This window comes from Melospiza melodia, chromosome 10 (assembly GCF_035770615.1).
Source record: "Melospiza melodia melodia isolate bMelMel2 chromosome 10, bMelMel2.pri, whole genome shotgun sequence".
NCBI lineage: Eukaryota > Metazoa > Chordata > Aves > Passeriformes > Passerellidae > Melospiza > Melospiza melodia.
The window spans coordinates 28,964,376-29,252,733 of NC_086203.1; the positions used below are offsets into that span (position 1 = coordinate 28,964,376).

At 42.5% G+C, this 288,358-nt stretch overlaps 1 protein-coding gene across 3 annotated transcripts; it reads left to right on the forward strand.

Moving 5' to 3' along the window:
* Nucleotides 1–86,278: 86,278 nt before the first annotated feature.
* Nucleotides 86,279–215,636, forward strand: CNTN6 (contactin 6). Of its 3 annotated transcripts, XM_063165041.1 has the most exons (24): nt 86,279–86,746; nt 87,116–87,210; nt 110,489–110,626; nt 133,060–133,186; nt 138,351–138,526; nt 154,903–154,998; nt 163,157–163,360; nt 165,432–165,534; nt 173,650–173,834; nt 176,464–176,600; nt 180,316–180,445; nt 181,404–181,554; nt 197,104–197,231; nt 199,275–199,450; nt 199,794–199,911; nt 200,718–200,876; nt 200,969–201,118; nt 205,118–205,188; nt 207,332–207,566; nt 208,068–208,183; nt 209,512–209,698; nt 213,413–213,525; nt 214,241–214,409; nt 215,084–215,636. In XM_063165041.1, exons 3-24 carry the CDS (start codon nt 110,572–110,574, stop codon nt 215,215–215,217), a joined length of 3,120 nt encoding a protein of 1,039 aa, XP_063021111.1. In that variant the 5' UTR covers nt 86,279–86,746; nt 87,116–87,210; nt 110,489–110,571; the 3' UTR covers nt 215,218–215,636. The 3 variants fall into 3 exon arrangements, with proteins under 3 accessions (XP_063021111.1, XP_063021110.1, XP_063021112.1); XM_063165040.1 differs by lacking the exon at nt 87,116–87,210; XM_063165042.1 differs by lacking the exon at nt 87,116–87,210 and having other exon boundaries at nt 138,402–138,526.
* Nucleotides 215,637–288,358: the final 72,722 nt, after the last annotated feature.

Here is a 288,358-nt window from a genome sequence, read left to right on the forward strand (position 1 = left end):
GGGTACTGTTTGCTGCTTTGGTTTCAGGCACACTGGAATAATGAACAGAGAGAGGAAGGAGGACTCTGAGTGGCAAAAGCAATATCCAAAAAATAGGTGTAATATACATTTGGGATCATCTCTGAGCAGATGATACAGGTTACAGAGAATCAGTCTTTGTGACTATTTCTAGAAAATCCTGTGATGTCTCTTTGTCCCACTAATAAATAAAAAGACAAAACCATTACCACTATTCAATTATTGGTGTAAATTAGAAATGAAGCAGTAATGATTTAAATCAGAATTAAAGCACTCCATCTTTTTATTTCTCATACATTTTAATGCTAAACATTATGATCTGGAAGCTCCTGAAGCGAGTGAAAACCTCAATCCATACTCCTCCAGCATCTTTATATTTACCTCCTCTTAGAGCTAACACACTGAAAGAGAACCAATTTTACTCATTTAAAATATTTATTCCTGAAGTATTTTTTTAACCAGCTGCTGACAAACCACAGTAACACAATGTATAGGCAAATGTGTCAAGAATAACTTTCTCCTTGAACAATTTCCTTTGCACACACAAAGTCTGCTCTGGCACCAAGAGGAATCCCAGTGCAGTCAATTAACACACAGCTGCTCATGGGTAGAAAACCCAGCCCTTTATGAATCAGCTTCCAATTTTCCTTTTGTTCTATGAACAAAAGCAGAAATGTGAAGAAATGGAGAATGTCAAAGTCGGGAAAACAGCAGGAGCATTCTTGTTTATGCAACAGGTTGAAGTTTCAGCAGGATAGTCTTTTCTGAAGCGTCTTATTTTAATGATCAGCAAGTAGAACATCAAAGGAATTTCCAATTATCCCTTGCTTTTATTAATATAAAAACAGTGCTCTGTTTTCCAGAAGTTTTGTTAATATCTGACAAAGCCTAGAGGTTTTAATTCCCCTTGAGGAACCAACACAGTTGGTTTCTCTTTTGGCTTTTCTGAGCACCCTGGTCTAGTGGGAGGTGTCCCTTCCCACAGTGGGGGACTGGAATGAGATGTTCTTTAAGGTCCTTTCAACCCAAACCATTCCAGAATTCCATGATGACACCATGAATAAGAGTATTCCCAGGTTTGTCCTGTGATAGATAATTTTCTGACATTTATTTACACTGGGTGAGGTATTTGCACAAAATCCTTCCCATCACAGCTCACAGCACAGAGCTCCCTCCCCACCCCCAGGTCTCTCTATTTCCAGCCACTGAGCAGAGCCAAGCAAAAACACCCCAAGTCCAAGAACTTTGATTTGGGTTGACTTCAAGCCTTGCTGAATTGTGAAAGGCTCTCTGGTTAATCTACAAAACTCTTCCATATTACAGCAGAATGCTTGGAAAAGAAGCAACTCCTGGCTGACTTTAGAGAATAAATTCACTCTACAACATTCCTGTACTCAACACTCCGAGGATGTTGCTGGGCATAACTTCATCACAAACCCCATATCCTGCACTTCCCACAGGTCCATGATGGAATAGAAGGATGATACACGACCAAGAACAATTTATTTGCTACTTTTGGGCAGAATCAGTTGTGTTTTTAGGGCCGGCATGGAGGTGTTCAGAGGTGCACTCACCAGGAGTGCCCCACAAAAAGGCTCTTTGCAGCTCCCCTCCTGCTCTCAGCCTGATCCAAAGCCTATTTAAAGCACTCTGCTCGCCTTGGATGATGCTCAGCAGTTCTGGAAAGCCTCTCCAAGTGCCTCCAGCTGCTGCTGGAATCGCCAGGAGCTGCAGGCTCAGATACTCAGTCCCATCCTGCAGCAATGTTTGTCCCTGCTGCTGTGGCTCCCCTGCCTTCTGCAGCTGCTCCTCCAACCCTCCTGCTCCAAGAAATCCCTCCCAGGGGAACATCCTGACTCTGGGAATCCTCTTCTTCCAGTACTTGTTCAATTTAGGATCATTCTTTGCTCCTGGAAGAGAAAAAACTCCTCTGCTCCTCTTGCTTTCTGTAATCTGTGGGTTATTACAACACTTTCCCTATATCATCACTTTATTTTATATATATTATAAAATCTGGCATCAAATTTAATCCAAAGGTTTAGAAGCTCCTTTGGTTTATGGACAAATTCTCACTCCACATGAGGGAGAAAAAATCCACCAAGTGGTGTGGTTTTTTTTTTCCAAAGATATATCTTCCATGATTCCCCTCTTCTCCACTTGCTATTACACTTAGGCTTGAATATAGATTAAGAATTAAAAGTGAAATGAACCCAGTAAAAAATTTACCTGTAGATAACAAGCTCAGACAAAAAGAGAGCTTCATTAGCTTTTTTTTTTTGTTCCCCATGCCTTGCTCCTTTTTCAATTTTAAAAAGTGAAATCTCCTGGAATGGTTTTTACAGTCTTTACGACTTCTTTAATGAGTCTTCTGAGTGATAAAAAGTACAATTAAAAACTACAGCTCCCTCAGTTAATTCAGATTTTCTCCTTGTGCCACTAGCACGACCAGCTTTATAATGCAGCTGATACACCTTTTCTGGGGCCCATAATTAGATCCCTAGAAGTTCCCCAAGATCTTAATTTCAGGTCCATCTTCTATAAAAGATTATTTGCAAGAGAGATGTTGGCTTTTCAAGGTAGAAATACTGACAGAAACAACAGTGTTTCAGTGATTAAATTAGCAAAAAAAAAAGCTTATGTTGTGAGGTAACGCTCATGGGGTGGCTGGAGCTGTGTCAGGGAAGGTTTGGGTTGGATTTTTGGGAAAAATTGTTCCCCCAGAGGGTGCTGGCACTGCCCAGGCTGCCCAGGGAATGGGCACAGCCCCAGAGCTCCAGGAGATTTGGAAAACCCTCCCAGGGATGCCCAGGGTGGGATTTGGGGTGTCTGTGCAGGTCCAGGGCTTGGACTGATCCTTGTGGGTCCCTTCCAAGTCAGGATATTCTGGGATTCACACTTTTATCCCAGTCTGGAGGTCCCAAGCGCTTCACACCTCACATGGGGCTTGCAGTCAGACACCTCTGCACTGCTGGACTGTGCCGTGAGAAGTTATTGGAAAGTTATTGAAAAGTTAACTCAGTTACTGAGATGTTAAGTCTGCAAAGATAACAAACCTATTTCAGGGAAGAATCCCTGGCCTCAGAAACCACAAGGGAAGGAATTCAGGGTAAGAACAGCTGCTCCCCTAACAACAGGACTCCCTCTATTAAGGGAGGGATGTCAGACAGGATGTAAACCTGCTTGGCTTTGTTAGGATAGTACCAGAGAGCTGGAGGGGCAGCGTGCAAGGCCAGGCTGGGTGGGATGCTGAGCACCCTGGTGCAGTGGGAGATATCCCTGCCCATGGCAAGGGGTGGGATGAGGTGGTCTTGAAGGTGCCTTGCACCCAAACCACTCTGCGATTGCACAAAGAGACCAAGGGAGCTCCCAGGTAGCTGAGGTGAGCATCCACCACCCCAGAGCAAAGCCTGATGAGCACCAGAGCCTTTCAGATGCAGAGTTTGCCTTGGCCACTCAGATCATGGTGGCACACATTTACACTTGCACAGCTTTGCCCAAGCCTGAGCAAATCATTGCCTTCCTTAGGGAGATGAGAAGGAACTGAAATCCTGGGGGTGGGCCCTGGAGGGCTCCAGGACCACTGCTTGCTGTTAGATGCTGAGCTCCTTAGAATAACAAACACTCTGTTATTTCAGCTTTGCAGAGACTTTTATCTTCTCTCAATGCTGGCACTGTACCTTCACCGTCTTTCTCATTAGAGCCCCTTTCTTCTGCCTTCACTCCTGACTTTCCTTACACTGTTTGCACTTCTTTATTCTTGTTCTCTATCCGTGTATCAAAACTGTTCTGTTGAAGAGCAAATGTCTGAGAGTGAAGGGTTTTGAGCATCAAAAAGCACATTCCATACCCAGAAAGTGCAGCACAAAGGATTAAAAGAACTGAGTGATGCAGTGGAGATTAGACAGAGCAGAGAATGCTAAAGACACACAAAGAGTGCAGGAAAGCTAAAATCACTTCAAACATTAATATCCTTCTTTGTCCCATATTCTACAAAAAGTGTTCTGTATCTCAAGCTTGAATCTTTTATTCTTTTTTATTTCAAGCACTTCTCTGATAAGATGAACATCCAAACTTTTTAAAAATTAATGTTGTTATATGGGTATGGGTTAAAATATATATTTCAGAAATATAATACCTTTGTGAGGACTTCTGTTAAACCAATAGTTAGTGCCTGAAAAGCACAATCATGGAAGTTTTAATGCTCAAGACCATTAGAGAAGAAAAAAGGAAAGGGGCAGATGCAATCTTGGAAATGTGATGAGAGTACAAGGAAAAATGGTTTGCATTTTTCCTTCTCATTTCTTTGCCAAATAGCAGAGAAAAGAGTTTTTACAGGCTACAACCACCAGTGGATGCTGTGACACAAAGAAGGATATCCATGAGATGTCTCCTTAAAGAAAAGATGAAGGAAATATTTAGGAAGGGGCTCGGGGAGGGTTTGGTTGTTGCTAGTTTGGGCTTCCTTGTTATGTTTTTATTTGTTTGTTTGTAATTTTTGTTTGTTGTTTTATTTCCTCTATGCAGTTGAAGATTTTTGTCACTTTCTGACAAGTTTCACTTAGACATTGTCCACCATCCTGACAAGTTTCACGTAAACATTGTCCAGCTGTTCCTGCCTGTGATCTCTCCATTGCATCAAGAACCTGATGAAAAGTTCTTCAACCTCAAAAAAACCCCACAAAAACCAAAGCAAAACCAAGTAAAGGGATAAGAAGAAAACTTAACTGAAGTTATACAGAATTTTAAGGAACAATAAGAAATTTAAGAATTTCAAGAAGAATTCAGCTTTAATTTCTCCCTTCACTGGAGTTTAAAGCAAAGAACATGAAATGAGGTGCTGGAGTACAGAAGTCCTTCTCAGAAAAGAAGGAGATTCCACCCTTTGCAGTGGATCCAGCTCAGTGCAAAACATCAATGTTTTCCTTGAAGACTTCTAAAGATATTTCACCTGGGATGAAGGACGAACAGTAACTCCCAAAAAAGTCATGTAAATACAGAAAGATCTTTTTTTCTTTTCGTTGTTCACCTCGAATTTTTCTTCTCTGCTTCTAAAACCACAGTGAGGCCATTCCCATTATTTCCTGCCATGGAGCACGGCAAGGAAAATGTAATATTCCAAGCAGAACACGGGCTTGGACTGATTGATCACATGCCTCTGCTCGGAATAAAGGGACACATTTGTTCCCACCGGGGGAATGGGAAGGTGCCGTTTCCCCTGGCAACACTGCTTAAGGACTTTCCTCTCCTTAATCATGCAAATTCTCGGGAATTTCGGACAGCTGCGGTAGGAGGGTTCCACTCGGAGCTTGATCACTTGGGAGAATTTCCACAGCCACATGAATTCAGTATTTTTTGCCCTTAACCCAGCAAGGGTTGACTAAGAACCCAGTCCTGCATCTTGACTCCCTTTTACTTTCACAGCGTCATTAAGGTTTGAAAAGAGCTCCGAGATCACCAAGTCCGACCCTCCGTGAATGCCACCATCATTCCCACTACACAGCATCGTTCTCCTTTTAAATAGCCTCGAAATAGCTTTTAAATAGCCTTTAAATAGCAAAAAAACCGCATTTTGGTCAATGTTTTACCTGAGTTTAAAAGACAGTAAAGTTCTGACCTATTTTAAATTCCTAACCCACCCCAGCACTTGTCTAATTGTCCCTTATTTCTCCCCTAAATCTAAATAATCTGCTTTGGCAATGGAGTTGGGCGTTGTTTAAAAGGGGTAAAACCCTGCTGAGTCGCTTGTGTGTTTTATTAAATAGCAAAACCCAGAGGTACAAAATGTCAGTCCTACACCCAGAATTCAGAAATTTCAAGACAGATATGAGAGCCTGGAAATTGTAGCTTGTAATTAGAACTAGCAAAGACTCTTTCATCCTATTAAACATCACCTCCATCCTATTTTTCCAATATCATGTGATTATGTACTTCATTAAGGCAATTAGAGCATATTTATGAGCAGTCCCCTGTCTCTCCAAGCACGGCTGCCGACTGGGGGTAGGGGAAAATCTGATTTCCAGCTCTTCCAAAGCTTTTTTCTCCTCTTTCTGTATTTCAAAATATTTTAATTAAATCCCTGGGCACAAGTGGATATGATTTAGAAGGCAATTCAGGTCTTTAGGCCTACACAGATGTCACTTAAAATCATCTCTGAAGGATGACTTCAGAAACAACTAAAACGCCATTAGAGAGTAAATTGGAGGTGCAGGAGTAACAACCTCGATTATTTTGACAGCATTCAAGTCAAACAGCAGCTACAAGGAATGTCTGCCCATTAATGCTGATCAGCATTCAGCAGAAGAGCTCATTAGAATATCAGTCAAGCTTTTTGAACTTTTTTCAATGAAAAAGCCTCGATACAATGAAGAATTTGCGAGATGCAGATAAAAACATGAATTTTCATAAAGCACTAAACATGTAGGAAATGAATCTGATTCACAAGGTTAAATATGTCTGCTGAGATCTTTTCGCATGTGGCTCTGCTATATTGAATTATTTGCAAGAAGGTGTTTGATGGTTCTTTCAAACCTGAATAGTGCAGCAAGCAGAATCCTGAAGTTAAGATGAAATCAAATATAAAACAAGATAAAATTCAGCCGCTGTCAGGTCTCTTTGCAAATTGAAACTTGATTTAGTGGCATGAAGAGGACGGAGTTTTTTTCACTGAGTTTTGAGCAAATCTGGGTCCCGTTCAGAGCAGGTGACTGTAGGAGGCAGCAGGGCCCAGTTCCTCCTGCAAACCCCACATTGGGGCAGCTCCTGAGAGCTCAGAGGGGATTTAGGATTTATCCCAGCGACCCATGAGGTGATTTAGTGGCACGAAGAGGACGGAGTTTTTTTTCACGGATTTTTGAGCAAATCTGGATCCTGTTTAGAGCGGGTGACTGCAGGAGGCAGCAGGGCTTGTTCCCTCCTGCAAACCCCACACCTGGGGCAGCTCCTGAGAGCTCAGAGGGGATTTAGGATTTATCCCAGCCCCTCATCATGACAGAAACCCTCTAACCCAGTGATCTGATGCAGACTCAGCTCCTTTGCCAACCCTTTCACCCAGCAGAGGCTCCAACATTTCAGAGGAACAGGGGCCTGTTCTCCCACATAATTTCCTCACAGTACCACAGAGCCCCTGAGCTCCCCTACACACAAGGGTGAGATGAAACCTTCTGATCATTCCTGCTCTACCACGGGGAAGGGAACAATACCACAGCAGAAAGCAAAAAGTGCAAGTTCTCGTGGCAAAATCAACAGCCCTAAAGCACCACAGCTGTCCCGCCTGCACCAAGCTGAAGGCAAACAAACCCCGAGATTTGCAGTGCTTTGAGACAGCCACACACACACATAAAATTATTTTCAGGCTTTTGGGATTCAAAGAGAACTCTCTTTAGCAAGCATCACATTTATTTTTTTTTTTCAGTAGATGTTTCCCAGAGTCTTTTATGGCTGCGCCCGCTGGGTCAAGTGATATTATCTCTGATTTCTGTGGCTACTTAAACAACTTACTGCACTCTCCTTAAACATGCAAAGGGTAAAGGCAGTGCAGAATCCGCATAATTGTGGCATTTTGTGTTTGTGAACGTGCTGCTGACAAAAGTTGGAGTAGATAATGGAAATTTTAAAAATTATGTAGAAGGAGGCAGTTCAGGAATTCAGAAGTAAAGGTAAAACCTAAGGCTTCATTGCTGCTTTAATTCTAATTCCTTTCCAGTTATTGTCACCGGGGTCATTAATCCCAAAGGAAAATAACCAGGATACTGCTTCCTGTGGCTACGTTTTCTCTCATTACCTTAGAAAACACAATTGGCAGAGTTTTCAGCCTCCAGGGAATTGGAATTGCTACCCAATGGCTTCGAGAGCAGCAGAGGAAAAGCACAGGGGAATAAAAAGCATCGCACAGCCCCCAGTTTAAAAGCGACCAGGTTAAAAAAAAAAAAAAAAAAAAAAAAAAAAAAAAAAAAAAAAAAAACCACTTATTTTTTACAACAGGCCCCAAAAAGCCAACCAAAACCCCAGTGAGGTTACTCACCCCTCACACCGCTGTTCCAGCCGGGGAGCCCATCCTGGGACACTTCAAGCCCCAAATGCAGGCGGTGAAACCCTAAAGGACACCAACCTCCTTCCCAACCCTAATGGGGCTGAACTTCCTCTCTGCCCTCAATTGGCAGCCGCAGCAGCCTGTGGGGTGGAGCAGGGGGCTATTCCCAGGGTGTTAAAAGGTTAATCCTGGTTTTCCACACAGAAATCTCAACCTACACATGGTCACAACCCCCCCGGTGTAATTCCCATTACTGTCATTATCTGCTGGAGCCAAAGCACATGGTCAAGGATCCTTCTCTTCAATTTCCACGCATCTTGTGGAAGTTCTGTCTGTAAGACAGCAAGCTGAGAAGGTTTTGGACGTTCCTTTCCTGCTCGGAACTAAAATAAAACGATGTCGTTTTTCATATGTTAATTGGGGCCATCTGAGGCAGATTCCTTGAGCTGCAGGGAAGGGAGGTGATAACACAAAGGGCTGAGCTGCAGGGAATTGCTGGAAATGCCCAGAACTGGTTCCTTGGGCAGAGCTGGGATAGTGAAGTTTCCCAGAGAAGCTGGGGCTGCCCCTGGATCCCTGGAAGTGTCCAGGGTTTGACAGGGCTTGGAGCAGTCTGGGACAGTGGAAGATGTCCCTGCCTGTGGTATGGAGTGGCACTGGATGAACTTTACAGTTCCTTCCAACCCAAACCATTCGATGATTCAATGATTCTAATAAACAATTTAACAGCTTGATGAAGGTGCTGTTAGTTGTATTTTTTACTCCTCTGTTGTTGAAACTGCTTTGTGGAAAAGAGCAGAAATGTCAGAGGATGAGGCGAGGAAAACGCCCATTGCCACAGCCGGGATGCTTCACCTCTCTGTGGATATTTCTGAACCGGAGCCTGGCAGCCTGAGCTGGAAATGAGCATTGCTCTGGAGAGTTTCTCAGGGAATCAGAGACAAACTTTTCCCATTCCTCGCTTTTCCTTCAGCAGAGCGTGTGTGTGCTTTTATCAGTCAGCTCAGCCCACGGAGAGCCAGCAGGGTCTGAGGTGACACATTTGGGGCAGGCTGGCACCAACCCTGTCCCTCCTCATCAACTTGCATTTCTTTTCCTATTGAGCTCTTCACTTTCAGCGTCCTCTCCTTCATATCTGCCTTCTTAGGCTTTTATACTCTAACTGTTGTGACAGAGGGAAAAAAAAATTGCGGGGAAATCGGGGCTTTGGGCTCATCTAAGTGTGTGTTTGAGTGTCAGCCTGTTCGCTGAGCGGTCTGTGTTGTGTTATTGAATCTCTGAATTGATTTTGGTCTGCAGCGGAGTTCAGCTTCCAGGGAGTCAGCTGAGACAGGCAAGGAAACTTCTTTGGAAGGGAAAAAGAAAAGAATTCCCAGAGGGAATGAACTCACAGGTGGCCCTGGGGCTCATCTGTGCAGCTGGAGCTTCCTGACAAGGACAGGTCCGATGTCACCCTCGGTCCCCACATCACCTCGGGTCAGGATGGAAGTGACACGTCTGGTGCAACCCAAAAAGAGAGAAAAAAACAAACAAACAAACACAAAAGTACTTTTCCGCCTAGATCTTCACGAAATCTACCAAGAAACAATAAGAACTTTCTCCGCTAGAAAATCCAGAGCAGCTTAACTCTCACTTAAGCAGTAAATTTCCTAAATACCTTAAAACAGAGAATGGCACCGAGATTGGCTGCAAATCTGCTGGCACTTTGTGGAATATCCGTTTTTTCCTAGAGCTCAGGCTATTCATCTGCCGGGTAGTTAGCAGCTTATCTCATTCTTATCTCCCAACCACTCTCCAAACCTGTCTGTAACGTTTAACTTCCCTAATCACGGAGGGGTTTAAGGGTGAAACCCAGGCAGAGATAACAGCTGCCACATCACACCACAATTCAAGGTGAAAACAGCTTCCTCTGGCAAAGTAGAGGTGGAACAAGGACGAAAAAAGGGAAAGGAGGGATGATGTGGAGGTGGCGAGGCTGCCCAGAGCAGCTGTGGCTGTCCCTGGATCCCTGGAAGTGTCCAAGGCCAGGCTGGACAGGGCTGGGAGCACCTGGGACAGTGGAAATTGTCCCTGCCCATGGCATGGGATGATCTTCCACCCAAACAATTCTATAATTTTATGGCCAGGGTTAATAACTCACAATTCCTCTGGCTTAAGCCAGTCAAGACCTCAATTAAGTTTTTAATTGCTACAAGTCCATAGGAATCAGTTTTTGTTCTTAATTTGCATTGAAATGGGGGGAGAATTTGGGCACAATGCACTGAGGGAACACCTTGGCTGAGGCTTCCCAGCCCTGTGTGGCCCAAATTGCTCAGCAGTGCTGACAGTGACTGATCAACACTAAACACAAGAACATCTCCTAAGGACGCTGCTCCTGGGAGACTTCTCAGACTCAAAATAGCCATTTCCCAGAGTGTCTCAAACCAGATGTTTCAAACTAAGCAAGAATTAATGATTGTGGTCATAAAGTGTTGATAGCTTTGAAGTACACCCTACAAAATGAGAAGTTCTTTTCCACATGTTATTAAAATATGGGGCAAAGATGGAGAAGGGGAATAGGGAGGTTTATTCCAGCAAGGCCCTGGTTGAGTTGTTTGCTTTTTGAGAAGGGGAATAGGGAAGTTTATTCCAGCAAGGGCTGTGGTTGCGTTGTTTGCTTTTCTTCCCTCCCTCTCTGGATATTTCCCTTTCAGAGAACTCTGAAAACCTCATTTTTTTCTTACCCAAGATGGAGAATATTCAAGGTCAAACCTCTTCCACCACTAACAAAGGCTGGATCTGAACCTGCTTCCCCTGTAACCTTTTGCTGCTGAGGATTTGGGGAGGACTGTCCCTCTTTGACCAGAGGTCCTCCTACAGGAGGAGAAATGCCCAGAAAAATAGAGGCAGGAAGGGTCCTCTGCCTTCAGAAAGGGCGTTCACACAAGAGAATCCGTGTCTTTCTTTTTTCTTCTTGCTGCCTCTAACAAGGTGAATAAGGGATAACAAAAGTTGAAGTACCTGGAGATCAGCCTCTGATGTTCTCATTTTATTTTCACAATATTCTTTGACTTAAAAAGAAAAAAAAAGAAGCTAAAAGCTGAATAAAGCACTGAAAAACTTCAGTTCTTCATTTTCTGTGCATTAGTGGGAGCAGCACAGAAGATTTTTCATTTTCAAAAAATAGAAATTAATGTTCAAATCTTTCATTTCCTTTGTTGGGACAGATGATATATGACATTTTGTCAGTTACACACGCAAATAGGTGCAGTGCATTGTTTGAATTCTCGATCATCTGGAGAGGAAATGCTGCTGACATTGAACTTTCAATACTGTGTTATTAAAAACTCACACTTTAGGGTAGCAAAAAAAGATTTTTTATTTTTTTTCCCTTCATGTACAAGCTGTGCTTTTGTTCCCAGCAGACAAGCTAATAGTGTGTGCAGGAAAAAAGGGGAAAAAATAAAATCTTGAGATTTTTCTCTCAGACCAAGGCAGAAAGAATAGGGCTGGCTTAGAAACTTGTATATTAAATTCTGAGGTCTAAAGGCAAACATGCCTTTAGCTTCACACTGAGCAGAACGTGCTCTTGCTGCTTTGGCATTTATCACACGTTTGACAGTGAAGGAACTGCTGAATCCCAATTAGGGATGGGAAGATTTCCCAGGGTCCAGGCTTTTTGAAGATTTTTTGCAAACTCGCTGCTTATTCAAACTTTACGAAGAATTTTAGGTAGGACTTTTCCTCTAAAACATGTCACAGAACATCTGGAGGTCTAAAAAACCTCTGGGTACCAGAGCACCAAAGGTTAGAGCCAGCACTTCTTTTTCCCTGGATGTTTCTGTTGTCCTCTAATCATAAACCTGTAATTCAACACAGAGACAAGAGAGCTGGAAAGACTGAAGCTAAAGGTCAGATTGAGCAGATGAAAGGTGGAATTGGATTCCTGGTGGGTCTGGATGTAGGCAAGGAGTAAACCTCTGAAATCAAGGGAGTAACAGCAGCCTCCTACTGGGGGTGCCCATCCCTGGAGGTGTCCAGGGAATTCCTGGATGTGGCACTCAGAGCTCTGGGCTGGGGACAAGGTGGGGATGGTCACAGCTTTGGGTTGGTGGGCTTGGAGGGCTTTTCCAACCTCATTCTTGACCCTTTGAAACTCCAAAGGGGATGGTCACAGCTTGGATTCAATGGGCTGGGAGGGCTTTCCAACTTCAATCATTCTGTGACCCTTTGAAACTCCAAAGGGGATGGTCGCAGCTTGGATTCAATGATTTTAGAGCTCTTTTCCAGCCTCAGTGATCCTTTGAAACTCCAAAAGGGATGGTCACAGCTTGGATTCAATGATTTTAGAGCTCTTTTCCAGCCTCAGTGATCCTTTGAAACTCCAAAAGGGATGGTCACAGCTTGGATTCAATGATTTTAGAGCTCTTTTCCAGCCTCAGTGATCCTTTGAAACTCCAAAAAGGATGGTCACAGCTTGGATTAGATGATCTTAGAGCTCTTTTCCAGCCTCAGTGATCCTGTGATCCTTTGAAACTCCAGGAGCCTGTTGCTGAAACAAGGCAGCAGCAGATTTTGGGCTGAAGATGACTTGGATTCATTTCACCTGACTTCACTCAATTAAACTCCTCATGTGAGCCCAAACTCCTCATGTGTTTCCTGCACAGTGGGAAAGCCTTTTGTTCTGGGTGAAGACATGAGTAAAGCCCCCAGAGTGATTTGCTCCACCCTGAGATGATCTGTTCTGCTCAATGCTTCACTCTCTGCTGAGCAGGGCAGGGCTTGGAGTGTAACTCCCCATCTGGAGAATTCAGCCTTTTACATCCTTCTACAAAGATTCTCCTGGTTCTTCTTTCACCTTCATTGACATAAATCTCAATTAAACCCATTTAAATCCTTGACATAAAACCATTTTCTAAAATTGAGTACGTTTTTATAGTGAATAGAATTTTTTTTTTCCAAAAGGAAAATATCTCAAAAGGCACCAAATCCAACACAGGAAAGCTGAAAATTTTATATCTTGAATATTTAACCATTTTACCTGGAAAAGAAATCCCTCCACAGCTCTTTCAGATAAATTTAAGAAGGATTTTGAAAACATGCAAGTATTGATTAGAGCTGAAAATCAGAATTTCCGTTCAGAAGGGAATTATGAAATGCTAATTTTTTTTTAACATTCCAGTACAAACTGCTGAAGCATCAGCATATTTCCACATATGCCACATTTTTATTAAGAATTTAATTAACAGTTTTAATTAAAAATACCAGTGTTTGGCTGGCTAAACGTGAAATAACTGGGATGATGAAAAATGATACCAATAAATAATTTTAAAACTTGGTGAGCTCCTCTCCAAAGCTGCCCTGAGGAATGTTTCGATGATCTCTGTAACTAGGACACTCTTTTCTGATGTTTTAGAGGGATTGCTTTGCTACAGGGTTTTATACAATGTTTTCCATAGAATCCCAGGTTTGGGTTGGATGGGACCTCAAAGCCCATCCAGCCTGGGATTGAACACTTCCAGCAAAATGAACAGCATAAAGGATTGATAAAATTCCAACAAAAACTTCCTAAAGTACAAATCCACAGAGAAATAATAAATAGAATTTTAAAGGCATTTAGACAATGATAATAGGGAGAATTCATAAGTGAGTCTGTGCCTAAGTCTATAACACTGGACACAGAACACAGGATTAACCTGCTGTTGGAATCTGAAATGCAGGGAGTTCTCAGAACTTTGGGCTCCTAAGCCAAAGCTTAGAATTAAACACAAGATGTGATCTGAGACCTTGGAAGAAGCTTCTAAACACAGCTGCTAGAAGTGAGAATGTGGATTTGTAGTTTAAAGCAGAGACACGTTTAGTGGAGGAAAGTTTAGAGTTTTAGAGTTACATAGAACAAATAAAAGTAGTTACAAAGGTAAACAAGGAGTTTAGAATGCAGCACTGTAGGTTGGTGTGTCATAACAGGATTGGCTAAGAAAGGTCACACTGTAGCACGGGACCATAAAACAAAATATTTAAGGATTGAGTCAAAAACATAAATATCCTTGTTGGCAGTGTTTTATTGGTCAGTAAATCCTTAAAAGGTCTTGTAACTAAGGGTCTTGTGACCTTCTGAACCATGAAGATGTGAGCTGAACTCCCCCTTCCTGTCCATGTAGAAGATAAGAACAATAAATCGCATCATCTAAAACTCAGAAGTCCTGTCTCTAACTCATTCAAATTTCCTTCAAAAATCCCCATAACCTGCACATTTCCCCATCACCTAGCACATTTCTAGAAGTACTTTTCCCAGGAATATTCCTCCTGCACCAGTTTCTCCATGCTTAAAATTCCCCGTCATTTCCACTGGTTCATTCATTAGGCTGGCAGCAAGCAGAGAGAGAGCAGTTGTTGCTGCTCTCAGCATCACACTTCCATCTCACTTCCCAGCCTCCAGCTCCTGCCCTGACCTGACTGCTAATATGTTTCCACACTATTCAGAGTGGTGCTTTTCTCAATGAAACACGACCTACTTGCCTCCACCTGTGTGTCCCAGCTCACCCTTGCTATGCTTGTTGTGCTTCAGAGCTGTCAGTCACACACGAGGGTGGGAGAGGGAATTTTGGAGCAAAGCCTCCACCTGCAGCTACCAGAGGTGGGACTTAAAGTGCTTATGGAGACAAGAGAAGGGTTTGATCACAGCTTTTCCTCTGGGCCCAATTCCACCGCCTGGATTCACCGGTAATTCCTCTGCAAGGAGCTCCTGTGAGCTCAGATTGGATCTTTTATTAGTGATATTACGAGGTGGGATGTAAGGGGATCTTTGAGGTAATGCAGGAGGGTAAAAGACAGGAACTTTCCCCAGGCAGGTATACCTTCCAGGATGGGAAGAAGAGCATTGCTTGACCTTTACTTCCATTGTTAGACCTGGATGGAGACCAGAGGGAGGAGGGATGAAGGAAGGCTAATGGATCTCCAGTGCTGCCAACTCCTTGAATGCAGGATTCTCTGAAATTGGCTCAAAACCGAAAGAGAGTAGGTTTAGATGAGATATTAGGGAAAAACCTTCCCTGTGAGGGTGGTGAGGCCCTGGGTTTGCCCAGAGCAGCTGTGGCTGCCCCTGGATCCCTGGCAGTGCCCAAGATCAGGTTGGACAGGGCTTGGAGCAGCCTGGGACAGTGGAGGGTGTCCCTGCCATGGCAGGGGAGGGATGGGATGAGCTTTAAGTTCCCTAAAAACCTAAACGATTTTGGGATTCTATGAAACCATGAGATGCCTTTCAAAGCAGCTCATGCTGATTTCAGCATTTCAATTCTGTGCAGTTCAAGCTCATTTGCTTTACACATTGAAGTTCGTGGGCTAAGATTAAAACCTTCTGGTTTTACACGGCCCCAAATTGTTCCCTGTGTTATCTCCAGCATATGGAGCAGGAGCTGTCCAACCACAGGGTCATTCTCTCCAGTTAATATCTTTTGTTATTTCAGGAGAGTGATTACATTGTGCTCTGCTCCCATTGGAGCCAGGTGATCCACACTTCTCTGCAGTGAAAAGCAAACCCTCACTCTCTCCAAAAGGAGAGATGCACTGGCTGCATCCTTGGTAGGATTCCAGTTTTCCTAGGAAACTTTGACAGTGTTGGTCCTGAGACCATAAAAGATAAGAATTCCAAGTACAGAGGAGCCAGAAGCCTGCAGAACTTTAATATCATTTAGAGGAGCTTTAACAAAAATGTGTCCGGATAAAACATTCGAACATTGATGAATAAAAAGATCTTTAACTCACTCTAATTTCCACTGGTCTCTACTCTCTGGAAGAGAATAAGTACCTTAAATGTCCTGTAAAAACCCTCTTTTCCACAGTGACAAACAAAAGCAGGATGCAATTAACTCTGCTTTGAATATATCTTGAAGACCCTTCATGATAAAATGAAAGTCCTGGCTTTGAAAGTTCCAGAAACTTGAAAGCCTTCAGAACTAAATTTAGCAGCATTGCTTTGAGAAAGTGATGGAAAGTTACTCTTACTTCTCTTCCAGAAGTAGATTTGTTTTGCTCATGTAAATGAATCCCTCGTGCCCAGTTTCTTGGAAAACTACCTGCTTCCCAAAATAGTTGTTTGCTTTCTTTTCTACAGTGAATAAATAACATGCATCATCAAAGAAAATTGCCTTTTCAATTGAATTAGAAACAGCAAAATGAGGCACTGTAATGATGAATTCCATTAAAACAAAGACTGCTGACGTACAAGGTCAAGGAAAAGTTTCCACAGTAAAAGTCAGCTCCTTTATGGGGTGTGAGAAGCATTTCCTCTTTTCCTGTCACTCTCACAGTCACTTGTACCCACCTAAAAGAATGGATTTGTCTCCAAAAATTGTCCCTGTGGTTTGAAATTTACAATTAGCCTGGAATAAAAACCTAATGTACCAATTGAGTGTTCAATTGCTGGTTAATATTTTAGAGAAATGCTGTTCAAACACTGCTGTGGTAACAAAACAATGCAGGTTGTAGGAAGAAGATTTGTTTCTTATTAGCTGGACTAGAAATTAATAAAATAAGCAATAATTTTGTGTTCTTTTCACTAGTGCTCAATTTGAATGGAATTTCTCAAAGCCAGGTGCAATATTCTGTGGCTCCTGCTTGTGTTTATCCACGAGGAAGACACAATTCTGCAGCACAGTGGGGTAACAGAAGCTCTCTCCAAAGGCAATCTGTAACTTTGGAAGTTTGTGAAGTCTGAAAATTATGTTTGCCATAAATATCCAGGATCTCTCAGGAGCCAGCAGCACACAAGGTGTGTTATGGGAAGTCATTTTGGAAATGTATCTTCATTGATTAGGAGTTTTAAAGAACATGGGAATTCATTATACAAGTAACTCTGAACCTTTAGTAGATAAATCTTCTCAGGACTGAAAGTTTATATCAAGACATCCAGGAAACCTAAAGGTGATTAAAGACTGACTAGAAACAATGTAGGGAGCCTTTCTTGAAAATAATTTTGTACTGCTGCAAATGATTTGCAGCAGAATGGAGAAAGTGGATTACGAGAAATCCTGAAAAGTCACCCTGCTCTGCACACAGAGAATTCAGATCAAGCAGCACAATTAGTTCTCTTGTGAGTGCCTGAACCCCTTTGATTCAGCTGATGGGGGAACCCTCCTTGGATTCCTGATGGATCAATATTTCCAGGCATGCCCAGTGTGATTCTGGATCAAACAGCTTCATGCCCTGGGTGCCAGAGAAGGGTTCAAAAAGGGCCAACACAAAGGGCTGGGGTTGGTGTTTATAAATATGCAAAGCAACAACAAAGCAATTTGCAGTTCTGAAGCTTCAATATAAACTTATTTCTATTTACTGAGTCACTGGTTTACTGAGTCATTTGTTTCAAAGCTGTGTTAGTAAAGAAGAGGGGAGGTTGTACTTCACCAATTTCATATCAAGATTTTTAAAACAGAGCAGATAACTGAAAGTTCAAGCAAGGAAAACAAAATAATGTCCATCACCCCTTCAGGAGCCAAGCTCTGCCTCCACCATGAAGCCATTTGCTGTCATTCGAGGTCTTCAATGTTACAAAAAACTCAGGACAGAAAGTTTAACCCCATTTTTGTATCATTTATAATTAGAAATTTTCAGGATGATTGATACAGGTGGCCTAGCATCCCAGCTCCATTCAGAAAATCACAGAATCATTAAGGCTGGAAAAGACCCCCAAAATCATCAAGTCCAACCTTTAACAAAACCATATAATGAAGTACCACATTTCCTTGGGGTATTTTAACATTTCCAGGAGTGGTGATTCCAGCACTCCCCAGTTCCAATGTTTAACCACTCCCAGTGATGATTATTTCCTGAAATCCCACCCGAACCTCCCGTGGTGCTGAGCCTGTTTCCCCTTGTCCTGTCTCCTGTTACCTGGGAGAAGAGCCCAGTCCCCACCTGTCCCCAACCTCCTTTCAGGACAAGGTGCTCTCTGAGCCTTGAGAAAAGCTTTTGTTCAAATGTCCTTGGGCTGATGAGGATTTAATTCATTCCATTTCCATTATTTCATGGTTTTCAGACTGGAACTGTCAGAGTTTAACCAGCTTGGAATGAGGAGCTGAGGCTTGCCTGCACCCACCTGTGTATATACAAATATACCTGAATTTTTGCATCATCAGTCATTTTATAGATGTTATTAGGTTTAGTTTCCTTTTATTGGAAGAAAAATGACATAAACAAGTGGCTTGTATTGTCTGTACCTGGTCAGACAGCTCTCAGCAGCAAGCATCCAACTTTGCAAAAGTCATTTCATCTGTGGTATTTATTTTTTCTGTTTGCATTCAATTAATGGGAGCTTAAGATTTCCTTGCTCTTTGGACAGAACTGAGTGAATCCTGGTCCTAAAAGTCCATTTCAGACAAGCCCCAACAAGACATAAATCAGAGTCAACAGCATTATACTGCACTTTTCCAAACCCCTCTGAATTCCCAGTCAGAGCACTCAGGTTTCTGTCTCAAGTGCATTATTTTTAACTCTCCCTCCTCTTACCTCACATATTGACACCATTCATTTCACTACTTACTAATTAAATCAAATTAGACAGAGGCTTGATATTTGATCTACTTGTGGATTTGCGAGAAAATAAGGCTCCAGCTATGAGAAGAAATTGCAAGACAATTTTCAACCTCCAGGTAAGCCCACTTGAGTCAATCACATTACTCATATGCTTAAAATCAGGTGCAGATCCTGTCTCTGCAGAGTTATGGCTTGGATTTGCTCACAGGTTCCATGACAATGCTCAGTAAATTAGGAGCAGAACATGCCAATATAAATATAGACATAAATTTCTTTCTTTTTTCAGAAATATATATCATTTTGCCTCTTGTCCTTTGTTGTTATGATAAGTGAAAGGAATGTTTTAATAATTTACTGTTTGATTAGTGAACTTAGAGGTTTTTCTCACTTGAAATACTGCATCAATTTATGGTCACTGTTATTCTCTCTCCTTTTGCTGAGAAGTTTGCATCACATGCTGAGAAATAAATACTGGGTGTTGTTAATCCATCCAGCAGCAGGTGCCTGATAGAGACTCGCTCTGTAAATCAAAACATGAACAAAAGCAACTCTGAGCACTGCCAAAGACACAATGAGGCAAATATTTCATTTTTCTTTTAGAAACTGAAGACTTTGGGCCAAATCTCAAACTTGCTTAAGTCTCCTGAGCCTGCAGGAAGTTCCTGTCTGGCTCCTGTGTTTTTGCACTCTTCGTAAAATTCCAGTTCATCGTTTTCCAGTTCTGAGAACCACAGAAGGATGGAATGGTTTGGGTTGGAACTGACCTTGAGGTTCCTCCAGTTCTATTCTGCCATGGGCAGGGCAGCTTTTAATGGACCAGAACTCTATTTGACTTAGTGTTAAAAATTACCAGTTCTTCAGAATTGTGATGTAAATCCCACTCCCTTAATTATTTCCCTGAAGCATTAATGCTCAGAGTGAGATATCCAAGGATGTTTTCAGCCTTTACACATCCCAAGGTTCTTCCCCCAGAGGGTGCTGGCACTGTCCAGGCTGCCCAGGGAATGGGCACAGCCCCGAAGCTGCCAGAGCTCCAGGAGGGTTTGGAAAACCCTCCCAAGGTGGGATTTGGGGTGCCTGTGCAGGGCCAGGGGCTGGATTGGATGATCCCTGTGGATCCCTTCCCATCAGGAGATTAAATGATTCTGTTTGAAGAGGACAGGACACTCAGAACAGCCCCTGGCAGCTCCCTGAGGCACTCACAGCCCAGAACAGTCAGATTCTCCCATTTTTTACAGCTCCAGTTATATGGGAAACAATTACCCTTCACCACCATTTATTTCCTAATAAAATAAAACTTTATCTTTTTTATCATCTCTTCCTCTGGTCAGTCTTTACTCCAGATTGAGTTGATTCCCGTTTAGTAGCAATACCTTCTTTCACTTGCCACCCCAAAGAGAGACAAGGATTTATGGCACATTCATCACACCCAATAAAAGTGTAGTACCCAAGCTTATCTCTGTTTGCTCATTAAAAATACAGATTGAGAGCTGACTGCAGCTGAGATTTGCTGTTGGTAAAAGAGTGGTAGCAAAAAGAAGAGAGACAAGAAAAGGATTTGCTGCACATGCCAGAGATATCACCCATGTGGATCAGGGCTGGCTGTGACTGCACCTGAGGAAATTGTGCAGCACAGCCCTTTGATCCTTTGATTTTGGAGCTTTCCTTTCCTTCAAGGATCCCCACAGAAAGCAAAACAAAACTCCAAAACTCGCCAAAGGCCGTTTTCTTTTATTATTCATAAGTGGTAGATATTACCAACGGTGGCTCCATAAACTGGGGGAAGGAAAAAAAAAAACTTTTCTCAGTCCCATCTGTGTAGTAACATTTTATGAGAGATATATTACACACATTTATCCGGGAGTGAGAAAACGGCCACATAACTTTAAAATCCACTTATCGGGGGGGAAAACCAGGCATAATAAGCTGCATTTGGGAGGGAGGGAAAAGGGGAGGCAGGGAGGAGATGTGTATAAACATCCCTGTCCGGGGGATACTCGTTCTGCACACGCTCCATCTTAATTCAAGTCATCTCACACGGCTCCATCACGTCAGCCCACCAGGGCCAAGGAATGTGCATCCTGCTCTCCCCACTTTATATCCAGAACAAATCTATTTCACAGAGCTAAATGTTGCTGCTGGTCTGGGAATATTTGTTAAATGGCTATAATGTGATACAGTTAAGTTATTTACTACTTGTGACTGGGGAGAAAATTGAGGTTTGTGAAATGCTACATTCCGAGAGCAAGAAAAGTGCGTTTATGAAAATAAATAGTTCGGGTCTCCTTTGACATTCTCTGTTTCTTACAGGGTAAAAGCAATGCATTAATATGCTTTTAATGTCATCTAGATGGGTAGGAATGAGAAGTTATTAATGTGGGAGGGGCTCCACAAGCAGATAACTACGCTTACTAAAACCCATCATTATTGCACACTGATTTTTTCCAGAAATGCCAGAAAAAAATGTGTTGGTGCAGCTTAAAGCAAAATGCTGTGCTGATCCAATTTTTATCAAGTCAAAAAAATCTCTCTTTAGCATCACCACTAGTGAGGCTGAAAATCTCACCAGAATATAAGAATACAAACAAAAGCCAGAGCTGAAATCTCTCAAGCCATGAGGATGCTCCACTGCCTGGTATTGATTCACAAGATACCACAAAATCCTAGAATGGTTTGGGTTGGGAAGGGACCTTGAATCCCATCCATTCCACCCCTGCCATGGCAGGGACACCTCCCACTGTCCCAGGCTGCTCCAGCCCCAATGTCCAGCCTGGCCTTGGGCACTGCCAGGGATCCAGGGGCAGCCACAGCTGCTCTGGGCACCTGTGCCAGGGCCTGCCCTCCCTGCCAGGGAAAAATTCCTGCCCAATATCCCATCTAAACCCACTCTCTGTCAGTGTGAAGTCATTCCTTGTGTCCTGTCACTCCATCCCTTGTAAATACTCTCTCTACGTCTTTTCTGCAAGGCCACCCTGAGCTCACCCAAAGCTTCTCCTGTGCGGGTGAACAATGCCAGCTGTGCCAGCCTTTCCTCCCAGCAGAGCTGCTCCATCCCTGGCACCATCCTGGAGCCTCCTCTGGGCTCTCTGAGCAGCTCCAGGGCTGGGGCAGCTCTGCAGGTGGGGTCTCACCTGGGAGGGGAAGGATCCCCTCTTTGCTGCTGGGACCAGCCCAGGGCTCAGGGGGTTCTGGTCCCAGCAGTTTCTGGCTCTGTAATGAACGTTTAGCACCATTTTACCACATCAATTTTCCAATTTAGTAATATTTTTCAGGCCTGATCTACTCTAGATGCTTTAGTGACATCATTATGCCAGCAGCAGCAGGGATCAATGCAGCAGCATCACCTTAGGCCTCCCCATACCTATTTATTCATTTTCTAATGACTCCTCATAAAGTCTGTTTCAATTCACCAATTCAGAATGGGCTGTAGCAGGTTAAACACTCATCTAACAAAATGGTTTAATCTCCATAGTGATTATTGTTGTCTCCAGCAATACTGCCACTGTTACATGGCTTAACCCAGCCAACTGTTCAGTTGGTTTTATGCAAATGTCAAAAAAAAAAATCAAAAATCACACTTAATCCTACGGCAGTCATGCCACATTGGAAAACAGTGATCTTTTTTCTTCTTTTTTAATGAAAGCTTTAATAATACTGAATATTTCATCTTCTTTATTTACTAATTCATGCTTCACCCAGATATTTTAAGCTGCTGAGGTGGAAACAGGGATATATCATCAACATTTTCCTCGTTTGTTCCATTTAGGAGAGGATTTCTCCTGCTCCCTACAGCTGCAAAGCTCACAGGAGCATTGTGAAACCTCAGTGAAATCTCAAAGGCCACTCTGGTCTGGATTTTTGGAGGTCCCAGGCTGTGAAACCTGAAGTTATTTATTGTGTGTGCCTTGGTTTGGAAAGACAGGAGTATGCTAAGGAAGGCAGGAGCCTCCCCTGAAATGGAAAATGTAAACCCTCCCCACCCCTCCAAATTCCTATAAATTTTAAATTAAGGGGCTCTCAGGCAAAAATATGGGAGCAGGAAATAACAGTTCTTTACTAGGGAAGAAAAAATAAAAGGATAAAATACACAATGCAGTAAACCAAAACAACACTGCCAGAGTCAGAACCCAACCTGACACCCTCTGGGTCAGGGTGGAGGAATCTTGTGGAGAAAGCCGTGCTGGTGTTCCAGAATCTCCAGATTATATCCAGGCAGGAATGCTTGGCTGGTGTTCCAGAATCTCCAGATTATATCCAGGTAGGAATGCTTGGCTGGTGTTCCAGAATCTCCAAATTGTATCCAGGTAGGAATGCTTGGCTGGTGTTCCAGAATCTCCAGATTATATCCAGGCAGGAATGCTTGGCTGGTGTTCCAGAATCTCAGATTATATCCAGGCAGGAATGCTTGGCTGGTGCTCCAGAATCTCCAGATTGTATCCAGGTAGGAATGCTTGGCTCCTCCCTCTGGGCTCACATCTCCCAGTGGGATACTGTAGTTCTTATCAGCCATGCAGTGACATTCAATAGCTGTTATCAGCAGATGTCCCTCCGGAGGGAGGAGTGGGTGTGGTCACTCAGAGAGAGAGATAAGGCAAACTGCCCACTTGACAAAAGACAATGGTAATAGAATACGTCTTGCCTTGCAATCTGGAACAGTGTGGCTAAGCAAGCAGAAAAGTTCATTAAAAGCCTCAGGTGGCACCTGGTGTGTCACCCTGCAGGGTCAGGCACCAGTGTGAGGCCCCACAAAGGCAGGTGGGCAAGGAGAAATCACAACTTTCGCACTTTGAGGAGAAATCAATACAGAACAGCAGCAGGCTTGGGCTGTGATGCTGCTGAGGAGCAAGAGAGCTAAAAAAGGTTGTAATAGGAATTACTGGGATTTTTGATCAAGGTCTACCAGGCTGGCTGGCTCTTGTGAAGCCTCACGTGGTGGCCCCACGCCAGGACACCAGAGCAGGGCAGGGATGGCAACAGCTCAGAGAACAAAGCAGGTCAAGTGCTGTGCCTCCACTAAAACCAGCACTTCAGAGAGACACGACCTCAGCAGGGCTTGTTCTCCTCATCTGCCACTGCAAACAGCAGCCTGCAAAGGCTTTGAGAGCCACAGGGACAAAGCTGAAGGGTCATTTGGAGTCTTCTCTGTGGGAAGTGCCAAAGGGGTGATTGAACCCAGTAACTGGCTGAGCTCTGATGGAAAACAGAGCTTTTGATGAGGAGTGTTTGCTGTTGGTTCCCTGAAAAAAACCTGCACATCCCACATTGTCCACTGAAAGTCACTGACAGGAAAATCCAGTTTTATGTTTCCTATATTCACAACCAAACCTTTTTATTTTTTTTCCCATCACAATTTGATGAGAATTTTAAGGAATATTGCAACATAAAGAGCAACTTGGCTGGGTTTTCTTCCTCAACATTGACCACAAGTGATCCATTTCTTATTTTTTGGAGTAATCTACAAGTGAGTTAGAATCTACAAGGCTTCTTACAGCAAGAATCTGTTTGCAAAATGAATAATAGAGAATCTTTGCCTTCAGCTTCACCAGTTCACCACGTCACCAGGGTCCTACACCTCAGACCTGAGAGTTCAGAGGGTACAGAGGTAAAAGCACTTTTCCCCTACAGCTGTGGATATACAGCTGGCCTGATGTATCCCAGAGAATTTTAAATCAGTGTCAAAACCAGGGAGTTGTGTTTAACCAAACCCAACCGTAGAAATGCACAAGCTTGGCTGTGAGGCCTAAGAAACATCCCAAAAGTGGGAGATTTTTGGAGGAGGAAGGTTGCCTCTGTGAGGGAGACAGCTGAAGGAGCTCAGATTAACTGTGTGATGACAAGTAAATCACTGGAACTAAGTTTTGAAAGATGGCTCTGAGTACGCACCCTGTATTTTACATGTTCCCAGCCTCACGTCTGAGGTCGTATTTCAGAAGAACAGAGCAGCTGAAGCACACTAAAATTATTCCCACAGCCCTGGGAAATGCTAAATACTCCAAGAACAATCATTCCACTGTGGCAGTTGGAATTAGAGCGTTTTTTTGGCATCAATGTCAAAATCCTGTGCCTCAGTTTCTGAATCAGCACCCACTGCACCTTTCCCCAGCAAGGCTGGCATTTGTGCTGCCCCAAAACTGCTGCCCAGCAGTCAGAAAGGTGATGAAAAAGAAACCATTTCACACTTGGGCTTTGGTCACAACCTCCACAAGGTCTGGAGGCAGAGATTAGAGGAGGGATGTGTTAATTTTATGGGCTCTGTCCCTCGGTGCAGTGAGGGGAGCAGGAGCCCAGGGTGAAATATGGCCCAGGCACAGGGTGCTGTGTGTGCAGTGCTGACAGTAATGCTGACAGAAACGAGTCCTGCAACTCTGCACGCTCCCAGGGCTTCTCTGAAGCAGTAAATTATTTTAATTTCAGTAATATATAATGTACCACCAGAAGTTTATCATCCTGAGAACTCCGGTGACTCCACGTTTTTGTTTCAGCAAGGATGGTGGTTTAAGTCAAACATAGCCAGTAATTTACTCAGTTTTTTTTTTTTTTTTTTAATGTGAGAGAAGGTTGTTAAACCTTGCTTAATACTGACTGACTGAAAAGTATTAGCAGCTGACAGCTGAGGTGCAGGGCTATTAGAATTTGGGTATTTCTAGACTGCAACAGCTCAGGGGTTTATTATAAAACACTGAAAAAAGTTAGAAATGAAGTAGAAGATTGACAGGTTTATTTTTTCTTTATATATATATATTTTTTTTTTTTAACTGGGCACTGTATTAAGAAAATAATTTAAAAAAGAAAACCGAAGTTCTGGAAAGGTATGGCTTTCACCTGATTTATTCCTGAATTTACTGCAAGTTTTAGCCTGCTGATGGTATGTTTGTAAGTTAATTTTGCAGCTGTCAAACTGTGCTGAGCCCCTGGTGCTGGAGGCACTGGGCTGGGCAGTGTCACACCCACCCCTGTGTCCCCAGCCCCTGTCCCAGCAGCTGCTGGCACAGAGTGACAAATCCCTGAATCACAGACTCTGTGTCACTAGAGGGTGTCACAGCCATGGGAAGCAGCACAAGGTTCTCACAAACCAGGCTCACACCAAGCTCAGTGAACAGCTGAAATGGTTTTTTCTTGCCAAGCACACACCCTTCAGACCCAGCCGTGGTGATTTTTCTCAACTGCACCTTTCCCTGTTCCACCAGGCACTGAAAGCCGCTCCTGATAATCCTATTAAGGGCTTCTGTGTTTATTACCTGTAATTAAGCGTTGCCATTTACAGTGCAAAGTATACAAGACAATAAAAGAGTTAGAAAGTGCTTAAATCCTCTCTTAAACCTCCAGCCTCTGACAAAAGAGAAAGCATTTGGGCTTTCCTCCCTTATATATTTCAGTCTGACGAACATAAGACTCTTAAATGGATTTAACAAAGCCTAACATAAAACCAGGTAGCAAAGCCCTGAGCTCCTGGCCAGACAGCGATTGAAGATGATTTTCTTTCTTGCTTCCTTTGACTTCACAGGGGACATCAAGATGGATCCAGACAACACAGGCAGACACCACATCTATCAGAGAGTTCTCAGTATTCATGAGCATTTGCCTCCCCCGTTCCAGTTTGTGGATTGCTTATTAGCTTTGCTGACATAAACACAGTGGTGGAGGGTGGAGGGGGGGTGTTTTTGCTGTTTGGTTAAGTGAATAGCCTGGGTGGAAAAACAACACTATAATTAAAACAAAACAGGACATGTATGTGTTGTAAACAAAAGGACTGGTGATCTTCTTCACACCAATCTTCACTGAGCTGCCATCTGTTCATTATAACGAGCTTATATTTCTCGAGTGCTCGCCGTCGTTTTAATTTCTGGTTGAGTCTGAACAAAGTGAAGGGAAACTAATTTCTGCTCACTCATGAAATTGTTTCCCCATGAGAGAGATATTCTTCTAACCCCATTCTGCCTGCCACAGCCCCTCTGATGTTCATAAAACCACAGTAAGTTTGGGTTGGAGGGGCATTAAAGATCATCCAGTGCCATGGGCAGGGACAATTTCCACTGTCCCAGGTGCTCCCAGCCCTGTCCAGCCTGGCCTTGGGCACTGCCAGGGATCCAGGGGCAGCCACAGCTGCTCTGGGCACCTGTGCCAGGGCTGCCCACCCTCACAGGGAACAATTTTCTCCTAATATCCCTTCTAAACCTACACTTTTTCAATAGGCTTGTTCTGTTAGGAACAGTTACTGCCAAAGGTACCTTTAAAGTGATCTTCAAGGAATTCTCATTTTAATTATGCTGCTATTAGTAAATTCCTAATTTGCAGCCAAGCCTACTGTGCTCTGCTTGTAGAGATGAGTGGCAGTGGCAGAGTAGGGAGGATGAGAAGTGTCTTGGTCTCTGCTGTGGTGAAGGGCATGCCCTGGTTTCCCTGGAAAACACTGATTTTAAACCACCTGTACAGCTGGGCCCACTGGAAATCTCGGAGTAAAATGAAATCCTGGAGTAAAATGAAATCCTGGAGTAAAATGAAATCCTGGAGTAAAGTGAAGGTGGTGTTGGTGCTCCTGCTTGAACCTCACCAAAAGGGTGATAGCCACGAAGAAAGAACACTGAATGTTGTACAGCAAAAGCATCGACAGCAAAAATCACTCTGCAAGTGCTGTTTGTCTCGTCACACCGAATTTAATTACAGTAAGAATTTAATTAGACTGTTTCTGTTATTCTACTATCTGTTTTTTCCACCTTTTTTTTTTCTCTTTTTCCACTTGACTGATCGTTTTTTTGTATCGCTGCTGTTCTCTTTATACTCTGAACCTCAAACAGCTCCGTGCCCTGGGGATGACAAATACTTTTGGGCTTGATTACCTGTAATGATAGATGCCTGCATTGCAGGCAGGGATGGGCAGGGATCTCTGCCCTGCTCTGCCAGCCAGGTTTGCTGCCTGGCAGCCTCACCTGCCTGATCCTTGAGCACTGGGATGTGATTAATTAATGGCTTGTTTTCTGATGGTGACTTACACCATACATTTTGCACGCCACGGTGATCTGGCAGGAGAGGAATAACTATCATTTCAGGAGAGACCCGAGTGCCATCTGTTTTTCCTGGCACCGGCGTTCCTTGGGAAGTTACAAAAGGTGGAGGACCAAGTATTTTCTCCTCCACTTTTCTCTAAATCGTTGTCAAAGAAAAAATGATAAGTTTTGAAACACTCTGCCGCCTCCTTTCCCTCTGAGGTGACACACACAGAGGTTACACCTACTTTTCCACAACATGATCTTATGTATTTTTTTCCTGTTGTCTGACAAAATCCATATGTTCCCGGCTCAGACCATCTGTCACTCTCAATTCTTTTGCACAAAAGTTTTTGATGCAGTTCTCCCCCGATTGATTTCTTTCTATAATTGCACGGGGGGGGCATTTGACAGAAGGAATTTTCATCCCTCACCACCCCAAAGCAATCTTCAGGCACAGGTGTCCTCCGTGACCAAAGGCTCCAGGAGTAAAGAGCTTTCAGCTCCCAAGCAGAGCAGAGTTGAGTTTTTATAAGTTGGCTGGTTTTGGTTTTTTTTTTTTTTTTATCTCCAAGAAATCAAAATACCCCTGGAAAACCAGCATAGCAGAGGAAGAGTTGTTTGCTCTTCCAGGAGCAGTTTCCTACAAAAGCCAAGTGCCCGAGAGTTCAGCAACTTCACTTATAACCACAACCATCAGGGTCTGAAAGCATCACATTCCTTAGTGAACTAATAATACTTATAAATTTTCATTATTTTCTCATTAGTGCCTGTAGAAATGGAAGATCAGAATGTGCTTCAAACAGGAATTAAATCAGGTTTGTTTTGCTTTGTACTATGGCTGTTTGGAAATAACTTTTCCATATTCCCTGTGTTTTCTAGTTTTTCTTCGAAGCAGTCACTCGTGGAATTGAAAAGAACTTTTTTTTTCCCCAAAACACTGTTTTTTCATTCATTACCTATAATCACATCATTGCTTTTTTAAAAACAAATTGTAACATAATTGTTCTTGCTTTTGTTAACTTCAGTCCCTGTGAAACTAAGATAAATTCTTGCCTTTGAAAGATGACCTCCAAAAAAGAATTCATTCTGTCCCTAAATCTTTAGGTTGGACCTTCTAGCTCTGATTTATGGCAACAAAGAGCCTGCAACACAAACAAGGCAGCCAAAAAAGAAACAACACGTGACTAATTAAGAACCACTGAAGATGATGTTAGCAACCTGTCAGAATTTACAGCCCATTAATTTCAGTTATACAGTAGAACTACGTATTGCCACACTAATAACAAATGAAATCCTCATAATTAACATGATTTCAATACAGGGGAACTTTAATGTATCATACATGCTTCTGTGTCTGGTTAGTTCTGTGTGACATTAACAGTCCAGGGGATAATTTATGGTCTCCCCTACCAAAAGCAAAGCTGGGAATTGTTAAAAGTAAACTCATGACCTGAATTCGAAACAATCTGAATTATTTATTGGGAATAATGAAAACAGGAATGAGAGGAGTTGATTGGTTCTTTACTATCAGGTGAATTTTCTTTAGTTTGTGTTCTCAAACTGAAGCTGACTCAGTCTCTGAATCTGTTTTACTCCTCTTGCTCCTGAATTACTCCAATTCCTGTTCATTTTCATGCAGGACAATGGTGAATCCTCTTAAATTTTTTAAAGGATGTTCTTGTACTGCTATAACCCACAATATTGGTATTTTTAAGAGATGCTTCACCTCTGTGAGAGCAGTGCTGTCCCTCTCCCCTTGGTTACTTCACATCCTCAGCTCTCTCACTCTCTAACACCAATTTCTGTTGAGGACAGACAAATAAAATCCTCATAATTAACACAATTTCCAGCTCTGCTTTATTTTCTTTTGTGTTCATGTGCATTAAAATGAGGGGAGAAAAGGAATTAACAATATCACCTTGGCTTTGGATGGGCCCTTTAGCCTTGCAGCTCTTGTTGGAGTTAATGGGATTTTAGTTCCTCTAAGGAGGGTCAAACAACAGCATCTACCCAGGCATTTTAAGCACATTAATCAGCAGAGTAAGAAGTATTGATTTTGGAAAGGTAAAGCTTTTTTCCTTTATCATTTGCCACGTCTCAACATCTGCAGGTGTCCGCCAGCAGCGTGGAGGGAAGGTGGGAGGAGGAGAATTAAGGGTTAAAGGGGTTTTGTTGGGGGCCCACAATCCTGACTGTCCTAGACCAGGCAAACCCCACCAGTCCTTTCCAAAGGGTAAAGCAGCTTTCAGCTGAAAGTTCTGAACTGCATCCATCAAAGCAGTGCTTGAGTTTCTGCCCCATTTGCATTCCCTTATCAGGAACAGGGCCCAAGAGATGACATTGATTTTGTTGTAGACAAAACAGAGGAGTTTTGACTTGCTAGCAAACAGCAAATTCTGCTGTTTTGTTTCATTCTGCCCTGACACAAAGAGATAGAGACTTGATGGTTGTCCCAAAGATGGCAGTGATATCCTTGTTGCTGCATGAGAATGAAGATAATGAATGAGATAAAGGGAAGCCAGTTTGTGTTTCAAACCCCACCCAGGACTCCCCAGAGGCTCCAGAAAGGTGACCTGCCCTGGGGCTGAGGGACAGAAACACCTGGGCTTGATCTTTGGGGAATTGCCAGTTGGGGAGAAAATTGTTTGAAAGGGGAGAATCGCCATGGTGGGAGACTGAAAGGAGAAGGACAGTGGCAGATTTTGCTCTCAGACGGTTCTGTTATTTCAAATCTTCCAGTTCCTGGTGCAACTTGGCAATTACAGAATCATTGAGGGTGGAAAAGCCCCCTGAGATCCTCAAGTCCTGCTGTTCTCCCAGCTCTGCCAAACCCAACAATGACTCCAGTTCTCACCCAGGCTCAGAAAGGCAATGAATTCATTGTGCCCCTGGTGACTCTGATGCTGCCCAATGTTAAGATAATGAAAATAAATAAATAAAACTCAGCACTGCAGCGCCATCACTGCCAATTAATCGCACATCTACTCAATAATCAGGTCATGCCTTGGTTCAGTAGGGTTTGGGCACAAAGATCTTCCTGAAACAGGAAAAAGAAGACTAAGCTGAAGCACAGATTTTAATTATTTTAAACAAACGTTTTAAGTCACATTTTAAGTACATTACTCAAACCAGAAGAAAATTAGGTTTTTCTGGCAGAATTTTCTAACACTTTAACAGAAGGATGGCCTGGAGCATCCCACAGATCCTGTCTGGGCAGAGGTAAGGTCCTGGAGTGAATTGTTAGAGCCAGGACGTTGTGTACTGTAATAGTCACACCAGTTCTTGCTAAATCCCTAAAGGAGGGGGAAACACTCTCCTGCTTTGTCCTACTGGGATTTGTTGGGCAGTTTTTGACATGAACCCTTGCCACAGCCTGAGCTTTTTTTAATATCTCTAGGAGCCCCTATGTAACAAAATCATGAGTCAGAAGCACCCTCAAAACCCTCTTAAACTCCCTAAAAAGACCTGACTGTAAAATTGGCTGGAAAACCTGAACAAAAAGAAGACCACATCTTTTAGACTCTGAATAAAAAGCGGCAGCAAAGTGAAGCAGATCTGGAGGCTGCTAATGAGAACTGAGAGACATCTTACAGACATGGAATGGAAATAAGGACCCCAGTCTGAGCCCCAGATTTCACCAAGCACAGAAACAGAAACAAGCACAGGAGAGCAGAGCATTAATCTGTTTTTCAGCAGTGAATTCTGTGGATTACAGCTGCTGCCCACCTCATTCTCATTGGACTTGTCCTTAGGCAGGGTGGAAGGAGGATCTGGTTTTTCCCTTTTAAAGAACAAAATGGAAAACTGCCCTCTCAGTTCTTTAAAGTCATCCTCTTTTGTTCAACCATGCCTTTACAGCCTTTTTATGTTGGGAATAACAATTATTGCTAAACTACACATTTAAAGAAACCCTTAGACTTCAGACAGACATGGTCATCAAAATTCAGAGTGAGCGGTCTTCTGAACTTCCAGCAAAAGTATTTTCTATTAAAGCAAATTGTGCTGTTGGTCCCTTTGAACTGCCATTTCTGTGTTCACCACATGCAGAGGCACTCGGGGCACATCAGAGGAAATGTGTGAAACTGCCCAAAGATGGTGTCTGATTTTCCCATTATTTTCACTCACTAACGTTTCTCTCATTGCTCCTGTGTGTTGCGGGCTGAGGGGTTTAAACACCTTGCAGAGGGTTTTATGGTGTTCAGTGAATGCAGCAGTTACTTATTTAAGCTCTTTTAATTCCCCTTTCTATAACTGGGACTGTGCAAATGAAAGGAGCTGCACTTCAGTGTAAATCCCTGAATATGCCTGGGATGCTGCTCCTTCCTTCCTTCCTTCCTTCCAGGCATTGATGCTCAGATTTCCCTCTGCTCCCATCAAGCTCCAGCCCAAACTCTAATCAGACCATCCAGTAGATATTAAACGAGATCATTCAGCTTTACAGCTTAGACCTAATTAGGCTTTTGGATCCTCAGAACATCCACATCGTGTTCTTTTCCTCCCTCAGAACTCCACAGAGGCTGAAGACCTGCAAGACTCCAAAGCTTTATTCACTTCCTATGAAAATTGCATGGAGAAACTGTACACTTGATGGTTTTGCTCACTGCTGTTCTAAAGAAGAAGGTCACTCCTTATGAAGAAAATATATCAGAAATTGTTGTTAAGGACACCCTGAAATGTCCTCCCAGAGGAAGGGGATGGAAGGACAAGAAGAATTTTGCCACGAGATGACATTTTGGGAACATGGAGAATGATGGAATATAGCAAAAGCTTAAAAAAAAAATCAATTTGTATACAGAGAGTCTGTGCTTCAAGTAACATTCCAGTAATAATCATTACATAATGGTTCAACCAGACCAGCAAAACATCTACATGGTTTGAAACTGCAAGCTCAGGAGAAAAAGATTTTAACCTCAAAGCGTTCACATTTCTCCCTTTCCAAGTCAGCAGGAAGAACAAGAACTAATTTATGTTTACAATCACTCAGTTTGATTAGAAAGTCATACTTCAACAGCTCTGAAGATGCATTTTCTGAGCATCCTCTTTTCCATTCAATTAATTCCAAATGATATTTGCCCAGAAAATGTAGAGCATGTTTAACAGCAATGGAGATAATGCTAAAGCAAGCAATCCCTGCTTAAAACTCGGGCTCCCTCCTGTCAGCATCCTTGCAAGAACATTACACCTTGATTCCCTCATTAATATTGTTCTGCATTAGCCTAATGGAAGGCTCAGGGCTGTGTGAGGCAGCAGAACCCAGCACACAAACAGCATTTTCCATATGGCACATTTCCAGTGACCTTCTCCATTTTCCTCACCATAAAATCCCCGTTTTTCAGGTGAGCTTTTGCCATGTCCTTAAATGCTGAGCATCCCTGTCCCCGAGTCTGAATCTTTTGGGGTAGGGACAGGGCTGGGATTTTGGGATTTAGGATGCTGATTCTATTTTTAGTTGCACCAAGTGGCTTTTTTTTTGTGGGTAAATCACATCAAATGGGACGCGACTGACACAAATTGAGGAGTCACAGCTAATGCTGAGAGAACAGGTATAGATTCTGTTTGCATCTGCTTCCCAGGCTGCTAAAATAGAGCAAATTCCACTTTATTAGCTAAAAAAAATACAGGAAAAAAAATGATGAAGTTCTAGATGGAGTTGCTGAGGCTTTGGCAATCACAGCAAGTACAGGAGTCAGCATCTGACTGTGTCAGATGGGTCACACACTAAAAATATTTATTCTCGGTCTCTCTGACACCGTGTCAAAAATTAATGAGGCTGGGAGGGACCTCACCAGGTGATTTTGGGGCCATTTTTTTATGTTTTCCTCTGGATATTTAGTTGATCACAAGCCAAAATCTTAGGGTTGTGCTGTTGAGAACGCTTGGGCTGGGCAGCATCTTCCAGGAGCACATCCCAGCTCAGCTTTCCCTGCTGGGGAGCCCTCAGGGACAGCCCTGGGAGAGGGAAAAGCTGAGAAAACCCTTCAGGAGGAGAACAGGGAGAGAAAGAGGTGCCCGAAGCTGCTGAGAACGGTTCTGGCAGCTCTCAGGACTCAGAAGCCGAGCAGACAGCTCAGCTCCTGGAGTGGCTCTTAACACTTCTTCATTCCAGTGCTTCCCCTCGGGAAGGATTCCTCTACGCCCTGCAGAGCTCTGCTGCCTTGCCAGCATCCCCAGAGTTTGGCTAAAAATAGAGCATTGTAAAAAAAACAACCCAAAACGCCGCGATTTTAACCAGAATATTCCCATTTTCCCCCGTTAAATGGGATTTACTGCCCACGTGTGCAGCTTCCAAGTGTCCTGCAAGGCTGGGGTGCAAAAAAATCCCGGAATAATTAACCAGTGCAATTGAGCAGTGAACGCCACCCCCACAAAGTTTGCAAGCCATGAAAATTTATGGTTTCATCGTGGAACGTGGGTTTGGTTTAATGGGTAAAATGCAGCACCGCAAGGGAAGCAAGTGGAAATTTTCATGGCTAACAAACTTTGCAGGTGTGGTGTTTCATGCTCAGCTGCCCCGTTTGATTATTTCTAGGTTGGTGGAGATCCCAGCAGAAGACGGTGAAAGCAACCATCTTTGAAAATTTGGTTTTTTTGCTTTGAAATTGCAAATATGGCCAGCTGAAGTGGCCCTGTTGTGGGTAGGGTTGCGCTTCAGCTGTGTGAAAGAGAAATCCCAATAAATGAAAATATTTTGCTTTGAGGTTTTGGTGTGAATAGAAAATATGAATTTGTGAGATTGAGAAAGAGGGGGAAAGGAAACTCAGATTTGATGTTCAGCCCATTTTATATGATTACAGAATATAAATCACTCTATCTACCTGCTTCATCTTGTTAAGCATTTCTGCCTCTTTAATGTTGGTGAAATCTCTCCTTTTGATGTAGATCATGGGGTTTTAGCTCTGGACAAACCTCAAACACAAACCCAATATGCCATAAAATGGGATATATGTGAAAAAAGTGATTGATTCAACAGCCACCAGAATTAACAGAAGCCTTTCCATTGCTCTGAATCCTTTTTTGGACCAGATCTTCTCATTTTTGGGAGCAGGACCTTTCATCCTCCTGCAGTGCAAGCGTTTATCAGAGCAATTTTTCATCTCTGTGCTCCAGCAGGGCCTGGTCTGGAGCCTGAACTTTGTCCCTGCTCTGCCAGCAGCACAAGCTGTGCCAACACCTTCAGTTTACAGATCCCTGTCAAGCTGTCAAACCAATCAGGAATTCAAAGCACCCCAGACCTTTTAAACGCTGCCAGGGTTCTGTCAGAAAATAAATTCAAATATGAGGGAGCTTTCGGAGTCAATGTCACATATTACAGTGGAAGGCCACGAGGAATTGTTAATTAGTGTATTCTATTATTTTTCATTTACTGAAATTATCAACGCGGCATCTTTTAAATTGTGGATTCAGATTCCACTCAGACAGGAAGACTTTTATCAACGTGAGTTTCCAGATTTCAGATAACACTTGATAACAGGGCTGCTCCTTGTAGATTAAAAAGTTCACAAGCATTCTCCAGTGAGTCTTTAAATTAGAGGAGGGAATATTGGTATGTTACCAAAAAATATATATATCTGAGGGTAAATGGGGTTGAGAGGAAATACGTAAAGCTCGTGATCAAGGATCCTGCTAAAGCAACTTCTGAACTGGTGTAACCAGAGACTACCAAAGGCTCTCCAAGGGATTCAGAAACTTCTAAAAGTGGCCAAAAGCACGTGTTAACAGCAAAATTCCTTGTCCTTCTTCCTTCCTGAAGGACTGAAAGCTGTGCAGATGTGGCACTTGGGGATGTGGCTTGGCAGTGCTGGGGGAACAACTGGACTTGTTCTTAGAGGGCTTTTCCAACCCAAACAATTCCATGGTTCCCTCTGTCACTGCCAGAGCCTCAGGAGTATCTGTACCTCAATCCTACTGCAGCATTAAAAAATTAGCTTAGAAAAATACAGGAAAAAATTGTGAAGTTGTAGATGCAGTTGCTGAGGCTTTGGCAATCGTAGCAAATAGAGGAGTCAGCATCTGACAGTGTCAGATGGGTCACACACTAAAAGTATATATTACAGACATTCAGGAGTGTCTGTAATACATAATTAATGATATATATATATTAATTAAATATATATTACAGACACTCAGGAGTGTCTGTACTCAATCCTACTGCAGCATTTCCTCGTGTGGAATCCTCCAGCCCAGCAGAGCAGGGCTCAGGCACAGCCTTCCCAAATATTCCATTCCCTCCTGGAATGGCAGCTCCAGGGCAGACACCAGAGCCTCTCCCTGTTGTTCAAAGCTCACACAGAAACAAAACCACCAGAAAGAGCTTTCTAACAAAAAAAAGGACTGAAAAACTTTCTGGGATCTTGACAGAGAAGGGAACCACATTTGGGAGGAATTGGGGTTGGCCCTCACAGGACAATTTGAACACCTGATGGCGAGATACTTGTGCTCTTGTGCCCTATTTTATCCATCTGTGGTTCCCAGCACACCAATTTTTATAAAAATGAGATGAATGCTGAATTCTGGCACCAGTAGATAAGGACAACTTCTAGAACACAGTTCTAGGTGGGCAAGGAAGATTTGGATAATGTAAGCAAATTTTATTTAATACAAATATCTCGAGCCCAAAACTGAGGTCCTAACTTGAATTTTTACTTTGAGCTGCTCTGCTCTTTCCCTGGTTAAAACCTTCTCTTACTTCCCTGGTAAACAATTCCACAGGGCCACGGTACAGGAAAGGAATTATTCTATATTAGCATAAGGACAGACATTGCTTTAAATCCATCAAAACACTCAATTCTCCACAACTGTGTGAGATAAAATAAAGCCTCCTATTTATTTTTATTCCTTGAATCACAGGCTGGAAGTTTTCTTTCAGTTAAAGAATCCATTACCTCCCCCCTGCCTGTTCCTCCTGCTGGGCTGTGTTGCTTCTCTCTTTCTGGGGGTTTTCTCCAGCATAAAAATAATGGCATTATTTACAAAAATGTAAACTTTTCCTGGGAAATGCATTATTTGTAAAGCAGATTTTGCCTCAGCCATCAAAGTAGCAGCAGGAAGAGTTCACTTGAGCTAGACACAATCATGTTTCCTTACTTGACAGAAACATTGTTTGAAAACGTGTTTGGGTTTTTTTGCTTGGTTTGGTGTTTATTTGTTTGCTTGGTTTTTTGCTACAGATTAGTGGGAGTACTTTTATTTAAATACTAAAGTCAATAAGGGGCAGCTCCTACTTTCTGGAAATATTTCTCTTTCCAAGTCTGCACTTCTCAGCTGTATTATTGCAATGAAAGAGTTGGGCACAATAATTTGAAAAAAGAAGCAGTAAACACTCAATGCAGTAATTAGAGAAGCAATTCTGTCCAAAATCTTTCCATTGGATTATTCCCTCTTTGTTGCTCAGCTTTATCCCATCCCTTCCTGCAAACACAGGCTGCTCATCTTCCTTTTAGACAGAACTTCAGAAAATTCAAGCTGCTCCATTTTAATAAATGTTTAATAAATAAAGCAGCCCATCAGAGCTTTCCCAGGATCTCAGGGTGTGTGACAAAGGAAGGCAGGATAACGACTGAACACAGCTGCCAAAGCTAAACTGGATTTTGTAATCATTAGATTATTCTCTTAGCTCCAAAAATACCTATTTCTGATCAGCTTTTTAACATCCCAAAGTGTTGAAAAGTCAAAGCCCCCAAAGCTGAGGAAAGCTCTGACTACTGCACAAGGAGGGTATTTCCCTCCTTTAATAAATCAACTGTTTTCCACAAGAAATATCAAAATAAGACATGTCTGAGCTAAATGCCAGTGACTGATTGTATCAGCTGTGCCTGGAGCAGGGAGCTGAGCTCAGTGGTTTTATTAGTGGGGAATAATGTTGGGATGTGATGTGATGTGATCAGCCTCAGCCTCCCTGACTGCTCCGGTGTCAAACACATCCTGAGGAACACGGCTCTGCAGAGCCTGGTTATAAATTAACCCAATTTCCACCTGAGTTCTTTCTGAATTCTGGGAATTCTGCACAGAGCTCCCACCCCAAGGGTGGCTCTTGGAGCTGGATGGAGCCTCCCTCCCTCTTCCCAATGGGATGGGGCACAAGGAATCAATCCTGGGCTCATCTGGGACTCCAGCCAGCCTGGGGAGTGTATCCTGAATAAAATGCCCTGTGGGATTCCCTATTCCCATTTTTGGGGGTGCCTTTTGTGCCCCTTATGGTCTGCAGACAAAAACCCAACCAAAACCAAATCAACTGGACTTGCTTGGGCTCGAGATTAAAATGGCAAATTGTGCTCCCTTTCTCATGTTTGCAAATATATTTCAGAGCAGCTGAGTAGAAGGATATGCAGGTGTGATATAATTTTAATTATTTCCTGTAATTATGGGGAGAGAGCACAAAAGAAGCTATTCAGCATCTTTTATTTAATGCCTTTGAAGACAAAGATTGTACTTCTGGTCCCTCTCTATTGCTACAGCATCTGTGCTTCAGAGGAGAAACCCTTAAAATAACTTATTGTCTAATGTTTTTGTTTTTAATTTGGAGTGATCAAAGTCGTGATTTTTCTGTGTCCTTGATGCAAAAATATGTGTTTAAAGATATATATATATATATTCTTCAAATATGTACTCTAAATATATTTATATACATATTCTATATATATATTCTATAATATATATATATATACGTGTGAATATATATATATATAAATAAATATATATATTTTATATATATATTTATTTATCTATATATTCTATAAATCAACAGAACAGGAATGTCCCTGCAGTTGAGTCCCTTTGCCATCTCCACCAGCACAACATTTTGGGCTGCTGGAATGAGTTTTTCCTTGGCTGCTTTTCCAAATGAAGGAAGGAAATGCTGATTTAAATACTGCAACTTTCCCTCTGTTGTAAGATCTCATGTTATAAAAGAATCACACAGTTGTCTGTAGTAAAACTTGTTCCATCTCAATGAGTTCCAGCCAAAACACTTCGTTGAAAAATACAAAAAATCCAAATTAAAAATTATTAATTTCCCCAACCTTCTCAACTTCTGCGAGGTTTTGGCAAGAGCATCTTTGCTTTAGGATTGCAGCAGTGACATCGGAGCTGGGGAGAAGGTGCAGATTCCCTTTCAGCGCGATTAAAACGAGGGTTATTTACTTTAGATTAGCGCTGTGACTCATTGTCCTTCTCAACGATTCAGGTTTGCCTCTGCCGGGGTCACCCGAGGCGAATGAACCCCCCTGGTCCAGCCCCCCCAGCGTTATTTATGCAATAATTAATCTCACAGTGACAGCCCAGCCTAACAGGCTTATGCAGAGATGACGTTTTCATTTGCTAAAATATTTTTTAAGCAGGATTTACACAGCCAGCATTTCAATATTCAGCTAAAAATACCGAGAGAGAGGGGCTCAGGTGCCATCCCAGGCGGTGTGCAGCAGAATTTGGGATGTCAGAGAGGCCAGGGAAGCTCTGTCCCCATCCCTCCATCGCAGGTGAACCTTTCAGAGCCATTCACCCTAAAACTGATGGGAACTTAAGCCTGAACTGAGAGCTAAGTGCTGAATTAGGCGGGACTTTGCTGCCTCACCTGTACCTGTGCTGGAAATGGGATGGAATTTGGAGGGAAGGACACAATGTCGGGTTTGTCCCTGGTTCTGCCCCTCTCCAGGAGTGGTTTTAGGGACAACAACAACGATTTTCACCTGTTAAAACCTTTTAGAGCATCCCTGTGGCAACAAGCCCTGCACACACCGCGGTCATCACCAGCATCACAAAAATTATTCGGTCATCACAACACACCGAGAGCAACGTCAAAAATAAAGATAAAAAGGCACATGGTGCTATCTACTCTCATATTTTCTAATTAAACCCCTCAGTTATCAGAACACTGAACTATTCTACAGATCACACTAAAACTCAGATTTTCCACCTCCTTTCCCCCAGCGTTTAACTCTGCTGTAATGCAGATTCTGCGTGGCTCTGGCTGTAAAACACCTTCCCCATCCCCAAAAGATTCGCACTTCATCAGCCACTTAAACACCCCCCCATCGCAGGTGAAATGGAGCCAGAAAAGCAACCCAAAAACTCCCAGCCCGCTTCTGCAACACATTTCCACACAAATAAACCCAGGGAGATCGGCACAAGCTCCGCCAGGTGATTTGGGAGCCTCGCCGCGTCTTTAAGTACATTTAAATATAAAATTCCTGCGAAACAAAACGCTGTTTGTTTTTAACCTCCGCAGCTGAATAGATTAGAGGGGGCAGATGCATTATTGATTTAATCACAGCCACGAGAATAAAAGCGCCTCGTATCTCGCTCCATTAGGGTTTTATATTGCAATATTCAGCTGCAGTTCCCCATCTCGGGATAAAAACGCGTTTGGCTCAAGCAAAGGTCACTTCCACCGAACCTGGCGGAGTAATTACAGCCTGCGGAATGCCAAATGCTCCTTGGGGACGCCTCACTTGAGGAAAGGCTGAATTAGCTGGGAAATCCCAGCAGCAAACCCAGGCTGACTCTTGGGGGCGATGCCCTTGAGCAGGACGGGTCCAGGAGGGGAAATGAGACAGCTCCAGCTGGAAACTTTGCTTTAAACCGAATTAAAAGTGCAGACCCAAATTCAATACATAGGTGTATTTTTGAGCGGGTATTACCTTTTTTTCCACGCCCGGCTGCTCACGAGTTCCCACGCTGATCTTCTTTGCGTCATTTTTCTTTAAATAAAGTTCTCCAGCATAATTCCAGCGCTGCAACTTCCCGAGGAAAAGGGAATAGAAAAAAACCCAGAAAACCCCAAAGCATAAACAAAACCCCCATAAACCAAGTAAACAAACAAAAAAAAACTTGGAATATTTAAACTTCCCAATGGGAAAGGAACTGGAAGAGGAGCGCACCCATTATCGCATCATCAGGATGGGCTTTCCTAGGGGGAAATGAGGGAGGGGAAAAAAAAAAAAACCTCTTAAAGTTCCCTGGGCAGCTTTAGGCCAATCCTCTCACTTAATTATGGGAGTTTCAACCTAATGGTATTAATTAATGCTTGCCCCTTTTGTAATCGATATCTGAAATAAAACTGATAACGAAGGCGAAAGTTTTCCGTGAGGGATTTTGTGATTTCTGATCATTGAAATCGGGGATGGGTTGGTGTTGTCAGCACTCCGTGGGCATCCAGAACTCCTATAGCCGAGCCTTACATTGGGAATTTGGTTTTTCCGCACCGGGATGTGAGCAATTAATGAGAATTAAGCTGTAATTGTGATTAGGGACAGAATTGCCCCGGAGTGAGGAGCTCAGCCCGGTCCTGCACAGGGAGCAGGCAGGGCCAGTGCCCACCCTGAGTGCGGGAGCAGCACGGGAGGGTGCTGATCCCTCATTAAACCTGTCCGAGGATGGTTTGCAGGGAATGTTTGTTAAACAAACACCTCTCGAGTGCTGCCCTTCAGAGAGCCATCGCTGCAGGCTCTAATCCCTGCGCTGGGTGGGTGACACGACACCAACCATGGAGCTGGCAGCAGAGATGGGCTTATCCAAAATCTCTGCAGGATTTGGTGCCCACAGTCAAGTACTGAGCTGTCGGTATTTATTTTTTTATTATGAGTTATTATAATGGCCATTAATTCTATTAACAGATGCGCTTTTTTAATTCTCTGGGCCCCTAAAAAATAATTCAGTCACTGAGTTTCAGTTATGATTCCTCCCAATGCTCAAACTGAATTTTTTATACAATCACAGAATGGTTTGGGTTGGGAGGGACCTTAAATCCCACCCAGTGCCACCCCTGCCATGGCAGGGCCACCTCCCACTGTCCCAGGTGCTCCAGCCCCAAAGTCCAACCTGGCCTTGGCACTGCCAGGGATCCAGGGATCCACTGCCCACCCTCTGAGTAAAGATTTTCTGCCCAAAATATGATTTAAATCTTCCCTCTGTCACTTTAGAAACGTTGCCCTTGTCCTTTCACTATATTATTTTATAATATAATAAATATACCTATGTATAGGTATATGTATATTTATTATATTATTATTACCACATATGTAGTAGTAGTAGTCGTAGTAGTAATAATAATGATGAAGATAATAATAATAATAAAAATAATAAGATAGATCAATTTTAATTTATTCTATTAAAAATAATATAATATCGCTCGTATATATGTATTGACAATTATAATAATATTTATGTGTATGTATGTATGTAACAATAATATAACATTATTATGTGTATGTTTATATTATTATTATTATTATTATTATTATCTTTGTAATAATAATAATATAATAATATATAAACAAGACAGATCAAATTTTCATTTTATTAAAAATAGGATAATATCTTTCCTATATATGTAATAGTAATTATAATAATATATGTATATGTATGTTATACTAATATAATACTATTATATATATTCATATATACATTATATATGTATTCATATATATATATTCATTTTAATATTCATTATATATATTCATTTTAATATTATATATGTAATAATAATAATAATTATGTAATATATATGAAACAAGATAGATCAATTTTTAATTTAAAGAATTAGGACTCTGCAGCTGCTCATCCTCACGAAGTCTCCTGAGGCCAGATTGTCCCCTCCCAAATCCAAGTGGCTCTTTCACCTCTGCAGGCTCACCTGGAGGGCACAAATCCCGCCCGAGGGTGGTTTTATCTCCCTGGAGCAGGTGCTTCTCTTTATCTCTGTTTGTGCAGCATCCAGCAGCCAGGGACATTCCTGGGCAGGACCTTGAAATAAAGCAGAGATGTCCCAGCTGGAGGGCAGGGTGGGAAGAAGGAGAGCACACACTCCAACAATGATTTTTGGGGTTTTTAAGTGAAGGGATATGTGTGAAAAGCATTTGGTGTAAAGGAAAAGTGGAATTGTACAGTGCAGGATTGTGCATTGCTTTGCATACATAAAAATGTACAATGGTACAAGTGCTTTGTATACATAAAAATAATGAACTTTAATAGCAAAAACTAGGAGTATAAAAATAATAAAAGTGTGAAACTCTGAAAATTTTGAGCTACGACTGTATACAAACCTCATTTTTGTAGCACCAACGACATCAGGGCTCATTCCTACAAATTTTCAATTCCTACATTCATTCCTACAAATTATTTCCACAAGGGAAGGTTCAGTGGTGCAGCCTCTCACTGGGAGCCAGCAAACTGCTAAAGAAGCCTGACCTTGCTGCCACCAGCACCTCTGGAAAGGAGGAGCCTGAATTTCCTTCCAAAAGCTCCCTGCTCTCCACCTGATGCTCCATTAAGCGATCAGGCTGAGATAACATCCCAAAGTGCTTCATTTAGCAATCTCGTGGCATATTGATTAAGACTTGTGGTGAGTTCTTCCCCTTTGAAGAGCCTGAGTTGTGGGACGGGTGAGTTAAATGCGTGAAACTCAAGTTTCCCTGAGCTTTTCCCTCCAGGTGTGCCCCCAAACCTTTGGTGAGAGCTCCTGCTGCCCCTCTGACTGATCATCCTGGGGTGCCCAGGCTGCAGTGAGAGCTCCTGTGGGGTTCTGTGAGCCGTGGGAATGCAGCTCCAGCTTTGGAAAGGGCTGCAGAGGAGTGGGGAGCCCACTGCCCGTGGCAGGGCAATCACAGCCTTGGACAGAGCCAGAAATTCAGATTATCCAACTGCTCCCCAGCACTGGAGAGACACTGGGAATGGGCAGGAGGCTCTGAGCTGGCTCGGGAGCCAGCACCCAGATGGCTCCTGCTGCTCTGCTCAGCAAATCCTGGGTTTTTCTGCATTTCAGGGCTTGGCAAACCCAGCTCTGTGTGTATTCCACCCCCTGCACCACAGCACCAGGGGATGGGGGCTGGAAAACACAACCAGCAGCATCACACAGCTCATTTTGGGGTTAATTTGGGTTTTTGGGTTTGTTTGTTGTGGTTTTCTTTCTTGTCAAAGCTGGCTTGCTGAGCTGTACCACATGAATCATTTATGAGCACCACAAAGTAGGCAGGCAATGTGCAAATCTCTGAGTCTGCTGCAGATTTGGGCACCAGTGGAAGGCTGGGAATGGCTTGGCCAGGGCCTCTGGCTCTTGGAAACCCTCACAGCAACAGCTCAGTTTGGTTCTGAGAGTCCTCTCAGTACTTCACTGGAGGAGGCAAAGCAGGGACGTGTGAAACAAATGGAGTCATTACAAATTTGTTTCAGTCTGTGACTGAATTTTTGAGTTTCTCAGTCCCTGAGTGGTGAGTGAGAGAGGACAGGAGCAGCAAATCCTCCTGGATGTGCTCTGCTGTGTCTGGAGCTGCTTTTCCAGGAAGGGATGAGCAGAGCAGGGAGCCCCAGATCTCAGAGTCTGCCTTGGCAGATCAGAAGTTGAAAACTTCCCAAAGTGAGAATCTGCAGTTCAAGGAAAACATAAAAAATCCTGAATGAATGGGAACTCTGAACTCCATAGGTTAAAGGTGGTGGATTTGTGCACAGGGAGTCAGAGCTCCAAGCCAAGCTGATACCTTGGAACAATTGCTAACAGAACCCTTGGTACAAAAATCCCAGGTCCTCTGAGAGTAATTGTGCCAGCAAATTTTCCAAGGTACTGTTCCTATCCCAGGCACTGGGATTTTTGTACCAAGAACTCTGTTAGCAATGCTTCCAAGGTATCAGAGCTTACCCCTGCTCTGTTTGTACCTCTGTGTGCAAACCCTGTCCCCATGGTGAGGGGATCCCAGGGTCCCATCCTGATTAATAACCTGATTAATTACCCCACACTGGAGAGGGCAGAGCTTTTGGGGAGCTGAGAGTTCATCCATTTCCTTGGTCCCAAGCACTTTCACCCAGCCTGGGACACCAAATTATTCTGCACAAACCATCCCCTCTTGTGGCCACAATTCCACCACCCTAAGGAAGAGAACCCTAATGGAAAGCTTTTAATCCTACAGCCTTTCCCCTCCTGAGGCCTCTCCCAGACAATTCCAGCCCTATTCTTATCAATCCTGATCCCTCTGCTGGGAAATGTCTTCATTTCCATATCAGCCCTGCCACAAGGAGTGATAGAATGTCAGGATTTTCCTCCTTCCCCTCCATGGGAGGAAGCTCTAAATAAGTGTGGCAAAGAATTCCCTTCTCTTGTTTTCTTCTTGTCCACTTTATGGTCTCCATGAGAATTGCTGCCTGCTACATGGAAAAATGAAATAATTTACAAAAAAGAAAAAAAAAGGCAGGATCCTCACTGTGTGTCTTTGTAGTTGTTCTTTGGAATGTGTTTCTCTGGAGTAAAATCAGGTTTTGAGCTCAGAGTAGTAGCAAGAGCATCTCTCTGTGGTGGACTGAGGTGCTGGATGCTGTTGTGGCAAATAGGATCAGGTAAAATGAGACATTTGGGGTTACTTACAACCTCCCTTTTGGCCTCCAGAGCTGCAAATTAAAAATATTTTAATTTTGGAGTGGTGCAGTGAGTGCCCACACTCTGGGGATGTGGCTGAGCCTCTCCTGCCTCACAATGACAGAATTAATTGAGTTCCCTAAATTGTCCCAATGGGCTCAGAGCAGAGCTGGGTTTGTCTCTGCCTTCTGCTCCCCAGCACTGCCTTTATGTCATGTACACTGTCCCCAGGGCAGATTTAGAGGGACACACACCCATGGGCAGCAGGGCTGAATACACTTGTCCCTGCAAGGTGATTTTAAATAAAACTGCTAAAAATACAGACTCATGGAATAAATAAATTAAAAAAAAAAAAAGAAAAAAAAAAACCCAGATTAATTCCTTAGCCAGGAATACTTAATGGGAAGGAAACAATAAGTCAAACAAATTATGTTTTTATATAATTTTGAGGGAATTGGGGGATGTAAAAGGAAAGAAATACATAAAATGAGTTGTAGACTCCTTGCAGAATATCCAGCAGCTCCTCTGTAGTGTCCCTTTGTTTTCACTGAAGGGTTAAAATGAAATGCAGTGTTTTTCTGATCCCTGGGTATGTGGTGATTGATCAGAACAATTCCTTGTGTATGAACAGAATCCTCTGGATAAACTCACTTCAGACACTGAGGGCTATGAATGTGCTACAGACCAAACATTCATGTTTCACTTGGATTATTCTAACTCATATTCACCAAGGTATAAAAGCACTCGTCTGAAAGCAAGGAAAGTGGTTAAAAATTAAATGCATTTCTGAGGGAGTCCTGTCTAGGTATGTTTTAGTGACAGGAGAACATTCCAATACACAATACATGAGAAATTGAGTAAAATAAGACAGGAAGAAAGTGATAAAGCGCAAAAATGCCAGTGCACATCCATCCACAGGTGTGTTTGGATCCAAGGAATGTCTGGGCCATGCAGAAATCCAGGTGCTGCTCTGTGTTAATCGTGTTCTCTTCCCCAAAAGAGAGTAGTACCTGGAATTTCACCCATGGGCCATTCTCCCTCTGAGCATTTCAGGAGATCAGGTCGGGTCAGACCTGCCATCCCCAAATAATCATCATGTTACCAGTTGTGCATGTATTTGTGTCTTCATTTAAAATGGATTCTCTGACCCTTCAGTGTTTTGCAGCTCTGGGCTGGGCAGGGCTGGAGTTCAGTCACAGCCAGGAGGATGGAGCTGAAACCTGCTCCAGGTGAGGAATTCTGCTCTCTTTAATCTGAATTGGCATCTGGACTCTCTTGAAATTGCTCAGCTCTTTAGCCGTATTGAAATTCACACTTACTGTATTTCATTATGATGATTTCCCTTTCTGAGGAGATTGGTCCAGCCTAGGGATGGAGAGAGTGGCAGGAGAGCTGTGTCAGTGCAGGCAGAGGAGAAGCCATCTCAATTCCCAGCTGCTTTTAGCCAGAGGTTCCCCATCTTCCTTTCCTTCCCCAGATCCCCAATTAGCATATTCATTAATGTGAGGTGCTGACTGCAGTGCTCCCATGCTGGGCAAGAAATCAGCGAGCTGCAGCTCAGCTGAGCTTGGGTTAGACTGTAAATTAAAGCCTCGGGCCACTCTGGGAAAAATTCCTGGAGGTTCCGCTCTCTCTGAGCTGATTTGCTGCTATTTTGTGTTGTGGGTGTGCCTGAGATCCCATGGCCCAGGAGGTGATGTGCAGAACGTGAGATCTCTTTATTTCCATCTTTATTTCCAATAAACCTGCAGCCTGAACCCCAGCCCGGACATCCTGCTGGTCTCCTCAGGGGCAGAGCAGGGAGTGGAAGGCGATTTTGGGAGGATCAGGCTGGAAAATGGGATTCCCAAACCAGGGAGAGGCACAGCTGCTGAGCTTCAAGCAGAGCTCCTTCAGCTGGGCCTTCTGCTCTGCTTGCTCGTTTCTGGATGCATGAGGAGCTCTGTGTGATGGTGTTCACAGGGGTTCTTGGATGAGGGAAGAGACGGAGATCTGACTCCATGTTTCAGAAGGCTTGATTTATTATTTTATGATATATATATATTAAAACTATACTAAAGGAATAGAAGAAAAGGTTTCCTCAGAAGGCTGGCTAAGCTAAGAATAGAAAGGAAAGAATGCTAACAAAGGTTTGTGGCTCAGGCCCTGTGTCCAAGCCAGCTGACTGTGATTGGCCATTAATTACAAACATCCACATGAGACCAATTCCAGATCCACCTGTTGCATTCCACAGCAGCAGATAATCAATGTTCACATTTTGTTCCTGAGGCCTCTCAGCTTTCTTTAGGAGGAAAAATCATAAAGAAAGAATTTTTAATGAAAAGATGTCTGCAACACTCCTGGAACTTTCGGTCTTCATGGCACCAAAACACTGGAGAAGAGAACAGATTAATGGAGCAGAATAATCCCAAATCTCAGGGATCCCTCTGGCCTGGGATGGCATGAAGGGAATGGAATAATGTGACAGCCACTCTGAGCATGTCACCACTGGGATTATGCATTTCCTCTCAAACATGGGAGAAGGGAGATGTTGTGCTGGCTCAGAGCTGGGATAACTTTTCCCGGGGATATAAAATGAGGAGGATATAAAATCAGCAAAGCCCTCCCTGCTCCCTCCAGGCTGTTATCCCAACTGGAGACCAGCACATCCCCCTGGAAGAGCTCCTAGATGAACCTTCATGCCAGCCTTGCCCTTGAGATGAGGGCTCAGCCTGCCTGCAGGACATGGCCTGGCAAAGTGAATGGAAGTGTTTGATGAGATGATTCATTTGCTGCTTTGTCGACAAACGAGCCCGGCCAAAGGCGGCGGCTTTGTGAGGAATCATAACCTAATTAATCCCATTTGAAAATAGCACAGAGCAATTTGAGAGCACACTCATTGCCTCTGTAAACACTGACCACAATTAACAGGGCATCCTTCACAGTTATGGATAAATGGGGAGACATCCAGGCAGTGGTGGTGCTCAGTAACTTCCATTTTCCAGTGATCCTGAATTAGTGCCCTTTGGAGAACCGCTGGAGAAATTCAAATTAGGAAATAATCAAGAGCCTCAGTAATGTGTACATATGGTAATATGGGATGTGTTACACAATTAAGTCAATGTTAGCTCAAGGAAAATCTTTGGAAATCATTCACTGCTCAGGCAGTGCCAGGCCGTGGGACCTCACAGCCCCACATCCAACCCTGGACCTTCATGGCACAACATTCATTTGGATTTACACAACTTCTTGTTGGATATGAAGGGGGAAACTTCATTTTTCTTCACCTAATTTTTAAAACATTTTTTTAACCCAAATCAGGTATAAATCCCATCTCTCAGCTGGATATCCACATAAAAGCTGGATACAGTCCTGGTAGCACATGGAGGGGAAGCAGGACCCTGAGTGCAGCCCCTCAGTGTCCCTGGGTGGGGAGAGGTGGCAGAGGCACACCAGGGATGGGCTTTGCGTTCCTCAGGATTTCACCAGCCCTTCTGACAGCCTGGGAGTGGAAATTACAGATTTTGGGGCAGAAAAAGCCATTTTGCAGGAAGGATGACAACAAACTCCGAGTGAGACAGTGCCATACTGCAGTGATCTTCCCCTGGGCCACAGGCAAATGTTCTGTCTAATCTTCAAATTTTTCTGACTGATTTGAAAAATAAGTTTCATTCCAGAGCTGTGCTTTTTTTCTTTTTTTTTTTTTTTTCTTTTTTCCCCCTTCTCTTTCAGCTGCAGAGATTTTGTGATTTGTACTAACCTTGAAGATACAAAACAAAATATGTGCTAATGATATTCCTCTCTCCCAGCTGGTGCTGGCAACTCTTTTACTGCTCCACAGGACAAGTGCAAGTACAAATGCAAATACCAGAACCTTGTTGAGAGCAGAGTGTCCCACATTTCAGTGGGAACCATTGGAACTACAAGACATGTAATAAAACAGTTTCTGCTCTGAATGAATAATTGAGCTGCTTCTGTGGGGAGGCCTCTAAAGAGCCGTGTGGCAGGATGTTTTTTTGAGGCACTTATGAAAGCCATCCCACCTGGAAGCCATCCCACACACAGAGCCCACGTTGCTCTTCCTCTCAGCTTGCTTTAATTGCTCCTTCCATGGCTGCACCTCGGCTGAATGGGGAGCAAATTCAGCAGGAGACACCAAAAGCCGTAATTATTTTTAAGGTAGAGCAAGATTCCGAAATCAGAAAGCTCCATGGAAGTCGCTGGGCAGGATTTTTTGTGTTTGAGAATTCCATTCATAGAGCAAAATTCCTTCTGAGGAGATCAAAAAGAATCTCAGGACACTTTTATGCTTGGATGTGGAATTAAATGATGGAGCTCTTTAAAACTCACTGCCACACCCCTCACCTCACAGGTGCTGTGGGTGACACCCATCCCAAAATATTCCTCCTTAGGCAGGAAACATCCCTCAGCCATCTGCTCCAAGTCACAGAGACCAAAGAGATTTACATCCAGAAGACATTTTTAAATTAAAAAAAATAATAATTCAGTATTTCTCCTTGGGATGTAACAGAGAACAAACCCACCAGCAGCAAGCACAATTAATATTACGAATGCTTAATAATAATAATAATAATAATAATAATAATAATAATAATAATAATAATAATAATAATAATAATAATAATTTTTGAGAGTATTTATGACACATCCACACTTCCCAGTGTGAGAGGTTTGTCAGGAAAATCCAGCCAGCTGGAAGTTCAGCATCAGTCTCCTGGCAGGGGCTGAACACCTCTCAGAGGTGCAGCCTGACTAACACAGGGTGTAATTCCCATTCCAGGGTGTAAACTGGGATTAAGGACCAGCCTCCCTAACTCTGGGCATTATTTATGCCAAAGTTAGACTTAGAGGGAAGATATAAAAGCCTCCAAAGGTGTTCCTTCCTGAAATGCAGGCACTCAGGTGGAGAGGGATATTTCACTGTATCCTTGGAGGATCTCTTTGCTGCCAAAGGAAACCAGAGCAATGAAGTCAGGAGGACAAATCCCGCTATTTTTTCTGGATAATATTCCCTGGAATAAGTGCATGCAGTGCTACTTTTAATCCAGCAAGGCAGAGGTTTGCTTCACACGGGACAAAACGTTGTCAATGCCAGATTCCTGTTCTCAGGGAGCTCCAGATGAGTGGACACCAAGTGCTTTGGATTCCCACATTTCCTCCAGTCCATTCCTTGCTTTATTACTCAATGCCTGATTAAAATCCTCATGCTTAATTGCCCTCTAGCTTGGATGACTTGTAAACTCTCTGGTTAACACCACATTTCCCTTCTCAGAGTAACACAAGGACATGATCTGACATCTGTGATTTACCTCATCATTATCTCTTTTTTGTTTGTGGAGAAAAGGCTGCAGAGACCAGACCTGAAATTTTCTTTTTACTAAGGCAAGCAGTGCAGAACAGAGCATAAAGAGGAGCCAGGATATATAAAGAATCAGGATATAACATTGATGTGTTGCAGGGAATCTTCTTCTATTATAGCACACACAAAGTTTCAAGAGATTTCAGCACTGGAAACTGAAAAAGAATCAGTTTTAGGAAGTGAACAGTTTCATTCTGAGTGGCAAAAGTTTTGCAGCAGCTACTTGAAACAAAAAAAGGATTCTGTTAATGCGCAGGAATTGAGCTTACCCATTAGAGATTTTCCTAAAGTTTGCTGCTGATTTTTGGTGTTTTCTTTTTGGTTTGCTCTTTTGGAATGAGCAAAGCTTGAGGTCATTTGCAGCCAAGTGCACCTGGATTTTTTCCATCCGCCCAGACCTGTGTTACCCCTTTGGGTTTTCTGCAGCCTGTGCTGTGATTCCATTTATTGGGGAGCACCAGTTTCATTCCCAGCAGCAGAATTTGCAGGCAGATCCTCCAGTGAGGCCTCATGCTGAGTGTGGTGCTGCTCAGTGTGAGCAATGGCACCAGGATTTGGGCTGCCCTGGAACAGAAATCAGCCATTCTGCTCACCCTGGAGCAGCCTCATCATTCAATTACACCAGAGAAAAGCAGATGAGCAGCTGCAGAAATGTGTTCTGCAAAGTCTGCATTAAAAACAAACAACAAACAACTCAATAAAAATGAAAAAACAACAACAAAAAAATAGAAACCGTTACACAGCAGCGCAGGAGCAGCCTCTCCCTCTTAACAAGCATTTTGTGCAGGATCCTTTCCTCCAGCACTGACACAAAAACAATAAAGATCTCATGGCTGGTTAATAGTTCTGCCTGCAGGGGAGTGGAAACAGAATCACCCAGACAAGAACAAATCTCATGGCAAATTCCTCTCAGGCTTATGGACTCCACAGACTGAAGTGGCTTTTGCCCTGAAATATTTCCTCAAGTATTTCCAGAAAGGGTTGTCAGATCAGCCCTGTGCCCCATCTTTCAGAGGCAAACAGAGTCAACCAAACACTGCCCCAGCACCAAAGCTGTGCCCAGGATGCTCAGGGCCCTCTGCTCCTGCATCCTTCTTTATTTCCTCACATCCCCAGAAATTTGAGGGGCAAGTCTGCAGCACCTCTGTCCATGGATACTGCGCCTCTCTGTGTCTGAAGCTGGGGTCTGTGTTCTCATCAGAGCAGAATAAATATATTTAAAAATAGATTTATATATATATATATATACATACATCCATATACATATATACTTTTATATACATATATATACATATATACATATACATATATTTATATACATATATATACATATATATTTAATATATATACACATATATATACACATATATACATACGCGCGCACACACACACACACACACACACACACACACACACACACACATATATATATATATATATATATTTAAATTAAATATATTATTAAATAAATATCTCCCAAGCTGGCTGGAGAAAACCCCGCTTTTCCTGAGCTCCCACCTGATGATGCTCCCAGGTTTATCCTGCAAGCTGGATTTTGAGATCCCCCATTTCAGAGTTGCCAGCATGGATTCTTTTGGAGTTTAAGAGCCAAATCCACTCCCTTTTTATCTTCACAACCACTGGCTTAATTGAAGAACCAACATGTGAAACTTTAGATTTTATTTTGGAGAGAATTAAGGCCATGGAATTGTGGCAGTAAGGTAGAAAAATCACAAAGAAAGGCTTCATAAAATTGAGTCTGCTCTCCAGGAATCAGTGGCTGGCCTCGTCAAAGCCAGCACTTTGCAAGTTCCCATGTGAGCAATTCATTAGGATAACAATCTATTCCTGGGTGAAAAAACAAATTACACCTGTGAAAACTGATTTTACATCGTTAGATAGAAAAATGAAAATTATCTCTCACAAACAACTGTCCCTGCACGTACATATAGAGAATTTGAGTGACCAATCAATACAGAATAACCAATAATGTAATTGGCAAAAAAAACCCCTACTAACCAACTGGAGTCCCACATGAGGTTAAAATGGTACAAAAAGGAGTTATGTGAATAAAGAATGGCTTTTTCTCCATGAAGAAAATGAACTCCTGTGTGATTTATTCCCTTATCAAGTCACTGAAGGGTTTGGGTGACTGACAAAGAGCCACAAGAGCAGGGCTGGAGTGAGGGAAAGCTTTGTGCAGCACTGGGTATTTATAACACCTGTAGAAATGATTCCTTTGTTTCACTAATGTACAAATCTGTCACCAGGCCTGGCTGGAGAGGTTCTCCCAAAGCCTGCTGCCATCTCAGGGCAGCACAGCAAAGCTGCCCCCACTATTTCCTCCCACAAAGAGCATCATAAAGATGCTGTCTGCTGAGGAGAAAGGTCAATTCCCACACCACATCCCTGAGTACAGGATCGTGGGCATTAATGTGTGGTGTAAATGTGATTTATTCCCTGGGCACGTTGTCACCGGGGGCCTGCAAAGGCCTTTGGGAATTTACCTTTTCCCAGGTTTCCCTCTCGCTGACGTATTTCTGGGGAGCAATGTGATCAATTAATGGCAAAGCAAAATGCTTTGTTTTCATGTCATGAGGCACATAAAAAAGAAGACTTTGATCTTGCCCCTCCAGAGCAAATAAACTCCAAATTTGTGAAGCTCGCGGATAAAACTTGAAGTTTTCAGAGAAAACAGCAGAAATAGATGGCAGCATTTGTGCTTTTGCAGAAGCTGGTGTGATCTTGGGCAAAGGATGAAAACACAGAGGAAAGTGGTTTTGGATGGTCGGGAAATGAGGAAAATGAAGGAGCAATTCCCTGCTCCGTGGGCTCCAGAGCCCCTGGGCAGACTTGTTTGTGCTGCTCAGTCCCCTGGTACATGCACAGTCCATAATATCCATTTAATGTGGTGCTGAGAAGGAAATGACAGATTTAGGAGGTGCTGAGATGTTTTGGTAACAGGACCACAGGAGCATCTATCTTACATAAAAGAGAAATACAACCTGTCCCTGCTGGCATTTTGCTTCTGCGTGGGTGGATATGAAGAGCAAAAACACATCCTGAAAAATACAAAAATACAAAAATCTCTGTCCTCACTGCTCGGAGCTGCTCCTTGGTCGTGCACGGCTCCTTGTTCTACCTAATGGTGGGGTGGGTCCAGCACCAGTCCCAAAATCTGCTGCCCCAAATCCTACAGGGAGGTCTCTCCCTCTCTGCAGCCCTAGATATCATTGTTGGAAAGTGTCCAAGTGTTTTCTAGAGCCTGGAGCCTGATTTCAGCAAGGAAATGTTTTCCCCGTATGTTCAGCATTGGTGGAAGAACTTTGGGTCTGTTACAGACACCCCTGAGGGTGAAATTCAAACTTCACCCCTGAAATCCCAGGTTGCAGGAGCCCTGGGAGCCCTGGGAATGGTTTCCCCTGTCCAGGCTGCTCCAAACCATCCAACCTGGCTTTGGGCACTGCCAGGGATCCATGGCAGCCACAGCTGCTCTGAGCAACCCAGCTCCTGCCTCGTGGCCAAACACTCATCCCTTATAGCTGATCTAAATCAACCCTTGTTTCGTTTAAAACCAGTAACCCTCAGCTTTCAACCTTTAGGTTCTGCTAAAAAGTTTGTCCTCACACCAACTGGTTCTTAAAAAAATCCTGTTTCCAAAGAAATCCCCATTTCAAAGAAATCCCCGTTTCCAAAGAAATCCCCATTCCCCACAGCACCATTCGGGATGGCAAAGACCTTTAAGGCCACCTTTAGGCACCTCTTTGCTGCAGCCCTGTCAGGAGCTGTCTCAGAGCCTGGAGTTCAGGCTTTGCTGGTGCACTCAGATTTCTCAGTGCATTTGCTGAGCCGGGTTTTTTTGGGAGTTTTACTGCTCTGCAGTCAGGTGCAGGATCATCTGAGCTGCACTTGTGTTATTCCTGCACTGAATCCCCAACCTTCAGGTGCTCTTTGCTTCTTGTACAGTAAGAATTCTGGGTTAATGATTGGACTTGATGATCTCACAGGGCTTTTCCAACCTCAAACATTCCATGATTCCAGGGAGAGCAATGGTTCTGCTTCTTCTCCAGGGCAAAGAAGGGAGGAAAAAAATCTGCCATTGAGCACCTGCATTTTGTACCTGTCTGGTCCTTTCTGTGTCCATGAGTCACCTGCCTCCCACCAGGTGTGACCAAAGTCCTTTCCTTTCCTTTCCTTTCCTTTCCTTTCCTTTCCTTTCCTTTCCTTTCCTTTCCTTTCCTTTCCTTTCCTTTCCTTTCCTTTCCTTTCCTTTCCTATCCTTTCCTTTCCTTTCCTTTCCTTTCCTTTCCTTTCCTTTCCTTTCCTTTCCTTTCTTTCCTTTCCTTTCTTCTTTCCTTTCCTTTCCTTTTCCTTTCCTTTCCTTTCCTTTCCTTTCTTTCCTTTTCCTTTTCCTTTTCCTTTCCTTTTCCTTTTCCTTTCCTTTTCCTTTCTTTTCCTCCCCTTTCCTTTCCCTTTCCCTTTCCCCTTTCCCTCTTCCCTTTCCCCCACACTTCTGCCTGTCTACTGCTAAAAAGGGCTTATTAAGAATCACTCATTAAAAAAAAATCTATATACAACCTACAAATAATTGCAATCCTATTTCCAGCTTTCTGGATGCATAAATGACTGTCCTGCTCAGCAATCCCAACCACAGCCAGGAAAACTCCTGATCCTGATGGACAACAAGGAAGGGAGCACAAGTTCTTTTATATTTCCTTGGTCCAGTGGGAAATATCAGGAGATGACACCAGAGCCTTTGCAGTATCAAATAAATGGGAATAAAGCATTGACTCATGGAAAAAGTGGGAATGAAATTGAAATTGTTGGAAAGGAGACATTCTCTGGGATCTTGAGGTGTTCTCAGTGAGATTTTTCCTTAAGAATCCAACCTAAGGTGGAAGTTTTAGAAGATTTAAAAATATTTCTGTAGTTTCAGGTAAGGAGTTATCCATCTGAACTCTAACTGGGTCATAGTTCTTGCAAGGTAATGGAAGTTGCATCTTGGAAAATTATGTTTTCATTCCTTCTGTTTTTTTTGTTCCATCAAGTGAATTGAGAATGAATTCTAAACCTGGATTTAAATGGTCCCTGAGATTGAGTACAATGTCTGTTTGCCAAGCCAGTGTGTCCCTGCTGAAATCAGCCTTCCCAATAATATGTATTTATTCATTGCCTTATTTATTTATTTATTGCAAGGACAACTTTCTGGAAGCTCCAGGAAAACGTTGCAGCAAACATTGCTTTACTCCTTACCTGGCTGATGCAAAAGAGAGACTGGAATGTAAATGCCATGCATTATTATTATCCTAGGGTTAACTTAACAAAGAAAGAGATAAAGATATTTACATTTGCTATTTGATACTGAAGCTGAGCTGATCACTGAGGTTCTAAAATTGCCCAAGCTCGTTCTTGTGTGTTTCCTTGGAGCTGTCAGTGACATTCCCTGATTTCCCTGCCCTCTGCAGAGATCCCTCAGGAAGATTTGTCAGGGCTGGATGAGATCCTGAGCAGGGAATTGTTCCAGCAGTGCCTGAAGGACAATTAGTGATTGTAGACACAAATTATTGGTACAGTTTGGGCTGGAGACCTTCCTTGTCCAGGATAAATTTGAGGGGTCTCTGTGGACCACCAAGGTCTCTTTGTGGGCTAAGAAGGGTGTGAAGCCACTGGCCAGCATTATTCAGAATATTTAATGTTGTATAATAAAGCTTTTTGAAGATTTTTCTCCAGACTGAGGAAAGAATAGCACATCTTTTGTGCTGCCTGAACTATTTCGGTATAAATAAATTATCTGGAATATTGGGATGGTTTTTCCCTGTCCAGCACTCATTTATGCATTTACTGCTTTCTCTGGGCAGGGATTGCTTTTGCCTAAGTTCTCCATATTTCCACCTACAAATTGCTGTAGCTCAGATGAATTATGATGATTTGCTTTCTTAAGTGACGTTTTCCATCCGACTCTCTCCAGAGCAGTTTCTGAAAATTTTAAATATTTTCTACTCATGTAGAGCCTTGATCTGGCCCAAATTCTGATGTGTATTTCTCTAAATCATCTGCAATGATGACTTTAGGAAAGGGGAACACAGGAGATTTGGGTTGTCCCAGACAAAGGCACCCACCTGGGTGATGCTGCTCCAACCTTCATGAGATGTTCCACACTGTGGAGAAAGGAAAGGGTGCTGAGGAGGAGCCTCTGTTCTGCCACAAAAATCCCTCTGTTTTTACCTGAAAGACCTGGAAAACAGCTTTTCCCCGCCTTCTCCCAAACTGCAGGAAGTCCCCTGACCTGCAGAGTCTCTGAGTGTTAGATCTTTTGGGTATTTATTTAAGTTACTGCAGTAACTTTCATCCTTTCTTGCTTGTCACAGTAAATCTAAGTTAAAAGAGGGAGATATTGCTATGGAAAAATGATAATCTTAAAAAATGATGTTTAATAATGTGCCCTGAATTGTGCTGATGGACCTGTTGGCTTTGGGACCTGGCAGTGAAAGGTGCCCTGGTCACCACCACGAGTGTGGGTGAAACCTCCACCCACAGGGGATGTGCTGCACTCACCTTGAAATTCAAATCTGATCCATTTCTCAGATCACCTGGGAACCCTCTCAGACTCCCTGGCTACATCAAAGGCAAGGTGAACCTTTATCTTCAGTGCTGCCGAAAAAACCTCAGTGGGCAAACGTGCAAAATTATCCCTTTATGCTCTGGGCTTGTTTCAAAAGGGTTTAAATTTCTCCTTGCATCAGTGCATTTGTTTTCTGTTGTGGGTTAACTTTTCCCCAGTTAATTCACACGAATTGAAGTGGAAAGTGAAATCTCCCTGTCGCCTGACTTTGCAAATAGGTTCTGCTCAAACCAGTTCTCAGCCTGTGATCCCACACAAGGATGAAAAAGGGATGAGAATTAAGTCTTCTCATACTGCACTTCATTTCCAACCACAAAGAAGAATTGGATGTACAGCCTGAGAAAAGGTTTTGTAGCTTATTTTCAATTTATTAAAAAAACACACCCCAAACTCCATCAACATGACATGAAAATTTGTCTGAGCTTTTGGCAGACTTAAAAATAATAATTAAGCTTTCTCTTGGAGTTGAACAGAATGTTCCTTTCAAATCCAAAATTAAACACCCTTTTCTACTTGAAAGCTTGCTTAAATATCTACAAATGAGAGGAAAATACATTTAGGAGGTAAACATTGCATTAAAAATTATGTTGATTTACATCAGGAAGTTTGGACATACCTGAGGTTTGGGGTTCACTCTTTGGGGATTTTTTTCCCCACAGTTTTTTTGACTGAATAAACCTGGCAAAAAAATGAGCAATTCAATAAAAGTTTCAGATTCTAAGATTTTCTGCAATGGCCCACAAGAAAGGTTACGCTGGTCTTTGATGCGCAGGGTAGAGAAGTTAACACAATTTTTGAGATTTGATTTTTGAGAATGTTCTTAAAAATATAAACAGTCGGATAAAAAATTGTAGTTGTGGAATTGCACTGAGTTCTTCATCAGTGGCATCCCAAATTTCCAGTGAAATTGGGTCCTGTTCTACCTCTTGGGGCCAGAAATCCTAAACCCCCTGATCCCCACAAAATCCCCAGGAGCCTCTGGTCATTATCTGGTGGTGAAGCCACCAGAATTTCTGAGGCAGCAGCTGAACGTGGCCCAGGACTGGAAGGGAAGATTGCAGCACTCGTGTTTTCATTGGAATTAAGGTGTTCAGAAGAGATCCTGGAGCCAGGGAAACCCCCAGGTGTGGGTGGCAGGTTTAGTGGCATTAGGAACAGGCAGTGCATCACAGGGGGATTACAAATGAAAGCGCAAACTGCACCAGCAAATCATTCTGAAATTTATAAAAAAAAACCCCAAAAAACTCAACCCGAACCTGTCCCTTCCCCAGGAGCTTGGAAAAGCCACTTTTGCCTGCAAGAAAATCCCTGCCAAGTGACAGCATTGATCGTGTGGATGCCGAGCTGCCTGATGCAGCTAAGCCCTGGGAATTTGAACAGTTAACAGCTGGACTAATTAGAGACCCCAGCATTATTGGGATAACTGATAACCAGGGCTAAGCAAGGTTATTTTGCGAGTAATAGATTTGACTTTGCAAAGAGCAGTGGATATTTGCAGAGCTAATGAAAACTGCGCTTCCCAAATTAAAGCTGGAGCAGGCAGGGAAGGAGCTGGAGTGCACCTAATTAAAAATGCATGCCAAGGCAGGGAGGCAGAGTCCAAGGGTAAACAAATGGCAGAAAGCAGATTTGTCTGCAATAAATGCAGAAGGAGGGATGAGGTGACTTGGGGTGCCCAGTCCCAGGATGGAACCCCCAATTGCCATTCCTGGTGATGCCTCAGGATTTCAGCTTTTCTATTTTCCATCTATTTGTAACCCTGCAGTTCTTTAGTGTGTAACTCCAAACCCCACACTCAGTGTGAGCTGCTGCTTTCCCATTTGGGGCAGACACAACAATTCCTCTGCAGGCCTGGCAATCAAGGACACCTCACTGCCTCAGGCCCAGAGATGGGAACAAAAGGGAGTTGGGGGAGCAAACTTGGGGTCAATGACTTTATTACCTGCAGCTGGAATTGGCAGATTCACCCCCAATGTGCAAACGGACCAAACTTATAAAAGTGTGCAATGCAAACCCTGACCTGTTACGCATTTTTGGGTGCAGCCCCTGGGGCTGCCCTAAATGTACCTGAAGGCCCCTCATTAAATAGTACAGCTTTTTATTCCTTAATTCTGTCTGGCCTCTGTTTTTAGGCAGCCCCAAAAGGCATCACTTGGGAGCTCTCAAACCATGAGCAGATGTGGCCCTGCACAGCCTGGGGCAGTGGGAATGGGGGGATGTGGAGGAAAGTCAGGTTTGGTGATCTTGGAGGGCTTTTCCAACCTTGGTGGTTCCATGGTTTGATGATTCCATGGTTTGGTGGTTCCATGGTTTGGCGGTTCCATGGTTTGGTGGTTCCGTGGTTTGGTGATTCCATGGTTTGGTGGTTCCATGATTCCATTTCTCCTCCCTGAGCAGAACCTTGGAGCTTCAGAGCTGGCTGACCCAGCACGGGGCATTGTACTCCTTACTGAGCTGCTCCCTAAAGACTCTGCCTTTTGACATGCAAATGAGCTTTGATTTAAACTCATTAGCATTTCCCTGTCTAAGCCCTAGGTTGAGTTATTCTTAGACTCCTTTCTCTTGGAGGAATTATGACGTATTTATCTGACAGAGTGACGACCATCTCCTACCTCAGCTTCGTCATCCAACACAACCTTCACAGTTCTCCTCAGCTTTTTAGGACAAGGAATGTGTCACACCACAGCTGTGTGGCATCTGCCTTTCCCAGCCTGGAGTTTGGATAAACTTCACTTTGCTTTGGTGCTCTGGGTTGGTGCAGCAGGATCCCGACTCTGGGAAAAACTCCCAAGGATTTGGCAGCTCCAGCTGCTCATGCACAGGGTTGTGGTTGTGTTTCTGGTACTCTCTTATCAGAGTTCAAAGCAAAATTCTCCTTTAATCTGCCTGAGGTTTCATTATTATTATTATTAATTTTTATTGTCTTATCCCTCCCTGTCTTTCCAACAGGAAAAGGAAATCATATATGAGAAGGATATATAGGAAAAGGCACAGCATGAATTTTCAATATGTCATAAGTTGGTCAGAAAACAAATCCAGCAACTGTGTGGAATAAAGGTTTGCTGAGCACTTGCTGGTATTTCTGGTTTAGTTATGGAAACAACTTTGGCGTGATGATGGGAATTAGGAATTTGCAAAAGCAAAGCTGTTCACTTTGGATGCAGAAAAAGTAGGGGCATTATATCAAATAATGAATGGCTGAGAGAGGTTCTCAGCACCTCAGATCGTGCAAATGAGGGATCATTGAACATTATCCACTTTACCCCAAGTGGATAAAAAGGAGCTGTTTTCATGGAGTGCCTGATTAGTTAGAGAAGTTAATTGATGCAAAAAATGGAGATGGATTCTAAAAGCTGGTCATTGCTAGAAGCAGCCAGTCTCTAATGATACCATTTTATCTTTTTGTGCTTTAATATAAAGACATGCATCTATTTAGAGCATATTTAGCTCGAAATTTTAAAAGAGACATGAAGCTTCGTGCATCTGGGTTTAGAGGCACCTCACTAATGATTATGAATGAAGATGGAGTGCCTAACAGCCCAAATTGGCATGTTCCAGACATCTACTTCTTTCCAAAGCATCCTGTGCCAGCTCCTTGCCAAAGAGCAAACGTGGAAGTAAAAGCCTATGGATGTGAAGGGATTGAATTCCTGCATCTACACAGGGAGAAAGTTTGTCCCCAAATTCAGCAAATTCGTGGCCCATAACACAGGACATTTTTCAGGAGTGGAAAACACCAGCAGAAACTGCCTCTTAATATCTTGATATTATTGCACTGGCTCCTGGCTGTAAAAAGTTTTTCCACATTTCAAGGCAAACTCAGATCTGTTCTGTTCAAACCACAGGGGGGAGTTTATCTTTTTAAGGGACTCACCCCAGCTGGCAGGGGAAGCTGAGCTGAAGGTCAAGGGCTGTCCAGAGAGGCTCCAGCTCTGAGTGCCACCTTCCCATCCTCATCATCATCAGCTCCCATCCTGCTCCTTTCCTGACCAGGTCACTTTTTACTGAGTTTGGACTGAGACCATTGATGCTGCTGCACTGAAACGGCTGTAAAATCATTGAGCATCTCTTGTTTTCCTTAACCTAAAGTCATTTAAATCACAAAGCTCCCAGAGAGTGTTACTGGGACTGGAATTCCCAGATGTGATCGTGATTTAATGCAAGATGAAGTCTTATCATATTAAGCATAATTTTTATCGTATCAGTGACTTACTTAACAGATTAGTAAATGTTGTTTTTCTAAAATCACCAGACAGCTCCTGAGATGTAATTGGATTATGGCAGTTCATTTTCTCCATCAGCTTTGCAACACTGCAAAAAGGAAGGATTTGCCATTAGGGTATGGAAATCACTCAAATTTCTCTTGTAATTAGACTTAGCCTGTCTTTGCTGTTGGCACATAAATATTGGGTTGTGTCTTCGTGCAGAAATCCCTGTTCCCTTTTAGACATAGACAGAATAAAACCCATGTGAACTAAGGAAAGCTAAAAAGGGATGAATTTCTAAACTCTCTCATGGAAGAGTTCACAGTTCATTAAATATTTTCAGGAGCATTTCAAAATGGTTTCAGGGATTGTCTTTGTAGAGTGGAATTAGAAATGTTAAGATCTTTGGGATTGCTACTTCTTCAATTTTAATTTTTTTCCCCCTTTCTTACTAAACTCAGTTAAATCTCACCAAGTTTCGATGTTTGGTGATTTCAGACCAATTTCTGCTGCTTTCCCTTTTCCAAGCCACTGGGCCATGAATTTGTTGGCCACTGGAAAGGTGACTGTGGTTCAGAGAGTGAAAATAAGGGCTGAAGATTATGTGCACTCTCAAGGTCAAGTCTGAAATAGTGTAAATCCATCTCTATAGAGCTGCTTTAAAGTTACATTAAAGTTGCAGCTGCTCCTCATAGTGAAAATGCTTTTTCCATACCCTGATCTGGAGTTTTTAGGGTCACCCTTGCAAGGAGCTTTGCTGGTACTTAAAGACTGATCCAGTCCCATCAAATGAGGATGAAGACTTTTTCTCTCTCTCCCCACTCCAGCAGAACTCATAAAATTCACCCTTTATTGACCAAGTGGATGTTATGTGTCAGATCTGAGCACCTGGAATATGTGGGGTTTATTACTGCTCTGCTCTCAGCAAGAGGAATGTTATTCCTGCAGAATCTCCTGGATGGAATTACAGTTTATCCAGCAATATCCAGTATATGAATTCGTGTGCATGGAAATCTCTGAGAGCTCCACTTGTATAGCACAAAATTTAGACATCTGAGCCACATTTTCATTTTCATATCATTTGCTCTCGCCTACTAATAGCAATATTTGGAATAATTAGTTACAATTCAGCCTGAAGGTCTCAATTTCCGTTTAACTGGCAAACTTCTACAAGCAGCACACATTAGCAGTTTGAAATGTCACAGCAAAGTTTAATCAGGCAAGACAATGCATGAAAATGCTTTAAAAATATTTCTAATTGGCAATGCAATTATTTAACTTATTGTCTAAACTGTGGTGCCTTTGGACACTTTGTCCACGGCTTTCGATCGAGACTTTCCAAAATGAAAACTGGAAATCCAAGAAAACAGTAAATCCAAGAAAACGGAGTCCAAGAAAACTGTGAATCCAAAGCCAGGTTGAATGGGGTTTGGTGGGATGGTGGAAGATGGCCCTGTCTGAGGCTGGAATGAGAGGGTCTCTTAAAATTCAGAATATTGTGGTATTCTGTAATCAGCCAGACAACATCCTCAAGGCAACTCCTTCATTATGGAGCAAATCCTTAAATCAGAACCAACCCCACTAGTGCAGATAGTGAGGAGTGAAGGGCTGCATATGGGGGTGTTGCATCTTTTGGGATGAGTTTAAACTCAGGTTTAAATCTGCTTTGGCTAAGGAGAGCAGCTCCAAGTGCAGAACTCATCCCATTCCTTTGTGGATTGCTTGAGCCTTGGCAATTCCCACCTCAGCCAGACCGCAGGACACCTTTCCCTAAGGCAACAGCCTTGGAGGAACAACCTCCCAAACCCATTTTCCCCAAATCTGTCCCCATTTCATGGGAGATGCCATCTCACTGCCTGCACTGGGACCATTCCCTGCCTCATGGGCAGCAGATCCTGCTGCAGATCTGCCTGCACCTCGGGAATGTCCTGTGCCATCTGGATGCAGAGCTAAATGAGGAAGCTGGGAATTCTCTCAGGTCCCCAGATGAGCTGTGTCTGCAGGTTTTTAAAGGCACATCCCCAGGGAGCAGCAGCAGCTCTGTGTGTGTGTGTGTCCCTCTGCCTGCACTCGCCATCAGTGGAGGGAGCCAGGCCTCGCACTGAGGAGGATAATTAAGTGAAATAATCTTTCTTTACTGTGTCTTTCAATTCCCCACTCCCTGCTCTGGCTTTACTCTTCCCCAGAGAGCTGCTTTTTACTGCTAACACTACTTTGGCCAGAAGGCTCCATAAATCACCTGCTGAAGAACTCAGGGCTCACCTGTGGCTCTTCCAGTCGTACCCTGTGCAACAGTTCCTTCACACATCCTTCCACAGGGATGGCTCAGGTACAAATTAGAGAGCTGGATTCAAACAATTAAAGCAGTTTATAAGCTCATCCCATGGCCTGTTGAAAGCCAGGGTTAAAATTTAACCAGGGTTCAAGCAGAAGGGAAATATCTTGTTTCTGATGCTGCCTCTCTCAGGGAAAATAAAGAGCAGAAGAACAGCATGGCTGGTCAGGGTAAGGATGTATTTAGCAAGTGGCAGCGATGATTATGGAAGGATTTAATCACCTGACAGGTAAAGAATAATCCTTCCCCCTCTTGGAAATCATCCCTGGCAAATTTTGTCCATTTGGAGCTGTCATAAAGGAAGAATCCAGACTCTGACCCAGGAGAGTGGAGATGATTCGTGCTGCTCCCACCTTTTCCTCTGTTCTCCCTACACTCATTTCTGTGCCTCTGCCTGGAGAAGGGTGATAACAACACTTCCTATAACAACACTTCCTATATTCCATGTGGGTTTTTTTTTACTTCCAAATCCTATTCTCAGCATACAGAACGTGCACATGAACAGAGAGCACCTCACTCAGCTACCTGAGCATCATGGCGGGATGCTGCCCTTGTAGCAAACACAGTACAATAACAGCAATAATAATAACAACAACAAAAAATTTAATAAGGATACCTCTTTAAAAAGAAAGGAAAAAATCAATACAGTTTTGAAAAACCTGCTTTTCCTCCCTTTTCATCACTATTCCCTCTCCCTCGCCCTGCTCCCTCATTCTTCTCCTCCCTGGCAGCCCTGCAGAACATGAAATGGATTTCCCCCCCCAGCTGGGAGCCTCTGCCAGTGGATATTGCTGCTGTGGAATGCTCTTATTTCAAGGGGCTGGCAGGGACTCTAAGACAGAGTTGAGCGAGTGAGTGAATTCCAAACTCACAAAATTACATGCCTACAGCACATCATATGGTTAATAAAATGGAAAAATCGAAGCTGTGGTCCCACAAGTTCTCTCTTTTAAAGCTCAGACACCTTTAGTTTATGAATTAGTAAGCCTTTTTCATTTCATAGTCCAGAGGGGATTGCTGTTTGCTGCCCTGCTCCTCCCAGTCCTGCTGTGCTGTGCTCTCTTATAACTTCTATTTCAACTTTCTACTACTTTTAATTGCATTTGAGGAAGAATTCTGCCTGGGAAAATGCTCCCTTCCTCCCTGCCTGACAGCAGCTGGCTTTGGAATAGTCAGAAACATCATTAAAACTTTGAATGATTTTCAGTTCTCCCATTGATCATTTATAATGTTTCAACCTTACCTTGTGTAAATAGGGTGAAGGCAAATGCAGGGCTTCTCCTGCATTTCCATGGGAAATTCAGGAGGAAATTCTTCATGGAAAGGGGGAACTGGATTCTTCCAATTCTTCAGGAATTTGAGCTGCCCAGAGATGTTTGGTGTGCTCATGCCTGGAGGTGCCCAAGGAATTCCTGGAGGTGGCACTTGGTGCTCTGGGCTGGGGACAGCTTGGGCTTGATGGTCTTGGAGAACTTCTCCAACCTCAATGATCGTGGGACTCCTGAATGTCCCAAACGCAGCAGCCACACCTGGGGTTCCTCTGCATACAGGAAACACATTTGGAATGTATTCATCAAAAGCTGCTTGCAGACAAACCCTGTGGAACAGCAAATGCTTCCCTGAGAGCAGCACCGGTCCTGCTCCATCCCTCAATCCCATGGATAAGTTATGCCAGGAGAAGGAAGATCTCTAATTGTTCTGATAAGAGGCTCTATCAATACTTCTGAAATGACTAATGGCATTTAACTCCCAGATTCTATTTATTTATAAATGGACCCAACTTACCTCCTGGGATAGTTGAGTTTAGTAAGTGCTCGTGGAGCACAAACAGTTCTGAGCCCGGGATGAAATTGCTCTCCAAGGAATACTTAGGAAAACTTGCAACAAGGAGTGCTTTGGCTAATGACAGCAAACATCCTTTTGTGAAGGCTTTATTTACACAGCCCTCTGATTTATTTTGGAGCTGGGAAAAGAGTCCTTCCCAAACAGACAAACCCTGGGGAATTGGGAATTGAACCTGCCTTTTCTGGGGCTGTTATTGAAGCACATTCCTGACTGGGAGTGTTTTGGAAACAAACCGTACCCACAGCTCTTGGCTAAGCAAATGAGGCTTAATCTGTGTGCTCTGATCTGGCTGAGCCCAGGGAGGTAAAGGTGTTTAACATGTTCCCAGTGTCAGGGCTGGCTTCCCCTCCCTGCCTGACATTTGCTGCTTATCTCTGACAATTAGTTGTGCTGAAATCACCTTGTTTGCTCCATTATCAGGGAAGGAGGACAGCTCTGCACTCACTCACAGCTCTGCCTGCAATCTTGTTTTCTACAGCACCACGGAATTTATTAACCCTTCACTCCTGCAGGGCTTTTACTTTCAGAAATTTCTGCTCTTTAATGGAAAGGCAGGGATTTATTTTTTTCTAGGATGGCATCAGTGATACCCCAGGGATGTGTAATTTGTATAGGATTCATTTCTGTATGCCTTGTAAAGTTGATGAATCTCCTGAGAATCTTTACAGAGACTACATAGATGGAAGATATATAATGTCTGTTATCACTACAGACTGGGGTATCCTGAAAATGGAGATTACTTAAGAGGGAATAAGAAGGACCCACCTAAAAAGTTGCATAAAAATATAACATTTTGATCAAATTAGTGATAACAATTTCCCTAACAAACCCTGGTCATTTTTCATTTTGATTATAGTTTTTCTCTACCTTTCACACCTGCTTTTCATGATGAATTGTGGCTGTTGCTCTGCCTCCTCGAGCTCTGCTGGAGCCACGTGTATTTGGGATTTGCAGCGGTTCATTTTTAAAAGTGCGGTGTGAAAATGATCTTTATGTGTTTGGAGTCAAAATTAACCTTGAAAGAAAAGTCAAAACAACAAAATGTACATTAACTCTGATAAGTCATAAATCATAGGAGCATAGAATGAGTTGGAAGGACCCTGAAGTTTATCCCATCCCACCCCACCCATGGCAGGGACACCTCCCACTGTCCCAGGTGTTCCCAGCCCCAATGTCCGACCTGGCCTTGGGCACTGCCAGGGATCCAGGGCAGCCACAGCTGCTCTGGAATTCCATTCCGTTCCATTCCATTCCATTCCATTCCATTCCATTCCATTCCATTCCATTCCATTCCATTCCATTCCGTTCCGTTCCGTTCCGTCCCGTTCCGTTCCATTCCATTCCATTCCATTCCATTCCATCTCATCCCGTCCCATTCCATTCCATTCCATTCCATTCCATTCCATTCCATTCCATTCCATCCCATTCCATCCCATCCCATCCCATCCCATCCCATCCCATCCCATTCCATTGTTCCCTCCCAGGGGACAATTCCCAATTCCCAATATCCCATCCATCCCCTGCCCTCTGGCAGTGTTAATCCATTCCCTCTGTCCTGTCTCTCCAGTCTCTCCCCATCTTCCCTGTTGGCTCCTTCAGATCCTCTTCTGCTTTTCCCTCATAAAAAGCCAATCCCTCAATTCATGAACAAATTCAGCACAATTATGACACCTTGATCCCTCCTGGTTTCTGCATTGTTTAAATCTGCCCAGCTTTCTGTGCTGGGTTCATCCTTCCCCACACAGGCTGCAGTTCCACACACAGACAAAATTTAAGGTTTTTTACTCTGTTGAGGTGGGAAGATTTTATTTCTGCAGCAGCTCTTGAGAGAACAGATCAGGCTGGGGCTGTTGCTCATTAACACCTGCCCATTAAAGTGTAACTCTCAGACAGTAACACAGAGGCACCACAGAGCTCACTCTGAATGTCTTCTCTAAAAGGTTTTTTGGGGGTGAATTTCAAGGTTTGCTTACAGTCTTGTGCTTTCAGCTCCATTCTGCTGTCCTGTAATAAATGCAGCCCTGGAGGACTCCTCTGAAGAGAAACTTCATTCCTTCCCTCTTGACAAGAATATGATGAGTCCAGCACTGGGCCATAGTGATGCTACATGATTTTTAGCCATAATGTTATTTAAAAATATGTTTTCATTTACATTATCCAGAACTGCTAAACTTGATGGTCCTCATGCTGATGACCTTTACTTCTAATTTTGTAAAACTTGGCTGAAGGAGAGATGAAAATTCACCTGATACACTCAATGTATCACAGGCAGCAATGGTGGAAATCTGCTCTTCCTTCCACCCTTTCAGCTCCCATTGATTTTAAATGAGAATATTGTTAATATTGGTAGTAGAAAGGCTACAATAGCTTTCTTTTTGCTAATTAAACCCCTCCCAATTAACATATCTCTCTTTAAGCCTCCTCTAGGGGGTAGGAGGGTTTCATGAGAAGAAGAAAACTGAGCAGAGGAAGGAGGACAACTCACCCTGGCAGGTTGATGGGACAGGGAACAAGCACCAACATTTCCAGGAATGACTCTCACTCCTCTCCCTTCACATGGAGAGAAGCTCCTCTGAAACCAACAGACATTTTTTTTTTCACCTGACACAATTTCTCCTAGTGCCTGACACCAGCTTTGGATCAGTGAAAAGGAGGAATCCAAAGGTAAATAATGCGTGCAAACAAATTCCTTGTGAGGCGACGTTAGATGAGAAGAGCCCAGAGACAGCAGCTCTGATCTGAGCCTTCCCAGAGCTCTTCAAACACAGCTCCTGCATCTCAGGGAACCTTCTGAGACAGCACCAGGCAGCAACAAAGTGATTGCCACAGCCCTGACATCGCTTTGAAAACACTCAGCCTAATTCTCTCAAAATCTGACAATTAATTGAAATTTGGTTACTGGAATGAAAGCAAAAAGGGAGAAGTGTAACAAGGCAGTGCTGGTGATGAATTGCAAGTTTTAATTGCTCCAGAGTTGATGAGCTTTTGGTGGCACCTAGGAGTCAAATGTGCATGGAAATAGAGAAATCCCCACCCCAAACCCCCAGGAATGGTGGTTCCAGCTGGCTGAGGCAGTAAGGGACCATCCCCAAAAGCTGAATAAAGCTGGATAAAGGTGGATAAACCCCTCCCAACACCTCGTGCTGAATTTCCATGCCCTGATCGCTGCAAAGGGAGGAAAATGTGATTTCCATAAAGGAGAGCCCGGATGGATGGATGGATGGATCCCAGGAGCAGGGAGAGGGATGGGGCTTTGCCGAGCACTGGTGCCACACCTGGGGGTGCAGAAGAGAGCTGGAGTTTTTGAAATGTAGAGAAGAAATAAATGTCTAGGAGGTAAAAGTGTTTTAAATGACTTCTGAGGTTGAAGCTTTGCTCTCAGGGTCAAAAGGCCCCTGCACTTGCCTTGCAGAAGGATGGCAGAAATTTTAATTGCTGGCTAGGAAAATAAGACATTGTGGGAAAAGAATTCCTTAGCTCCTGTAGATAAATCAGGGCAGATTCTGGAGAGCTGTGTGTGAATGCAGCCAGGGGAATTGAAATTAGAGACAATAAGGGAGGTCAGAGCTCCAAACCAAATCTCCAAATTGGAGGAGATGGTGGTGTCACTTGTCTGAGGCCCACTGCAGTGCATGGGACAGCAGAGAATTTGAGCTTTGCCTCTCTGGGCTCAGCTTAGGAGCAGCCTACACACAGACCTGATGTGAAATCCTAGGGGAGCACCTGGCAATGGAATATCAGGTTAAAATCCTGCTGGCTGTGCCTTGTGCTGGGGGAGCTGGGGCAACCCAGTTCAGGCTCCTCATCAGGCTCTAATGAGGGAAAGGCATTTGCAAAATTCCTGCCTTTTCCCTTAATAAATTGGACCATTAGCTGCTGAAATAAAACACAAGGCGTGGAAAAGAAAACATTACTCCCTGAACAAAGCAAACACGCTCTGATTAATTTACTTTCTTTCTGAGTTGACAGCAGAGGTCAGCAAGGAAGACAACAGAAAATCCCATTTTCTCAGCTTGGTTTCAGGTTGTTTAGGGAGGTCACTGTGAGCAATCACCCACCTGGGCACTGAAACGTTACCTCAAATTACCTGCAAGTCCTGGCCACTTTTTATCCAGCTGTTTGGTGTCACACCATGGAAACCATCAGCACGTTTTCACCTTTGGAAATCTTTCTCCTCAGACACTGGATTTCTTCTTTTTCTTTCTCCTCCACAAGCTTTCATGCTATTATAATTATAATAAATTATGTTGTGAAGCTGTGGTTTCCCCATTTCTGGAAGTGCCCAAGGCAAGCTGTCCTTGCCCATGGAAGAAGGTTGGAATAAGGTGAACTTTAAATCCCTTCCCACCCAAACCATTCGTTCTATGAAGTGGGAAAAAAACCAAAAAAAATAAAATGCCATTTATTTTAAACAGCTTCTCTAATGCATTTGGTTTTCTTTGCACTCATTATTACATTTTTGTTTAAATATTGTTATCTTTTGAGGAACTCACCCCTACAACAACAATTAAAGTGAAGCACTGGCTGACTCAGCATTAAATTTGCTCTTCAGCCCTTATTTCTCACCTCTTCCTTCAAAGCTTCCTCTTCTCCACACTCCATAAACCCTGAACATTAGAAACAACATGCAGACCACAATTAGCTTTTCCCCGAAAAAATAACTTTAAATGTAATATAGGGATGGGATCTTATCATTGTGGTTTTAATAGAGGCAATTTTGGTGGCACCTAGGAGTCAAATGTCCATGGAAACACAGAAATCCCCACCTCAAACCCCCAGGAATGGTGATTCCAGCTGGCTGAGGATCAAAAAAATCTGAAAAAACCCAATAAATTACCATTAATTTTATAATATCATTCGTGTCTGTATAGAAAGACTTATAAAGAATAAAGATGTTGCTGGTTAGATTTTCTCCAGCAAAGAGCAGCTTAATTTAGACATATTTAACATAACCTTTTTTTCTGATTTTTTTTGATAAGTCAATTAAAAAAAAAAAACAAGAAAAATATTTATTTCATCATTATAAACTATGGAACTGGGTGGATTATTTTTGTCACTTCTGCAGTGCAGCAGAGAGGTCTATTTGTAGAGAACCAGAGCCCTCCTTTGATGTGGGTGCTCTTAAACAGCCTAATTGCAAGGCAGATGGTAAGAAACAACACGAAAAAAAACAAATCCACCCTGCTGAAACAAAACCCTGCATAAAGGTGGAAAATTGCTTGAGGAATGCTCTGGTCTCACAGGGAGAAATCTTTCTGTTTGTAGCTGCTAACTGCAAACTCCAAGGCTGTGATTAGGCTTTAATGCAGAAGAGGTAACACGATGTAGCTGATGAGAACATGCCAACACAGCGTGGGGGAAAGAACAAGGGGGCGACTTTTGCCTCAAAAAGAAAAAGTTTCAGATCTTCAAACACTCCCTGACTTCAGTAGCAACAATTGGGGGGAAGAAAAAGCTTCAGTACAAAACATCCAAAGCGTTCTATCAAATTTCTGCAGGCTTGTTAACGTTATGGGCTGCAGAAAACGTGGGATTTCTCCTCAGGTTCCCAGTTTTAGGTGCAATATGATGTCATGGGGGATTTGGCACAGAACCAAACACAACCTGAGCTCCAGGGGCATCTCTTCTGTGGAGAAAGGATGGGGAAAGTGGGGAAGGGAGGGTTCTGTGGAGACCTCATGGAAACCTGGCAGTGCCTGAAGGTACCACCAGGAAGCCAAAGAGGGACTCTGCACTGGAGAGGCACCATAAGGGGGAATGGGGTCAGACTGAATAAATGCAGGAAATTCTCTTCTGTGACAGTGATGAGGGGCTGGAATGGAATTCCCAAGGATGCTGGGGCTGCCCCTGGATCCCTGGAAATGCCCAAGGCCATGCTGGATGAGGCTTGGAGCAGCCTGGGACAGTGGGAGGTGTCCCTGCCATGGCTGGGGGTTGGATTAGATGATTTTTAATATCCTTTCCAACCCAATCTTTAATATCCTCTCTAACCCAATCTTTAATATCCTTTCCAAACCATTCTGGGATTCAGGATATTGGTGATGGTGTTGGTGGATCCCTCAAGGTGGAATATTTGGTGGCCTCATGGGGAACACTGAAAGTTGCCAAAAGAGCCCCAACTCCAGCTGTATTCTCTGCTTTAACCATATTAATGATAATTATATTACAGATATGGATACATTACTTCAAGCCAAATAATGCAATACAGAAGACACCAAAACATGAGGAAAAGAAATATCATCCATTACAATTCCAAATCCAGGACTGAAATTCCAGCTGAAATAACAGCTCTCTACAGGCAACACAAACATTTAGAGAGGGAAAAATATAAATTATGCTCCATTGCAGTGGAGAACCACAGCCTTGATAGTCCCCAGGGGATTTCACCTCAGCCCAGGCAGAGCATTAGGAGTCAATTACCCATGGACTGAATTGATAATCAATGGAAAAGACAAGGTATTTAGAGAATAGATTGTAATAATCATGGCAAGACAAGCAGCGGAGTTTTCTTGTTTCTGAGGAATGACCGTAAGAGTAAAAAAAAAGAAAAAATTTCTGGCCTAAAAGTGAAAATTCAAATGCAGGATCACAAATCCTTCTGGTGGCTTCAAAGTTTTAAAAATTTCTAAACTGTAGGTGTGAGGAAGGCAGATATCCTGTTTCTGAGGGGTCACAATTATCATTTAAGGACTGTTTTGTACCTTTGTTATTTCACAGACTCATGTGAAGGGTTGGAAGGAACTTGAAGCCCGTCTTATTCCAACTCCCTGCCATGGGCAGAGACAGCTTCCACTCCACCACCAGACCATGGCTAAATCTAAGGGAAATTGTAAAAAAATAAAAATAAAAATAAAAATAAAACAAATATAACTCTAGATAGGGGTTGTGTGATTAAAATGTTGTTGTTTCAGGAAAGGGAAATAATTTCACATTTTGGGGGTAAGGAATAAAGGCAAATATGGACTTGGATGCAAAAATGCTTAAATATCCTCAAATAAATACATTTACAGCATTATCAAGATTATCATGAGACAGATTTTGACCACTGGCAGTGGAATTAAGAGCTCTGTGTAGGGTTCTCCATCTGAATTTCACGACTGCCAGGTCCCAATCTCGGGTCCGTGTCGCGCCTTGTTTGCTCCACGCTGAGATGCTCCCTGCATGTCCATTAGCCACACTTTCCTCCCTCCTCCTCCTCCTGAGGTTCTCCCAGATATATTGCCCCTCTGAGATTAAAATCTGGACCTGAATCTCCAAAGCAATTAAACAGACAAAAAGCAGCAATCTCCTCCTGCTTGGGGAGCAGGGATGGTGGGGTGGGAAGGGATGGGGGATTCTCCACATCCTGCAGGGGGGATCAATACCTGCACAGATATCCCCACCTTGATCTCCCTGCCCGGGAAAGCTGCAGGAGTTTGTTGCAGGTTTTAATGGAAAGACAATTGGACAATATGGATTTTTCTTCCCCCTTGGGAAAGGGTGTGTTTAAAGAGCCAAAGCAAAACAAACGAGGGGTGGAAACAACAGCCTGGGTTTGTTTTCTGCCTTTGTTTGAAATAAAATGCTACTGATTTTTTTTGGTGTCTTTGAATACCTTTTTTTGATGTCTTTGAATGCTTTTTCTGGTGTCTGTGTATGAATATTTTTTTTTGTGTCTTTGAGTACCTTTTTCTGGTCTCTCTCAATACTTTTTTTTTGGCAGGTTTTCTGAATAAAAATGGGTAAACAGAGAGAAAGAAGCTGCTTTTGAGGTCCTCAAGAATTGGATTTTTGGAGTGTATTGTGCCTGTTTATGTTCTAATGACTGAGAGTGACATAAAAATGAATTTATCTTTTTTTTTTTTTTTTTTACAAATAAAGTTTTATAGTGAATCAATCCTAAATCACTTTATAGTGGCTTTGTTCCCACATGTACTTAAACAAGCTGGGGTGCCTGGGATCACTACACTGGCATTTATTGCTTAATTTAAAAGGCAAGGTTTTTGAAACATTTCATGTCATTACCATCCCACAACCATTAATAAGTGAGGAGGGGTTTTTCCCCACCACAAAAAGACAATTTCAAATTAAATATGCACAGGAAGAGATTTTGCCTACAGTGCACCAGAGCTGGGATTTCCCCGAGCACTCAATTTGCCTCATTTTCCCAGGTGGGTGTTCAGGTGTCAGGGCAGAAATCAGCTTCTCCCAGGCCCAATTCTTGCCTGAAGTTGTCCAATGAATTTGGGTATTTTTAAATCTTAGCTGCACATGGGAAGTGATGGGCGAGCTGTGGTCTACGCAAAGCCTTGCCTGAAATCCAACACAAACCAGGCTGGATCTTCACACATTCCAGTATTTCCAACATGAGCAGAATCAGAAACAGGAGTACCTGGGGGATTATGGATCAAAATCACTGTAATTTGCAGATTTTACTGCATTACAGAAGAAGAAATGGAGGAAACTTTTTTTTTTTTGAGTGCAGTTACCAAAGATTACAGAAGACAAGAAGGTTGGAAAAGGATTAAAATAGAAGAATTTAAGAGTCTTATCATTAGCCATACTTCTTTTATGCTATTAAAAGCAAATCCACCGAGGTTAACACTAAAGAATGTTGTCTATGAAGTTTGCTTGATTTTAAATAGAAATAATTAAATACTGCTGTAGTTGTCTCAAGAAACAAATCCTTCTCAAGATCAAATATCTCCTTTAAGGTATAGAGGGGATTAAGTGCTATTGCAAGAATGTTCATGTAATTCTATTTCGAGCCATGAATTATGCAGGTGGGAAAAGACCTATAGCAGGAATAAAATAATAGTAAAAAAAGCAACAAATATAGGTGGCGTTTTTAATGTCAGATACAGGAGAATTCAGCCCTTGCTGCAGCCCACAGATCTTGGTGACAAAGTTATATGATCCTGCAACACTAAAAAGGGAAATTTAGATTTGCAATAAAGGAATTGAAATGGTTTTTTTCCTACCAGGGCCCTCCAAACCAGCACTGTGCCCCATTTGTACTAAGGAATGGTTATTCCTTGAGGCAACAGACATTTGGATGTGCTGATTCCTTATTTGACATTATTGAGAGGGAAGTGATGCTTTGCTAGAGTAAAGACTGGATTTATCTAAATCAAATAATAGGATTTTGTTTACTGGTAATCTCCTTTAACTTTCACTGTGTGTTCTGGTCAATATTTTGGGGTATTTTAAGAATCTCCTGATTTTTAGAGGAGGAAATAATCAGTGGGCTCAGAGCAGACACGTGAACTCCACGTTGTGATTGTGGCTCTGCCAAACCACCATGGGAAAACTTTCCATGAATGTTGGTGCTTCATTTGCCCAATTATTATTAATTGGTTTATTTGTTCCTTTGGGAAAAAAATAAACCAACTCCAGATCCTGAGCCTTTCCCCTGGAAGGGCCAGGTTTTCCCTGTAAAATTGGAAGATTCCTGTTTCAAGGGTGTGTTGTGAAGATAAATAACACTTACAAGGTGTTTTGATGGATAAAGTCTGTGGATTGCTCTCAGTAATTTCATTGGGATTCAAACTGAAGCTTGATTTCCTTTCCTTAAATTTATATTTCTTGCAGTTCTTTTTAAGGCTTCCAGAGGGGAAAAAAGAATTGAAGATTGTAAACCAAGAAGAAAGAGTCTTAAATCCTTTGATTCTACTTTTGTTCTAATGGTGAGGACTATCACCTGAAAGGAAGGTTTTATGGCTAAAATATCATTAGCTGCTGTGACTGAGGTGCTTAGGACGTGCTATAAATTTCTCTTAACTGCTGCTGATCCTTAACTATAATCCACATCTAAACCTCACATCTAATCAGCCAACTAATCAACTTTTTAATCAACATTTCACAAGTAGTCCTGACCTCCCTAAGACCACAGCTTTATCCATGATCCCAAAAGGCACAGCTCCGAGACTGGGAAATCCTGGGCACTGCATGAGGCTCAGAGTTTGGATTTTTATTCAGTATTTTGACCTTGAAACCTCTGGATTCATCAGATTTGTCAGTGACAGAAGTGAGATCAAGCCCTGGGCGCAGGGGGATCCTGTGGCTGCCTTGTTAATTGTGGTGATAACAAGGGGCAGAGCTGGGGGATGATCCCAAGGGATGATCCCTGATAAACCAAGGGGTTTTCCAGGGCCGACAGCACCACCCAACACCCCTGGCAGGGCTGAGCCAGCTCTGTGAATCTGGTCCCACATCTGGATTACAGCACAGCTGCACCCAAAGGAAGCTGCTCCATTGTGGGTGCTCTACCCTGGGGATGATGTGGAGAAAAGGGAAAAGCCATCCCTGTGAGTGCCCTGGCAGCCATCCCTCAGCTGCCTGAGCTCCAGCCAGACCAACTGGATGTCAAACAACAGCTTTGCATCGAGCACATTTGGGTTTTGTTCTCCTGTGGGATTGGGAGTGATAAAAGCCATTCATGGCAAGCGCTCGAGGGACAATGTGGCTGCATGTGGGATTGGCCTCCTTGTGCAGCTGCAGCTGCAGGGCTGGCACACACAGCCCTCACAAAAGGCTCCATCTCCCATCCTTTGGGGGAGATTTCCTGGGATTTAGTCCTACCTGGTGCTGGTGGCTAACCTGGGCACAGGTCTGATGTTTAAACACATTTATTCCTCAGAAAGCAGTGGTGGATAATGAATTTAATTCCATGAATACAGCGATGGCACAGCCACACATTTCCTCCCTCCTGTCCCTTCGTGTTCCAGGCTGGACTAATCTGGAATAATCCAAACTGGATTATTATATATAAAATATAATATAATTAAAATGATATGATATGATATGATATGATATGAATATATTGTATACAATATATTCTATTATAATATATTATTATATTATATTATCTATTAATAGAATATATTATATAGATATATATTATATTGTAAATAAACTGGATAACCCAAATTCTCCCATACCAGTATCACCAGTCCTAATTGCTCTCCAGCCCACCATTACTGTCAGCCAAACTGGGGTTTTAGTTTTGTCTTTATTCTCCCCAACATAAATCAGCAGCCACACCATTTCCCCCCGCCCTCAGCACCACTGAGAACAATGGATTTAATTCCACTTTAAATATCTCATTCTAATTTTCTACAAGTGCAAGAGGAAGTTGGAGCAGCCAAGAGATATTCTCCTTCCAGTGAATGAAAGGAATCTTTCGTCAAAGATTTTGATCAAAGGCTTTGGTCAAAATCTGGGGAAAATCTCTTGTATTTCTCAAGAAAATAGAGAGCCCAGTGATCAATGTCAGCTAAAGGCTCCACACCAGGACAGCCACACTTTGTGGTGACAGTCGTGACCTCCACAACAATGACCTTTTTCCAAACGAGGTTTCAACCACAGTCCAAATTACAGACATTTATTACAGGAGATAAAGGAGTAAATCCATTACTGGGGTAATAATGGACAGTTTATCTTTTATGCACATGAGATCTGTAAAGGAACCCAGAAAATCCTTCTCCAGTGACTCCCAGGGGTGCTGGGGCAGGGCAGGACATGGGAAGCCGGATCGGGGAGTCACTGCTGGCTTCTGTGACCTCCAAGGGCTTTTCTTACCAAAACATTTGGAATTCTTTGGTTCTCCTCCAACTGCTGGCCCTTCTTTGCCCTTCCCACACCACACCCCAAACCACACTGTTGGGCTCTGTGTTTAAAGAGTGTTTTGCTGCTGAAAGGTCTCAATAAAATCTCTCTTTCCCGAGATAATTCTACTCGTGTGTTACTTGATTTCTCTCTAAGACATCACAAAGCGCAAATAAAGGGTTTAAGTAAGGGGTTGTACCCAATGATAACCTGAGTGATTATTCCCCCTGAGCTAATTACAGTCCTCTGGGGTGTTCTTAATGAGGGGTTTTGACACAGGGGATGGAAAGTGACTCCTCTCTTCTACCTCCACTCGGTGCCCCCATCCCTGGAAGTGTCCAAGGCCAGGCTGGACCTGGCTTGGAGCACCCTGGGACGGTGGAAGGTGTGGAACAAGATGGACTTCAAGGTCCTTTCCAACCCAAACCATTCCTGCAGTTCCAACGAGGGTGATATTAATAAATTAATAATTAGATGAATACACAGATCCTGAGGATTGAACACCAGCTATTACCAGAGATACATACAGAGGATAAAATATTCTGTTTACCAGCTGAAATAACAATCAGGCTGATTTAGGTTATCAGCTCCCTCATAGCACCAGACAGAATTAAAAGGAGCTACTGTGGAGTTAATTTGAGATGTTTGTTTTTTCACCACACTTTATGCACCAAGAGGAGAAAAATTGGTGGAACAATTTTCATGAGCAAGTTGAAATAACTGTTATCAATAGATAACAGGGAGATCTCTGTGTGGAAGAGGATCTGGTAAATCATTCCTGTCTTCTCTTGCAGAAGCAGGCTGAGGAGCTGGGAGATTTCATCCAGGATTAATGCACTGATAGAAGTTAAATCAATGTTTTTGGGATTTAAGTGTGGGTAATAATTCCTTGGTTTTTTAATGTAATAATTCCATTTCCCACTGATGAAATTTGGGTTGGAAGGGACCTTAAAGACTCCCCAGTTCCAACCCTCCCTGATAGGCAGGGACATCTTCCACTATCCCAGGGTGCTCCAAACCCCATCAAGGACCTCTGCAACATTTCAGGTTGAAATTGCAAATTTTTTAATAGTCCAGGTGTAGGGCTGCCTTCACCAAAATGAAAAATTTCATTAAATCAGGCAGAAATGGGGGAACCAGCTTTTCACAACAGCAGTGGCAAAGGCTGAAGGCAGATTATTGGAGGACATGGATTCCTTTGGATTTCAGTGCTGGAAGCAAAAGGAAAGGTGTAGACTTGGTCTCAGGAATAAAAAATATCCTATAAAACATCTCTCATTTAACAGAACCATTAAGGTCTGAAAAGACCAAGATCATTAAGTCCAACCCCTCCTCACACATTTTGCCTGAGAGCTGAAACTGCAAATTTATGGAAAAAGCCCCACAATTTCCAAGGGAATGTTTCACATAATTGTTTTATCCAGTACATTTCTGTACAGGAAAATGCACACCAGCCAAGCTTTTCTTTCATGCAGGAAACACAACCAAGCTCTGACCTCACTGACATTTAGGGGGTTTGATCACTGGCACTAAATGCTTAACAAGCAGAGATTTGATTGTGTGGCACAAAGCCTGCATAATTTATTTTTAATAGTCTGATAAAATCCCTTGCATGGGTGAAAGATGCACAAAGATTTGGATAGGGGAGAGGACTCTTCCTGGAAAGATTTATATGATGACTGTGTTATGGGAAGAGAGATGGGGTGTTAAACTGCTGGGAACTGTTGGAATAAGAGTGAAATAGAATGGGCTAAATGCTCTCATTTTAAGGAGGACATGAAAACCAGATTCTGAAATATTCTCTCTAAAAATCTAAAGCTGTGAAAAAGTACATTCTAAAAATAATCTTGTTGATATCGTTTAGTGGGGATGGTGCTGTTTGGTCAAAGGTTGGACTTGGTGATCTCAGAGATCTTTTCCAGCCTCAATGCTCCTGTGATTGTGTGAAAAAAATGAAAGTATCTGACTCCAGTAAAGCTGGTTTTGTCAGGTTTGTTATTTATCAATATCAGCCCCATAAATATCTCCAAACAGGACAAGGAGCACCCAGAGCAAACCTCCTGTAGCTTTCCCCAACATTTTGGGAAGATTCTGAGCAAATAAAACCCTTCCTGAGCTGAGCTTTGCCTCTCTCTGAGCCTCCCCCTTTGCAAGGTTTATCCTTGTAGGCTTTTATGCACCCCTGAAATATATTGGGTATTAAAAGACAAAGCCAGGCTCACTCTTGGGTAGATCCCCTCTTATTACAGTTCTACAAGACAACAGCAATACAAAATCATCCTGTGAGATGCACAAACTGACCTGCATTAGTTAATTTCCATTAGTTTTCATTCAACTTCATTAAAATCATAAGCAATGGTCTGTTTTAAGAGAGTGGAGTTTTAATTAAGCTGATCTTTGAGGAGGAAGTTGATGGGATTACATAAAGAGAGCTCTTTTTCAGCGTAATGAAAGTTGGTATAACTTTACCAAATTCAATTATTTCTTCCCAACGCAGCATGAAAAATATTTGGGAAACGACTGAAACAATTCTTAAAACAAATTATAGCCCTGTCAGAGAACAAGAAATCAGTGTGTCAAAACATGAGGATATTTCTGTGCAAAGCATCCAGCAAGTGACTTCATACAGACGATCCCTGTCTGCATATTATATTCCTCATTAAATCTATCTGCAGCTGCAAAGAGAAATATTTTCTGTTTGCCATTGGAAATTAAAAAAGAAAGTAATAATAACCTGAATGAAAAACGTCCTCAAACATAATCCAAAGAAGGATGCAGGAAAATGTTATGTTTTAATTCACCTAAGATCTCTTGGTGCTGTAAAATCCTAGGTGCAGCTTTACAGCTTTTGTGAGCCCCAGATAACTACATTTTCTGCAGTAAAACCAGATCTATAAAATTCCACTCACTCTTCCCAGGTATACATTTTTAATAAGTGGATTTTATATAGTGGTTCCCTAAAAGAAGGGCTGAAATTACAGCCACTGCTGGACCACAGTCACTGCTCTGTTCATGTTTTCAGTCAGGCCAGACTGTGATGAGGGCAGAGATGCTCCAGGATCACCCTGGTGAGCCCTGGGGAAAATGAGCTGGTGAAATTCCCTCTCCCGTGGATCTGATCCCACTGACATCAGCACCTGGCTGGAAATGAAGGAACCAGGAGGCAGCAAGAACACTTGAAGGGCTTTTGTAGAATTTTCTAAAACCATTGTCACAAAATCTCAGCTAAGTGTGGGTTGGAAGGGACCTTAAATCCCATCCAGTGCCCATGGCAGGGACACCTCCCACTGTCCCAGGGTGTCCCAATGTCCAGCCTGGCCTTGGGCACTGCCAGGGATCCAACTTTTCTGGGAATTCCATTCCAGGGCCTCGTCACCCTCATGGGGAACAATTTCTTCCCAATTTCCCATCTAAACCTACTCTCAGTTTGGAGCCATTCTCCTTGTCCTGTCCCTACAATTCCATATTTTCTTTTCCTTCTTTTAGATCAAGATGAATTTTTTTAAAGTTTTCACCCAGCATTTTCTTGCAAGGCTGAAATGTACTGAGCAGTGAGACACAAGTCTTTAAGGGATGCAAAAACCATAGAGAAAATTGAACATATTTGCTGGTTTTAATCTACTTTTTATCCGTCTTGGTGAGAACTGTGCCTATGATGCAGCATTTATAGATTGCAATTCCTAATGCTTTATCATTAACTAGAATAGTTATTAATAGTACTATTTTTATATTATATATTAATAGTTTATATATTAATATATAGTAATATATTATTTGTATATTATATATTAATAGTATATTGATAGTACTATTAACAAGAATAGTAGACTTGGTCAAGTGTAGCTGCAGAATCCTAGGATTCTGAACTTGGAAAAGCCTTCCAGAATGGAATGATAACAAAAGATCATGAACGCTCAGAGAGTCTGAGCCAGCTGACTGTGATTGGCCATTAATTACAAACAACCACATGAGACCAATCCCAGATGCACCTGTTGCATTCCACAGCAGTAGATAATCAATGTTTACAATTAGTTTCTGAGGCCTTTCAGCTTCTCAGGAGGAAAAAATCCGAAGGAAAGGATTTTTCATGAAAAGATGTCCAGACAAGAGAAAGCCGCACTTGAAAGGGGTAACTTGGTTTGTAGCGACGCCAATTTCTGTAAACGGAGAGGGTTTGTGCATTTTTCTGTTCCAGCCTGGCTTTCTGAGCCCTGCCTGTCACAGCTGAGTGGCTGCTGGCAGCTGACACCCATTAGGTGACATCTGGTGCCCTGGGCCTGCAGGCAGCGCTGCCTCTGTGCTCTCCTCCTCCGCAGGGCACAGATGGTGGACATTGATCCAGAGACCATTCAGCGCAACTAGAGGGGGAGCAATGAAAGGACACTGCAATTCCCAGGCTCCCTGCTCCAAGTTTTCTCTCCCTTGAGGAAAATCAATGCAAAATGTGAGTCGCCTATCAGATATTTCACATCCAGGAAGGCACAAGCACGAACGCAGCCCTGGAAATGCACAGCTGGTGTTTTTCTCAGATGGATTTTTGTTCTTTAAAAAATAAATTTTAAAAAACGGCAAAAGAAAAACAGGTGAAAAAATAAAAGCAAAAAACCACGCCTCACACAAAACCCTGAAGAAACAAAGAGATAAGCGAGCTCCCCACATTTTATGAGTAGAAGATCATGGCAGGATTAGCCACAAAGCCATTAGAAAGTCTCACTAAGGTCACAGTGATTGTCTGGAGAGCAAAGGTTGTTCAACAGTGATTGCTCTTCAAAACACAAACCACGTCCAATAACACCACCAGCTGTAGCACAAATAACTCCAATAAAAGCCTCCATACTTCTTTTCGCTTATACTTTTAAAATTTCCTTGTCCAATCATTTCCAGTCGGGGCTGTCCTGGTGTTAGAGAGATTCCAGTTCCATTACAGACAAACCCCCAGCTATTGATCAGAGCATTTCCCACCCCAGGAACCAGGGCACAGAGCTGAAACCTGTTTTTCTGTGGCAGCAGAGGAGCTGCTCAGGCTCCTCTCAGAGCATCACTCCTGGCTCCAGAGGTCACCTTTGCTGGGGGGATCATTAATAAGCTGCACATTTTGCAAGGATTAACACCCACTAAACCTTGGCGTTTATTCCAGAGACGGAGATCAATGGGGCACTTTAGCGCAGGACTAACAACATCCCTGAGCTGCTTCTCTCCCTCTTTAATCATCTTTGGTGGGGCTACAGAGGCAGCAGTTCAGAGGGTTTGTTTTCTGGTTTATTCGTGGAGCTGGGAACTAATTAATCCCCTTGTTATCAAAGCAGAGCCTCTGATTGGGGTTGTCCATAACTCTAAAGTGGAGCCCTGAACAAACCACATGGAGAAAAAGCCTGAAGTTCAGGCTGAGGAAGGAGCTTTGTGGAATACAAACAAGGGATAAAGCAGCCTAATTCTGGTTCTTTGAGGGATCTAGTGTGAAAAGGAAGACCAATACACTTTATACTTTGAATATCATGTCTTTTTACACAGCAGAAAATCTGTTTGAACATTTATCTGCCAAACCTGCAGATCTCTTTTTTCAGTGTCATGTCCCTTTCATGTGTGTGTGTCCCAAGTAAATAAAATCTACAAAATCTACAGAAGAAACAGCTATTGCATATGAAGGTGAATTTCCTATAATTGACATGATTTTTTCTGTATTAATATTCTTCAATATAATTCACAGTGCTAAAACACATGGAGAAGGCACTCAGTGCTCTCTGCAGTTGCAGGGAAAGAGCAAAATAAGGATTTAAAAATAATAATGATAAAAATTATTTACACAAGAAGGTAAAAATGGTGAACATTGCTTTCATAGCAAATTCCTTTTCTTTTTTCTAGAAGGCTGCATTTTGGAAAAGGATCCAAAAGGAAGGAAGGATCCTTTCCCTGGAGCTTCATTGCTGGAGTGGTTGTGCCACCTCCCTCCCTCGTGGTGGTCACTTGCCCAGAAGTCTTCAAGAATTCAGGTTGGTATGGTTTAATTGGGTTTTCTGGTTTCTCTGCTCCAGCAGCAGACTTTCTGGGGAATTCAGAGTGCAAGAATCCATTTTTGTGGGATTTCAAGACCTCCTTTATGCAAGAGCAGACCATTCCCCAATGCCTGTGCTGTTCAACTACCCAGCCTGTCCAGCAGCTCAATTTACTTCCTAGTGCATTTTAATTCTTACAAATGCAAGTGAATTATGATGGATTTTTGCTCTCAGGTTTCCAATACCTGTCTCTGACAAGACCTCAAGGAATATTCACAAGACAAAGGTGGTGTAACTCCATGAATCTGAAATTACATCACCTCTGTATTGAAAAACAATTGCAAGGTTGAATTCATGAAAAAATTATGCTGGAATTTAGTTTAGAATGTGTCTAACAGGACTGAGGGGAAATGAAGCCAATATTTTGGGAAATTATTACTGATTGGCACTGTAAAATTAATAAATTCAATCTTACTTGAGCAGTGCCATGGATTCATAAAGAGGAGCACCCTGGGATGGGTGGAGGTGTCCCTGCCCATGGCAGGAGGTTGGAATGAGATGAACTTTTAGGTCCCTGCCAACCCAAACCATTCTGCAATTCTGTGATTTAGGATTTGAGGGTAACCAAAACATCTGCATGGGGTCAACACCAAGCAGCAATTCAGGTGGGTTCATGGATGAATGTCAGAGCAGAGGGTGGCACTGACTGAGTAAAGCATCCCATGGGATGGGATCATATTCCTTTGTTTAAAAAACTCATCTCAGGCCTTAAATTTTGCCTTGTGGTCACAGGGATTTGCCCTTGAACAAGCTGCTGCTTGTGCACAGTGGAGAGTTTAGATCATGTTAGTCCTTGATCTAATTCAGTTAAAAAGTTGATAAAGACATCCTGGCTTTATCTGCTGCGTCTGAAGGAGAGACAGAAACGCTGACAGAGCCGCAGGGAGCTCCTGAAGGCGCGGTGACAAACCCCACGAGTATCACCCCAAGGCATCTCCAATTTCCAGCAGCAAACAGAGCACAAAGCGCCTCCCAGCCCGAGTTTGTGCAGGAGATGCCTTGGCTCAGCTCCTGATCCCTGCCTGTGCTCCTGATGCTCTCCTGTCTGCTTTACAGACACATCCCATCGCCCAGGTATTTTTAGCCCACACAAGGACATCCTGCACTTCATCCCGAGACAGGGAAATTTCTGTCACTCCAGAGGCACCTTCTGAGGTTGCCCCAGGAGTTCTCTGTGCTCTGACACTGTCAAAACTCCAAGAGGAGCAGCCCTTCCTTAAAGGTGGAAAAGTTTTGTATGTCCATTTCTGACAGCTGGAAACTCACAACAGTTTCAGTTGGTTTGATTTTTTTTTGATCAACAATGTTAGTTTGGGTTTGTTTTTTAATTATTTTTTTTTAATGTGATTGTCACAGACATATTTTCTGAAAAATCCTTTCGCCAGGATCTTTTCCCCTGAGAAACTGAGAAGCTTCAGCTTCTCCATGTTTTGCTGCTTTGGAATGTGATTTGGGGAATTGTTTACCCAGCGTGTGAAATTGTTTTTACTTGATGACCAATGACAGCCACCTGTGTCAAGGCTCTGTCAAGGTCATTCACAAGATTTTATTATCATTCATTCCTTCTTTGCTAGCTTCCTGATGAAATAATTTTCTCTCTATTCTTTTAGTATAGTTTTAATATTCTTTTAATATAATATACATGAAAAAATAATTAATCAGCCCTCTGAAACATGGACTCAAGATTCTCATCTCTTCCCTCATCTTGGGACCCTTGAAAACACCACCACACATTCTTTTCTTTTTTTCAGATAGAATACCACAATTCTTCAAAAGCAAAATCTTTGACAAAGAAATGCTGATCTCAATGAATTTTTGCTTTGACAGGGTACCAGGCAAAGCCAGAAAATTTGTGTAACGTGCAAATATTTTATCCTGACCTCTAGGAAAAGACTGGTTTGATACTCAAATTTATCACCACTTTCTCTGTCGTTTCTCAAATATATGGGCAGAATCTTTAATAGGGTACAAGATAGTTCAGAAAAATCTAAATCAGAACTTTATAAGTTCTAATAAAAAGAAAATTCAGATGTTCAGAAGTTCAAAATTCAGCTGTAGAAGTGTTTCAGCTTTGTTGAATGAAAAAACTGAGACCATGGAAAGGTTTGGGTTGGAAGGGACCTTAAATCTCACCCAGAGCCACCCCTGCCATGGCAGGGACACCTTCCACTGTCCCAGGTGCTCCAGCCCCATTGTCCAACCTGACCTTGGGCACTGCCAGGGATCCAGGGGCAGCCACAGCTGCTCTGGGAATTCTGGGAATAAGAAATGCATAAGGAAATTCTTTTCTTTTGACATAGAAGAGGCTAAATTTTTAATAAACTTTTAAAATTGGCTACAAGAAGCTTGGGCTAATCTGTTGCAAGCAACTTTTGGTCTATTTACTCTTGATACCACTTAGAAAAAGCCCCATAATTATTTAGAAGAAAATTTTAATGAGGAAATACCTAAAATTCCATTTTAAATTTTATTCGTAATTAAAAATGGAGCTGCTAATTATAATGCCTATCTCCTTTAGAAGGTGCTGCAAGGCTTAATTAATTGTCAGTAAAGCTCATTTGAGAAGCTCACAGGAAGAAAAGTGCAAAATTGTTTATGTTAATCAGGGGGAAAGCTCTGAATGGGGCTGCTGGGCACCTGTGGGCACATTCCAGGGGCTCCACGTCCTGCTGTCCCCATTTCCCAGCCCAAGGGCAGAGCAGGACAGCTGAGGTGCTCCCAATGTCATCAGAGAAGGCTCCAGGAGAGCTGGAGAGGGGCTGGGGACAAGGGATGGAGGGGCAGGACACAGGGAATGGCTCCCAGTGCCAGAGGGCAGGGATGGATGGGATATTGGGATGGAATTCCTGGCTGGGATGGAATTCCCAGAGCAGCTGGAAGTGCGTGGGATCTGGAATTCCAGAGCAGCTGTGGCTACCTCTGGATCCCTGGCAGTGCCCCAGGCCAGGTTGGGCTCGGAGCACCCTGGGATGGTGGAAGGTGTCCCTGCCATGCTCACTGGATGGGCTTTAAGATCCTTCCAACTCAAACCACTCTGGAACTCAGCGATACACTCAAGCAACTTTTCTCACTAAGGGAAGGACTCCCCCCTTGCCTGGCTCTGCCTCTCCTCTGCTGAAGCAGTCCTAAGAGGGAAAATGGAAATCCAAGAAGGTTTGGAGTACAATCAGAATTTATGTCAGTGCTACTTTAGACAAGCAAGTCTCCCCTCCCTATTTAAATTTACATCTGTTCAATATGTGACATAGGAAGGGGCAGTTGAGTGTTTGCAGAGGTCACTCAGGGCTGGATGGGATTCAATGACAGCTCCCACCCCACAAACTGAGCCTGACAGGGCTGTGGGGACCAGGACCAAACAAAACTATTCCCACTCCTGCTCCAAGCCGAAGCCCAGTGCAGTGACCCAGTTTTTGAGGAGAGAGGTTTGTGATTACCTGACAGGAGCTCATATTTGCACGAGAGGAACAGCAAGAGCACATTTAATCTTTCATGCTCCGCTCTGACAGCTGCGCTTTCGCTCGCTCAGCTTTCCTGAAGGATGAGCCAGGCAGAGCTGGTTTCTATACACCCCCAATTTCCAGACGGGGCTGTGCACAAACTGCAGGAGCTGTTTATCTGATTGAGGCACTAATTGTGCGGGTTCTGGCTGGAGCAGCGTGGGGAAGGCAGCGCATTTCACGCTCAGCGCCGCCGAAGAGCCGCGCAACGCTCCGCGGATAAAGGGCTCGTGGTCCCAGCTGGGAAAACAGTTCCATTATCTCCCAGCTGCACAGACCTTCCACACGGCTCCGTTCTGCCTCGCTGGGAGCTCCCAACAGTCCTGCGGGAAATTGTGGAGACCCCAGACACGTCCCTGCTCTGTAAGTACAGACGCGTGCTGGCTGCTGCGTGTGGATGCTGCTGGGGAGCCGCGCTCGCTGGGCTGGCTTTTTATCCTTCCTCGCTGCTTTTCATTTGCATGAGGGGGAGAGAAGGGGGGAAAAGTGGCTGCTTTATTTCTCCTGCGTGCCTGGAAATGGCTGATGCTGCAAACGGGCGCGTTCTGGGCAGAAAAGGAGGTGTGGGATGGATTTGTATGCGAGTGAGGGCGAGGCGAGCAGAGGCCAGCCTGCGCTGGCCACAGGCACCACAGGTACATCACTGGGGCTATCTCAGCTCCCTGCTGCAGTGGAACGGGCACACAGAGCATGACAGTGCTAATTCTGGCACTTCCCAACGACTTTCTGCAGCGTGTGAAAAGCCGGAGTGGGTAATGAGAGCCTAACCTCATTTCTGCCAGCTGAAGGTGGAAAAGCAATAAATATAAATCTGCAGGGAAACATAGGTAAGTCCTAAAAGGAAAGTTTTTCCCTGTTGCTCATTTGAATCATCAGAGGAAAATATAAAGCGGGTTCACAGCCTGTGCTGAACTTTGGGTCTGCACCCAAGGACCTGCAGGAGTGTTAGTTTGGATATTGTTGTTTATTTACACTGCATGACACAGCTTTAAAGGATGGGATACTTTATCAAAAGTTTGGGAAGTCTGTGCTTCCAGAAGCAAGTGCCTGACTAGAACTTTCTGTTAAATCAGACGTTCCCATGGTGCTTTTGGGGTGAATCCTGGGATTCAGAGGGTTGTTGTATGTGGGAAGGGGCTCCTCCAGCAGGGTGCTCCAAGCTGACAATTTCCTGCAGCATTTATGGAGCTGAATGATCAAGCAAGATGCAAACACTCTGCAAATAACAGTTACTTGTCCTTTTATCAGCACTGCAACCCTTTGCAGATAAATATTGTGAGTTAAAATCCAAATATTTACTCCTTGAAGTAGCATTTCCACCTCCCTTTTTATTTTTCTTCCCCAAACAAAGGAGACTTGCGACTTCCACACAAAGTCCTGAAAGTTCGGAGAATTTTTCAGTGTGTGCCATTAAACCTTGCAGTGTTCGCAATTCCAGGCACCACAAATCCCCACAAATAACCCATCTCCATCAGCCAGCTTTGCCTGTGGTGCTCCAGAGGCACAGTGTCAGTGTTTCACATTCCACAAGTCTCTGCTTCGTGGGTTTTATGGCACTAAAAAGTCCCAAATCAGTACCTCCATGAAGTCAGCAACAACCATAGATCACACTTTATCGTGGAAAAAAAGGAAAATAAAACCCCCCAATGTTTGCAGCTGTGGGTTTCAGATGCTGGTGAGGTGCTGCTGGCCATGGATTACAAGTTTTACCTTCCATGCTGAGGATAAAATTATAAATAATCCATAACAACCTAAGTGCTTTAAATCAAGCAGGAGCCATGTCTCTTTCCCTTTGCTTCCAGCTTTATGACCACTATTAAAAAGGTTTGTGGTGCATAATAAGCTACCCTAAAATGAATTTCTTGCCTTTGGAGCAAGTATTTCCCTCACAGAACAAGGTGCCGGAGTGCCCAAGGGGCCTTAAAACAGAAAGCTGGGTGGCTCAAAGCACTGTTTGTGTTTGAGCTGAGAATTTTCATTAGAATATATGTTGTGAGTGTGTGGGGAGAGATCAGCTCTATGAAACAGCATAAAATTTGTATTTTCCTCCCCAAAACTGCATGTTGAAGTATTCCTTCTGTTAAAAACTGAGTTTATTGCAGAAGATTTGCCACAGATTGGCCTCTGCTCACCTTCCTCAGGGACAGAGAGACACAAAAACCATTTTAATGGTGCCCTGCTTGTCCCCAGCCTCTGTCTCTGGAGCAGGGGAGGCTCTTGCAGAGGAGGAAAACCAGCAAGTCTGGCCCAAAAAGTCATTTATTCCTTCTTCCCAAGGGCTGCATTCACGCTGGCCATAACTCTGTGCTTGGGGAAATTTGTAACTTCGTCTGTCTCCAGGAGAAGTGGAGACACGAAGAAATCCAGGCTCAGTTTTACAGCTACAACTCCCTGCTTGGCAAAAACCATCCCTGGGACACACAAAAAGCCCCAGACACAGCAGAATTTAGGTGAGTGGATGACCCTGTTTGCATCCAAAAACGATTAGGCTCCACAAGTCTCTTATTTACACAAAGGCTTTCCACAAGTGGAGAATATTCAAGGAAAAAAATAAACACATTAGAAAGAGAACAAAGCATCTTCAAGTGCCCTAATCACAGCAAACAAGAACAACCCAAATTAAAATAGATCTGAGCACTGTACTTAACAATTCTTCATCTTTTGGAGTAAAAAACCACACAGAAGTCTGAGACAGAGCATCAGAGCTATAGAAACCCTACCTGGAGCTAGGAAAGTGCTAAACACACCAGGTCAGCACAGAGCAACGAGCCAGCAAGGTATTTCTGCACTAAAATCCCTCATGGGGACTTGAACTGCTCAGTTTCAGAGGCTGGAGGAGAAGCAGTGAGGAAAAGCTGGAATTTCTCCGTACCTTTGTGCTCTCAGCTCTGTCTCCTCTCCTCCAAGGAGCTCCTGGTGCAGAAGGTCCAGCTGGGGCTTTTCCTGCTTGATGAGGAAACTGCTCAGCACTTCCTGCTGCTTTTATTCTGGAGGGCAAAGGGGATTCTTCCCAAAATTTTTTTGGGGAAAAATGATTGATCTGTCTTAATGCCCTTCCTGAAGGGGCTCCAGGAGAGCTGGAGAGGGACTGGGGACAAGGGATGGGGGAACAGGACACAGGGAATGACTCCCACTGGGAAAAGAGTAGGTTTAGATGGGATATTGGGAATCAGGAATTGTTCCCTGTGAGGGTGGGAAGGGGCTGGGATGGAATTCCAGAGCAGCTGTGGCTGCCCCTGGATCCCTGGCAGTGCCCAAGGCCAGGCTGGACACTGGGGCTGGAGCAGCAGGGAGGTGTCCCTGCCCATGGGGCTGAGATGAGTTTTAAGGTCCCTTCCAACCCAAGAAATTTCATTATTTGATCTCATCTCTTTATTCATTTTTGGGGTTTTTGTGTTCTGGGTTTCCTCTAAGAGTTCCAACTCCAGAGCATGCCGTGCTGAGGGGAGCACTGAGAGAGGGATGGGAGGAAGGAGCTGGGGGGAAGAAGAATAATTTCCCTCACTTACACCCTCAGATGTATTTTTAGCCTGTGAAGACCAGAAGGAAAGGACCAAGTGAGTCAGAAAAGCAGTTTGTTTTATTAAAATTCCTGACAGCATCTGCTGTAATGCTCTTGTTAAAAGAGATGGAAAACATCAGAATGATGAGAGGAGCTGTGTTCTGTCCTTGCTCTTTGCGCAACATAATAATATGGAAAGGAGTGGAATTGGTTTCCCAGGAACTGATTTATTGGCTATATCCAAACATGAATGACCCAGGTACACAAAAACCCTCCCCAGGGTTCTGATCCAGCTCCCACCTGAGGCAGCTCAAACAAATAAAAACACTCTGCCTACTTTTCCTACTATAAATCCTTCCTTCTCTTCAGCACACCCTGATGTGATCACCAATAAGATCCATTTTTTAAATGAGATTCTTCAGAAAAAATACAAATGCTTTATATTTAGTAATGAATTCAGCTCTCCCATGGCTACAGTCAAAGCATGAGGATCCCATATCCCTCTTTGTGGGGACAGCTGCAAGGAATCTTGTATTAAAATTCTCTTATTAAATGGGGCAAGACTGGCTGGGAAAATGAGGGTAAATACCAAGTGTGTACCTTTGAGCAGCACCTGATTTTAATTCCCATGCCTGTGATTCACACTGGGAATGTAGGACCTGGCTGGGATGAATTTTGTGTGATGGTGTTCACAGGGGTCTCAGATTGAGGGAGGAGACGAGGATCTGACTCCATGTTTCAGAAGGCTGATTTATTATTTTATGATATATATTACATTAAAACTATACTAAAAGAATAGAGGAAAAGGTTTCATCAGAAGGCTGGCTAAGAATAGAAAAAGAAAGAATGAATAACAAAGGTTTGTGGCTTGGGCTCTGTGTCTGAGCCAGCTGACTGTGATTGGCCATTAATTACAAACAACCACATGAGACCAATCCCAGATGCACCTGTTGCATCCCACAGCAGCAGATAACCATTGTTTGCATTTTGTTCCTGAGGCCTTTCAGCTTCTCAGGAGGAAAAATCCTAAGGAAAGGATTTTCCATAAAAGATGTCTGTGACAGTTCTGCACCAAGTTTCTCACTGAAATGAATGAGTTTTCAGACATTTAGTGATTATTTCTGCTTCAAACACACCTTTCCCACTGCCTGGTCTGTTGTGGGGTCAGGACATCAGGAATGGGCCTGTCTGGATCACAGAATGCTTGGCACTGTTCTGAAACCCTGGTGCTCTTCAGCCATTCAAATCCATTTCTCCCAGACGTTCCCTCAGCCAGTTTGGTGTGTGCAGAACACGAGCGGTGCCTTTGGTGAGAGAGATGGGGATTAAAAGCACAGAAGTTTCTGCAACTTCATCTCTTCCAGCAGTTTCTGATAATCCTACCATGAAATTACAAAAGCAGCGGGACCAGAGCAAACCTCCCTGGAAATTGTACTCCCTCCATTTGGAAAGGAAGCCAGATAAGGTGGAGATTCTTATCAGCTAAATGAGAGAGCTGTGTCACATGGACTACCCAGAGTCCCACCCTCAGCTGAAAACCCTCAGTCAGGGCAGAATTTGGGCTGGTGAGCAGTGGATCTGTGAATCCCTGCCTTTCCCTGGGTGTTGCACCTTCCAAAGGATTTGAACTGGAGCCAAGGAAAGGAAAACAAACCCAAAATTCTCCACAGAGTCTCGGGATCTTTAGCTTATCAGAGAGACCCTGAGAAAAGTTCAAAAGTCTCTTTTCCTAGCCCCATGGTTGAATAAGGAGTCAGAGCTCTTCATTTCTCAGTCTCAAAGTTGTTTATTGTATTTTATCTATAAAATTCTTTCTTCTGTCCAGCCAAGGTCCATCCAGCAGGACAGTTCCAGGCACTCTGCCTGCCCCCAGGGTGGTGTTATCTTTTTATGCTAAAAAATACCTGTACAATATTTACAATTACTTTCCAATACCTATCATCTATGTTAGACAGTGAGCTTCTACTCTAAACCAATCCCAAAGTGCCACCATCACAGCAGAAGATGGAGGTAGAGAAGAAGAAGGAGAAAGGCTGGACACACCCAGCTCCCTCCATCTTGCCCCCCTGAACCCCCATACCAAAAACCCCCAAATCTACTTTTCCACCCCATGATAACTTCACTAATATTCTATTTAAAATGTCATGGCTTGCTGATCTTCATCTAAGGTTGGTAATTTGTGCCACGGGCCATAATCAAACCCACAGGGGCATTTTGGGCTCTGTGCCAGGGTCTCTGAGCCCCCTGGCAGGGTCCTGGCACTCCAGGACAGCCAGAGGGATGTCCTGCATTCCCACAACAGAGCCAGCACAGACCCACACTGGGCACCCACAGCATGACCTTGTGCCTCAGTTTCCCTCCTCTGATGCATCAGCTGGTAGCCACTGTTCCACTGCTCCTGATGCTTTAGAAGGGTGTCACCCTGGTTTTTTAAGATTTTCTGAGCCTTCTGATGTTGACATTCTTGTAAGGAACTTTCTCACACACTTTCTGTAAGTAACTCATTGTTTTGCCTTCCTTTATGGAGGAGGAGAGAGTTGATGGCCTGTTGGGTTGACCAGTGCCATTGGAGAGGTGGCACTGTCACCCTCCAATCCACTGTCACTTTTGGAAAGCTATAAATGTTGCAGTCAGAAAATAAACTTCCCTTTTCCTTCACCTTGACAACAGTGGTTTTGCACTTGTGTTTTTTCATATCCTATAGTGACAGAGGGGGATAACCCTGGAGCTGTTTTACCCTGTTTTACCCACGGCACTGTCATTGTCCCTGACACTGCACCTCCAGACTCTCCTCACACTGATCCATTCCCGTCATTTCCCTCATTTCCCCACTGATGGGTTGGTTTTCCTTTGGATGGCAATAGCAGGGAAGCTCTGCAGGCCCCAGAGAGGGAATTTCTCTCCCAGAAATTGTTTTGGCTGCTGGTTTAGAGGGAGCACTTGGGCTGCTCAGCGGGTTAGAGGTTTTACCCCTGTTAAAGTCACTTAAACTGCCACCTTTCCCTCAGCACTGATATCATTAGTGGTGACACATTGCTGCAGCCTCTCCACAGAGGTCACCCAGCCCTTTCTGGAGCTATCACACAAAGCTAAAAGCCATAAATATTATCTTTAACCCTTTCCTCTCCTGTGTGACTGCACAACCACTGGAGGTGCAGGTCTAATTTCTTTCCTGAACATGCTCAGGCTCCTCTATTCCACCAAAGCCATCAGTTAGGTTTGTATTTTCAATTTTCCCACCCCAAAATCCAAATAAATGCCAATATTTGGTATAAAACTCTAATGCCTGGGCAGCTGCATTCCCATCTGTCTGTGAGGGCAGAGCCACAGGGGAAAGGCTTGTCGGAGGGATCTTACAAGGAAAATCTGTATTTCCTGCATCATTGAAATAGGAACAGCTATTCATGAATTCCTTTGCAAAAACCTGGGCTAAAGGTGTCCCTGCCCATGGCAGGGAGTTGGGAAAAGATTATTTTATGTTTTTTTTTTCCAATTCAAAGTGTTCTCTGATTCTCTGAAAAAAATTACATAAAAAGAAACAAACAGACTCCTTTTTCTTAAAAAGGAGAGAATTCTTGTAGAGCTGTATGTGCTCCAAATATTTGTTGTTGCTGTTTAAGTACCAAGCGGATTTTGAGCAGGATGAAGTCAGGCTGAAGTCTGTGCAGAAATTGCCAGGAAAATCACCTGTGCCAGGCTGGAGGTGTGGTGAGGAAGGGTCAGGAGGTGGAACCCCCATCCCTGGAGGTGAGGAAGGGTCAGGAGGTGGAACCCCCATTCCTGGAGGTGTTGGATGGAAGGGCTGCAGGTGACACTCAGAGCTCTGGGCTGGGGACAAGGTGGGCATTGGGCACAGGCTGGACTGGATGATCCTGGAGGGCTTTTCCAAGCTCAGAATCCCAGGATTCTGTGAAGTACCCCTTGCTCATGTGGGGCTCCCTGAAGCTCCTGCTCAGGTCTCACACAGGCCTTCCTGTTCCCTGTGTGCCAAACACAGAGCTGGGTGTTTAATGCTCCATTTGGCCACTTTTCCATAATTTTTTCTGCCTGTTAATAGGATTATCCCCCCCCCTGAGCTGCTGTCATGCCCCAGACATGGTGCCAGGGCTGCTCCATCCCCCTCTCCAGGTCTGACTCCATCACCTTAGCTCTCACTCAGCTGCCTGGAGCAAAGGAGAATCCTGGCTTATGAACCTGCTCACAATTGCTGCAGTTCCAGCCAGGAATAAACTGTTCTTAACCTAAATACTCCTCTGAGGACACTGAGCTGGGGGGAAGAAGCATAACTGTGCTGAATCTGGTGCAGGCAGGGATGAGTGAGCCTGGACACGCTGGGTAAGTTGGGAAAGCAGCTGGAAAGAGAGGGAAGGGAAAGGGGAGCAGTGGTGAGCACAGCTGAACAATAATGACCACTTTAGGATGTAGTAAATGCAATGTTTCCAAATAAAACACAGCCTGTTGGAGCTACAAAGAATGGAAAGGCTGCCAAAGTGGGAGATTTGTCCAAAGGCAGCCCAAAAAATACATCAAGGGGAAGGGAAAGTCCAGGGTGTGAAAAACCCTTCCATGGTGAGAGTGAGGAGAGGCTGAGGTTGGGAGCAGCACCTATGGAATAATTGATATGGCAAACTAAAGAGTGATAAAAATGATAGAGCAAAGTGGGCAAAGCTCAGTGGAAGAAGAGCTGGTGTGGAACTGAATTTACAGGAAAAATATTTTTTTCACTTTAATGCAAAATGGCCACTAAGGTGAGCCAGGATCTACCACGAATCTCAGAGAAATGCTGATAACAAGAGACTTCAGAGGCATTTTGGGATGCTCTGAGGAAAGCTGTGGGGAGTGCTGTTTGGAATTCCTCTGTACCTTGAGGTATTTCAGCATTAATTGCACAGCTTTACTCAGAGATTACTCATTTCAAGTTAGTCCTACTGAAGGTGTTGAATAATGGATGATATTAAACTTTGGGTTAGGGATTCAGGGGATTGATTTGGAAGACATAGGTGAGACAGCCCCAAAATCAAACTTCTGTCAAAAATTAGCAGAATGAAAGTTCCATTTGAACTGAAGAGCTGAGAAAGAAAAGCACCTTTCTCACTGATTCAGGCAAAACAAAAATGACTAAGCCTGTCACGATTTTACCTCTTTGTCTGGCTGACTTTCTCAGCAAGATTGATTCCAAATCCAGCTAAGCCCTGAAAGGAATTAGCAGGAAACTGCTTTGTTGGAGGATGCTGAGGGGGTGGGTTGAGCAGCCAGGGAAGCAGCAGCAGCAATACCCAAAAATAAAAGCCCAGCCCTGACTAACCAGGGGGCCCCGTTGGGCTCACTGGAGTGTGAGTAAACCATAAAACCTCTCACTGGAATCCACAGAGGCAAAAGCAACGCTTTGAGGGAACAAAAAGCAGGTGAGAAAGCATTTGTGAGGATATAAAATGAGAGAGCACAGAGTGGGAGGGAATTAGGGACCATCCAGTGCCAGCCCTGCACAGCCAAAGGCGCAAGAGATGCTCCAGGAAGGTCTCACTGCATCAGTCAGCCCCAGAGCTTTGGGTTAAACTCCTGCTTTCCTCTAAAGCCCAGCCTAACTCTGCACTCCTGTCAGAGCCCAGGAATTTCCTCTGGCTGCCCTGGAGCACTTGAGACCCTGACAGGGGCACAGAGACCTTGGCAACAGGGTTAAAAACACCTGTGCCTTCCATTTTAGCCCATGGAAAAAACAATTACCAACTTTATATTAGGATTCATAAGCCACAAAAGTTTAAGTAGAATGATAGTTAGTTTGTTATGAGATAGAAAAGTAGAATTTTGAGTTTTTAGAATGGGGGTTCAGAAGCCAAGATTGAGGGATTTGGGCATGCTTTGTCCTTCTTTCTTCTTCTTGGCCTCCATCTTCTGGGTGATGGTGGCACTTCTGGATTGGTTTGGAGTAGGAACTCATTGTCTAACATAGGCGATAGGTATTGGAAAATTATTGTAAATAACGTACACAATAAGTGATGGTGGCACTTTTAGATTGGTTTAGAGTAGAAATTCCCTGTCTAACATAGGTGATAGGTATTGGAAAATTATTGAAAGTAATGTACAGGTAGTTTTTAGTATAAAAAGATAACACCAGGCAGTCAGTGTGCCTGAACCCGACCTGCTGGAAAGACCTTGGTGAGTCAGAGAAAGAATTTTATAGAAAACAGCAAATAAACAACCCTGAAAAGCATAACAGAAGAATCCTGACTCCTTCTTCAGCTGCCAGGCTGGGAAAAGAGACTCTGACACATCTTGGAGTCATCCCGACCACAGAGACTCCGAGACACCTCCAGCCCAGGCTGGGCTTGGAATGAGCAGGAAGAGCTGATCTCTTGTGAGCCACACTCAGGGCAGGAACAGGGCATCTCCAGGCTGTTCCCAGGAATTCACATTCCTCAGAGGTGTTTCACATTCCTCAGAGGTGTTAAAAAAAAAAACAAAAAACCACCTAATGGATGTTTCTGTTTTGCTTTTATTTCAGTGTTTTCGAGGAGCAGTAATGCTTTGGGTAAAATTCAAATCAATGCAAACCTCATAAGCCAATAAAATTTTATAGATGGTTATCCAATATGTAATTTGTTACACAATTTCTCTGTGGCTTCTGTTTATTGAGACATAAAGACTTTGCTTTTTTTAAGGGAGGTTTTATGTGAGGAGGGCATAAGAAGGAATAACCTTTCATACCTATTGTGCCATAAACTAAATTACTCTTAACCCAAACCATTAATCTTGTGGTGGCAGCCTAATGAGACCAAAGGAAACAGAAACAAACTGCCTGGAATCTTCTTGAAGGGGACAGCTTTTATTTCCATCAAGCCTGTGGCTGCCCAGCTTGGCCACATGGATGTCACAGTCGATAATATCAGAAAATATAATAAAAAGTAATCCAGGAAAATGATGAGGGCATAAAGCTTGGGACAGGGAATGAGTGTAGAAGAGATGTTCAGGTGTAGCTGCACACTCTGGTTATTTCCTGGCAGGAATTTCCTGCTGGATGTGAGTAATGGAGGGAAGGGAAGGAGCTCTGAGCAGCAGCCTGGGGGCTGCTCAAATAGAGATCAGCGTGGCTTTGGTGATTTGGATCAGGAGGGCTGGAAAAGCTCTCAGGAAGAATGATCCCCACCCCAGTGAGGAAATGCACTGCAGTGCTGGTGCTTATGACTAAGATGTTCTTTCTCTAATACAACTTTTCTCTCTGCAATATCCTTTGGCCTGTGCACAACATCATTTTTCCCGGTGTAATTTCAAAGCAAAGGAGCAAAACTCGGCAGCAAATGCGACCTTTCTTTTTTATGTTTTATTTTTTGGAGCCAAGCACACAAACATAAAAGGAGCTTTTGCTCAGTAGGTCCTGCTTGAAGTATGAGTGCACTGACCTGGAGATACACACAGAGTAAAAGCCAATTTGAGGCTGTCTCATAAGTTAAGTGAAGCTCCAATCTTGGGGAATCTGATCTAAATCTTGCTGAAATCAGTGGGATGTTTCCTTTCCCTGGGCTGGAGCAGCCCTTGCATGTTATTATCTCCATTAATTCCTGGGTGATTTCCCCACCACACAGAGCAGTTGTGGCTGTGGGATTTGCCTGGGTAAAGGAATTGAAGTACATGGTGGTGAACTTTTTTTGGTTTGTCTAAAAAAGAAAGAAAATCTAAAGACAGTGGTATTGTGATGAAGGGAGGAATGATGAATTTGACTCCATGTTCTCAGAAGGTTAGTTTATTACTTTATGATACTATATTATATTAAAAAATGCTATACTAAACTATACTAAAGAATACAGAAAGGATACTCACAGAAGGCTAAAAAGATAATAATGAAAACTCGTGACTCTCTCCAGAGTCCCAACACAGTTTGGCACCAATTAGCCAAAGAGTGAAAACAACTCACAGCAGAACCCAATGGAACAATCACCTGGGGGTAAACAATCCCCAAACACATTCCACATGAGCACAACACAGGAGAAGCAAATGAGACAATATTTGATTTCATTTTTCTCTGAGGCTTCTCAGCTTCCCCAGAGAAAAATCCTGGGTGAAGAGATTTTTCAGAAAATGTGAATGCCACAGAGTGGATCCCTTCAGACCCCAAGCTTGCTATTTCCCTTAAAGGATGACAGATTTTTGTGAGAGGAGCAGACCAAGAGAGGAATAGAAATAATCCCTGTGTTGCTCTCAGCTCAGAACTGGTGAAAAAAATGGATTTGTGTCATTATGAGGCAACAACATTGTTTTATGTGTCAGGGGAAAAAGAGAAATAGTCCATTATTTAGATCAGCACCAGTAAATGGATGTTTTTAAGCCTGAAAAGCAGGGCCATCTCCTCCTTATCATCTCCATTCCATCTCCTAAACTCTTGGTGAACCTGTGAGAGAGCCTGGGTTGCAAGAGGGAGCGCGAGCCAAGGCTCAGAGTGACACGGAGTGACACCAGCAGGAGTTATTAGAGGAATTTATGAGCACAATCAGACACGAGCGTGACAAGGAGTTGGGGAAGAGCTGCAGTATCCAGGAAACAATCTGCATTATTAAGAGCAGAACTCCAGGGAAGGTGTGATGAGCTTGACAAAGTGCAGACACTTCACTACGGGATCCTCCTCAAAGTCTCTCCCTCTAAACCAGAAGCACTTTAAAGCCCATTATAGACCAAACTCTATTTTGGGGTTTTACCACTGCAGCTCCAAGGAAATGTGTAGAAACTTGATGATGGAGCAGCTTTGCAGGGATGTGAGCTGAAAATGAGGCTTTTACAGTGTTTTTTCTGCAGCTGTTGGGATGGGTTTGATAGTGCTGGGGGAGCAGCACTATCAGGTTGGGATTGGCCAAGGCTCCAAAGGTGGCTCTGAACTGGTGTCAGTGTTGGTGTGAAACTGGTCTGAACCTCCCTGAAATGGGGCATAACCAGCACAGCTTCCTGAGAGCTCAAAAAAAGATTTGGAAATGAAACTTTATTGTTAAATATTTAGATCCTCGTCCCATGGAAAGAGTCCCCAGAGAGGAAGGAGAGTTGTAACCACGGCGTTTCACTGTTCAGGTTTACCAATCAAACTATAAATCAAAGGATTTATTTTTTCCTTTCAATATGTACCCAAATTCAACAAGACACCTAAATCCATCTTTTGCAGCTGATATGAGAGTGATCCTTCAGCAAAGAATGCACCTGAAAATTTGTTAATTAGCAATTTCTGCTATGGAACAGCCATTCCACAAAGCTGGCATTAGACAGACCCCGAAGCAGGGAGCTTAAATTCCAAAGACCCCTTAAATTCAGTGTTTTCCTTGAACAAATCCTTGCTTTTCTCTGGAATATTAGCAGTGTTAAATCACCAGCCTCCAGTTTTGAAGGCAATTTATCTTGGGCACTTTAAAAAAGGAAGGGGAAATTTGGGATGTTGAATTGTTTTGTTTTTATCCATGTGGAAAATGAAAGTGTGACTCCTTGATAATGCAGTCATGGATTTCTTGGGACAGAACATTTTTTTTTTATGTTCTAAATGTGGTGGTTTTGTCTTAAAACAAAGGACAACCTTTGTAAGAAGTTTGGTGAAATCATGTGCTTTGGTAGAGGCTCCAAAAGGCAAAAAGTTGCTTTTGATAAGGGATGAAGGAATGATAAGAGAATGAGGAAAGGTCCCCTTTGCTGTGGAAAGACAGATTTTGATATTCTTCAATTCTGCTGAATCAATAACTGTAAGAGTTTACAACAAACATTTTGATGCAGGAATGAAACCAGAGAAATTTCACTTCTTGTGCCACCAGAATGGCACAAAATGGATTAAGGGTGCAGGAACTGCTTGGGAAGCACACAGAAATAGGACGTAAAATTGGAAAGGAAAATACAGAGCAGGGGGATGAAAAGGGAGGTAGAACCAGCTAAACATGGAATTTTCACAATATATGAAATATATTTCGCAATAACATCATTGAAACCCTCAGGATTTTTCCCTCTGGAGATTTCTCTGGTTAATTTTGAGTTTTCCCTGCACTTTTCCTGGGTGCTCAGGACCGTGGTGGTGAGGGAATAATTGGAATAATTCCCCAGCACCCTGTTGTAATTTGGGCACTTAAGCAGCAAAATCATTTGCATCAGGACTTTGCCAAGTGCTCCTCATGGCCTGGGGTGAGACAGCAGTGCTAAATTTACTTTTTCTTTTCTGTGTTAAACCAGATCATTTGGCATTGTCTCCTCTCAATTATTCTCTGTGATTCCAACAACATATTTTGGTGCATAAAGAGAGTGGAAATGAAAGCACTGAATAGAAGGGGATAAAAGAGGCTCCTTGGAGAGCTGATGCTAAAAGGCAACAGGTGAAAATCCTGTTAGATTGCAGTGTCCGGTTTAATGGATGAGGAAACAAAGCAGAAATGAAAAGGAAGTTCTGCCTCTGGAAAAAAAAAAATGCACTGCCAGGAGAAATAAATCTCTTGCTAAATATTTATATCCAGTCCTGGCCTTTCACAGCCCCTCACGTTTTTGAATTTTGGAATAGATTTATTTAAAATAACTGCATACATAAATAAGTGCATCCTAAATATACCTCTCTGTGTATTAGGAGACTCTAAGTAAAATTGTTATTCTTATCATAAACCAGATAAATTTAAAGAGTTCTTCTGCCAAATAGATTTGGTCCTGGTTCCCAGCTGGTGCAAATTTGCATTTTTCCATGAAGGTCAAGGTTTTCCTGCTCTCACCCTGGAGTAGCCAACCCTGTTTACCTGCTAAAAACCCAGAACACCTGCAGAATAGTAAGTTCAAGTTCTTTAGTGTACCCAGGAATGGAAAACTTTCCTAAATCCTGATTACTATTCCAGCAAACATTTTGCTTTCCTAACCTGTTCTGGGTTTGTAGGAATTGTCTGCTGCATATCCAGCAGATGCAAATGCATCAATCCCTGCGTGTGTGACTTGTTTGGAGTGCAGGGCAATTATCCAGGAATAAAATCAATTTCTAACAAATCATCTGCCATGTGCAAAGCAGGCCTCTAATAGTAATTAAACTCATAAAATGGATTAATGTTTCTCTCTATCTCTTCCTTTTACCCACTGATAAAAACAGCTCATACATGAGTTCTAGGAAAGAGCATGAACTGCAGAAGGAATTAATTAATAAGCAACAAATAATCACAAATAAATTCATTTTAGGCCCAGGATTACATCATGATTTTCAAGCAACGTGATACAGTTGATCATGTGAAATGACTTTGAAGTGACTTTGAGGGAATTTAAATGTTCATATGGAACTTGTAGCAAAAATAAAAACATATTTAATGCATAAAAAGGGAAAAATAGATAATTTTGTTCTAAATGCACCAAAACATTCTCTGTAATAAAATGAATCTGAAGTTGTACCTCTATTTAGCTCACATTGACATGTTCTTCTCCAATACACTCAAACACACAGCTCATAATCAAGCTTTCTTCTCAAATTGCCAATTTAAATACAAAAAAAAAGTCTATAAGTTATTCCCTGACTTGAAACACAGCCATCTTCTCAAAATCTAAACAGTGGTTAATGTTAAAGAAGGACATGGTTATTTATATTTATTAAACCCTAATAACTCAATAATTTTAATGGAGAACAGTGGAATTAATAACTCAATAATTTTAATGGAGAACAGTGGAATTTCTGCTCACTCTGGGCAGAGACGCTTTCCTGTTGGATTAAGCCTTTTTCTGACCCAGAGATGGGGCAACTGAGAGGTGTTTTAAAAACTTCTATTCCATTTTGAGTCTCATGAGAAGGGTGAGACAATACAGATGTTAGAATTCATGCCATTACAATAAGAAGCCAACTATTTTTTAATTACAATACATTATAAGCATTTCTTGGCCTGTCAGCTTTAGCCACCCCACGCTGTAAATGCCTTAAAGCCAATCATCTAAAATCACCCCTTATGGGTCTCATTCCAATGCATCTTTCACAGTTGTATTTCTCCAAAGTATCTAGAGTTATTTGCAAAGCTCTATGAATCCATTTCCAGCACATTCCCAATTTCCAGTCCTTGTCCTCCCTCCTGCCAGCCTTGGCTGGTGTGGAGCAGCCCCCTCAGGGCATCCCCTTCACCCACCCAGGGCTCAGGATCCCTCTTGGATCACCCAAACCCTTCTGGATTTTCCATGGGGGATCCTTTAGAAACTCCAGCTTGGTGTTGTTTAAAGGACTTCTTCGTCTTCCTCCTCTTCCTCCTCTCCTTTTGCATTCCACCAGCATCCAGCTCTGGAGCTCCAGCAGAAGACAGAAATCATTTGTATTCCTCATCCCATCTCCAGATCATCTTCAAACCAGTCTAGACATCAAAGCAATCTGTTTGCTGCTCTGATTATTCCACTTGGCTGTGTCCCCTATCTTAAAATACATAGATTATGCTAAATTAAGTCCAATTTCATCCAGAAACCAGCTGATTATTTTCTTCCTTTTCCTCATTATCCAAGAGATTCTAAATGATAGCAATAAACAGCAACGGCATCACAAGGAGGAAGGGGATGGGAAGGATCCTCATTTCACACTGAATCATTACTTGTTAAACAATAAGCCTTGAAATTAACTTTCCCTCCTGACACCCCTGCATGCACAAATGCAAATAAAATAATTACAGCCTTCATCTTGGGCAAAAATAATGGTCATGGATGGTTCAGCTAATCTTAAAGTCACCCTGGGATTGCAGCCCTGCTTGTTCCTATTTCTGTTGGTTAGAATTCCACCTAATGATGGTTTAAATCCATGGTCACCCAGGTCAGCCCAGATCTAGTCCTGGCCACTTTATTTATTGCTGCACTGCAGTATATGGCTATTAAAAAATCCAAATATTTCCTGACAGCTCTCGGGGGAAATCTACAGTTCATAATTTCCTTTCATGGTACTATTAATACTTCCTGACAGGCTGAAAGCCAGTTGTTAATAATCTGGAAGATTTCCAGGTTCTTGTCTAAAATTAGCTTCAGTTTCACTTCTTTTTTTTTTTTTTTTTTTTTTTTTTTTTTTTTTTTTTTTTGGCAAATTTTAACCCTGATCCAGAAATTCTGAGGCAGGAGTGGCAGGTGGATGGCCCGGTCCCTTCTGCAGGTGTTTGTCCTTGAACTTCCTGATTCAAAAGAACATTTCTCCAACTCCAAAACTCCAGGGATGTTTTGCTCAACTCCACATTCCCTTTGGGAAGAAAGTTTGGTGGATTGGAATGGAATTCTCTGTGTCCAGTGGGGAAAGAAATTGCCTTTATTTATTTTTTTTTAAGGTGTTGTGAAGGCCACCAGCTGGAGGACCAGGTGTGTAAGAAGTGCAGCAGCAAAAATAATAAATACTAAAGATACTGTTTATTTGAAAGGAGAGCCCCATAAAGATATCACAATGCCTTTAATATGGATTTTAATAAAAAGATCTGGGATATTGAATGTGAAGAAGCAGAAGATTAAACTGCCAACACCTAATAAGAGACTTTAGGGTGGCACAAATGAAAGCATTGCTGGGATATCAGGCTCAGAGAGAAGCAACTGCTGCATGAGATCTTGAAAGAGATTAAGCCTTCAAAATATTATTGTAAAAGTTTATCAACAATTCCTTTATTAACCTCCATATCTTTGAAGAAACCTGCACACTGTCTTTTGATGATATTCTCATTTTGATCCTCTTTTTAGTGAAGAAATGGGAATTTTGCTGCTGACTTCAGTCAAGACAGAATCAATTTTTGTAATCATTATTACACTGATAATATTTGGAAGGAGGTTTTCTTAAGCTTTCACTCATAGATATGAAGTAGATGTTAAACTTTTCACCTGGGAAGAACAATGTGTGCTCTTCATTCCAGTGCTTGGTGCCATCAAGATCTGCAGCTTTAGTGTTTGTGAACAAGTTAAAAGAAAAGTAATAATTGGTTCAAAAGTGATATTATCAGATTTGGTAAATTTAACACTTTCAGATCTCTTCAAAAACTTTATTTCATAGTGTATTGTATTGAAAATTGATCCACACCTACATTTCAGCCAGGCGTTGGAAGCATTTTTATCAGACTTTTTCCATCTCAATGTTTGCTCAGCAATTGCTGCAGTCTGTATTAAATGACTGTGAGAGAATCTTCTTGTTGTTGGAAATTATCTTGATGATGAAAACTTCCAAACTCTAATTCACATGGAAAATGTTCTCTCATTCTCTCCTGTAGTTCCCACAAATCTCTGAGGGCTGAACTGATGCTTTCATCCCACCAACACTTCCAGCACAGATTTCACACAGGTGTTGGAGGTTCATTCCCACTTCTTTAGGGATTAAAATGAGAGCAGCATTGTTTTAACCAAAGAATGAGCAATTAGCCCTTTCAGGCTGATTACTGGCATTGCATAGTGTATAAACTTTAAAAAAGGGTGTCAAAATACAGCTTAAAATGGGGTTGTATGAGATAGCTACACCTGCACGAGGGCTAGGACTGGGTTATTCTCTGTAATATTCATTATCACTTAAGCACTTTGCTGTTGAAAGACATTTTAATGCTGATTTGTCAACAGCACAGCCCACTGGGGTTTCTACCTTTCAGCCTTTGTATTTGGGTTAAGTACAGCAAACTCTCTCATTGGCTCTTCCCTGTGCAGCCAGGGTTATTTACAGCTGGAATGCCCACACAAGGTTTGGCACACAGCAAATAATCAAAATAATTTAAAAGATATTTAAATCCTTCCTTGTCTTGTACTTGGCTGTTAAAGAACGTGTGAATCCTGACAAGGATGTTTAGAGTCATGGAAGGGGTTGAGTTGCAAGGGACCTTAAAGCCCATCCAGTGCCACCTGCACCATGGGGAGGGACAGCTTCTGATGCCCTGAGCAGGCTGGCCTGGAACAGAGGCTGGGCAGAGTCACAGAATAAAGCAGGGATTTATTCAAAGCATCTCCTCCACGGATGCACCTTGGGCAGCACCAGAGCCCAGCCAGGGCTGCACCCAAGATGAACCAAAATGGCCCCAAAATGCACGGCCGGGCACGGGCTCTGTCCCTGGGATCAGCTCTGCTCCATTTGCACCTTGCAGTTCATTGTCCCATCCCAGCTTCAGCCCAGGCAGTCCCACCCTGCTTGTTTTTCTCTCTCCAGCCCACGGGGTTTGTGCTCCTGGGCTGAGATTTGGGTCATTTGTCCTTGGTGCCCAGCTGGAGCAGGAATTGTTTTGTCTCCCTGCTCTGTGCACAGAGCTCACCATGCCCTGATGTGAAACTCAAAACTGCACAGCACTAAAGCAGCACAGAATGTGAAAAATAGAAAAGTTAAACCTGAGGCATCATTTCCACTATCCCAGGCTGCTCCCAGCTCCATCCAACCTGGCCTTGGACACTTCCAGGGTTGTGCATCCACAAATTCCCTGTGCCAGGACCATTTCAATGCTGGTGAGTCTGGGAAAGTGAGTGAGGCCTCATCAGACACCAGACAAAGTCCATCCCATTCCTCCTCAAATGTCTTAATTTGGGGAGTTTAAGGCACCAAAAGCCACTGTAGTGTCCCACCATGTAGGATCTCAATGTCACCTGCAACACAACAAGCTGTTTGCTCAGAGTTGGGAAAATGTTTTGAAAACACAAGATTTAAACCCTCCCCGAGGGCTCCATGCACTGAATCTGAATTGCAAACGAGCCACAATATTTCCAGTTTCCCTAGGAAAAGTAAGCAATAGCAGTCAGGAGTGAAAACCAAATGGAAATCCAAGTCCTTTTGTGAGAGAGGAAAAACAGGAGCGATCGGTATCGGAAACCTTTGTTAAATAGCACGGGGTGCTTTTCTCCCTCAAAATATGGTTCAATAATTCTAAATAAGCACTGAGAACTCCAACAGCATACGTAAATCTTGCTGGAGCCTGGCAAACTGGTCGCTTCTGCTCCTGCCCTGGTAGCTGCGAGTGTTTGCTATTCACTCTGCTATGGATATCTGGAAAATAATTTGAGTGCAGAAAGCGCCTCAGGGATAAAAAGTTTGAAAAGAAAAATGTAGCTGTATATCATTGGCATTCATGAGAAAATTCACATTAGATGCCTTGGAATCAGGTGCTCAGGAGACAATAGACAGATCAGGAGCAATGGTGTGCCAGGAATGCAAGCCTGGCTGGGACAGACTTATTTCCTGGCACATGAGGAATACAAAAGCGTGGAAGGCCAAACTCAGAAGATAATAGAGATGTGTGGAAGCTGGTGGGAGGGAAAGCTAAGGCTGCAGAATAAAAAGGCTGTGCATGCACTCTCTGGATTAAAGCCTTTCCCTCCACATTTCCATTCCTTTCTTCTGCCATACAGATCTCATTCCATAGATGGTCACACCAATAAACCTGGAGTGAAGCTCCCCCACCAGCACCACTGTGGAATTTGGCCCCAAATCCCTGTTGTTACACTTTTTAGTTTTTTTTCTCCCACCAGGTCAAAAAGTTGCTCTTTCTGCAAGCACAGCTACATTTTGCCATGGGTAAAAATGTCAATTTGCTGGAATTTAGCTGAGAGCAAAATCTCATCATTCCCAGGGCCTGACAGGTTTTACCCCAGTTCAATGTCACATCACCACCTGAACCAACTTTTACTTGCAGAAAACTTTACAGAAAATTGTGGCAGAAGTGGGAAATGGGGCTTATTTTCATGAAAATTCAGATGACACCAGAAGAGCAGCTTTGTATTTTGTCACAGATTTGGTCCTGTAAATGTTTTGTTACTCAAAAAACAAATGGTTGAAGAAATTAAAGGTCTTGAAAACCAAAGCCTCGGCACCAGGTTGGGATCAGTGAAGAGCAAGCCATTAGCAGTTAAATTAATATGTTAAATATATATCAGATTATTTTAATTAATAAATGAATCCACAGCCTGTTCCCTTCTAAAGTCCAAGGAAAACAGCAGTACAACTGAAACCTCCAGCCCCACAACAAGAGAGCCTTTGCCTCCGTGTGCCAAGGGCCAAGTAAACACTCAAATCCTACTTTTAGACAGAATTTTTCAATATTCCAGATGTCCAGGAGGGAATCTTTGATGGCAGCAATAGTTTTGTGTCCTTTCTTTCCAATATTACCCAGAGTGTCTGCAAGGAGGAGCAGGTGCAGCTCAACTCATCCATTGCTGACCTGGGAATTTTTTCCACCTTTTTCCATATATTCACCTCCTATATATCCCACACATTTGGATGTCCCAAGAGAAAATATCTCTCCTTCCTCACAGATCAGAAGTGAAAATGACAGGTATAAATTATCCGAGGACTGAGTTCTTTCCTGTGGACTTGTTTTCTCTAATGGGAAAACAACAAAAAATGATGTTGCCTCCTTCTGTAACAAACATATTTGTATAAATTACATCCTGCTGACAAATGGACACACAATCAGGATTTTTAGGGGGAAATGTAATGTTTCCCCCATGATCACATTTAACATATTTTGTTTTCCATCCATCTCTCTGCTGAAACCATGGCATAACAATTAGAATAAGTGATAGCAGCACATCCAGGAAACAAAGGGTATGATGGCAGAATTTATCTTGTTACATTTCTTGATTTAACGCCAGTCTGGGATTTCTGGTCTGAACCAGATTTTTCTTATGCTATAAATATTTCAGTTTTTTCATTTATTCTTGATTTAGTTTGACAGTAAATAATCCCATGGAAGCAGCTGTTGGAAAGATGTTGTAAAAAATATTAAGTGCCTGCTTGCCAGTTCAGTCCTTGTGTATGTCAAAGGGAAGGGAATAAAACAGTTGGGTAACTTAAAGGAAATATTTGTGTGTGTGTGTGTATATTTACAGTAATGTCCCATAATTTGCAGTCCTAGGAGCAGAAGAATTACAGCTCTGAGGATTGATCAATGCCTTCTATGAATACAAAGAGTTTGGGTTGCATATTCTCGATATTGGCAGCTGCAGGTTCTTGTTTCAGGGTTCCAAAAGACTCATCCATAACCCAACAAGAGGAGAATAGAAAGCAGGGAGGGTTTCAAAAGGATATTTCCTTGCAAAATAAAGGATATGTCCTCTTGGAAAAGGCAAGGTCTGGCCAGTTATTTGGCTTTTATTGGTTATTTTTTGTTTGGAATATTTTTTGTTTGGAGTACTTTTTGTTTGGAATATCAGGACGTATGTAACTCTGGATGGTCAAAGTCCATTCCCCAATTTTCTTTGGCAACTCTTGCGCCTTTAGAAGGGATTTCTGCACTAAATAACTCACACACCCAATGTGGAAGGACCAGAAACTGAATATATTTGGGAGATCTTGAGGAAAAGGAGTTGGATGGGACCAGCACTGGGAGGTGCTCCCTGTCCAAGAAAACAAGCACAGAAAAATAGCCAGCACAGGAGGGGAATACAGATTGAAATGCCAAGGAAAATGTGCAAAATTCGTGGCAATAACTGCAGCAAAAGGGGATAAATTGCAGACAAACGCTGGTTGTTATCTGCTAACAGCCAACTTGGCACCCACCAGGATGATTTGTCAGCAAATGGGAAATTTGAGCCTCCTCACCCTGGGGTGCTGCACACAGGCCCTGGGTGCTTTGGGAATCTTCTCCCTCCTCCAGGGAAAGAAAATCTAAAACTGGGACAGGTAAAGTCACAAAATTAATACAGGAAGAATTAGATGACATCTAAGTAACTAATTAAAATCCTAACTTACAGTTTTTGATCTGAAGGGATACGTTCTGTTCATGAAGGACGAGGGAAAACATATTTAAAGAGGGTATTTATTTTTTTTTTGTCTCAGATATCACAGATATGTATGCGAGCTTCAAGACAAATATTGACAAGCAGGAGAAAGGGTGTGAAATAAATATGATGTGATTCAATAAGGGAAAGCACCAGGTTTTCCACTGAAGCAGAAATAATCAATGCCTACCTTCAGTATCACCAGGTGGTTTAAAGGAGGGGTTGGAGTGGAACCTGGACTGAAGGCAAGTGCTCTAAAAAAGCACCCAAAAGTATTAAAAAAGAAAGGAAATATTGATTGAGGCTGTTTAGGTACCACTTTGTGCAGGGTTGATATATAAAGGTACAACCCAGCTCATCCTTCTCTGCTTCTACTTCGGCAGAATTATAATTTAATACTTTTTAATCCTTTTCCTTTCAAACACTTATAAATTTTGCAAATGTTCTTCAGTAGATCACAGCTGTGTGTGAAATAGGACATCATGAAAAACTGTAAGAAACTCTGGGGTTTTTCCATCCTCTTTTTCCAAAATTTAGAAGCTTGTCAAGATTTGATCGTTCCTCAGGATTTTAAGGGTCTCCCTTGAGACCACCTGCATATTTATAGTTGAAGTTTATAGAAAATGTTAACAAAATTAAGTCCCTTCCAGAAGATTTGGATTTCTTAATTTTCTAAAAAAACATCTCTCTCACCCTATGAGCAATAAGTTCCAGGGCAACCCTGGATGAGATCTTTTCACACTGCTGTGAAAAATGAGTCAAGTGAGAAGAGAATATGGATCCATAAGTGTGCCTCATAATTGTAATTTCTCAGTGGAAAATTTTCAGCACTTAAAAGGTTTGGAATGATTTTACAATTTTGTAAACTCATTTTATTAAGTGATTTCTGGTTTCAGCTGCTTTATGAACTGATCCCCCACAGTAAATCACTCGTTTGCCCTTTGGGAGTATAGGCCAAACAGATACTTTTTCCTGCCTTAATTCATCATCTGTTGACTGAAATGTCAAAGGAAATTAGAGGAAATTGTTATGTAAATCCTTACTGGGGATGGTTCATTTCTGAAGGATCAAACCTCCCACAGAAAAGGTGTTTTTGTCTTTTTACATGGGGTGAGTGTGACACTGTGCTCCCTTCTGCTCCCGTGGGAGATCAATGATTGATCACACATTCACCAAAGGATCCTGGCTGGGATCAGAACCAAACCACGATGGAATCTTGGAATCCCAGAATGGTTTGGGTTGGGAGGGACCTTAAATCCCACCCAGTGCCACCCCTGCCATGGCAGGGACACCTCCCACTGTCCCAGGTGCTCCAATGTCCAACCTGGCCTTGGGCACTGCCAGGGGCACATTCTGGGAATTCCATCTCAAACCCTGCCAGGGATCAATTCCTTATTCCCAATATCCCATACAAACCTATTCTTTACCAGTGGGAGCCATTCCCTGTGTCCTGTCCCTCATCCCTTGTCCCCAGTCCCTCTCCAGCTCTCCTGGAGCCCCTTCAGGCCCTGCAAGGCCTCCGAGCTCTCCCTGGAACCTTCTCCTCTCCAGCTCCCCCAGCCTGGATCCAGAGGGGCTCCCTTTGATGGAACAAGAAATATCTTAACATTTGATGAACATTTAGCAGTTGAAAAAAGCCCATTTTTTCCAAACACCTTTTCCTCCATCCCTGCACAGTCTGGCAGAGGGAGCACAGGCAGATTTTTCTTTCCTACTTGGAGAAACTCCCTCCCATCCAAGAGGTCTCTGTGCCACATGGAGGGGATGGGAGGAACCCCAACATTACCTGTGATTTTCATTTTGGAATTCTTTTTGTGCCAGGATGATCCTATCCCATTGCATTTGCAGTGCCTGAGTCTCCAAAAGGTGCAGTACAAGGTGATTTTACGTGGGGAATTTTGGGGTATTGATTTGCGGTCTGTGCTTTAATTGCCCAATATCTCTTCCTGTTTTTGCAGAATATCCAGGTAGTCACAGGAAGACACACTTTACTTTCTTCCACTGATTGGATGGGAGGAATTTTTGACCTTGGAAAGTGGAGATGGTGTTGCTATGGAAACTAATAAGTCTGCTGCCATTCATGAGCTGCAGCACAGGTAAAATGTTCCACTATTAGTGTTTGTGATTGATAAATCTCTGTCAGTGTCATAGTTCTTGGAGAAAGGAGCAGCAATTACCAAAATTAACAGCCCTTTTTTGTATGAACAAGTGACTAAGGAGCTTTTCATTAGGACACACTTTAATTTTGAACAACTCCAGGTGCTGCCTTTAAACCAGAAAAGCACTTTTCAGGAGCATAAGAAAGCTGGAATCCAGGTAATAGCTTTAAAAAATAGTCTAAGCTGTAACAGTGAGAAAGAAGAACAATTGATACTTGGGGGACAACATCATGAAAACATTCCTTGGCCACAATATCAGCAAATTAGGCTGGATTGAAAACCAGACCAGTTTGGGAGCACTGAATTAATGGTTTGGATTCCACATTTCACATCACACCCTTCAAGTGCTTCCATGTAAGTGAAGCGTCTTTAAATCACAGTTAACTGAAAGGCAAATTAAATTATTTATTTATGAAGGGTGAGAATCATAAGGACTGTCAATATAAATGCATAAAATGGCAAGAAAATCTTGCTTAAAGCCCAAAGCAAATGCAGTGACAATGAAGTGGTGATGGACCCTCATCCTCCCACCCTGACACTGCTCAGGTTGGATCAGAGGACAGAATGTGCTTGGAAGAAGGAGAAATGCCTCCCCCCATTCTCCTTCCTGAATATCCCCTGTGTTTATTTAAAATATCAACAGTTTGTAGCATATTGTGAGGTAAAATGTTCTTTTCTGCCTGGCTGGGCATTGCTCACAGTGAGGGTTTGGTGCTCTGAGTTCACTCCTGCTCTGAACCTTTCTTCTAATTAAAAGCATATAACTTGACAATGCTGCTTCATAGAGCCATAAAAATGGGATTAACTCCTGTGGCTCATTACAGCTCCTCTCCAAACAGGCACTGAGTGGGAGCTGAACTCTTTGAGGTTCTAATGAATTTGGGGATGGACTGACCCCTCACACTTGGCTGTGATAGAAACCATGACAACTGACTTTTGTCTCCAATTAATGCGTTGAACTCTAAATAGCCAGGATATTACTCATGTACTTACAAGGAAATTGTATTAAAGTAACCTCAAATGGTACTTAAATTAATTATGTAGTGCATGAGTCAGCAGCTGTTTGAAGTGGAGAAACAGAGCAGAGGGCAGACTTCAGTACCATTTTAAAATACAATTTAAATGAACCTCGATGCTGTTTTATCTAAATGTGAAATGTAAACCTCAGGATGAAAAAAAAAAAAAAAAAAGCAAATCTCAGGATCAGACTTTCTGTTAAATCAATACAAAGTTGCTATTTCAGTAACAAACAGCCAGAACATTAAGGACTAAAAATCTTGGAGTATATAAAAATATTGCGATATATAAAATATTCCAAGTGAGCGGTTGCTCATTTAAGCCCAGCTTTGCTGAACTTATCTCAACAACCACGTGTTTAGGACCCAAATGTTCTCTTTAATTCCTCATTGTCCCACTCAGCCCTCTTGGGTTCCTCTCACAGACCCTTCCCTCCTTTACTACTCTGAGTAAAGCACTTGTAGCAGTCTGTCAGAGCACAGGATTCCCCTGCAATTCCTTGATTTCTTGTGAAATATTGGGAAATGGATGGTGGTCCTGGAATCTGAATGGCTGGAGGAGCAGGAGAGCTGCATGAGGGACAAGATATTCTCACACCCATGATTTGTATCTCCAAAAAGAACCTTTTCCTTCATTTTTTTTCCTTTTTTTTCCCCCCCAGGCTTTAATTTTTGTCATCTTCATCATTCTTGCCAGAGGATTCTCTTTAACGAGCCCAGTCCCGGGCTTTAAACCTGAGTTAAAAGGTACTGGGAGCTCACTTTTAGATGAACATGTTCAGCTTTTAAAGGCTTAAAAATAGCTAAAAATGCAAATGTTCCATATTCCCAGGCACCAAGAGCAGCTCACAACGGCCCTTTTGTCCTGCTCCTGCTCTCAATTAAAGGAACAGCAAAAGCTCCCACTGACTTCACTGGGATAAGTTAATTTATTCCTGGGTATAAATTAACTCCATTGATTTCAGCAGAGCTCCGCTGATTTTCACTCCATGACATTCTGAAATATGCCTGATGGTAACAGTCAAACTGCACTTATGGCAAAACTTCTCTGATTTATCACATGGAAGGCTCACATCAATTTAGGAATAATAGAAAAGAGTGGGAAGGTGAGGAAGCAGCCCTGGTGCTGAGCAGAGCAGTTTTGTGGCTGGGGATGGAAGGGTAATTCAGGGTGTTGGATGGCATTGGTCACTCATTTCCTCCTTGTTTCTACCTCAATTCCACCTGACATGCGGAATGAAAATGATTCTGACCTATAAATTAATTTTAAATCTCAGGATTAAATGTGCTGTGCAGAAGAACTGGATATTATTAGCCCCCCAAAATGGCAATTCAATTACTCAAAAATCAAACTGCCCTCTATATTCTCTTTATAGGCAAAAAATCGTGGAAAGAATAATGTTCCCTCCAACTCTTATTTTCCAGCAAAGCTTTTTTATGTGTCTCAACGAGGGTCTTTAGGGTTTTCTTGCAGTGCCTTAGGGGACAAAATAAAATAAGGTAATGCATGCACAGTGACACAGCGAGGGAACAGATTAGATTTTTTTTTTTCATAACCCATTGCTATTTAAATGAGATAATCTGATCTAAGCAGAGCACCGGAGGCAAGAAGGGTGATGAAGATAAACTCAGAGATCATTACTTTAAATTCTGTGTACTTGCTATAGGGATGTACAACAACCATCTCCTGACATCATTGCAATTTAAACGTTATTTGATATGAATATGTTAGGAAAGAGCCTTCACTTTCTGGATTAAAGATGTAGACAGGACTTGGGGAAGTTGAAATGAACAGACCTGTCTAAAGTGCTCAATAAAATAAAATAATTGTCTCTTCACACCAAAACTCTCTCAGGTTTTGCTCCTATGGCTGCTCCTGGATTGTGCTGCTTCCTCTGGAGTTGTTGTGCAAGGCAGGTTGCCAAGAATATCTTGATAAGACAGAATTTTATTTTCATTTTTAATATCATATTTCTGTCCTAAGTGTCCATCAGATGCAGCTCAGGCTGTTCTTTGGGGGTGCCAGCTCAGGTTCTCCATCAGGATGGAGGAAATTCCCTCACCTGTCTCTCTCTGGTCCCTCCATTCTCTCCTGCATCAATAAGGAATTACCTCCTGATAATTCCAAGGGTCTGTCTTCCTCCTGGACAGCTGATCCAAATTTTCTGTGTCCCTCCTGTTCCTAAAGGGAAATGGCACCTCTTTGACCTGATTCCTGGTGGCCTCTTCCCTTCCAATAAATCCCTTTGCACACATGGAGAGGTGGCCCTGGTCACTGTCCTTTGTCACTGCCCTTTGCTCTGCTGATGGTCTTGGCCCCACCGTGCAAGCAAAGGGAATTCCAGGATTAAAGACAAGGAAAAAGCAGAATGGCCCTGCATTCTATCAGGCTGTGGACAGCAGAAATATTCCAAGCCAGTCTGACCTGAATTTGGAAATGAGGCATCAGCTGCATTTTCACATAGCCCTTTGGCTCCTGGCCTCCAAATCAATCCGAGGTGCAACCCCAACCTCCCAGGCCGGGCTTTTGGCCCATCATTTTGGAAACTGTTAAATTAGAGAGAGACATTTCCTGATGCAGAGTGTCCTGATCCTCCTCTGGGTCACAGCAGGATGAATATTGAACACAGCACATCCCACACTCTGCCTGCAGTGTCTGGCAGATTTATTGTTGGCATAACAGCACCTTTAGGGATGGAACAGCACACCATATATTTTAAGACAAGTGACATCTTTGCTATTTCTAACAGCAAAATGTGGAGATGAACTAGTCCAGCCTGGAAATGTTGAGGCTTCCCTGAACAACCAGAAGCACCTGGAGAGCTGCTGATGAGTCAGACAATTATGATAATTAGGTGTCCCTCAGACAGCAAGGAGGTTTTCGTGGTTTTGGGAAATAAAAAGCTGAATTTCTGTGAGGGACTCGCAAGGCTGGTACTGCAATGTCCCTCCCAGGAGAGGCAGCAGTGGCGTTTGGAGAACTTTTGTTTGGTGCTGTGGGGTGCCAGGAGGTTCAGCTCATTCCCCAGCATCAGTGAACAACAACCACTCCTGGTGCAGCAGAGACAGAGCAAAGGGAACCTTGTGCCCTGAAAGTTACATTTAGGGATGTGAGGGGGTCTGAGGCTTTCCACCAGGCCGACCTAAACCCACTCAGGGCAAAGTGACACCAGCGCCATTCACATTTCCCAATGACTCTCTCACCCTGATTTTTTAAGATTTTTTAAGCTTTCTGATGTTGTCATTCTTGTAACAAACTTTCTCACACACTTTCTGTAAATAATTTATTGGTTTGCATTCTTTTATGGAGAAAGTTTGATGGACTGTTGGTTTGTGCAGTCTCATTGGAGAGGTGGCACTGTCACCCTCCAATCCACTGTCACTTTTGGAAAACTATAAATGTTGGAGTCAGAAAATAAAATTCCCTTTTTATTCACCTTGAGAACAATGGTGTGTGTTGTTCTGTGTCCTATAGTGACAGGACTCCACACCACCCCAAAGCTGGAGCCAGGAATTTTGTCCAACATTTCCTACCAGGAACTGGACTCACCCTACAGAAGTCTCCCTTATTGTGCTTCATCTCCCATAAAATCCCTTTTTGGGATTCCCCTGAGTGCAGGGATGTGGTGGAAAGAGCTGAGAGCTCAGGTGCTTTTTTAAGGTTCTCCTTTAGATTAGAACCTGCATTCCCTGTCAGGGAAATGTTATTTATGGTTCCTAGAGTGAGGTGGAGATGCTGCAGCTCATGGGTGTGAATTCACCAGAGTTTTATGTTTTCCATATTTTTTTTTATGTTTTATGTTTTCTAGTGTCTAAATTCTTTAGTCTGAAAGGCCTTGTCTATTTTTATGTGGTTTAAATAATTATTGCTTCCCAATCTTTTCAATTAGTTGCTTTGCATTATTTTTTCCCTTTTATTTAAATTTTACATGATTTCTTCCTGTTTCATATCAGCCCATTTTATCTCCCAACACAAAAGGCTCATTAACTTTTTAAAATAACATCCTGGTACTTTAGAAGCCATTAATTTCTTTTTTCACTTTTTTTTTGTTGCAACAGCTTCAAAGACAATTCAATTTTACCTTATTGTCGCTGCCAAGAAGTAGAAATTAGCAGGTGATTAAGCACTTCAAATATTTTGAGCATTTTCTATTGTCAACAATGGCAAATTTAAGTATAAAGAAATTAAACTTAAGAAAGCACAATAATATATTAGTGAAACAGTTTATTGAAGCATAACATTTTCAAGGAAAATTGCTGGGTTTAAGTAATTGGTTAAACAAAGTAATTGCTTAAACAAAGAGTAGGTTTAGATCAGATTTGAGAGATAAATTATTCCCTAAAATGGTTGAGGCCCTGGCACAGATTGCCCAGAGAAGCTGAATTTTGAGATTCCCCATTTTAGAGTTACCAACATGGATTTTTTTTGAGTTTGAGAATCAAATCCACTCCTTTTAATCTCCACAACCAATGGCTTAATTGAAGAATGGACACTTGAAACCTCAGATTTTATTATGGAGAGAATGATGACCATAAAATCATGGAGTCACTGAAGGGTTTGGGTTGGAAGGGACCTCAAGGATCATCTGTGTCCTACATGAAATAGAGAGAAACCCAGCTGGAGTCTAATTTTCCCTTAGCAGAAATGGGAATTTCTTTTTTTTCCCAGAAATCAGACCTTGGGTATGCAAAAAACCCAAAAAAAAAACCCCAAAAAAACCCACCAAAAAACCAAACCAAACCAAACCAAACCAAACCAAACCAAACCAAACCAAACCAAACCAAAGAAATGCAAAAAAACCCAAACCCCCAAACAAACAAACAAACAAAAAAGTCCCCCCAAGAAAACCTCAAAACCCCAAAACTCCTAAAAAAAACCCTAAAAAACCAAATCAACCAAACAAAAAAAACTCCCCAAAAAATTAACTTTATTTTGACATGCAAACCTGACACGGGTGAAGATCTCGCCCACAAACTTTGAAGTGCTGCAACAATATCTGCGACTTCCACGCAATCACAGGCTGATCATCCCTCCCATTGTTTGCAGAAGCTGCAAAATAAAACGTCTGGGGTTATTGATTTGCTACTTCTTTTTCATTTAGCGCCTATTGATCGCTGTTTATGTGTGTGCTTTTTGTTGAGCAGGAATTAACATTGAAAACTTCTTGGAATTCACTGCGTTCACAGCTACTTGACATTCCTGGGGAAATCTTGCTGCCACAGTTCCACCCCAGCTGAGGGTTTCAAAAATCGGCATTTTCTCCTTTGGCCTCTTGGCAGCTAAAAAGAAATAATTTTTTTAAAAAAATGTATTATTTAAAAACCCCCCTTTTTTAATGTATTAAAAAAGCAATTTAAAAAAAAGGATTATAACAATAATATATAATTATGTATTATACTAAACATATAAAGAAATATATAAAATTATTATAATATTATTATAACTATTCTATATAATTTTATTATTATATATTATATTAATATACTATATTAATATATATTATAATATAAAATATTTTTATTTCCAAGAGAAAATAATAATAAAAACAAAATTTATTATTAAACCAATAATATATAATTATATATTATATAAAATATAAAAATTAATAATAATAGTAATAATAATAATAATTATTATTATTATTATTACTACTACTACTATTGCTATTGCTATTACTATTACTATTATTATTATTGACTCTTGCCTGGGTCAGAAAATGTGGTTGTCACAGAATTTGAGCTCCCAGAGTGGTTTCCAAGCCCTCAGGATGATTTAGGCTGTGGTTATGGTGCCTACATTACAAAATAAACCTCTTGGGTTCGGGAGGTGTTTTTTCATCCCAGTCTGCAAGAGGAAATCTGGTGATTGCCACAAAAAATTTCTTATGGAGTGTGGATGGGAAGCCCTGGGACTGTGGGAGCGAAATATGGATTATTCCAGCTGGATGGATGGAAGTGTCTGGGGTAGCTTCTCTCTGAAGCTGCCACAGCTGGGCCGAGAGGAAAGCTCTTCTTTCATTGCTCTGTGATATTCAGGTCCCACAGTTTTCCCAGTTTTAGCTCCCAAAACAATGGAAATCACAGGCCAACCACACATTTCCCAGGAGACTGGATTATAGTCGTGAGCCAGCCAGTAATAATGTGAATGGATTATTTTTATTTACCTTACATTTGTTTTTCATCCTCCAGAACACCCCTTTTCTCTATTACTCCATTCATATTTAGGATTAAACTCTTAAAAAAAATTAAAAATTCAAAGCAGTGTTTAATTGTCATGGAATTACAGAGTTGCAGGAGCTGCAGGAGCAGCCCCACATGCGCCAAGTGAGGATTTATCTCAGCAATTGCTGTGGTTGCTGGCACTGTTATCACTATTACCATCCAAAGGCAGATAGAGCTCTCCAAGGCTGCTCCTGCAGGAGGTGAGAGGGGAGCAGGAGGGCAAATTTGGGGTGTGGAGGCAGAGCTCAGGCACAGGGGGACGTGCAGCCCCCATTTCCATGGGTCTGCGCTTCCCCTTGTGTGCCAAGTCCACCCAGAGCCGCCAATCCTTGTCCTCTGGTTCAGACGCTGCCTGAATTCCCTCCTGCTTTGCAGCATTATAAACTTTATTTGGATATATTTGATTTTTAGACTCTTGTATAGTTTTAGCAATAGCACTTTCCCCCCTTCTGGTTATAGCATGGCCAGTATTTTGTCCTGCGTTCAATATTAATATCTGCTTTATTGTTCTATTCTAATCACAATCTCATTATGAAAGGGGCCCTATGTTTTCCTGTGACAGATATTGCATCTCATTGTTAGTGAATCTTGGTTATTCCATGCTTATTGTTATTAATAATTTGTAGCAATTGGATTGGAATTAGAATATTACTTTGCTAAATCACTTTTGCTGCTAATTAAGGCACTGTGTATGACATTGTTTCACTCCAAACATCATCGTCCTGCTTTTCAGCCTGCTCTAATTACCTGTAACTCACTCATTTCGGCTCAGAAATCAGGTCTTTTAATCAAACTCGCTGGGAGCTGCTCTTGGTGGCAATGAAAAGTTCTGGTGGACAAAGATATTTGTAATGACAAATGCACCTTTCACTGCAGCCCCGGAGCTCCTTAGGAACAGAATAATTGTCCTCAGTGCTTCCAAACACAACAGAGGGAGGAGGGTTCTGAGGGAAAAGTGAGAGGTGACTGAAAAATTCCAGCTCTTCAAGGTATCAGCAAGGAAATCGCTGTAGCTTTAAATTGTCCTCTCTGTGAGATCAGATCTGTCACACTGTTTGCTGGGGCAATATTTCCTCTGGAGCAGCAGCAGCTCTTCGTTATTTGCCTGGGAACTGCGCTCACTTTGGTGCCAAACAAACAGGAGACGCACAAAGGTCGTGCTTGAGTCACCAATGAGAACTCACATTAATGGCCAGGGGGTTCCTGGTGTGTGCCTGGCATTAGCAGGGCTCTCTCCCAGTGACAGAACCTCTGACACATCCTGAATATTGCAGCAGTTTGAGGAAAAGCAGAGAAAAACGGGTTTATTTCTCCACAGTTCTTTCTGCTGCCATTTTAGGGGAGTGTAAAAAAAGGGGTGGAAAAGGTGCAGATATTTGTGCTGGAGCTGCTCTGCAAACAAACCTGTGCACACAGGCAGCAGCTTCACCTTTCTTCTGCCATGGAATCAGAGAGTGATGGAAAGGTTTGGGTTGGGAGGGGTCTAAAAGCTCATCCAGAGCCACCCCTGCCATGGCGGGGACACTTCCCACTGTCCCAGGTGCTCCAACCTGGCCCTGGGCACTGCCAGGGATCCAGGGGCAGCCACAGCTGCTCTGGGCACCTGTGCCAGTTTATATCTGTATTTATTTATATCGGCTCTCCCAAGGTTTTACACAGTGGCAGAGGTAGAAAAGGGATTCTTCCCACGAATATTGATTTGGCTTTAATTTATTGATCTTCAGAATTTAATGGTAAAGTTTAAAGAGACAATCTTGGTCGCTGGGCTTTATCTGGGGATTTCAGGTTGGGTATAAATGGCTGTGGGAAGAATCAGGGAATCACAGAATCAGAATGGTTTGGGTTGGAAGGATCCCTAAAGATCATTTATTTCCAACCCCATCCATGGCAGGGGCATCTTTTACTATCCCAAGTTGTTCCAGTTCTGTCCAGCCTGGCCTTGGGCACTGCCAGGGATCCAGGGGCAGCCACAGCTGCTCTGGGCACCTGTGCCAGGTCTCAGCACCCCCAGCTCCAGCAGCATCCCTGCATCCCAGGGAGAAAGGTTCTGGGGCAGGCAGGGATTCAGGCACCACTGCAGCACCACTGCAAAGCCAAGGGAAGGTTATTTCCTTGGCAGATTATTTCTGAGCACTCCAGCCTGGGTGGGTTGTTTACCACCAGAATTCCCTAGGGGCAGATGCCAAACTCGTTATCATTTGGGAGAATTGTCTGGGGAAGGAACAGCCTGTTAAAAAATCAGAGCACATTGTCCCTTGGGTCTGGGGCATTGGACTCATCCTCTTGGCCACGCTGGGTTTGTTTTGTTTCACTGCCCAGCAGGTCCCAGGATGCCACCCCAAAACCTTGGGATAGTCTCAATCTCACCCTAAAAAATTTAGTGTGCTTTACAGTAAAATCTATCCAAACTTTGGCTTAATCCTCAGAAAGGATTTCCCCCCAGCCCCCATGTGATTTATGGAATGCAATTTTTTCATCCTCTAACATTGTCTCACTTCATACACTTATGCCAAATCGGGTTTGATGATTTATTATTTTTCCTACAGCTTATAAAAAAATGGGTATCAATACAATGTCAACAAAACTGTAGGGGTTAATCTCTAGTAACTTATTGAGCATTAATCAGATTCATATTCCAGTCATATTAGTCTAAAGCTACTAAAATCACTGATGGTATAATGCAATTTAAATCAGAATATAATGTGATACCTCCAACTTCTGTTTCTATTTATATTTATTTTGATTTACAGTGAACATGGCAGAAATAAAAGACTGTTCTCTGTGTCTTCCTTGTACATTTGTGAGTTTGCAACACACAAATAGTTTGCTCTAGGCCAGAGAAAATGTAACAATTTATGCAACAGATATTGAATTCATATTTGCCTGACAAGTGACCTTATCAGCTATAACTTGTCATCTCCTAATTAGTCTACATTTATTTTATTCACTCAATTAACCCCCAGCCTCTCCAGGAGATAAGTTGGCGATACACAAAATTATGTGTGGTGCTTCAATTAAAATGGTGCTGCACATGTACTCCACAAATTTGCCTTAAAGAAAGGTAAACCTCATTAATATCCCACCAGTCTGGCTGCAAATTAAAATGGTTTTATTGCCAGTGATGCCACTGACTTTCAGTGCACACTGGCAGGGAACAACAATGTCTTTTCTTCAGAGAATCTGAGAATAATCACATAAAACTAAGAGTGCACAGTGAGATTTAGAGAGAAGAAATATCTACGTATTATTAAACCTCTCCTTCCTAGAGAAATATCCAAGTTCTTAATTTAAAATAAAATATTTACAGATTAAGAGTGACCTGAAAGGTGAGCACCTAGAATTTGTATGGAAAAGAACAAAATCCTGTGAACAGAATCCAGCCTGATTCATATTTGTGCCTTGAAATAACTTGGGTTAAGAGTTTTGGATAAAAATCTGAACCACAGGACCAACAGAAATTCATGCAAACTTTAAGGAAACTAAACCTGAATGGACATTTCTGTCCCAGTTTGATATGTGTAGAATGCTTGTGCATATGCACAACTAATTTATAGGAGGAATTGAGACAAGAAAATTGTTGTCAGCCCAAAGGTGGATGTCCAGTCAAATCAAAATACTCAAACAAACATTTATTGTGTTGCACTGACATTTTACCAGATGTCTACATAGTTTTCAAGATATTAGGGATATAGTGAAAACACTAACACACAGAAAATGAATGTGGTGAAATAGGACGTGTTGTAAATTCAGCAGGATGCAATTATTGAGGAGAGGGAACATGGAACACCCTCCTCTCTTTGCTTTGAAACTCTGCAGTCTAAATCTCCTGAAATTAGAGCTGAATCCATCATTGATTATGTCACTGCCCAGAAATATGGCCTTGGGCAGATTTGTCATAACTCTGCTGGTGATGCTGCGCCGTGGCCATCACTCAGGAGGACACAATTTCCCAAGCACCACAAGTCAAGCAAATGTGCTCTCAGCAGCCTTGTGGGACACGTTCTGCTGCAGAGGGATGGCACCAGGCTGAGATGGATGGCAGGGACAGGGCAGCTCCTCACACACATCTGGGCTGTGATCGGGGCTGGATCCTTGGGGAAGGACAGGAACTTCAACTCTGAATCCCATAGAAAACTGGGAAAAAGGGAAGGGCTGGCTGCCCGTCCAGGGAGGTGCCCAAGGCCAGGTTGGGCTTGGAGCAGCCTGGGACAGTGGAAGGTGTCCCTGCCCATGGGAAGGGTGGCACTGGATGGGATTTAAGGTCCTTCCAACTCAAACCATTGTGTAGTTCAATGATCCAGCCTGAATTCAACACTTGTCCTTTTGCCTTCACATCCTGAAAATCTCCATAATCTCTATATTTATTGATTTATTTATATTATTGAAAATAAATTACATTATATATATATTAATATAATATACATTATATAATACATACTATATAGTATATAGTATATACTATATACCATATACTATATCTATATACCAATATAGTATATAGTATATAGTATATAGTATATAGTATATAGTATATAGTATATAGTATATAGTATATACTATATACTATATACTATATACTATATACTATATAATATATTATATATTATACATTATACATTATATATTATATATATTAAAATTAATATATTGTTGTACTTATTAACACCTCTTGATTTTTTTTTTTTATAATCTCACTGGTATATTATTTCCCCATTTTGGATTTCACCTTTCTGTTTAATTTCATTTTGTCTTTGCATTTATTACATTTCACTGCTCACATTACCCCCACAATTTTAACACTCTGTCCCAGCTCAGGCAATGACAAGCAGCCCCTACATGGAGTGTCCTCCTTTCTTTGGCATCAAAACACTTTCCATAAGTTTTTTTTCCCCAATCTGCTGCAGTTTGAATTCCACCACTGGCAGAGATGAGATGACTAATCCAATTTCCCTCTATGCAAAGAGTCCTCTTGCATTTCTCTCTGCACTTCTACTTTTTCCCTGAATAGCCGTCATTTAATGCCCCGTTATCTTGGATGGCACTCATTTAGTGGTTTATTAAGCAGTAATTCAGCAGCCTGTTATCAGTTCCTCCTAGAGCTGGGGAAAATATGCCAGCCAAGTATGCGAGATTTCCGCAGAATTACAGCGGTTTTGTGATTTTTGGATTAGAGAAAAATTACCCCAAAGTAATAGATATGAAATGTTTTCCCTGCATTTCATTATTGGCCCGGTGCTAAAGCTCCCATCAGGCTATTCCTGCTGTAGATTGTCTGATTTTTATTTCTTTTTCCAACCCAAGCAGCGAAATTCTGTAAAAATCACAGAGAAACTCAATGGACTGAGAAGTCCTAAACCTGGACTCACTTTTTCTCCTGAACTTATGTCCTTTCTGAATGTTTCCAGGTGGGAAAAAGACATAAATTAATTTTTAAGAGCTTCCTAAAAACCAGGGAGTTGAAGTGAAATAATGGGAAAGGGTAGAACCCAAAGTGTAGAGGGATCAATGTAAATCCCAGCTGGAAAAAAATGGGTTTGTGAAATAATTTTGACGATAGAATAGGAGAAGGCTCTATTGGAAATTACAACTTGTAAAAGTGGATGAAAATATTATTTTTTAATAATAAATCATTCCTGTTTCCTAAAATGGCTGGATTTTAACAAATAACAAAAGCAGAGATAAAAGGGAGGAGGTGAGAGGATGATGGAGCAGCTGAAATGACACTGGCTGAGGAACAGCTGCCAGAATTAGGGAATTTTTCATATTTGCTCATGAAAAGCATTTCAGGCTCTGGTTTCCCTCTGGGAAGTTGCACAGGAGGTACAGGAGGACAAATGGTGCAAACTCCTGCCATGGTCTGGCATTCCGTGTTCTGCAGGCTCCTCTCTGGGTGAGACCCTGGGAAGGGTTAACAGGGACACCTCAAACCCCAAATTTGGGCTACTGCTGCTGTTCCTGTGCAGCTTTAAAATGGCATCAAACATTGACATTAGGAGAGGAAAGAATATTTAAACGGGATAATTTCCAATTTTCCCTGGATTTTCAGCCTGCTGACATGGGCAGCAACATTTCCACCTCACGTGTCCCTGGCTCACAGCCCTTCCTGCTGACCCTTCGTTTTCCAGCTCTGCTCCAAGGCAGAATTTCAGAGCAGCCCTATCAGCCTGCATTTCCCCCCTCCTTTCAGCTGCCTTTTGTTTTGTTGTTTATGCTGTCGTTTCTTTTTTTGTTGTTTTTTGTAGAACACATCAGATAAAGGTCATTTTTCCTTGAATGGAAAAGCACAGTGATTTTGACAGTGAGACATTCCCAGCTTGCTCTACATCAGAAATGTTGATATTAGCTCCTCTAAAATAGAGAGTAGAGACTAAAATTGCCTGAGTACTCAGTGGCTGGCAGTCATTTCCCAAAAAAAGAGCATTTGCAAAGTTATGCTTGTGACTTCTGCTAAATTCCAGGGTTGCATTATTGGAAGGATTTTAACTTCATTTGCGTTTACTCAGGAAAAAAAAAATCATCATGAAGGTATTAAACAGCCACAAAAGATGATGGCTTCAAATAGTGTCTTTTGGCTGATCCATAATCATTTGCTTTGGCAATTTTATTGGGGAACATTAGGGCTGATCACTAACTCTGTGTTCCTAATTATTTCTGAAATATTGTGCTGTTTTCAGTGCTGAAATGCAGAACGAGCAGAGCAGTGGGCTGGTTGGGATTGCAATGTTCTAACTGGGTTTTAATCAATGAGTGATAATGAGAGCTTGTGTTTTGACTTTCCCTTCTTAATTGCCAGTAATAAAGCAGATCCTCATTGATGATATTTAGCAGAGTTCAGTTTCATTCATCTCTGTTTATTCTATTTATTTTGAAAGTGCCTGGGAGCTTTCAGCGGGCTAGACACAATAACAGAATATTCAATGCTAATTATATTTTCCTTGCCTGATATTTTCCACAACAGAGGATGATCCTGCCTTTTCCTGGGGAGTGATTGCACCTCCCTGTTTTCTGGAATGCAGGAGGAGTCAAAGGATAAAATTATGTCCAGTGAAATCCCAAGCACATTTTGCTGTTTAAATCTCTATTTCCCTTTTGCTGCTCATGATAGTTGAGATGTTTTTTGGTTTTGTTTTTTTTTTTTTTTTGTTTTTTTTTTTTTGTTTTTTTTTTTGTTCTTTTTTTTTTTTTTTTTTTTGCCAGGATGCCAAAATAAGATTTTAACATAAATATTCTCAAGATGAGGCAGATCTGCAAGTGCTGCTGGCCAGGAAAATTCATCTTACCCAAACAGGCACAAAAAAGCCACACAAGGTCTGATCTATCTCAGGTAGATCTTCACTGGCCAATTGTCAATTTTCCAACTTGATTTCTGGTTAAGAAGGACCGATTTTTTTCTAAAACTTTAAGTTCCAAATTTAGTTTTGATCCTTCAAATGGATGCCAGTACTGTGATGACAAATGCATGTGAATCAGTCAGTCAATACAATAAATATTTTGATAATATCCTGCCTGAATCATCTAATTTAAATCAGGACCTGCCTTAGGTTTAAAATGTTTTAAATATCCCTTGCATTCCTCTTCAATTATATGCAAGAAAATAAAGAGTTTTTTAATCTTGCCTGGATCATTGCTTGAGATGATTTATACCCCAAGATTTTCTTCCTGAGCTATCAATCATCTGAAAGCAAGAAGTAGGTGGCAGCCTGAAATTTCTATATCAGATCTTTCTGTGTCCTGAGGAATTTTTGCTGTGGCAGTAATTTGGGCTGCAAAAACAAATGGTCTCCCCATGTTTTTGTATTATCTTCATGATCTCAATTATTTCTAAGTGTTATCCCAGGATATAAACCTTGTTATCTACATATAAAATCATCACTGATGTCAGGGTCTTGCAGCTAGTTCCTGGCTGGTTTTATTCATGCCTCTTGCTTCAGCCCTAGTGAGAAAAACAAGCATCTGGGAAGGAGCCATTTTGTTCCAGCAATTCAAAATAAATAAACCAAATTTAAATAACTTGTACAAGGAGCTTAAACACCCACCTGCATTATAGTGCTGTAGAATGGAGATTGTATCTGGATTTCTACAAGGTCTGAGACTCTCAGTGCTCCAGAACCAAAATACAACTTCACATTACAACAATTTTGCTGTTGAGCATAAGTGGGAATTACCAAGTGTGGCCTCTGGAAGCAAAGATGAATCACTGCTTGCTTTAGTAAATTAAAATTATTTGCAAACAGGCCTCTTCCATGATTTCTCTCCATTCCAGTGTGGCTGGATCTTTGAGTGCAGCAATTCTCCTTTGTCCCCTCTGTCTCCACAGTCCCTGGGTGGGAAAGAGGAGTTGCAAAGACTCAAATGGGTCTGAAATTTCCCCAAATTCCTCTATTTTTTTCAATATTTTCTGTGTAAGCAGAACTGTAGTTTCTCATGTTGCTATGTGCTTATTCAAGCCAATGTTTCACTCTCACATTAGGAAGGTTGACAGAGCATCTATCAATGGAATTTGGGAGTCATCACCTAGAATTCCAATGACAAAAATCATCTGAGCTTAATTACTCCCCATCCTCTAAGAGAACAAAGCACAGCTACATTTTAAACAGAGAAAAGTTAGAGAGAAACAAAGTGCTGGCTTTCTTTAAGTGGCAGGATATTAAATGATAGAGCTGTTATCTTCGCCTGTAGCATAAATTATTGAATTAAGCCTTCAGTCAGTTTGGCAACAGCGCCAGATGAATATTACAGGAGCACAATGCAGCAAACAGAATCTGTCATTGGATCTGGGGCTCCCTCAGACCTGGAATTACAGTGAACAAAATGCTCGTGCTCTCCACTGGAAAAGGTTCATTATTGTTTATTCATCTTGCCTAGTAACACAAAAAACTAATGAAGTTTCATTGAGCAGGGGGCACGTCAGGATTGGTATCCATCAGAAAGGCACATCCCTCCAACTTCATCAGGGATATTTGTCTCCATAATTAGGTGTCTGTTCCACCAGAGTTCTCCATCTGAAGGACATGCCCAAGTTCATGACATGAAACAAATCACCCACGCTAATGGAAAGGTGATTTTCACCTCTTATTTCACTTGTCTGCAGCTCACACAATAGCACAAAGTCTTTGGGAAATCTTTTCATAATGCCAAAAAAAAAAAAAAAAAAAAAAAGTGAGGCCCAGGTAGGAATTTCAGCCCTGTGGCTCACATGTTTGTTTATTTTTCAGTAAAATATTCCATTATTAATACAGGTGACACATTGTGTATTTATAGCCCCTCTCCTGGAGCACCTTTCCACACATCCCCACAATGAATTGTTCATAAATCTGTGCTCATCTCCAGCAGAAAGCTTAAATCAGTGCAGCTCCACTGATTCCCTCCACAACCCATCCATTAGGAGCAATTTTCCTTCTCTGCAACATGAACTCCTGGTCTGGAATCTTTGGGGAATATTTGGGGGTTTGTATGGAACATGGTGTCCTGTAAAGCTGAAGTTTGATTGCTGTACTCAGGGTGATAGCAGGAGAAAATGTCATATTTTGGCATTTAGGGATCCATCCTAAATTATTCTGGGATTAGAATGTGTGTATCTGCTAGATGAGTAATAAATTCACTGCTACCCAAATATATTCCTAGAAAGTGTTGAAGCAGTAATGGTTATTATAAAACTTTTAAAAAATGTTGGGAGTATCACATTATGACAAAACCTTTTGTCACTATATATATTTAATTGAAAAAGGCTCATAATTCTCATAACTATGACAGTTTTTGCATAATACTTCCATAATTATCACCTGTGATATATTACACCCTAATTTTCTATGCTAGATTCTGACAATAAGTTATATTAGGAATTAAATCTGTATTTTATAGCTTGATTGTTTGTTTTCACACCCGAGGAAAATGTGCAGTCAGTCCATAACCTGTGCATGTTGTTTGCTACATCAGCCTCAGCTCACCCTACCTGCCCCACCATAGACATCCTGTTTAAATAACAGGAAAAAATATTGGAATATTTGACTCATTTCTCAAGGAAAAAAAATTGGCAGGATGCAGAATCAACTTATTGAAAATATTTCAAATTTTTGTGCCTTTTAGGGCTGGAGGAGCCCTGATTAAATAGAAGTTTTATCTCCAAACTCAAAGCAAGAGTGGGGTTCTCCAAGGGAGCCACAGGCACCTTCCACCCATCACACATGGGATGAGGGGACAAAGGAAGAGGCACTTGCAATGCCAGCTCCTGGGAAATGCCAAATTCCAGCTGTGCTCTTCCATCTGCTTGCCCTCATTATTTTTCAAATCTCAAGGAAGGGGCACAATTTTCCCACTGCCTCCCTGATGGAACGGCCTCAAGTTGGGACAGGGGAGGTTTAGATTGGATATTGGAGGAAATTTCTTTATGGAAAGGGCTCTGAAGGATTGGAACAGCATCACCATCACTGGGAGTGTTCACAAAAAGTGTGGATGTGGCAGCTGAGAACGTGGTTGAGTGGGGATGGTGCTGGGATGGATGGATGGATGGATGGATGGATGGATGGATGGATGGATGGATGGATGGATGGATGGATGGATGGATGATGAATGGATGAATGGATGGATGGAGGGATGGATGGATGGATGGATGGATGGATGGATGGATGATGAATGGATGGATGATGGATGGATGGACGGATGGATGGAGGGATGGATGGATGGATGGATGGATGGATGGATGGATGGATGGATGATGAATGGATGGATGATGGATGGATGGACGGATGGATGGATGGATGGATGGATGGATGGATGGATGGATGGATAATGAATGGATGGATGGATGGATGGATGGATGGATGGATGGATGGATGGATGGATGGAGGGATGGATGGATGGATGGATGGATGGATGGATGGATGGATGGATGGATGGATGATGGATGGATGGACGGATGGATGGAGGGATGGATGGATGGATGGATAATGAATGGATGGATGATGGATGGATGGACGGATGGATGGATGGATGGATGGATGGATGGATGGATGGATGGATGATGGATGGATGATGGATGGATGGATGGATGGATGATGGATGGATGGATGGATGGATGGATGGATGGATGGATGGATGGATGGAGGGATGGATGATGAATGGATGGATGGATGATGGATGATGGATGGGTGGATGGATGGATTTGTTGCTTTGAAAGTTTTTCCAGCTGCAATGAATCCATGATTCTGTGCAAGGGATGCCTTGCACTCTTGCCTGTCATTTTAAAAACAGTTGCATTTATAAACCCTGGGCTTGAGTGCCAAATTCCCCATCATTACTGAGAGTTTTTCTGACTTCAGCAGTGCTTTCCCCTGTGTGCAAAAAATCATCCCTGCCTCCCCTTCTCCCAACATCACAGGGAGCTAAATGCCTCCCTGTTTTGGTGTCTGCCAGCAGAGACACTCTGGAATTCCACCAGCACTCCCAGTTTGACTCTTTCAACAGAAGCTGAGACTTGAAAGGAGCCCCGTGCCTCTGGAGCTCTGTACATCAACATCTGAAGGGAGAAAACACATGAAAGTTGGAGGCCCTTTGGGAAAATCCTGCAGGTCTTAAGTTGCTTCTTGCTGCTCAAACCTACAAGATCCAATCTGCCTTTCTGTGTGTCCCTGTTCACTACAGAGAGCTGGGTGGCACTGAGGGAACCCTGCCTGTGCTCCTGACAAGCTGTTTTTCTTTCCACACAACATTTTCATGGCCATTTCTCTGCTTCATCTTTCCCCATCTTCTCTCCCAGGGTAAAAATCTGACTCCTTGAAGGGACGTGTGTTACTTCAGGTGGTGCCAAGCAGTGTCTCATCCATTGCCTCTCATTTTGCATCTGTCAAGCTCCTTTCAAAGTCCTTGAGCTCCCTGGTCCAGGCCCTTGAGGAAGGAAATAATAATTTCATTCTGCTTCTGACAAGATTCAATCAAAAACCCCAGGGAAACACTCCATGACATTTAAAAATCTGTGCACCCCATAAACTCCCTGTCTTCCCATTACAAATTACCCACATCTTCAGCTGAAAAATTAAACAGATTTTGAAGAAGTTGGATTTTTCATAGTTTTTCTGCTGCCATTAGAAGGGGGAAGGGTTTAATTCACCTGTCCCATCCCTTTTGCTGGAGCTGACAGGTGTTTTACTATCACACTGATTTAAAAGACGCCTCTTAATCAGGTGTCAGCTTTGGCCCATAAAGTCATATTAATGTTTTGGATCAGATATGAAGCTCTATCTAAGGCACATTAAGAAAGATTCATTAGAAACTCACTACCCCTGGAATTTACAGCCTTCCTGGAACTTAATAGCCTGGATAAATTCCTCCTTATCTGGTTTGCTTATGTGAATTATGGCAGTTTTGCATTTAGAAGCTTCTCCTCGTGATCTTCCGTAAGGTTTCTCTGATATGGTACATCCAGAATCATGGAAAGGTCTGGGTTGGAAGGGACATTAAAACTCATTCATTTTCACCCCACACCTTCCACTGTCCTAGGTTGTTCCAAATCTTGTTCATCCTGGCCTTGGACACTTCCATGGATGGGGCAGCCCCAGTTTCTTTGTTTTCCCAGCCCACCAGAATTCCCCATCCCTGGTCCTGGAGCAGTGAATCCTCTGGAGTTTGGCTCCTTGGAGCTGATTCTCCCAGGAAAACCTAAAACCCCTCCCTGCAAATAGATCATGATTTTTCTGGCGCAATCTCAATTTCACCAAACTGATTTTATCTGCTATCACTGAGCAGCTTGGAGTGATGGTAATTCCAACTCCACTTTGCAAAAAAATCCTAATGGGAAGGAAGATCTGTGCAGCAAAGGGATAAAAGTCAGCTAATTTACAATATTGGCCTGCTGAGTTATCCATATTCCCTTTGCAGCCTGGGCCTGGGCCAGCCTAAACTGCTCTTGGAATGTTCCCCCTTGCATTTCCAGCTGGGCAGAGACCTCACAAGGAGCTGATTATGGACCCAGCCAGAGTCAGAAACAGGAAAGGACACGGAGCAGGATTTGGCTGGAAATGGAGTTGTTTAAGTGTGATCTCCAGATTTGTTCTTCTTTCTCCATGTCTGGATGAGGAATAGCATAAATATCTAAATATTTATTGTGGCTGAGTGAAACCTCTTGAACTGAATTTGACAGGAATATCAGAGTGTGACATATCCACCCACTGTCCATAAAGCAGTGACTGGGGAGCACTGGGACACCCCCTGCTCCTTCTATAATTATAGAAAATCAGAGTTCCTCCTCTTCCTCTTTCTATGTTAATGCCTGGATTGGCTGAAGACAATACCATGTAATGAATGAAGGAATGATGATTCATTTTTCTGCTTTGGCTTTGAATTCAGGCTGGCATAATTATGGTCTTTAAGGAGATCAAACTGATTTGGCATCATAAAGAAATACATTTTAAGTTCTTATCAAACATTCCATAACAAGAGTTTATATTTACTTTCAAGTATTATACTGAGGATTCACACATGATTTTTATGTATAGAAACTATACATTTAAACAAATATTCATATTCTAATTGATTTTTTAAAAAATCTGAGCTATTTAAACCTTAACAAAAGCAAACAGCCCTACAAAAATACATTTGTCATGTGTATCTCTGGAGAAATCATAGTGGCTGTATTGAACCTGGAGGATGGAGAAGAAATATATGGCCATTCTCTATAGGAAACACAAAAGGATGCATCAGGAAATTAGAAATGACCAGCTTGACCTTTTCTATAAATAAGAGATGGACTCCTAGGACACCATTGGCTCTGAGAGTGCACATCATTTCTCACAAATTTGATGTTATTCTCTGCTGCAGATCAGCCAGCGAGGAAAGGATATTAAAGAGAGAACAAAACAACAGCAAGAAGCTGCCTGTACTAAAATTCATGGGCAGTATTTTTGTGACAGGGACTGTGGCACGTCCACTGGAAAGGAGCTGTAAAATATTTTGTCCTTATTCTACACATTAAGGGCATGAGAAGGGGATATAAAATTAAGATATTCAATAGTCTGCAAATGAGTCTAAATTCCATTTAGGAAAAAAAAAATGGGAAATTAATCCCAGGTTTACCAAAATATTTACATTTTTATGAGGTGAAGTAGAGGTTTTTATGTACATCAGGTAGTTCACCACTGGCCCTGTTGGGTACAGGGATTTAAAATGCAGAACGATGATCCCTGGGTCATTTTGTGGCTTCAGAAAAACTTCTCCTGGCAGTTTCTTCTGGGAAGGTAACAAGGACTGAGGAAATGAACCCAGAAGGGAAGCAAATTCCTCCCTAAGAAAAGACAAGTCAAAGGGTCAATTGCAGCAATAGTGAAAAAAGAAGTCTTCAAATTTGTCAAGGCACTAAACCCAGAAGAGTGGCAGGACAAGAAACAAAGATTATTTAAGAATCCCAGAGAGCTGCTCTGCCTTGCCCTTGTGGTTTGCTGAACAAATTGTCTTCTCCCCTGCTCCCCAGAACAAGGAAGATCACCATGAAACAAAGAAATAGTTCTGGTTTGCCTTGCAATTTAATCTTAGATATGATATAAATGTTGATTATGTGATGCTACTCCTGTTTTAAAATGATTGAGAAAGTGGAGGGGAAAAACCCCCAAAACACCAATAAACAAGCAAACAAAACCCCCGTCAACAACCCTAAACCCAGTATAAAAAATCATACGTAAAACGTACAAAAATAATATCTCAAGGGATGGGAAGGGTTAGAGGAGAAGGGGGTGAGTGATTCCCTGAGATTTTGTTGTGAGCAGGGAGCACCAAACCAGAACCACAATTCCACAATTCCACAATTCCACAATTCCTCAATTCCATCCTTTCCTGCTTCCACTCCTGATGCACAGCAGCAGGAGGAGGTGGATGGGCACGTTTGGGAGCTTCCATGGGAAACATGCAAAGAAGCTTCACTGTCACCTGCAAAATAAATCAGCAGCAGCTGAGCTCTGCGATTTTATTATCAATCAGCCTTGAAATATTTCCTCCTTAACAGTCCAGTGTCTGGAGGTGGATTCTCTGGTGGGTATAACAGCAGAGCTCACCTTGCAGCTGAAAGCAAAGGACTCCAAAGGACAATTTTATGTGGAAGGACACGCTAAAGACACCTAATCTGAAATTATTGTTTTTCTTTCACAGAGGAAGAAACCCTTCATGGGCCTGTTTTTATCCAAGAGCCATATGATATCACTTATTCCATGGGCTCAGCAAATCCAGAGATCCTCCTGAACTGCACAGCTAAAGGATATCCACTGCCATACTACAGGTGAAGTCAACCTTGGGGAAATTCTGTCTCACTGGGGCTCTTTGAATTGTGTAATTGTATTTTAGTCAGTGCACCACCAGAGATAAACACCCCAAAATCTGTTGAGTGCTCAGAGAAAGAATATACAAAGTTTACAGTCAATTTTGAGGAATGAAGGGAAAATATTTTTGCTGCTTTGCTGTAAAGAAAATTAACACAGGAAAACAAAATAATTGAAAATCATCCCCAAAGTATTTAAAAATATACAGAATTAATTCTGAATCAACAGAACAGCTGTGAAAAATGGGAGAATGGAAACACTGAGCATCTGTACTCGATAAAACTTTCCATACATTATTAAATGCTTGGAAAGCAGAAGAGCAACATCCTTCCCGTTTCTAATTCCAGCATTTCACGTTCATATTTATGGTGTTTGTTTAGAGAAACAGCTCCAATACCTATACAAGAGTCACTTAGTAAAACCTTGGTACAGAGGATTTTTTGTTTATTTGGTAACTATGGATTCATCATTTACAATATAACTTGTTGCCCCAAGGATGTGGAAATCCAAGCTGGATAAGAGGAAAAGATGAGAATATAGGGGGAAAAAAGAAAAAAAGACATTGTGCTTTCTTCAGAAAATAATGGGGAAAGTAATGGTTGAGTTGAAGGAAAATTATATATAAAGAATAAATCATTCATGCAAGGCATGAAAGAAAATAATGTGCTATCAAATGCTTGGAGAATATTTATTGAAGAGATTTTAACTGCTCTCACCACAGCCTTCCCTAGAAAGGGCCACCACTGGTTATCAGCTTGGCTTGTAGACTTCATGGCTTGATTTTCCTCAGACATTGTGTTGGGAAAGAAACCCTTAATGTCTTTAATTTCCTTTATGAAAGGAACCCTTAATTTCCTTTTTACTTCTCCTCCAACAAGTAGAACCCCTCATGTATTTCCCAGCCCATTTGTTCTCCCCGTTCTCAACATGAACATCAACTGGTTCATGAATTTCAAGCCTTGCCAGGTCATCCACCCTTCTGTTTCATATTTAAGCAGCTTCCTAGGAAATTCCTGCACTCTTGTATCCCCCTTGGGTTCCTCACACCCACAAAGAGCAGAGACAGCAGCTCCCAGCAGGCAGGAGAGCTGGGAAACCTCCCCCATCCCATACTTGATATCCATATTTTACCTTTAATTTTTTCTACCCACCCATTAATTAAATCCCCTGTTTTTTTAATCACCATTCCCTTTTTTTTTCTTTTTTCTTTTTTTTTTTTTTTTTTTTTGCAAAGCCTCAGTGGCTCCAGGGATATGAGATCAACATCTGTGGATGGATCCTGGAGCCCTGAGGTCAATTAAAAGTTATCAGACAATCACTGCTGCAATTACACCACGATTTGGAGGGAACAGGGAGCTTTTCACTTGTCTTTGATTTCACCACAGCTAATGCTGCCTTTGTCAGATAAGGATTGAGCCCATATATTTAAAGTTCCAACAATTTTAGATAAATCAAGCCCAGTATGAAATTTTAATCATCTCCTTTGCTGAGTGATGGCAAAGAACAGCAAGGACTGCTGGAGGTTTCCCTTTGATTCAGAAATACAGAGCCACTCCAACAGGAAGAAAGTTAGATTCCAGTTAATTTGCTATTTAGCAGTTTTTACATCAAGAAATATGCTGATAAATGTCTTTTCTTGAAATAAAAAATGCTTAGCATTTCCTAAAAGTTTGATTTTACTAGGTACTCTTTTAGTCTTGTAGACTTGTCAAAAATAGTGAGAATTTTTTGCAGCTCCTCCTCAAAATATTGTGTGTCTGAGAAGCACAGTGCAAGAATTGTGTAGAAATGTAGGTGGAAGGGCTGAGTAATAAAAATGAGGCATAGTTTTCCCTTTGGAAGTAACAGAGAACACAGATTACACTGCAAACAAAAATATGGATGGAAGCATCTCTGAAACCATTAAGAAATCTATATAAATGTTCTGATAAGTGTAATTTTATCTCTTATGTATTTTTTATAGAGTCAAAATTGTCTGTATTATCAGGTACATTACTGCAGATGTTTCCTGGTGTGATGTTGGTGGTAAATAAACACAGATTTTTAAGTTAGATTTATTATTTTTTGCACTTAAGCTTTTTTGGTTATAGTCAGCAGAGAAATTATCACCAACTAACTCAATTAATTTTACATATATATATATATTTTTTTTTTACTTCCAGCCTATTCATGAACACCCTGCAGTGTTTCCAACAGTATTTTGACATTTTTTGTTTGATTTTTTCTGCACTTCCATTCAATATCCAGAGCAATCCCACAGTCCTCTATTTTCAGGCAAGTTGGAAATTGAGGGTGTTTCCCCCTCCATAATCTTCTCAGGGAGGAGTCAATGGAACCAATAAATAAATAAATCCAAGGGCAGCATAAGCAGCACTGGTTAGAAGAACATTTTAATATTTCAGCCCAACACAGAATTCTGCACTAAAAGGAGATAAAGAGATTCAAATCCAAATCCAACAGCACGAGGATAACTGGAGCACACAAATGAAAGGGAGGGAACAGAGCACAAAGTCTACAAGGCTTGCAAATGACATCAAATATGTTGATAATCATTGCATCAAGCTGGAGAAGCATTCCCAGTAATCCCAAAAATCCACCCTGGGCACAGAAATTGCAGCTCTGCTCTTGTGTCCTTTTCCTGGGATGCTCTGCCTTGGCTCAGTGCAGATTCTGCCTCAAAACTGGGGTGGGATTAAAATCTCCTTCACCCTCTGCTGCCTTGTTCACAGAAAAGAGATTTTACACTTCCCATTTTCTTCCTGACTGGAAGTGCTGTACAGGAAGGGGGTTTTGCAAATCCTTTTCCCAATTACAACAAAGCCTCGGGTGGCTTGGCAGGACATTTCCATTTGAATGCAAATAATCTAAGAAATATAGAACACAATGAAGTCATAAAAATATTGATATTTTTATTATAGCAGCATGCTGAAAAGAGAATTTATTAAATCCTGTGAGCATATTCCCACTCACAGTCCTTGGGCTCCTAGGGAACTGATCAATTCAGCATCAGAATATAGGAAATTTTTTAAAGTTTAGGTTCTGAAACAATTGGTGAAAGAAAAGCAATCCAGAATGTATTTCCCATAACTGAGGGAAAATATTTTCCAATGGTTGAATGAAAAAATGCACAAAAATATATGGATGATCTCTGCCTTAAGGGGCTCATGTTAAAAATTCCCTAAAATAATTATCCAGATTTCTGTGTATTAATACACTGCAGAACACATAAAGTCATTAAATCATTGTCTACCACATGAATTCATTAATTCGCTTCCTTCAGTGATGTAAACATATTAATTAGGGAAAAAGCCACACCAGGAGCTGAACCCCTGATCTGTATGCAAAGTTTAATAATCATTGTACCATGGTGATTAGAATGATTATGGGGATACTGTGAAGAATCCATTTGCAGCAGCTAAGCCAACGTCTTCACATTTGTTTGGAAAAACAATTATAGATCTTAATTGGGAGCCATGCAATGATGACAGCAGTTATTTCAGTGATTGATTCTGAAATTAAAGAGAACTGGCAAATTAAATACCAGAATATCTTAGATTAGAAAATGGAAAGCTTTAGACAACTTGGAGCATGTGTAAATCCTGAAATATGGCAAAATGCTAACGGTAATACCCTAAAATAACAGCAAAACTAAACCAACTAAAGCAAATATCAAAAAGGAATTGAGGAGAGGTACAGAAACACCAAAAATCAGCTGGAATTTGTAGGAAGAATTCCTGAGAGTTCCAATTTTTTCAGTGTGGATTCATCCATGGAAGGGGAGACAGCAAACCAAAGAAATGATTTCACATTATTAGAATTTGCCCACAGAATTCCATTGATTTCGTATTTAATCAGTAATTATCTTTTGAAACAACAAGTGCTCACCTGGAGGTCAAGGCACTCCCTGTACTTGGAGCACAGAATTGCATTTCAGAGCCCAGTGTGGAAATGCTCCAGCACAAAAACAGCTCCTGAGCAGTGTGGGTGTGTGGAGAGAGGGTTGGGATGGGGATGACAAAATCCTGTGCTGTGTATTCAGCTCAGATTTCCAGGGATAAATGTGAGTTTACTTCAAATCTTTCCCTGGAGAAACTGCCCTCACTGCCAGGAGCTCTGCAAATGAGCAAAAATGGATCATTTTTATGCTGTGACCATTCAGGTAATTAACAAGGAGACGATTGACCCTGGTTTGGGCACTGCCAAACCCAAAGTGTGCCATTGGCAATTTCTGTGTGAACCTTCCTCCCAATGGAGGGCTTGGAATCACACCCAGAGACCAACACAGATGACAAAGGTTGAGGAGGTGGCTCTGATATAAAATCAGGAGAAGAGAATACCTGGTTGTGTCATTTTAGGATTGCTGACCACCTAAAAAGTGGCATTAACAACCCCAAAACTTGCAGCCCTCAGTGGCTGAGTCCTTTATCCCTCCTTTGGCCCCCACGTGAGCAAGGAAAATTAAACCCCAGCATGACTAATGGCAAAGGCACAAAAATTCCCTTCCTTGAAACACGTAATATTTATTTTCTTTGAAAGAGAAATTGTATTTTGACATCTGTAAACAGCTGGGTAATGTTGCAGACACAATCCATTTTCTGCTTAGTGGACTAACGGGGACAAATGAAGATTTAAAATAGCAGCGTTCTCATCATTAAATGATCAGTCTCAGACTTGCTGCATAAAAACTTCCCTCTCAGCTCTTGTTCTGCCCTCTCAAGTGCAATCCTTCCTCATCTACATCTCCAAATCATTTTGGTTGCCAAATTCATGATTAATCATTTTCAAGGACTGTAAAGCACATTCATATTATAAAAAATAATGCAGTTGTAGACAAGGTATCAACCCCCCTCTGGACTGAATGGATAACTTTGTTTGAATAAGTTATAATTACTTTTTGTGGACATTTGGGTGAACACTGGTGACTGAAGTAAAGATTTTCCAAAGAATGCCATTATTGCTATCATTATGATTGATGTAAGAAGCAGTGGTGTGTGAAAAATGATCTAATTTTGTGATATTTAACTACATTTTTATCATTACAGGTATTCTACAACACACTATTTAAGATAAATATGAATAGGCTCTGTAAATTATAAGCATAATTTGATTTTTTTCCCCTCAAAGGTGGAAGCAAAATGGCACAGATATTGATCTTACCATGAGTTATCACTACAGGTTGGTTGGAGGCAGCTTGGCAATCAATAACCCACATAAAAATCAGGATATTGGAACATACCAGTGTTTGGCCACAAATTCATTTGGAACAATTCTGAGCAGGAAGGCAAAGCTTCAATTTGCATGTAAGTTGGGAAAATCATATTTATTAGAGCATTATTTTCCTATTAATTCTGCACATGGACTGTAATTTATTGGGTAATTAAAGGATCATTGGGGATTCTGTCCAAAAGGTTTGACTTCCTTCTGCACTGCTTATTCCTAAAAAAACAACCCCAAAATGTTCCTAGTAAATATTAATAACAAAACCAGACATCTGATGGCTGCTGCCTTCGGGAGCCAGAATAAAAATCAGGAAATTGAAAGGTCAAGGAAGATGAGCACAATTATCTTCACTTAATAAAGGTGTTCTCACTTTTTAGGACAATGGTTTTGTTGTTATCCCACAGGTAGCTACAGTTGGGGGGGGGAATTGTTGTAGAAAGTTGAGCTTTGAGTTTTCTGTAGCTAATGAGGTCTAATTGAGACACAAAAACATTGTTCCCCTAATTGGCACACTGATTTTTTGTTTTTTTACATTACCAAAGAAACACTCCTTTTCCTTACACAATGTGTAAAAGTGTGAGCTGCTCTCTGAAATATTTCATATTTCAGCTCCCTCAGGTCGAGCACGTTGTCTGTCTTGAGATGATTTAAAGTTTATTTCATCTTTGCTCCCCGTTTCACTCCTTCACAACTTCGCAACCTTTTTCACAAGGTTTGGATGCAGTGACCGAGTTCTGTGAATGCCCTGGGGAGGGGGGAAACAACAGTGACAACCGAAAAACTCCAGATATTCCCTCCAGCCCTTATTTTTTTTTCAGTCTAAACTCAGAGCAGTCTGTTGCTGGGAGAAAGCAATTGTTTTCAAAGCTCATTAATAAAACATGTGACTAAAGCCAACCTTGTGTCACTATTTCAGACACCAGCAAATGGATTAATTATTAATCTTGTTCCATTTCTCATAGCAAACCTCGTGTCACAGGGGTTACACAAAGGAGACATCAGAGGTCAGGCTGGTTCACAGAGTGTCTTTCAGCAGAGCTGATCAAAAGGTGTATCACTGGTACCTCATTTAATAATGTTTTACCCTGAATTTCTCAAACAGCTTTGATTCCCAAGGGCTGGTCAAATGTAAAAAAAAAAAAAAAGATTCATTATTTTACCATTTTTTCTGCTGAAACATTTTTTCAAGCCAGACTTCCTGTGTGAGAATATTTTTTGAGATTTGGAGGTGAAAGCTGGTTAGTGACAGAACAAATTCCATTTTAAAAAGGAGCAAGAATAGACAGCCACCTCAAAATTGTCCATGGAGTCTCTAATCCCCAAGGAACCAAGGCAGGCCAGGCAGGGAGCTGGGAAAAGACCTAAGGAAAGTGAATATCCTTACATGTAGGCACAAACAAGGTGTAAAAAAAATGAAATTAAAAAAAAGAAAGCAGGGGGGAGAAGAGAAAACCAGGAATATCTGTGAAAGAAAGAGGGCTCTGGTGATTATTCAGCATTTTATATCAAGCAGTTCCTTTATTTAAGCTTTACACCCCCACCCAAACACTTCCCAAAGTTCCTGCAGGGAGCAGATCCCAGAGCTGGACCTGCTTTGCCCCCAGCCCTCAGCCTGCTCCAGTCCTCCAGCTCTAACAGCACCACAGAATCCTAAATTTATCCCATAATCAAGCACTGCACCACTTTTCCAGTAGTGGTGACAGATATTTACCTCCTTCCCCATGGAGAAGAAAGAGGACAGACAAATCAAAGGCCGTTATTTACACTGACAAGCACAAATTTACAGGAAAATGCTTCAATTTAGCAGCATCAGTGCAGAACTGGGAGTTTTAAGTTGTCTTACAATAGGAAAAAAACCCACAGTACATGGAAAACATCATAATGACCTGATGAGAATAGTGGAACAAATTACCTTGAAACTCTTATTTCACAGTCAACATTTCCTTGTTTCTTATTTTCATGTTGCCATCCAATTTAATTCTTTGTTTCAACCAATACTTCAGGCTGTATCTTAAAATCCAGGCAGGCAAGCACATTGCTGTGATGACACTTTCATTCAACACCTCACAAAATGGGATTTTTCCCTGGACTGGAATGCCTGGCATATTTTTGCAATTTCTCTGATAAAGAATTGAAACAAACCTATTATCCAAGTACCAGGGTTTATGTGTATTTGTCTCTTTACTACAAGGTAACTAACTCTGAGTTGAAGCTTGAATTAATGATACCTCCAGAAACCTATTCAACATGTCAACTTAATATATAAAAAATACTTTTTTCCTCTGTTCAAGATAGGAAGTTCTCCGAGAAGCAAAATAAATGCGGGACGAGATTAGAAATATGTCTTCAGATTCAGCTGGAGTTTGGTGCTTATCCTCTATTAAAACCAGAGCTGTCAAAGGAAAGCTGCAGGAGGAATATTGTACAGAAGGCAGTGGCATAGATTATTAAAGCTACAAGCTGAAAATGAGAGGCAGTGGCAGGGAGAGCAAGCCCGTAAATGCATGAGGATGGCAGGCCCTTGGCATCCCCCTTCCTGCACGAGCCTTGTTTTGTCATAAATAAACTGCAAAGCTCCCTATAAATCCTGCACATCCCCTGCTCCCTGCCAGCAGTACATTTGGAGCAGTCCACGTGTGTTTTTGCAGTTGTTGGGGTGGAAGTTTGTAAAGCTTTGGTGTCGGGCCTCAGCTCGTGCAGCCGGCGCCAAGCACAGGAGCAGGGTCCTGGGCCTTGTCCTGGGCCTTGTCCTTGTCCAGGCTGGGGCCATGTTCTGCCACCCACAGGGCTTCTCCCCTGCCAGGCCAGTGGTGACAGCCAGCGCAGGTCACCTGGAACTCCAGCTCAGCCTAAAATGAAGTAAAACATTTGAGAAGTTAATCTTGGAGCTAGGCCCGACTCGGCTTGAAGAGATGAGAGCTTTTCCTTCAGCTTTTCCACAGCTCAGAATTGTAGGGTGATAGAATACCAGAAAACAGTGTAGAAAGTAATCTCACCCCTAAGGAGTTGCAGCTGGGCCAATTATCAAAGATTAGGAGCAGGCCTGACTTTAACAGGCCACAGCTGTAAGCAATGAGAAGCAGATGCTAAAAAAGAGTGTAGTGGCCTTGAGAAGGGAACTGGAGTCAGTTGGGGGCTTTTTGAAGAAGAAAGAGTCAGTGCTCTGAGGAGATGTCCATAAGAAACACCAAGAAGGTGTGAAACTCTTCTGATAAGGAGGCAACAGTATGGAACCCCTGCAATAAGATGACCTCACAGAATCAGTGGAGGACACAGTTTTAAGCAGCATTGGGGGAAGTTCAGGATGGACATTAGGAAAAAGTTCTTCACAGAAAGAGTTGGCTGGGCATTGGAATGGGCTGCCCAGGGAGGTGGTGGAGTCACTGTCCCTGGAGGGGTTTACAAAAGGCTGGGTGAGGCACTCAGTGCCATGGTGCAGCTCATAAGGTGATGTTAGGTCATAGGTTGGAGGTCTTTTCCATCTTTAATCACAGAATTAACAGGGTTGGAAAAAACCTTTGAGATCATCCAGTCCAGCCTTTGCCCTATCTGCCCCTGCTCATAAACCAAGTCACAAAATTTCACGTCTACTCATTTTTTTGAACACTTCCAAGGATGGGGACTCCATCATTTCCATGAGCAGCCAGTTCCAGAGCTTGGCCACTCTTTCAGTGGTGAAATTTTTCCTAAGGCATTTTTATTTAAGGCATTTCATGCCTTAAAAAAAAAGACAAACAAAAAACCTGTTGGGGAAAACTGCTTCAGTATGGCTTCAACCAGAACTTTCTCCCAAGGCACACAGGGGATTTGCTTTAATTATTTCCTCAGTTTTAAGCAAAAATAACTGTGTGCAAACAACTGGTCTTGAGGGAAATCCCTGTAACAGGCTGCATGAAACAGCCTGTCCAGGCCTGTTACTTGTTCTTTTAGCTCTCAAACACATCTATAGCAGAGGCATTAAGGGATATGTGGGAGAATTAAGAAGTGCAATTAAACAAACCAGAATAAAAAAGGACTCTACAATGAAAAAGAATCAAATGCAAACCTCATTCATAATTATTCAGGGCATAAACCCAGAAAATTTAGTATTAATTGAAAGCATCTTGGTGCTTAGGGATCTTAAATTAGATTCTCAGTCAAATTATTCCACCCTTGATGATAAAAGTCATGATGTTTGCAGCTTTCTCAGACCTGAAATTCTGAGAAACAAGGGCAACAATCTAATTTCATGCCTAGAATTGGTCACTTTGCCCTGAACCTCACAGAAGGGCACACAATGGAGCAATTAGTATTTTAAAGTTCCCCACAATGTTACAGACCAAAGAGGGATTTCTTCTTGGAGTTTTTGAGCTCCAACCAAATTCTCCTGGTTTTCAAAGTGGTACTTAAGGGCTTTGCTTGGTGCTTATTCTCAGCAGCATTTTCCTGACACTGCCACCCTCCCTGCTCTTGGCCAGGGATGATGTGCTCGCAGCAGTGTGGCTGAGAGGGACAGTGCTGGAGCACTTGGAAGGAAATCTGCAGCTCCCAAGAGCTTCCACGTGCTTTTTTTGTCAGAGACAGAAGATACAGTTTTGCTGAAATAACAAATTAGAAGCAATAATTCCTACTGGACTGAGGTTTTGTCATCCCGAAACACAAAAATAATAGCCCACCATTAGCATTTCACCATTTCAGGGAGGAATATGTTAAACCAAATCAAACCCATTTAGTGTTTGCTGGATGGTGACAGGCTGAGCTTTAGCAGAGCCCTGTTGGAGGGGCTGGCTGGGAGATGCTCAGCCAGCATAAAAGCCCACTTTTCATCTGATTACTTCATCGTGTTATTTACCTCTGAGTGCACACAAATTACAGAAACATCACAAAGCAATCCAGCAGCCTCAGGATGTCATAACCCTTTTCACTGGCAGTGTATGCTTTGAAACAGAAAATGGAAAAATCAATAGGCTTGGATCAGATAGGCTGAATTTGCAAAGTCTGGACATGCATGAATTTAAGGCTAAATGGCTCCTACACTTCTGGCTGGGTTGTGTTGTGGTGCTGTGTGTGTCCAGAAATCCCTCTGTAACAATTGTATTTGATTAAAAGGTGTGCTAGCTGTTGTAACTACCACCTGGAGTAAAGCTCTCTGGGTCTTTAAGCTGATTGTTAATTCATCACAGCACACGAGGGCTGGAATGCTGATCAGGCTCCCTGGCAGATGATTGCAGGAATGAACTCTGGCAGTGCCTTTCTTTTTCAAAAGGAGGCATAAACTGCTCAGTTCAGCACTCAACAGGCACTCAGGGATGACCAGCTGATAACTGAGGAGCGGGAAGCAGGAAGAGCTTAGTTTGCCAGTGCCAGGAAAAGTTCATCATCAAAAATGCATCCCCAAAAGTTTGTCTTGGCTTTCTAAATTCCCTTTTCCCCTTTAGGGACATGTCAGGTAAAGCCATAGAATTGCCTCTATCTACAGGGAATCATGGAATGGCCTGGTTGGAGGGGACATTAATGATCATCCAGTTCCACCCTCTGCCACTTTTCACTACCCCAGATTGCTCAAAGCCCTCTCCAGCCTGGCCTTGGACACTTCCAGGGATGGGGCAGCCCCAGCTTATCTGGGTACCCTGTGCCAGGGCCTCAGCACCCTCACAGGGAGGAATTTCTTCCCAATATCTCACCTAACCCTGCCCTCTGGCAGTTTGGAAGCTATTTCCCCTTGTGTTGCCCTTCCAGGACCTTTCCAAAGTCTCTGTCCATCTGTCTTGTAGCTCCCTGCAGGCACTGGAAGGCCACCATGAGGTCACCCAGGCTGAACAATCCCAATTCTCTCCGTCTCCCATCCCAGCACAACTCTCCACCCTACCCATGCTGAGTAATGACCCTACCTCTCTGTTTTAAAAGGGTATAATCCTAGAATGATTTGGGAGGGACCTTAGAGTTCATCTCATTCCAACCCCACTTCCTCTGGTGCAGAAACACATCTGAACTGCAGACGTGGAGAATCACCCACAAAATTCTCCTTTGCACGCTCTGCACAGCCCTCCTGGTGATCCTGGTAACACCTCCCAGCCTTCCCTTCAGCAGGTGAGGAACAAATGCAACCTGCAGCGGGAACATTTGCTGTGGATCGATGCTGTGTGGAGGATGGAAGTGCTGCTGTCATCTCTTCCATATGTCACTAAAAAGCCTCACAGCTCAAAATTGCCTTTTGGACTTTTAAGCACAGGTAGAATCCAATATCACTGCAGCAGCAGCAGCAGCCACTCTCCCTGGTGTGGGGAGCTGAGGGCCAGGTTCTGAGCAGAATGAGTTACAGAAAACAAACCGTGTATTTTATCAGAATTCTGCTTGGAGTGGAAAGAAAGAGAACTTTCATTTATCACTTGTGATTGTTATGGACACTCTGTGCCAATGCTCCGGCTCTCTCTGCAGCAGTTCCCGTGGCAGGAGACCACACCAAGGTCTTTGGTTAATGGATGCTCTCCATGGAACAGACCCAGCAGCCTCAGGCTTGTTTTCTTTTTTTGCCCCTTTACTTCACAGAGTTTCTTCAGAAAATCAGGAAAAACCTGGTGAGAACCACTCTTGTAAGGAATATGACATTTCCAGGAGTAACAGCCCCAGCTCTCTTCACAGGAGAAGTGCTCCAGCCCTCTGATCAACTTGGTGGCTCCTATGGGCTGGTTCCAACAGGGAGAGCTCTCCAAGGGGTCACTGTCCTGCTCTACCCACCCCAAACTGGGGCACTGGGCATCCTTCAGGGCCTCTTTGAGCAGAACACATGCAGGGATCCCTCTGAAGTGAGGCAATTTAATCACCCCAAGACCAAAACCACTGCAAGACCTCACCATGCTCAGCTCATCTCCCCTCTGAGCTTCCCAGTGTTTATTTCTTTGCAGAATTGTGTGCACACAAACCCCCTCACGACCTCCAGGAAAAGCAAGAACCACCACTCAGCAGAGATGAAGCAGGAAGCCTGGAAGGGTTTCACCTGCCTGCTGACAGGACAAGGCAGGGTGATAATAGAACTTCTATTTTAAAACTCTGGTATCGCAAGAATGGGAATATGCAAATCTCCTGACATTCCTGAAGACACAGAGAACAGCCTGGAATCTTAAAACCAGAAGATATGGGTGTGTCTCCATAAGGAAGGGGGTTTGCTTTCTCCATCATTCCCTCTTTTAGTCTCCTCTGCATTCCCAGAGCCCATTGGTGTCCATTGACACCAATTGTCCTGTTTATTTTAAGTTGTAACAGACCAGGCACACCAGAAATTCCACTTTTCTGCCCCTCCCATGGTTTAAACACCTCTCTCAGAGTACTTAACCACTGTGTTCAAGGCTCTGCTCTATCAGCACTTGGTTAAAGCTGCTTTATTCCAGGTTAGTTCCTTAGACTTTTATTATAAAAGGAGGTTTTTTATCTGTGCAACAGAGATCTACATTGCAGAGAGGTTGTAAGGAGCATTACAGGCAGTGAACCAGGCAGATAAAGTAGCAATAGGGAACATAGAAGTATTTGAAGATTATCTTTCAGTTCTATATTACTTACTCTTCTTTAGGTCCTTTAAAAGTGTTTATCCTAAATCAACCCATTGCCACTTGTATTGGAAAAGCAATACATGTGATTGAGATATGGTGGGGAACAAAGCATCCACAGGTCCCAGAGCTGATATATTCTGATTGATAAAATTTAATACTGGGGAAGGATAAAACCTGTCTATGTTTGCAGTCTAGATCTGCTATTTTATCTGTTCTCCTTTCATTACAGACAAGATGATGTAGATTCCAATACATTATTGAGTGAAATATCCATGGTGTTCACATCAGTTTGTTAATTTTTTTGGTGTGACAAAGGAAGTTATGGCGGAGGTTTGCAAGGGAAAAAAACCAAACCTACATTATTTGGAATAAATAATTGGCTTTTTTTGATAAAATAATGAAATTAATTGATCAATTCTTTTTGCAGTGAAGGTTGGTCCTGTGTAAGGTTTTAAGGCCGCAGATAAATTGTCTATTCTGTAGCTGATACTGGGGAAGGAGAAACAGTGTGTAACATTTGGACTTTTCATGGAGTGAAGGAATGAGGTCAGAGGCATTGCTTTTCTCAACAGCAAAACCACATCTGGCACAGAGAGTGCACTGAGCTGTAAATATCCATTTCTAAATGCTACAGCAAGAACAAATATTGTAACCTACACCTGAAATCCCACTGACAGATTCACATCCAAAAATCCCCTACATCGATGGCTTGGGTAAATCTTGAAGTTCCCATTGGAAGGAATTCTTTGAGGGTTTGCAGCTGGAATGAGGGAGGTAAAGAAGGGGCTGGGGCAACTCAGGGTAGTTCTACAAGAAGTAATTCTGTGCTGGATCAAGATCTCCAAAGGGCTGGGCAGGAATTTGGGAAGGGCTGAAACAGGCACAGACTTTGTGTGAGCAGTGCGCGAGAGCTCTTTCTTCCTGGCACTTTTCCTCTCTTCCTTGCCACATTTCCTCTTTCTTGCCACTTTTCCTCTCTTTCTTGCCGTTTTTATTGCATGTACAAGCCTTGATTATTATTTTGTTGGTAGAAGCATTATAGAATGAATTATTTGCCTTAAGAGGGACTGTATCCATCAGAACCCAGGGCAGGGATGCCAGAGGCGATTCCTGCAGAATCAGGGTACAGCTATGTGTCCCCAACAGCAAGGTCAAGGTCTGAGGGAAGGGAGAAGTTCCTAAACCATCTCCTCATAGTTAAAAGCAGGTTGCGGTGGGAGCAGTGGGAAATATGAGGGAGAGAGGGTTTGGATAAGAATGAACCCCCTGCCAAAAGGACATTTGCCACAGCAGCCAGGGCTGTCTCCCCTGGAAGTCAGGAGAATCACTGTAGCTGTGGCAGGGAGAAATCCGACCCTTGAGGTTCAGCCCAGGGAGAGAAATCTGTCTTTAAGAGCTCTCCAATCTGGAGAAAACTCCTGCAGACGGCGAAGTGACTCTGGTGATGACAGGTGACAAATGAACTGTGCCGTGACAAGTGAGAAAACTGTTCAGGAATATGAAATATTGAAGAAATATTCCCTGTGTGCCCCTCCCTGGGAGAGGGGCAGCTCTTCAGCTGTGCCTCTGGCCTGCAGATGGGCTTTGGAGCAGGAGCCCCAAGGCTGTGTCAACACTTACTGCTCAGAGCAAGTCCTGTGCTCAGCTCAGAAGAGAAATTTAATATTTTATGCTGCTAACTCTGTAAAAGCAAGGAAAAAAAATAACAAAGGCCAGATGTAGACCTGCTCTACAGCTTCCCAGCATATGTTTCTGTGCTCTGGGTTTGTTGGTGCATGAATAAAATCAAGCCAGCTCAGGGTTTTTCCCCCCTCTCACCTCACCCTCCCTTTTAATTTAATTGTGACCTTCCACTTTTTTCCTCTAGAGAAGCTTGATATTACTTTGTAAAGGGCATTTTCACTCTTTAATTGAATCAGACAATCAGACTGTGGCAGAAATTATTGTTCCCCACCTTGAAAATGAGTGCCTGGATTGGCCATTCAGATAATTTAGGCTGAATTGAGGACGCAGGGCCTGTGTTCATCCTGAAGTGTAAATTACAGATCCTTGCCCTTGGAAGCTCCAAAGTAATTTAACTAAATAAGGAAGCACTGATGAAGGTCTTTGGATGATTACACAGCTAAGGACACGACCAGTGATTGTGGTTTTCCCTCATTTTTGACAAGCAGCTCCATCAGGGAGTTTTGGGGGACAGGACAGCTTTTCCTTTATCCACTATGGGGTGCAGTGCTCCCCTAAGGTGGAAATGAGGACAAAATGGGAATTCCAGTGGATTTTTAACCTGTCCTGGGGAAAGGAGACACTCAGGCATTGCCTAGGCTGCTCCTGGCTGATTCAGCTCCAAATCTTCCAGACCTGAAGTGTTAAAGGCTCACGAGTGCTTCAGATGGAGCAGGGGAACTCAGCAGGTGTTGAGGAGAAAATCCAAGTATTTAAAAGGCAGGAAATGGGAAATACTAAGCAGCTTTCAGACACCTTAATTAGAGATAACACCACTCTTAATCTCAGAATTGAATTCATAGAAAATCAATTAGAACATTTAAAAAATTGAGATTAGATGCTAACGGGGAAAGATTAATGTATTGACAGTATTACCAAGACAAAGGAACTGTCAGAGGATTTGTTCAGCAAGTTTAGTGCAGTTTGGAAAGCTGAAAAAGAGAGTTTACTTTGCAGTGGAAGTTGGAGGGAAGGAGATTAGCCATTCCTTTGGGAGATATTTGGAGAAAGAAGGAAATTTCCATAATTTCCATAATTTCCATACTACACACCCTGTAGTATCCAGGCTGCAAGAGATTGGTGCTCATCTCCTACAAGGCAATTCAGTACAAAAATACTCAGGAGAAGCAAAGAACAGGGATTGGTGTCCAGGAGGGGTCTGGGATGGTCTGGATAGGCACAGCCTGTAGCTAAAAGAGCTTTAACCCCAAATTTTTTGGGACTTCCTTTATTTGAGAGAAGAGATAGCAGACCCAAAATCTGGAAGCATGGGGCCTTCCAGAATTTGAGATAAAGATTCAATAGGCTTCATTTTTATTATCTATAGTTATAACAGACCTAAATTCTCAGATTCAGGCACCAAATTCAGCCCCAAATGGGACCCCTAATTCATTACAGCCAGAGCAAAAGAAGGTAACTAATGATCAGCTGATAACACAGGTGCTGGAAATACTGCCAGCAAATCATAACCAGGAGCTTCCTTGGAAAAGTGCTGAGCTTTGTGCCCCATTTCCCTGTGAGGAAACTCCTGTTGTGCTGCCTCACTGCAGGAACACCTCTCCTATTGCAATATATCACAGGCTAGAGGAGACACAGAAGGAAAAAAAGGGGAACAGAAGTGATCTATCACAATTTGACACAGGCACATGGAAGTGTGAGGAATTGTATTGATTTGTCCTCAGGAGCGTGGCTAATTTGTAAGGAGCTCTTACTCCTCATGCCTTAACATTCATTGCACATTTCAATACCAAGTAATTACAGCCATTATATTTGGGATTATGTAATGACAAAACATTTATGAGGGGAAAAAAAATTATCAAAAGTTCAAGCAAGCATGAAATCACTTTAATTCAGATGAACTGTGGTAATTGTGCAAGGTGATAAATTGGAGTTTCTCTAATTGTCTGTGACAATTTCATATATTAAAACACCCAAATTTCCTTGGTTTCCTTGGAGAAGTTCTGTGCTCCTTCTTAGGATGGACTGGTTTGGAATGGATGGATTTGGGTGGACTGTCCCTGAGCAGGTTCAGAAATTTCAAACACAATTGGGAGGTTGAAATAAATGAGTTGCTGCTTGTGATTTGCTTTTTGTTCCTATCCAACATGTGTAAGAAGCAGTTCCCTAATCCCAGGGAAACTGACCTTTCACTCTTGTGTGGTTAAATTTGCTATTCCAATACCTGAAAGGCAGTTTTAAATTAAAATAAAGCAAACAAAAAACCCAGATGTGTGGGTAATAGTGGGGAAATTAGAACAAATATATTAATGAGCAGTCAGCAACTGGATATTGCTTGGAGCACCCTGTTCTAGTGGAAGGTGTCCCTGCCCATGGCAAGGGGTGGAACAGGATGGGCTTTTAGTGCTTCCAACCCAAAGCACCCTTGGATTTATGATTATCTCTATTTTTAGGAGCTTTAAAACATTAAGGAAAAAATAATGTATGGCTGAACCTATTAATTAACCTATTAATTAATGAAATTGCTTCAGCAGGAAAGTTCTCTGTCCACCACTTCCATTTTGTTGCTGTCTCCAGAGACCAGTTTTTCAGGCAAACACCTCCCCCAGCCTGGGTTTGCTTCTCTCACTGGCACATTTGTACAGCAAAGTGATGGTCACCTTCATCCAACACTGATATTCTTCTCAACCTCTGGTTTTATTCTGTTTGAAATCTACCTAGAAGACTTTCAGGCCATAATAAGGATGAAGGCAGGTTGGAGCACCCTGGCATAGTGGAAGGTGTCTATGGCAGGGGTGGAATAGGATGGGCTTTAAGGTACTTCCAACCCAAACCTTCTGTAATTCCATGATGACATCCTTGACCCCAGAGGGTAAAGCTGGGTTACACCAGGTGAAAAATGCTCTGACCCATTTCTTCTCCCCCACTCCTCCCTTCATTCCCAGCGAGGAGCTGACAGCCTCCTCCACCCCAAGAACTCCTGCTCCCATCAGAAAAGGCCCTTCCCTGGCCCCACCCCACAAAATGCCATATGTTTGGGGTGCTGAGAGCTCAGCCCTGCAGGAGACGAGGCCGTGCCACACGCAGCTGAGTCCCTACATCATTCCCACTCCTCCCTGGGAAGGATCACTTGTGCATCTGAGCATTTCGCTTGGCCCCCACGACCTCATTATCACATCCAACTGATTAATCCTGCTCCACCAAGAGCAGTCTGCCAACATGCACAGATCCAGGGGAAAAAAAAAAGTGGTTTTTTTGTTAAAACTCGCGGCTGAGAGAGCAATGGAGTGTGAGGGAACTCGTTGTTCTTCAAGTGAGATAAATACAGACAAAGAATGAAAGGAATTATGTAGGAACTAGGTGATAATTTATTTATGGATCTCTGCAGAAACACTGAAGTTAGCAAATATACCATCTGTTAAATAGTCATCTTATTCCTAAGTGCATATTAGCAATCTAAATGTGTGCCAAACACCTGATCTTAGCCTTCTTAGTTGATACTCCTTTTGACAAGCAACATTCTGCTTTATTAGGTTATGTCATGTTACGTTATAGAGCTGTGCTAGGGAACAGGAGCTGGAAGAACACAGTGCTTGTGCTCTCCTGGTGTAAATGAACACCCAGGGCAAGGAGAAGGGCTTTTGACAGCAGCCAGAATTTCTGAACAACAAGAACAAAGTAGAATATCTGCATTTATATCCTCAGGTAATTTTTTTTTTTTTTTTTTTTGCTATATATATACACTTATCACATTTCAAATTGCAATAAATCATCAAAAATGCAACCCCACAAGTTGGGAAATAGATGGAGAAATATTTGTGCCAAAGACAAACATTATTTGAGGGTCCACCTCTTCCGTCTCTCATCCACCTGGACTGCAAAGCAAAAGAGGATTATTTTATAGCTCATTATTGAACCCATTTGAATGAGGTGTCACAATATTCCACGGGACATGCTGCCTGCCTGCAGAAAGAGTCCAATAAAGATGAAAACAGAAGCAACACAGACCCTACTAATGAATTCTCTTCATCTATTTTGCCTTGGTTTGCTCTTTCAGAGGTTTGGGGTTCTTTTGTTCTTCAATGATTCTTTATTACAGAAAAAGGCACTGAATAAATTCACTTTGTACAATTATCTATCAAAATCAGTCAAAGCAAAAGATCATTTCTGGTTTGGCCTGCGAAATTTTGGGGAGGTGAGGGTTTCTAAAGGATGCAGAATGATGAAGATCTCAGAGTTAAGCAGTGCAATGAATTCTTTAAAGAAAATGTCTTTTCCTAAAGGCCTTTAAAAATTGGGTTAAATAAGGACATTGCATATTTGTCCCTGTCATGGGTGAGATGAAGAGATTAAATGATGATTTATGTGCCTCCACAGCTGTTTTTTTATACCTATGATTAATAAGCAGAAAGGGATGGAAATCTCCTTTCCCTCACTGGAAAATCCGAGTTGCTTTGTGTATCAAAGCTACAAACAGGCCATGAAAGAGCCCAAACTCCTGCCCACGGATTTTGATCCTCAAGGTTGAAAAGTGGAGATTGAAAAGGCACAGCCAACTTCGTCCCCACATGGTTTCAACCGAAAGGGAGAGGGCTATTGGGAAAAATTGGGAAAAAATTGGGAAAAAAGTGGGAAAATTGGGGAAAAATTGGGAAAATGGGATATTGGGAAAAAAATTGTTCCTTGGGAGGGTGGGCAGGCCCTGGCACTGGGTGCCCAGAGAAATTCTGGCTGCCCTGGATCCCTGGCAGTGCCCAAGGCCAGGTTGGAAGGGATTTGGAGCAGCCTGGGATGGTGGAAAGTGTCTCAGGTGTGGGGCTGGATGAGCTTCAAGGTCCCTCCCAACCCAAACCATTCCATGATTCCATAGTAAAATCAAAAATAATCCTGCTCCCTGCAAAACAGCAGATCCCTCAGAGATCTCATCCTCCTGCTTTTAATTATTCCAGTCAGGGACACTCGTCACGGTTTTAATGGAGAGACACGGACAGGTGACACAGCACCTAAAATGAGAGTAAAACTGATAACATGACATATTGTGTCATTAAACTAAAAATTGCGACTAGCAGCTCATTACTTTCCAAAATCTATTCCCATTTCAGAGCGAGGTATTACACAGTTAATTCTCAATTGTCAGGAAAACCTTTTCCTGCTGCTGCACTGCGCTTCCTTTATTTTTTCTCCCTCCTTTCTAGGATGTCTCATAACAACTGAAATTTTGTTCTCAGCAAAAAAATAAAAAATAGGGCTGGTTTCCCACAGTGAAAAGGTTGGGAATAATTACTCAGAGTGCACAGATTTTCCATACTGCCCAGAGTTTTTGGGAGGGGGTTAACTCTATTTTTAAGTAGAAATTGCAATTTGTTTTGTATTACCAGCTGAAGGAAAGAGATAGGAAATGGAACTGCAACCAATTTTGTTGTTGGTGCCTGAATCCTAAAAAAATCTGAATTTTTGCACCTTTCTAATATTTTTTTTAAAAAATTAATATAATAAATATGGAAATTTGAGGATCTTTTCCTCCCTTATCCCAGGGCACAAAGACCAGGCACCCCAAGCAAATCTTGGCAGGAATTCCAGGGACCACTTTTCCACACACATATTTGGTGCTGGCCTTTTTCTTCTCAGAAAACAATTGCCAGGAAAGAAAGAAAATGTGGTAAAATTTCTCAGATGGAATTTTCAAAATGAATAAATAAATCTACAAATTCAGAGACTGGACTCTAATGAAGCCACACTCTAATTAATCATATTACGCCCATCTACTATTTTGTTCTTTATTTAGAATTACAGGATGGAATGCAACTAAATAAATTATTTTTTTTCTATTTTTCTTGGCCTTTCTTGTGTTTTTTTCCCCCTTGGACTACCCATAATCCAAAGCAGAGCTGTGGCCAGCAGGCAATTAAAAGAACATCAGAGTTTAAAACCCTTTCCCCGTGTATTGACAGGGCCCATCTATCGTGCTATGACAGCACGAGGAGGTGCTACAGGTGCTTAATTCAATCCAGCTCCCTCTGAGCAGACAATGTCTTCATAGGAGACCAATATCCAGGAGATGAAGAGGAGGAAAAGAAAAATTAACTGTGTAAAGTTCAGCTAAGGGGGAGAAAATTGATATATTGACATAAATAGCTGAGGCCGTACAGGTAGTAATCGTTATTGCTCTGACCAACGAGGGCTGTTTCTCTCTATTGAACTCTGGCTCAGGCTGGTGTTCAGCTGATGAAAAATGGAACAATTGTTTGAAACAAGAATCTGCAGCAAGGTAAATAAAATGAGCTTAGGGCAGGCAGTTTACAGCTCTGTGGTATAAAGAGGTTTAAGGGGAAGCTGATATTTATTGTATTAAAGCATATTTTGAATGAGTTTTGAGCAATCATTTCCCAAATGGTTCTAAGAAAATGGGAAGGGTTCTCATTAGGATGAGAACTGGATCAAAAAGTAAATAATCTTTTCTTTTAAAAGCACAGCTATTGTGTCATGTTTTGTAATTGAATTAACAGGAACCAAACTGATAATTCTTCAACATCTCAGTGAAACATGAGGAAGCAGCAGATTGAAAAATAAACATTAAGAGCCATAAAAATCACCTGTGGGTGATGGGCACGGACAGGAGATTTCCCATTGGAAGTCCTCTCTTCCTCCCCTCTAAAACCAGTGCTAAAGCTCAAGGCAATCAAAACATATCCAAGCACTGCAGCCAGTTTTGGCCAGCCCAGAATCTTTAAGAAAACAACATATTTTTATCATCATTTAAACCTACACTCTGTGGGAGTCCTGCTGATCTTTAATTATCACTTGTATATATAGAACACAGCTGTTCTCTATTTCTATGGAAAAGGAAACACAACAAAATGCATTTTTTTTCCAACTCATGTAGATTCAGTCTTGCAAGTTCCAAAAAAATGATGCTGGAAAAGCAGTGGAATAATAGACTGGCTTTGCAAATAGAAATTGTAAACACAAATTCCCAAAGTTGCAGTAGAAATGCTGCAGGAATAAGTATTTTGTGAATGCCAAAGGACTCAGTAATGGTTGGACTGCAGGAAATGGGAGGTCTTTTCCAACCTTAATGATCCTGTAATTCACGATATCAGCTTGGACAAGCTATTCTTGCATACAATTTCTCCACGAAATTAAATTCTGCTGTCCAATATGTGACTGGTTTCGAGTTAATTAATTGGGAGGCAGTTGGGAATAGCTCTGATGGACGATAACCAGGCCTTGTTTTCTCCTTCTCCCTCAAGACCTGGAAAACTTCGAGACGAGGCCGAGAAGCCCGGTGTCAGTGAGAGAGGGACAAGGAGTGGTCCTGCTCTGTGGAACTCCCCCCCACCATGGAGGTACGATGGGCACAGCCTGGGCAGACCCTGCTCTGCCTCAGAGGAGCCAGTTCCCTGGGGGATCAGCACTGGAATCTGCTCCTGCATCAATTACCAGGGTTTACAACAAATCTGGATTTTGTTTCTTCAAAGGATGCTGGGTTCATGCTTTTTCAGGGCCCTCTTTTATTATTTTATTATTATTTCTATTATTATTTTGTATTATTTTAATTTTTATTTTATTATTTTATTGGTATTAATAATTTTCTATTATTTTATTATTTCATTATTATTCTATTCTATTTTTATTTTATTAATTTATTTATATTTATTCTTCTGTATTATTTTTATCTATTATTTTATTTCTATTTTATTAATTTTTATTATTTTATTGATATTTATTATTTCCTATTATTTTTATTATTATTTTATTTATATTAATTTATTATTATTATTATTATTATTATTGTTGTTGTTGTTGTTGTTGTTGTTGTTGTTGTTGTTGTTGTTATATTATTTTCATTATTTTATTATTATATCGGGGAGTAGTGATGCCTTAAGTAGCTGGAACAGAGGCTAAATGGAGTTAAGAGGAATAAAGTGGATATTTATTGAAGTGCCTTCAAAGGCCACACCTTGGCAGTACCCGAGCCACAGTCGTGGCTCTGCCCAGATGGCTCCAAGATGGAAGCAAAAAAGGGATTGGTCACGAGATCTCACATTTTTATAAGTTTTAGTCCGTTTGCATACAGAAGCCAACTGTCCAATTAATAGCTTCAAATGATGAAGTTTCAACTTCCACTTTTCACGTTGCTCATGCTTTGGGTCTGAAGTTTGAGAAGATTGTCCTTGAGTCTCCAGCTGGAATGGGATTGTTTTGTCTTCACCACCCTGTGGAAAGATCCCAGTAACACTTAATATAAAGCTACAAGCTGCACACCAAAACAGAACAGAAAAACCTAAAACTCAAGGTATAAATGTGACCTGTCATTCCTTGGGCACAGCAGGGACAGCATGAAGACTCTCTGCTGACATTCCTGGTTATCCCAGGGCCTTGGTCCTCATGGAATGGCAGAAAATCAGCCCTCAGCAATTCCTCCTACACCAAAACCACTCCAGGTCTGCATGGAAAGGCTCCGTTCCCCTTTAGTGCTTGCTGCTCAGTGCCCTCCTTTGAATCCTGCATCAGACACATTGCATTTGTCATGAAGGTTTGGGTTCTGCTCTTGAATCCCTGATTTTATCCCTTCCTGATAACCACAGAATAATCTAGATTGGAAGGGGCTTCTGGAGAGGTGAGCTGCCTGGTTAAAGGACAGATCAGGTCTCATAGGAGCTGTCAGTGCTTCAGATGGGGAATGAAAAGGAGTTTTCTGATGATTTATTTGGAGGTGCTCACCATAAGCCCCTGAAGATCTTCCTTTCTAGGTGGGGTAAATCCAGGTGAAAATTTTACTCAAATAAAGCAAATATTTATTAATAGAGGGGAAATATCAATGACATAGTTACCAAATTGTCTTGTTCTGCCCTTAAAGAATGAGCAGCTCTAGGATGACTCCCCTCCTGCTTTTGGCAGCAGTGACCACGCATCACAGGAGCTGCAGTTTCCCATGTCCTGCTCCCAGCAACCCTCAATCCTTCTCAAAGAAACAGAGTTATGAGCCAAACTCCCAGGAGAAGGTGAATAGTGATGTGGAAAGAGGAGGCAGTATTTCAGAGAGGGAGAAAACCCCATCAATCACCAGCAGCCCCTCCAGTCCCAGGGAGAGGCAGTGTCAGCTCACTGGGTGTTTACAGCCATATGAAAGGAGGATATAATCAAGGAGATGAAGTGAAACAAGGTCCTTAAGGGCACAAGAGGCTTCAAAGAGTTCCTCAAATGCATCAGTGGGACAGGCAGAAAGACAACACATCCATCCTGCAGCCACTGAACTATCCATTTCCCTCCTGCTGCAGGGTAAAATTATGATTTGACAAATTGAAAGGAGGGGAGGAAAACATTCAGAACAAATAAATAGTTACCAGGTGAGCTCCCCCCAGATTAATTGAAGTGACAAAATGGTATCCACCAGCAAAGCCTTTCCCAGAGTGTTCCTGCAGCTGGGAGCTGCTGACCAGCCTGGAAAATCCATTCCCTGCAATAACAAGTCCCCAGAGAGCAGAGCCTGAGTCCTTTTGTCATCCCTAAACACTCTGCTCAGGATCCAGAATTATACACCATGGGGATGGAGTACGTGGTGTGAGCCACGACGAGTCAGAGACTATTTCAAGATGCTTGGGAAGTCATTTTTGTTGAAAAGGATTGTATATTTAGTTTTTTTTAATTGCAACCCTTGCCTCCACCTCACAATACCTACAGGAGGAAGGATTACAAAACTGTGCTCCCAGCTCACATTACAAGAGCTGTGTGCAGCACTTTAAATGTGTCAGGAATTAGAGAGATGTCAAGGAATTTGGAAGATAAGCCCTAGCAGCAGGGAAAGAGTTGCCTTTCCTGTGATGTAATGACTTGAAGGAAGACAGGAGCCCTCTGTACAGCAGTTGTTTGAAGCAGCTGCTATTAATATAGGAAATGTGAAATAGGAAGCACTGGGTAAAACCTCCTGCCAACCTCTAAAAGCCAGGATAACAATAGAAGAAGAGGAATAGAAATAATAGAATGGAAAACAAGGAGGGTTCATTAATTCAATTCCTCCCCTATAACATCAAGAAGATGGAATGAGAGCTGCAGAAGTGTTTCTACCACCCATGGTCTCTGGGGAAGCGTCTCACTTCTCTTTCTCACATTGCCAAGTTTGTCTGGTCCTGCACCACAGCACTGGAGTCAAACCTCCTGCTGACAGGAAAACTCTGCAGAGCTCATCAGGACACCCAGCTGCTTATCAGACACCTAAAGTGTTGGTCCAGGGTCAAAAATATTTAAAATATTTAAAGCTCAATTGGAATTTAACTTCATTTTCCAACAGAGGTGACAAGGAAAGATGTGCTGCTTCTTTTTTGTGTGCTGGTTTCTTAGCTGAGAGCACTGCTAACCTATTTTTGTACAAGAAAAATGAGTGATTTGTTTAAATAGAGGACAAAAATATATTAGTCAGCTAGAAACCAAAACCAAACAAACAAACCTCACCAAGCAAACAAACAAATGTACAAAAAGGCTGCTCCAGCAGCTTTCACATCAGCTTTAAAGCATCTCAACACAACAAAAGGAGAATTCCATTTTGCTGTGAACTAATATTAGGACTTTCAGGATTGATCAAACACAAGCATGAAATAAAAAAATACCCACCCAAGTTTACACTTTAGATCAATTAGGACATTAAAAATTACAGTTAACAAAAAAAAAAAAAAAAAATCACAGCCTGTAATTAGTTTTTAAAGCAAGAGCAGGGCTGCCCCAGGTTACCTGACCCAGCCCAACCCCTTTATTCTTTATTCCCTCAGCCTGCCCCTCCTCACTAATTTATGTCTCTGGTTATTTATGAGGCTCATTTCCACACCTTGCACAGTTCAGCTCTGCCATCCCTCTGCTTGTTAGTGAGGCTCAGCAGGGCAGGGGGACCAGGTGAGCTGGATTTCTCCCTCAACCTCATCCCAGCTCTGCTTTAAGTTCTTTTCCCTTGTGTAATCAACATATAGCAATATTTTACTATATTGTACTATAGTAATATTTTCCTATATTGTAATATAGTAATATTTTACTGGTGAAAAAAAAAAAAAAAAAGTGGTTTCTAGAGATCTCTGAGATAGGGAAAGGCATGGAGGGAGGAAGCTGGAAGAAGCTTTAATTTCTGCAGCTACACACAAGCTTGACCTGCCTGCGCTTCAGAAGCTGCTGCCTAAATGGTAATACTTGACACAAGGCTATGGGGTGGACCGTTGTTCATTTATTTCCTCAGAAGTGAAGCGTGATCTAAAGGCTGCTTCCTCCGAGCTGGCTCCCTGCAGAGCTTTAAGGAAGTTGCTAATCTTGTTAGGAGCAGCAGGATCACTCTGCATTTGCATTTATTGGTGTGCAAGAGCTGCCAGGGCTGGGAGGGGGACGGAGGCTCTGGGCTTTCCTGAGTGCTGACATGGCTGTAGGGAGGATAAATAAACCCCATAACACTCCTAAGGATGCAGGAGTGCCCTGTGGACCTGCTTGGGGGGATAAAAATCCCTAATTCTCAGCCTGCAGAAGGCTGGGGAAGGAGGTGAAACGTGAAACTGGGTGTGTGCAGAGGATGGGAGGAGATGAGCTGAGAAAGGGCCTTTGATTTCTGCATTTCCTATTAAATGCTGCTCTTGATAAAGTACAGGATCTGAAAGGGAGGGTTTGAAGTGTCTCTCTCTCTGCAGAACCCAGCCATGGGCTGGGAGTCCCTTTCTCTCTGCTCCTGTGAACCTTTAATCCCCCTCCCTGAGCCCAGCCTGGAGCAGCAGCACTGATTTGGGTTTGCTTGGGCTGAGGGAAGCGCTGGAATGTTCAATCCCCTCAGATCTGTGTCTATCAGGAATGATCATCAGCTCATTCCCAGCCGAGCTCTGCAGGAACACTCTCAGGGCTGACAGAGGTGGGAGATGCTCTCCAGCCCGGCCGAGCTCAGGAATTTCCCACCTGGAAGAGAAGGTGGATTAACCAGATTTTGGGGTCTCTGGGGTGAGAAGGGACACTGACACCACAAACTAAAAAAAACCCCAAACAAGCACACCCTAATATTGCAGCACTATAAAATAACTCCTGCTCTGCCGTAAAAGTGAGAGCAAAGCACCTTTTCTCCATTTTTTGGCTCACTCAGTGGATCTGCTCATCTAGTTTACTCCAAGTGACCCAAAATGAAAGATTTTATAACACAGCTCTGGATTTTTTTACTCTATTACCTGTTGCTGTAGTAACTTTCCAAGAAAAGATCCTGAGTAAGGGAGTAGGTTGTTGGTATTATGCCTTTAAAGCATGAAAAAAAAAAAAAAAGAGTTCAATCTCCAAAGTTTGGCTCCTTCCTCTTGAGATTTCATCCAACTCCCACTGAAGTCAATTAAAATTAGGGTTTCTACAGAGTTTAGTGGAGCTGAATTAGGCTCTAGGCAAGGATGGCCTGCAGATGGGTGAGGATGAACCTGCAGCTAGGAGAGGGGGAGTGTTTCTATCCCTCATACTGGGGGAAAAAGGATTTAAATATGACTAAGAAGGGCTTGTGCTTGTTCCCATTAATGGGAAAATTCATCAATAGCCCCTGAAGCAATGGTGGGGAGCAGGCAGGGAGAATCTTCAGAAAATGAAGTCAGCTGGAGCCCCTTGAGGACAGAAATCAGGACAGAAAAGGTCTGGTTCTCTTTTATTGATTAATTAATTCACAGATTGACCTCCTGAAGAATGTCTGTGTTGCACAAAGTTGGCATTAATAGAGTTTTATTTTATTCCATCTTGCGCAGAGAATTCAGCTGCATCACCTGCTCCCATGGCTGGTTTTGGTTCCATGCCACAAAATATTTTAAAGCTCCTTTCTGAGAATCCTTTTGGAGTCTTGGCAGGTTCAGGGATGCCCTTAGAGGGGGTCAGGGCTTTCTTCACTCTGTAATTGCCACCACCAGAATCTGGCAGAGAAATTCCAAACTGCTTTTCCCTATTACTCATTCTTAAAATTATTCCCAGATTCTCTTGTTTAAGCTGTCCTGGCATGGAAATCTGGGCATCCAAAGGTCAGGTCCAAGCACCCAGAGTGGTTTTATTTTCCAGAGGTGCTTTAGTGCAGGTCTGAGTAAGGAGGAAGGCAAGAATTCCATTTGGAAGGAAAACACATTGGGGTACCAGCCCTCAGTGCTTTGGGAAATCTGGGGAGAGGGCAGATCCAAGGGATTTCTTCCACAGAAATGTTGACAACATTTAATTTAACACAGCTTAAAATATTTACCTGCAAATCTTCAGCGTTTTCTGTACAGTCACCGTCTTGCAGCTTAGAGACCTTAAAAAAAAAAAAAAAAAAAGAGTTGAAATCAGAATTTTGCACACTTTGGTCTGCTTGCCCAGACAGTCTGCAGTCAGCAAAAACCTGTTCCTGAGACAGGGAAACAGTCTGTGTGTCTCTGCAAGACAGATCATGTCATGGCTGCATCCTCATTTCTGATCCTGCAGGAAAACCCCCCCATCTCCAGTTTTCCTTCAATAAATAGATGTTCTTAAGGCCCCTCAAAGTCCAAGGGCAGGTAAACATGCAAAAGTGGGGCTTTGATCTTGTGGGTGAGCACATGGGCCTGCACACACTGAGGATGAATTGCTGCATCTCCCAGGTTTACTGCAGAGCACGGCAAAGTTTCGCATTATCTGCAGGAGAAGGGAGCCCGTTGCAGGATTTAGCCAAGTATAGAAAGTGTCATTGATTGCTCCCTGGAGATGCATCATTTCTAATGAGAGTCCTAAAATGCTGGAAGCTGATAACATAAAACTCCACAAAACTACTGGAGTTTGCAGACTTATTACCATACTGCTCCCAAGCTGGAGCTGAGGGGGGGAAAGCAACGTAAATAATCTTTTTGGAATGGGGTTGTTGATGGGGGAAATGTGTAAAAATGAAGCTGTTGGCAGAACACTGTTAGCTTATGAATTATGCATTTAATTAAGAGGAGCTAAACTGGTAGATTTGGAAAGTTGTGATTTACTGTGGCTTGTAAAAGGCAGGGTTTGAGTCCTGCTCCTGCTGTTGGGTGCAGAGCAGCTGCACAGAGGGGCTGGCAGGACACCCTGGGTCACCCCACACTGGGGGACCAGCTCTGAACCTGATCCTCAGTGCCCAAAAATCTTTCCCAAAACAGGGAATGGTAAACTCACAAGGATACCTGCTTCTCCAGGGTGGGCTAGTCAAATAAACCAGTTATAAGTTTCCTGGTCTTATAGATGTACATTATAAAGATTTGCATTGTGGAGCACCGTGTGGGAAAAGGGAGCAGAAAAGGGGCAGGAAGTGAGAATGGGGCACGAAGTATGGAAGATAAGGGGATGTTCATTATCAAATGTGCCATAGGATCAAATTTAAAGTTGTCTCCAAAATACTTTTGTGCAGCTCAGCTCATCCCTCCCACGAAAATCTAGTGTTCCAGCTCCTTGTAACCAGTTTAATTTTTCCTTATTGAGAGTGAAGAAAGGAGCTGTAGCACCAAGCAGCAATTTGCCCTCTGGATTTTCAGAGGGAAAGCGCCATAAACAGAAATTATTCACTAAAGCAGCTTTCCCACATCATTGCAGCACCACCATTCCTGCTTAGGAGCAGGCAAGGCAGGGAAATGAGAAGTAGCAGGGGACAGAAACTGCTGTGACCTCCTGAAGTGGCTTGAAATGAGCTGAAAACTCGAGCAATGCTTACCTGGCTATTGTAAAATTCAGGGTCACCAACAAAGGAAGGAATGATGAGGAGGACTCCATCTTATCAGAAGGCTGATTTATTATACTGTATTATTATTATTTATATACTATATATATATATATATATAAAAATATATATATATTTATATATACTATAATATAATATAGTATACTATAATATAGTATACTATAGTATAATATAGTATATAAATAGATATACTTTAATATAGTATAATAGATATTATACTATATATTATATAGTATAATATATAGTATATGAAGATATGCTTTTAGAGTCTATATATTATTTATTTTTATTTTTATTATTAAGTTATTATTTATTATATATTTAAATACTATATATTATTTATTATATAAATAATAATAATAGTAGTAGTATTTATTGTACTATATTATATTAAAGAATACTATACTAAAGAATACAGGAAGGATACTTATAGAAGGCTAAAAAGATAATAATGAAAACTTGTGACTCTTTCCACAGTCCTGACACAGTTTGGCCTTGATTGGCCATTGAGTCAAAACAAGTCACAGCAGAATCCAATGGAACAATCACCTATGGGTAAACAATCTCTAAACACATTGCACATGTGAGCACAACAGAGGAGAAGAAAATGAGATAAGAATTGTTTTCCTTTTTCTCTGAGGCCTCTCTCGCTGCCTTTCAGCTTCCCAGGAGAAAAACCCTGGGTGAAGGGATCGCGTTCAGGGATTGTGGATGCCACACCTGGCCTGTGCTAGTTTGTTCCTCCCCAGTGGTTTTCTCTCATTCTCCCCACCAGTTCTGCTGGGAGGGATGTGTGATGCATGTCTGGTGTTTTCCAGCCTTGTCCTACACGTGGATCTTCAACAACACCACCCTGGATCTTGGGGCAGACAGCCGGCGCTTCGTTTCCCAGGCCACAGGAAACCTGTACCTGGCCAAGGTGGAGCCCTGGGACGTTGGCAATTACACCTGTGCCGTGAGCAGTGCTGAGGCTCAGCGCCAGGTGTGGGGAACCCCCACTGCCCTCAGCCTCAGGGGCGATGGTGAGTGCACAGAGGGGCTGGGCTGCCTCAAAACCCCAACTGATCCTGCCCCAGATGGGGGGGAAATTCACCCACATGGAGGGAAAGCTGCCCCTGTGAAGGTTCTGCAGCAGGACATGGCCCCACGGTGATGATGCCTTTTTGGGATTACCTAAAACAGAGGCCAGACTGAATTAAGGCAATAAAAAGATGTTCTATTTATTGAAACTGTTCTATTTATTGGAGGGCTTCAGGTACATTTAGGGCAGACAAAGCCCCCCAGGGGCTACACCCAAAAATGGACGATAGATCATTGGTTTTCACACTTTTATAAGTTGGCTCCATTTGCATATTGGGGGTGAATCTCCCAATTCCAGCTGCAGGTAATGAAGTCATTGACCCCAAGTTTGCTCCCACAACTCCCTTTTGTTCCCATCTCTGGGCCTGAGGCAGTGAGGTGTCCTTGATTGCCAGGCCTGCAGAGGAATTGTTGTGTCTGCCCAAAATGGGAAAGCAGCAGCTCACACTGAGTGTGGGGTTTGGAGTTACACACTAAAGAACTGCGGGGTTACAGATAGATGGAAAATAGAAAAGCTGAAATCCTGAGGCATCAGTGACATTTGAGCTATCAGGGATGAGGAGATGAACAAGCAAAGAAAGTTCTCAATGTCCCTGAAAAACAAGAGAATGTCACGTGGCACGTTTATATTTCCCACCTTGTGCCCGTGTTGAGGTTTAAATCCAACAAATCTTTCTAAATTTGTCATCTAAGTATAGCTCAAATATCAAATCCAGACAGCTGCCTCGAGTTGCTGAGGTGAGAAACTCCTCTGCACACGTACCAACGCCTTCCTGGCAACATTTGTAATTAAATGTTCATGGGGAGAAATACAGACCTGGAAATCTGTACACAAAGTTTGTTTTGGGAGTTTGCCCACCTAAGTTTCAATATACTCGTGCTGTTTGCAAAGCAGTGGCGACAATCAGTGACAAAAGTCTGTGCAGAGTTGGATTTGGAGGATAAACAAAACTCAGCTGTGCATTATGGAATAATAAATAAATAAGTAAAGCATGGAATAATGCTGTCACTGCGAGGCTCTGCTGTTCAGTAACATCAGCAGATCACACAAAGCAAAGCTGCACTTCCTCAGCTCCAAAGTTAATAATTTGGCACAAACTCTGATTGCAGATGCTTAAGATCTTTTCTGATTCTTTTTTTCCTTTTCATCACCATTCCTTTTCTCAGACTCCTTCTATCAGCCCCTTTCTCCTCTCCCATTCTCTCTGCTGGCCTCTGGATTGACTCCAATGCTGGCAGCCTCTGAGGCAGCAGTGGAAGTTGAATGTACAATATTATGCAGATGCCTGTTAAATATAAAACAAGAATTGGTTCATTTCCTGTGTGGGATCTGGGCAAAGACACTGCAGGAAAATACCTGATTTATGTTCATCCCTACAGCTGGAATGAGGTTCACTGTGAGACACATAAAAGATACTGCAGAAGTTAAGCTAAAAGTTTAGTTTCCTAAATCCATTCCAAACCTGCTGCAAAATTAAATGCCCTAAATTAATACTGGATTATCTGTGATTTATCAGATGTTCAGCCAGATTTTCAAATATGGTAATTCCATCTAATTACATCAGCTTTCCTGAAGTCTGCAACTCACATTTGGATGTTTTAAGAATTTTAAGAGTTTTGCAAGTTTTTGCACATGGGATTTTCTAATTTGCTTGCACGTAGGATCACCGCAATGTCCTGAGCATGACTAGCGGCAAAACTGTTGCTTGATAAGAGGTGTGAACCCAAAATTATCTCAAAAACCTTGATGCTCAGCAGACTTGGAATGTAAAACTTGCATAAAGCCACACTCCTCAACTCCTGAATGCAGGGAAGAGATTTCTCTCCTCAATGGAGAGATTTCACAGAGTTTTCAGCAGAGGGCTGAACCCCACCCAGGAGGTTAAACCTGCTCCATCACGGGTGGAACATGAGGCTCTGAAGGGACTCATGGCACCCTCCCTCTCACCCTGAAGCTGCGTTGCATGAGAAGGTCTGGGCTCAGCTGGAGTGAGCTGTTTTGATGTTCCACAGGTGTGATGGGGGAGTACGAGCCAAAGATTGAGGTGCGTTTTCCAGAAACGACCTACGCTGCCAAGGGCTCCTCTGCCAGGCTGGAGTGCTTTGCCCTGGGAAAGTAAGAGCTTTGTTTTTGTTCAGTCTGGGGTTTAACGGTGCTCCTGTCACGTTGGAATTATTCTGGTCAGAATGGGATTTGGGAATCTTGTGGGTTTTTAACCTTGCTTTGATTGTGCTGTGTGTTCCCAAGGAAATGAGAGAGAGCACTGTGCTATGACTGAGGCTCATGTGGGTACAGGGGGAGGGAAAGTGGGAAGAGGAGGGGAAAACTGGAACAAAGATTTTCTTTCCTGAGAGTAGTTTTGACTCTGAGGTGAGACCTGACTCCAGGTGACAGCACTCAGTGTACCCTGATAGATATCACAATAAGAATGGTTTTTGTGCTTGTGTGGCATCATGGAATCACAGACTGCTTTGGGATGGAAGGGACCTTAAAGTTTATCCAATTCATCAAGTTTCTACCCCCTGCCCTCAGCAAGAACATCTTCCATTATCCCAGGTTGCTCCAAGCCCTGTCCAGCCTGGCCTTGGGCACTGCCAGGGATGCAGGGGCAGCCACAGCTGCTCTGGGCACCTGTGCCAGGGCCTGCCCACCCTCACAGCCAAGAATTCCTTCCCAATATCCCATATAAACCTGCCCTTCTTCAATTTAAACCCATTCCCCCCTGTCCCATCACTCCATCCCCTGTCAGTTGTCTCTCTCCAGCTTTCCTTCAGTCCCTTCAGGCCCTGCAAGGCCACCCTGAGCTCACCCAAAGTTTCTCCTGTGCAGGTGAGCAATGCCAGCTGTGCCAGCCTTTCCTCCCAGCAGATCTGCTCCATCCCTGGCATCATCCTGGAGCCTCCTCTGGGCTCTCTCATTGCTAAAAATCAAACGTGGGGAATCAGGTTATATTTGAAGAGTATGAGGGTCGGATCTCCTGACCCTCCTGTCTCCAAAGCAATGCTGAGGAGCCCTGGGAAGACCCAGCAGCAGCCCTTCCTTCCAAAAATCCATTTTCCTGCATTTTTATGTGTTTTCTTGCACTGCTGTGCCTGTTCCCAGCTGCTCTGGTGGCTCAGGCAGCTGCTCTGCATTCAGGGAGCAGCTGGGGGACTGAATCACTGTAACCAGCCCACAAACCCCAGTCTTTCCACTGAACATCGTTGGAAAAGCCCAAATAACCCTGAGATTGTTGACCTCTATTTAGTTTAAGTTCACTTTGACAATCCATTTTAAGGCTGTAAGCTTTTAAAGTGTTTAGAGCTTTCCCAGAGGTTAAAAGCCTGACTTACAGACAGCACAAATTAATCAAATGTTCCTCTGGAACCCAGGCTGGCAAGTAGAAAAATAAAGCAAATAAAAAGTTAATAAGATTGAAATGGCCTTGCCTTTCAGATGAGATTTCTACACAAACTAATACTAGAGATAATTTTTATTAAAGGTACATGCACTTTTTTTGGCTCAAAAGCAGTAGCAGACTTTAGCACACTTAGACTAAAGCTGATTTTCTTTCCCAAATTCTGTCAAGCTACTTCTCTTTAAATACCTCCTTAATTGTGTGTTAGTCCGTGCAGGCTCTACATTTCAAGTTGTCATTTCTTATTTCCATCTGTTGCATGGAAAGCATTGAACAATGCTGGAGAAAAAGCCAGGAAATGAGATGTACAAAGCACTGACATCTTAGTGAAGGGGTAAAGATGGGTCATGTTAATGTGATGAACAGATTTTGCCATTTTAAGAACATCTTAAGGAGAAAAAAGGGGACTAAGAGGACATATGGATAATGAGATCCCTCAGGGAGACCCTTCTATGCAGCGTTTAGGAATGCCTGAGAGGGTTAATACAGATTTAATGTAGATTTTCTTCTTCATGTGCAGCTGAAAGCAGTGCTGCCAGACCTCCCTGGAGTTATCCTGCCTAAGTGCCAGGGATCCATGGCCAAAATCCACTTTCCACAGTGTCACAGTGCTGATGTGCACCCTGTGTTGGAGATGCTGCCTGGGAGCAGAGGCTCCTGGGTGCTGATACTGGAAATTTCTCACTATTTCTCCTCTTAGATTTTATTTTTAGGAGTTCAATGTCTCGTACAGAACTGCACAGGTTTCACTCTGTGTGGTTTTTTCCTCCCTAAACAGAGCCTTCAACCACCTTTTCACCAACATGTCCACCAGTGCAAAAGCTTTATTTCAGAGCTGGCACTTAGATGTGAATAAAGCAAGCAAAACAGATTGCAGGTGAAACACTCTTAACTTATTAGATAAGGCCAGATTTCTAGAGGTATGCAGGTGATTAGTGGCATTGTGAAAAGCTGGAAGTTTCCTGCCTCCAACTGCTTACAATTGCAGGCAGAGCCATCTAAATGCAGCAGCACCTTCAGAGTCCCAAATTCCACTAAAACCCTGGCCCCTGCTATTGTCTGTTTATGTTAAAATCAATTCAGCCCAGCATTTGTTGAGCTGCACCTCTGATCTGCCACGAGCACCGGTGGTTATTATCTCGCTCAGGTTTCAGAACTGCTTTCCTATTATCCATAATTTTCTATATTCACACTGTTAGGCCGCTGGCTCCGACAATGCCGCGGCTGCTGCTGCCTGGGCACTGTGAATAACAGAAATCTTTCATGCTGAAGGCAGATCATAGGCAACCCGCTGGGGTTTTGGGCTGCAGAAGTCTTAAATGAAAGTAGTTTTGTGGTATTTAGAGAAATAGCGTCTCTTTTTCTGCGTGGAACAGCAAATCACACCAATTGGGCCTGGCTCAAAAGGCACTTCCACAGTTCAGGTGCAGCTAGGAGAGGCCAGGCTCTTGGCTGAGTTTAAAACTTGGTTTAAAACATCTCAAAAATGCCTTTTTTTAACATGGGGGAGCTCAAAGTCACCCAAATGTGCTCCTGTGGGGCGCCCTGGGGTAGGTGCATTCCACACAGATCTGTTGCAAAGCTCTTTTTGCACTTCACATTAAAATATCACTAAGGATTTTTACAAATCATCTACCAGCCCCAGAAATTCTTCTCGTTTTGAGGAAAAGAACTGGTTAAATAAGAACTTCTCTGTGCAAAGAGGGTTTGGAAGGATGGACCCAATTAGACAAAGGATCTCAGGCCAGTCCTTGACTTTGAACCTTATTTTATAGAGCAGACACCACAAATAGAAGATTTGGAAAAGCAAATTAGTGCTCGCTCTGATGGGATTGTAAAATAAAGTGCAGCTCTCTGATGAATCTAACCAGGCAAAAAACTGCACCTTACACTTAATCCTTTGAAAGAGGGAAAACTGAAATATGAAATAGTGGCTCCACTATTTCAAATCCTGCAGCTTGTCGCAGTTTAATAGAAGAGATGAGACTTTGTGTTCTGCACCAATATTCATTACAATGACATTGTTTAATATTATGCCAGGATTAAAAGTCCTGGTTTGGATCAAGCTCTATTAATCATGCCATATATCCAAATTATTGCTTCCTATCTTTCAGGGGATTGAGCACCATGGAAAGAATTATGTTCAGTTGAGTTACACTGTGCTGCTTTCTGTAGATTTCTCTCAAAATAACTTTTTTTTCTTGTTGGACAAATAAGAATAGTCCCTGGAATGAAAAAAGGCAAAGTAGTTTCCATGTCTGGTGCACATATTTATTAAACTCTGTGGTTTATATTTTTCTTCATTCCCTTCTCAAAGAAAAGGAAATAATCAGTTCACAATCCCTGCAGATGGGCTGTTGCCAGCTGAGGTTGTAAAAAGCATATGTGAATAACATAAAACAAGATTTCTTTCAACCCCAGAATATTCATTTTTCATGGGAAGTTCCCACCTATTCCTCTAAATGTATTCACAGAAGGGTTTTTTTCTAGCAGCTCTTGGAATAAGTAGATAATCACACAGCTCCAAGGGGGTTCCAAATAACCATTTTTACTAAATTTACATAAAAATCCCAGGCTTCACCTCTGGTATATTCTCAAGCTGTTGATGTAGGAGGCTTTAAAAGGGCCAGTTATGGGAAATCCCAGACATGGGGATGACTTTGGGCACCCAAGTGAAGATTCCAGTTTCTTTTTTCCATCCCTGACCAAAGCAAGGTTTGTCCTTCCAGGGATGAGCAGATCCCCCTCACACAGCTCAGGCTGTGCCTCCAGAAAACTGCTGTTTCCAGGTAATCCATCAGGAGGATCCAAAATTAAATGCTTTAATTATGGTGCTCCTCAGATCCTAATTCTCCCCGGTGTCAGCAGTGACGCGCCTTTCAAAGCCCAGCTCAGGCTCATTTGTCTAACGAACCACGGGCTTCATTATCCCAAATGCAGATTGAATTTCCCTTTGAAGGGCCCCCAGATGCACAGGACAAAAGATGAGGCACGGTCCCAATGCATCATCTCTGCTGAAAAAGGTGAAACCTCCCTCATGGTGTGGGTTCTAATTCTGCAGACAAATTAATTTCGCGTTCGCTGTGACAAGAACTTGTCACCAACCACAAAATATTTTCCATCTCCTTTTCTTTCCCAGTTAGTAACTTATGGTTTTGTGATTCTGCTGCCTGTATGGTGGAATATAAATTAAATTAGTGATCCTGCATGCTCTGAAGGTTTCAAATAAACTGCAGATTTATGTACTAAGACACTCTCATATTTATGCACTGTTTTCTTATTTACACAGGAGAAAGCCAGACTTTGTGTATGAAGTGTAATAAATTTGGGAAGTGCACTCATTGTTTCTTCATGTACTCCAAAACTTTTTAGGCCCAAGCAGTTAATATTTTTAATCTGGTTATTGGAAGGGACTGAAGGACAGAAGGACAATGAGGGGCAGGGCCACCCCAAAGCTGCATGGGCAGGCACTGCTCTGTGCAGGAATATGTGCCAAGGAATATGAACATGCAAAACAATCCCACAAAAACTCACAAGGCTGAATTAGGTTTTATACACAATTACCTACTTCTAAATGAATGTTTTACTCCTTAAAGCATCAATTTCTAAATAGATTATTTAGAAAACCAAAACCAAATTTAATCAAACTGGTTTATTTTTTTTTTAACCTTGAAAGGTTTCACATTGCCTAATAAGAGTTGCTATCAAGAGATTTGGTTATAAAGGTGGAAACTAGCTGCAGAAAAAAGTGAAACCAGCCAAAAAAACCTTATTTTCTGAAAAATGCAGTGATTGAAGATGCTGGGAATTCTGTAGCAATAAGGTACCCATAAAGAAATGCAGATATTCTCTAGGAAGGTCCATCCCACTCATTGGCTGAGTTATGGACCCTGCCAGACTCTGCTCCTTTACCTGTAGCTCAGGTGGAGCTGCTGTCCTGACCCAGGAATTCCCTCTCCTGATAAATCCGGGCTCCCTGGCAGGAGAACCAAGTGCAGTTAACTATTTATTGTCTTTAAACACAGCAAAGCTGACGAGCTCTGAGGTTTCTCTGTCCTCCTGCTCAACTGACATCAGGAGTGAGTGTCAAACCCCCTCATGTTTGGCCAAAAATGAGCTGAGCTCGCCTTGAGACATCCCCAAGGACGCGATTAAAAGTCTGTGGAGTGGAGAAGGAGATCAGGGGAGCATCTTCTGCTCAAACCTTGGCCAAGCTGACAGAAGGAGCCTTTTCCCACCCAGCACTGCCTCTGGCCTTGGTGCCAGCACAGAATTCCCTTGCTCACGAACAACCAGCTCCCCTGGCTGTTTTCCTGGGAAGCTCCCCTGGCTGTTTTCCTGCCTGGAGCAGGCAGACATGAGCACCAGAGCTGTGCTCCTTTTAAACAGCCAAAAGTACCTTGCTTTATAACAACTGAATAAATAACTGAGTAAATAACTGAGTAAATAACTGAATAAATAACTGAAACTAACTTGCTGTAGAGAAATCCTGCAGGAGGAAAGAAGGCTCGAGGGAAACCTTGCTGTTCTCTAAAAACACCTGAAGGGAGCCTGAGCCAGGTGGGGATGGGCTCTTCTGGCATGACAACAGCCTCCAGCTGCACCAGGAGTGGTTTGCGGTGGATTTTTAGAAAAATTGGTTCATTGGAAAAGCAACATTGAAGTTCTGGAGTCACCAGCCATGGAATGCTTCAAACCATGAGTAGATGTGGCACCTCCTGATTAGAGAGTGGGTGGAAGGTTGGACTTGATCTTGGAGGTCTGTGGTGCTGTGAGGTCCCCAGGATGAGAGATGAGAATTTGACTCCATGTTCTCAGAAGGCTGATATATTATTATATTATATTATATTATATTATATTATATTATATTATATTATATTATATTATATTATATTATATTATATTATATTATATTATATTATATTATATTATATTATATTATATTATTCTATTATACTATACTATACTATATTATACTATATTATATTATATGCTAAAACTATACCAAACTATAGAGAAAGGCTACATCAGAAGGCTAAACAAGGATTATAATGTGATAATGAAAGTTTGACTGACTCATTCTGGCACAGCTGATGGTGATTGGTCATTAATTAAAACAATTCACATGGAACCAATCAAAGATGCACCTGTTGGTAAATGATCTCCAGACCACATTCCAAACAATCAGATAATTATTGTTTACATTTCTTTTCTGAGGCTTCTCAGGAGAAAAACCCTGGTGAGGGGATTTTTCAGAAAATATCCCGGTGACAGGGGTCTTTTCCAGCCTGAATGATCTTCTGGTTCTGTGCTGAGGTTTCTGGAGGAGACAGCACCTTTTAACAATTCCCCCAAGAACAACAAACCCTTAGAAATTCCCTAGGAAGGAATGGTATTGAATACCTGAAATAGCTTTTGGTCTTGTTGGAAAGGACAGCCAATAAACATGGTGGTGACAGTGGATGTTGTCCAGAAAGATCTGGAATTTTTTAGAATTTGACCAAAATGGGGAAAAGTAGAATAAAATCTCAGATTTGCTTTGCAGCCCTTTGACTGGTTAACATCTGCCATGTCCCAGTCACTCCTGTTTGTAGGAAATTGTTCAGAGAACTCACATTTCTCCCAACTCTGGTCCTTCTTGCTCAAAGGAAGTTGTGAACATCACAGACACACAGAGTCAAAATGCAGAAATCAGGCCCAAACTTCCTGAATTATTAAGAAATTAATCCATTCTGTATTTGTGACTTGATTTCTTTGTTCAATAAACAAGGATTTCAATTTGAATAATTTAAGGTGCGAGCAGGAATAAAAAAAGGAATAAAAGGAATTTATTACTATTAAAAAAGAATAAATCCTTTGTAAGCCAGCACTGCTGGCAGAGACCTTGGAGACTGGAAACAAGGACTTGTAACTTCCATGAAAGTTGTGTTTTCAGTTGCTCTGGATGTTACTTCCAGCAGAAAAGAAGTCAGCATTTAGTCAAAGCCCCTGTAAAAACCTCAAAATTGAATTTGTTAGAAAAGGAAACTTAGTTCAGTTTGCAGAAACAGCAAACAACTGTGAAATCCACGACTATTAATATTTCAAAGTGTTTTGGTGACATAATAGATCATGAAAGTGGGGCTCCTATGGTTTGTGATATTACCAGAAATCCAAGATGTATTTATAGCTGCCTTCACACTTCATGTTTTGCGCTGTATGGGATACATTGATCCAAATACAAATGAAAATGATAAAAAGCTTCAAAAACATGAAAAAAGAAATATTCCTTTTCTTTCTCTATCTCTTTCCAGCCTCAATGTTTCGTTCTTTCCCCTCCTCACTCAATTCTCTGTCTGCTCTCTTCTACCTTGGCTCCCGTTTTTTATATTTAGATTTATTGGTATTTTTAGATCTTTTGAAATCTTGGCCAATATTTCCTATTTTGGGGTATGAAAATGCCTTTAGTGCTGCAGGGAATTTGTTTGCTGGGAGAACCAGTCAATAATTCAGAACTTCTGTGGTGTTTATTCGGACTTGCAAAGTCATTGCCTCAGTGTCACAGGGCTTAAAAACAGGTTTGAGCCCCAGGTAAGAGTTACTAAGGGGAAAACACAAATTGGCCTAAGGAAAAACCATAGAACTGACGGAGGATTTCATCCCACTTTGGACCTGTGCTCCTAAATAAATTGGACATGCTATAAAATCTCAGTCTTATATGAACCTCTGTATGTCATGCTTAGGAATTATTTATTTTTAAAAAGTATTGCTACTCTCAAGAAAGGATTTTACATTCTTTTTCCTCTGCTGTAACCAATGCTGTCTCTTTTTCTCCAATAAACACAATTCTTTAGTCCTGTCCCAAGCATTAGCTGGAGGAGGTCTGATGGAAAATCCTTGGCAAAGAGAATCCAACACAACAGGACTGGGGGAGTTCTTGAAATCCCCAGCATTGAGCAGGAGGATGAAGGTTCCTACGAGTGCATCGCAGCAAACACCCGAGGAATAAACATTGCAAGAGGTCAATTATTTGTCTATGGTAAGCAGATTAAGTGAATTTTGGTTTTTAATGAAGAGCAGGATGGAGTTGTGCTGCATTGTGCAGATGGAGTCTCCCAGCCCCTTCCTGGAGGTAGAAAGTGCATGTCAGGTTAAGCTGATTAAAAACTGATTGGGGGCTCTCAGTGACCTTCACTGAGTTACAGCCTCAGCAAATAAATAGAGATGTTCTACATCAAAGCTGGGATTGGAAGTGTTGGAAGTTGGGAATGTTAATAAAAGGCAGAGGGGAATGCCTGTGCAGGTGTGTGAGACAGGAAAGGCAGGCAGGGATCTGTTGGGGTGTTGGGAGGGTCCCCAGGACGAGGTGAGAGATGAGAATTTCAGTCCATGTTCTCAGAAGGCTGATTTATTATTCTATTCTATTCTATTCTATTCTATTCTATTCTATTCTATTCTATTCTATTCTATTCTATTCTATTCTATTCTATTCTATTCTATTCTATAAAATGCTATACTAAAACTACACTAAAGAAGAGAAAGGAGACATCAGAAGGCTGAAACAAGAATGAATAATAAAAACCTGTGACTGACCAGAGTCCTGACACAGCTGGACTGGGATTGGCCATTAAATTAAAACAATTCACGTGCTGGGTAAACAATTCTCCAAATCACATCCCAAAGCAGCAAAACATGGAGAAGCTGAAGCTTCCCAGGAGAAGAAATCCTGGCAAAGGGGTTTTTCATAAAATATCATGGTGACAGGGATCAGTGTCCAGCAGAGATGCGGGGAAGGTGGCAGTGAAGGTGATTTCACCTCCTGTTGTCCCATATACACACAAGGACAAAGCAGAGGGAACTCATCCCGTTCCTCCCTCTCCTTCCAGCTTGGCTAAAAGTGGAGAATGACCTGGGAATGTTCTCCCTTTCCCTGTCCCTTGCTGTGGGCATGGTTTCCCTGCAGTCCCAGCCCCACGGGATGGTCCCTCGTGGCCAGGGTGAATGATGGCACTTAAGTGGAACTCTTCACACCCAGGGAAAGCAGCACACTTGGACAGGAATCAGAGGAGAGATCTTTTCTTTACCTCATAAATCTTTCAAAGGAGAAAGAAAAAAAAAAAAAAAAAAAAAAAAAAAAAAAAAAAAAAAAAAACAGAAAATGAAACATAACAGCAAGGAGAAAAAAAAAATCACAGCAAGCAAGACTGAGCCTCCAGTTAACATCTGTTGAGAAGACTCTGGCAAGCATTTTCCCTTTTTTTTTAAAGTAAATCTCTTCTAATGAAGAGATGCAGGCTTTGCTGATAAGCTCCCAGGCTCCTGCAGCCATGGCTAATATCAAGATATATGCCAGGAATAGAACAGTCTGCTGCTGGTTTAAATATTTCATTATTTCCTCGCTTTCAGGGGGTAGATTTTGCTCTTGTTGCTCACTAATTTTTTTTCCCCACGTCAATCAAGCAGTTCTATTAAATTTAAGTTCAGTAGATTACCTGGTCGTGATTGATAACAGCACAGGCAATTATAAAATTATGATCAGTTAATTCAATCTAAAACAATGTGCTTATTAACTGTGCTTTGTACATTAATTAATAGCTGTTCATAGAGCAATGTATAAACAGCACTCATGAAGCCTTGGCATGAGGATTTTTTGTCATATTAGGAGTGTGCTGGTGAATTATCTCTGTAATTGATTTCCTCTTGCTCCTTCTCTGTTCTCTGGGGGATTTCCTCTGGAGGAAGGAAGGCTGTGAAAAAACAGAGATTCTTTCCTGGACACTGCTTTTTATGTGATCCCTCCTGAGAGCAGTACAAATTAAATGTAATTACGATGCTTTTAAGCAGGAGGAACTCTGTTCTTAAAGGATCTTTGGGCACCTAAAGGGGCTCCAGGATTGACTTTGGACAAGGGATGGAGGGACAGGACACAGGGAATGGCTCCCTCTGCCAGAGGGCAGGGATGGATGGGATTTTGGGGGAGATCATTCCCTGTGAAGGTGAGGAGGGCCTGGAATGGAATTCCAGAGCAGCTGTGGTGCCCCTGGATCCCTGGAAATGTTCAGGGCCAGGCTGGACATTGGGGCTTGGAGCAGCCTGGGACAGTGGGAGGTGTCCCTGCCCATGGAATGAGGTGTTATTTGGGGTTATTTGGGGTTATTTGGTGCTATTTGGTGTGATTTGGTGTGATTTGGTGTGATTTGGTGTTATTCATTCTCCCCAGGTCTCACCTCTAATCTGCTCTGAATGTCAGAGCCTTCCCAAGGGAGCTCCTGCTCAGCTCAGCCCTTGAGGCTCAGTTGTTTACAGAGCTCATGGGTGATCCCTGCAAATTCTGCTTTTACACCTCAGTGAATTCCTTTAGAGGAAAACTTTGCAGAAATAACATGTCTTGGCGCTTTCCTGATTTCAGGCATCTAAAATCACCATTTCTGCACATTTTGGCCACAAAAATGGATAAAATCTCAACCAAACTCCTCACCCATGAACCATTCTATTTCTAACATTTTCTGAAGCTTGCCCCAAAGTTAATGCCAGAGAATTGTTGTACAGAATTCACTTGCAGTATAATAAAAATGTGTTGAACAGATATTAATTAGCCCTGCTCAGTTCATTAATTAATGGCAGCATACTTTTTCTCCTGCTTAAAATGCTTTGTATATTCTTTTCAGCACCCCCTGAATGGGATAAAAAAATCCAAAATGCCTTTCTGTCTCTCTATGACAGTTTATTTTGGGAATGTAAGGCTAGAGGAAAACCAAGCCCTTCCTACAGCTGGCTAAAAAATGGCCAGCCCCTCATGGCAGAGGTAAGATTCCTGTCTCCTTTGATTTCTTCCTCATCTTTTCATTTGTCTGTTTGTTTCAATATTTAGTAATTATATTAATTTCACAATATATTAATTAATTTTCCAAAATAGGTAAATATTAATATATCAAAGTAAATAAATTAGCACAAACTCTTTGCAACACAGAGCCTCAATTCTTGGACTTCATCCTTATTGGAAATATATGAAATTGCAGTTTAGAGAGAGAGAAACACCAATTTCTTAATGCAAATTACTTAATTGCTGCAATATATGGCTGTAGGTATAGAAAGGCTTAAAAATATGAATTATAATAGGTGAAAGAATCACTAAATACATTTATAGACATAATCTGCAGTTTGGGGGACTGGTAAGATGCCAAAGGACTGGAAGAGGATTCCAGAGCTGGAATTGCAAATTGCTCAGTGTTGAATTGCACTTTTCTTCTGTTTCTGTTCCAAATCAGTAGCTGGGTGGACCTTTGGTCTCGTGCAGAGTGCTGCTCTCCTGCTGAGTAAATTCTTTACCTTAATTAATCACTCAGCTATGACAATCAGCTCCTTTTGAGGGTAACATTTTCTGTGCTTTGTAGCAGGGTAACCCAAAGAAAGCCAGGTCAAGGTAAAAGGAGGAGCTGGATAAGTGCAAAATGTCACTTGAAAGGACCAAGTGGGAAGGGAGGTAGGAGAGCAGGAGGAGAGGGGAAGTTTGGAGCTCAAACACTTGGGAACCACCTTGAGATCCTTCATCAGCCAGGTCTTTGAGAGCTTCCAGGCACAATCCTGGGGATGCCAGGCTCCATCCATCCTCCAGCCTCATGGAGGAGAACTTCTGTGATAAGAAGCTTTTTGCATTCTGCTGAGGCCAAGTTTCCTTATTTTTGTGTTTTTTTTTTTTTTTTTTTTAATTTTATGGAGCACCCACCCAGCATCTCTGGAGCACACAATGGCTCATCTGCGAGGCATTTCCACTTGGATGGAAAAAAAACTTTCTGTGATTAATTCCTGCCTAGCAAGAGCACATACAGGAGAATTTCCAGAACATATGGGCTAAATTAGCACCTGCTGGGCTGCAGAACCAGCATTTATTTGATTTAGTTGTACTTATTTTAAGTCGTTGGAATGGGGTCCAATCTTCCATATAATTTTCTGCTGGATCAGTCCTAAACAGACCCAACCTGCATCTGGGGAAAATAGCCAGAATTTACCTGGACTGCAATTTTTCTGAACCTGCTCATTGTAGTCATTGTCACCTTTTTCTGAGCGAGATTATCTTGTTTCTCTCTCTTTGAAGGCAGCAATATTTAGAGTCTGTCACTCTTCAATTGCGGCGTTTCAATAAAGAGGAATGAAACGCTCACAGACACATTTTCAAGCAGCATTTTCACAGTACTTACAGTGGGCTGTAAATGCAATTCTTCAGGCAACAAAGTGCTGGATGTTATTGCTCAATGGACAGAATGGACACTTTGGAGGGGAAAGTACAAGGGAGATGTAATAAAATATTCAGTTTGTCGCAGCACCCCGCGTGTCGGAATTCTCCCAGGAAGAATAACATCCCGATGCTTTTCACCCTGGGGCTGATTCTGATTGTCTCCTCTTTGTCAAAGCTCTCTGCCTGACCACCTGGCTGCTCACCCCAGCACCCTCCCTGTGCTCCTGTACACCGTGTGCTTTATTCTTCCCTTTGTCGGCGCGGCTCAAAAGGGAACGGTGGGGAATTTGGGATGGGGATGGAACACGAGCCTTGCTTCAGAGAGGGGGTTTTGTATTCAAAGGGCGTTTGTAAAAATAGAATGCATTGAGAGCATAGCAAACAGCCTGGAGGTAAAACTAAGTATGCAAAAGATATCTGTAGCGAGAGCCTCGGAAAAAATTATCAGAGGCTAAGTAATGTAATGTTGTTAATTAGCTTGCCACACACCAGCCTTGCAGCCCCAGGCTGTGCTCTCATCACATTTCCAAGCTAAACAAGCTTGGGCTGGGTCAGTTCAGGGTTGGGAGACCTCCAAGGAAAAGCTGGGGTGTTGGAAAACATCTCCTGGATGTGTGTGCTGACCCCAGAACCCCAGAGCTGGAAAGGGGGGATCCTGCCCCTGTGCCCTGGTGAGACCCCACCTGCAGAGCTGCCCCAGCCCTGGAGCTGCTGCAGAGCCCAGAGGAGGCTCCAGGATGGTGCCAGGGATGGAGCAGCTCTGCTGGGAGGAAAGGCTGGCACAGCTGGCATTGCTCACCTGCACAGGAGAAGCTTTGGCTGAGCTCAGGGTGGCCTTGCAGGGCCTGAAAGAAAGATGGAGAGAATTTACAAGGGATGGAGTGACAGGACATAGGGAATGGCTTCAAACTGCCAGAGAATGGTTTAGATGGGATATTGGGAAGAAATCCTTGGCTGTGAGGGTGGGCAGGCCCTGGCACAGGTGCCCAGAGCAGCTGTGGCTGCCCTTGGATCCCTGGCAGTGCCCAAGGCCAGGCTGGATGGGACTTGGATCAACCTGGGACAGTGGGAGATGTCTCTGCCATGGCAGGGAGAGGAAGCCTTAAGATCCCTCCAACCCAGCCCATTCTAGGATTCTGTGAAAGGTGTTCAACACTTCACAAATCCATTTGAGGTGCTTGTGGCTGTTCATCAAACACTGGAGTGCATCCCCAAGCTGTGCACTCCAAACTCCTCCATTCCTGCTCCAGAGGCAGGAGAGCCAGGCTGAGTGAGAAGCAGCACCCTCCCCGTGATATCTGCTGTTCCAGCTTGCACTTGGTGATGGGATTTGTATTCCCCCTGGGTATCTTCCAAGCTCATCTGTTTGGGGGAATGTTGTTTTTTTTTTTCTCCTCCTCAGTGCTCCACTTTGCAGTACAGCTATTATTGTCTCCAGAGGGTAGTAATTGTAAAATCACAAGATATTTAGCTTTAAGTTATGATTGCAGCATGAAACAGGCTTTTTTTCTGTTTTCCAAAGCAGAGCAAGTAAAACTTCTTTTAATACACCAAATTCCAAGCTCTGGTCCAAATATACCCACTGTGCAGCTGCCTCTATTTCAGCAGAATTGCTGAAGAGAGTTGGTGTGTGTAGAAATGCAGGCCTGGAGGAGGCACATGCTGTCCCTGTGCTCTCAGCAGCTGCCTGGGGCTTTCCAAGTGGAATTGAAGTGTTGGCTTTCAGTGGAGCTTTTCCAGTGGCTCATTTCTCTGTGACTCAGGGTGTGATGATGTTGGAAATGTTCCTGTTATTGGAGCACCTCTCCTGTGGAGCCTTTTTGATCACCTAGGGTTATCCTCATCTCATTTAGCTGATGGGATGATGGAATGATGTCCCACCAGCCAGGGATGAGGTGCTGCCTCTCAGGATCCTGAAGATGCTCCAGCCTCCCAGTGTGGAGCATCCCTACAGGGAACTCCTTCTGTGCCACCTTCATGGAGAAGGAAAATTACATTCCCAGCTCAGCAGTGCAGGGAAACACATGGGAAACCTGGAAAAACTGCTGCAACGTGTGCCTGGATTTCCTGAGCAGCTGGGAGATCTCAGAGGGCTGGAAATACAACCACCACCACACAGAGAGGTGCACATGCCATTTCTGATGTACCCATCCTCATTGCTCCCAAGAAAACAACATTTCTGCTTCTGAATCCCGATCAGGTGCATCAGTGAGACACTAAAAAACCTTTTATTTGTTCACTCATCGGCTTTGTCAATGTTTTTTCCTTGTTTTTCTCTTATCAGGAAAGAATTCAAATAGAAAACGGGACTCTCCTCATCCCCATGCTGAATCTGTCAGACTCAGGCCTCTATCAGTGCGTGGCAGAAAATAAATATGACACCATTTATGCCAATGCTGAGCTGAGGGTGATTGGTGAGTAAACGTCACTGAAATCTGCAGGTACCAGTAAAAAGGACACTTGTTGAAAAATGTTTGAATTTAACAAAAGAGGAGATGAAACCTGGCAGTTCGAACCTGATATTTCTTTGCTTTTCGCCCATATGGAAATGTGGTTTTTTTAGTTTTATTTCATGCTTTGTTTGGGGAAAGACTCTAATCCATGTATGATCTTTTTTATTATCACATATACACCAGTTTAATGAATGCTGTTTCTCGCTTAGTTTGAGTTATTAATGGCTATTCTGCAGGTTTTTAAAGTTATTTCAGAAAGCAGGGAAAATAGTTTTAGCTATAAACAAAGAGCATATGGCAAATATGGACATAAACAAGAAACATGGAACAAGGAATCTCAGTAATGACAACCGGAGATGAACATGAATGGAGCTTGCTCATATATTGTAAAAGTATTCTGTTCTAGACTTCAAAATGTAAAGGTTGCTCAACAGACAAATATCAGAGCTGGTAAAACACAGACTTCAGGAGCACCCAATGTCTTGTGTTTCCTCCTCCTTCAAGAGTGAATTTTCACATAAGCTGCTGGAAAAATAAACAGACTTTCAGAAAACAGAGTAGGTCTCTGAAAAGAAAGCCAGAGTAAAACTGTGCTTGTGACAGAATCCTCTCTGCAGATGAGTAAATGTGGATAAATCAGGAGTGTGAAGTTTATCTTGCTCAGATAATCTTGTTTTCCATCATGGATAGATCAGTTCTCCCAGTCTCCAGATTTCCACAGGAAAGTTTGTCAGAGCACATGGCTTTAGAAACAGAATTAGAATTCTTTGGTACTTAGACACATTTTTAATGTTAGATTTAGATTTACTTTTGCAGAAATCTAAAAACCAAAACAATCATTGACTGTTCTGGCTGAACTCAAAGAGAAGAATTTGGCAAGGTCATTTAGTAACACCTCTTCTTCCTTCTCTCTCTTTAGCTGCAGCCCCAGATTTTTCCAGAAACCCCGTGAAGAAGCTGTCTGTTGTGCAGGTTGGAGGGGAAGTTACAATCAGTTGTAAGCCCAGTGCTTCTCCCAGAGCTGCTGTTTCCTGGAGAAAGGGCGCGGAGGTTCTGCGCCACAACAAAAGGTACGGGCAGCGACCGGGCCACTGCATTTCCTCTGCTTTGACATCATTTAGAGCTGATTGAAGCCCAGCTGGCTCAGGATTGCTTTTGGCAGCTCGTTGAGGGCAATGCCAGAGGCCTCTTGTGTTTAGGGTGGCTCTGGAGCTCTGTGGGTGCAAGGCAGGGTGAGCTGTGGGTGATGATCGCGTGATCCATCCGTCTGCGCTCAGCATCCCTTAATCCATGGCCAGCACGGGCTGGAGGGAATCAGCTTCACCAGGAGACAGCCAGGGAGGTGGGGTGTGCCCCCAGGCTGGGGCAGCATTGCTGTGCAGCTGTACAGGCTGTACAATAACCCCTGGCCCCCTGGCCCATCGCTCCTGTACAGGCAGGATTGAGCTGCTGGCCCAGTGACCCACCCTTGCCAACTGCTTTGGGTCAGGTGGGCTTTGGTGAGAGCCAATTCCGAATTGCTGAGCTGCCTGCAAGCATCTCCATTATTACATTTCAATGCCCTCAGGCACAGGGTGGAAACCCAGGGCACAGGGAATATTTCTGTGTCTGCTCTGGGGTGCCCTGACCCCCAGGGCAGCACTGACTCTGACCCTCACTCATGGAGAAAGTTTCCCAGGCTTCAAGGTAGACTGGAACCCACAAAAGTGTGAAATCGATTATAGAGAGCGGTGCAGGTGTGTCACTGGCTGAGAAATTGAGGTTTTGGGGTTTTTAGTGTGTTGTGGATGGCAGCAAGATGGAGGGCACAGGGTGTTGTCCTGGGTTTCTCCTTCATGCTTCTTCTTCCTTCTTCTCCATGGGTTTGGGTGGCATTTTGTCATTGGGCAGAAAAGTGCCCATTGGAGCTCTTTGGGATCAGTTATTGGGTTAAAAGGGAAAATAATCCAGGTGTCAGTTCTTAATTGGATTGTTTAGTTCTAGGAGACATTGTAACAAGAGACTGTTGGCCATTTTGTGCCTTCTAATGAAAAGCTGCCAAACTCATGGTTGTTCTTCTGTGTTACTGATAAAACTGATAAAACTTCTGTTTTACTGATAAGAAATAATAAACACCTGAGTCCAAATATGAACTACCCTCTCTAGTGCCTTCAGTCCAGACCCAAAGAAACTGATAGCACATGGTGGGGTTGTTGGGGTGGGCAATCCCCATGGAGTTGGGCTCCATGATCCCTCTGAGCCCTTCCAGCTCAGGCTTCTCCATAATTCAATAATTCCACACTAATGGCAGTTAAATGGGGGAATATTAAAATCAAAGGGTCTTGCATAAAATAGCCCTCATTTCTGTCAGTAACATACAGGCCTGAGGATATTTCCATACACAAATGGAGACAGATGGATGAAATGGGCAGCAGTGTCTTCAGAAGTGCTGAGAATGTCTGAGAGTCCTCCTCAGCATCTCTTTCAGCTCACAAATATAACAGCAACCCTCTCTTGTCACCTTCTGTTGTCAGCCTTTGAAATCTATAATCAGTAATTCATGAAGCTCTGGCAGCTGAGCACAGATTTTCACACAGGACCATTTGCTCAACGAGGTTACTTTGGGTCACATCAGACTTAGAATGATGATAATTCTCTAAAACATTATCCCAAACTGTGGCACACAGGATTGTTTCCCTATGCCACGCTGCAGGAATGTACAATAGAGATAAATCACAGGAGTATTTACGAAAGAAGGAGCAAATCTGAGAATTTTACATAGGTGCTGCCAATGGAACAGAGAAATTTGGGTGAGCAATCCATCCCATGGCCACAGAGAACTTTCCAATGGCTTTTCCCCCTTTAAGTAGTGGCCATTTTATTTTCATTTTAACCACTCACAATGAAAAACACTTTTCTAACCAGTGTTTAAACAAATCTTTATTTGTCTTCTGATTGTATTTTGATTGTGTTGCCTATTCCAGAGGCTGAACTAAGCCTGGATCTTGAGGTTCCACTACTCTGATATTCCCCACCTGATTTACTGATAAAAGAAATATTTACACACTCCGTACAGTATTTACTTGTGCTCCTGTATTAATTTACTAACAATAATTCTGAGCACACTGTAATTTCTGAGTATCCCAGAAGGCTCCTGCTGCTGGGCAGGAGCAAATAACAGGAGCAGGATTTACAAAGGAGGCAGAATTTAAACTCTCTGCATGCACATTATTGCCAGTGTGGCCACTGGTGCAAAGTGGAATTTATGAGGCTGTTTGATTATTAAATGACAAACTGGCTAATGCCGTGGTTTAAAAAGCATGGGAGATAAATCAGCAGTACAGTGTCAGTCCAGAGATCTCCCTGACAGAAAACAAAATGAAATAAGGGTTTGTGTGGCTGTAAAGCACATGGCTAATTAAAGTGCTGGAATTACACATAAAAAGAGAGGGAACATGGTCTGCCTTTCTCCACAGATATGATTAAACCCTGACAAGGCCTATTTCTGCTCCCATTTTATCGTGCTGCAATTATAACCTTTATGGGCTCTTTTATTGGCCTTTTTTAAAATATTTGGTAGGGTTATAGTTGCTAAAAAAAGGGAAAACCAATCCCTTCCAGTTCTGTGATGGGCTCATTCTTAAATCAGTCTGATAATGCAGCTGCTTTTAAATTATTTAGACAAATTTAATCTTTTGTTAAAGAAATCATGAAAACAGACCTATTCCACCCAAAGGGGAAAGAACATTCCTTCATTTTCATCTTTTTCCTTTCACTCCTGATAATAGTTTATTCCTGATAATCCTGAATGTGTGGTAACCACTCTCCCTGATCAGCTGAACTCTTGATATCACAGGAGATTACATTAAATTCAGTTTGTAAGTGTGTAAAGAGAAGTGTGCTAAATAGGAGCACTAATTATTGGATTTTCCATATTAATAGATCCACAATTAAATATTTTAATTACATTTCTTCTGAGTTCTTGAGGTCAATTTTAAGTTTCCAAAGCTGCAGTATTTGGGCCCTTGCTCTCTGAAAAATATCTTAAAAATTTTTGAAGGGTAATTTTCTGCATTTCTGGCTGGGGTTCAGCAGTGAAGGTCCTCAGCCCTCAGTCCCCTCTTCAGAGCAGAGTTTTCTCCAGCCCCATTTGTCTTTCCCATCCTTTTTGTGGCTTCATTGCTCAGCTCTTCAGCAGCTTGTCTGCTCTCATTTCTGTAAAAAACTTCATTGCACTTGAAGCACACATGTAAATCCTGCAGAAAATGCCAAAATAATATTTTGTTTATGTTAGATGGTGAAATAAAACCTGAACATACCAGTACCAGATCTGCTTATTGTTCCCAGCCCTCTTCATTGAGTTTCCCTTCCAAATTTTCAGCAATAACTCCATTCCACTGTTATTGGCAGGGCTCAGGCCCTGAGTAATGGGATTTATCCTTGGTCCATGGTGCTGGCACCTGGCAGAGGGAATTCCAGGTTATCAGCTGCAGGAATCCAATGGAAATCCCACAGTGGCTCCTCCTGGCTGGTTTTCCCTGCTCCCTCCTCCTGTGATATCCACCAGTTCAGCTTCAGGTGCTCTCTTGGGCAATTATCCTCCTTCTTTGGGTCAAAATCAGCAGAAATGGGGTTTGGGGAGCAATGCCATTTCTGCAAGGGACAGCTGGAATAAAGAACTTTTCCTGGCGTGTGCTGGGCGTTTGAGCTCAGTGTAGCAAGGAAACACAACAAAAGCCAAGCTTTGTGCTCCAAACTCCCTTCCCATGGAGTCTGACACAGATCTCAGCTATTTTCATGTGTGTCACATCCTCAGTGCATGCAACAGGAGCTTTCTTCATCTCTCTCCTCGCTTCTATCCCCTCGTATCCAACTGAGGGAACAGAAGAGAAGAAAGGGACAATTCATATATTAAATAAAACAAATTTTCAAGTCTAGACACTGATCTCATCACAAACGTCTTTGTGCCTTCAGTGAATTCAGATTTGGGACTCTCATGGAAAACTTCTTTTATAAAAATTCCTTTTGATGGGAGCATTTTAATGGAAGGGAATTGGGGCTGGTTTTGCTTTGCCAGAGAGAGGTGCTATTCCCCCAGCCTGGGCTGAGCGTCCCCAAGCCCTGCAGTGAATGCATGGAAACATATGGGATTCACTTCACTCGGAATTTCAATGAGGAGAGCTGAGGGAAAACTGAGAAATGAGGTAGGCTGGAAGAATGCATTAGTCATATACAGCACTTTCCATGCATTAATAATCAGTAATAAGCAAATATTCATAATTTAAATTGTTTTTGGGAGCCCGGGCAAGAAGTGCATTTAGAGATCATAAAATATGCTCAATACTTGTTGGCTCCAAGTCTTGCTGGTAGGACACAGCTCAGTCCCAGCTCTGTGAGGGATGGGAATGGATGCTCTGCCATAAATACAGCTGGTGAATTCTGTGTCCTGTGGCACTCTTGGTTCTGGTGTTTTACACTCAGGTTACTGCCATTAATCTGAGGAAACATGGGAAAGCAATGAGGTGGGAAGCTGTGTTTCATAAATTCCATGGAAAGTGAGCGGAGCAGATGTTGTGATGGGTGAGGGAATTATCTGGGAATTGCTGAGTTCCTGGAGGATCTGGGAATTGCTGAGTGAGTTCTTGAAGAGTATCTGGGAATTGCTGAGTTCCTGGAGCTGCCCCTTGGAGCCCAGGCGTTCTCCTGCTGCCAGGGAAGCAGCCAGGACCCAGCAGGTTTCCTTAGGATCTGTTCCTTACTGTCTGTTTCCTTAGGATCTGTTCCTTACTATCTGTTTCCTTAGGATCTGTTCCTTAGGATCTGTTTCCTTAGGATCTGTTTCCTTAGGACCTGTTCCTTAGGATCTGTTCCTTAGGATCTGTTCTCCCACCCCACACTGGACCATTCCCTGCTTGTGCTTTCCTTCTGCTCCTCCACTGCTCACAGCCAGATTCCAAACCCAGCAGCCTTTTAACACATTTGAACTTTTTTTTTTTTTTTTTTTCGTTATTTGAGAAAAGGATTGTTTTATGTCTGTGGAGTTAGACAAATTAGAATTAAACAAATTAGAATTAGACAAACAGGGAGTTAAAAAGTCTGCAGCTCCTCTGAGAGGCAGCTCCAATCTCTGTTCCCTGGGACATGGAATGGGTGGAACCACGTCAGGAGAGGTTTAGGTTGGATTTTTGGGAAAGGTTCTTCCCCTAGAAGGTGCTGGCACAGCCCCAGAGCTCCAGGAGAATTTGGAAAACCCTCCCAGGGATGCCCAGGGTGGGATTTTGGGGTTGGATCCTGATCCTTGTGGGTCCCTCCCAGCTCTTCTTGTGCTGTGATTATTGGTAAACAGGAGAAGTCCTCACTCAATGGCGTGATCAAACACAAAATGCATTGTCTGTGAAACAGCATCTCAGCTCCAGCCAATTTGAGCAGAAATGTGTCAGGACAGTTCAGCAAACTTCAGGGAAGCATTTCAATTACCAGAATGTCAATGCTGTTGGTTTAGCTTCAGAATATCCGTTATCCTTAAAAATAAATAAGAAAAATCTGCTTGGGGAGGAATCAAGACCAAATGGATAGAAAATTCTAAAATTTGCACTAGTCTGCTAACAAAGGAGGAGATTGATGGCACTTGACTATTCTTTAGCTGAAGTCAATATGCAGCCTAAGGGAGTTATTTACTTGTTCTTGGCAGGTGCCTCCCTCTCAAATGAGACACCAAACTTAGATGAGCAAAGCTGAGGGAATGAAATCCATCCACAGTGTCTGAAAAAACCCACAACTGCCTTAAGTCAAAGTAGATGAGTGGCACAGGCAAAGAGGAGCCAGGCTGCTTAGTGCCACAAACCACCCTGCTTTCCTCACCCCCTGCTTGCACATAAAATACCCCAGATATTTGCATGCAGATACCAAGTTCCATATAAAATCTATTTTTCTTATGATATTCCAGAACTTACTGTTCTATTCCCAGCTTTCTACAGCAATGCAGCTGGGTGACTAGCACTGGGCTATTAATTTTACTACTATTTTATTTTTTAAGTCTGGTTTTTGAAGCCTGGATTAAGCGTGTCTCTGTTTTTATCCTCCTTGCTTTTCCTCCACGAGGAGTTTTGCATAGCTTTGATGAGATGCCTTAACCCTTCTATCTTATCAGTGTCTGTGTGCTTGTAAAGAAGTTCATTTCCTATTTTAGTATTTAAATAGAGCACTTGAAGTGTGGGCACCAGCAATCAGAGCAATTCCAGCTCTCTCAGACACCACTGCTGAAAGTCAACACGAATACAAATTAAGCTTATCTGTTGATGAAATCCCACTTTTGCCTGGAGAACCAATGGGATTGATTCCACCTCTGCTAAATTTGATTAATCACTTCAGCTCCATTCCTTGCTTACAAACAGACTGACAGGAATTAAAAGCACAGATTTACCTGCCTGCTTCCGGTGTTTGGTCTGAAGTTACTCTTTAAAACATGAAAACTCCTACAAAACCTGGGGTTGCTGTTTAGAGGTGCCTTTTATCTCTGAAACCCCAGTGTCACAGCACATTTGGTGCTAACCAGACAAACCCCACCATCACACCATTTCCCAGGGAATGCTGAGAGCTGCAGGAAGGATTTTCTAGCTAAAAATATCCAGTGGTTCTGGTTTCAGACAGAAAACAGAAGGGAATTGCACAGAACTGGGAGAGGCAGTTCCAATGCATTTACTGAGGATTGATTTGCTCTCAGCAGGGAAGTTTGTCTGGTTTTGGTGTTGGTTGTGAGCATTTTCCAGTGCCACTGGATCTGGGAGGAGCATCACACCTGGCAGCAGCCACAGGAATCACCAGAACTGCTGATTTTGGCAGAAGTTTTACAACCAAAGGCTTGTCAGAAAACACCCCAAACTCTCCTGAAGTGCCTTCAGTCTTTCCTTCTTCTCCATCTTTCTGGTTATTTTATTCTTGTTCCCCACACTGAGAGTGAAGGCAGGGGAATGGAAACTTTGACTGAAAGATGAGGAGGGAGATAAGGAGAAGGAAGAACGAGCGCAGATGATGGGAAGAAAAAAAGAAATACTTTATTTTTTCCTTCTTTATCTTATTTTCCTTTGTTTCTCCACTTTCTTCTCCCTCTGTTCTGTTTCCATTTGAAGTCAAGGTACTGCAGAGTAACGAGGAGGCAGGAGGGGACCCCCATTGCTACCTGACCCAGGCAGCAGCCAGAGGATATTGGGGCAGGGGAAGACAGCAGAAAAGGGTTTTTCCTCTCTTCTTGGAGAGTTTCACAACAGAACAAGCCAACAAACCTAATTTCACCCTGCACTGCTGAGTGCTCAGTGCCAGTGTTTAGCACACCAGACAATGGGAGCATGGAGGAAGCAAATGAAGCAGATGTTCTCACGTGAAAAAGAGGATTTATTCCAACTCCCCTCTGCAGGACACCTCTCTAATGCAATTTGAAATTGTTCCCACTCAAGTTCTGACAGCATTGTTAAGGGAAGCCTTTCCAAGGGGCTGTCCTGCTTGCTGAGATGTCCCAGGAAATCTGCCACTCTTCCCTTCAAAAGGAATTGCAATAATCCAGCCCCCAGTGAGTGTCAGTGCTGTGTCCTCTCTCCCTTCCAGTGTCCTGTCCCTGCTCCATGCATATTTTCTGGATGTTCAGGATTCCATCCAAAGCCAGACAATCTCACTGGATTTTTTTCCACTGAGCAGGCTGGGAATCAAGGTTCCTAATTAGAGTTTGCAGGAAAAAAAAGTAATGAGAGAATTCTACCTTCTGTGCCTCTCTTCCAGTCCAAGTTGTGCCGCCATGCACATCGTTGCTGCTGATGGTGTTGCTGCAGCATCCAAAAATGCCAGTGTGGGATGGAAAACATGCACCAAACTTGGAAAACATGCATCAGATTTGGGAAGCATACACCAAATTTGGAAAGCATGACCCAAATTTGGATAACATGCACCAAATTGGAAAACATGCTCCAAATTTGGAAAACATACACCAAATGCGGAAAACCTGCACCAGATTTGGACAACATGCACCAAATTTGGAAAACATGCACCATATTTGGAAACCATGCACCAGATTGGGAAAATATACACCAAATATGGAAAACCTGCACCATATTTGGAAATCATGCACCAAATTTGGAAAGCATGCACCAAATATGGAAAACATGCTCCAAATTTGGACAACATTCACCAAATTTGGAAAACATGCTCCAAATTTGGAAAAAATGCACTAATTTCTTGTTCCTGTTGGTTGGGCTCCCCCTGGACCTGCAGGAAACCTGGCTGGATGGGGTTTGGAGCACCCTGGGGTAGGGGAATTTGTCCCTGCCCGTGGCATGGGTGGAATGGGATGAGTTTTAAGGTCCCTTCCACTCCAAACCATCCTGGCATTCTCTGATTCTGTTTTGGGCATTTTTGGTCTCTGATTCTATTCCAGGGTTTCTGAAATCCAAGCAGGGCCATGCTGGTGTCAGCTGCTTGTTGTGTGGACAGAATTCTGTAAGGTTACCAGCAGGTTTTATTGTTTTGTGCTCCTGAAATGTGTTCTGACAAGGAGAGAGGGAAGCAGCTTCCTGCAAGTGAATGAAACTCCCACACAGAGGGCAATTCAGGGCCTTTTGTACTGGTTAAATTCTACTAAAATCCCATATTAAGGGCTTTGTTTTACATCTGGAGTGAATTTTGTTGTGTGAAGGGCTGAGTCAGAGCTCCTGATAGTGCCTGGATCATAAAAATGATGATTGATGGTGGGATTAGGATAGTGGCAGTGAGGACATCCCATTCTGCACTGGAACAGCTTTTGTCTGATGTAGTGGAGTTACAAAGATTTCATAAAACCAGCAGAACTTGGAAGATAAAGAAATTGGCAGCTGTTTTATTTGGCAGTTCTGCTCCTTTTCTGCTTTTCTTTCCCATACACACAGAGGTGCTGTTGCCCAGTATTCCCTGGCTGCCAGCTCTGGGACGTGTCACTACAAGACATTTGGGCACATTTGGGTGCTTTTGTCACTTTTTTCCCTTGGCCATCGCAGAGGAACATCTGCCTCACATTTAATCCTTGAGTGTGTTACAGACAGGGCAAAACGATTTTTGCTATTTTATGTTCAAGGCAGCAGCAGCTCCTGAAAATCCTGTGTTTTCTCTGGAATCTGTGTGATGGAGTACAGCTCAGTTCAGATGGCTGTATATATTTACATAAATAAATATTTGTGGTCCCAATTGCAGGGATTTGATGTAAAAATAATTCTATTTTTAGGAAGAGGGGAGAATTTTAAGAAATAGGATGGAAGACTTCTAGCATCACATGAAATAGTTTCTAATAATATTATTTTCTACAATATTTTAATAAGACCATTCAGCTGGATTGTGTTTTGATCCAAATAGTTAAAAGATTATAATGACATTTATTTGATTCCCAGTTAATTGTCAGTCAACCCTGAAGCTCATTTATATCAGCATGCAGATAAGGAAAATCTTTTTAAGCGCAGTTTATTAAATGGCAACACTATTAGCATACAAATTATGCTCAGAATAGAATAAACAGGTACAAAGATCATTAACATATGATACAGACAGTCAGATCTCAGATGGGATTCAGTGGGACCTTTTCAAAAATACCAGGGCTGTCAGCAGCAGGGACAAGTCATTCACTCAGCCAAACTTTGCTCACATTTCCATCTGCATAAATCACTGCTAATTCCAACTCGTTTGGGAGTTGTGCTCATCTTTCTGCCCCTCACTCACTTCCCTTTGTAGTTTTTAATGCAGCCTCTCCTGCTCCTCAATCTTGGTAAAATTAGAGGAGTCAGATATTGTCTCAGTGTCTGGCAGCATGTCTGGAGAAATTTATAAACAATATATCTCTTTGCACAGCCTGGAAATAAAGAGGGGGTTTGCTCCTGAGCAGCTAAGGGAGGCTGAGCAGACATGGTTTCAAATAGGATTTCTCAGATAATAAAAATTACTTTGCCTCTGATTTCATCAGATCCAGATTCCTCTCTTTTTATCAGCACAGCGCCGTGATGAGGCTTCAATAAGGCTGGGAGGTGTCAGATGTGAGAGCAGACAGGAGACAAGGAGAGGGAATCTGTACAAAGTACCAGGGTTACTTTATTTGGAAAAGAATTACACCCTCGAAGGGAGAGCTGCCCTTCTGGCAGTGCTGAAAGCTGCAGAATCCACCCAGTTTTACACAGATCCAGCTCAAGATTTTGATGGGGATTTCAAAGCCCTTTGCTGTTTGAATCCATGCATTTCATATCCATGAATTAACATCCCCCTCTCCCAAAAACACATTGGCTGAACAATGCAGCAGTGCACAAAGCTACCCCTGCTGCACTTTTAAATCTAATGACTTGACACCTCTTTCTTTTCTCAGATTTTATTTCTTCCATCAGCCTTGTTAAATACATATTGTTCTTTCATGCTCTTAAGATCAAAACAAATAGCCATCAACAATCTTTTGTTCACACGAGACAACACACTCGGAGATGGTTTGTTTGGCCTGGTTAATTAAAAGCTGCACCTATCATCCCTGCTTGATTTCTCAAGTTCTTTACTTAAAAAAGTATGTGTGACAATTTTAATGAGCTCTCACCTCTTCCCCACAGCCTCTGGCTTCTGCACAAACTTTGCAAACTCTTCTTTTTGAACATCACACGGAGCTCTGGCTCCAGCAGATCCCAGGGAAGCTGTTTGTTTTCCTGACTGCACATGGAGCTCATCTCCTGATGGAGGCACTCAGAGGGGAATTTCAATATTTATATCTGGTGGGTTTAAAGTGAAAGAGAGTCAGGTCAGATTAGGAATGAGGAAGAAATATTTTACATTGCTGGTGACAAAATGCAGGCACAGGCTGCCCCTGGATGCCTGGCAGTGCCAAGGCCAGGCTGGATGGGGCTTGGAACAATCTGGGACAGTGGAAGATGACCCTGCCCATGGAACTGGATGATCTTTGGGTCCCTTCCAACCCAAACCATTCCACAATTCCACATGGGATAATATTTCTGTGTATTCCCCACTTGCCCTCTGTGCAGGAACTTTGCACGAATAGTCAGAACTGGATTTTCATCTCTTCTTTTGCTCACAGCAGCTTTGTTTAATTAAGCTGCTCACCCAGAGGTAGAACCAGGCAGGAGGACAGGAGAAAGCAGGACTCTGATCAGGAGTTAAGCATTTTGTAAGTCAGAAATGCCAACCTAGAGTTAGGCTGGGCTTAAGCAATCCCTTGGTGCCTCAGAGCTTTATGAACTCAGCTGGGCCCTGAGTTCTTCCTTCTCCTCCGTCTTTCACAGCTCTGCATTTATCAGATCTGCTTCACATCTTGTGCTTTTGGGCCCTTGACAGGCATTTATTTACTTATTGAGAGAAGTCCAGTTTTCCTGGCAGGCAGAATATTCTCCTTGCATTGTGTTGGACAAGTTAAACTTTTCTGTCTCGTCACAGCACTTGGAATTACCTTGTCTTGTGATGCAGCTGCTAAGAATTATTATCTATAGCCTTCACACAGCCTCAAATGTTGTGAAAAGGAATGGTTTCCAGCAGGTGAGACGTGCCTTTCACAGCTTCTTTTTAAACCATTTGTCAGAGCTTGATCCAAAGCCCATTAAAGACAATATTCCCACGGCCTTGTGCATCACAGCTCCCTGATTTGGGAGAGAAATGGGAGAGGACAAAGTGCAGCCCCCTGAACCCACCCAGGGCACACAGTCCTGGCTCTGAGGGAGTTTAGGGCAACGTTGCTGTTCTTGGCACCTGGGGCAGCATTTCACATTTGTTGGTTTTTTTCTTGCATTTGAAATGCATCATCTTGGTTTTCTGCTGTGCTCTGTTTTCCCATCTCTCTCCTATCCCAGACCTCAGGACAGCTGGAAATTTCTCACTTTTTAAAAACATTTTTTTTCATTCCTTTCCCCACTAAACTAATTACAGTGGAGTTCTTTGTGCTGTTACACATATTCTGCCTGAGTGTCTTATTTACTGCTCGCTCTAATTGTTGTTAGGTAGCGTGACCTGTTTCAAACAACTCAGGAGCTTTTATTTAGCAGATTTTCTCTCTGCTAAGCTCCTTTTTGATCCATTAAAAGAGCCATTCCATCCTCAGCCTGCCCAGCCATTGAAATATTGTTTCAGAGCAGCATTTCTTCAGATCAAACGTGACACTGCCAGCTCCTGAGTGGGTACAAACCCCTCTTAGTGGCTAAATGAGAGAGATGGGAATTATCAAGGTCTCAATTCATCATGAAGAATACAGGGATGAAAAATCTGAGGCATGACCAAACTTCAGTGGAAAAGCTGTAATCAGAATCCACAGGGGCTAAGATGGAGCTTTCAAAGCTTCTCCCCTTTGCTATTCTGTATTTTACTGACTGTTTTTTCCTGTGTATTTACCTACACTGAAGCTTTTGGGGTTGGAGATTGTCTTTTTTTATTTTTTTTGCTTTATGCCACTTCTGGATTTTAATTTGCACCTAAGAGCTTTTAGGTGCAACTGCAGTAAAAGTAACAGGTCATCAATATTTGATGGAGAGAAAGACACTGAGGTGGCTTGTTATGAATTATTATTCAGGTGCCCAATTTATGAACATTTGCTGATTCACACTGGAATCTCTTTGGATACTGTTTGATGAACACCATATGTTACCCAGCCACCCAATTGCATCCCCTGTTTTATCACCAGCAGTTTTTCTGGTGGTTGGTGCAAGCTGATGGGGAGAAAAGCATCATTAATGCAAAAAATATTGCAGAGGCAAAAGGAGAATACTTGGAAATGTTTCTTCATGCTCAAAGCTGCCTTTGGAACAGCCAGAGGTGGGTGAGGGAGAGGACCCAGGGCTGCTGTTGATGCACATCTGTGACACTGTGACCGTGTTCACAGGGGTCTTATGTTGAGGGAAGAGACAAGGATCTGACTCCATGTTCCAGAAGGCTGATTTATTATTTTATGATATATATTACATTAAAATGATAGTAAAAGAATAGAAGAAAAGATTTCATCAGAAGGCTAGCTAAGAATAGAAAGGAAGTAATGCTAACAAAGGTTTGTGGCTCGGGCTCTGTGTCTGAGCCAGCTGACTGTGATTGGCCATTAATTAGAAACAACCCCATGAGACCAATCACAGATGCACCTGTTGCATCCCACAGCAGCAGATAACCAATGTTTGCATTTTGTTCCTGAGGCCTCACAGCTTCTCAGGAGGGAAAAATCCTAAAAAAAGAATTTTTCATAAAAAGATGTCTGTGACATGACACCAGCTCAGTTCATGGGATCACAGAATCATGGAATATCCTCAGCTGGAAGGGACCCACAAGGATCAGAAACTGCCCCAGGTGCCAAGATCCAGCTCCTGGCCCTGCACAGACACCCCAAATCCCCCCTGGGCATCCCTGGGAGGGTTTTCCAGAGGCTCCTGGAGCTCTGGGGCTGTGCCCGTTCCCTGGGCAGCCTGGGCAGTGCCAGAACCCTCTGGGAATGAACCTTTCCCAAAAATCCAACCTGACCCTCCCCTGGCACAACTTCATTCCCCCTTCCTTATCCAAACAATACCTTCAGCTGACACATCTCTGTATTGAGGAGGGAGCTTTGCCTCCTCCTATTTTGCTCAGTTCCTGTTCAAAATGATGGATTATTAAACCTGAACTTATTCCCTCACTGTACCACAAGTGGCAAACCCAGAGCTGCTGCAGCACCTGGTGATTATTGCCAAGGAAACAAAGATTTTTCACTGAACCCTAAATCCCTTCCCCTCCCAGCTGCACAGGGACATCTCTGATTGTCCTGGTCCCAAATCCACCCTGCCCTGCTCAGCAGCAGATCTTTGTTAAGATCTGCTTAATTTTAATTTTAATTTTCCCTCTAATTTTATGAATTCCCACAGGGAAAGGTCAGATGATGGTGGGACATGTGAAATTAGGGGGATATAAGCCAGAAGATCAGCAGAAATCCAAGTTTAGTGTTTCTCCTTCCCAGCTGAGCTGTTGGGAGGTGTGACAGGAGCAGGACAAGGGCTGATGTGTGTTCCACTTGCAGTTACAAATGTATAAATGCCAGAATGGGAAACAGAAACACACTGTGATAGGGTTTTTTTAGTGTGTTTAATGGTTCTGATGCTGCTGCCAGCCCCGACTTCTGCTCTTGTGATTGTTCATTTCCTTTAATAATTCAGTACATCACCCAATCTTATGTTGTTAGTAATAAATATTAAATACCCAAGCTGTGATGCATGAATTAGATATTTTCTATTTTATGAAAGGAGCCTTGTATTAGAGTTAAATGTCAATTAAATGAGGGATATAAAAAATGATGCAGTGCTGCTGTGAGTGAATGGAGCCTGGTTTCCTGTGGAGTTGTGGCTTACACTGAATTTTTTTGAGTGTAAGGAAATGTGGCATTGGGTGCAGATTCTCTGATGCCTCTTGAGGACTGAGCTTAGTGGCAAGAGGAGGTGCACACAGGGGCCCTGAACCCATTTTTATGAAACTTCCAGGACCTTCATGTCCTAAATTTCTTCTAAATTCAGAAAAAAATTTGTTCAAGTTCCACATTTACCATGTGGATGTTGAAGAACTGGGGGAAAAAAAACCAAATTATGACAGAAAAATATTTTCTGTGCTAAATTTCATTACTAATTCAGCTGTGATTTGAAAATCCTCTACTTTTGGATGTGTGTTCTGTGTGATTCTGTAGAAAATCCCAAAATCCTGAAGTTCTGCCCTTGTATGTGACAGCAGAAGGGTGCCAGGCACAGTGACAGCTTATCCCAGGAAATCACACCCAATCCTTGTCCTGACTTACATCCCAAAGCATCTCAATAACATGAAAAAATAAAATAGGAACAAGCTCAAAAATTAATTTTGTCCATAAAAGCCAGGAGTAATCCTGAAATTACCATTAAATGCAATTTCCCCAATTCTCTGCACACTGATATAAACAACTCAGAGACTCCAGGGTGGTTTGGGGGCCCCGTGAGACAGTGAGGGGTTTGATTTGGCTCCTTGGCTTGTGAGGTGGCATTTGAGCACCTCAGCCAGTCTGATAATATCTTTTAATAATGCTGACAGAACTCCACGGGCAGCTGGGCTCACATACAACCTTAGCTTGGCTTAGGAGCACTGGGATCTGTAAAAAGACCCCAAAAAACTACAAAACCATGGTAAAATAGAACACAAGTAACTAGCAAGTTGAGTCTTTTGACTTTTTCTTGAGATTTCAGATTTTGCTGTAAGAAAGTCACCCGGAGAAGTGAATGACCAACCCCAGTTTGCCAATAAAACATTTCTAATATAGAAATTAATAAGTAGAAGAGGCAAAAATCAGTTAACACAGATTCAGCTTGCTGTAGAAGAGAAAAATCATAATGGAAATATTAAAATAATAAATATTTAAATATTAAAAGTAGCATTGCATTTCTGTTACTATTCCTCTGCCAGAAGTCTTTTTTATTTCTATTTTCCTATTGCGGCCCAGGAAATTGTGGATTTTCCATCCCTAGAAGTTCCAAGGCCAGGTTGGACAGGGCTTGGGGCCACCTGGGCTGGTGCAAGGTGTCCCTGTCCCTGTCCTGTCCATGGCAGGGGTGGGATGAGCTTTAAGATCCCATCAAACCCAAGCCACTCTGGGATTCCGTGGTTCCATTTTGTCTGTTTTTCCCCAGGGTGATGCTCCTGGAGGATGGCAGCCTCAGGATCTCCAACATCTCCAAGGTGGATGCTGGGCTTTACACTTGTGTGGCCACAAACCAGTTTGGAACTGCCAGAAACTCAGGGAACCTCATTGTGAAAGGTATTTCAGCATTTCCTTCTTTTGTGGACTGAATGAGCTTCAGAAACCCTTCCAACCCAAGATTCTCTGATTTTGTAACTATTTTATTTTGATATCCTTCTCTTCAGCAGTATCAGAATGGTGCTGTATCCTACAGTGTGAGCTCCTCCTTAAATTTGCATCTGGCAAAAATATTTTAAATATTCACCTTCTGACAGAGCAATTAGCACTGATCCAGCTCAGAGTGTGACCTGGGATGGGGCTGCAGCACAGCCAGCAATCAAAGCACCAAGAACTTCAGGGTTTCTGCAGCTCTGACCTCATTAAAGTTCTCCCCCTTTCACATGCCCCATACATTATGGCAATATGGGAAAATCCCATTAAAACATGAAAAAAAAAAAAAAAAGAAAAAAAAAGAACTCTATTTTGTTTGGCATTTATGAAGTTTATTAAAACACCAAGTAACAACATGGTATAAAAATGATCTTGTTTGCAGGGAACATTTGTTTTTGTTTCCCCTCTGGAGAAGTTTGGGCTGTTCAATTATAGGCCTCATTGCTTCAGCATTATTTTCAACTGAAATGTCAGAACTTGGGAAAGCATAGCTAATGTGCAAATTAAGTTTATTGCTGCTCATTGAGTTGTTTATTCTTTGTGGGAGAAGTCTTTATTACACCTCCAGCACTCACATCTCCCCTCTTTTCTCCTCTGGAATGGGATTTGCCATATAATGCATGTTTGCTGTTGCTAAGCAAGATAGATGGATAAGGCAGAACCAAGAGCTTTTAAGAAGCTTTTAAAAGTATTTGAGATAAAAGTTTTGAAGACAAGCCCATAAAAGAAATAAAAAATATCACCCAGGTGAACATTCTGCATTAGTGGGCATGAGGAGGATACAACAAGAGGTGCAAGAAGATGGGAATACCACAATAAATTAATTTAGTTTTTGTTATCACTACTAAAAAACACACCTCATGCCCAAAAGCCAGTGTAAGTCCCAAAAGGACAATTTTCAAGATTTATTTGGTGGAAGTAAACAGCTTCAGGCCAATAATAAAGGAGATTTGTTATGATAACAGCAGTGTCCAAGGCCAGGTTGGACGGGGCTTGGAGCACCCTGGGGCAGTGGGAGGTGTCCCTGTCATGGCAGGGGTGTCACTGAATTGGATTTTAGGTCCTTTCCAACCCAAACCTTCCCAAAATTCTGTGATTTAAGAATCACCTAAATTCTGGAGTTAAGCATTGAACTAACCCACCTCGTGTACATTTCCTTCTCCTCCTCTCACATTATTTTCAGATCATATTAATATTGTTGAAGTGATTCTGCTCTCATTTTCTACGTGTCTAAATTCTCATCACTTTACAACACTTGCATGCACAAAAGCTTTATTCAAGGGAATTGCTTACAACAAAGTGGTTGTTATCTCTAATCTGTCTGCCAGTCATATCAACAAAAGTGCAGCCATATAAACCCATTTCTTTCCCCTTCAGTGAGCTGATACTTCCCTTCAGAAGAGCTGCAAGTTTGGGTCTCAATGTAATGGGTTAAAAATTATCAAATAAATAATTTTCCTGCCTGGGAACGTCTTTGAAGCTGTAACTTGAGCAGTCCTGTGGAGTAAAGTGCCACTGACATTAATACAGATTAAGGATGTCAATTCTAAAGTAAGTGGAGATGAGCAGCAGTTTTGCTTTTGCTGCAGTTTTTGGCCAGGAGGATTCTTCAAGTTTGGAGAACCATGAGCACGTTTTTAAGAGAAGTCTGAAGTTTTTGACTGAAATCATAACTATTGATTATGGGCTTTATGATGTAGTATAATTTAGAGTGTTCCTAATATAAATATAAAATAATTTAGGGTCCTCACTCAGGCACACAATGTGGCCATGGTACTGCCATAGGAGTGGTCTAAAATAATCTCTATATTACAGAGAATTAATTCCCTTTATTACAGAACATTTGGGCCAGTTTGAAATCATTTCCCAAATGGCACAAACCTCCTTCAATAGCTGCTATTTTTATAAGTATTTTAATTAAAAATATATACATTTTTTTTGTCTCCTCAGAAAGGACTGTGATCACGATTCCCCCCTCTGACACAGATGCAACGGTTGGAGAGAGCATTGTCCTGCCATGCCAGGTGTCCCACGACCCCTCCCTGGACGTGGCCTTCTCATGGTCATTCAATGGCCAGAGGATTGATTTGAGCAGGGGAATCCATCACTTTGAAAGGATTGGAAGGGTGAGTTTCCCAAATTCACTTCATGAAACTCTTCGCCACAGTCTTTACACGACACGAGTGTTTATCATAATTCCTCCCTGGCTGTTTATGTGCCTGGCAAATCACTGTTTCTTTACAACGGCTGCAAACATTTATTTTTCTTCCCTAAATTTCATAAAGGCGCTTGAGTTATTTGTGAAGCCATAATAAAAATGTCCCCATGAAAGAAACTGATGATAGCTATGAATATTTTAATTTAAAAGCTGAATTTTGTATTAATATTGAGCAATTTATAAAAATGCCCAGTATGGAAAGCATGTTGTGAGTGATTAGTTTACCTTTTTATTTTTTTAAATCTCTCCAGGAATCTTCTGGGGATTTGATGATAAGAAATATTCAACTGCATCATTCTGGGAAATATGTGTGCATGGTGCAAACTTCTTTAGACAGTCAATCTGCAACAGCAGAGATAATTGTGAGAGGTATGTCTGTAAGGGAGACACACTTATCTTCCAGAGGAATTAGGAATTCTTAACATCAGCTGTTGTTTAAATGATTCCTAGGATGTCAATTCCAAATCTCATTAGTGAAACGCTCTCTTTCTTTTACTCTTGGCCCCAAATTTGTGGCCGCATGGTCCTGGTGTTCAGCCAACCCAGGGGAACCTCTGCAGTTCTGCCCTGGTCTCTTTGGCAAAAATTTTGTGCTACACAGATGGGAGGGAAATCCTTTAATTTCAGCAGTGTTTTTGTTTCCTTCAGGCATCTCTGGGTCACTGTGCAGGCTGGGAAAAACAAAATACCTCATTCCTTTCCCCTATTTGGAGATAATATGAAATAATATTTTCTAACTCAGCTTTTTACTGCCAGCAGTGAGGAAATGCTGTCATGGGAGCCGGTCTGTAAACCCTAGGAGAAATCAGAAACTTGTGTAGTGCAGCATCCTGCATTCCTTCTGAACCTCAGTTTTGATTGAATTCAGTAGGAATTCTCAGACTGTTCAATGGTTCAACAAAAGACAACACTGGGTGCCTTTCTTTGTCAGACACAAAGAAGAAATCATTCCTTTGTTTGTAGTTTTCATGTTAGCGACATCCAGACATTAATTTTCCTGACTCATAAAAATGTAATCCAGGCATGGAGCCATCATTTAGGGATTGTGCAGCTTTTATGACACTGCAGCTTCATGAATAATTCCTCTGAGTTGAGAAAGTAAGAGTTGCCCAACCCATTCCAGCGGTGAATCTTCTCTTCCCAATACCTTCCTCTTAAAATGCTGATCGTGTCAGGCCCTCCAGGTCCACCAGAAGATGTTAAAGTTGAACATGTTTCTAGCACAACTGCTGGGTTATCCTGGAAGCCTGGAGCAGATAACAACAGCCCAGTGCAGATCTACAGTGTGCAGACCAGGACTCCCTTCTCGGTGGGATGGCAGGCGGTCGCCACAGGTGAGCAATCCAGGACTTGCCTTGGAATTTTTATTTAGTGTGCACCATTAATTACCTCAAAAACCCATTGATGGTGTCGTGTTTGCCTTCAGATCCTGAGGTCATTAATGGCAGGACTCACAAAGCCACTGTGGTAGATTTAAGCCCATGGGTTGAGTACGAGTTCCGCGTGGTCGCCAGCAACAGCGTTGGGATTGGGGAGCCCAGCAGGCCTTCAGCTCTCCTGAAAACCAAAGCAGCAGGTGAGGCCCTGCTTCCTGCCACGCTTCTCCAGCTCTCAGCTGGGGGAATTTCACTGCAGCAGAGCCACTCATTCCTACAGGGTTATTTACCCAATTCCACGGGCAGGGATCCAATGTGTTCCAAGAGAACGCGTTACTGGATGGGACTTGGGGCAACCTGGGATTGATGCCTCAGGTTTAGCTTTTGTATTTTTCAGATTCTGAGCTGCTTTAGTGTGTGGGTCTGGGCTTCATATCAGGGCATGGTGAGCTCTCTTCACAGAGTAGGGAGACAAAACAATTCCTTCTCTAGCTTGGGACAAAAGGCAAATGACCCAAATCTCAGCCCAAGAGCACAAACACCTTGGGCTGGAGAGAGAAAAACAAGCAGGGTGGGACTGCCTGGGCTAAAGCTGGAATGGGACAATGAACTGCAAGGTGCAAATGGAGCAGAACTTATAAAAGTGAGACTGGTTTGTGACTGGTTGTCCATTTTGGGACCATTTTGGTTCATCTTGGGTGCAGCCCTGGCTGGGCTCTTGTGCTGTCCAAAGTGGGTCCATTGAGGAGATCCTTTGAGTAAATCCTCTTTACTCTGAAACTCCATCCAGCCTCTGCTCTAGGGCAGCCTGCACAGGGCATCAGGACAGTGGACAGTGTCCCTGCCCATGGCAGGGGTGGGACTGCATGAGCTTTAAGGTCCCTTCCAACCCAAACCATTCTGGCATTCCATGATAAAAGCTGGAGTTATCCTATGTCCTTCCCTTTGACCAACCTTTCACTCAAGCAATTGGGGAGAACAATTTTTGTTCTCCCAATTAAATCCAGGTTTTTACCCTGCTGAGGCACTTGCACATAAAGTGATAACTCTGCTCTCTGAGTGTCCCTTGGCTGCAGAGGTATTGATATCTGAGCATCAGGAGGAGCAGGATAATTTTAACTCTGGATATTGGATGAAATAAATGACAGCATCCAAAGCCCAGTGAAACCAACAGCTTCTACTGACTCCAGAGTGGAATATTTTCTGTCTGTCTGTCTGACCTTTACTCATTTATCTTCTGGGACTTGGCACCTCAGGGGAAGCTGCCTCATTCTTGGGTGACCAACACTGTCAGTCCTCTGACCTGCTCAGTTTGGTACAATTTATTTGCAGCCCAAACCTTTGGTTTGTTTTATGTTCCTCTCAGCCCCCTGCTTATCAACTGTCTCCCACCTATAAAATCAGTGTTTATGGGATGGAAAGCAGTAAAATGGAAGCAGCTTTTACAATCCACTTTCTCTTCTCTGTTTATCTCATTTGCCAAGCTCTGAAGTTTGGCAAGCTGCATTTCAGGACAGAACTCAAAATACATTATTGTACATTATACAGAAGAAAACACATTTCTTTTAGAATGTGGAATCCATTTGTTTCTGGGGAATAGAATCCCAGAATGGTTTGGATTGGTAGGGACCTTAAAGACCATCTAGATCCAACACCAGCACCTTCCAGAGGAGGTCAGAATTTTTAAATTTCCCAGCAGAGTATCTCAAATGAATATTCTCCATTACATGATTGATCACAAAGACCAAATTAATCTTGAGAATGTTTTTGTGGCTGTTACCACCGTGGGGCTTTGTAAAGTGGGATATTCAAAACTAGACAGGCAATGAAAGCTTTCATCTTTTAAAGCTTTTATTTATTTATTTCTTAGAGGGTTTCACAAGACTGGGGCAACGAGGAGAAAGAAACAATAAAATTATTGTTATTTATCATGGCAATAACACAAGGAAGATTATTTCTGTGCACTGTAGCTTTGTCTGAAGTTTAACAAAAGAGACAGAAAGACTCACTTCAGGTTTTAGCTGCTTAACTCCTTCACTGCTGCAAACCCCTGTCTCCAAATGTTGCAGTGCAGTGGGACAATATGAGCTTTTATTAATTTTTTAGTCAGAATAGGAACCTGAAATCAGCAGGGCAGTGTGGACAGCAAATACCTGGCCAGGAAAGGGTGAATTTGAGCTGTTGTAATAACTATTTTGGCAGCTAAAATCTGAGCATTAGTAGATTTGTGAATGCAAATGAGCCACTGTTGATTTCATTAAAATGGAGCTGAGAATTAATTGAGCCTCTGTTGGTGCACTCAGCTGTAAATTTTCATCTGTTTCTCAACTCTGACCCAGTTGAGGCTCTGCTGAGCCGCAGCACAAAATTCTCCCCTTGCAAATGTACAAGTACCAAACACATTTAACACATGAGCTAATTGAGCATCACTTGGTTCATGAAACAGTGAAACACCAGGCTTGAGAGTTTGTTTTGCTGTTTCCATGCAGTTCTTGTCAGTCTGAGATTGTTTGCCTCTGATGTGCCCAAAGACATTGATTGTGAGTGACAAAAATGAACAGCCCTGTGAAACCCTCCAGGAGAGCCCAGGCTGTTTGCTCTCAGACTCACTCTTATGGCTGCACAGCAAAATTATTCTGAAATTCCTCCCATTTCTAGAGGATATTTATTTATACATGGACTAGAATCTGGAAATTCTATGTAATTCATATCTTTAATTATATATAATATAAAATATATTATGGGCTGGCATCAGTTTCTGTGAACTTTAAGCATGGTTGCTTTTATTGCCACCCTTGGAGCTGGATTAATGCATTTGTCAATGGGAAGGACGAGCAGATTTGGCAAAACTTGCCCAAAATCTGTGAAAAAGAGAGATGTAAACATCTCTTCTGAGATGCAAACATCCCTCCTATTCCTCACCCTACACATAATCTTTTCAGACAGTGAGAGCTGAATGAAGACAATGACAAAACAATCTTGAAATTTCTGAAAATAGGGTTTGGAGATGGTACCACCAAATGTCCTGTAGAGGGTTCCTGACTCTGCCTGTTCCAGGGATGTCCTCTTCTCTTACACTTCTCCAGCAGCTGAAAAAGAACATGATATCATGGAACCATAGAATGGGTTGGGTTGGAAGGGACCTTAAAGAAGAAATATAAAGCAAGAGGCAGGAAATGCTGATATTGTCTTTGCCTCTCCACCGTGAACCCTTTCAACCTCAACAAAGTTCCCTGATCTCAGTCCTCTACCTCTCACACACCTGTGGAAGGCAGGAGAAATCCAACACTCATCAAGCAACTTTTGGGTACTTACAGTCTTGGGAGAAGGAGAAAAGCAATTTGTGAGTTTTGAATTCACTAAGATAAGCATACAACCAATTAAAAAAATTAATATATTGCTCCAACAACATGTTTACTGAACAAATGCATAATTAGTAAATCAGTAGTGTTGCAGCTACAGTCTGAATGGAACATCATTTTGCCAATTAGTTGATGAGGCATAATAATGTCAGATACTTGATGCTCCCAGTTCTTTAATTAATTTTTTGAACCAGGGTACTCATGTATCAAATTCATCTATGGCTTCAGCCTCAGAAAACATGTAAACATCATTTCATTTCATTTCATTTCAAATGGGCTGCTGTGCAATGTAATCCCTGTTCCACTGTTGAGAGGCTGCAGGTGAGGTAGGAAATGCTTGGATCACCCCCTTGGAAAGACCTCCAGGATCACTGAGTCCAACATTTGGCTGACCAGAGCTGGAAGCAGCACTCAAGGTGTGGCCTTAGCAGAGGGACAATCACTGCCCTGCTCCTGTGGCCACACCTTTGCTGATCCAGGCTGGGTGACCTCGGCCTTCCTCCCCACCTGGGCACACCTGGCCTCATCTTAAGCACCCCCAGGTCCTGTTTTGCTGGGCCACTTTCCAACCACTCTTCCCTCACCTTGAAGTCCTCGATGAGGCTGTTGTCAATGATTTATGTGGTTTATCGTTTATGACCCAAGAACAGGACCCTGCACTTCACCTTGTTGAGCCTCACACCGCTGGATCCAGCCTGCCCAGATCCACACTCCCACCCAAATTAGTGCCAGCTGTGAACTTCTGAGGCCCAGATCAGCCATAAAGACACTAAACAGGGCTGGCCCCAAAGCTGAGCCTTGGGGAAGCTGCAAACTCCAACCTCTTTTCTCCTCCAGTTCCTGTGGTGGCACCCACGAACATCGGCGGAGGAGGAGGGAGCCGCTCCGAGCTGGTCATCACATGGGAGGTAATTCTGAGCTCAGTGAACCTCAGGTGTCCAACAGGGATAAATCTGTGGGTGAAACCACAGCCCTGCTGAAATCCAAAGGCTTTTGGTCACCGGCTTTGGTTGAGCCTGGATTTCACCCTGGATGTGGAGAGCAAACAGCCTGTAAGATATACAGCAAGTTTTCTGTGTTATAGGGAACAATTTGTGAAAATAAACAGTTTAAGAGGCATGTTGTAAAGATGTTTAGAAGTCTGCATAACCCTCTTATCTCCATTGTACAGGAGGTGCTTAACACACTAATCTGCTTGGCCATTTTCTGCATTTACATTTTTCCTACTTTTGTTTACATGTTTTCCATTCTGGAACACTGTGCTGACAAGACATATCCTATTATGCGTTAAAGGAGATGAGCCCTTTAATTCTGCAGCACTCCAGCGAGAGCAGAGAATACACATTTCCAGAGCAGTTAATGCCAGACAAGTTGCAAAGGGTGAGTGCAGGTCATTTCAAAGAGTAGAAAGTGAGTGCTGTGGGAAGGAGCCTCCTTTTCCAGCCTCCCAGCAGCTTCCCACGGGCACTGGGATGAAGGCAGGCAGTCTCTGGCAAAGCCTGGGAAGTGATGGGGTAGCTGCTTGGTCAAAAAAGTGAAAAATCAGATCAAAAGAAATTTAAAAAAATCCCCACTAGATAAATAACATTGCTGATGTTTTCCCCTCCCTGTGCTGCAAACAGAGTGAAATTCCACTTTCCCTGAACTAAGTTTTCCTCCATCTGCACCTTTCACTCTTTTGTTTCATTTTCTCCTCTTTGGGAGCAGAAGAACATGAAAATAGAAAACAACCTGAGAGGTCTCAATCAAATTATTCTGTTGGACTTCGTAGTATGTCCCGAAAAACAATCAGAAGAAATCCTAATTATGGCCAGCAAACAACACTGAACACGACTCTGCGGCTTTCTGTGATGAACTCACTAAATGTCTTGATTAAATCTGAGGTCACAGAAGCCTCAAAAACAAATTAAATGCTCTAGAAAGTAGTTTCGACTCCTATAAATCCCCAGTGAGGCATCATCCCTCACATTTAACTCTCTCAGGGCTGGAAAAAAGATGGAAAGGGGAATAGCGGGTGTTTGTAAAACACTGAAGGAAAGACACATGTTATAAATGTAGGGCAGGCTTATTATCAGTATTTTTATTATTAGAATTAGAAGGAATTTATGATAAAAATAACATTAGTGCCCTGAAGTGTTCTGAAGTGCTTCCAGATTTCCTCCATCATCTCACACTCCCAAGAGTTTGTGCTCCCAAGAGTTTGCAGAAGAGGTTGGGGCCAGGACTTAGGTCCTGACCCTTTTTCTGTCTTTTTGCACCATTTTCCATGCCTGCTTTCCCATGCCCCTTCCTTTGATGCAAGCCTCTGAAATAAATGCACTTTTACTGAGAAACACTTCCTTTCTCCATTTAATCCTGATTTTGTTTCATAAATGTCCTCTTGCTTGGAGAATGTGGAAGTATTTTTATCCATGAAAAACCAAACTTCATGCTGGACACGGTGTTGCTGTAATTGCCTTTTCAGTTTGAGCCTTTCATACGTATCTTGACATGAGATTTTATTAATAGAAACATTAATTTTGCCATGTTGACTTGAAGGAACATTTCTGTTCTGAGAAGTTAAATAAGAATATGTTCATGCACTTGAGGCTTTTTCCTTGCTGAAAAAAAAATACATCAGTACTGTACTCAGAGGCAGGCAATTATACAACTGACACACATTTCTTTGTATACATTTGTTCCTTCCCAGCTCTTTTTTTCCTTTAAAATCATTTATTTAAAATTAGCATTCCTATGCCCCTTTGGGGAAAGGAAAAAATCTACAAGCTACAACTTGTACTGAGTGAAATGCTTTTAATTTTGCAAACTTCATGCCTGAAAGAGACAACTTTAATGGAGCTGATCAGATCTTTTGTTTCTAAATTGATTGCCCCGATAGATTTATTATTTTGATTTTTATTTCAATATTACATCGACGGATGGGGCAAACATTATTATCTTCTCCAAGGCACAGCCAACTAAATCAATAGCACTAAAATATAGTCAGGGACTGAAGATTCAATTAAAACTGTGGATACATGCAAACCTTTATTGACTGCCTTGTCACCACAGCCGGTGTCAGAAGAGCTCCAGAATGGGGAAGGTTTTGGCTACGTCGTCATGTTCCGTCCCCTTGGCTCCACAACCTGGACCAAAGCTGTGGTGGCCTCGGTGGAATCCAGCAAATACGTTTATAGGAACGAGAGCATCACACCCCTGTCTCCTTTCGAGGTCAAAGTTGGGGTCTACAACAACGAGGGAGAAGGGACCCTGAGCTCCATTTCCATCATCTACTCAGGAGAGGATGGTAACACGAGTTACTCTTGGTGGGAATGGGCGTGTAGCAGCAATAGGTGACAGATATGGTCAGGCAGATCTCACAGGGTTTTTAAGGACCCTGCTCAAACTTGTTCATTGGATATTTACAATAGACATGAGGCAAGAGATGGGAATCTGAAGTAAAAATAGCAAGGGGCAAATTTTCAGAATGATTTTCAGTAGAGGGCTTGTTTTGACTAATTTGTCCCCAAGGTTCTCCTGCTGAGTGTATTGGGAAAACTGGGAGACACTCAAAGGTGTTGCTCTCAGAGGGTTTGGTTCCTCAGACTACTCAATGTGGCTGATCTCTGAAAGTCTGCTCCATCAGATGTAGAACGGACAATTCTGAGAGCAGGTTTTGCTGACATCCCACCATAAGTGGAGAGCAAACCTCATGATTACACCAGGGGCTCTTCCTGCTGTTTCCCCTCCCCTTGCACTGTCCCTGTGGTCACAGCATGTCCCAGCAGCTCTGTTCTCCCCATCCCAGAGCCACAGATGGCCCCGGCGGGCACCTCGGCGCTGAGCGTGTCGGCGGCGGCGGTGGAGGTGTCCTGGCTGCCCATCCCCTGGAACCGGCACACGGGCAGAGTGCTGGGCTACGAGGTGAGGGGCTGGGATATGAGGTGAGGGACTGGGACACGAGGTGAGGGGCTGGGCCGTGGGCAGGGTGCTCGGCTACAAGGTGAGGGGCTGGGCCACAACGTGAGGGACTGGGCCGTGAGGTGAGGGACTGGACTGTGAGGTGAGGGGCTAGGCCGTGGGCAGGGTGCTGGGCCACGAGATGAGGTGCTGGGCCATGGGCTGACAGACTGACGCCTTGAAGTTGTCCCTTTCCTGTCCAGAATCCTCTTGGCCTTCTGGTTCCTCCTCCCAGTTAACAAACTGCTGCTTCCAAGAGCGTGGAGCTCTTTCCCTGGCTCTCATGAGCAACAAGCCACCTGAGGTAATCAGGAGGATTTGCAGCCCAGAACTGCAGCTCTGTCACAGATTTTCTGTGCTCAGATCTGGGGACAGGCACACGAGGCACTGCTGACAGAGCAGGGCAGGATAAATGTACTCCAGAACTACCCAGAGCTTGTGCTGTGGTGCACTGAAAGGCTTTTAACTTCTCCCTCCTCTTAATAAAATCATTTAGGCTGGAAAAGACCTTTAAAGACCATCAGGTCCAACCATTAACTCAAACATTTGAAGAGGGCAGTGGAGGAGTCCCTATCCCTGTAGGAATTTTAAAGCCCTGTGGATGTGGCACTTGGGGATGTGGTTTAGTGCTGATTGAGTTAATGGTTGGACTTAAAGATATTTTCCAACCTAAATGATTCCATGATTTTAGAATTAAGTAGTGTCAGATATCATTCCTGGTCATTCTTTTGTTTTGTTCTTTTTTTTTTTTTAATTTGAAGATAAGAGGAAAACAAGTCAAAAGCACTTTAAATTCTGTGCTATCACTGCAAGCTATAAAGGAAGGTAGTAAGAGTTATGTACAGTCCAAAAACCTTCCTAAATCAATTACTCAATGAAAAAAATAGCATGTCTAAGTAGGTGTCACTGAATCAAAACTAGAGCCAGAATACAAAATAATTAAAAACCTTTTAGATGACTGAGATAAATGCTCTTTTGTATCTCTTAAGGTTTTCTTTCATTGTGTTCAACCAAAAAACCAACAAAGCTTTTATCATTCCTTACCTTATCAAAGGTTTCCTTCTGGACATCTGTAAATTTAAGGATTTCATTTAGTTCTTAATTGGGATTCAGTCTCTGAAATGTTATTGCTTCGCTATAAATATTCATGCCTGGGTTTACATCCTGCTAGATTGGAGTACAAAAAAATCCTGTATTCCTCGAAATCGTCCTTGTCAGCATGTCTGCTTCCCAGCCAAGCCTCTAATTGCTGGAACACAATGAATTGCCTGTTCTTTGTTCTCGCTTTTTAGGTTTTATATTGGATAGATGATCCCAAGGAAAGCACAGCTGGGAAGGTCAGAGTCAGTGGGAATGTGACAGCCAAAAACATCACGGGCCTGAGAGCTAACACGGTGTATTTTGCAGCAGTCCGAGCCTACAACACTGCGGGGACGGGGCCCTCCAGCACCCCCGTGAATGTCACCACCAAAAAATCCCGTGAGTATTGGATTTGGCACAACAAGGGTGTCACTCTTGTGCTGACAATGACACAGGAACAGATGAGAGGCAGGATTGTAGGAAGAGCAAAGAAGGTTTTATTCAAGAGAACCGTGCGGTTTTATAGAGTGATACAATAGATTCTATTTGATTGGTTAGTTAACAAAAACACCTTTTTCATACAATTCCAGGGAATTGTATGAATTGAGAAGAACGGAAAGACAAAGTAGAAAAATAGCACCTTTAGATAGTGTCTACTTAACAAGTTTCACATCTTTACATATCCTTGAAAGTTCTCACAAGCCGCTGTTAGAGACGCTTGCCATTTCTCTCTTGCCCCATGGCATCCACAAATTCCCAGCTGGGACAGGCACATCCCAGCTCCCCGTGACCCATCCCTGCCAAAGGCTTCAACAGCAAGGAAAACTGAATCCCAAATTTCTTCATGAGTCAGACAACAAAATCTGTGACTGAGAAACTTCCTCTGGTCCTAAATCTGTCCCCACGAGGGAGGATTTCTGTTTGCCCTGGAAGAGCAGCCCCCTTGCTTCCAGGGGATTCCAGAGATGCAGAGGCAATAAAGGAGGGATGTCCCACAGGTCAGACAAGAGATTCTGGGGTGAGGCTGTGTTGGTTTGGGGGTTTTAAGGGAAGATGTTGAAAACACAAAATACAGAGGATTTTTGAGACCTTGGAACTTTGCACTGCAGAGCTCAGCATAAGGGATACAATAATATAAACACAATTTAGTAATTTTTTAAAATTTAATGCTAAAAGTAAATCCCTCTGCTGTTTTGTTTCCCTTAGAATCTATTTCCCCAGTAAATTATTGATCAGCCCTTCCTTTAGCATAAAAGGGAAATATTTCTCCTGAGTTTCACCAATTTTCCTCTTTTCTATATGCTGTTCCATGCCATTGCTCCAAGTGCAAGATATGAACAACTTGCAGAATGAGTTAATTGATTTTTTTAATTTCCACAAAACCAATATTTATTGTAAATAAGACAATCAAAAATAAAGCAAGAGAAGATATTTCTGAAGGACTCAAACAGGACCCATCCCTGGAATTGTCCAAGGCCAGACTTGGACCACACTTGGAAACACCTGGGATGGTGGAAGGTGTCTGTGACCATGGCAAGGAGTTGAATGAAATGAAATTTAAGTGCTATTCCAACCAAACCATTCTGTGATTCCATTACTTTCATCGCAGTCCATTTTTCAACAGAAAATAGATTCATCTCTGGGAATTCTTCCCTCTATTCCTATGTGCATCTGAATGAAAGACAAGTTAAAGACATGGCAGTCAAATGACAAAACACAGAAGGAATAAATTTGCTTTTGTTTTACATCTACTTTATCTTCTGTCAAATTCAGGATTGTGCTAATGGTTCATTTAAAAATTAAAGTCAAAATAACCTTTTTAATATTTAAATATATAGATTAAAATTTCAAGCTCTGTCTGTGGAAGATGCAAGCACTTGCAATAAGAGGAGAGATAATATGTCAAGAGAATATAAACAATGTGCATCTGGAGCAGGAGATGGAGCTCCAAAGTAATAGCTCTGTCTTCCTGCTCAGCATCCAGCATTCCTGCATTCTGCTCATCCCATTATTGCAGGGACTCAGCAGAGCTGAAATGATCCTTCTGCCAAAGAGGTGCAATTCTGATTGAAGTGTTCTTCTCTAAGATCGATGTAAGGTCTAAGGTGACATCCTGGGTTCAGTTAAAAGTACTCAGGGAGTAGGAATTGAGGTCCTCAAACCATGGACATGGCTCCATAAAGAGCTGTTCTCTTCTGGTCCTTTAATTATATGGCATGGATTGAAGAAATTCCTCTTCTTTTTCCTCTTCCCCTTCCTTTTCCTTCTCCTTTCCTTTTCTATTCAACTTCCATTTCCTCCTCCTCTTCTTTCTCCTTCTCCTTCTCCTTCTCCTTCTCCTTCTCCTTCTCCTTCTCCTTCTCCTTCTCCTTCTCCTTCTCCTTCTCCTTCTCCTTCTCCTTCTCCTCCTTCTCTTCTCCTCTTCCCTTTATTTTTTCATCTTCCTCTTCTTTTTCCCTTACAAATAGATACATATGCACCCAAAATATATCAATATTACATATAGATACTGGAAATACTTGCATATTTTGAGGATAAACCTCAGCACATTACAGCAACGAAGCCAAGTGTTACTTAAACCATGGCAATAACACCAACACCTCCATAAACTTAAGCAGATATTTGGGATTTCTGTTGTTCTTGACAGCATTGATTACAGGAAATTAATTGAGGAAATAACCTGCCAATCTCAGATCTGGAACTGCTTGGTTTTGCTAGCAGATATTCCTGTGGATTTGGGAAAGTGCTCTTACCACTTATTCTGGGTTCTGGCTGGAAAAAAAACCCAGATAATTTTGTTTTGCAAATCCTCCTGTGGTGGTTTTTCAGCCCCAAGATCATGAATTAAGATAGCTTTGAGTTTCTATGTCAAAAAGCTTTGGTCAAAGCTATAATTCACCCGTTTTTGAGTGATTTCAAACCTCTTCAGAGTGCACAGCCAATGAAGTATTTGACATCCTTTGCCTCTTGTGACTATTTTGTTATCCAATTCCATATATAAAATGTTTCCTGAAAGCAACAAAGAGCTTTCAAGCCATAGTTAAATAAATTTGCAGTATGATGTATGTGAGAGTAGATAAATGTCTTCAGAAAGAAATGAATCTTTCCCGACACTGACAGTGTGGCTGATGGAAGGACACCCCTGGATATTCACCTGGGAGCTCCACCAACACCTCATTCCCTACCAGAGGGATGGGTTAAACTTCTCCAAAGCCACGAGGCAGATGGATATGAAACAGCAGCACCCATCCACTTGTTTTATCTCTGTGGGAAATGATAGAAATTATCACCAAATCAACTGTTCCTTCTATCACTCACCAACACATAGCAGGGAAGAGAAGGATCCCAGAGTTAAACAAGTTAGAATCAGGGCTGGAATGCGTTTCTCCAGCTCTCTCCCCATCTTTCTCTCTGTTTCAATCCTCCTTTCCTGTGCCACCAGGCAGCAGGGCCTGGGAGGATGTGCCATGGAGCAGGAGAGAACGTGTTGGCCTAAATCCGAGCTCAGTTCAAAGGCTCAGCTCCACCCTCACATGTTCACACAGGATTCAATTCCAGCCACTTGTAGGCAAATTTTCAAAGTCCTCGCACTTAGGCATAAAAAGCCTTTGAAAAAGCTGCTCTCAGGCTATTGTGCTGAGAATTTCTAAAATCCTACAATGTTTCATGGTGGATCACATGGAGACTTTCATGTGCAGCTCTTTGTAACCTGTCCTGGCTGATGGAAACCTTGGCTTCTGTAGTGTGCTCTCAGTTTTAGCTTTTTCGGAGATCCAGACAGCAAAACAACCTCTAGGACATGGAAATACAGAGAGGAACAACATTTTCCTTCCACAGAATCTCTAAATGTAATTTGAACTGTCAGACACTGTCAGGCTGTGCCTAATTTTGCAAATGAAGCCTCATAGTAAGAGGTTCTGTGCTATGAATAGATCTTTATTCTGACTAATACCAGAGCAATGATGGACTGGAAAATTGTTTTTTGCTCTTTTAGGTTGGAATCACCCAAGCATTTGCTACTCCCATACCAGCAGCTCATTCAGCTACACTATGAAAATTAATACTCAGTTTATCTCGTTATTATCATAATCCTTGTTATTTCTTTTTTAAAAGCACCAAGTCAACCTCCAGCGAACATAGCCTGGAAGCTGACAAATTCCAAAATCTGCCTCAACTGGGAGCATGTGAAAACAATGGAGAATGAGTCTGAGGTGTTGGGCTACAAAGTAAGTGATTTCTTTATCTCATCAATCAGAAATTTTGGTTACAATACAGGTACAGGGGTTTGGTGGAAAGTGAATGTCCATTACCTGGAACACTGATTTTTCTGGATTTATTGGGATGGTTGGCTGATGTTTACACAAATATTCATTCAGAGTAGAACTTTATCCCAACAGAAGGATTTTCTGTCCCCAATCCCGTATTTCTCTTGTCCCCTTGTGATCTTACTTACCTAAAGTTTCTTGCTTTCATATCTCCAGGGAAGGAGTTGCACAAATGTATAAGGAATAGAGAACAGTCTTTGAAGCATTAAAGGCAGTCGTAAACTACATTTAAACATTCTCACTCTCTGGCAGTTCATAAATGTACCTTTAAAAAAGAGACTGAAAGATACTCACACAAAGATCTATGTATGAACCAAAAAGCCTTCCCATAAATCTTCTTTTAAAGGAAATACAAATTTATTTTAAAGTTTGGATTCAGTGCAGAATTCTTTGATTATCCTCAGGTTCTAGGAAACCACCTGCTGTGGTACCCACCCCAAAATCCTGAAGAATTTATTCCCCTATTTAAATTGCTTTTAAAACCCTGCAGGATGCTGAAAATGCTCAGAAAACTTTGGGACATTACAGAAGAATCATTCAGTCCCCCCCAAAAAAACCCATTAAAACTTAAACCAAAGTGAAATAACTCTTGTTTTCCAATCCCTTTTCTGCTTAGATTCTGTACAGACAGAACAGGCAGAGCAAAGCCCATATCCTGGAGACAAACAACACTTCAGCTGAACTTCTGGTCCCGTTTGAAGAAGATTATCTCATCGAGATAAGAACCGTCAGTGATGGTGGCGATGGCAGCAGCAGTGAGGAAATTAGGATTCCAAAAATATCCAGTAAGTGAGAGAATTTTTTTTTCCCCCCTCTGAATGCTGTTGCATAAGAAGAAATCTGTGCCTCTAAGCACAACAGATTCCCAGATTGTCCCTTGCCATAGGTGTCCTCCCTCCTGGTGCTTTTTGGTGCTGGCTCCTATAAATTTGTCTCTGATACTCTGACATTCATTAGAGGAGAAAGTGTTTTACTCCACGCCTTATTTTTAGTGCAGGTATCCAGTGCCCTGGCATGCAGAGCTCAGGGAAGGACACAGGAATAAGATTTCTTGGAAAAGTCAAAGTTCTCACACATAATGTGGCTCTAAATCTGCCCTGGACAGAGATCTCAGCCCTGTCCCATGGCTGGGCTGGGGTGGGCCAGGGTGCAGCCTCTGCTCTCATAGATAACCTATTATTCATGGAAAAGAGAGCATTTTTATATTTATATTCATAGTTTGTTTTGCAATAAAATAGTCAAAACCCTCTTGAATAAGACACCCATGGAAAAGGTGAGATTTTGATCCAAAACCCTACTCCACTAAATGGCCACTACAGTTTAATAATCAAATAAATAGAAATTACATTTGTGGATAATGTTTCATTTTGAAAAGAGAACAGCGATTGCTGTTGAGCTAAAATGCAAAGAAAAATAATTTCTGACACAGATTTACCTCTGTCTGTTTATATTTTAACAGGTTTAAGCTCTGGAGCAATGAAGTTATCCCAAAGGATAAACCATACATTGGCATCTGGGATCCTGCTGTTGGGTTCTGTTCTTCTAAACCCTTTTCCTTGCTGGTTCCAGCAATGCTCTGCCATGGACTTCTAAAAATAAAAGTGTAGATTTTATCTTAATTCTTCACCATAACCAACATTCCTGAGAAAAATCAGCACTGGGGAGGGGGAGGGAGGAGGAAGTGGTCTGTCATTAAGAAAATATTAGGCATCAAAATTCCATGAATTTTTAAAAATAGGCTTGGAAATGAAGGGGTAAATCAACATGCATTAATTAAACGGAGTGATGCCAAACCTAATTTGGGATTGACACGTGGGTGGTCTCAAATTTTCTCCAAGTAGTTGTTATTGGAACAGCATTTTAATGGAATGTCAACCTGTGCAAGCTGATGCCACGCAGGGGAGCAGGGATTCAAAACTCTTGTGATGTGGATATTATTTATCTCATGTTCTTCGATGTATCCTGTTAAAAAAACCCACTTTCAATTAAATAAAAGCTATTTGTTTACATTTTGCACTTGTCTGTATTAGAGGAGGTGTCACAAAACACATTATTTGAAGTACCCTGTGCTATTTTCTGCAGAAAAGGGGAATTTTATTATAAAACTTATAAATAAAATGAGTCTCCTATGGACCAATCCAAAGCCCAGTGAATTCCACGGAAAAATTTTCAGTGGTTTCAGCAGGCCTTGAAGCAGAGCTGAAATAGCAGCACCTTTTATACCATCACACACTTCACATATTCTCAAATCCATTTGAAAGGACTTTTCCATGCACAGACGGTTCTGATCAGCAGAACTTCCAGAGACACTGAATATTTTCTGAGGGAGAACTGAAGTCTAGCTGTCATTAAGCAGCATCAGATGCTCTCTCCTGATTTTGTTATTCTTTGCTGTGGCTTGAAAGCGTAGATTCATCTTTGAGTTGAGTGTGAAGGTAAATGAGAAGAACATTGATTTTCATAATCTTGAAATATAAATAAAAGCAGCTAATTAAGCCCTTCAATCTCCTGAGTCCCCAGAATGACAAATTAAACACCAGAGCTTGGCTTTCAACTCAGGAGATGCAGCTCAACACTTGAAGCCACGCTCCTGCCAGCTTGAACTACATCTGATAAAAGGTGTTCTTTGCCTGATATCATTACTGGGAAATCTTTTCTTCCTTCTCACTTTGCTCTGAAGTTTGTTTTCTTTTCCCCACCGTCAGATCCATGTTGTGTCATCTTTGTAAACATTTATAACTACAGGATAACCAAATACCCCAAATATTTTTTAAAAGGGGACTGTTGGAATGGGGGCGAAGATGTGTCAGCACATGAATGAGTAAAAGAAGTTCAGCTGAGCATGGAAATCCTTCAAAGAACACATTAAAATATGTTGGTTATCCATGGGCATGGCAATGGGAATTCACAGAGGAATTGGTACCTCCTCAAGTTGCCTGCCAAGCCAAACCTTTCTCTGATTCTCTGATTCCTCACAGAGCCCATGGGCTAGTCTGAGAGAAAATAAACAAAAAAATGATAAAATCATTGCAGAATCACATGGTAGAGATTGATGTCCAAGCAAGTAACTCTTCACAGGATCATGGAATGGTTTGCGTCGAAAGGGACATTAAAGATCTCTTCCAGCTGGTGGTATTTAATAACCCCCAGACTGCATTCAATAAAATATCTTCTAGAGGTCACTCCTATTTGGTTTTGGGAGAGCTTTTTGCATCATTCCTTCCCAGCAGGTGTCCAGCAGGACCTCTGCTCACTCCCAGACCTTCTGTGCCCATTAAACAACAGGTTCCTTTTATTTCCCTTCATTAAACTGAATCTGAAATTCTTATACTTCATAACATAAATGTAATTCCCTGCTAACTTTACCCAAAACATCCTTTTATTCAAGTGAAAAGAGATTTTCTGCAGAGCAGCTACAGCTCAATAGAATGCCTGAGCGATGCTTAATTACAGGGAGGCTCTGGAAATAAAATGTCACTTTTAGAAGTCTGTCCTCTGGGATTTCTACAAAGTTCCTAATCACAGGAGTTATTAGGAAGAGGTTTAACAGAGCTTTCAAAAGAGGAGAATGGTTTAGATAGAAATGAATGTGCTATAGAAAATCCTGATAATACCTTAATGAAGTAAAAACATTTTTCCTTGCGGTGGAAGTAAACAATGAAACACTTCTTCAGATTTCTTCTCCCTTTTGTGCACCAATGATGTTCTTTTCTGGCTGTAGAAGATCCAAATCAGACTCTTAAGCCTCAGCATTTCTCCATTTTGCCACTCCCAGGGGAGCAGCCCTTTATAAAAATGGACAATTGCAGAATCCCGGGAATGTGAATGAATGTTCCCTTGCTGAATTCCCTTGGACCTGCAGTTGCAGGGTGAATATTCTGCCTCAGGAGCAGAGCTCAGCAGTCTTAAGGAGAAAAAAAACTTTAAATCCAGCTCCTCCCACCCTCCCTAAATCACTGCAGAACTTGTGCAGGTTCATTTTCTCCTCTGCAGCTCCCCCCTCCTTTTGTTGGTGTTTCACCAGGACAAATTGAGCCCGAGCTGCCCAAAGCACTGAAAGTCCAGCTCTTTTTATGTGCAAGTGTTATTAAAGCAGCTGATGCTGAAATGGAAAGGGCTCACATGGCTGGCAGCTTTCATTAAAAAGAAAAGAGAAAGGGTCAAAAAGAATTTTGTCACTTAGAGTTGCAGGGAAAAACTTTGGAAATAGGAGCAGCAAAAATCCCCTAAAACCAGAAGGTGAAAAGAAAACAACAGAAAAACTCTGCAGTGCTCCTGATTTTTAACAGCCAAGAACCTGAATTAAAAACCCCATTTAAAGGTGCCCAGTAAAGGGAATTTTGGGCCCAGACTTAGCAGATTTTAGAGAAAATCACAGAGCAGCCAAAGTTTTCAGACAGCTGGAAAAATAATACCTATTTTCTTTTGATAACCTAGGCAAAGTACCAAAACATGAAAGAGACTCACAGTCAGGGATTTTCATTTTGAATTTAACACATCAACAAAATATTTCTCCATGAAAAAAGCAATTTTGAGCCTCTCCAAATGTTTCCATTCACTCCGAGCACAATGTTTCTTTGTGATTTACGAGCATTTAAACTTTATTTAACACCTTCTCCCTTCTTTATAGGGCAATTTTTGAATAGGAATGCCAAGAAACGAAATAAAACAGCCCATGTGTGTTATTGCACCAGCCCCTAAATCAACATTACCCCAGAGTGCAGAAACTCCCTGTTTCCTGTGGGCTGTTGGAATTCAGCCCTGGTGATGCCTTGACACCGAGATTTAAATCGCACCCATGAACAAATGTGTTGTAAATGTGCAAAAAAGGTTTTATTAATATCAGCCTGTCCCTCAGTGGTGGAGAATTCTCTGCAGGGATTTGCAGGGACCATGGAGGAGGGGATTCATCTGCTCATGGGGGTTTGGGGGCTCTCGGGGGGTGCCAGGGGATCCTGGCTCGCTCTGCGCTCCCCTCTGGGCATTTTTGTCCGCTCAGGCAGCACAAGAAATGTGAGAACTTGAATAAACCAATGGTTTTGGTTTCCCTGCTCGAAAGACGTCAGAGTTTGAGTAAACCAATGTGGTTTATTGTGAGGGTAGAGGTGGAAAACTTCTCTTATCAGAGCCTTGCATTCTTCTGTCCATCTCTGCAAGCCTTTGTGAGCACAGCAAGGTTCACTTTGTGGTGTTGTGAGGTCCCCAGGATGTGAGAGGTGAGAATTTGACTCCATGTTCTCAGAAGGCAGATATATTATATTATATTATATTATATTATATTATATTATATTATATTATATTATATTATATTATATTATATTATATTATATTATATTATATTATATTATATTATATTATATTATATTATATTATATTATATTATATTATATTATATTATATTATATTATATTATATTATATTATATTATATTATATTATACTACATTATACTACATTATACTACATCATATCATATATATCATATATCATATATCCTATTTTGTAATGATTATATTATATTTAGTATATCATATTTATGATATACTAAAACTATACTAAAGAAATAGAAGGGATACATCAGAAGGCTAGAAAAGAAATTACAATAACAGCTTGTGACTGATCAGAGTCCTGACACATCTGGACTGGGATTGGTCGTTCAGTCAACACAATTCACATGGAACCAGTCAAAGATGCACCTGTTGGTCACCAACCTCCAGACCACATTCCAAAGCAATCAGATAATTATTGTTTACATTTCTTTTCTTAGGTGTTTCTGAGGCTTCTCAGGAGAAAATTCCTGGGCAAAGAAGATTTTTCAGAAAATATCATGGTGACAAGAGTTAAACAAGTTAAACCAGCGCACTTCATCTAAATCCAGGATTAATTTCTACTCTAAGGCAATTTCTATCCTCTCATGTGTGATTTACTCCCCTCCAGCACTGATATTTCCAAGACACCATCCCCACAATTGCCCTGAACCCGCCCAAGGGTTGCTGCATCTCAGTGCTCCCAAAATGAGGTTTCAGGCGCCTCTGTGGGTGCAGCCACAATGCCATGGAGGCACAGAATTCCAGAATGGTTTCGGCTGGGAGGGACCTTAATCCCCATCCAGTGCCAGTCCTGCCATGGCAGGGACACCTCCCACTGTCCCAGGGTGTCCCAAGCCCTGTTCAGCCTGGCCTTGGGCACTGCCAGGGATGTGCTGGCTTTGGCAATGAGTGGATTGGGGTCTGGGGGCAGGCACAGAGTCATTGCCACAGGGATGCTGAGCTCCCCCAGCCCATCATTCCTGCCAAGGAGTGCCCCAGCCTCCCTCCACTGAGCTGAGCTATTTTCCAAAGGCTCCCTCTGCCCCTGACTGAATTTATGGGAGGGACAACACCTCCAGGACTGCTCTGAACTGAAAATATAAAATAATGGCCAACGATGCATTCAGAAATATCCACCTAAAAATTTAAATAAGGTTCCACAGACTTCACACAGAATGCCCCTGGCCAAATCCAGTGTCTGGGTAAGGATGTGACATTTCTCTCACTCTGACCATTATCTAATCTAAAAACTGAAGGAGAGGGTGGGCAATCAGCACTATTAAAATAGCCTGTATGAAATCTTCCCTGGAAAAATTTACCATCAGGAAAAGGTCAGTTGGACATTTTGACAGCCCAGTACAATGAGGGCCTCTAAATAGCTTCAATCATTCAGGCTTTTTTATTAGGAACTTCTTTTGTCAGCTCTTAGCACTAAATACTTGAAAATAGGCCTGACATAGCAATTAAAATGTCATATTAATCATACTGCTGTGCATTGTTTCTTTGCTTAACCTATTTTAAAGACACCAATATATTTCAGTGCTGAGAAGCAGCTACAAATGTTTGTCATCTTTATGGAATGAACTGGAATAATTCTGAAATGCTGAGGGATCCCAGAAGAGCAGAAGTTTTTTTGTAAGGTGCTGTACTGGGTTGGCTATATGATGCTTGTATCCCAAATAATTATATATATATATATATAAAATATTGGAATCTTAATATTCCAATAAGATAAATGGAATTGTTGCACTTGAGTCATCAAGTCCTTACAGTTGTTTTTTTTCCAGATTGCCTTCAGTGACATGTCCACCACAAACTTTCCTCATTGATGTCCTTGTTTCTCCTTGTTTTGGTTTTCCAGCCACATTCCCAGTCACATCCCTCTTCTCCAACCACTCTGCTGCATCTCCTCAGGTAAAATCCAATTTTTCTCTTAGAAACCATCCATGGGCTCTGCCAGTAGCCTTGCATTGGGTCACTGTTGTGGTAAGAAGTAAAATAAAAATGAAGGTGTTCAAATGCAGGGTTTCATGTAAAATGGAGGTGTCTGGAGAGGCCAAACTTCCTACAGCTCTTGGGGCTGTCAAATATCCAGGTGGAGCAGCACCTTCCCTTCTCTGTGCACCTCTGGCTGTTCTTAGAGTCACAGAAACAGGAATAATGGAAATCATGGAATGGCTGGGTGGAAAGGGACCTTAAATCCCACCCAGTGCCACCCCTGCCATGGCAGAGACACCTTCCACTGTCCCAGATTGTCCCAGCCTGGCCTTGGGCACTGCCAGGGATCCAGGGGCAGCCCCAGCTGCTCTGGGCGCCTGTGCCAGGGCTGCCCACCCTATTCCCCCTGAAATCCCCTTTTCCTGGCACATGTGAGCTCAGGGATCTTTTCTGGAGCTCTCACTGCAGTGGTCTGTGGGAGCACTGCTGCCATGATTTAATTACATTATTCTGCAGCCCTGCTGTCCCAGAGATTTTAAAGAGAAACAGCACAAATCTTCCCTGGGTCCCAGTGCCCTCAGCAGATTCAAAGCCTGTGCAGTTTGAGTGGGTTTGGAATTTATTTGAAAGCCTTCTTACATCAGTACAATTTATCCACAGAGATCAGCAGTTTACATCCTATTGATTAATGCAGTTATTGATTTATTCTGCAATTGTACTGGCCAGGTTTATACAGCTCTGGAAAGTGCTATTTTCCAGGAGTGATTGACTTCTTTCTTTATTGACTAAAATGAGCTGATAAAAATCATCCACTGGCTGAGCCAGAAGTACTTTTTTTTTGTATTCCTGCTTCCAGCAGAGAAAAGTAGGAGACAAACAGTGCTGCAGAGCAGAGGGAAGAAGTTCCAAGCTTAACCCCTCTGTTATTGCCCTGCCTGGGCTAAGCCCAGCCCCAGCCTTGGCAGGGTGAGAAGCTGGAGGGCTGGGATGGGAAAAAAGCAGGCAGCAATTTGGATTTGGGGGAGGAGGATTAATCTGCTCCTCCTCATCCTCACCTAATGCCTGAACGTGGTTTTTGGAGCTTTCTGCTGCTCCCAAATGTCACTGTCCCCTTGCCCAGGTGTGGGAGCCTCAGGTGGGCTCGTGGGAGGGGGTCAAGGACGGAATTGGGCTTTTTCTGCTGGTTTAGGGAAGGTGCTCCCTGCACTTGGAGCTTTTCGTATCACCTCGAGGCTTTTTTTTGTCTAATTACATAATATAATAATTTATATATTAATATAATAGTAAATATATAATATATTATATTTTGGTATATAATGTATTATCTAATTCTAATATTAGATAATATATTACATAATAGACATAATATATAAAATATAGTATATAATATATTATATATTATATACTATATATTATATATTATGTAATATATATTATGTATTACATATTATATATTATATATTACATATTACATATTATATATTATATATTATATATTATATATTATATATTATATATTATATATTATATATTATATATTATATATTATATATTATATATTATATATTATATATTATATATTATATTACATACTACATATTATATATTGCATATTGCATATTACATATTATATAGTATATAGTATATAGTATATAGTATATAGTATATAGTATATAGTATATAGTATATAGTATATAGTATATAGTATATAGTATATAGTATATAGTATATATTACATATTGCATATTTATTGTATATTGTATATTATATATGTAATATATTATATCTTGTATATTATACAATATTAAAGATACAATAATTTGTCTGTTAATAATTGATCTAATTAATCTCTGGCACCACATTCCTCAGCAGCAGCAGCTCACAATCATCGCTCTGCATTAGGAGATGTGTGTTCCTCCCTCCAGCCACTGCAAGGTTTCCTCCATAAACCAATCCTGCTATAAATACAGCCCTGGCTCCCTCACTTGCTGGTTGTTGGAGGAAATAAAATAACAACAAGCCTTGCACTTTAAAACCTTGTTTATAAAACATCTTCATAAACCCACTCAAAGAAACATCTGAAATAAAATCATGGCTGTTGCTCCCCATCATGCCAGCCCTACAAATTGATTATTTTCTTTAAATTAAAGCCATCAACTACACCAGGGCTGCTTTGTGGCACTTGACAACTTTCAGTAAAATAAGGCTGCCAGCATTTATTGATTCATGGGCACTCTGGGCTGTGCTGGGCCTTCCTGGGCCTTTCAGAAAATGCAAGAGCCCAGCCCAGATGATGCCTGTGGGTTTTGATGCCTGTGATACCCACTGGCTGCCGAGGCTTTCAGCACCACTCAGGGTGGCAGGATGCTGACTCTGTATCCATTGATATCCTTTGGCTGGATGCTAAAACATTAAGGGTTTTTTCTCCAACAAAACCACATTTTTTTTCTCTTTTTCCCCTGTAATACATTTACTTTTGCAGAGAACAGGGGCTGCCAGATCCTTCTAACCAGATTTCCCCAGATCTGTGTTTTGCAGAGCTGTGTAAGCCAAAAGGGGCACGAAAATGCCCTTGGTTGTGCTTTGTCCCTCAGGAATTTTGGGCTCTTTTTGGGAATTGTCCCCTCAGGATGGGAAGGATCCAGGAATAACCTTCTCCAAAACAACCCCTGTTCTGGGAGCCAAAATCCAAAATTTGGCTGATTGCCCTGAGCTGTTGTTTCCTCCCTCTACACGACAACTTTTGAGTGGAAAAAATTTGAAATTAGAGAATGAAATGAGTTCACAAAATACCCACAAATATCTGCTACATAATTTTTTAATTCTTTAAAGATTAATGGATGAGAAGAAGTGATTAATTCAAGCTTTGCTTTGCAGATGATCTCTCAGGCCTCACAGCGTACGTGCACAGTCAATATTTTGCAAATGTTTTGATTAATAAATCTTTATATAGCCCACTGCAACTTTGTAGATTTAAATTGATGCTTGCACTCTGCATACTGATTTTCCCCACATGGTTTCCTGACTCAGGCTCGTTAGTCCAAAGGAAAGAAAACAAAATAAACGCTGCTGAGCCCAAAATATTCCACTTTCACCACATAAGGTACAGAACCCTTTGGAAGCCACTGTGTGTGATGGTGTTCACAGAGGTCTGGGGATGAGGGAAGAGACGAGGATCTGACTCCATTTTTCAGAAGGCTGATTTATTATTTGATGATACATATTATATTAAAACTATACTAAAAGAATAGAAGAAAGGATTTCATTAGAAAGCCAGCTAAGAATGGAAAAAGAAGGAATGATAACAAAAGTTTTGGTCTCGGACAGAGAGTCCAAGCCAGCTGACTGTGATTGGCCATTAATTAGAAACAAGCACATGAGACCAATCCCAGATGCACCTGTTGCATTCCACAGCAGCAGATAACCATTGTTTACATTTTGTTCCTGAGGTCTCTCAGCTTCTCAGGAGGAAAAACCCTAAGGAAAGGATTTTTCATAAAATGTGTCTGTCACAACTGTGTTCTAGGCAGAAGTTCTAGGCACCACTGCACCAGGATGTCCCCACCTCCAACCCCATCTCTCCAGCGCCATCCCTGGATTCTTTTCTGGGCTATCAGCTGCTCCCACAGCAAGAAAAAATGAAAGAAGATTGGGATCATGAAACAGAACAAGAGGAAATGGCCTCAGGCTGCACCCAGCGAGGCTCAGGTTGGACACCAGTAGGAATTTCCCCATGGAAAGAGGGGTCAGGGGCTGCCCAGGGAGGATTGGAGCCCCCATCCCTGCAGGTGTCCCAGGAATGGCTCAAGGATTGGGCACAGGTGGGACTCGGTGATGCTGGAGGGCTTTTCCAGCCTGACTGATGCTGGGATTCTCTGCACTCTCAGGCTAAGGCAGCTCACCCTCAGTGCTGCAGCGGAGCTTTGTTCCTGCTCTGCTCTTTGCTCTGAGTTTGTTTAATAACACAAGCACTGCATTATTCACAGCCTGCCTGGAGCACAAAGGGCCTGGGGAAGGGCTGAGCCCACCCTGGGGGGATCTGGGCTCCTGAGCCCACCCCCAACACCAGCTCTGCACAGGTCCAACCCTGGCACAACAGGACACGAAATAAAACAACACGGACACTGGAACCCCAGGGGAGGAGGGAGAAAGAGCAAGAAAGAAGAAGAAGAAAGAAGAAGAACAAGAAAGAAGAAGAAGAAGAAGAAAGGAGAAAGAAGAAAGAAGATGAAAGAAGAAGAAAGAAGATGAAAGAAGAAGAAGAAGAAGAAGAAGAAGAAGAAGAAGAAGAAGAAGAAGAAGAAGAAGAAGAAGAAGAAGAAGAAAAACCCTCAGTCCATAATCCAAGGAACTGGTGGGACAGGGAAGGTGGATGCTGTCACTGCATGGGGGCTTTGCTGTGGATCCCTTTTCTTTCCAATTTTTCTGAATAAAAGAAGTGTTTACCAACTCCTTTTCTTCCTCCAGACTGACCTTTGGAGCCACATCCAGTGACTTTTCCAAGGTTTTACCTTGTCCAGACATTGGATTATGGAAATACAACAGGCACCTTAATTCTACATTCAAAACATCCCCAAAAATATTAAAGCATGCTCAGGCTATGCTCATCCTGCAAAAAGAACCATTTCTTATAGAGAAACCCCCATAAAAGCACTCAAGTGCCAGAGAGGATGCTCAATATCATTTTTTTAATAGTAATGGAGAAGATTAATGAGAACAAATTTGGACCCCAGCATTATAACTCTTGCAGCAGATATTATCATTACGTGCATTTCACATTATCACTAATTTTGTATTCAGCATGCCAGGACCATTAATTCAAACCCAGTCTGCAGCTGAATGAGGCAGATTGCTTAAGAAAATAAACGTCTCGATTACTTTTTATAGTGTTGAAATTAATTTACAGTTCTAGTTTGCGAGAACTAAAATTGAGAATTAAAACTATATTTGGTACCTGAGATTTCTCAGAGATTAGCATTCACGAGGCAGTAAAAATATTAACTACTTTAAATAATGCTTGCAATATTTCCAGGGTTATGAAGCATGTTCTCTTAGCTCATTTTAATTTATTTAGCATCCATCTCTCTAAGCGTATTCACACCACTGGAAGATTAGAACGAGATCATTGCATTAAGAGAAATACTATTTACAATGATGTGTAGTATCTATTTCCAGGGGCTTTGGAAGGCATGAAAATAAAGATTTTGATGATGTCTTTAAGGGCTCTCCTGCTGCCTTTGTGCTGCAAGAAAAGTCAAAGTTGAGGAGAATTTCTGAGGCAAAGTGGCATCGAGTCAGGAGCGGAGTAAATAAAACCTTTATGGGAAAAGGGGAACTGATAAAACACACAAAGAGATGTTCGTTCTGGGTTTGTCTCTGAAAATCCAAAGCGTAGAAGGGATAAGTGGGGGAACCAGAGTCTTGTGGCATCGTTTGGCTTGCAAAGGGACCTTAAATGCCACCCAGTGCCACCCCTGCCATGGCAGGGACACCTCCCACTGTCCCAGGTGCTCCAAACCCCATCCAGCCTGGCCTTGGGCACTGCCAGGGATCCAGGGGCAGCCACAGCTGCTCTGGGCACCTGTGCCAGGGCTGCCCACCGTGACAGCCAAGAATTCCTTCCCAATATCCCATCTAAACCCACCCTCTGGCAGTGGAAGTCATTCCCCCTTGTCCCATCACTCCACCCCCTGTCAGTTATCTCTCCCCATATTTCTTGTGGCTCCTTCAGGCCCTTTCCTGCCAGCAGAGCTTCTCCATCGTGATTTCTGGTTATTTTTTCAGTCTCCTCCAAGAATTAACTCCCATCTTTGCTGTCAGGGCTGTGCTGCTCCTCCTCAGCCCCATCCAGCACTGTCACTGAGCACACCCCTTTAGTTCTGGGTGAAAGCATTAAAAAATCACAATTATTACCCAAAACAGGCAATAATTTTGATGTTTGGACGTGTGGGGCTTTTTAAACCGTCAGTGTGAGCCCCAGCCCTCAATTCTGCCTGTCAGAAATCTCCTTGAAATGGATGAAAGGCTGAGCTCCTTAAACAAGTGGTTGATACAAGCAGCTGAAGCTTAAAGAAAACCATCAAATTTCATAAGAAAATGGGATGAGTTGGCCACAGTGTCATTGTGGGATTAGGATCTCAGTCAATAACATCTGTTCTAATATGCCCCTTGCAGAAGGAAGAAAACAGGATTTAAATTTAAATCCATAGATTGAACAAGAGGCAGGGTGGCAGATGCAGAGCTGTCAAGGTGCAATACTTGCTGTGAGGCTTTGGTAAATTCTGGTTTGATTTGGATATTTAATGATAAAATGAAATCTCAGCTGGATTGGATCTGTCTGCAGAAAGCTCTGAGCAGCTTTTCCAACCTTTCCCTGGATCCTTAAACTTGGAGTTTGATCTGAGAGGCACAGTTGGAATAACTGGAAGGATATTTTGGGGAGGGAGCTGCTACAAAAACCTCCAAGCACTGTTAGGACCACATGTGATGGGAAATTGTCTTGCAGATCTCCTGCAGTCCTGCAATTTAAAAAAAGAAAATCATTGCTTGACCATTCTTCCATATAAACATCATTTCCTTTAGGTACCATTGCAGAAGAGATGATGTTCCCAAAGACTTTTTCTGTTGCTTACACTGATAGTAATTTTTATTACTTCAAATTGGAGAGTTTTTTTCAATTGGAGGGATTTTAGGATGAAAGCACCTCAAGCTGTGAGATTTTAACAGCTCAGTTCAGACTCTGAAGCACAGAAATGGCACTGCCTCAAATTTTCATTAAAATAAAAGAAAAAAGAAAAGAAAATATACTATTCTTAATTCTGAAGGCTAAGCCCCAAATGCCTGAGTGTCATTTTATGAAAATCTCCCTTCCATGAGCAGTGAGTCTCCAGTGTTCCACGGCAGTGCCTCTGCAATAATGGTTTCAAATGGAAACATTTATTTTTCCCTGGTTTTTAGTAGCTACGGGAGAAGCAGGGGGCTAATTACCAATGCTGAGCTGCAAGGGTCAGATGGAGAGGAAAAAATAAAACGAAATGTTTCTGAAAATAGGTGAAGGATCCTGCTGTGGCAAATTTGAATGATGTAGGCTGGTGCTGGGGGGTTTTTACCCTGTAGTCTCTAAGTTAGAGCAGACTTGGTGTTTTTTGAGTTGGAACTGCTTGTAAAGAGACACAATGAGAGCTGGGAAAAACAAGTTATTAAAACACTGAAGGGTGATTTTCCCAATAAAGACAATGCATATTTAAGTTTAAACATACATAATATCAGCAGCTGAGAGTGCAGAGGTTTCTTCACCACAGAAATCAGCAATTCAGCAGCAGTGAGACACCTCCAATGCTCTCCTTGCAGGAGGAGTATCCAAAATAGGTCATGGAGAGAAGAAAAGACTGAGTTTAAAACTATTTTCTTACTCAGTTCTGCTTCCATGTCATCCTAAGATCCTGGCAGGGGAAGCTTTGTGGGACTTCTCCCTGTCTTTTGGAGGTGGCCTTGTTGTCACATCATTGTCATGCACAAAGGGCAAAAAAGGAAAAGAAGAAAGCTGCGACTCATGGCTGCCTCAGAGTGAGCCCTTGGCCCTGCAAACCAGAGGTAGAACATTGTTGGGAAGGAATGTGGGATGCTGGAGGTGATTCACAACCCCAAACCTGGCCTGGTGTGCCTCCTTGAGAGCACTGGCACTGCTGCAGAGGGAGATCTGACAGAAAACCCAAACCTGCCTGGCCAGGTGGGCTCTGAGAGAGCCCAGAGCAGCAGCAGGGACAGCACAGCCCCTGCAGGACATCCCAAAGACAGGTGGGCCTGAGAGAGCCCAGAGCAGCATCAGAGCCCAGCACAGGGACATCCCAAAGCCAGGTGGAGAGAGCCCAGAGCAGGGACAGAGCCCAGCACAGCCCCTTCAGGACATCCCAAAGCCAGGTGGGGTCTGGGAGAGCCCAGAGCAGCATCAGAGCCCAGCACAGGGACATCCCAAAGCCAGGTGGAGAGAGCCCAGAGCAGGGACAGAGCCCAGCACAGCCCCTGCAGGACATCCCAAAGCCAGGTGGAGAGAGCCCAGAGTAGCATCACAGCCCAGCACAGCCCCTGCAGGACATGCCAGAGCCAGGTGATCCCTTCCTGGTCCCTTCAGGAGGCTTTGGCTCCTTTGCCCTGTGAGCCCTTCCCATGCCAGGCAGAGCTGCCAGCACTGGCACACAAACCTGCCAGCCATTTGTGCATATTTCACTTCATCATCATGCAGAAAGCCTTAGGAGCCTTCCAGACTCCCCAAATGAAAGAGTTCAGCCCCTGCAGGAGCACCCTGTGTGCTCCCAAGCAGAGATCTGCTTTTTTCCATGGGTGTCACAGCAAGATCCATCTCCTCAGACACCAGAGAGCCACGGGCAATTACTGAGCAGAGCACTGGTGGCATAAATGGGATTAAACACCCACCCACATGTACCAGGCTGAAGCAAATGGGAAAGTGGAGGAAATCAGCCCTCAGGGCACTCTGGAATACAGATTATTTTTTTGTTCTTCCTTTCAGGAAAGCACTGAGTATAAGGTCTCCTTGGTTCTGATCAGTTCAGATGGAGCATCTCGCTGCAGCCAGAGAAAGGCAGGCACTAAGAAGTTCTCAGAAGAAATAAAGAAGTTGAGAAAATCATTTTATTGCCTGACAGAAGGAGAGGCTGCCTTAATTTTGTTGTCACTGGGAGTCTAAATGTATAAGGACAGCTGCTGTGCTCAAGCAACAATGCAATCAGTTAATGCTTTCAGCAGGGAGACATTAGCTGCTTCTGCCTCCTGCCAGGCAGGGAGAAACAAAGTTTACCCAAAAAAGGGAAAAAAGGAAACTTTTAGACATTTTTTCCTATTTTTCCTCTGCTTTTTGGGCAAAGGGAGGGCAAGGCCCACAGCAGAGCAGGGAGTGCTTTGCAGGAGGTTGCCTCTGCCCCATTTTGGGGGTTGGAGCTCTGAATGTGCCTTGTCCATCAGATTTTCTGCAGCAAAGCCACACAATTACAAATATTAAACAGCACATGGTAAGGAACTGAGAGAGGATCACAACAGCTACTCTTGTTGCTGACCAAAAAAAGATCAAACAGCAGAATGTTGGCTGAGATTTCAAATGAAGCCACAAAACCAGGAAGAATTTGCCCTACATAGAGCAGAAATTGGCACGAATAAAATGAAGACATTTGCTGTTTTTACATCCCCAAATGGAAGTGAAGGTAAAGGAGGAACTAAAACTCTCTGTAAACTCAAGGATGTGTTTCTGCCCCGGGGCTGGAATGAGGAAGGATCCTGCTGGAGCAACAATCCACACAACTCACCTGTAAAAAGTTCTGAGGCGATAAAAAGGAGAATCAAAGGAGTTTTATATTGGAATAATGGTCTGTTCAGGCAGTTCATGAGGAACAGGGAAAAAGGGAAAAAAAGAAAAAAAAGGAAGGAAGGAAGGAAGGAAGGAAGGAAGGAAGGAAGGAAGGAAGGAAGGAAGGAAGGAAGGAAGGAAGGAAGGAAGGAAGGAAGGAAGGAAGGAAGGAAGGAAGGAAGGAAGGAAGGAAGGAAGGAAGGAAGGAAGGAAGGAAGGAAGGAAGGAAGGAAGGAAGGAAGGAAGGAAGGAAGGAAGGAAGGAAGGAAGGAAGGAAGGAAGGAAGGAAGGAAGGAAGGAAGGAAGGAAGGAAGGAAGGAAGGAAGGAAGGAAGGAAGGAAGGAAGGAAGGAAGGAAGGAAGGAAGGAAGGAAGGAAGGAAGGAAGGAAGGAAGGAAGGAAGGAAGGAAGGAAGGAAGGAAGGAAGGAAGGAAGGAAGGAAGGAAGGAAGGAAGGAAGGAAGGAAGGGATGCACTGGGATTTTGAGCACCTCAGTTCCCTTTTCTGTGACAGAATTTTCTGTGCCTTTTCACAATCCAGTTAGAACTTGACTCAGAAACCCAAAGACCTCAGGTCAACCCTAAACTCAGAAAAGTCAGAAAAATAAATTTAAAGAATCAGATTTTATAGGCAAATCAAGCAAGTGGAATTTGGCTCTTTCAGTCAGCAAGTCTGAAACATAATGACCATAAAGAAACAACACTGAAATAAGAGAGGCAGAGACAATATTGCCTTAAAGGAAACAGGAGAATGTGGATTTTGTAACTTGGATGCTCTCAGGCCATCACTACTGAAATGAAAGAATTTACCTTAGGTAGCTCTAAGATCCAATCTTGATCTTATTCGTAATTATTACATGTTGAAAGTTTAAATATTTCATATAGAAGAGATTAAAAGATTGCAAAAGAAACTGAATAATCTCCAAAGACTTCAGAAAGTGTAAAGGCCAAACTTAACCTGAAAGGAAAAGAACACTAAACCTCCATTGTTAATTAAATCCCTTATTTATCACATTTGTCTTAATTTCAAATATTTATTGATAAGGGATTTAAATCAGAAATGACAGATTAATCCTTTCTTTGGGAGCAGTGATTATTTGAAAGCAGCAGAGAGAATGCCAGGCAGGCTGGACAGAAAGCACAGCTCAGTGTAGATATTAATCTGCAAAAGTGGATTAGAAAAGTCAGGCTTGGACATTTTCACCAGGGTTTTATTCAGTCTGGGGAACAGCCTGGACAAAGGATCCACTGATGTTGAATAGCTGAGAAATCACCAGGGAAGGAGATGGAAAACAAACCTCAAATCATTTGAAAAGATTAAACAGTGCCATAAAGTCATTTAATTAGTTGTACTTTTTGTTGTTTTGGGGACATCTTCAGAGCTGTTTTATCCTTGCCTTGCTTTGCTCCCTGGCCCCCATGGAAAGGGCTCGGAGATGTGGCTGTGGGAGCCCCAGGAAAGGCACCACCGCATCAAACAAAGCCACACACAGACTCATCTCTAAACTCTCTTGTTAATTAAAAGACAAACATCAGAGCCTGGCCATGTTTCCAGGCAGAAAAAAAAAGAAATAAAAAAGAGAAAGTTTTGCTGTGGTTTCAATGACAACCAGATCAGGTTTCTCACAATATTGATCAAATCAAATCTCAAGTGAAAGAGGCTGAGATGGCTGAAGAAAGCAATGGGTGAGGACTCTAAGCAAAACCACTCCTTGGGCATTGTTCTGATGATAAAATTCAGTAAAATGATCTTTGAAAAATGGAATTCTTAAATTGCAATTATCATCATCATCATAAATCACACAGATTTTTGTCAAAGGTGCTTCATGCCCTCGATGTCTTTAATAACTCAATCCAAAGAGGGTCTGGCTTGATCCAGGCTGCTGGACAAGAGGAACCTGATGTGCAGGCTGGAGAAGATTGGCTTAGAGAGGTCTGAAATGAGCTGTCAAAGCCCTGCCTTGAGTGTTCTGGAAAGGATCCTGAAGTCACTGAGCCCTAAATATGCTGGGGAGAAACGTGGAGCTAAATGAAGACACAAATAAATGAAATTGAGAGGCTTAGCTTTATAGGTAATAGAATAACAAAGATATTTCTATGGCAATCAAGAAAACATGGCAAAGACTGATTAAAAAATTAACTATGATCAAGCAGAAAATACAAATATGCTTAGTGTGAGCAGCAGATATTAGATCTGATGGAAAAATGATCTCTAGAATTGTTTTTTTCTCAGGAATGAAGCTGACACACCATTTTGGCTGATAATCCACCTTCCCATGATGCCACAGTGAGATAAAATCATCACTTCCCCCCCTTTGAAATTATTGTGTCATGTTGTGAGCAGTTCAGGAGGTGCCAACGATGGGGGAACTGTAAACACACCCGTGGTAAATGAAAGGCAATCAATTTATTTTAATTAACTTCAGCTTTTTCTTATTTTTTGTGAGTATAATGTGATATACCAATTTAAGATGATGTTCTAAGCAGAGATTATCAGCAAGGCTGTTTGCAAAGTCTCTTGCTGTCGCTGCAGGTGATTTAAACAAACATTTTTCAGGAACTTTTGTGCAGTGTTTGTTTCTAAACAGAGCCCTGAAGAGAAGCAACCTCTCCGACAGGGTCTGCTCCAAAGGTCAAGTGATTCCTGGGGAAAGGGACTGCAGGATGGCACGATGCTCTTTCCCACTTCTTCTGTTCCAGAAGTGTTACCTGGATGCTAGAAAAGCAAATTACCAGCAGAAATTATCCTCCAGTTCTAGAAAATCTCCCAGATGTTAGCAGGCGTTCCTATCACCTTAAAAAAAAAAAAAAAAAAAAAAGAGGAAATAATAAGAAGAGTGTTTTGAACATAGATGGGGATGCTGAGAAAATTAAAAATATATCACTTTCCCACTGTTTTCCATAAACATTTCAGCCTTGTTTGATGCTTCCCCAAGAGATTTTATTCCAGTGCCTCTCCTTGAATTGCATCTTTAATAGAGATGATGAGGCTGCAGAGGTTCAGCCATTGCATTCTTCCTTTAACCTCTGTTACAATTCCATTTGGGTGGGATCTACATCCAGATGATAGGGAAAAAAAAAAATCTTCTTTTCTTCACAGCTGATTTATTTTGTTGGCAATTTCAGTTCTTCTGTCTCTACAAAACAAGGAGACTTTTCCTTCCTTCAAATCAGAACTAAGGAATACACAAATGAGAAGATGTGCCAGCTTCAGCTTCGCTCCTCTGAGCTCCTTTGAAATCATTTCCCTTGAACTTCCATCTTTAAAAACAGCAGATGACTTTAAACAACCCTCAGAACTCTCCTGATGCATCTGTAAAATGTTTTCCCCCAGGAAATCAAAGGCAGGAGACCTTTGTTTCTCGAATCCTATGATAAATAAGGAACTCTGACTTTAAATATATATATATATATTTAAATATAGGAATCATGTTAAAACCTTGTCGTGCCGCAGAAAGTCGTACTTGACTCGCAGTTTGGAGAGGATTTCAGGGTGTGCTTCAAAGCCTGTTCATTTTCCCAGACTTGGCAGAAAAAAGGCTCTGAGGGGAGGTTTTGTGTTCGGGAGAGCTGCATCTCCCAGGGTGGTTTGAGTGGGGATGCTGAGATGTTGGTCTGACCCCCTGTCCCTGGTAACTGCTCTGGGATAATCATCCCCAGCAAGGAAATAATGGATCTTCCACTGGGAGTTCAGTGCCACAGTGAAAGCAAAGCTGAATCTTGGCTTGGGTTGAAAATATTTGGGGAATTCTCACCCTCAGTCAGAGCTCGCTGGTGGTGCTGAAGAGCTGATCTCAAAATAAATAAAAATAAAAAAAAATTTACAAATAAAAAAAAATGAAAATAAAATAGAAATAGAAATAGAAATAGAAATAAAAATAGAAATAGAAATAGAAATAAAAATAAAAATAATAAAAATAAAAATAAATAAAAACAAAATAAAAATAAAAAATTTAAAAATAAAAAGAAAAAGAAAATAAAAATAAAATAAAAATAAAAATAATTAAAATTAAAATTAAAATTATGGTTTAGCAAAGAATTTGCGGGGGAATGAACCCCAGCACATTTGGGAAAAATGATAGAGACAGAACAAGAAATTCAAGATTCCCAAAAGAGCATCAGCCCGACCATAAAGGGAACACTCAGCACTGTGCTCCACCTTCACAGATAAATTCAAATTACTCACAAAGTTTATGCTGATTTGTTTCTGCCTCACCCTTTGGTAAGAATCCTTGTCCTGCATGAAAAACTAAATGAATGCTACTTAAAGTTTTGCCTTCTTGATTTGCATTTTCCATGAGACAGTAAATTAAATTTATGCTAATCTGATACATATATTCTTCCCCTGAACCATTAAAGGGGAGGTGGGGCTACACAGTGCAATAGTTTAAATAATTATGGCTGTCACTCACAATTATTCAATCTGTTGTATATTAAAAACCAAGTTGCAACTAGAAATTATCCTTCAGTTCCAGAAAATCTCACAGATGTTGTTGTGCTGATCAAAGTTCTGAAAATGTTGGATATAAGATGCAAGTTCCCAAGGAATGGAATATTAGAAGAAGCTAAAAGTGGAATCTTTAAGTTTTAAATGGTTGGGGTTTTTTTCATACTTTCCCAATAAGGTTCAGCATGGGACTAGAAATGACAGAGTATTGTTGGGAGTTATTTAATGCTTCTATAAATAAGATTTCATAGAATTCTACATTAACACCCAGGAAGACTTTGGGAACTAATGACACCCAGGTGACAAAGCTGCTCTGCCACTTCCAGGCTTGGCTGTACACATTTTATAGAGATTTTTTATATATATTTATATATTAAATGAAGTGACCTCCAACTGACATATTCTACAGTATATCACTGGACTGGAGAGCATCTTGTTCACCTCTATTTTCACTCCAATTCAGTTTAAAAAATCAATAACTTTTGGTGTGAATAGAATCCTGTCTCTGGTATAGGTGGCATTATCACTAAAAACATGTGGCTCTTTGAGTGCTGTGACAGATCCTTTGAAATGCAAAGGTAAAACCAAGTTATTAAAGCTCATTTTTTTTTCTCCTCAAGTATTTTTAAGCTGAGCTTGCCTTTGATTTCCAGCACTGAGGTAACAATATGAGCATCACAATAGAGGTCACGGGCAAGAGCAGACAAAAATCAGGTGCGAAAGTGAACCCAGGCAGATCCTCTGGATCCAAATCCATCAGTCCCAAAACTCTGGAGAGTGCCAAGCAGAGATCCCTGCAGATCCTTTGGTTCCAAATCCGTCAATCCCAATCCCAAAGGTCTGGACAGTGCCAGGCAGAGATCTCTGGTTCCCAACCCATCAATCCCAAACAGGATTGAGGTTCCCATCCATCCCAAATAGTGAGCTCTGAGAGTGCCAGGCAGAGATCTCTGGTTCCCAATCCATCAATCCCAAACAGAGACCTCTGGAGAGTGCCAGGCAGAGATCTCTGGTTCCCAATCCATCAATCCCAGAGCTCTGGAGAAGGCCAGGCAATGATCTCTGGTTCCCAATCCGTCAATCCCAAACCCCAAGCTTTGGACAGTGCCAGGCAAAGATCTCGGCAGATCCTCTCATTCCCAATCCATCAATCCCAAGCAGTGACCTCTGGACAATGTCAGGCAGAGATCTCTGGTTCCCAATCCATCAATCCCAAAGCTCTGGAGAGTGCCAGGCAGAGATCTCTGCAGATCTTCTGGTTCCTAATCCATCAATCCCAAACTAAGACCTCTGGAGAGTGCCAGGAAGATCCTCTGGTTCCCAAACAGGATTGAGGTTCCCATCCATCCTTAGCAGTGACCTCTGAGAGTGCCAGGCAGAGATCTCTGGTTCCCAATCCATCAATCCCAAAGCTCTGGAGAGGGCCAGGCAGGATCCTCTGGTTCCCAAACAATCAATCTCAAAGAGGATTGAAGTTCCCATCAATCCCAAACAGAGACCTCTGGAGAGTGCCATGCAAAGGTCTCTGGTTCCCAATCCGTCAATCCCAAACCCCAACCTTTGGACAGTGCCAGGCAAAGATCTCGGCAGATCCTCTCATTCCCAATCCATCAATCCCAAGCAGTGACCTCTGGACAATGTCAGGCAGAGATCTCTGGTTCCCAATCCATCAATCCCAAAGCTCTGGAGAGTGCCTGGCAGAGATCTCTGCAGATCTTCTGGTTCCTAATCCATCAATCCCAAACTATGACCTCTGGAGAGTGCCAGGAAGATCCTCTGGTTCCCAAACAGGATTGAGGTTCCCATCCATCCTTAGCAGTGACCTCTGAGAGTGCCAGGCAGAGATCTCTGCAGATCCTCTGGTTCCCAATCCATCAATTCCCGTGACCTCTGAGAGGGCAGGGAAGACCCTCTGGTTCCCAATCCCTGCATCTCCTTCTCTGCAGGGAGGATGGCTCACTCTGGTGACAATTCCTTGTGTAAATAAGGCTCAGCTCAGCTCACAGCCTCAAATTCTGGCGTGCTGAAGGCAAGTCAGAGGATGGATTTTTGCAGTGCTTCGCAGCATTATGGTGATGCATGAATTTCAAAAACTAGCAGGGGATGGGGAATGGAGGTGGGGCTGATGCCAGCACAGAATTCCCAGGTCTGAGGTGCTTCCAGCCTCTGCTCAAGCTGCTCTAATGCTGCTCTGGGTAGCCAAAAGCAGCTTGGAGCCAAACTTTTATTCTGAATCCACTGGGAGGAATGGGCTAATGGGGAAGGAGACAATATCCTGAAATGGATGAGAGTGGATGCACTTCCAGCTGCTGGGGAAGGCTGAACAGGAGCTGCAGAACTCCACTGAGCCCTGCCCTGGGTGATGCTGAGCTGCAAAGAGCTCTCAGCCCTTCAAAGATGGATGGAAGCTTTGCAGGGGAATGAGGGAGCAATGAGGTATCTGGGTGTAATATTGCAGATTTTGTTGGGATTTAAACAAGCCCCTGCACTCCACAGTGGGCACGTTTTGCATGTCAGCTCTCAAAACTTGCTGCTAAATCTCTGTTCTGTGACATTTAGCATCACTCTGCTTCAGCAAAGGTTGTTGCTTTTTTTTCCAGTGCCTTCCTGACCTGTCTTGAAAGTCAGCAGTGCCATCAGTCTGGGCTGACACACAGAAAATAGTGACATATCGACTTTTACAAGGGGTGCCACAACATGAATAGATGAGAACTCAGCGCTTGGATTTTCCATATGAAAGGAAGTGTCAACAAAACAGAGGAAAGTCCCCACACTTCACCCAGTTAATGAATCCCCCCTGTCCATGGGCATGCATAATTCAGTGCTGGAATGCATCTCCTGAGAGAAAAGAGGTGAACTAAATTAAAACTTTTAACCCAAAATTTCTTTTTTTTTTTTTTTTAACATGAAAGCTCATTTCTTAAAATTCTGAAAGAACAAAGTTAATTGGTTTGAGCTGTGTGCTGCTCTGGAATGGGAGGCTGGAGATGAATCACAACAATTTGCATTTTCTTGGAGAGTCAACACAACGTTTCTTCTCAGAGCTTTTTAGAGTTTTAAAAATCATGAATTGTCCTTCTTTTGCCACTTTCTTGGGAGAATAAATGAGACTGGATGAAGCTTCAGGAGGTCTCAAATGCAACCTTGAGCTAGAAGAAGCTCAGCCAAGAGTTCTGCTTTATCCTGCACTTGTCTGCACAGCATTTTTTTCTTACAAAAATGAGAAATTTCTTGCCCTTATTACACATTATCCATAATTTTGGAGTCCCTTCATGTTCCCCACTGAACACAAACAATCCTGGGTGCAACTGCTGGCCACACAAAAATCCTGTTGAGGCAAAGGGGCGGCACTGGGATGACCCCACCCTCACCTGCTGGGCAATCCCTCACCCAGGGGATTCCTCTGGGAGAAAATCTCCAGGTGACCATTCCTAGGACAAACAATTTATTTAGAATTAGCCAATTTATGTAGAATTAGCCAATTTATTTAGAATTCTCATTCTGGTCCTGCTGGCCAGAAGCTTTAGAATTCTAAATAAAATGGCTCATTGGGATTGGCTCAAACTTAAAACTTTTTTAAAACTTCAGCCAAAATTTGCACAGAAGTGTCCTGGGTTTGTCATGCAGAACCAAGGAATTTCCAGAAAAACCTCCTTCCCCTTTCTCAGCTGTTTTTTTAGTCCCACAGAGCCACTCAGGGCTGTCATACCCTGAACAAATCCAGAGTGAGAGCGCTAATTGACTTTGGCTGATTAACAACTGACAAGTGCTCAGTGGTGCACTGAGCAGGGCTCGGAATTGCAAATGCTCAAATCCAGCAGAGCTGTCACCAGCTGGAGTTTCTCCCTGGCAGTCCCAATGCAGAGGTCAAAGAGGGGGGCAGCAAGGAGCTGCTCAGTCCTGCTGCACAGCTGCTTTCACATTTCCTGCAGTGCCACATTTCCCCACCAGCACATCCCACCACAGCTGATCCCAGCCACGCCATGGGCAGGTTGGTTTCCTTTCAAGAGTTACCATGCATGGAATTATTTATTGCTGTATGGAAGTGTTCTAATGGAATAATGGTTGTCTCAGTGCCCCGAAGCTGTGGGGTCATTGAAATGCAACTGGCAGATGAAAAGAAAAGCCACAGGGCTGCTTGTAAAACTGCAGGACTTGTTGGATTAACATTTCAGCCCTCTAAAGTAAGTAGATTTGAGTAGGAATGAATCCAATATAGAAAATTGGATGTTGAGCACAGCATAGTTGAGTATTTATGAAATGCCACTTCCCCCTCAGAAATGCAGACAAGTGGAGCTGAATATTTGTGTTCTTCTCCCATTCCTGAGGATGGGTTTGACACCAAGAGGAGCAGAACTGCTACAGCTCAGTGGGAAAATAAAGCTGGGGGGCATTTCTGTGCTGTGCCAGCACTGCAGCTACAGAATCACAGAATCACAGGACCATCAGGGTTGGGTAGGACCCCATGATCACGAAATCCAAGATTTGGCCAATACCCCATTGGGTATATTTTGAAGTGCCATGATTTTTGAAGACCCCCAGGGATGGTGACTCTGGCATGACCTGGGGCCATTTATTCCCATCCCATCCTTGTTCCTGGGAGCAGATCCTGACCCCATCCTGTCAGGAGTGGTTTAGGGCCTCCCCTGAGCCTCCTTTTCTCCCCTTCCCATCTCCCTCAGCCTCTCGTGGTTCTCCAGAACCTTCCCCAGCTCCACTGCTCTTCTCTGGACATCCAATAGGCCACTGAAGATCCATCCGTTTTATTTTGGGAAGAAAAAAAATTGTTCCTAGGTGTAAGAAGTTGGAAAAATGCTGACAGAGGTAGAAAAAGGAGTTTCTAACAAGTAGCTCCTAAATCAGTGCTGCAGGTGGATAAAGGTGGAGGCACTAAACATAGTCCAAAACCCTGGAAATATTACCATGTCCACAGTTTTATTTTCTCTGATAACCTCAAGCAGTGACTGCTAGGAACAAGCCATGATTTAGCCTGCCATTAAAAAAAATTTAAAAAATATTCTTTATATATATATATGGAGAGAGAGAGAGAGAATATATATAATATATAGATATATTTTATATAAGAAAATATATGTAGATATGCAATATCTATAATATATAAGATAAATATATAGATATATAATGTATTTTTTTCCTGTGGGTTTTTTGGGGTTTTTTTGGGTGGGGTGGTTTGTTTCCATTGCATGAGCACAAATCCACCTGAAAATTCCTGGTGATCCCTCAGCATCCCAGCTCCAGGGGAACCTGGCTGGTAACTACTTGCAAGCTTCATTTCCATACAAAAGCAAACTGGGAGCAGCAGTCAGTGGTTTCCTGTTAATAAACAAACACACAAGACAAGATCAATTAGTCAAAATGATGTGACTCATTTGTCATTTACAGACGAGCTCTGCCACAGAGGATTGTGCTTGTCATCCAAGGATTTGGCCTTGTTCTGCTCACAGCTCTTGAAAAAAGACGTTTAAAATCAAAAACTCAATGATCTGTGCACCCACAGAGCCCTGATAGAAAGAATCAAGGGTTTGGCTGCTGGCTGGCTATGGGATGTATTTTCCTTCATCAGAAATAGCTGCATTACTCATCCCCACATTGTCCACGTCCCTGAGAGAAATTCCAAATCATCCCTCAGCAATTCTCCTCTCTCTGATCTCTCTGGCACCTCTAGAAAGGGAAAAGCAATAAAATGAAAACCTGGAAGTGGTGGGTGAAGCACTAAAGTGCATCCTCACCTTCAGGACCCATCACAGGTTGGTCTGATTAAACCACGGCAATCAGCAAAATCTCCCTTTGGGTTGTTTTCCTGCTACCTGCAAATCTGGGATTCCAGGTGCTTCAGCCAGCAGCATCCAAGCAGGTTTTGCCAAAAAATAAGGTTTAAACTTACATTAATGAGTCAGGAAAAGAGCAGAATCGGGAGCCTGGTCAGGTGGGTGAACAAACTGAAATGAAATAAATTCATTTGTTGGGATGTGGGGCAGCACAGGCACAGATTTGACCTTGGAATGTCAAGGACATTCCTTGATGTCCTCCACACCTATGGAATAGAAACTACAGGGTCACACTCACAGTATTTATATAGGCTTGAATATTATTATTAGTATTAGTATTAGAATCAGTACTAGTATTAGTATTAGTATTAGTATTAGTACTAGTATTAGTATTAGTATTGGAATCAGTACTAGTATTAGTATTAGTATTAGTCCTGAGGAAATAACCCCTTTTTTTTTCAATCCTGCCAAGACATAGATCCCAAACACACCCATTCTCAGTTTCTCCCCAGAGAAACAGAACTGCACAGAAATGTCACTTCCCAAAAGCCAGAATTTTACACGCTGGAAAACCTGACAGAATTTTCAGGGAATCTTGGTGAATGCTAAATCCTAAACCTTTAGAAAACATGAAATGCATAGAATCCTCCTGTAGGGGCTTTCTGCTGCCCGGGGCTGTGGGATGCCATTAAAACAGGGAATCCCAGGACAGCTTGCTCAGGAGCCTCAGAGTCTGGCAAGGAATCCCCTCTGAGCTGAAAGCTCCCTGCTAATGGAGAGAGAGGAATTGCAAATGCAGGGAGGGTCAAGGGAAGGCTGGGAGCCTCCTTGGGTTCCTCCTCAGGTGCCTCCGAAGTTCTCAGAGCAGCCAGAAGACCAAGGCACCAACTGCAAGGTCAAGCTTTTTGCATCCTGTGTGTTCCTCAATAAACTGCAGCCCAGAAGGGCTGGGCAGGGCTGTAGGAAGGTGTTTGGAGAGGTGGCATCACCTCTGTTCCCCATTCCTGAACCACCTGTAGGTGTGGTCTGGGATTCCTGAAGAATTCCTAAAGAATTCCAAGAGCCATGGACAGTGCCATCCTGAGCAGGAGCGTTTGATCTTCCCAGCTTGATCCCCCTTGGAAATCAAATTAAAGTCCTGCTAATGTGGAGGAGTTCAGAGAAAATCTCCTGTTGGTGTTTACAGACTAAAGAGCAGAACTTAATTATAGACGACAGCCTGACTAAGGGCATTATATAATGAGGGAGAGACATTTATAGAGCCCATCTCAGAACTCCAACAGTAAGAACTTGGTGATAGAGAAAATTTAAAAGGCCAGAAAATGTTTTAGGAAGATGGGAAAAACAAGTGAAAAATCAATACACTGAGATGTCTTCTGTTCCACTTCCTTCGTGCTCCCAAACAACAGGAACAAAGTTCTCTCACTGTCAGGGTGAGAGAAACAAGGCAGAAATTTCTAGAGCAGGATGACAGCAAACAAGGCAGAAATTTCACTTCACGACCCACCTTGAACTGTACAACTATTAAAAAATATCATTTTATCTCCTTAGCAACGCTTGCCAACCACATGGAGCCATTAATGGCATAATTGTTCAACCACCACAACACACTTTGTTGGCTTTGAGATATCAAAGGAAGAACAGGAACCCCTGCTAACAGCATCATCTAGCAGTGGATTAATTAAACAGAAATGCACAGAGAAAAACCCAGCTGAAACCACAGAGAAAGGAGCTGGGATATGGCATTTATTGTGATAATTCCCATTCCCCTTTTATTGGGGATTCCAGGTGCAAATACCTGTCAGAGAAATCCCTGACCTTATCCAACCACATCTTCACCCCTTCCCTGAAAACACAGAGCTCTTTCCTGTGGCCAAATTGTGAATTAAAGGAAAGTGATCAAAGAGCAATTAGGCAGGAATATTCATTCTGGCAGTGGGTGACATGAAAATGTAAAAGAAACCCCCAAACCAGCTGTGGTATAATGAAGACAATTGGGATATTATCCATGGTATTCATATCTTTGCATCCCATAAATACAATGAAATGGTTGGATTTAGGTTTGGGAGAGCTCTGCTGGCTGCAGGAAGTGTTGGCTTTGTGATTAAGTCAACAGATGTAGAAAGAAGTTCAATTCTTGGTCTTGTTCAAGGATTCACTTGTGAGCCTGAGCTGATGTCTGCAGGGTGGACCCTGTCAGCAGCTCCTGCCTCCCTCCTGCCACCAGGAGAATTATCCAAAATAGCCTAATTTATAATTGTCTTTTGGGACAACCCAGTGTGGAGATAAACCCCTTGGATTTGCCCAAAAATCTGGGAGCTCCTGCTGTCATTGGGGTTTTCCTGTAGGATCTCTGTTCTTTCTTGTGGTGCTTTATCCCACTTCAGCTTCTCACCTCTCTTGGACATTTGGTCTTTCAGGGAGGTGAGTTTTTCCAGGCCAGGCTGTGTTTCCATCTCTCTGTTTCCACCTCTCCTCACTGGAGCTCCATCCTCTTTCGTGCCGTTATCCCAGCCCCTCCATGGCTGTAGTAACAGTGCTGGGAATGCAGGCACCATCTGTCCAAGTGTAACTCATTCCCTGCCCACTCAGCTCCACAGTCTGTCAAAAACACCCAGCTTGGGGAAAAAAAAAACCCACCAGAAACCTCCACTATTAAAATACCTGAATTAGCTGGATCTCCTTGACAGAATTGGGTTGAGGAATGGCTGCACTGGGAAGGTCTGGAGGGGCAGAAATTCCTGCTGTGGCAGCAGGGATGGACATTTGGGATGCTCTGGGGACAGGGAAGGCTCTTCCCTGCTTTTGGAGCACCACCCCAACATTCCTGGGATCTGGGATGAGAACATTCCCTTGGTTAAGATCCACGATGGTGAAAACTCTCTTTGCCCAATCCATCCATTTTCATGTTTCTCCATAGCATAAAAAAAGAAAAATTTGGGCTGCTGGATGCAGATGGAAAATTGTCCAAGCATTCTTGCTTTGAGGCTTCAAGTCAAAAAAAGATAAAACATTAAAAAGTTCCCTCCCCACAATATTTGAAGGGATAATAACTGTTAAGAGGAAAACAAAGCAAGGAAACAGGCAGATCCATCAACAGGGAGCCCAGATCAGAGCTTTGAGCCAGCTCATTTTTCTATTTTTGAGAACAAATATTCAGGACTTTCAATACTTTCTGTTATAATGGGTATTCTCTTCATGTGTTTTTTTTGTTTTTTTTTTTTTTTGCCTTACTAGGGACATACAGCTTTCTTTCAGCTTTCATTTCCAATTTTATTAAAAAATAATTTATTTTTCCATTTTCTGTTCAACAATGTCAATCAGGTTTTGCTGTTCTGCTCCCTTGCTCTCATAATACTCCCAGCAGCAGGAATTCCAGAAGTGCCCAAGCCCCACTGGCAGCTCCCAGTGGTAATGTTTGATCTGTTTCAGGTGGACTGAAAACTCATTTATAATCAAAAATCCAAGAGACACCTGGAATGGAAACTTATTCATTCGGAGCTCTTTGAAACAATCCTCCAGTGGGTTTGAATAGACTGGAAGCAGAGGATTCTGACAGCCAAAGCTGTTTTCCATTTCCTGAGAGCCACATGACAGGATTACCCTGGAATTTGTCCTTTTTCCTAGGACAAATTCTGTGCTCATTGCCCACAGCTCCTTCACTGCTGCAGCAGTGGCAAAGCTCCCCCACCTCACTCATCCCTTGCTCCCCCAAATTCCCAATGGTTTCTGCTCCCACAGGGGTGGAATTTTGACCCCAAAAATCATTGCCTGTGGCTGTGCTGGAAGGTTCAGCTGAAAACAAAAATCCCACATTGCATTTAGGAATTGCAGAAAGGTTTGGCTCGGAAAGGAACTTAAAATTCATTTATTTCCAACCCCCTACCATGGACGATTTCCACTATCCAGTTGCTGAGATTTTGAAGAGAAAGATTCAGAGTGGACATTGAGAAGTTTTGATGTTTGATTTTATCTAAACTCACCCACAGGAAAAAAAAACAAAACAACAAAAACCAGAAATCTCACATCCTTAATATCTATGTCCTATTGCCTGAGTTTCAGATGGGGTTTGGGTGGAATCTCACTGGGCACACATACAGATGTGGGTAGCAGGGCATTTTCTCAGGCTGAAGCATCAGAATTAATTCCTGCTCCTTCCTCCTCCCCCTCTCTTGGTTCCTCACTCTCACTGTAACTCCAGGGCTGCGCCGTAAATTGGATCAGCGAATGATCCCAGTTTAAAAAAACAGAACCTGAAGGTTTGTTGTGCTCTGAGTTCCTTAATCCGGATAATTCCATCCGTCCTGCTCTCAGCAAAGCCCCAGACACTGGGATCTGCCCCTGGGGGCTGCAGCAGGAGCCCAGGGGAAGGCTCGGGGCAGCTCTGCTGATGGCAGAAATGTTCGTGCAGCCCCCTCCTGCATCTTGCAGAGCCATTAAAGCCCCCTGATCAATGCAATCCTTAATTATCTGCACTTCAGTGCTTTATGCAGATAAACTCATCTGCTCTTGAGATGCTCCTGTCATCTGCTCACTTGGAAATTGGGGATTTGTGACACTGGAGCTGGCTCACACTGAACCCAGTGACTTGTGAGCAAGATGGAGTTTCCTCCTGAGGAAATGGCTTTGGGTGTTCCTGCAAGTTGGTTTTTGGCTGCTTACAGGGGTCAGTTTGGGTACCCATGGAGAGCTTTGCTTTATTTCCATCCCTGGAAGTGCCCAAAGCCAGGTTGGACAGGGCTTGGAGTAGCCTGGGACAATGGAAGGTGTCCCTGTGTGACCGTGGTCACAGGGGTTTTCAGGTGAGGGAAGAGACCAGAATGTTGACTCCATGTTCAGAAGGCTTGATTTATTATTTTATGATATATATTACATTAAAACTATACTAAAAAGAATAGAAGGGAAAGATTCATCTCAGAAGGCTGGCTGAGCTAAGAATAGAAAGGAATGAATAATAAAGGTTTGTGTCTCAGACAGAAGGTCCAAGCTAACTGGGCTGGGATTGGCCATTAATGCTAATCATCCAAGATGGGCCAATCCCAGATGCACCTGTTGCATTCCACAGCAGCAGATAAAAAATGTTTTCATTTTATTCCTGAAGCCTCTCAGCTTCTCAGGAGGAAAAATCCTAAGAAAGGATCTAAGAAAGGATTTTTAATGAAAAGATGTCTGCGACATCCCTGCCATGGGATCACCAGTTGATCTTTAAGGTCCTTCTCCACCCAACCCATCCTGAGATTCTCTGAGTGCATGCAGGAATGAAAAATAGCATTCCTTAGCAGTCCATGCTGTTTCATCAGTAAAATAAACTCTGATTAAGGCTTCTGGAAAAGGCAAAAAGTCTCCCACGATGCTGCAGCCCAGTTTTCATCCATACATAAGGATATCAACAGAAGTCATCCTTCCCCACAGAAGTTTATCACACAAAAACAGAGGTAATTGAATTATTCCTGTCATCCTGCTCTACACTGAGGAATCTCAGGTCACAGATGGCCTTGTCCCTTTTTCCTCTTTAAATCAGCCCAAAATCATCTCTGCTCTGAGCCTTTGGCCGCTGCTGGGAATTCCCACGTGGCAGTGGAAGGATGGACCTGCTGAGGAAGCAGGGTAAAAAATTCACAGGGTAAAAAATTCACAGGGTAAAAATAGCTCCAAACCACATGAAAATGGATTTTTAGGGCTCATGCTGATAGGAGGGCCTGAAATCTTGCAAGAATTCTGCCTCCCCTGTAGGTTAAATCTGAGACCATCAAGATCACTTTTCATGCCAATCCAGCCAAATAAAAGCTCTCCTGTTATCACAGGAAGAGCCTGTTCAGGAATCATCACTGGAATTTTCTTTTCCACCTAACTGTTTATCTTCAGGGTGATCCTCCACTATTGACCTGTTGTAATGCACCCTTGCTTTGTGTCAGGACAATTATTTGCAATTACAAATGAAAGAAAAATATTTAAAAAAAAATAAAAAGGCGAGACCCATCCTGTTCTGTGCTTGCCTCTCTCATTTAACTTGTAATTGCTTTTATTGACAATTTCTTCTGCCTTCCCTGGAGTCGTGAGGTCATTAAGCAAATCTGCCTTTTTTCTGTACAAAATGATAATTTAACTGATTAAACCACTTGCACTGTCAATACAGTTCCATGAGATTCCCATCCCACACACCACCCTGGGATTTTGCTTTCATCTGAAGACATTTCAGAGTGTTTAATGACAAATGGGACACTATTGGCTTTCTCCCTGGCTCAGGTTTTGTTTCCATCTCTTTAGGAAATTACGCTTCTTGTTGTTAAAAATGCAACACAGATCTGTCAGTCACTTTTCTGAGCAGGTTTTTATCAGTTTTACACTGCCACTTGCACATGGCACAAACACTGGCTTGGGGAGGGAGTTCTGCCAGGGAAGGTTTACATTGGATGTCAGGGAAAATTCTTCATGGAAAAGCACTGAAATATTTAATTTCATTGTCTTAGAAATGTTTTCTGCCCTGAAATGGGACAGAGACAGCTGGGGGTGCTTGGTGCAGGTAGAAAACTCAGTTTCCTCCCCATTTTCTGCTTTCCAGCAGGCAGGAAAGGAGCAGCAAGCCTCTGATGGTGTTTTAGCACGGGCTGGAAAAAGAGAGAGCTTCCAAGCAATGCTGTTGTCACCTTGCCACAGCAAGCCCAGAATATTCTGGGGATGCCTAAAGAGGAGATGCCTCACACAGTTTTGTCCTTTCATTCATCCTGTGCTGTGCTCACAACTGAGGAATGAGCTGAGACAGAAGGAGTTTGGGGTGAATTGGGGAAAATCCCATGATATTCCATGGTATTCCATGATATTCCATGATATTCCATGATATCCCAGAGCCGCAGCCACCACATAGCCACCCTTCGCCGTGTCCCAGCACACCCTTCATTACCCTTTATTACCCTTTATTGCCCTTTATTACCCTTTATTGCCCTTTATTTCCCTTTATTTTTATGTCCCATTCCATTTGACCTTCATCACCTGAGGCCTGGAAGGGACATTTTGGAAACATCTGCTCAGAAACCTCTTTTATTCCTGCAGCTGGGAAGTTCTCCTCAACTCTGCTACCTTTTTTCTTAACCCCAAACCTTTATTTCTGTAAAGAATACATTGTATGACTCAAGTTTCCTTTCCTTTTTAATATTTTTTTCACTTCTATTTATATTCTTTTTTAAAAACTAGAAATTACCCTTCCCTTTTCACACAAAGTGTTTAATGGAAGAGTGAAGTGAGCTCCTGTTCAGCTACTCCAGGAGTTCTGGCAAAGCTCTCAAACAAGAGGGAGGCTTATTAGATGCTAAATGAGTTTCATTTCAAATTGAAAACATTTTCTGTCTTGTTGTTTTAATTCAAGTCATTAGCTGTACCTGAGTCTAAATTAGCTACATTTTCATGAAGTTCTGAGCATTTTTAAACTCTCTTTCAAATTCCTTGGTCTGAGTGTATCTCGTGTCCCATTTGTAATGGTCTGCTGTATTCATTACATACTGGGAACCATCTGCTAGAAATTTGCCCAGAATAAATCCAGTTTGTGCAAGATAAGATAACTCTGACTTTCTCTGAGCTAATAGCTCAGATTTTGGTGAAAGGCTTGGAATCAGCTGCACTTGAGATTTTCACCCTGTTTTGAGAAGACAGCAATGGTGGTTAATTAAAATAAGAAGACATTTCTTTAGTCTCCAAAGAATATTTGTAAATCACAGATGAAATTGGAAGTAATTTATCACTGATGCTCTATGAAATTCAGCTGCAGATCCATCTGGCCATGGTGCTTTAGGAGGCAATATTGCTTGCAGGGCACTTTTTATTGCTTACCTCTCCTGGGGGTTATCTAAGTATTGCCTTGATAATGCTGGCAGCTCTATTTCAGCCACAAAATAATAAATGGCTCCTATTTCTACTGTATGTCATTCAGAATGAGGGGAAAAAAATCTTTATTAATTTGTCTCCTTTAACTTTTTGCATATAACCTCTTCCAAACTGGGTTTGTTATCCTTTAGGAGGCCATGAGGGATGTGGGCTCTGGGACATCCACCTGCCTTTTGTGCAGAGCACAGATTAAATAACAGCAGAGTGGAGCTCATTTAAGGAATGAACCAGACAAATTTTTGGTCTGATACAACCTTGAGCTGCATTTCTTGAGTTTGTAGTTGAATGGAAGGATTGATTGTGGATATATTGATTTTAGCACATTGAAATACATTCAGGAATAGAGGTCATGCTTAGTGCTGTCGATGAACACAAGTAAATGACCCAGAAACATTTAGGTTTGTGTTTTTTGAGCAGAGAGAAGTGTAATCAGCTGAGTTTGAAGTCCAATTAGAGGTTGCACAAAGGTGGGAGCTTGGAAAAATACAAGTTTTCAAATTAGACATTGCTTAGAGGCCAAACAAGTCTGGATCACAATATTGCAGGATGGGTTGGGTTGAAAAGGACTTTAAATCCCATCCAGTGCCACCCTATCCATGGCAGGGACCCCTCCCACTGTCCCAGGTGCTCCAGCCCCAGATTGTCCAGCCTGGCCTTGGGCACTGCCAGGGATCCAGGGCAGCCACAGCTGCTCTGGGCACCTGTGCCAGGGCCTGCCCACCCTCACAGGGAACAATTCCTGTCCAAAATCCCATCTAAAGTGACATTCTTCCTGTTCAAAGCCATTCCCTGCTGTCCTAATTCCCTTGAAAGGTCCCTCCCCAGCTCTCCTGTGCCCAAACCTGTGAAGACCTGACCAGGAGGGCTCTGCCAGCACCCAATTTTACCCAATATCCTCTCCCTGCCCTTTCCTCCTGTTCTGCCCTGACAAGCACTGCAGGAAATGTAAAAAAGGGAGAGTTTCATAGTAAAAGGAGCATTTTGATACAAGACACCAAGTTTTAATAGCAGAGGAGCACTGCTGAGATGAGTGCTCAGGTAGATTTAAGCCAGGCTTATCTCACAGCCCAGTGAGAGCCCCCATGACCCTGCGCTGGCCCCTGGCTCCAGGTGCCCTCTGCTCTGGGCTCAGCTATTCCAGGATGGGGTCCTGGTGTTCACCTGGACCTGGTTTCCATAGGAAACCTGCTCTGCAATGCAGCTCAGGTGAAGATCTCCCCCCTGCCTGCAGTTCAGGGGCAGGAATTGTTCCCAGAGGTCCTGAGGGCTGTTTACTGTTTTTCCTGCTTTTCCATTAGCTGGATCTGACAGCTCCTGTTGCCAGGGTTTCATCCCACTCGGAACCAGACACCAGGGTTACTCACTGGGGTATAAAACACATTATCAGGGCCAGCCTCTGACCCACTGCTGTCAATGAGATCTTCAAATAAAGCCCTCAGAAAAATCCAAGCCCTCGATTTCAAGGGGAGTTACTTGATTTTTAATTTCTAGCCCTTTTCAGACATTACTAAAACAATCACTCACCTGCTTCCCCAGCCCTCCCCAACAAACCCCAGCCAAATCTGTTTTTTTCAAGTATTAATGCAGTGTAACTGTGTTGAAATCCCAGAGCAAGCCCAGGAGGGAATATCAGGAGTCCTGAGGTCAGATTTGCTCCTTCCCAGGCTGTTCACTTCAGATGAAAAATAGAGGTGTGCTCTGTGTGCTCAGCTCCAAATAAATACAGGGATGAGCTGGAATATGAAACTCCAGAGGCTGGGGCAGGGGCAGTGACAGGGATCCAGAGCAGAGCATCTCAGGAATGAGATTTGGGGGCGGTGGGGAAGCTCTGGGGCTGCTGGTGGGAGTTCCCCCTCTCATCCTGGTGTGCTGCCTGCTGATAAAGTGCCATTCCCTAGGAAAAGTCACGGAACAGCAAACCTCAGAATGAGAGGAACTCACTCGGGACTCAAGCTCTCCTCTGGATGCACATGAGCTCACATATGCAGTAACTAATTTTACAAGGGGTGTTACACACTGGAGAAGCCTCAAGTAGCTCTTGGATTGCTGCAAAGCAATTCTGAATATGCTCCTTCGAATTCCAGAGACCAATTTGGGTTTGGTTCTATTCCAGTCCTTTAATCTTTCAATATGCATTATTATTTTCATGAATGATTTTTTGTACATCACTGAGATGTGAGTGCTCTTCCTTCATCTGTCTTGACTTCCATGCAAGCAAAGATATTTCCTATATTTTAGTTATTTTCTATATTGCCTGTCATGAAACAAAAACAACCCATATCACTCAGATGACCGATTCCTCACTGCAAATAGAAAATATTCAATAATTTCAGGAGACTGCCACAAACAGCTGTGTGCAGGGAGAGGTCCTGCTTGGTAATTAACATCTTATTAACAACTATTAATAATAAATACACCTGCAGCAATCCTGAGAAGATCACAGAAATCAGAAGCAGAAAAATCACTCAGTTGCTTCAATAATTTATTTCCAAAGATTCAATCCATGAGTTCAGCTCACTGTTTATTATTTAGATAAGAGGAGGGGGGGGGGAAAAGATATTTGGGGTTCAAATGGATCTCACAAATGGGTTGAAACACCATTTTATTAAAAGATTTCTGTGAATGTGAAAATACTTTAATGCTACCATAGCTTTAATGTTTTCAAGTGATTTTGCCTTTGCAGTTGGAATCACTGATTTTTAACATTAAGTCTCAGTTTTGAACTAAAGAAAAACAACTGTTTACCTATCCCCCGATATAGAAAAGAAAAACTGCTGTGTAAAGCAGGAGAAATCGAATCTGGAAAAGCAGAAAGCAAATCAAAATAATCACAAATGTATTCTTTCTCAAAAATGAGATTTATTAGCCAATCTCTTGGTGTTATTAAGCTGGATGGAGAGCAGCAGCATTATTATTTTTTGCAGTAGTGTTCAGGAGAGCTGGAAATCTACAGCTATGCAGAAATGAAAAGGCACAGGGGGGAATCACCACCTGAAATAATTCAGTGGGGCGGGGAAGGGCTGGACTGCTCTTAGGTCTGAGGCAGTGAGGTGTCCTTGATTGCCAGGCCTGCAGAGGAATTGTGGTGTCTGCCCCAAATGGGAAAGCAGCAGCTCACACTGGACTAGAGTTTTACACTAAAGAATTGCAGGATTACAAATAGATGAAAAAATATAAAAAGCAGAACCCTGAGGTGTGAGGGATGACCTGGACAATGGCACCGAGCTGCCCCTGTCCCTGCAGGCCTCAGGGGTGACAGCAGTGCCGGGCAAGGCCGCGGTTCCAAGGAGGTGCAGGGGAAGCTCTGCAGGACATACTGGGGGCTCATCTTCCAATTACAGCTCCTGCTAATGAAGTCATTCACCCCAGATTTGCTGCCCCCAACTCACTTCTGTTCCCATCTCTGGCCCTGAGGCAGTGAGGTGTCCTTGACTGCCAGGCCTGCAGAGGAATTGTTCTGTCCGCCCCAAATGGGAAAGCAGCAGCTCACACTGAGTGTGGGGTTTGGAGTTACACACTAAAGAACTGCAGGGTTACAAATAGATGGAAAATAGAAAAGCTGAAATCCTGAGGTTTTTTGTTGTGGGAAGGGTTGGTGTTCCTGCACAGGGAGCTGGGAAAGGCTTGGGCTGGGTGTTTGTTGAGATTTCCAGATGTCCCTCCATGAATGAATGTCCTGGGTGGTTTGGGTGGAAGCAGAGACACCAAAGTGTCCCTGGGTTCCAGGGTGAGCTGATGGACTCTGCTCCTCTGGTGGAGCCTGTGGAATTCCACCTGCTGCAGCAGCAGTGTCAGATAACAGGGCTGTAATGAAGATTCAGCAAGAAATATTGGACGGGGAAAATTTCTCCTCCAAACATTTGGCATGGAGAAGTGCTGAGATGTGTTATTGTGAAAATCCCATTAAATTTATCAATGTAGTCTTGCTATGATGGGAGAAAATAAAAAAAAAATCAACTTCTATTAAGTTCTTCTCTAAAAAATTAAAATCCAGCTAGATAAGACTTGGTCTAGTTAGTACAGGCTTTAAAAAGGGAACAGGCACCAGGACAAGAGGAAACAGCTTCAAGAAGCACCAAGGGAAGTTGAGGTTGGATATCAGGAAAAATTTTTTCACCAAAAGTGTTGGAAAAGGTTTTCCAAGGAAGCGCTGGAGACACCAGCCCTGCAGGTGTTGAAATGATTAAAGGACTTAATGATCTTAAAGGTCTTTTCCAAGCTGAAGGATTCCTGCTAATGTCAGTGCTAATGACCTGTCCCTCTCTAACTTCTGGGGCTTTTGTACTTCCCCCAAAACAATCCCCAGAGGCTGGGTTTGAATGTTTTAGGGATGGATTTCCCTGCCTGTAACAACGTTGTAGGTAAAATTGTCTGTCTCAGAGAAAGAGGTGGCAGATCTCCGGGAGACAGATCCCATCCCATTGTCCCCATGACAATCAATGCCAGATCAATGTTTGATCTCCTGGAGGGGAGTTGGGCAGCTGGAAGGGGCCACCAAACCCAACTGCACTGGGGATGCCCCTGGGAATGGCCAAAAAGCCACTGATTGGGATTTGTAGGGTGATGTGTAGGACTCCAAGTCCTCGGGCCAAATTTCTGAACATGGAGATGCGGGATTGCTCCAACACAAAACCCATGGAGACCAGAGAAATCAGCAGGGCTCTGGGCAGAGGCACAGATGGATTAAAACTGGAATATTTCCATGATCAGAGAACTCCAAAAGGCACCCAGGAGAGAAGTGCTGCCCAGCTGAACACGGGGGATGTGAAGGCGCTGATGGATGGATGGTGGGAGGTGTTGGCCAGGGCAGCAGAGCTGCCAAAGGCAGCTTTCCCTCAGCTCAGCCCTCATTCCCCAAGGTGCAGCACAAAATGGATGGATGTAGGGATTTCTTGACAAAAACTCATCCAGAAATGCCAGCTATTGGAGCCTGGAATTAAAAAAAAAATAGGGAAAATAACTGCGCTTGGGGCTCCTGGCCATTCTCACCTCCTCAGAGAACAGTGAGAATTTCCTTGCTGTCTGGAGAAGGGTGGAATGGGGAGAAAGAATCCACCTCCAATTCCAATTTTCTCCGTGGACTAAATCATTCAGCCCTTGGAGGGAGGCAGAAATCCCAGAGGAGCTCCAAGCAGGATTTTGGGAAGCAGTTTTCCTCCAGCCCTTGCCGCGTGTGGCCCTTTCCCGCATCCAAGGCCCCAGAGTTGTGATTTGCACACCTCTCACAGACATCTCTCATCCCATCCCAATGAGATGCAAAACCAGAGCCCTAAACTGCAAATAGGAGATTTAATTAAAGTGTTCCCCTTTCTAAGATCAATAATCGAGGCAAAATAGTTTCACTTCCCATTGATATATCTGCTTTTCCCCTCATTTGAAACAAACTGTGAATTACACTTTCTAACATATTGCTTGCAAAAATGCTCCAAAAGCAAATTAAACCTTCTGGAAGGCTTTGATTCATTTTATATATTACATAGAATAACTTAACAGACATATTAGAATACAGCACAAAATAACATAATTAGGCACAGTTTCATGCCTAGAGTTTGAAGAGTGTGGAAGAAACTTTTTAAGCATTTAACTCATTTAGTAAAACTCAAGTGCTACAGAGCAAATTGTGAGTATTTTGATCTATATGGAGTTTGATTCCAAACTCTCAGCTCTCAGTAGAGCTCACTGTATAAAGTGACTTCTAATTTATATTCTGTGTTAATGTCAAGAAACTAAATCTGAAATCTAGAAGCAATTATGCATAATAAGGTGGAAACAATGGAATAAAGTCTGTCAGGTAATTTCAATCAAAATCCATAACACTGGTGCTATCTGAGCACTGTTCTCTCTGCACAGAGAACTTACAGCAGTCTTGCATTTTATTTATTTAAATTTTTATAATACCAGATCTCATGAGAGTTTTTTAAACCTCAGAACTAGTACAACACCTTTAATTTAATTTTGTGGTTGTGGGTCTTAACTGGGAATGTTTTAATTTCTGTGGGATTGTGCAAGTCCAGAGGTGGACTAGAACCCCTCTGGCGTTTAATTCCCATAAATAAGATCCTGGCTTTAGGAAAGTTCATAGTGAAAATTTGTCAATTTACCTATCCATAAAGATTCAATCTACAGGAATTCTACTGAGAATTTCAATATTTGGGGCATTTCATTATAAAAAATAAGTCTTGCATGCTTAATGCATGAGAGTATTTCTCATACTGAGAACAGAGAAAAGAGCTGGGAATAATGTTTTATCCTACAGGACTGCCTCACGATTCCCACAGTGATTCCTGTCCGTATTTGCCTTTGAGAAGAGTGAAGGGAGGGTTTGGGTGTCCCCTGGGTAGGACAAAGTTTTTATTCTCCTCTGAATTGTGAATGCACCACAATCAAGGAGTGTTTGGGCTTCACTGTGCTTGAATTGGAGGGACAGGACCCAGAGAACGGCTCCCACTGCCAGAGGGCAGCAGGAGATGGGATCTGGGAGGGAATTCCTCCCTGTGAGGGTGGGCAGCCCTGGCACAGGTGCCCAGAGCAGCTGTGGCTGCCCCTGCATCCCTGGCAGTGCCCAAGGCCAGGCTGGACACTGGGGCTGGAGCACTCTGGGACAGTGGGAGGTTTCCCTGCCATGGGGATGGATCATTTTTAGATTTCCTTCCACGCCAAACCTTTTTGTGTCCTATGATTCCATTCATTCAAACCTGCAGCTCAGTTTTACCCTCTGCCACAGATACCTGTTCAGTTTACACCTTGGGGCTCATCATTTTTCCTCTGCTTTGCAGACCTGTGCTCTTCTCCCAAGTCCTGCACCAACCAAATCACATTTTTTCCAAAGGCCGGAGCCATCCTGAGGTGCTGAAGGGATCCAAAAGTCTTTACAAAAATCTGTAATCACGTTTCCCTTCACTACAGAGTGGATGCAGTTTGCCTCATTTTCTGAAACCATGATGCATGAAAATAAAAAAAAAAATAAAAAAAAAGAAAAGCAAGGTGAAGAGCACAACAATCAACCATGGCAAGTCTCCACGTTGTTACTTCAATGATGCACAATCTGTTTGCTATCTGAGCACTGTAAACAGACTAATATTTCCCAAAGTATGGGATAAATCAGCCATTTAGAAGCAGTGAAGAGAAAATGATGAAGCTGCAAGTGAGTTGTGAAGCAGTGAATAAGGATGTATTACACCATGGGAAACCATCAATATTTGTTTATTGTGTCAGTGTGAGGAATAAATCTGTGGGCTAATTTGTATTCTCTTCAGTTAATTCCACTGTTCCTGATGCCTTTTGGGGCTACCTAAAAACAGAGGCCAGACAGAATTAAGGGAATAAAAAGCTGTTCTATTTATTGAGCGGCTTCAGGGGCATTTAGGGCAGACAAAGCCCCCCAGGGGCAACACCCAAAAATGGACGAATTGGTTTTCACACCTTTATAAGTTTGGTCCATTTGCATATTGTGAGTTCATCTGCCAATTCCAGCTGCAGGCAATGAAGTCATTGACCCCAAGTTTGCTGCCCCCAACTCACTTCTGTTCCCATCTCTGGGCCCTGAGGCTGTGAGGTGTCCTTGATTGCCAGGCCTGCAGAGGAATTGTTGTGTCTGCCCCAAATGGGAAAGCAGCAGCTCACACTGAGTGTGGGGTTTGGAGTTACACACTAAAGAACTGCAGGGTTACAAATCAATGGAAATAGAAAAGCTGAAAGCCTAAAGTGTCATGGGGACCCAGGCACCACCAAAGGGCCCTTCTGGAGCTGTCACTGCCACACTCAGCACCTCTTTGTCTCCCTGAGCAGGGATTTATCTGATAACATTGAGATGACATCGAGATTCTGGGCCTTATCATTCCCAAAATGGGCTGGGTTGGGTTGGGTTGGGTTGGGTTGGGTTGGGTTGGGTTGGGTTGGAAGGGGCCTTGAGGATTATCTCCTTCCAACTCCTGCCATGGACCAACTTCCTCCCAAAATTAGCAAAGTTGCCATTAACAAATTGGCTCAATGAGTGTCTAATTGCCCTCGCTGAGCTGCTCCTTTCCCTGAGCTGCAGTTTTGACTCCTGATGGACGTTTTTAAAGCTTGGTCAGATGATGATGAGCTGATCTCCAGAAGGACCAAATCCCACCCATCCTCCACAGAGGTTTTGGAGGTTCAGCACCACTAAAACCAAGCTTTGCAGGGCAATCACTCTGCCACTGAGTTCTTGTTGCTCTTTGGTCCTTTTATTTTTCCCTTGGTATTACTTTTTCCCTCCTTGGTGAGATTTTTCAGTTTTATTTTTGAGCTACAGAGCTGATCTGCATAAAAGCTGTTGGCTCACATTCTAATGGCAATTGGAAGTCAAAATCTGGATGGCTGAGGGGTTGTAAAGAGAAAAGGTAGAATGTTGGAATTCAGAAGATTTGCAGCTCTAATGAGCTGAAAAGGAAAAGATCTTGCAGGTTTTAATGCAATCAACACGAGAACAGAATTAATTTTTCTTTGGTTGTTTGAGTGAATTGACCATTTTATGAAAGCTGGGTGAGGGATCAGAGATAACCCATTCAGTTTTCTGCTTCTCTCAAATTCTTCTGCCAACAAATATTATCTGAATTGTTTGTTCATGAAAGGTTTTTATCAAGGTCTTTTTAAAAAACTCATTTCAATATCCCATTGTAAAGGGCTGCAAAGGTTAGGAGGGTTTGCTTTGAATCCCACTATTATTTCTTCATTAATCATCCAATTTTTGGCATTTAATAAATGTCTGTTTGAAGGAAAAAAATAAAAAGTTGGACCAGTTCTAATCAAATTGGGCTAAAGGTATTTCAGTAAAGCAAGGAAAACAAACACTGGTGTGGCTTGAAATAAACATGGAAGCAAGATTGATCTATATCAAATGTGTTATATGAATCTTTGGAATAAATGGGGAAAAAAAATAAAATGTTTTCACTGTATTAGTCTTTTATTAAATTGCAAATTTCTTGGTTAGTGACATTCAGCTGTGGCTGAAGGCTTTTAATTCATATTCAAAATCCTTTGAGCTCCAAACTGCAAAATATTCCTCTTTCAGTGCACATGCAGGTAATTAAGTAAAGTGTGGAAAAGTGGAGAACTATGAGTTAATTTAATTAATTAATGGATAGGTGGTTTTACACTTTAAGGAGATAATTCAGAATGAAGCCACTGCCTCCAAACAAACATTGATGGACACTGAACTTTGGTTTTTAACCATAAATGATGCTCATTTCTGAGAAGGCAGCAAACAAGAAATGCTTCAAGATGGAGCTGCCTCCAAGGAAACCTTTGAATATGAAAATCTAACCCCAAAGAACAATTAGCAATAAATAATGTGTTATTTAGTACTGCTTTTCTTTATGACCCATGTGTCAAAGAAGTGGGTTTTTCAATTGTTTCATTAATTGCAACATTTTAATTAATGGATCTTACCAAAAAAAATAACACCCACATAGTCTGTGCGTTGTAAATGATTCAGTACAGATATTTTTTTACCTCATTTTCACAATTCACCACTTGAACTTACTGATAATACTGTCTTAATTTCATAGTTTTTGTCTCCTTTGAAGAAGGATGTTTTAAAGCATTGAAATTTTGTTTCTCAGTGAAAAGGGCTGAGACATTTGTTTTTCATTACTACTTGCACACTGTAAAATCAAACCCATTAGGAACTCAATACTGTAAAGTCTAAATTCACCTTCTAAAGAATTCCTGGTGTCTTTGAAATATCTTCCAACAAGGTCTGTGTTTTACAAGAATTTTGTTTTGGTGGCAAATGCCAAATTATGCTAAATTCACATCTTCCACTGTCCCAGGCTGCTCCAAGCCCCAGTGTCCAACCTGGCCTTGGCCATTTCCAGGGATCCAGGGGCAGCCACAGCTGCTCTGGGCACCTGTGCCAGGGCCTGCCCACCCTCACGGGGAGGAATTTTTTCTCTAAATCTCTCCTGTTTTAGTTAAAAACACTTTCCTCTTCTCCTATCACCATCTGCCTCAGTAATAAGTTGCTTTTCTTCTTTTTGAGGGCCTGAAGTCAAGTTTCAGAGCCTGTTTCGTTGAGTGTTTCCCAAAACCGCAAACAATATCCCCAGCTTTTGGTTCCCTTGTTGCTGTTGCACGGAGATTTGAAATAAGCCAAAAATTTCTTTCTGAACCATTCGGAAATCCTTAATTTCAGAAAAGTTGAGTAAAATGCAGCACCTGGGAGCATCCATCTTTATCCAGTGATCCCTGCCCTGCCCAGCAAGGTGTGGAGCATCCAGGCTTGGCACAGGAGCTGCCAGCAGCTCCTCTCACCCTCTGCCCTTCCACCTCCAGGCACAGCCAAGGATGCTTCCCTCAAAATTGCCTGGAGACCCTGAGGAGCAGAGCAAGAAGTTTCCCAGGGTTTCTTGGCCAGCAGTTTTTGATTTCCAGCTCAGCAGGGAGGAGCAGCACTGTCACAAGGATTGCTCACCCTTCGCAGAGGGTTGGATCTGCTGAACTGAGCTCCTTCACACCCTGGACAAAGAACAGGAGCAGGCTCCTGCACTCCGCTCATTTCCATATTGCACCGAGGCAATGCAGCACTTAAAATAACAAAGACCTCTTTGTTTTAATTGAATTTCCCCATGAAAGTGAAAAAAAATACCAAAAACCCCTCTCATATTCAGCCCTTCAGGTCTCAGAATATCCTTGACCTCTAGATACCTTTCTAGATAAAATCATTTCAAATTTCCTTGCTTGTTTTCAGATAATCAAGTGTATGATGTGTTCATTGGTTCATTCAAACCTCTGCACAGCGCACGGAGTCATTTTAATGCCTGCTGGTTTAGCAGCAGTTAAATGTCACATAAAGGGAGGGAGACAAGGACAGCTCTGTTTGCTCTACCTGTGCAATAAACGTACAGAACCTATGGAGGAGTTTAACAATAACTCAGAATTGCATCTAAACAGACAAAAGAAAATTCTCAAGGTCTTATCCTCTACTTGAGGAAATCTCTAAAGGGCTTGCTAAGAAATATAAACCAGAAGATAACAAGGAGTAAACAATGAAACACAAGGCAAATAATGAAGTGGGAAGAGGGAGCTGCCAGCATAGCACAGCCTGAGAAGAGGGATTAGAGCATGGACAAGACAGTGGGAGATTTTTATCAAATATCTTTCAGTGATAGACACATCTGTTTGGTACAAAACCTTGTGTAGAGTGGGAGAAAATAAATCACTCCCAAATTCAACTGGTTTGAAGAAAAATATTAAAATGATGCTGTCTCATCATCTATTAATCAGGTGCCATTGTTAACAAGGGGTGAGGAAAAGTGGCTACAAATACTCTTTATCCTCTCTTTCCTTTGGGACATATTAGTAATCCTTTCAGGGTGGATGGAATACAAAGAAATAAAAGTGCTCCCTCTTCCCCAGGTGCAGGGAAGTCCATGGTAATGGATGAGAGAGTTACTCTTTATGGACAGCAGATGGACCAGGATATTCCCAACTGAACTTGAAATGGAATTTAACAGAGATCTCCAGACCCCTCAAGCCCCTCAGAGAAGCATTTGGTACGTTGATTGGAGACACTGATTGGAGACTTGTCTGTAAACTTCTGTTTGGGAAAATAAAAACTCCATTAAAAGTAATCAGTTATCTTGGGCTTTTCTCAACACACAGCTTCAGGAAAACTTCACCAGCAATGTTTTGGAGGAAAATCAACATTGTTTGCAAAAGAAACTCGCATGAAACTTTGGTGAAGCAGTATTTCCCCTTTATCTAATTGATGTCATCAAGACATAGACTCCATATTTTGAGACTTTTTGGGAAGATCAATGTGATTTGGCACCCACTACAATAAAATATAGATTTCCCTTTATATTTGTGATGGACAAACAGTCCTGAGGAGTCTCATTCAAGCACTTATTCATGGGAGTACAGGTCCAGGTTCACACCCAAGCTGGAAAAGGAGGTCACTGGGTTTGTAGCCTCTGGAGCAGAGCCCTGCAGAGCCAAAGCTGTTCTGGACCTGAGGAGCTGCTCCATGGATTCACACCCCGAGCCTGATCTGACTCCTGCCTGCGAGTAAACCTTGAGTAAAGAGAGATCTGGGAGGAAGGGGAGCAAATATCAAAGAACTGTTTGCAGCAGTTCCAGAATCCTTCAATATTCATTTTTGAGGGACACATGAGACACAGGAGAAGGCTCCCAGGTAAAATTCAGTCTAAAGGACATTTGAAAAGACCCTATTGATGAGTTAATTAGGCCGTGCTCTTGCATCTGCTACAGAAGGCGTGTGCCTGCAGTCTTCCTCACCAGACAGATAATGTTTTTACCTTTAGTCCACTTTAATTACACCAGCAAATCATTCCTTCCTTTTCTGAGTGGGCATGGAAGCTCATCCTGAGTGAGATAATCAAGCAAACTGGGAACAAAGCACTGGAGTTTGATGGGCAGTGAGGGGAGAGTTTACAAGCATTAAAAGCGATATATTTCTAAGGGAATCACCAGTGAGAGAACTGGGTTCTTGGTTTCTCTTTAAGCAGGGACAATATTTATTTAAAAAATTGGAAACCCAAACATTTTTTTCCACACACTGCAACACCATGCATATCCAAAGCTTTATTGGTAGTGAGCAGCTTTTATCTGATCCCACATGAAAATCATCCTTGAGGAGCAGTGAGCACCAGTATTTCATCAAGAATCCCTGCACCTAAAACTCTGCAAAGCTCTTGTGTGCTCCTATCTATTTTTATGTATTTTATTAAATGTGTCTTTGAGTGCTGCTCAGTAACCACTGGGCCCTCACACTGAGATGCCTTTTTAGCAGCAACAGCAGAGAAAAACTAATGTGGGCACGTCATATTTGCCTGAATAAATATAATAATGTTTCCTTGCAGTTGCTTGATGTGGTGACTTACAATTTACCACTTAGCTGGAGAGCTTGCTTTAAAACCCAAGAATAAAGGCTTGTCTGCCTCAAACTGATGCTCAGCTCTGTCTGAATGCATCCGTTCTCTTCCCATCTTTGTGCCACCAATGCTTTCCTCCTCTCCCTAATAACAGCCACAGTTATGTGGATTTTAGTCTCATGATGAACTTGTGCAGAGGTGATAGCAACTGCACTGAGGGAGTGGAGCAGCTTTTTCTGGCACTGGAAGTGTTTTCTCCTGGGGAGGTTTCTCTCATGGGGTTGGTGGTTGGAGTTGGTGGCAACAGATCTCTCGGTGTTCACTTTCACACAATGAAGTATTTCTTATCTATGCACAGTTAACCATTTTCCTAAACATTACCTGCATCTCCAATCTCTCTGAAGGTCAAATTTTTATGCCATGGTGTTGGGGGAATTGAGTTTTATTTTGTTTTATACAATTCAGACGGACAGGAAGATGAGAAAATGGACAGAATAATCTTTGGGGCTCCAACTGCAAACTCTTTCTTATTGATGTTTATATTGAAAGCAACTGAAAAATACATTTTGTTTTTAATCAATTTTCATCCATCTTATTTCAACCTCACTGAGTCCTGAAGCTGTCTCACTTTTTTTTTTTTTACTTTCTGTCCTTTGTTCACAGCAGAAACATTGTGAAATCTCACTCGGGGTAGGTCATGTTGCGCAGAGACAAATATCTTGTCTTCCCTGTAGTGAAGCTGAGAATATCTTAAGCTTTTTATTTTTTATGAAACAGAAGTTCACAAGTTCATCTTGCATAGGCTTCAGCCCTGGTGAGGAAGAAAGGGAAAAGTCCTCAAGAGATAAGTGGTGTAACAATAAGAAATTCAGTCAGCCTTGTCTAGGGGATGGTTCCTTTTAATTGAGCCATAATTGAAGCTTTGCTTCTCACTCTCTTTGGAGGTGTGGTTGTTCCAGCTTTTAGAGTAATCTTTAAAAAATGGCAGTGGAGAGGATCTGACAACAGCTAATGACTAATTTCTTTCTTATTTTCTCCTCAAGAACATCAGAATTCCTTTCTTCCCTGAAACCCCACAATTTTCACAGAAGCAGATCAGTAATCAGAAGGGATTGTGAATCCAGTCTCAGTCCTGGACCACTCAGTTCCAGTTTTGGAGTCTTCTGTAATTACAGTAATTAGCTTCCCTCATTTTCCTCTCAGCAGATATCATTGCTTGGCATTTCTTGTCCTTCATGTGTCTCCTGTTGTTCATTACTTTTGTCCAAAGCAAGTTGTGCCAAATTTCATCCTCAGTCACATCCTTCTGGTTTTGTTCCATCATGGCTTAAATTGAGTGGTGCTACTATGGAGGAAAATAACCCAGTCCCAAATTATGGGTCTTTTCCTGGCCAAATATGACAATATGTAAATATCTGAGGGCAATGGAGCAAGTGAGGAGAAAGAAAATTGTAAAAACTAGTGGATTTAGAAGAGAAATGGAAATCTGTGCAGGAAATAGGGGGAGGAAAGAAAGATCTGTTTTGTAGGGAAAAAGGATTTGTTTTTCTTCTCTTGACCTAACTTAAAGGAATCTTTTGTAGACATTGTTTGTGTTGTAGATCTTTCTTATCTCACTCTACTCAGTTTTGTTTGTCTAATATCTGCTCAGCAAGTGCCTGACTTTATTTGTCTTCATTCCCCTCTATAGTCTCTGCAATAATCCTCTGCTATTATATATCTTTGTTTGACTTACATTTCCTTAGGAGTTTTCCTGTGACATTGTTCATCTTCATTCCCTGAATATCCCCTAAGCAGCAGCTGCCTGACATTGCTCAGCCTGGATCTCCTCCCTCAGTATCAGCAGCATTCCCTGCACTTGTCCTTCTTCATTTGCCACCTCCAAAAAGCCACCTGCACTTATGTCCATTAGAAACCATCACCCAACAGAGCTCAATTCCTCTGCACTTCCCAGGACACCCAGCAGTCAGCACCACTGGCTCCAGGCTTCAGGATTGTTTGTTTTTATCCTGGACCACTCCATAGATGTTCATGCATGGCTGTCCCACCACACTGGGGAAATTCCTGCTGGGCAATCCCAGCTCTCCTGAATTTTCTGTTGTGAAACCTGCAGGCCGAAATCTGTTAGAGGGGGGAATTGTTCCTGTTAAAAAACTCTACATGTGGAATAAGGAATCAGATGTCTACAAAATGAAATTAATTCAACTGGTAACCATCATTCTCCAACAGCTCTGTGGAATAGCTGAGAAAAGTCTTGAGGAGATTTTTGGATCTTTATTGTGTTTCTCACATAGCTTGAACAGAAGAGAAAGGAAATGGGTGTAAACCTTCCCAAACTCAAAAGAGTAATTTCAAATTCTTCTGTATGTGTTTCATAATGGGTTTTATGTCCACAGTTTTATGAAATAATATAAAAAAGTAGCCTTTTAACCAGGTAGCTCATAATTATAAGCAGGAAAAATTTCTTTCCAACATACCATGAGAAATCAGAAATATTTAATCTGCAGAAAGGATTTTTTAAGATAAGAAACCAAATTGAAAGCATTTCTGAATTCTCAGATTTAAACCCCAGGAATGAACAGTTATTTTCAAATCAAACTTTTCATTTAACCAAAGTGTTTTGGAGAGGTATCATAAACAGATGTGTGGTTAACAAGATCCAGCATCATCAGTTTTAAATATTCAGTCTGTTGTTTTTTACAAATTTTCATTGCTCTCTTGAACTCAGACTAAGAAAATACATTAGATTAAAAATCTGAATTGCTCTTGAAGTGTAACTGAGCTCTGTAATTTCAGCAGTCATATGTTCATTAGGATAAAGAAACAGCATTTTGGAATTCATGGCACTAAAAATGAAATAATATTTTAATGGGGAAAAAGAGCCCTTCTGAAAAACAGCTGTTATCTTTTTGTTTCATCCAGCCAGGAGCAATATTTCCTGTCCGAGCCTCTGGTGGCTCTGTTTGGATGAACATGACTAAAATGCATCTTTTTGAAAATTTTAAATGTTATATCCTATTGTAGCCCAGAGCCCAATTTCACACATTGAACTTGTCTAAGTCAAAACCTGCCTTCCTTTTTATTTCTTCCTCTGCTTTCAGCCCAACACATTGTTTCTAAATTAAACACAAGCTGGGGGAAAAGAGCTTTATTGAGAGCTCACAAAAGGTGACCGTGAGCTGGAGAATGTCTGAGGTTTTCTGGGAAATTCCTGATATTGTGGCGGTGACAAACTGCCCAGGGTCACCCTCGAGGAGGAGAGGAGCAGAGTTCATGGATCTGTGCCCAGGTTATTCCCAGCTCGAGGACATTCAGCTCCCCACATTCAGCTCTGCGTGGATCAGGGACAGGAAAGGAGAATTGTCTTTATTAAATCATTGGGAATGTGCTGCACTGAAAGGCTGCAAATGTCCACGTTCATGGCAGGAGGGATCATGAGAAATTGGCTTTTTTTCCCTTTTAATACATTTTTTATTCTTCTCTTTTATTCATTTTTAATGAGAACTGTGATAACAATCAACACAATCTAAGCTACACTCAATCTTAAAGACAATTGAATCAGTGAGATGACAACCAGGCTTCAAATTATTTTGATATTTGGAGATGGAAATACCAAAAACAAACAAAGAAACAAAAAAAACAAACAAATATTAACAGCTCTACCTGGAAATTGATCCTGAACTGAAAATCTCTAAGAAAATTGGGGTTGGAGGAGGATGTTTAAGCTCAAATCAAACTTTGGATCCAGGGTTCATAAATATTCTGTTTATTAGATGGTAAAAGTGTATTGGGTTTTATATGTTTAGTGCCTACCCGACTGCATTTCCCCCAGTTCCAAGGTCCTGAATTGTAGATAATTTTAGAATTAGGCATCACTGGGTTTGCTCCTGAAGCAATGCCACTTACAGGGATGTTTTATTCTCTATTTTATTTTCTGTTACATTCTCTATTCTCATGGTCTTTATTTCCATTTGAAAAAATAACCTTATTTGTGTTTATCGTTATTTGTCCTTAATAAGGGTCAGCCTTTAGCCCGCAGAAACCACAAGAAATATATTAGAGGTTTTTTCCAATTAAGTTTATAAATACATAAATAAATAATAAAGAAGTAAATAAACAATAATTTTGTGTGTGTTTGCAATGCTTTTGTCACTGAAATCTGCTGAAATGAATGCACTCCCACCAGCACAAATAAATGTTTCACTGGGTTACAATGGCAAAATAAAACTCAGCATTTCAACACTGGTTTGGTAAATGCAGGATCTCTGTCCCACTGTGCTCTTATCAATTTGTACTTGATATTTGTAAATATCAAACTAGAAATCCATATGTACATATTGGCTGAACTCTTTGCTTTAGGGTTCTCCAGCACAGTAGGGCTGCATTTATGGCAGCCAAAATAAAAGAGGCCTTTCTGCAGGAATTCCCCCTGGAGAAGATTTGGGGTTTTATTGTCTTCCACTACACCAAACCATGTGTATTTAAATATATTTTATAAAAACTAGTGAGAATTCCTGTAAGTTTTACGTTCTGCATAAATCCAGCATGAGCAGCATCTCCAGTCCATAACCTGGTTTTGTGTGAGCAGGAAAACAAGCAGGGAAGGTGAGGGAAGTGTCACCATCATATTTTCTGAAAAATCTCTTTGCCCGGGATTCTTCTCCTGGGAAGCTGAGAAGCCTCAGAGAAAAATGAAAACAATAATAATCTGGTTTGCTTCTCCTGTGTTTTGCTGCTTTGGAATGTGGTTGGACATTGTTACCAATTGGTCAGTGTTTCATTGGTTTCATGTCAGTTGTTTTGACCTAATGGCCAATTGGGGCCAGGCTGTGTTGGACTCTGAGGAGAGAGCCACGAGTTTTCATGGGTATCTTTTTAGCCTTCTGTAAATATCCTTTCTGTATTCTTTAGTGTAGTTTAGTTTAGTATTCTTTAATAGATTCTAGTATCATAAAATAATAAATTAGCCTTCTGCTCAGGAAGAAATGGAGTCAGATTCATCATCCCTCCCAATGACAGGGGTCCCAGAAAATACAACAGGCAAGAACCAGGAGACTTCCAGCCCTGCCAAGGAGCTGAGGAGCTAAAAGTAGCTGGTGGCAGATGGAGAATGAGGGCGAGTCCGTGCCCTGCTCCATCTGCTTCCAGTCATCCCCGGGACAACGCGGTGACACCGCCGGCTGCTGGCAGCGCAGGAGAGGAGGGATGGGGAAAGGAACCTTGTGGAGCTGCTCTGGAGAGCAAAACTCAGGGTCTGCAGGAAGGATGGAGGCAGAACTGTGTGGAATTTATTGGGTTTGGCTGTGTCCAGCTGGGAATGAAGTCCCAGGTGGAGCCGTACCTTGGTGGCGTCCTAGAAATGCGTGTGCCATATCAAGAGATAACGAACAGCTGCTCACAGCTGTCCTGCCAAGGTCACAGCCCTCAGGGATGGGGTTGGAATTCTCCTGGACAAGGAAGGATCTGCAGGGGTCAGGGTTGTGTCACTCATGGAGCTCTCCAGAATTTGTGAATCCCTCAGGGATGGGGTTGGAATCCTCCTGGGCAAGGAAGGATCTGCAGGGGTCAGGGCTGTGTCTCTCACTGAGCCCCCCAGCCCAGCCAGAGGAGATGTCTGGCTTCACTCCCAGCAGATTTTACACAAAAGCAGCTTTCAGCCACAAAGGAAAGAGCTCCGAGGACCAGGGCCAGAACAAGAGGAAAACAAAAGGATCTGGATGGAGCCCTAAAGGCCTGGATGGGAAAAGCTGCTCTGGGGCCAATGTCTCCATGAAATCCTGCCCTGGCTGTGCTCTGGGATAAACTCACCATGAAATCCTGCCCTGGCTGTTCTCTGGGATGAGCTTGGGCAGTCTGGGATACACTCAGCATGAAATTCTGCCCTGGTTGTGCTCTGGGATGAGTGTGGGCAGTCTGGGATACACTCAGCATGAAGTCCTGCCCTGGCTGTGCTCTTGGATGATCTTGGGCAGTCTGGGATACACTCAGCATGATGTCCTGCCCTGGCTGTGCTCTGGGATGAGCCTGGGATAAGCTGCCAGAGCTGATTGGCCATGCAGGTTGTTCAGTAGCTCAGACCAAGGGCTGTGGGCTCATTCCTCCTCTTCCCATTCCTCCTCCTCCCATTCCTGAGGTTGCCTCCCATGCTGGCCACGTGTCCATGCCATGGGTGAAGCCGAGGAGCAGAGCATCCAGCAGAAAAATCTGCCTCTGTCCATCCAGCAATTCTCGTTTTCCCTGCAAGTACACGGGACATGATCACTCATTTACTTCAATCTAAGTCCCAAAATAAATTCCCCTTCATTTTCTGGTGTTTGTGCATCCATCAAAGAGGGGAAGGCACAGAGTCTGAGCTGGGCAGAGCAGGCACAAAGGAGCTCAGGTCAAGAAGGAGGCAGCAATCTTCTTGGAATGCTCCATTTCATTCATCCACATGCATTTCCTCCCAGTTCCTGCTTCCCAAGGACTCTTCTGGCAAGTTTTATTTTGCAAGCTTGGCTTTATTTTATTTCTCTTAAGAAAAAGCCAGGCTAAGAGGTCACCCACTAGGATCTTTTGAACTGCTGCTTCCCCAGCTGTGAGTGCCTTGAAAATGATTCTCCAAATATTTTCTGCAGTTCTTTATACCAAGAAAAAATATTAATGCTGGAAATATTTGAAACATAAATAAGATTTTTTTTCTTAGATACAGACAAATTTCTGCTTTTTTCGGGGGTCTGCTGTATTATGATAAATATTCTTTAGTCCTTGTTCAAGGAGTACATCATCATCTGAAGTTTTCTCTGTCCCCATCTGTGAGTTCCAGCATTTCAAGGCACTTTTTAGCATGCAGAAGGCACGTTGCTAGTCCTTGCATTCTGTTGACCTCCTCTGGGTGGTGATTTAATGGCTGGAACTCCATTTCCCTCTGGCTATCCTCCCCTTTCCCACCTGCCCTGTGGCCCAGCTGAGCCACATCCGTGCTGCTCCATGGAATCCTTGAATCCCAGGAAGCTTTGCGAGGTTTAAAGCCCATCTCACCCCCAACTTTTGCTATGGGCAGGGACATTTCCACCAAAACTGCTTCAATCTCTGGCCTTTAGGAGTCCTTATCCCACTGCTCTCCAGCAGTGCCATGAGAAATTATGGAAATAATCTTTCCCTGAATTCCCCGTTTCCACCCAGCATTCACCTCCCTGCTTTGTGCTGTGTTTATTGCTGAGAAAATCTTCTCCGCCCCACCAAATATTTCCCCATATGTCTGGAAATCTCTGCTGAAGGCTGGGATCTAATAAAGGATCCCTGACTGCCAGCCACAGTGTGAGGCTCTCAGGAATTTTGGTGTGGAACAGATTGAGAACTCGCCAACACTGTTTAAAAAAAAAAATAAAATAGAAGTGCCAATTCATCAAAAAAAAAAATCTCTGTAGGACACAAAAAAAAAAAAAAAAAAAAAAAAACAACCAGAGAAAATCTCCCTGTTCCTGAAAAAAATGGGTTTGAATTTGTTACTTCATCCCACTTCACACTCTGAGTAAAATGTTTCATTTTTTAAAATTTAATTTGAAATTTAAATTGGCTTTTCTGTTGAAATTTGAGAAGACTAGATGAGTAAAGAAAATTTCAAATTAAAGACTGTCACATGCTTGACATGATCCAATTTTATTCCAGGTCATTATTTAATTAAAATCTGTTTTTTTCCACAATACATTAAAACATAATTAAATTGCTGTGTTTCCATGCAGCTTTGAGGATGTGTAGGACAAATCCTGATCACAGCGCTGATTCCATCAGAATCCAATAAATTTGGAATTTACTATCCAAAAAATTCCAAAACAATTGGAATTTGGTACTCCGAATTTATGGCAAATCCTACAAATGCAATTAAAGAGGAAATTCATTGATGTTTTTAGAAGTTTTTGGCTGTATTTTGGTTTTTAGAGGATTCGTCTCTCCCTCTCCACATCCCTGGTCCGAAGGCAGCCGCTGAGCTCTGGAAAATGGCAGCTGCTCCAAATGTTCCTGACTTTGCTTTCACACGTGCCCAAGCTCCCAGGATAAGCCTTTCCTAATGTCTTTATGAAAACCTGAACATTTGGTCCTTGCAACCCCCAGGGCAATTCATGCTTTTGAAGAATTTGCAAAACCTACTGAAGCCTGACCTTTCTTTTCTGAAATCTTGTTGACTGTATTTAATTCTGTAGACTTTCCCTTGTTTTTTTTTTTCCTTCCCTGTGTGATCTTCAAATAACTTTTGGTGACTTTCTCTCTAAAATGATGCAAAGTTTTTTTGATCTTTTTTTAGCACACACCTAAGATGGATTTTTATTTATTTTTTTTAAATAATGGGGTCAGGCAGCTCCTTTCCAGACTGCAGGGAGTTATTTATTTTGTGAATTTATATATTTGTCAACCTACATTTTGTTATTATTTAGTGGTTTTTTTTTAGTTTTCCCTTTTAGGTTATTTGTTTTTACAGAGGTTTCTGGCCAGAACCTGAGCTTTGAGCATTTCCCCATCCCTGGAGGTGTCCAAGGAATGACTGAACGTGACACTCAGGAGTGAGGATTGGCACAGCTTGGAATTGATGACCTTGGAAGGCTTTCCCAACCTCAATAATTTTGGGATTCTGTGATTCCATGGCATTAAACACCCTTATGAGAAGTATCTCACTGTTCTCTGCTTGTGGTTTTGTATCATTTTATTAAAACAAAACAAAACAAAAGACCCCCAAAAAATCCCCACCAAACTAAAAAGCCAAACCACAATGGGAAACAAATTTTTTAGACTCTGATAAATTAGTGCCAATAATGTGAATCTTCCAGGACTAGGGGAAAAGATATTAAAATATATTTAAAAGATATTCCATTATATTCCATTTCAAATCACAGAAATCTCCCCATCCACCTGTTCTTTTGCTCCTCAACACTTCATGGCTGGTACAGGAATAATCCAGCCCTTCATTCAGATGGTCTGGGAACTGAGCCTTGGTTCTTTTCAGCATTTTAAAACCCCACCTGTTTCTGTCTTTTTAGACATTTTGAGTACTGAAATTTTTCCCAGGAACAAACACCTTTTCTGAAATCATTCCATTATATTTTGCAAGTGTCAAAATCATTGAAATCCTCCCCAGCATTTCAGATTTTTTTCCAATGCTGCATCTGCTTCCTCAGCTTGTCCCAAAGGTCTGTCAGAGCTCCCACTCCAAAACCAGGACTTTACACTGATTTGTTTCCCACCTTTCCTTCTTTTGCCACCATATCCTGAATATAAAATTGCTTTGCTTCCTTTTAACTCTGTCTAGACTATTTTACTGGGTTGGGGGACATTGATATGATGGGCTCTTCATTGATTCTGAGAAGATATTTTTATTAAGTTCTCATCTCTTCTGCCTCTTGCACATCCTTCTAAATTTGCATTTTGTGTTTGACAAGAGCAGAAATACATCAGAAACTGTGCTGCTGGGCACAGGCATGCCAATAGCATATATTTTACTTTTTATTATTTTTCTGCCTCTATACTTCTACCTTTCCACAGAGTTTCTGGAATGGAGAGAACAAATGCTCAAAGGTGCTGATTAACTTCTGCCTAGGGAGGAAAGAGAAAGAGGAGGGAAATTGGAAAGAATAATTGAAAAGTGAATGAAAAATCACAGTGCCTTTCTTCCACTCACTGAGTTTTCCCCCTGTCCTTCCTTTTGACTCTCCCAGTTTACACCTGAACCTGCCCAGGCAGGACCTGCTGCTGATTTAGGGTGGAGAAAACTGATTTAGATGAGACTCCTCAGCACCTATGAAATCCAAGTTAACTCTAATAATGATGTATTTAATGTGATCAGACAACTTCCACGCGTCCAGAGGTGTTTGTCAGCCTCCCTCAAACATATTCGCACCACAAATGGCCTCATCTGGAATGAGATTAAACATGGTAAGAGAGGATGGGCTGCTGAGGGAGAAGGTGACCTTGGCACCTGTATTTCATAGGTTTCTCTGTCAGGCTGCTCTGAGAGTGGCACATTCCCAGTTCTCCCAGGCACAGGAACAAATAAGGAAGGAGAGGAGCAGGATGGGAACAAATAATGGAGGAGAAGAGCAGGACAGGAACAAATAATGGAGGAAAAGAGCAGGACAGGAACAATTAATGGAGGAGAAGAGCAGGCTCAGAGGATGCTCAGTGGGAGGAGAGGAGCAGGACAGAGTGCTCAGAGGATGCTCATGGGAGGAGAGGAGCAGGACAGAGTGCTCAGATGATGCTCATGGGAGGAGAGGAGCAGGACAGAGTGCTCAGAGGATGCTCATGGGAGGAGAGGAGCAGGAGTGGGAGCTGACACAGCAGAAGGTGGGGAGGAGATGAGCCAGTCCAGCCCCTGGATGGGGGCTGTCCCAGCACCCTCAGCAGCGTGGGAGCACTGGATGTTCAGCAATAAACTGGGATTCCAGCAGGGGAGGGATGCAGCAGCTCCCACAGGATCAGTCCCACCCCACTGAGCAGCCCCTCCTTAAGGGAGTGTGGGAAGGCCCTGGAAATGCTCTGCATTTGTGGTTTGAATATTTTTTCCCCTGAATCAGGGTATTTTTAGTTTGCTCCTTAAAGCACTGTGCATTGTCGTGAACAAAGCAGAGCTGGCACAGGGTATGGCTGCACAAAACAGGAGGGCAAGAGAGCTCTGCCAGTGGGGACTGTGCCCTTGGATACATTCAATTCACCTGCTCCTGAAGCTTCATCCCTCCCTCTTCCACACAACTGGAATAATGACACAAAACTGTGCTGTGAAACCTGATATTTTCATTTTACAGATATTTATATCCAGCTTTTCACAAGGCAAAACCCACCTTAGAACAGCCCCACACTGTGCTGACCACACCAGACAGCTCAAAGTTGCCCCATCCCTTCCCACGTGGATTTGGCAAACATGAAGATTTTGCATCATTCTTTCAGAGGGATAAATAATTTTGCTGCCATGAGTGATGAGCATTTTCCTTTTTCCCTTTCCCACCTGGCTGCTGTTGGGTGGTGCTGTGGGGAGCTCCCCACCTGGACCTGGTGGCCCTTCCTGGAATGGCAGCTGGAACTTCAGAGTCCCCCATGGCAGCCTTGGCCATCAGAGGTGAAGGACACGGTGGCCACCATGCAGGGGATGGCAGCAGCCACAGCTGCCACCCCAGGCCCTGGGGAGCAGCTCCTGCTCAGCAGCTGCTCCACAGGAGGGAGCAGTTCCCATGGATTTCTCCACAATTTCCATGAATTTCAAAAGCATTGAATCCTTTCAGCCCGGAGCAGCAGCTGTCTGGGTTTGAATGCAGGAAGGGAGAGTCAGGAATTCAAAAGTGTTTCATGGAGATTGAATTTGGGGCTGATTTCTTTTTGTCTGCACTCACTAATATATTTGGGTAACTGGGGAGAAGCCTAAAAGGTTCATAAACAGAAAAGATGCAAATATTCCTTTTCTCAGTGCTCCAAAAACTTCTCTGTTTTGTCTGATCTCAGAGTTAAAGAGGATGTCTTCCTCAGAAAACCAGAACCCACCAGTTTCCTTTTCAGCTTTATTTTCCCTTTCTTTCTGAGCATCTCTCCAGGCTCCCTGAATTTAAGGCAGGACAGTAATCACTGATATCTTTGCATGGCTATGGTGAAATTCAGCTCTCAGACCCCTGCAGAGGGCTCAGACAAAAGCAGCAATATCCACAATTCCCTTACACTTTTGTTGTCCTCAAATTAAGTCTATTCTCCCCAAAACTTGAGTTATTCCCAGGTAGACACGTGGGTGCTGTCCCAGCTGGACTCCAAAGCCAGCGTGAGGTTGGGCATGTAAATATTCAGGTCATTGTAACCCAGACTTCAAAAATCAATCTGGAATTGCTCAGTGATGCATGGCCTGATTTCCCAAATTGTCCTGTCATGCTGGAGCTCAAGTAGGATTTATTGGCTTGATGGAAAAATTGCTGGTGCAGTTCTGCAACTTGTGCTTCCCACAAAGCCCAACCAGGTAAGAAAACCAGCCCAAAATCCATCAGAGGGGAATCCTGCAGGGTTTGAGATGTCCTGATCCCGAACTTCTCAAGATCATCACTATTCCTCCCCCTCCTCCTTTTTGCTGGGAGGATGAAAATTCCAATGCCAACAGAGAAGCCAGAATATCCCTGGATTTCAGCAGGGAGAGCTGTGGTTTATGTGGCACCTCAGCAGCTCTGGCAGGTCCTGTGTCACCTGCAGGACATGGTCACAGCCCACACCTGACAAAACCAGGGCTCCTGCCTCAATCCTTATCATCGCTGCGTGTTTTCCTCATTGATCATCATCTCCCACTCCCTGTGCCTTTTCCATCTGCTTGGGTGCCAGGTGTGGGACCAACAGCTCCAGAACCTTCTTTTCCAACTGGTGGCTACCAGTGGCTGGTAGGTTCCTTAGTGAGTCTTTATTAGCTGTGTTAATTGTTTGACAGCTCGTTACTGACTGTCATCCCATTGCCAATAAAAGGCAAACTGTGGCTCGCGGTCTTTTTGTGCCATCTTGATGGCTCTTAGATTTTAAAGGGGAAAAAAAAGTATTTTCATTGTATTTGTGATCAGTCAGGAGCAAATGAGACAAATGATTGAATTCTAGTTTTGGTTTTAATTGAATTTTCTAGTAGAAGGTAGCACTGCCCACGGCAGGGAACTGGAACTAAATGATCTTTGAAGTCTCTTCCAACCCAAAGCATTCCATGATTCTATGAGTTGTGCAGGAAGATGGGAGCTGTGGCTATAGGTCTGAATCCTTCAGACATCTGTAGATCTTTTTTTCCTGTGAAAAAATTATCAAGGGATATAAAAAAATGAGGACCAATCCATACTCTGAGGAATGTATCACAAATGTTTTATTTTTTGGGGTTTTTTTTGGCTGAGCAGAACTTTTTTCTATGTGAAATGTGGTTTCTGTGAGAATTTGATTTTCCATGGAGATGTTTGGGATGCCAGCACTCATCCTGCAGCTGCTGAAACCAAACCAGAACATTGCTTTTTGTGATCCCAAGCCAGACCACCCTTGTCCCCAGGTGAGGTGGGTGAAGCTCTTCTCCTCCTTCCTTTGGGAAGATCCATGATGACACTGACCTTAAACCAACCGAGATTTTCCGTTCCTGCCTCACCTGCACTCCAGAGGTGCCACCAGGGCTGGTTTTATTCAATTTGCTGAAGCACCTGGAGTGCCACTTCACACCCCCTCCGTCCCCCCCGGTTTTTGTCATGGTTTTGCTTCTCAGCAGTGAGATTATGACTAAGCCTGATAAATGTGTGGAAACTTCGTAATTCTCCACCCACTTCCTCCAACTCTCCTGCTCTGAGTCATTCTCTGCTGAGCTTTTGACATTTATTTTGAGTGTCTTCATTGTCGTGTGGCTCCCATAACACCACACAGTGCTGAGGCACCAGAATCACCCAGGTAGCACACCGGGGTTGGAACTGGATGAGTTTTAAGGTTTCTTCCAACCAAAACCATTTTATGAAGTGGAGAAAGGGCATCCCTTGGGAGAGAGGAGGCAGGTTTACATTTCAGCCTGAAAAGTAAAAATTTCTGTGCATTGCTGTGTCTGTACATTCCTTTTAAGGACCAAATGGGCCTGAGAGGTGATTTTGGTACAGGAACTTTGACAGCTTCTGGGAGTGAGATTGTCACTTAAAGAATGTCCACAGAGGTGACCAGGAGCTGGCCAAAAAGACAGATTTATTCTCCAAATTTACCTGGAAACATATTGGGCAGAAAGAAGAAAATGAGGGCTATAGAATCATGGAATATCCTGAGCTGGAAGGAATCCCTGAGGACCACCAAGTCCAAATCATGGTCCTATGCAGACATCCCAACATTCCCACCCTGTGCCACCAGGAATAGGATTTGCTGTGTGTAAACCAGGAGAAAACCTCTGCCATGACCTTTGTCAGGGTGATGAGGCATTGGGTGTCCTAAAAACAGGAAATTTCTCTCTGCTCCCTTGCTGAGCATGGTGCCAAAAAAAGGATTTGTGGCTGTGAGGATCCAGGACTGGATAAGCAGTGGGAAATCAGGTACATTCCCAATGCAGCTTGGCTTTGAGAGATTATGGAATATTCTGGGAAGAGACCTGTGCACATGGAAACCAAGGGCAGCAGCCACTTGATCCATGGAATGACTCCCAGGTGTTACAAGCAGCCAAGATAACCCGTGCTGCAGGGATAACATCACCTGGAGAGCACGGAGTGGGGAAAATGCTGAAACATCCCCAAAAATGGCTCCGCAGCAGGCCCAGGATAATGACTGAAAGCAGAGATCCTGCTGCTCCATGGCTCTGCTCATTGTCCATCAGGCTCAGAACACCCCTGAGGTTGTGTTTGCTCCTCTCAGCTCACACCAACTCCTGAATCCCGCGCGCTGTGTCAATGGCACCTTCCATTCCGGGTGTTCTGTGGCAATTGCCTTAGATGCATTTTCCTTCATTCAGAGCATTTCCCATCATGAATCCAGTTATTTGACAGTGTTTTTCCATGGACCTGGTGCCCTGTATCACAGGATTATGTGCTCTGACTCGGGTTTTTTGCTATTGCTATTTTGATTTCTTTTCACCTTCAAAAATGCAAGTACTTAACTCTGCTGTACAAAGACCACTGAAGAGTGAGGGCAATTGTTGAGAATGCAAAAGAAGACAACTTAAAATAGCAGCAGTGCTGTGGGGAACTTACCCACCTTTTTTTTTTCCCCCTGAGATTTAAAATTCAAAGAAAGATGATGGTATTAACATATACTGAACTGCTGAGGAGGGAGGCTGCTGTAAGGAGGCTGCTGTAGCACAAATGCATCACATGGAACACTTTTATTCCTACATTTTACAGAGATTTTCATGACTGGCAAGGCATTGTTTAAAATGCAGTTTGATTAAATTCAGTCAGAGGAGAAGCACTATATTAAATCTTTCAGAAAGCACTTTGTATCACACTGAGTTGCATCAGTAACATTTCCCTATGACTGCAACAAAAGCCAAGACTCAAATTGTTTAATTTTAGATGGTATATGTTTACAGTCTATAATAAGATATCAAATGTTCTCTCTCCAAACAGTTGTCTTTATCACAAAAAAAAAAAAAAAAAAATCCTTTCAGACAGCGCATGAATCTCTGTGCTTTTCCTTTTCCACCTCAGATCTTGAAAACACAAGGAGTGCACTTAGTCATTAATCAGTGACAGGGACGATTCGACCAGTGCAATTAACTGCACTTGTTCTATTAATAATCAAGCACAGCACAAATGCTGCTGCACTCAGGTGTTAATCAGGACAGCGTGTAGCTGTGTGTTACCTCCCTCCAAGTGCGAGAGGAAATGCAGATTAATGGAAAATCAATGTGAGATATGGAAGTGTGACACGCACTTGTCAGTAAAATTCTGCTTTCTGGAAAAGACATGAAGATAATGCAGCTGTACAAAAGGCAACTCAATTTATCAGACACTGTTACAGACCTGACTGGTTAATGAACCCAGAAATCCTTTAATATCAGGAACTGGAGAAATAATCGTGGCTGCTGCCTTGTGTTTCACAGTTATGTGCAGAAATGCATCTGGGTGATGAAGTAGCATCCAACTCCTCCAACATCTCACTTTTAATTCTCTCAATGTTCAGTGCTGGCAAGGCTCAGAGGCAGGCTCAGTGTGTGCTGTGGTGTCCCTGGTGTCCAGGGCTGTCCCACCATCCATCCCCTGCCTCCCATGCCATGCCCAGCTGGGGAAGGATGGGAGCAGGGCACAAAGGGCTCTGCAGCAAATTAAGCCTCCCATGCACTAACGAGCCCGTGCCTGCTCTGCTGAACAGGTTCTCCTGATTTGCCATGATGAAATGGCAGCATTTTTATATCTGCTGAGGAGCCAGGCCTTTGGATCCTCTCACGGCAGACTCATTGGAAGTAAATTTCCCAGTTGCACACCAACTTTTTTTCTGTTTTCAGCAAAACAACCCATCCAAACTCTCCCAGAGCTCTGTTGAAGTGGCAGATGTGTGACAGCAGTGAGGAAGCTGAAGCTCCTGCACAATGAACAGTGTCATTCCCACCATGAAGGGGACAGAAGGGGACAAGGATTTGGCCTGGTGTCTGCCAGCTTGATTTTGGCTTCTCTCAAAAGGAGGAGGGACCTTCAATCATTCATCATCAGGCCTGATTTACTGGGTCATTTCAGGGTTTCATGGAAGCGAGTGCCTAGCAAAGTCCGTACCTCAGTGCTATCAATCCATTAATTGGAACCCTCCTCTTCTCCCTCCCCAAATTAACCCACTAATTTCAGTGTTAATTAAACTATCAGTCAAAGCAGATAACAACTGTCTTCCACAGAGATAGCTCAATGTCTATCCCCCTATTTATTTATTTATCTTGCTGCAGGAAACGTGCTGGGACACCTCTGGTAATTCTGGCTGCAGCCCCTGGGGTCTTGGGGAGCCTCAGGGATCTGAGTCCTTAGCAGGATCAAGGAGTTTAATTTCCAGGGGTGTTCATCCCCCTGTTCCTGTGTGCTGTCATATTGATGAGAATGATTCATGTTTGTAGGTTCATGATATACAACAGGGTTTGTTCAGGTGGCAGAGGGCAGGGTTAGATTAAATCTCGGGCAGGAATTGCTCCCTGGCAGGGTGGGCAGCCCTGGCACCCCGAGCAGCTGGGGCTGCCCCTGGATCCCTGGCAGTGCCCAAGGCCAGGTTGGACAATGGGGCTGGAGCAGCCTGGGACAGTGGAAGGTGTCCCTGCCATGGCAGGGGTGGCCCTGGGTGAGCTTTGAGGTCCCTTCCACCCCTGCCACCCTGTCATTCTGTGTTCCTATAAAAAACCCCAATTCCAAGGCATTGTTTAAAGTCAATCACTCCCAGGACACAGGAAACTTCTCTCCAGGCAGCTTCAGGGCTGTGACCCAGCAGCAGAGAGGAGCTGCAGCACAGTGTGACATGGGAGAAGCAGCATTCAATTTAAAGTTGCACAAGGGTCTTGGCCACTGCTGAATGACACAGATTTGGCACTGGGGGCTCACCCAGCCCATGGCCCTGTGGGGGTTATTCACAGCTGAGCAAGAAGGTCACAAGGTAGGACCTGACCTTTACAAAACCACCTCATTCTGCATTGCACTTGTCCTGAGCTGAGATCATGGAGTGCCAATTTGTACCACAGCATCATTCATTCATTCCTGCCCCTGATGGACTTTGTTCCATTTTCTATATTTTCTCCATTTTCCCCTAACACTTCTACTATCTTGGAACTATTTATCCAGAGAGAAAAAGATTAATTTGGCCTTTTAGATCAAATTTAACTAACTTTTATTTTGGTAATCTATTTTAGATGTTTGCATTAAAAAAAAAACCCAAACCAATCAAAAAAAAACAAAGCACATTTCCTCCTTTATAGCCCATTATAGTCTAATGATTTCAGGGAAATACCAAATTAAAAAGCTGACAAAAACATATATAGAACCTGGCAATCCCCTCTGGAGTTTTAAAGCTTATGATCACACGGAGCTTGCCAGAGAAGTTTTTATCTCCCCCAAATCACTGAGCCATTACAAAGCATCCTGTGATTATGTAATTAGGTGATACATCATCTGTATTAAAAATGCTTCTGAAAATTTGTGTTACCTGTGAGCTGCATATGAACAGGGCCTGTTCTCAGCTGTGACATTGAGGCTGCTTTAGTGAGCGATGTAATTTCTTTTACTCATGTATACATATTTATTTCTCTCTTCAGTCTCTCACTCTCGCTGTCCATGGTCATAAACACAGAGGGAAAAAAATATGATCTATGTAATAAAATGTAAATTTGCTCTGAGGCCAAACAATGGAGAAATGTTTCACAGTCCTTGAATCTTGAATCAAATAAAATAAAAGGATAGAAGGAAATTGATATTGGGTTTCTCGGTTTCCAGCACATTTCATTCCCCCTGGGAAATCTGCAGGGAGACAAACCATGACCATGAACTTTGGCAGGTGGGTGGCCCAGAATGGCAACCAGGAAACCTAAAACCGGTTCACAACATCCAGTTACCCCAAAACTGGGGACAAGGGGGCTAAAGGGGAAAGGGATGACAGAGGGAGGGATTGGGGGATGTGGGGAACTTTTATCCCTGATAGCCACCCACCCTGCCAGTCCTGTTGGGTGTGATGGAGGAATTCCATGCATGGGACAGTGGGGTCTCCTCCATGGTCACTCCTTCCCTGCTCCACCTCCTCCTCCTGATCCAACAAACCATTTCCTACCTGCTCTTTGAGCCAAATCAGTCCAGATTGGCCAAAATTCATTTTGGAGAGCGCATGGAAGTATTTTGGCCAGGACATGAAGAAACAAAGCCCTCTGGCCAAAATACTCCCGTGCATGCTGGAGCTCAGCCTCCATCCTGGAGGAGTTTTGCCAAACAAGCAGCAATTTCAGGCAAAAAAGAAGCAAGACAGACGTAGCTATAAATGCTGTTTTGTTTCCTTGGAGGCAACCTTTGGACTGCATTGATTTTCCTCTCATTTAATACTCAGGCAGCTTCCTACTTTTCTGCACAGCAGTATTCCCTGGTTATTCCAGTGCCCCTTCCCCACAGAGGCACAAGCTGGAGATGTGGCACACACACACCTGCACTTCAGGCCTAACAGCAAGCCCACTAATTCTGCACATTTTGCTTCCTTCCATTTTTCACTTGCTCCATAGGAAAGCGGCAAGATTGCTGGATTTATAATATACTGTCATCCAGAATCAGAGAAAAAAAAATAATGTAAAGAAAAAACCACTCTGCTGGGCAATCTCGCCCTGAAATAAGGGTGGGGAGAAAGGAAAGAGACAATTAAAAGCAAGTGTCCTCCTTTTATCTGATCCCTGCTGTTCTTTTTAGAGCCAAGCAGCCAGCAAAGCTACCTCTGATGCTTTTAAAGAAGCCAGGAAAAGTAAAGTTGGCTCTTAAGGAAATCCAGTTTTTCCTTTGAGTCCTCTTTGTTCCCTGCTCAAAACAAGGCAGGGAAGGGGGCAGAAGTTCCTGGTGGGGTCAGGGGAAGGTGATCCCACAGCAAGTTGTGCTGGCCCTTCAATTCTGTGGCATCAGGATTTGTATCCTAAACACCAGGGGATTTATTGTCTTGTAGGATGCCCTCGTGCAGGGGTATCCATAAGAAATGGGGGGTTTTTTGCCCCAAAATAGCTTTGGGTTCACACTCAGAGCAGAATATTGTGAAGTGTACCAGCCTGAGAGCTCCTGCTGACCCCTCACAGCCACGGCTCAAACTGGGGATGTTTGTCCTGCCTAGCCTCAAGGAAAGAGTGGTCTGTGGCTTCTTGAAGCCTCCGCTTGACCCTGGTGTCAAATCAACCCCTTGCACTATTGAATGTGAATAATAAATGCTCAAAGGAATCCTCACAGTGGAGAGGAAAAAACAATACCCAAGCTGAAGCTGGCTTGAATGAAATATTCATTGAAGAACAATGAGTAGCAAGCAGATTAATAAACCAAGCCAAAGAGAATTTTAAAAAATGAATTTGCTTTATTTTTGGACACTTTTCAGGCAATTAAAAGGGAAAAATTTTATGAAGGAAAGTGGTTTTCTCAGGCTCTCCAGGCAAAGCAGGGAGGTCCTGTAGTAATGTTTTTATATTCCTTTTCAAGAAACTTTACAACACTTGTGTGCTCCTATTGCTGCAGCTCACCAGCTACTCTCAAGGAGCAAAGAGATCTTCTCACTGTTATTGAGCAATGATTCCTCACAGCTGGTGGAAAACAGCTCCTGGCTGTGTATGGTGTAGCTTATACCCTTCTGCCATTAAAATCTATTTAGTGCAATAACTTAAATTAACAGGAAAACATCACCAGGTTGGATAACTCAGCTTCACCTTTTTACCCCTGTGAGCAGGAGCTGGTAAAACAAAATCACAGCCTTTCTCTTCAGAGTTGCAGATGATTTTTTTGTTGGTTGGCACCTTCACAAATGACTCAAAGAAAGTTTGTGGCTCACTTTGCATCTGGCAATTTCCTGCCTGGCACATGTGGGAGGTAAAACCATGTGAGCATCACATCACAGAGAAAGAGAAGGTGAATCTGGCTTTGTAAAGGTGCTATTCCACACCTCCACAGTCATCTGTCATGCATTTTATTTAATTTTCTGTTATTTTTGCCTGCCCACCCAGACCCAGGACCCTGAACTTGTGGAAGTGTATTGATGGGAAACAGAAGACCTCTATTTCACATCCAAAGCGAGTTTCCCGTGGGAAATAAAGATCTTGTCTGCTTTTCTTTCAGCTACATCAGCTGATCTAATAAAACGTAGTGTCTTTGCTGATCTTGCTGTGCTTCTGTCCTCAGAGCATTCCAGCTGCTGATAGCACAGTGATTGCCCCAATAAAACATGACACTGATGATGAAGCAGCCAGGCTAACCCACTCTGCAGCTGCACACTGTGCAGGGCCTCGTGTGGGCCTCACATCAGTGGGGTCAGGGCTGTGGGCCTACACATCTGTGGGGTCAGGGCTGAGACCCAGGCACATCCCCTGGCCATTCCTGACCACAGGATCACAGAATCACTGAGCTTGGAAAGGACTTGCAGGGTCAAGTCCAAGCTGTGCCCAATGCCCACTTTGCGCCCAGCCCAGAGCACTGAGTGCCACCTCCAGGAATTCCTTGGGCACTCCAGGGATGGGCACTGCAAACCTCCCTGGGCAGTTCCAAGGCCTGAGCACCCTTTCCATGGGGAAATTCCTGCTGTGCCCACCCTGAGCTGCCCTGGCCCAGCCTGAGGCCGTTCCCTCTGCTCCTGTCCCTGCTCCCGGCTGTCCCTTCCTGTCAGGAGCTGTGCAGAGCCACAATGTCACCCCTGAGCCTCCTTTTCTCCAGGCTGAGCTCCTTCCCAGTCTCCTCATTGCTCATCCCCAGCTCCAGGCATGGCTGTCCATGAGGAATGACCCCTCTGGGCAGTGCTGGATGGGACAATGCCACCAGGAGCCGATGACAGCCATTCCCACCACACAGGAGCCTTCAGCCTGTGGGGGCCAAACCAGAGAAGGCACAAACCCAAACCTGCAAGGCTTGTTCAGGGCAGATATCAGGCTCTTCCCTTCACATTTCACAGTGGCACAGGCAGGTGAGAGCTCTGGGGTTCCCGTCCAAACCAGTCCAGCAGCAGTGCCTCGTGGTTTGTGCACTTAAAGCAAGGCCAAGGCCCACAGCTCCATTCATTAACGGACTTCATATCTCGCTGTGACACCGAGTCAGGGCTGCAGCTGCTCCCTCAGCACTCCCCTCCTTGTCTGGAGTGCCTCAGGAGAGCTCTCTAGGCCCAGGTGAGCTCCCAGAGCCACACCAGCAGCACCACGCCATGACGGGCTCCCAGCCGGCACAGGCGTTCCTGGGTCGCGGAGAAGTGGAGGCAAAGAAAAAGCAATCCCTGAGGAGGATGATGAGTCTCCTGCCCTTGAGGAGAATTGTTTTACTCGAGACTTTATGTTTCAGCAGAGCTCTTTTTGTTCTGGTTTTAAAGTTATAGATTAATCTCTCTGATTTAGGCAGAAAATAAGCCATTAGTTTAGCCAGCTTTAACAAACGTCTCTAATGGAAGCATTTTCAAATATACTCTCGTTTCCCACATTTTTCCACTTATCAGGGCTATAAAAGTTAGTTTGTGTATGGCATTGCTGAAGCACATTTAGACAAAAAACATAAAGACGGATTTTATTTTCAGCATAAAGGATTTAGCTATGGTTCAGTTGTCAAAATTGCTTGGCTGAAACAAATTTAAAAAGGGAAACTGTATTTTTGATTAATCAGAGATTTCCACAAAGAACATCTGCTTTCTGTAGGAAATGTTAACATGGCAAAGAAAAAAAAATTCCAGGAGCACAGTCCAGCCCAAACATAAACATATTTTAAGCTCCTGAATTTCAGAACCTTTCAGTTTTGCATTTGTAGTTGGAATTAAATTCTCAAAACAATTCTGCCTCTGTTCAAGTTCATTAAAGGGAATTAGGAGTTACCTGAGCAGCGCTGAGTGTCCTGAAAGAAACTTGTGGAGTTCCTCTTGCGGGATCCTGTTGGTCCCTCCCCAGCTCCCTGCAGTGGGCAGGGAAGGAGAAGGAGAAGGAGAAGGAGAAGGAGAAGGAGAAGGAGAAGGAGAAGGAGAAGGAGAAGGAGAAGGAGAAGGAGAAGGAGAAGGAGAAGGAGAAGGAGAAGGAGAAGGAGAAGGAGAAGGAGAAGGAGAAGGAGAAGGAGAAGGAGGAGGCTGCTCCAATCTGCAGTTTTCCAGACACACATAAAAGAAGGTGGAGCTGCTTGTAGGAGCTGGATCAATAATCTGATTTATTGTTCCCTAGATCTGAGGAGTCCCCACAGAAGTGGTGAAATGTAAACCTCACCCTGGGGAAAAAAATCAGGTGTTCTTCTGCTTTTGTGCCTGAGACTCTGTTTGCAGTTAAAAAAGGAAAATATCACTAATAAGGAATTTTTTTTGCCCACTTTATCTGATACAAACTGTCCATAAAAGATGGTAGGAGTAACACCACATTCTTTTGTAAGCCACGTGTTAGAGATTCACCATCTGAGCACTCCTTCTGCTTCTATTCTCATTTATTTTGTTCCAAGCTTCCAGTGAACCATGTGGGCTGAGACATTATGGCTTTTCAATAGCTCACAAAATATATTTAGAATGCTTAATTGAAGCTTAACCTTTACTTTGTTCAATAAATGTATTCTCCATCTAACAGCTCCAAACAAGAAAATAACTTTGTTGAGGTTTCACATTTTGTCAGCATTGTTTCCCTCTAAAGATAGAGAAAATGAAGCCTCTACAATAAATTGATGGAACAGGGAACCAACAGAAGAAAAAATAATTTTGATGATTTCTTCTTTGCACTGCAATTATATCCAGTACACTTGACAATGAAATAAACAAATAGTACAAATGAAGCCATTAATTTCCTTTCTATCCACACAATTTTAATTAGAATCATTTAATTAGTCTTGGCTACAGTTTCTCAAGAAGATTGCACAACACACATTTAAGCTACTCTCCTGCACAAAGATATATTTATCATTGTTTATTAAGTACAACAAACAGATACAACAGTTCTAGGTAGGCCATGATAAATGCTGCTGTCAAAAACAATTCTTTATCATCAAATTTATTTGAAAGCAAAGTTCTCTCAATGTTCATTAGTTATTAAGCTTTTGCTATTTTAATTGTTATAATAAATATAATGACATATTTAATATATTAACTAACTTTTTATGACGTGCCATTTTTTGTAGCTGGCAATAAATGTCCCTGAGCCTTGAAATAATTTTTCCTTGTTTGGTTTGCCAGGGCTTTTGTTCTAGAAAAACAACCTGAATATGAAATCACAGACAATTGTCTGAAGGGACTTTGGGTTCATCTTCAGAGGTCCCCTGATTTATCCCTTCTCCTTCCTTCCCACTGCTGATGTGTTTGGTGTAGAATTGGTTCTAAGATCCTCCAGCTCCCAAGGTTTCAATGGGTTCCTCCATTGGTTCACTCATTTCACACTGAGAAAAACTTCTCTTGTCTTACCCAAATATTCCTTCCAGATGAAGTTATTGATTCCATGTGTCAGATCTGGAGGAGACATCCATCCTTCCCTAACACCAACCCTGTTTCTGTGTCTCCTTTTGGTCCTCTCCAAACTCTACTGACTGTTCCATTTTTCAGCTCTTCCTCTCAAGGTGAGATGTGTCGGGTTTTGCAACTTCTTCAAAATGCAATAATTTTCAAGTGGAAATATCATTAGCACAGGAAATCATAACTCTGGCAGGAATAATAAACCACAAAATTATTTCAACATATCAGCAGTGTTGGGTTAATGCTTGATCATCTCAGAGCGCTTTTCCAACCTTAACGATTCTGTGATTTTATAACTGAGCCATTGTCACAGCTTAGAAAATGCAGAAGGAATCAATTTTTTTTCCCGTTGTCAGTTACAAGGAGAACTGGAAGAACAGTCACAACAAGGATTTTGTCAGCTGAAATCTTGTCTTTCATTCTCCTCATGAACTGCCCAAAAACGTGACGGTTTTCACGGCTGGGTTTTCTACTTAATGTTATTGACTGAAAACTTTTAGTTAATATCTCCTGGCTTCTACCTCACTTCCAGGCACTGTTCCCAAGTCCTCATTAGTCAGGTTTCTAACACCCTCACTGGGTATCTGAGCCAAAGGAAGCCAGATCCTACAAATAAGCTGGTGAAGGTGTGAGCATCACCGTAACCCACGGAGAGCCACACAGCCCTGAGAAGATGAGACCAGAGCTGCACTCAGGGCTTGGAAGTTTACAAGAATATTTAACTGATTAATTACATCCAAAATTTGGGTCCTTAAAGCAATATTTTACTACAATTATGGAGCGGCTTGGGTTGGAAGGGACCTTCAAGATCATCCCTACCATGGCAGGGACACCTTCCACTGTCCCAGGCTGCTCCAAGCCCTGATGACCTTGGCACTGCCAGCGATCCAGGGACAGCCACAACTGCTCTGGGCACCTGTCCCAGGGCCTCATAGGGAGGAATTTTTACCCAATATCTAAAGTAATAAAGAATTCTTCTTTTTGAACACATTCTTTGATTTTTTTTTCTGCCCTATAGGTTTAATGCCATTATTGTAGGATAATCCTGATGGTGTGCAGTGCACGATGATCATATCAGATGGTCCAAATGGTTTTTTGAGTGAATCAACACTTGATGATCATAGGTCCCAGAGAGACACAAAAATTTGCACAGGGATGTGGGAAGAGAAAAATTACAGATTGCCTAGTGAAAAATTGAAGTGAGAAGTAGCATTTTTGAAGAAGTTGCTAAGCTGATTTGTTAAACAGGGGCAAAACGTGCCTTCTGTGGAAGGTATAAAATGAAATCAGATACTAAATGTGAAAAAAACCCCTAGTATATAAACACGAATAAGTGGAAGGACTTTAGAAGTACAGTAAGCTGAAAAGAAAGCTTAACTCTCAGGAAAAGTCCACTCAAAACTGTTGAGGAAAATCAGACACAATTATAAGGGATTTTTGTACAAAAGCAATCCCAGCAGAGCTCTGGGTTTATCACTTCACAATCGTGGTGATAAGGTTGTTATAACAATGCAGGGAAAGGAGAACTGCTCCTTAAATATTCACATCTCCTACTTTCCAAAGAAATACGAGGATGGAATATTTAGGAGTCAGCTATTAACTACTGAGGATGTTAAAAAATGCATATAAATACAAACATTTTAAAACTGACAGACATAATATCATCTACAGAGGGTGATCCTTGTAGCCAGGTGAGGTTATCCTAGGAGAATGTTGGTTTTTAATCCATGATTGATCCTAGAGAAATTCCAACAGATTGTTGGAGCATTAATGCTGTGGCAGTGCTCCAGATGCACAGCCAGAACAACCCTGGCACCTCTACATGACTTCCCCTGACCTCAGTCCTGGGAAAATAATGGGATTAAAGCTGATACAAGATTCAAGAGGAGGAAGTGAAGATGGGAATGTGATTGTCATTCCACATGATCCCACAAAAGGGTCCTGTCAAACAAACAACCCCAATTTTATTTCACTGATAACATCACCAGCATGGCTTCTGTGCCACTCTGACTTTTGTAGGGGATCTGACTCAGCCTTGGGAATATTCTGATTAAAACTGAGAATTACTCAATAGCAATAAAACAGAGGTTAAATTTATTAAAAATGGGCAAGCTAATGGATCTGAAACGGAGTCATCAGAGGGGAATCATAATTAAGTGCAGAGCTGGAATTCTGCTGGTATCTGCTTACTGCTATTAATCATTTTCCGTAATGATTGGCTGGTAAAAGTTTCAGATGACACAAAGATTGATGTGCAGGTAAATAATCATGAGAGCAGAGAAATAATAAAGAGCATTCTGGATCCCACACTCACTTCTTCCTCAGAAGGAGAATGTTTAATATGCTCAAGTTCAAAGATGTATTGAGAAGACAAGAATGAGGACATATCTGCTAAATTTAGGTTGGTACCTGGCAAGTTATCCCAAGGAAAATGATTTGGCTTTCCACACAGCAAAGGAACAACAGCACTGAGAGGATGCACCAGCAGAAAGGATCCATGTTCCTGACAGCAGAGGGGAGGTAAATCCATGCTGGTTTCTCTGGAGATATTCTAGTGCTGGTGGAAAATTTGGGGAAAAAACCAACAAATTATTCCAGGGAGGAAAATGATTCTCAGTGAGAAATCAAGGGTTTGGTTTGCTTCCTATTAAAAGGGGGCTCCATTAAAAGGGCATTGAACCCACCAGGAGCTGCTCCCCATTTTCAGGGCAGGCTCATGCACCAGGCCACCTCACAGGGGAGAATTCTGGATACTGGGAAGATCCTGAATGGAAAAGGCATCAAAGTGGAAGTTGAACCAAGATATATTCAAAAAGTGACAAGATAAATATTTTTAAGAATGGAAGTTATTTCTTTTATAGGAAAATCTGGAAAGCTTGTCCTTCACCATCTGCTGAGGCTTTCAGAGGCCTTTTGGAAATGACTCTTTAACCAGCAAGATGAACCACAAGGATTATTTCAGGGGAACTATATTAATATCTAGAAAGATGCCAAAGCTTTCTGACATAAATCTTTATGACTCCACATTAATTACTCCAGTTGTGGTATCACTGTAAACAGTTGCAGCCAACAATTCCAATGATATTTAAAGGCTCATTGTGTTGACACACATGCAAATAGATATGGAAAACTGGGACAATGATCCAAAAGCAATGGAGTTTGGGTTTAAAAGTCTCAAAAGGTGCAGCCCTACCAATTGCTCCCAGTGTGAGGAAGTTTTCCCATGGCTTTCTTCTAATTTTCTGCTTCTTATTATTCAATTTATGACTCAAATGATGATGCGTCCTTTCTGTTCCCCATTCTGTAACTATCCACATGTTTGTCTGCATTTCTCTATCTGCAATTCCACTTTTCTCCTGAATCAGTGCATTTTAATGAATGAGTCTATATTTTATATATATATGTAATACTTACAAACCATGCCAGAAAGAAATTCTTCCTATAACTTCTGTGATGTTTCTCTATTTTCAGCCTTACATTCTACAGCCATTTTTTACTACAAAAGCACATTTCTGCATTCCCATGTAATTGATTCTGGAGGTTTTTTAGGTTGAAAATATCAGGTAATAAAATCAGATTCAATGAGTTGCTGGTGAAACTCATAAAACTCT

What these genes read in the sequence shown, in the direction of transcription:
- CNTN6 (XM_063165041.1), top strand. Translation starts at nt 110,572, where the DNA reads ATGGTGTTGCTATGGAAACTAATAAGTCTGCTGCCATTCATGAGCTGC. An exon ending in TATCCACTGCCATACTACAG is followed by an intron (nt 133,187 to 138,350) that starts GTGAAGTCAACC and finishes TTCCCCTCAAAG; the next exon opens with GTGGAAGCAAAATGGCACAG. An exon ending in GGCAAAGCTTCAATTTGCAT is followed by an intron (nt 138,527 to 154,902) that starts GTAAGTTGGGAA and finishes TTCTCCCTCAAG; the next exon opens with ACCTGGAAAACTTCGAGACG.